The following is a 288358-nucleotide window of genomic DNA, read 5'->3' on the forward strand; positions in this document are numbered from 1 at the left end:
TCCGATGGGAATAGAAGCTTTGTGAGGATGATTCTATAAGGGACAAGAATAGAAAGAAGGGAAACTCGACACAACCTTCTCGGACCTTCAAGAGAAAGGGAGATAAATATGGGTCAAGTAATAAAAATAGTAAAGGATTCAAAGGAGGATGACAGGATAATCGAGGGGATGGAAAGGGATTTGGTAAATCTAAGAGAGAGAGTGAGGGAAATAGCAACAGAGCATAAAAGAAAGGACCCTCAGGGGGATGTTAAACTTGTGGAGGCGAGCACTATGTCAATCAATGCCCAATGAAACAATATGGAGGGAAATAGTAGAGGGACCCTCTACCACCTCAGTAGAGAACTTTCTAGTAGACGATTCATGCAATAGTGGAAAATCAACAAGTAGAGTACCAGTTTACTCTTGTGGAAACCCCAAGTACAATTTATGGTTTTCATGTTACAATACTAATTAGATACAGGAGCTACTGAAAACTTCATTTATCCTAATTTGTTTAGTAAAATTTTGAAAAGAGTTGGCTTCATCGATAACTCTTGGTTTATTGAGTATGCAAATCAGTCAAGAGCTTGGGTAGAGTAGTGCCTATTTGGGGCAAGGGTTGAATTTTCTAGCTTCACCACTGAAGTTGACCTCTTTATAGTACCTTTAGGTACCTATGATGTCATACTAGGTATGAAATGGTTGGTGCAACATAAAGCTAGGATCAATTGTTATGAAAAGACAGTTGAGTGCTTACATGACTTAAGTAGTAAAGTATTCTTGCAAGGCACCTATCGAGAGGTCAAACTACGGCAACTCTCTGCCATACAATTCAAGCGAAGTGAGAGGAAGGGTTGTCAAGTGTTCGTAGTTAAAATGAAGGAAATCATTGACTCCAAAGATGTTAGATATCAAGATGACATGATGATGTTTGAAAACAGTTATCATCATGGAGGAGAATCTAGTAGGAGTGGGAAACCAGAAGTGTCATTTGGGGAAAGGTATCCTTATCTTTGAAACTACCAAGATGTGTTTCCAAAGGAACTGCCAGAGTTGTCACCCAAAAGGATATTAAATTTCTCTATCAAATTGGTTGCACAGGTAGCCCTAGTATCAAAGGCCTATCGCATAACAATAGTCAAGAAGATGGTGTTAAAAGAATAGTTGTAAAAGCTTTTAAGGGTTTGATTAGACCTATTGTGTTATCATGGGGGGTGCCAGTGACTTTTGTCAAAAAGAAAGACAGAACCCTATGTCTCTGCATCAACTATAGGATGTTAAACAAGACATAACCCTTTGTCTCTGCATCAACTATAGGATGTTAAACAAACTAACCATCTGAAATAAATACCCCTTCCCCCAAATCGATGATTTATTTGACCAAATGTGTGGGGCTAGAGTATTCTCCAAGATAGACCTGCTCTCAGGGCAACACCAGTTGAGATTAAGAGATGGGGATATCCATAAGACAACCTTTAGGACTCGTTATGGGCATTACAAGTTCATTGTCTTACCATTTGGGCTTACCAATACCTCGGTTGCCTTTATGACCCTAATGAACAGTGTATTTCATGACTACCTCGACAAGTTTATCCTGGTCTTCTTAGATGATATCTTGATATATTCCAGGAATGAAGATGCACATCTCTAACATCTGCACATTGTTCTTTAGTGCTTGCATGAAAACAAGTTGTACGAGAAGTTTACCAAATTGTACTTTCTTTCATAAAGAAGTACAATACCTAGGGCACATATTTTTAGCTAAGGGAACAACAATAGATCCAACAAAAATTATTTGAAGCAATTTTTGAGTTGCCAACTCCAAGAAACATGCACAAAGTGAGGAGTTTTATGGGTCTAGTAGGATATTATAGGAAGTTCGTAATGAACTTCTCACACATAGCTTACCCCATCACATCACTTCAGAGGAAAAGGGAGAGATTTGAGTGGATTGAAAAGTGTCAAAAGGCTTTCGAACTCCTAAAAGAAAAATTGACCACGACACAATTTTAAAAGTGTTTGGTCCCAAGGGCCATTTCATGGTAGTAACTGATGCATCAGGGGAAGGACTAAGCAAAGTCCTAATGCAGAATAGATAGGTTATAGCCTATGAATCCCATAAGCTTAAAAACTATGAACAAAATTATGCACCTCATGATCTGGAGTTTGCTGCAATAGTATATGCCTTACAAATGTGGCGTCACTATTTGTTAGGCAAACCATTTGAGCTTTAGTTTGACCACCAAGGTTTGAAATATATTTTCACTCAACCCAATCTCAATGCACAACAAAGATGGTGGTTAGAACTAATCTCCAACTATGATTTTGAGATTAACGACATCAAAGATAAAGAAAAGCGGGTGGCAAACGCCTTAAGCCATTGATGCCACATTAATGCAATGACTACAGTGCATACTGATTTCAAGACTTGTGTGCTTTAATAGTTAAACGGGGATAAATACTACCAACAAGTAAAAGAAGCCCTACAACTTAACCCTCAAGATCCAAGATATGAGGGTTTCTGAATAGGAACTAATGGATTACTAAGGTATCAAGGCAAGATGTATGTACTCGAATCTTCCAAATTAAGGAATTTAGTGTGGAAAGAAGTACACTCAACACCCTACTTCGAACATCTAGGAGTTACTAAACTCCTAAATGATACTAAACCCTTGTATTTCCGAAAAGGAATGAAAAAAGATGCTCCCAAAGGGTTAAAGTAAAGCATCAACGCCCTATAGGGTTATTACAACCCAATGTAGTTCCCGCCTAGAAATGGCAAATAATCACTATGGACTTTGTCCAAGGATTGTCTATGTCCAAGAATAAACATAATGTCATTTTGGTAGTGGTTGATAAATTAACCAAGGTAGCTCACTTTATACCAAGAAACCTAACAGATGAGGCACCTACTATTGCCTACAAGTTTGTACAAGAGATATTTTTTATGGGATACCTGAAACGATTATTTCAGATAGGGATGTCAGAATGACATCTAGATCCTAGCAAACTTTGTTTGCAACTTTAGGTACTCAATTGAATATCAGCTTCGCATATCACCCAAAGACAAATGGCTACACAAAAAAGGTTAATTAGGTGTTAGAGGACTTTCTAAGAATGTACTACATGGATCAGCAATACAAGTGGGAAGCTTATCTTCCCTTAGTTGAGTTTGCCTATAATAATTCCTATCAGACATCCATTAATATGGCACCCTTTGAAGCACAATATGGAAGAAGGTGTAGAAATCCTATCAATTGGGATAAGCTAGAACATAGGATAACCCTCGGTCTAGAAATGCTCCCATAAATGGAAGAGCACGTGAGGCTGATCAGAAAAAAAGTGAGCAGAAGCTAATAATCTAAAGAAAAGCTATGCACATGCAAAACAAACTCTCGGGCAATTTGAAGTGGGAGAGAAAGTGCTTTTATGATTTGAACCCAACAAAAGTGCCATTACATTTGGAAAGTTTTCCAAACTTGCACCTCGATATGTAGGACTATTTGAAGTCCCGAAGATCGTGAACCCAATCACTTATAGAGTTTCTCTACCACCAGCTCTTGCCTGGTTACATGATGTTTTCTACCTAAAGAAGTGTGTGTGTGTGTGTGTGTGTGTGTGTGTGTGTGTGTGTGTGTGTGTGTGTGTGTGTGATTGATTGGAACTCCTTGTAGGTATTGATGTGTGTGTGTGTGTGTGTGTGTGTGTGTGTGTGTGTGTGTGTGTGTGTGTGTGTGTGTGTGTGTGATTGGAACTCCTTGTAGGTACTGATGTGTGTGTGTGTGTGTGTGTGATTGATTGGAACTCCTTGTAGGTACAGGACCCAGGGGTGGTCATGATCGAGCTAGTCAGGGTGCTCAAGGTACGCAAGCGTTGCTTACATAATAGAGACGTCACTTAGTGAAAGATCCAATGGGATCAATACTCTAAGGATAGTGTCACATGGGAAGACTATAATGAGATCCATCAAATATTCCCTCATTTGTTTAATGTGTATAACACTTGAATTTGTTCTCTTGTTATGTTTGGATAAACAATTTTGAATTTCATGTTTCTATAATGATTCTTTAAATCATCGAGGATGATGATTCACAAGGGGAAGGATATGTTACATCTCACTTAAGCCCTAGATATTTTGATGTTATTTTATGCATTAATACTTGTTTCTCTGTATAATGAAATGATGATTTGCAAAAAATATGTTGATGATTTAGTTTTAATCATTGTGGAATACATGTGTATGTATGTATGTATGTATGAATGATTTAGTTTTAATCATTGTGGAATACGTACATACATACATACACATATATATGGCATAATTATGTATGTCATAGTTCGGAGTTATGCTTCTTGAACAAGATCACATTTTATTAAGCATCATTTTAATATATTCCAACAGGTTCAAATGTAAGTTAACCCGCTTAAGTTTAAGACCACCATAGTGGTAGAGTCATAAATGGTGGCATTCTGGACAAGATCGAAATGAAATGAAATTCAAATTGAGGGGAATTAATCTAAAATTGGCCAAACCGTTTCTTTACGCAAGATATAGAGGTCTTTCGAATCTGTAAGGCATTAACATTACGCTTTGAATAGTATTTTTCTGGAAAAATACACTTGAACTCTTTTATTGGGAAACATATATTGCATTTAGTTTTATTGTTTTGCTTGCACCGTGAGCTGGAACTTCATTGGTCTAGCGGCGCTATTGCGTAGCCAACTAGTGGAAGCTTAAAAAGAAATTGTGAGTGTTAGAATTTCTGAAAAGGAAGCACCACAACAAATCATACCTTTCACTACTTAAACCAAGTCATGTTTCACATATACTAGAACGACTATAACATTCTTTTACATGCTTCTTTATTATGAAAGGAAAGAACTCTTGTGTTTCTTGAATTAAGCAAACTATTTCTTTATTTGAGTTGAAGTTTTAAAGAATAGGAAATACATTGTAGTCATAGCTTCATATAACATACAAATGAATTAAAAATGAAACCAAACCCTATTAGATTGGGTTCATTTGATTTGTAGAGATATATCAAAGAAAACAATTGAGTTAGACTAGTTAAGGCAGTAACGTATCTCAGAATTTAGTGAAGTTCGTAGTATAAAAAATTGGAAATATTGTTTTGAACATAAAATGCCAAGGGTCACGATTACATGAGTGATATCTTCTTTATATTATTTTGTTCTTTAAATTGAATTAATGAAAATCTTAAGGGAGCTCAAATAAGAATACTAAATCAAATAGTTGAGGCAGAATTGAGGTAGAGGCTACCTTTAGAAATGCTCTCTGAACTACTAATCAAACTTATGTGAGTGATTTGTTTCCTGTAAGAAAAGAACGAAATTACCTTAGTATGAATAAGGTTGTATGGGCAGTATAGCAACTCTTCATGATTACAAATATTTAAAACATTTAGAGTAGTGATCACATGTATTTACATAGTGCATGTCACAACTATCATAGATATGAGAGTTAACAATAAGGTGCCTAACTAATCTCCTTCATGCCTAGTCAACTAATACAAGACGAAGAATGAAGTAGCGAACCATGAGGGTTTAACCTTTTTCCTCTATAAACAGTAAGTTGTATACTTCATACTAAATAAAGAAATAAGTTCTTCAAAACTCAAGAAGAGGCAGATAATCCAACCAGTATGAACAAGCTATAACACTCAATAGAGAACTATTGTTTTTACTTGATTCTTGTGTGTGTTATAATTGGATACCATGTTGTAAGATAATTGGCCATCCATAAGTTAAACCTTCCTTGCAAAAGATCTTGTCCTAAAAGTTCAATTTGCAGCCTACTAGGGTGATGGACATTGACTTCATGCATTAGCGTGATTGAAATTACATTAAAACCTTTGGCCAAGGTGATGTTACTTACTATGAGCGTTAGTCAATTCTTTAATCTAGATATACAACTTGGTCAAAGGCCATACTAGTTAAGGGTAGCCTATAGTGTGTGAGCAACTAGGGATTATGTAGGGTTAAATGTCAGCCTCAGATGGTATGAATCCAAGTTATTGTTACCTCCCTACGAAGGGTTAGACCTTTCCAATAGGAAATGGCATCGGGGACTAGTACGTCCATGGTTGGGCGGAAAAGCATTATGATGATACTTTCCCTCTCCCAAACATTGAAACAGCTAATTGAAGGTCAAAATGTGTTTCAAGAAAATCTATAATCTCTAAACCTCTCTTCTTCCTTTATTGTATTATTAAAATGTAGACATTTCATATAAGCATTGGAATACATCTAGCTAGTTTAAATTTTTTGTTTAAAAACAATTATTATACTTTCGGTTTCACTATTTCATTTTCAAAAGATGATAGTTGATGTGAGTTTTATTTCCTTTTCATTTCAAAAGTTGTTATGCATAGAGAATGATTGTTACATGAATTGAAGGCAAGTCAAGGTTTTGAAGATGGGGTGATGTTGGTAGGAAAACAAAATGTAGAAAAACTTTTAGGGAACATGTCACATCTTGTCGCATCAAGCCTGCAGAGCTTAGGAATTGAAACATGGCATGTAGATTAGGGACTGTAAGTATGTATCATGTCCCATCTCATTAATACAAATATAGTGTAAGATGTGATCACCAATAATGAGGATATATGAATGATGTAATGATAGAGAGATGGAATATATAAAAAGGAATGCAATAGAAGATACGGTATGAATGTATAGAAGAATATAAGGAGTTGTAAAAATGTATATAAGATATTGAATGAATACAAATGATATAACTATTTTTTGTCTCAATATAATGTGTTATGTGTGTATTAATATTTTGTTAAATAGATAATCTTCTGCCCAGATCTAATTCTCTATTCTCTTAATAGGACTAAGTCTGGGGATAAGACTACAACACTAGAAAGTCATTAGGCTTCAAAACTCCAATATGTGTCCCCATATTTCTTGCTAACTCTCACCTTGATGTCTAGAACCTACAATTGAAAAGAGGTAGTGCTAATAGATGTCAATGAAGAGTTTGTTAGAATGGGATTGTTCTCCTTTGGTCATGTTGGTAAACAGATCCGTCACTTTGAAATGTTCTACTATGTGCCCAATGGAGGAGTGACCAAGAAAAGGTTCCCAACAGTTGGATAGATCATTCTTTGGATACGATCTTCCTCTGTGTTTGAGAGGGGCAACTCCCTCATATGATAGGGGTATTTGTATTTTTAAATATAATTAACTTGAGAAGGAAAAGGGGAACATAACTATCAATGAAATTTAAAGAAATCTACACAACAAACATACGATTTTCATTTAGATTTCATTGATTTCTAAACTTATTACTATCAACTCTAGATCACGCATAAGAAAATAGTGAAATGAAACATTAAAGTTTGCATGACACCTATATACTCCAAAGATACCAAAGAAGTCTATAATGTCATATGACCATTGTCTTCATGAAACTGGGAAAATAATTTGTAAGCTTGTTATTTTAATATCATACGATAGTTACATAACATTGAGAAAATGAATACTTAACAATCATGGAAACACTTCCAATTTGCTTTGTATTCAAAAGATGGAGTTATACAATCCAAAATTTTAGCTGTCCCAAAACTCACAAAGTCCAAAATGTCCTTCTACAATCTATATTTCTAATATTTATAACCTCTCATGAGTAACTACCTAATAACCAACTTCAATCTTGAGTTAATAACTAACTCTTTTTTGCGTAAATTACAATGAGTTAATAACTTAAACATTTATGTGCAAAAAAAGTCAACCTTCTAACCTTTGACTCCATGAGATAGAAAATCTCAATTTATACAATAAGACTGAAAATAAAACTTGAGACTAACTAATCAAAACACAACAAAAGAGAATATACAAAGATAAAAGCATGATATTAATTCTCAATATCATGGAGAAGTGTGCTGGTTGATTACTTGATCCTGTTGAACTGGTGTTTTAGTCTTGAACAACCTGTATGCTTTGAGAGCATCTACCATGAAGTTGTATCTGGGAATGATCACATTGTTTATTTTCAATTTGGCAGTAGCTTGGCCATCCTGAATGTCAATCAAATTGTGATAATATGAAGGCATGTAACAAGCATCCAAGGCAACTAAGATGATATTGAGTCTCTTCATTCTATCTACATCTGAAACCTGCACATCTACTAATTCAGTATTGATTATGTCATGAAACTTGCTTAAGAGCACTTGACTGTCCATTTGTTGAAATTGCTCCTTTACTGATATATCACCAATAATATTCATTGTGTCCTCTATTACCTTCATTTTTGTTTGTTCACAAGTTACCAAGTTTTTTTGATACTCACCCAGGCATTGTTTGATATTCTCCAATTTCCAACTTATACTCTTGCACCATGCACTGGATTGATTTTCTTCTTTATGAGAGAATACTTTCTCAACAATGAGTACATCCATATCTATTTTAGCTATTCTTTGAAATTATTTCAAAGTATCTTGCCAAGACATTTCTTGTTCTTTGGCATTCTTCAATTCTGTAGCAATTTCTTGTTCCTGTACATAAAGTTTCATATGAACATCCTTGGCTTTTTCGATGAAGTCTAATGTCTCTAACTTTATTTGATTAATCCACTCCTCTAATATTCTACTATGTTTCTTGCATTTGTGTATATCTTGGACATCACCTTCTTTTCAATAATTCCTTTAGTGTGTATTAATGTCGAAGTTGATGCTAACTCCAACTATGTATCTGAAGAATCCACAATGGATTTGATATAGTATGAAAGAACATGTATCTGTTGCTTTAGTTGATCCTTTGTTTCCTTATCTTTGTTTGCTTTGTCAACAAGAATAGTTGCTGAAATTTGAAAATTATGAACAGCTCCCTCATGTGTTGTAGGTCCTAAATCTACCCGTGTCATATTAAAATCTGCCTTATTAGCTTCACTTGCATCTTTTTCAACAATAGGTTGGGCTACCTCAACACATAAATTTCCTGATGAAGGAATAATTCCCAATCTGGATGCAAATTTTATTTTCTTGGGTGTGGTCGTCTTGTGAAGTGCATTTGCAACCGCATCAAAACTAGGAGCTATCAATTGAATAGTTCTATTCTTATTCTGCAAGCTCTGTTGTAACTAAAATGATGAAGATGATGGCAATGATTCTTGATTATTCACAAATGTTGAGGTTAAAGATGTTGGATTGTTTGGAAAGATTGGAGATTGAACTTCAGTGTGGACATCATTTATTTCAACTTCTTCATGAATAGAAAAATCATCATGTTGTGGTGATGAAATAATGATAGAAGGTGAAACAGAGGGAATTTGTTGATTATCAATACTGGGAGGATGTTGAGGCGACATACTTTCCAACTCAGCTTCTAGCTCCTGGGCAAGATTCATTGTCTTTTCTTGTATCTTTGACCTCTTTTTCTTAATGACGGAACTAACTTCACATGCCTTTGCAAGATCCTTCCCTTTTTCTAGATCTTCTCCATCATCACCTCCCTTGGATATATTTTGGTGTAGGCTCACCACTGGGTTTGACTTTTGCGAATTAGTTGAAATAGAAGAACTTCCTTGTGCCCCACTTCTATCTTTTGAAGTATTAACTTTGTGTGAAGGTCTTGTTTCTTTAGCCTCAATCCTCTTACTTTTAACCCATTCAAGTGTCCTTCGAACCACATAGGATGATCTTTCCTGGATGCTTCTTATTTGTGAAAGTGACCAATTAATGGGTGGAAGAGGAAGAAGTTGAATCCTCTCAAAATAAAAACCATCGATCAAATCAGATTCATCATCCTCAATGTCATTCACATTTATTTCAATTCTGTAATCAACTATCTGCTTGACAGAAAACCTCATCCAATCCCTTTTTCATACCTCAAAATCATCTTCACGGTCTTGCCAGAAATCTTCTATATTAGGAAAATGCTCAAATCTGGCACCAAGTTCCAACTCTCTTGCAGCATACCCTTTTCTATCAAAAGGAAACCTCATATCATAAGGATACAAGTGAATTTTTGCTATGGACCTCTCGATACTTTGAGCATCTGAGTTGCTCTCACAGTTGTAATAATCGAGTCCAATGGGGAAAGAGAATGCTTTTTCTTTTATTTCAGCAGATTTTGTTGACATGTGCAATTTGCCTGCACGCCTCAATGAGGATCAACTTATCTTCAACAAACCTCGGCAACATGAGAGGGCAGCCATCATAACCTCCTATTCGGATGTATGTGAACTTTAGAAACTGTATGAAGTGACTACCATACTTTTGTACCAATGTTGTTGCTTTTGGAGATATTCTGAGTCCAATATTACCCTGTAGTTCTCTTACTATCAACATAATAAAGGAATCATTGACCTGCCTAAAGTGATGATAGATTTCCTCCAACTGCAACTACAGATGATAATTATAAATCTAAGTTGCATCGCCATAAATGCCTTCAACATTCAACCCTGGCCATTTCTTCATCCCGACAATGGCATAAAAGAGATATGATGTCATATAGAATTATAATTCTTTCTCAATTTGAGTAGCTGATCACAAAGAATATTAGTAATAATTTTAGCCCAATTAATAAACTGTATGCCTTCACAAATGATATTGATGAACAAAAACATCCAACCCTCCAAGTCATTTGAATCCTCATTTCCTATGACCCGGTTCAAGAAAATAACCATGTTTTCTATATCCTCCATCAACAAAGACTTGTGTATTATCTTAGGAAGTTGTGTTTTCCCTCTTCTTGATTTTGCCAACCATTTTCTAGCTATATTATTCAAACACTGGGTTTCATTATTGATAAAATAACTGTTTGCATACTCTTTGTCGACCTCTATGAATTGCTCTTTGAAAGGCAGTCTGAATACTATGGCAATAAAGACTGGATCAAGTTTAGCCACCACATTACCTTCTGTTGTCATAATTTCCTTTGTCTCCGGATTAAATGCTTTCATGCATTCCAAAACTAGTTCCGGGCATTGAACTGATGTGGGGTACCCTGTCGCATGTGCCAATCCACTATCTAGCAACCTTTGTGTTGTCAAAGTTTTGTCTTTCTTTTCCATTGATTTCCAAAAATCCGGAAGATTTACATTTCCCAATTTCGTATCACCAATGTCTGGAAGCGTACATTTGAGAATGGGTGCATAATCAGGGCTATGAAACTTATACTTCATTATGACCAAAGAATAATCACCAAGTCAGCCCTATTTTGTTGATGTTTGTAACTAACTACAACAATCAATTCAGCTTGCCGACATAACACACATTTTATTTAATAAAATCTTTCATTCACTAATTTTGATGAGTGTCTATATGTTGTTTGAAGCTTCCATCCTGTCACAGCTACTCACAACATTTCTACAAAATCTTTTATACTCAATCTGAATCCTTTTGCTTTAATGGAATTCAAAACCACCCATTTTGGTTTACGTAGTCAAGAAGAATGCTGACAATGTTTGTGGATTTTGAATTCACACCATGGCAATTGCAATTGCTTGAAAGTTTCCAAAGCTTTCACAACGAACTCATTTTATACAAATGATGCAATCATGGCATTTGATGTAGATAACATTCTTTTGAGGTAGCATATCAAACAATTCGGATGCTTGTTCTATGATTCCATATTCTGCATATCATCTACCAAAACAAATGCAATGTCAAACGATTTTGTGTGCCTCGCGATGCTTTCACTTCCATAACCACAAAGATTGGGGATTGGATTTTACATCTGCAAATCTGCATTTACTACAAGTTTCTAAGACCTTTACAATATTCTCCTTACATTATGCTTTGATGGATATCCAAAACCTGTTCGGAAGCTCCCATGGTACCATGGGAAAACACTATGTCAAACAGTTCACGTACATTGCACATCACACATTATGTCAAACAGTTCACATGCATACTCTTCTCCCCACGTTTTATCTAAAACATTATGTCAAATAATTCACGTGTATTGTCTAAGACTCTACACGTGAATTATTTCTTCAATCATGGCATACTGTGAGGTTTTCTGTTGAATTCTTCATGCGCCCTGTCTATGATTTCCACACATTGCATGTATGAGCCAAGTCGATTTTAAGGAATATGATTTGCAGCAACTTTAGGATTCAACAAAAACATTAACATTGGAAATATTCAGCATATATTCATATATGATCTACTGGCACCAAGAAGAGACATCCAGATAACATCCACGGGCTTGACTGGCTGCGTGGTAATAAGATTTAGCGTGTATTCAAGATAGCCGCCATGAGCACAAAGGTCAACCAATAATATTCGCTAAGCTTCATATTGTAAGAAGTGCCTCATTAATTCAAAGATTTTAAGAACTTCCCTACAAAATCCATTATGTGTACATTCGGCAACCATTTCATTTCACTCCTTGGAACTTTATCTCTTTGAAGCACAATGTTAAATAGTTCATGTGATGCTTTGATGGACGTCCATTAGATGCTCCAAAACTCACATTTTGACACAGGCAAGAAGGATGCTAGCAAACATTGTTGAATTAGATTTTACACTTGCGAAATATATCCATTTGAAAACTCTCTCCCATTTTCAAGAAATTTCTCAACTTAAGCTTTTTGAGCAAGGGAGGTTAGAAAGTTAGGATTTGTGAGCAAGTGAGTATAATAGGTTAAGATTGTTCAATTTTGTAGTATATCTAACCTCCTAAGGTTAGGAGTTTGAAATTTTTGAGCAATAGGTTAGGATTTTAAAATTTTTGAGCAATAGGTTAGGCTTGCTGACTTTAAGAGCATTTTTAACCTATTAAGGTTAGAATTTTGACTTTTTTGAGCAATTAAGGGCTTTGAGCAAAAGATTTATTTCATGCGAGCCTATATAAGGACGTTTGATTTCTCTTTCTCTTCAAAAGATCAAAATGAGGAATATATCTAAAACAATTTAAAATATTGAAATTATTTTTAAAAGAATAATTCAAATATTTCCCATAAGACTTTAATGCCTCGATTCAAGAAAAAATGGCCACAACTTTCAATCGGTAAGGAGTTAGGCTCCGAAATTCGAAACACGCCTTCAAGGTAGGAGGATAAGCATATACCATCATTTATTCCTCATGACGATACCTTGGGTCTAGAATTTTAATTGATTTAAAGAGAGGAACATCAAAATTTGAAAGTTTAAAATACAGCAAATTGTGAACTGGGTTCAAACAAAAATTGGTCATATGACACAAAACGATGCTTAGGACATGTTCACAAAGTGATTTTCCTCAATTCTTTATAATTTTCAAAATTCATCCATTTTTCACATTTTGACTGACAACAACCTTGGATCACATGCTCACTCATTATGCATAGACACATATTTGGGCCTTCGTTGAACATTGGGACCAATTTGAAGTTCAAATTTTGGGTATGTCAAATATGGTGCAACAGGTCAAACCCCTATTATCAAGTCAATGGTATAGAATAATGTTTAAAGACAGTAGGTAGTCATGCAATATGCCTAGAGTTTTGATGTAATGCTAATGTCATACTCTTGCTATGATGCAAGTGTAACATAGGTCTTCTACTAAGTTCTAGATGTCTTCATATGTGCTCAAACAAACTGTGATTTATCATTTTATAACACATTAGTCTGTAATTTAAAATGTCGTGCACTCTATTTTGTTCACAACAACTAGTTGGAGAGAATTCAACTTGGGCCCATTTTTTAATTTGAATTTAATTTGTTCGAGGGTCATTTTCATGCTTGTAGAAATTATTCAAGATAAGGATTGCATTATATATAAAGAGATTGGTCCATTGGATGTGTGATGATGCAATTAAGTTAGGACAAAATTATTTATCAACTTCAATATAAAAATAAATTATTTTACACATTAATCATTGTATTAGAAACAATGAGATCAAATTGAATCAAAAATGAAAGAAAAAGAATACAAGATATACATTTTCACGATTACAAAATGAATATATCATCCTTTTATCTTCTAATTACTTATTTCCTTTATACATGCATCTAAAATAACCATAAAGAACCAGGGTTAGAAAACTGTTGCAAAGGTTGGATGAAGCAATTTCAATTTTCATTTACTTCCCAAGCTAGAAAAGATTATTCTTCTTTGCTGCCAATGTCTAATAGCTGAACGCAGAGAATAGTTAGGAAAGAGAAACATGTGGCTGAGTTTCAAATTTGTCATTGGAGAAGTATCATGTCCACTATCAATCCATCCTTTGATTGATTCAAACTCATAGCTGAATCCATCTGCAGCAATATGGGGATCCTGCATGACATCCTTCATAGACAATATGAAAACAAAATTAAAAACGACAAATTGATCACAAATTGAAATTACAATGACAAATTGTTGGAATCTGATATGGGTTTAAATTTTCTTGCCTGCAAGATTGGACACATGAAGAAGCCTGGGACCTCACTTGCTTGATGAGAATCCTCATCTTCCTCATCTTCTAATTGAAGAGCATGAATAATGGCATCTCTATCATCGCAAGAGTATTCTCTGTAGAGATAATCATTTAGCTGGAACTGATCTCTATTATGATGGGTTTTCAGTTCTCTTAGCGTTGAATCCCTCTCTTTTCCGTTTTTAAATATTTGTAGCTTGAGCTTGATTATAGTTTCTAAAACATTTTGTAGGTCTTGAGATGCATGATCCCTTTTGGCAGAAACCTCATTTGCTAGGTTTCCAAGTATTCTTAGGCTTTGTCTTGTTATTATTAGCTCTTCAATTGCTTCATCTCTTTGTCTTGAAATTTCTAGCACTTGTTGTCTGGATGTCCTGAGGAGCTCCCTTGTTTCTTCCTTTTGTCTGATTTCTTTGTGATAGAGATCTTCATAACGGTTAGCCTGCTTTGCAACGGTGCATTGTTATCAATGTTAAGAGTTAATATATTACTGTCAAAAAATAATTTTAGATAGACTATCGATATGAGAGAATACTGTAAATAGGAAAACCAGGAGAAACAGCAGCCCAGTGATCTGGATCAGTGAGGCATCAACTTTTTGAATATTTGCTCCAAAATAATCATGTGTACCAGCGATTAAAGAAGTCATAATGGAATGCTGTGTACGTGTCATCAGATAATTCTTCGGTGTCCAATATGTTCTATTAACTTCAGTTTGTTGTCTTTAACTCCCAGTTAGCTGTCAAACTGTTCACCAATTTTATAAATGTGATTCTATCAATAAATAAAGTATGTATGAAGTGTGAGTTCACTGTTCTGTTCTGTGTTCTTCAAACTTTAATTTCGTATCAGAGCCACTGTGCTATCCGTTATCAAAGTCAGTCTGGCGATTCTTTCATTTAATATCTGACAGAAATTAGTATTACTTTAGGCAGTGGATCATGTGTTTGAGATGATCATCTGTACGGCGGGAATAAGCAGAGTAGAAGTTGTCAAGGAGAGATTGCAGCTTACAAAGTGAGTGTTTTTATGTGCTGTTTCGATTCTTATTTGCGCAGGTATTGAAATTTTGTGGAAGATTTTCTCTGAAAACAGTGTTAAATGGTCAATGATGAGGCCTGCAAAAGAACCACAATACTATCATGATGACTTCATTAAAAATGAGATACTTGTTCTATTATGAAGAGGCCAACACTTCGAAGATAGGGAGGAATGTTCTGAGGTGCTTGTGGATCAAAAAAATTATATTTCATGAGGGTTATGAGACATATGTGAGGTTTTATGTTTACTAATTGTTCAACATCATACTTTTATGAGGGTGAGGAGACATGACACTTCATGTGCAAATGATGTTCAATGATGTTGAGAACTTGATTATAGCTGGATGACTATCCCTTAAATGGAAACAGCTTGAAGAAGTCTTCTTATTAATCTGAGAACTGTTTTCACCATAATATATTTCTCCTATTGTTATGTTGTATGTTGTTAGTCAGTTAAATGTTATAACCTTGAGAGGGGATGATAGAATATATGCTCCAAAATAAACATGTATACCAGTGATCAAATAAGTCATGATGTAATGTTCTGTTAATTTCAGTTAATTGCTACAGTTAGCTGTCAAACTGTTTACCAATTTTATAGGAAGATTGGTGATGCTATCAATAAATTAAGTACTAAGTGTGAGTTCACTGTTCTGTTCTGTGTTCTTCAACTTTAATTTTAGCACCAACGTCTGAACACAGTGATCTTCTAGTGCAAGCCCTATAACTCCTGGGCAGTGCATAGAGGCTCCTACCATGCGCCGCATTTGAGACAGGTTTCTAAACTGTGATCATTTTTCGTGTTTTTCAACTGTTCAACCATTTGCTCTATCCTGAGGGTTGTAAATGTCCTATTATTAATACATTATGTATTAAATAATTTCCTATTATTGATAGCATTATGTATCAAATAATTTTTTTCGGTCCAGGATTTAAATGCCTCATGCATGCTTGTAATCAAACTCTGAATTAATCTTCAAGCATAATAATGAGATGTATAATTGTACAATCTATAAATCTATTGTATTATTTTTCCAAAGCCCGTATACGTTTCAAGATTCCTACCTTTTCGAGTGACTTGTGAGTAGCCCATTCTGCTTTTTTGCATTTCTGAACTTCTGTAAGTACTGTATTTTTGGCATTCTTGGCCTCTTCCAAGGCTTGACTTATCCTCATTTTTAAATTTTCAGAGTCCATAGCAGGTCCCTGGAAAACAATGGTTGTAAAAAGACAAGTACTCAGAAGAAATAAGAAGAAATAATTCAAATATTACCCCAAACAGCAAGAAAACCGTAATAGTAAAAACTCTGACCATGCTCTGATCCTGAAATTCATGTGGCTCAGGGCTTATAATTTCCATGACTCCTGATGCTTCGTTATTCTCTGTAGATGTAGACTCACACATGGAATTATAATCTGGATTTTTTTCTACTAGTGACTCAAAATATCTTTCAATATCTTCACTTATATCTTCTGAATCTATGCATGGAGATATATTAACATGTCGCTCAGGAATTCCTGCATTCAGTGGCACAAAGTTAGCAGCATTTAGTGGACATGCCTGCTTAGATTAACCTGCAGGTCGAATTTTAAAAGCCCTTGTAGCTGGCTGTATTCTTATAGACAACAAACTTCAAGGCCTTTGTTCCATGATGATATTTCCTCTAAAACCAGCTACTCTAACAACAGATTTACCTTGGTATATATCCAATCTCCCCACTCTGTACAAGAACAAACCCAATGAAATTACAACCTTTCCTATCTCTAAAGTGTCAGTCCAAAAGCAATTGCTGTTCTTACCTTCAAATCCAGCAATTCTACTGCAAGCCTTGGAAGTGAACAATGCTTCCTGATTTCCTGGGTCATCATGTCCTTTCAAATACACTAGCTTCCCTTTGCATACAATGTATAACTTGCATAAATCAGGGGCATGCTTCTGGACATAATCTGCTTTGTCTCCTGTCCGCTTCATTTTCCTGTGACAGTTTGATTAGCAGCTTGATTATGATATAATCAAATCATTTGTTGGAGTACTTTACTTTTTTGTAATGGTGTAATAACATGAAATTCTTTACACTGTTTTCTTCCATAAATTGCTAGAAACATGACCTCTTACCAAACTTTGATTCATTGGTTCAAAAAAGTTTAATGAAAAGGTGCATATCCATGAAACTACAACCACTAAAAATGATTACAGAAAAAAGATCATAAGCCCCATACCTTGATATGATACTGCAGGATGATGTTCCTATCACAAGCTTTCTTATATGTAGTTCTGAGATCAGTCCTACTATGACTTTGTGAGCTTCTCCCTTGTCAAATTTCAAGGCCTCTGCCTTAATCTATCTAGTTCATAATAAAGGAGCATTACATTTCATCTCAAATCAACAGAAGCTATCTAATTAAAGGGTTGCCACTTACCTTAAAATTAGAACAAAAGATGATGTATTTCTCCAAGATTGCATCCACCCTTGCTATTTCATCCTTCCTAAAGGCATCTAAGTTATCCTGCCCCACTTCACTCTCCCGAAGCTTTCCCACTGTGAACATTACACAACAACCAAACACTTCAGGCATTCAGTCATTATTTCTGCAAGAATATGAATGCTTTATTTTTTCATCAATCATGATATGCTCTGAACTGAAGCAGAAAAATGATTACACCGTTACTTGCATGGTGTTGAGATAGAGGTAGCAGGGGCATAGACATGAAGGAGAACAATGGAGTCTCCATTCAGGAGGACCCAGTTGTTTAAAGCCCACTCCAGTGTACTAAGGCTTTCCAAAATGTCCTTACCGACATCCACATAAATCTTCCTTTGTTTGAAGATGCTGTTGTGCATTGTACCCATCTTACCTGCCACTCTATTAATCAAAGCTTGATTTTCCTCCATTTTTTCACCATTGCCTTCTGATTCCTCTTCTGCTCCTTCAAAAGCACTTATTCTGCGACTCTCGGAACATTCACCTAAATCCATGGCCCTAAATGGGAACTCAAATGATTTTACCTGTCATTTGTTATAGTCTAGTGTTAAGAGTATCATGGTATGTTGATTATGATTAATCTTTCATAAAACAAGAACTTTTTTCGACAATTCCGATAGGTATGCTTTCATTCGTTTAATTACAATAGAGTTAGTGCGATTATATGTTGAATGAGGAATATGCAGTAGAAGATTCTTCTGCAATAAAGCTTAACGACAAATATATTTGACGGGGTTCTCAAAACGACAGCCAGAATATCTTGAGAATTTTTCACAAATGTGTTTGACCAGCATATTAAATTTAAAATTTGTATATGGAGATAAATAGTTTTGAGATATCTTAAGAAACGATTAAATAGTTTTCATTATGTATGGGGATATTCCTTTTGATGAAAGAAAAATCCCTACTTTTTCAAAGGTTTATAGGCGACTATTTATTTAAGAATTCTTCTATAATTATATCAAGTGAAACGGACAATATTTTTACAGCTATACGTTTTTAGATGTAATTTTCTGTCAATATTTTAAATATTTTTTGTGATTTATTATTAAAAAGAAGAGTGTTGATATAAAAAACTTTCATATGATCATGTTGAGAAGCAATTCTGATTTCATTATATTATGTAAATATAAATATTAAAGAGAACATATAAGATTTACAATAAAAAAGTGATTGTTGAAATACATGACACAAAATATGAAAAGTGCTTAAAACATCTTAAAAGTTCTTTGGGTTATCAAACTTTCTATCATCATTGTGCTTACATATTTTCTCCATTTGCATCTAAATCCTGATTGATTCATTATGGAAATGTGTAAGTATCATACTTTCGGTATTTTGGTGGTTTTCACCCTCGCCTACCATTTTTCAGCATGCTTCTAACCTTCAGTTTGATTATTAAACCCCTCCAAATCCTTGTGAAAGGATCCAAGTCTTCGACATGTTGGAATTCAAAGTTTTTCTTCTCTCAATACCACATTGGTATATGGTATGTATCTTTCACAAACTTGGATCCCCAATTCATCCTCTTTCCATTGGAAATTTTCCCAATTCACACACCCAAGAGTAGAAAAGCCAATTTTTTATTTAAGTTAGGGTTGCCAAGGTTTCCATCATGAAATGCGGTCAAATGGGTATAAAATGAAGAAGTTAATACAAGTCAAAGTTTTGCCTTTAACTAGGAACTTGTTGGAGGTTTCAATTGTTCTGAGAACCTTTGAAGGTTCCCATTCCTACTGTAAAGTTATAGCATATTTTTTTAATGAAGTTTGGTGAGTTTTGTCAAGGTTCCTAGAACTACTATCAATGTCGACAATTGTTCTTGGAACCATCCTTGGCATCAACAAGGAGCAAAATTGAGCGAGCATAGTGGCACTTCCTGCTCCAGTTGAAACCCACAAAAAGGTAGAAGTGAATAATAAGTTTGTAAGTCATCATAACTTTATCTTGAAAAGGAGGCTAGAAGGATGCATCCAGTTTTGACTTGGAAAAATTTGAAGTCAATCGGATTTAAGTATAAAGCAATTTGAAGTTGGAAGTGCTTCTTGAAACCCCAGGAACATTCAACAAAACAAAGAAAGAATCAAGAAGAAAGAAATCAAAGTTGGAAGTGGTTCCTAGATCCTCGAGAAACCCTAACAGGTTTCAGGTTCCCAGTGAACCATCAATTTGCTCTATTTTACAAGTTCCTGACTAGAAGGAGGCGTAGATAGGTGTGAAGGTTGACCAAGTTCATCTCGAGCACATTAGGTGAAGATGAAAGGAAAAGTAAAGGCACCCATCAAAAATGAATAAAAGAACAAAAGAAGGCAAAAGGAAGTGTTAAAGGTTTCAAGTATTCCAAGAACCCCCAAAACTAGCAATTAGTTCCTAAGTGGTGAACAAATCTCAACAAAAGCAAAGTGAAGGCCATCAACAAAGTGATAAAGGTAAAAAGGTAAAGAAGACATAAGAAGATGAAACCAAAGATTTTGGGTGTTTCACAAACCCCTAAAATCGTCGATTGGTTTTAGTTCATGTCACTAGTCTTGATTTTGTTTCGAATCAACAATAGATCATTGATAAAATACTATGAAAATGCCAGAGTACCATTTGAGACATGCAACATGTCATTTTCACATTGTTTTCACACTAGCAAAGGAGATATCACCTACATGAGAGGATTGGTTGCATATATCTCCAATTTCATTGTAGAAATCAACTATGCCAAGTGATGTCGATGATGAAGATTCCCAATTTTCATGTGAGGTTTCATGCCAAGCTATTGTTCATTGGATCCAAGGTGCAATTCTCTTTCCTAGTAACATGCAAATTTAATATTTCCTCTAAAAAAGGAATTGAGGCATTTTGTAAGGTTTTGGAAAAATTCTAAGTAGTTTGATATTTTTGGGATGAGATAGGATTTTTTTTGTTTATTTATGAGTAATGATAGTCCATTAGTTGTGCATATTTTTGTAATGGCATTGCATACTTTGATCTAAAGTGTAAATGAACACATGCTTTTAGTGTGTGTTATCTCCAATTTGTGATACAATAATATTTTGACAAAAATAATCAAGGATTGTAAATTCCATAAGTGCACATTTGTTGTATCCATGTTGTTCTCACTATTAGACTTAATTCAAGGAGCGTTGTAATTTATTTCATTGAAAATAACAAAATTGTCAAAAAATGGATTTTGAAGTAGGATCACGTTGTTAGTCTTTTGTAGGTCATTTTTTTATAAAATAACAATTCTTGAGTGGCCATTGAAGTATATTGATGTGTTATGAAGTGAATATGTATGTCATAGTGACTTTGTAACTTGAAATAGGCACCGATCATTTTTCCCTCATAGCCTTAGAGTTGATTTTAAAATGAGAAATCTTAAACCACTTTTTTGCTTGTTTTATGTTATTGTTTGCATCCCCATATATAAAAAAAAGTGATTATAATGAAATTGCATGTTTGGAAATAAAATTTGCAAATCCTCACTAGAAGTGTATGAGAGTTAATATGCCAGGCACTAGTTTATAGAGCTATAGTATATTTGCAATCAACATCATAAAAGGAGACCCACATGGGTTTTGTAAAGCCTAATGCATAAAGGAAAACATAAGTCAAAGTATTTCTAATTCATTGGCCCAACTTCTAACATCTTTGAGCATCTTTGTGTCATGAGATAATAAGGCTTGATACCAAAAATATAATTTATAGGAAAAGATATAATATTTAAATCCTAGAAAAGGTAAATTGAATTTTGAAATGACATAGTTACCATATAAGCATGAATGAAATAATATAAAGGGCACACTTAAAATAAGGGCCCAAATAATAAAGTGTTGATGTATTAAAGTGAAATAGGACTCATAATATTGAATTAAATATTAATTTTAAATCAATAAAGGTCCTATAATGCCTAAAGGAATGGGAAATACTAAAATGAGTGCTAGGAGAGTGTGAAATTCGACACACTAATTAAAGGTGTATAATTTACGACACTACACATCCAATAGAAAAAGGCTATGAGGAGAAATAATCACATCACATGGAGGGTGATTTCGACCACAAAATTATCATCGAATGTGTATGTTGACCCATCTCATTTTGGGTGCTTGCATACTACTGTTTGAGTGTGGAAAAGTACATTGAAGGTAGGTTTCATTTTTGCAATGACATGTTGGACCCACACTTACTTGTACTTGCCTATTTGTATTTTCCCACATTTGGGCCTACAATCAAATTGGTTAATCACATGTAATATGACAACCAAGAAAATCACAGTTAAAATATGACAAAATAATTAATCATTGATGTGGGATTGGAGAAATACTATCTTCATTACATGCCTCCCTTTACTTGAAACGCCTTTAAAACTAGTTAACCAATTCAAGTACATTTTGCTAAATAATCATCTCAATATTAATGGAAAGTAAGGACAAGTGGATGTACCATTTTTGTGAGGTTTAATGTATACCTATGATGACAAGGAAAATCAACTCTATAAAGGCAAAAAATGACAAAAGGAAGGCTATTTTCATCTGCAACAATAAAGAGGGAAAATAGTCAAATGGTGACAATCTTATGCAAACAAATAGCCAAAAGTAAGATACAGGTGTAGAGATCAAAGTTGATTGTTTCTAGGTGCCTACGGTTTGCTTGTGGAATAGGTAGGGTTGTTCCTTTTGGCCCTACTTGGTCACCCAAGTTGATGTACAAATAACCCTTGTCACTAGCTAAGAATGATCAAGAATTTCATTATTTTACACCATTTTATAGTCAGTTTCATTAGTTGCAAGTTAAAGTTTATTATTTTAGAATTTTTTATTTATTTTTCAATATATTTTAAAGTATTTCCTCTCAATCTTACATTTGAAAGTGTTTCATCCATTGAAGAATAAGTTGTTTTATTCGGTCTATAGAACTTGGCAAGAGCTTAGAATGGGAAAATACAGCTAACTAACCTTACACCTCTCAATTATTTTAGATCACTGAAATTGCATTAATAAGAGCCCCCTACTCTCAATAATCGGGGTGGTTCTTTCATTGGAATAAAGTCAAGTTCTGAACATGGAGCATGCATACAAGACCTTTAGGATTGGAACTTTAGTGCTCGAAGATCAAATAATGGAACTCATTGTAAGGAATTTGGTATCAATACTTGAAGAAATCAATGAATACTTTAAATTTAAAGAAGGGGAAGCACACTTGTAAATATCCTATATTTTCAATAAGTGATATAAGATTCAATGCAGGGAAGATAAAACTCGAATATTAGATTTATGTAACATTATGTTTAACCAATGAGGACATTTTAAAAAACAAAGCATTGAATGGAATTTACAGAATATATTATCTATCTAATATTACTAATGAGATGTTTTTGACATAATAAATTTTATGGGATTCAAACAAGAATAGTATATATTTGGAGCATTTCCAACCAAGCATCATATTAGAGCTATCATCCTATCACAATATTAAAATATAACGCCATATTGGATGGAAAACAAACAAAAAAATTATACATGAATATTCCTACCAACAATTTGGTTAAAACATTAGAAAAACTTAAAATATGATAAGCATTAACCTATGCAACAAAAATAAAATATTAAATGAGTATTATGTGGGAGACTATAGGATTTTTTCAATGCAATAATTCATGACCACTAGCCATAATGTAAACAATATTTTGGTTGAAAATTTTGTAAACTAGAAAGGTTTACAAAATGTGAGTTTCAACCACAATGTGTGAGATTAAATCTTTCCTCACAAAGGGGAGGTTGCCTTCTTACTACCTTTCCACTTAGGGAACTAGTGGTTATTCTAAAATCAATTATCTATTCTATCCAAGGGTGTTACAATCATTCAATTCTCTTTTTTTAGATTGAATGTTTCCTTATTCTCTTTCTTCAGAATGAAGGGTCATTCTTTTCTAAAAACTTGGAACTTTCAAGACACTAGCATCAACAATAATAATCAATAAAGAGTTAAGTTGAACTAAAGAACAATCTAACAATATACCAATGCAATTTATACAAATTAAGTACTTGCATAGCACAAAGACTTCCATGGTTTCCTATCTATCTTAAATGGCAAAGATAATATTGTATTGAAGCACAAAGACTTTCACATATAATATCACCTGAAACATACAAGAAAGAAAATTTGTAGCTCAAAGACTTACCAAAATTTTCTCTCTCTTGACTCTGACTTCTAATTGCTAAACTTGATATTGTAGCTCAAAAACTTGCAGATATCAAATTCAAATATCTTTTTAAACTCACAACAACCATTAACTTCAAGTAAATTTAAGTTCATATAATTTCATTGACATAAGATCACTCACTCGTACGAAATAATGCTTCAAAACAAAGTTTGAAGGCAAAACTACTCCTTTATTCACTTGAAAAGATGTTTCACACAAAAAAAAGGACAAAGTCTCAAAATGCTACACAATTTTGCAGATTTTTATTGCAATGCTAAAAGATTCTTATTTACAATGAACTCCCTTGTATATATAGGTGAGGGGCTATGAGAAAAAATAAGAAAATTTCAACTAACTATGAATAGCAAAGTCCTGCTTGACTTGGGACTTGTGCAATCCTACGTGCAAAAATGTATATACAAAATGACACCTGAAGAGTTGATTATCGACTATAAAAATGCACTTACACTAAAAAGCATGAAAATTCACTAAGTGTCCTATGACACTTCTTGTTCATTTTGATCTTGTTTCAAGAATTCTTCAAATTTTTGGAGAGTAATCTTCATTTGAGACTCATTAGGACCTTGAGTATGGTTGTTAATGACTTTAACCCAAGTGATAAAATCTCCCAAACCAACATAGCATTTCTTGTGTTTCTTTAGAGAGATCCTAAGTTATCCATGATGACTTGCAGATCTACTAGTTTATCGATTGATGATATGGAAAAGTCCTCCTTATCAACTTATGCATTAACTAGTAAACTAAATTCCTTGATGATTGCATCTACTTGAAGAATCCCTTGATTTTCATCTAGGAGTGTACATGGAAACTCTGATGTTTTCCCTACAATTTCCTCCTTATCAACACACTCCTTTTGTGCCTTGTGTATATCTTTAATGAATAGATCTAGGGTATTCATCGGATGTTCCAATACCTCTCGCTACTCAATGTACATTTTGCGGCTAGGGAGCACTCCATTTTCAACCAAGGTTTGTAAATCAAAGCCTTCTAGCTTTATCCAAGCATCGAAGTTACTCTCTTGTGTTTCTGGTTCCTATGAAAGAAGATCTGGTGATTTGTTCACTTCAGAATTTACACTTTCAATACTATTAATTAGTGTGACTGCAGAGCTTAGGAGATGTGCTCCCTGACTGAGCATTCTATCCATCCATTAACCAAGTGCCCTACTTCGTGAAGTGACCCGTTCTACTTGGTTTATCACTTACTCATCCACTGGTGAAGTTACTAGCTCGATTATTTCTAAAGACTTTGTTATCTTTGTCAGCACCATATATTAATTTGTTCCACTTGTGCCTTAAGTTTGTCCTTTTTTATTTCCTCTTCATTATGTTTGACCATAAGTGTATCAAACTTTGACTAAGTATATTTTATAGTTCCTTCATGAGTTTGTGTTGGTGTAAATAATTATTCATCTTGGATATTATTACACCTTACTTAAGTTTACTTAGGTACATGCATTTCATAGTAGTTTGGGTATGAGACACTTGGGTGTTTGTGCCACATTGGGATAGTGTGTGTAGGAGAATTTCCACCCTTTATGGTGCGATCTTGTTGTTACACTCCACATTCAGTGGGTGATCCACCTCATGTGGAATATTATATTGTTTCTCCTACCTACCCACACCTATTTCCTACCTACCCTTGTTTCTTATTGAGCCACATGTCATGTTTGTGTGCTCACATATCCATATAGCCTTGCCTATATAAGCAGGCTCATATTCATTATATGTAACGATCGCTTGATGATCCAGTTGATCAGTATTTTCATCTTGATAAAATACAGTTTATTTCTATCATCTATTTTGTTCTCTCTCATTTGTGCTTTCCATTGCCTCTAGATCTTGGCAAAATCTCACATGGTATCAGAGCTAGACCATGTCTCACAGTTTGTTTTCCAAGCTCAATTTTGTTGATGACATAATCTATGTGTTGAACCTTATCAATGTCTTCATCTAGAGGAGGTACAACAATCTCAACATACTTTTTCTTGGACTTGTCCATCTTGACTCAAGAAAGAGTCTTAGCCTTATTTGTAGTTTTAGGCTTTACTAGGATCAACTTGTTAAAATCAAAGTCATCTAGGGAGATGGCTTGTTTCTTTCTTTTTGGAGTATTTGAGACCAACCAAGGTGGTAAGGAAAAATCGCTTCAGCCCCTGCAACCAATGTCTAAGATGGATTTTCCTATCCTTGTATGACAATGGTTACAATAGGTGGAGTAGAAGTGACAACAACAAGTGTCACGAAAGCATCGGGATTATGAGCTACCTCTGACATGAACCTATCAAAGTCATCAAGCATGGTAGTAGATACTTTAGACAAGTTTGGAAAGGAAGAAAACACATTTTCAATATTGTCCTATGGAGTATCTAGAGCTGACTCACTGATGGTGGAAGATGGAATAGAATGGACAACCACACTAGTTGCTACTTGAGTAGATGAAACATTTGGTAGAACCAAAAGGTGTAGTCTTGGAAGTAGAAACCTATGGGGGTATAGTAGTTGGAACAAGATTTTTTATCTGAGGAGTAGTTCCTTGTGTATCCTCGCATTGAGGAGCTTGGGGAGCTCCCGGCAATATTTCCTCATCAAATTCTTCTTCTTGCTCCTCACTAGGTAGTTCTTCCTCAGTTTGTTCTTCATCAATAGGTTCATCTTTTCACCCTCTTCTAATCCTCTTTCTTCTTGAACAACTTGAGTAGAAAGCTCACCTTGATCTTTTCCTTTAATCTTTCCCACAGTGAATTTTTATTTGGGATCTTTTTGCAGAGTCGTAGGATCTTGCCTATTCTTGGTTCTAAACTCTGATCTTTTGCCAATAGGTCCAACCATATCATCCTATGATCTAGTATTGAATGACTTCAATTGAATCCCTTTGTGTAACAACCAAACATTAGTGTTTGCAAGGGTGTTCTGGAATCCGACCCTTATAGAAGTCATTTCCTTCTGAGACCATTGAATGAGTGGCAATAATGTCTTTGCAATCTTTTTATCCGCATATGTTGCATCCAAAATATTTCCATAATCCTTCATTCCTTATGGGATATTTACAAGAATACAATTTCCAATCTGTTCCAGAGTAAGACAACAAAAGCGAAGTCTTCCAATGTCTTCTTTAATTTTTCAATCTATCCAGATATCCTCTATGTGATGCACACGAGTATAGCTCTTTTTCAACCTATTCTTCATCCCCCTATAATAAAAATCATTTGTATCCCTAAAGAAATTCATTTTGACTCTTCTCATTTATTTATCCATTGCCTTGGCTTTGTAGATAGAAGAAAGAATATCTTTCGATGGTCAAGGTGAATTTGAAACCAAGCTTGTGGGAACCCGATTGTCTCTCGTGAACTGTAAACATTTGTCAAGCTAATTCTATGAGAATGATTTTATCAGAAGGATATCTTGGAAGCATGAAGGATTTATCATCAAAACATCCTACTCTAAGGTAGGTGAAGGTAGGAAACTATAGGAACAACCCTCCATACTAGTTGACCACATCCCAGGCTTTATCTGATACTCTCTTCTTTTGAAGATCTTTGTCAAGAACACATATGTAATGATAGAAGAAAGCACCATTAACTCTTCTGAAATGATGCAATTTATTCTTTAGAACAAGCTGAGAGTAGTATTCATGAATTGGAACCTATCTTCTATCTCCCTTTGTGGACAAACTTGGAAAGTGCCTCATTGAAGGTGCAACATACACCAAGTATGAAGTCATATAAAACTTCAAAGTAGTAAGTACCTTGATGAGCTGATCACATAGTGCATCACTTATTTGTTTTTCTTTGTTTTTCCTGATGACATGAATGTATTGATACAACCATTCATGGTATACGTTAGAGCCAAGAAGACCCTTTACTTTGCTGAGAAGAGTAATCGAATCATTAACTTCCTTAATAAAGTCACTGCAATGAAGGGTCTTAGGCCATCTATAAATTGTAGGCCTTGGAGTCTTCAACCAACTATCATTCATATTCTTTCGACACTTGTCCAAATGTTTCTCATAGTAGACCTGGGTTGTCTACATATGTATTTTAGTATATCTATCAATGTTTAGACATTTGAAGATAGCATCGAAGAAATCTTTATCCAACCTGATGACTTACCATCTGCACCTTTGACACTTTTTCTCTCAAGATCAAAGTGATTAGCTACTGCAAGCACAAACTCTAGATTTTGTGCAGACATAGGAAAGGATGAAACCAAATGAATACCGCTATTAATAGTGGATTTCATCTTATATTATTAAGGGGGCTCTTTGACCCTTTTGAGAAATTCTTCAAGGTCCACATTACCTATCTCTATATCTTTAATATTATCAAAGTTAGAAGATATTAAAGAAAGCGAAAATATATAATGAATGTCTTGCTTTTTGAACTCCATGGTTCTCTTGCCAGCAGATGGCTCCAACATTTGTTATGAAACTACAACTGCAACATTGGGTAGAATGAGCCTTCTAGAATTAGAAGAAAACCATCATTACATCTTAATGAGAAACATTAGTTATTTGAAATGATTGGCCTGATGGGTACCATAAATTCCAAAATTGAATTATAAACCCTAACTTTACATTTGGGAAAAATAGGTGTCAATCAGGTAAAAATAATTAAAAATGGCAAGCGAAGGTGGCAAATTCGGCAAAGGCAACGGTAGCAGCAGGCTCCTAACCGGCGAGCAAGTGGTTGTTGCTCTGTTCTAAGGCAAGGGAGGTTAGGGGAAGATTAGATCATGGAGAAACGAAGATGACAAAGCCTTTCCTATTGAAGCAATAAGGAGCCAGACTGCTGGCAAGCGACCTGCTCTTGATTCATCAACAAGGAAAGATCAAATCCCAGGCCAACCATGGAAGGTGGATGTACCTAATCCCATGCAGAGAAGATATAAGGATCTAAGACCTCAGAGGAAAATAGATATTAGTCATCCCTACACAAACAGTAACCTCGGGCCAATAAACTTGCAAGCATGGAAGAAGAATGGCTTTTCATGGAGCAATGATGGTTGGTTTCGCAATGCGAAGCTTCCTGCTACTGAGTTGGCACACAATTGGAATTCATTATTAAATCATAATCCCTCTATATCGGAGATAAAAAGATTTAACATCCCTAATTGCCATAGGCAAGGTTTCAACCCTCCACCGGGTAATGGCCCTAAAAAGTTTCAGAATGGGTGGTTTAGGTAAGATAGAACTTTGCGAGCCGATCGTGCAAAGGTCTGGCAGTCCATTGCTCCAGTTAGAAACCAGCAATCTAACTTGGATCGAGTGGGGAAAAATGAACCTTGGTGAAGATACCAACCATCGATTTATCCAGACATTCACAAACCGGTAAGGAAAATCTTGAGACCCATTGTTACTTTGGATGATAACAAGATCAATTTGGCTAGGTCAAATCTTTAAGATTATTGTTTTTAACTAAATGGGGTGGAGGTAAATGGTTAAGGGAAAATTTTGAAAAATGATGTAGATTGCAATGGGGGGAGGACATTAACTTTAATGTTCTTCCAAATGATTACTATCTGATTGAGTTAATGAAAAAAGAGGACATATGGAATGCTAAAAATAAAGGTCCTTATACTCGAGATGGGATTGGAGTGCATATTATTGATTGGATACCTAATTTCAATCCCGGGTTTCATACCTTACCAGAAAGCACAGTTTGGTTAAGGCTATACAACTGCCCATTGGACTATTGGCACATTGAGATTATTAAAGAAATTTTCAAAGAGCTTGGCACTTTTGTATCTGTCGATGACATTTTGGAGGATAGGGTTTGGGGTAGTTTTATCAGGATATGCATTAATACCGGCCAAATTTCCAGAATCCCAGAAGAAGTCAAAATTATTGGTGTCGGCAAGGTATGGATTCAAAAGATCGACAGAGAAGATCAGTTGCATCTTTTCCCCAAATGCTTCTCAAGGGAACATATTGGTCTTGAATGTGAAGTTATGACCTCTATCTTAAGAAGTTATGCTTGTGCGCAAACTAAGTCGACTGATGTGAAGTCATATAAGGAAAATACAGAAATACTGGGAACAAATGATGTAGAACAATCCTCGGCGGCCAATATGAAGGAGGTGGAAATTAATAATCATATTGATAATTCTCCCCTCGTTGTATCTAGCCAGCAACAGATCCATACTGACAACAGTAATAGTGCTCAAGCTCTAGAACTAAATCTATTGGAAGATGCTAAATCCCTTCAAAATAAAATTACAACAAAGCTCACAGCTTCTCTTTCCTCAGAATCCACTAAGGTCGGTGAATTTAGGGTGACAGAGGATGAGAATATTCCCCCTCTGCTAGTTGATCCAAACGCACCTAGTGTTTTGGGCAAGAAAGACATCACCATTGACTTGGAAGAAGGAGAAATTGTTTCCTCTACCTCGGAATGGGAAGAAGATTTTGAACCAGTTGCCAACCTAATAATGGAAAATACTGCGAAAGGTTTTGGGAAGAGTGCTTCATATATTAATGCTCCAAACTTTAAACCAAAGGGGAAAAGGGGGCACAAATCAAGGAAAACAATGTTGAAAATCGCAGGTGTGGCTAGTGGGCAGTCCAAACTTAATTTAGAGAAGGGACACCCCTTCCCCAGGATCAATGAGGCTATTATCCTGGAATGTCAGGGGCCTCAATGCCCCTGACTATTAGCACTTAATTAAGAGCCAGATTGATGAGACTAAGGAAGATATTTGGGTATTACAGGAAACTAAATGGAGTCAGGCTGAGATGGAAAAAAATGAAAACATGGAAACAATGGAAAGGTATATTGAGGCAATCTGAGGGGGCCTCTGGTGGTATGGGAATAATTTGGAATTCGATGAATGTTAAAATTACACTCCTTGGAGAAGATAAATATTGACAACATTATCTGATCACTAGTTTATGCAAAAATGAGAGTTTCAATCTCTTTAATGTCTACGGACCCTCTACTACTAATGACAAACGAGAACTTTTGGCACTTCTATCAAACAGATTCCAAAATATTTCTAAGGGCAGTTGTGTGTTTGCAGGCGACTTCAATGTTATCCTGGCAGGTAATGAAAAGAATGGTGGTATTCAGAGGATTGGTGTGGTTCAGAAAGACTTCAAGGAATTTGTAGAAAAGAATCAGCTATTGGATGTTGCCCCAAAGAATGGAACCTTCACATGGACAAATAGGAGAACTTATTTCACTAACATTGTAGAACATCTAGACTAGTTTCTGGTGGCCGATGATTGGCTTGAACAAAATCTTATCCTTGAATCAACTATTATATCCCTTGTAGGATCAGACCATTTCCCTATTTGCCTAAATGTGTCTATAGGACAATCTGAGGGTGGCAACCCTTTCCAGTTTGAGATGATGTGGCTCAGAGTATCGGAACTACATGAATTGATAGTAGCATGGTGGAATGAGTCAATACTAGGAAATAACTCAAGGTTGTTCAAGCTAAATAAGAAGCTCAAGTATATTAAGATCAAAATCAAAGAGTGGAACTTGAGTCAATTCCAAAACATCCATAAGGAGAAACTCAGGGTCACAGCAAAGCTGGAGGAAATAACCAATTTTGTCATAAAGACAAGCATGAATGAAGAACTTTTTAAAAGGGAGAGCTCTCTTAAGGCTGAACTAAATGAAATTCTTCGGCTTGAAGAAATTTATTGGAGGCAGAAATCTAGGGAACTTTGGCTCAAGGATGGGGATATAAATACCAAGTTCTTCCACATATCTGTTATTGCCAACCGAAACAGGAACAAAATATTGGAGATTGTGAGGTCGGATGGTAGTGTTGCCAGGGACTATGAGGATATTGCCCAGGAAGCAGCAAGACATTTTGAATCTCTAATGAATGGTAAATGCCAGAGTGGTCAGGAAGCAAGAAACAAAATTCTAGACTCAATCCCTTCTATAATCACTGAAAGACACAATAAAGAGCTCTTCAAACCCATTGACTTAGATGAAGTCAGGAAAGTTACCTTCCAACTGAATCTTGATAAGACTCCAGGCCCTGATGGTTTTCCTGCGACCTTCTTTCAGCATTTCTGGGACATTATTGCTCAGGACCTACACCTAGCAGTAGAAGAATCCAGAAAAAGAATGACTGTGCTGGGATCTATTAATCACACCTTTCTAGCTTTAGTCCCGAAAAACAAAAACCCTCATCAAATGGGTGATTTTAGACCAATTTTATTATACAATTCAATCTACAAAATAGTAACAAAGATCATTGCCAAAAGAATGAAACCTCTTCTAAAACATGTTATTTCAGATGACTAGAGTGGCTTTGCCCCTGGACGCTCTATTGTTGAAGGCATCATCACTGCTCATGAAACACTCCACACTGCAAGGAAAACTAAAGATTCTTGTATGATTTTAAAGTTAGATATTATGAAAGCATATGATATGGTGGACAGGGAATTTCTTCTAGAAGTATTGAGGAAATTTGGCTTCTGCAATGAATGGATCACATGGGTCAAGAATTATCTATCAACACCCAAATTCTCAATTTTGGTTAATGGTTCATCTCATGCTTTCTTCCCTTCAACAAGAGGTATTTGCCAAGGGGATCCTATGTCACCACTTTTGTTTATAATTATGGTTGAAGCCTTAGGTCAGTTGATTAAATCTCTTCACCATAATGGTCGTTGGCTTGGTGTCAATGTGGCTACGGGAGTTGAACATTCAACCCACTTGCAATTTGCTGATGATACTATTATATTTGGAGTCTATAGTAGAAGAGAGGCAAGGGCTATAAATACTTGCCCGAATGACTATTGCAAGGCATCATGGAAAACAATCAATTGGAACAAGTCAAAAGTTTTCTTTATCAACACTTTGTCGAATATGCAAGGTGTTCTATCAAGGATCCTCAATTTAAGAGTTGCAAACTTTCCAGGTAAATTCCTTGGGACTCCTCTTTTCATTGGCAGTAATAAGATTTTCTATTGGACACATCTTATTAAGAAATGTAAATCTAGGCTTGAAAATTGGAAAGGGAAATGGTTATCATCTGCCGGTAAGCTTACTATGATAAAATCAATCCTCTCTGCCATACCGATTTTTTCCATGGCTTGCTTGAGACTACAGGCTCCCATAGAAGATGAGTTAATTACTATAATGAGGAATTTTCTTTGGAATGGGTCAGACGACAAAGGGAAATTTCCCCTAATTGTCTGGAATAAAATAAGTCAACCAAAAAATGTTGGGGGTGTTGGAATTCGACAGATTCCTATTATGAATTTGGCAATGGGAGCAAAATTGGTATGGGAAATTTGTAGAGGTGGTAATCAGAAGTGGGTAAGAATCCTAAAACACAAATATCTGGACTCACTTGAGCCTAAAAGGATTCTCACAGTTATCAACCCACCCAGGGGTTCGGCAATTTGGAATTTTATTTTGGAATGCAGAGAAATCATAAGTGATCAGGTCACTTGGGATGTTAGAAATGGGAGGAATGCATCCTTCCAACTGGATTGTTGGAGTGGCAAAGAAGCCTTGTGTCATAACCCCGCACTTCAATCTATAATGAGAGAAACATGTCGGCTTTGGGGACACAAAGTCTGTGACTATGGTCATTTAGTTAAGGAGAATGGTATTGATAGATGGGTGTGGAATTCTTTGGACCCCTTGGACTTAGTCCAAAATCATCAAGACATTTTTTCCGGTATTCTAACAAATCGAATCATTCATCCATCCCCAGATGAGGACATCATTAGATGGTGTGGCTCGTCTGATGGTAAGTATAAGGTATGTTTTGGCTATAAATTGAAAGAAGCTATTGTAGATAAGAAGGATTGGCCGGTTAATCGGTTCTGGCATAAACATCTACTTCCTAAAGCAGGTTCCTTTGCTTGGATGGCTTTTCAGAGGAATATTCTAACCAGTGAAAGACTCCTTAAATTGGGTATTAATGGGCCTAGTAGATGTGTATTATGTCGAAATGAAGAGGAGACAATTGATCACCTTCTGCTTCACTACAAATTCTTCAACAACTATTGGTGGCATTTTATGGGCAAATTAAATCTTGCATGCCCTTTTCTGAAAGGTTTGGATGATTGGTTTCTACTATGGCCTAAATCAAAATGCAAGGCATTATTTGGGGACTTATTTGTCATCTTGCCCTCACTATTGATTTGGGAAATTTGGAAAGAGAGGAATCATAGAATTTTCAAGGATAAAGTTATGGGCTAGATTGCCCTCTATGGGAAAATTGAGAGTCACCTGGTTGAGCTCTTGAATGAATCAGCTAAGTCCAAATCCCTGAAAAAGAATCTATACACTGACTGGGATTAGAAGCTAAATCTTGCATTCCCAAATTTTATCATCCCCTGGCTTTTTGGAAGTGGTAACCCTGAGATATCGGTTAATCCAAGATTGGATGTTAAATGGGAAATCCCAGATCCAAGGTGGCATAAGATTAATTTCGACGGTGCTTCTGCAGGGAATCCAGGGTGGAGTGGAATTGGATGTATTATTAGAGATTCTGAAGGTATCTGTATTAAGGAAATCTCTAAAGATATTGGTATGGCCACTAACAATGAGGCTGAATTTCGAGCGGCATTAAGAGGTTTGCAATTGGGAATTGAGCTAGAGATAAAAAGAATCCATTTGGAGGGTGGTTCATTAAATGTAATCAATGTTGTTCGTAGTAACCAAACCCCTAGTTAGCGTCTTAACCTGTGGCTTCGATCGATGGTGGATTTGCTTGAGACCATTGAAGGATTTCAGATTAGCCATATCTATATAGAAGGAAATATGGAAGCAGACAGACTATCTAAGATGGCAATTGTAGATGGAGGCCTTGATCCGAGACTTACGGCTAGGGCATAGATAAATTTTGATTATAGCAATTTATATGGTTAAAGTGCTGCAACCTATCATGGCAGATTAATGATCCGATTTGTTTCCCCGATGGTCTTGGTTTCTACCAGTTTGTAGTACTTACTGGGAGATGAACTCTTATTGAGTGTGGGTTTTTCTTTGATTGTGGTATCCTTCTAGTTCCTACCGGTAGGAGTATCCCACCCGGTTGTGCGATCTCTACCGGTTGGCGATGTTGTCGTTTGCATAGGTATGTTGCACTTGTCTCTTACCGATATTTATTACGTTCTGATAATATGGTCTTATCGAGGTCATTTATTCCAGTGCCGGAATAGATGTTGTCAAAAAGATAATCTAGCAAAATTCCTGATAAGCGATTGCAATTGGTTTTCTCCTCAAGTCATCCTGTGCGGATGGAGGCCCTGATCCGAGACATGCGGTTAGGGCACATCTATATTTGATTATGGTGGTTAATATGGTTTAAGTGATGCAACCTATCTTGGTCTAAGAATGAAATGACATTGTTTCCCCAATGGTCTTGGCCTCTACCGGTTTGTAGTACTTACCGGGGATGAATTCTTACCGGGTGTGGATTTTTTCTTCGATTGTGGTTTCCTTTTGGCTCTTACCGGTAGGGGTATCCCCCCCGACTGCAAGGTTTAACAGTTGGGTATGTTGTCAGTTGCATAGGTCTCTTGCATTTGTCTCCTACCGGTATTTTTTATGGTTCCGGTAATATGATCTTACTGGGGTCATTAACTTCAGTTCCAATGTAGATGTTGTCAGAAAGGTAATCTAATGCCCATAATTACTATTAGATATGATAAATCTAGATGGTGGAAAACATCAAAGAAGAAATAAATTGCGAATAAAGGTAACATGCTTAAGATGTGTTTTGTTTGTGCAAAGTAATTTGGCACGGTTTAGCGAGCTCCTCGAGCTCCTCAATCTTTATGAGTTGTCGAGATAAATAAAGGAAGGCCTGCTTAATTTAAGCATATCAATCTCTTCCCCTTTCTTGCTCTATTGTTTATACAATGGATACACCGCTATTGTTGGAGGCAACATGCCGTCAGATGGTGTTTCTAGGCAAAATTTCTGATAAGCGCCTACAATCGGTTCTTTCCTCAAACCACCCTTTTATTCTATACTGTGTAAAAAGAATTTTGGGGAAGGAATTCTTAAATGCCTACCACAAATATAGAGCAAATGTAGACATTCAGACTTTCTTTTAAGTGATGTTGCTCTACATGGGGACTAGCAAGCAAAGGGCGAAGCTGCTCACTCAAATGGTGTTCGAGCACTACTTCCTTGGGGAAATTGGTGTTCTACTGGATAATGTCGATGACAATCTTAGAATGCCCTTTCCCCAAAATTATTATATGAGTTTGGGAAATGTTATGGAGGTAAGGAAAGAGGTGATAGTAACCTCTCTTGATTTCAAAGCCTTGGAGGCCTCCTGACCTAACATTAACAGAAATATTGAGTTCCTTTTCAAGGTTGCCAGAATACTACCTGGCTTCATGGCTGCCTAGAGAAGAACCTATATTCAGGATGAAGGGCTTTCGGGCAGAAAAGACATTGGTATTTTGGCCAGCGATGACATAGACGATGGCAACTCTTGGGGTCTTGGTCGTGGTGAAGAGTGGTTTCCAGACGATGTCTACCACCCCTGGGAAAAAGCGGAATCATTGGCTCATGCTACTTGCGGGAATGATTGCCTGGTAATATTAGATGTTGATGATGCTCCTTCTCCTAGTGACGAGGACCCAGATTCAAGATATGAAGAGTCTTGAAATGTTGTGACCTCCTTGGCTCTATGTGTCAATTCTCTTTGGTATTCCATTTCTCAAGTTCATTGTACTATTAAGAAGATTGTAGGCCTTTGGCCAAATTAAGCATAGTAATAGCCAACATTTTGTTCTCATCTGGTTGATTTTGTCTAGCAATGTAGGATCCTCAGCAGCTTGGTTGGTTTTTGGTCGTTGTTTGGAGCAATGGTAGGGGTTTTTCTTCCTAGTTCTTTCCCCCTACGGCTCTTTCTAAACCAGGTTTGTATTTTTCAAATTTTGATTAATACAAGGGTGTTTCCCCTCTGCACTTATTAATCTATTAAAAAAAAAATAGTTGTAAATCGGGTTTATAAACCCAATTTACACCTAAACTCTTTTTTTTTGGAATTACAATGCAAAGTGTAATTCTGGTTTATAAACCTGAATTACACCTGTAATAGGTGGGAAGGAAATATGATGTAGTTCGGGGTTGTAAACCCAAACTACAACTTTCACTTTGGTGTGGTTGTGTGGTTTGAGGTTACAACCGCAAACTACATTGTTCGGTATGACTAAATGGTGTAGACTAGAGTTGAAACTCTGAACTACACTTAGGAAAAAGTGTGGTTTGATGTAGTTATAACAATGTTCATGTAGTTACAATAGTGTCATTTGAGGTCATGACTCTGAACGACACCACTATTATTGTTTCCGGTGTTGTTCGAAGTCATGGCCCCAAACTACATTGAAACGAAAGGTCTGGTAAGCTACAATTTCATTCAAGGTTGAACCTTTGAATGACATCATTCACAATGGTCTCAATAATGTCGCTCGGAGTTTAAACTTTGAATGATACTGAAAGGTGTTAAGTAAAGGATCTAACAAAGATATGTAGCAAAAGATGATGATGTCTTCTTGGCTTCAAAGTTCGAATGACACTATTATTAATCCAAGGCAATAACAATGTCAATGTCATTTAGACTTTGAAATCTGAATGGCATCGATTGGGAAGATATATTTTGAATGATCAAATTGAAACTCATAAATAAAAAACTCTAAAATAAAACAAGCCAAAACTAGGGTTTAACAAATTCCATTATGAAATGAAAATAAAAATAAATAAAAGAAAGGAGGAAATGAAAACTTACCCAAAAGGAAAAGGCAGAACCCGATTCGATCACAAGATTTGATCTTATTGCAAGTTGGGGGGTGATGAGCCAAAATAATGGCTCTATTTTATCTATGTTTATGTGTCATTACTAGGACATTAGGAGTCTAGATATGTCTTTTGAGTTCAGAACCTTTGCTAAGTGATAAGACTTTATATGTTTTGATGGTGTGATCATATGACATGAACTCTTTTGATATTTGTTCCTTTTCTATGCAATATAATAGGTAATGATGCTATGAGGAATATCCATGGAAATGTTGCAAGTAGATTTTGAATGTTACTCTAATAGGGATAAATAGGCCTATGTTTGTGCACGTTAACAATTTCATGCAGGACTAAATGTTGAACCAGTCCAAGATGCTCAACGATAAAGATCATGGAGTTGTTGGCTGGTAAAAGAGACAACAAGTATTATCATTGAAAGAGTCAACCAATGGTTGAAGATGGTTCATTATGACTTATCTGAAGACATAAATAGTTGCCTTTGCTATAGGAGTAAATTTAGGTTATAGGTTACGCTAGATTCTCTCTGTTGTTCCAACAGACATTGACTAGTTCTTAGCGCTTGTAACTTTACCTTCTTTTTCTCCTTATTCAATAAAAGCATCCTCCTTGAACTTTTGGAGTGGTATGCTAGTTGGTTAGGAATTTCATGCTTTAAATAATCTCCCACTTTCTCTTGTACGGTGGTTGGAGAAAAGAATAGTTTCAGCATTTGTAATAGAGTTCTAGTTTAGTTGAGAAACAAACTTCCAGCAATATGTTGTTATGTTATCAAGTACTTTTAGATTAATAAAGATGGTACTTTAAGTTCCAGACATTTGGTTCAGTTGTTTGGATGATTACTAAGGGGGCCCACTTAATGAGTATTCCTTTGATTTTTTTTATCGGTTACTTTTCATTATGTACTTAGCATTATCTTGATCATGGACTGTTCCTGCAGCCACTGAAATACTTCATGTGACTATTCCAGCAACCACTGTAAACTGAGTAGAACCTCGTTTGTTGATCATGGATAAAGTCTTGTCTTTCCTATTTGTTTCTTAGAAGTTAGTTAGTTTTCCTTTCAAGCATTTCAATTACTTACTTTCAGCATTTTCCTTCAATAACATTTCATTTCCGGCAATAGGAAAGGTGATTGTTTTAAACTTTCTAGTGCATATACTTTGCAGACTCATTTCAAGTATACGCCCCAAGTTGATAATTAAATGAACCTTCATGATGAAAGATAACTACTTAGTTGGATTTCCAATCCCTAAAGTATGACTTCAAAGTCGAGTTGTTGAGCCATTGAGAAGATTAGTCATTTTTGGCGTCGTTGTCGGGGATGGTGTCAAACTAGAAACCTTTGCAGTTATTGATAATTGTACTTTATTTTCAGTAGTCAAAAGTTTTGTTTCCATTTACCTTCATAGAGTATGACCCATAAGTACTTTTGAATTCTATTGCATGCCTAGGAGAAGAGATGCTTTAGGGAGGTTTCTTCCTAGCGACCCTTATCCTGACAATCATTTTGAGAATCTTATAATCTATTTGAAGATGGAGACCAATATATAAACCCTTTAGCTGAGTTATTTGCCAACATTGAGGAGCCAACTGACCAAGAACATGTTGAAAACCCATTTTCTTTGATACTTTATCAAGCGAGGATGGCTAGTGCTGCACAAAATCAGCCTCATCAAGCTACCTTTGAATTCCCTATCATCGACCAGCATGATAATAACAACCTCAAGAATATCCCTACTTTAGTTTTTCCTAAGTTTTATGGGCTTGTAACAGAGGACCCAGATACCTTTCTATTCGAATTTGACATTCTCTATCGTAGATATGATTACACCACTGATGCTCCTAGACTCAATTTGTTTCCTGCTACTTTGAAAGAAGGAAGCCTAAGATGGTTTATGAGTCTAGGGAGAGATGCTATTGACAGTTTGGAAGCCTGAAAACCAAATTTATTGAGAAATACAAAGAATATTGTAGAAGTGGTAATAGGGGAGATGATATCTTCAGGATGCAGCAAAAGGAAGATGAAAACTTGGAGGACTACATTTCAAGGTTTTTGTTCTGCCTAAAGAAAAATTCTAACCATACTCTTAACCAAGAGTCCCAAAAGTTGTTTTTCCTCAAAGGGATCAATGACAGTTGTATTGATGCCCTGTACCTGATAGGAGGAGGAGACCTCACTCAAGTTCCTTGGGATGCTATTAAAAAAATATGCCATAACTACTCCCGAGCAGTTGTAAAGAAAGGAAGAGGTTATCAAGCTACCAAGGGGAAGTGCTCTGCTAGTGGAGTTTCAAGGATGAAAATTACTCACTTACAGTTTGATTTCAAGCAAGATATTATCAACAAAATGGCCACACAGCTGGACAGACTTCAAGCAAAGAAGAAGCACAAGGAGGCAGAAGCAATGTTAGTTGAATATTACCGTCACTGTATGCAAAAGAAGAGAGACTACAGGTGCAAGATGATAGCAAATATTGAAAACCAGCATGCTCCATTGGAGTTGAAACCTATTGAAAGGGAGGAAGACCAAATCTTCCATGTTTCTCAAAGGAGACCATGGGCTCCATGACAAGGTATGCCACCTAATCCATTATCCTTTAATGGTCCTTATTCAAATTCATATAGTCCTAATAATCAATGGCAAAATCCTTATCCATCACATTATGGGAATTTTCCTCAACAAAATTGGAATAATCCCCAAAATGAATGGACCAATTATCAAAACCCTTCCCCTCCTTAGCAAAAAAATCAAGAAGGTTGGCAACTACCTCAAGGAAACTAGCAACAAACACCCCAATGGAGAGGAGGACAACAATGGCCAAATCAGTCCACCAGTTTCCTGTAGCCTCCTCAACAACCCCAACAATAAGCTCTAATGCCACCACCTAATCAAAATGCTACTACTCCACCTAAACCTACTCAGTTTCTAGCTCAGCCTATGCCCAATCCTAATAGTAAACAACCACAACAACAACAGGTTTATGCTACTAATCCAAACCAATACCCTACCTATGTTGTTAGTATTAGTGACATCTACTTAAGGTCAGGAACAACTCTTCCTACACCTTTGCCTTCAGTGATAACTGAGATGCCTACTGAAGACCCCATTCAGCAAGGTGAGACAACTCCACCTATTCCATCAAGCCAATGCAGCAAGAATCAAACACTACACCACCATTCCCTCAAAGTTTGAAAGTAGAGACAACAAAACAAAAAGAACAATCCATGTTTGATATTGTGGAACAACTAAAGAATGTGTGTGTTAAGATTCCTTTGTTTCAAGCAATAAAAGACGTTCCAATATATGGAAAGGCAATTAAAAAAACTTGTTTGAGAAAGCCAGGAAGGAAGAGGAAAGACCCATAGACAAACCATGTTGTAGGCCAATTAGTAGATATTATGCTAGGAAAACTTTGTGTCCCTAAGTATTTGGACCCAGGAAGTCCTATTGTAGGAGTAGTCATTAATGGAATTCAAGTTCAAAATGTTCTTATTGACCTTGGAGCAGAAATCAATGTCATGACAAAGGATGTGATGCAGAAACTCAACATCACCACCCTAAGATCTACACCTATTGCTCTTCAACTTGCAGACAATTCTACTATTAAACCAGATGGTATGGTGGAAGACCTTATTGTAACAATGGATTCCTGGCAATATCCAGCTAAATTTTCTATCCTCTCACCTAAAGCAACACTAGGGGGCACCCTATGATTTTGGGAAGACCTTGGTTAGCCACAACAGATGCCTTCATAGGATGTAGATCAGGGGACACAACCATCTTAGATGGGATGAAAACTAAAAAGTTTGCACTATACCCACCTGCACAACCTCAACTTGAGCAAGAGAAACCAATTTGGACAGATATAGAGGAACAATCTGATGAAGTCAATACAATATAACAGTTGATGATGATAAGAAGGGTCCTCTTCTTGCAGCTTCAGGAAGAGGAGGATGTGCTCTCTAATGTCTTGCAAAATCAATATGGAGTCCTTGATCAAACTAAAGATTGTAAAGTAGAAAATACATGTCCCTTACAACTGTTACTGCCAGCTTCTGCTATGGGATCTCCTACATCCACAGACCTACTGCGTACACTATTACTGCATGAAATACAAGTGCCACACTTTCCTACAGCATCTATAATAGAATTGATTAAGCAAGTTGAAGTGACTCCATATAAATGGTTGATTGTTAATAATAACCTCACTCAAGATCAAATTATATCGCTAACAAAAGTACTAATATCTCATAAGGAAGCATTTGCATGGGACTACACAAATATGAAAGGTTTACATCCTAAGTTGTGCACTCACCAAATCTACATCAAAGAAGACTGTAAACTAGTGAGGCAACCTCAGAGAAGAGTCAACCCTGCAATAAGAAAAATAATTAAGCAAGAACTGCAGAAATTACTAAATGCAGGATTCATATATCCTATTTCTGACAGTGAATGGGTGTCACCTTTGGTTATTGTTTCTAAGAAAAATGGAAAGTGGAGGGTTTGTGTAGATTATAGGGAGCTTAATGTTGCAATCAAGAAAGATCACTTCCCTCTCCCTTTCATTGACCAAGTGTTGGATTCCTTAGCAGGAAAGAAATATTTCTCATTCTTAGATGGTTTTAGTGGATACAACCAAATAAGAATAGAACTTGAGGACCAAGAGAAGAAAACATTTGCATGCCTATGGGGGACTTATGTCTACTCTATGCTTCCATTTGGCTTATGTAATGCCCCAGCTACTTTTCAAAGGGCAGTCATAAGCATGTTCTCAGATATTTCTCATGATTGTATGAAGATATACATGGACGAATTCACTACCTATGGTGGCACTTTTGAAGAAGCATTAAGTAACCTAAAGAAGACTTTTCAAAGGTGTGAAGACCATAACTTGTCTTTAAACAGTGAGAAGTGCTTCATGATGATGTAGGAAGGTGTTGTCCTTGGCCTCTATCTTTCTCACAAAGGAATTCAAGTGGACCCAGCAAAAATTGAAGTTATTTCTAACTTGCCTGTACCTTCAAAATAGAAAGATGTAAGGATTTTTATAAGCCATGCAGGCTATTACAAGAGATTCATCAAAGATTTTAGTAAAATTGCAGCACCACTATATACACTCCTTGCTAAAGATGCAGAATTCTAGTGGACAAAATCATGCAGCAAAGCATTCTCTGAATTCAATGAAGCATTAACTAATGCACCAGTGCTTCAAGGTCCTAATTGGGAACTTCTATTGCATATACACATTGATGCATCTGATTATGCAATTGGAGTTGTCTTAGGACAAAAAGAAATAGAAGTGGAACATGCAATTTATTTTGTCAGCAAAAACTTGCAGGGAGGTAAATTTAACTACACAATAACAGAAAAGGAAATGTTAGCAGTCATCTATGCTCTCAATAAGTTCATACACTATATAATTGGGTATAAAGTCTTTGTTCATACCGACCATGCAGCAATCAAAAATCTCATGAACAAACCTTCAATCTCAAGAAGGTTGGCCAAATGGATTCTTTTGATGCAAGAATTTGATATCACTATTATAGACAAACCGGGAAAGGCAAATGTAGTTGCATATTTTTTTTCAAGATTAACAACAAATCAAGATTCAACGATTATGGATGATTCATTCCCAGATGAGAATATGTTCTCCATTGTTGTCCATACACCATGGTATGCTGATATAACCAACTAGTTTCTCAAAAGGTACCCTCTCATTTTTCTCCAAAAGAAAGAAAACTACTTGTTGAGAAGAGTTACAAATTCGCATGGACAATAGGATGCTTATTTTACATAGGTCCAAACTAATTCATGCAAAGATGTGTGAGAGAAGATGAGACTTATGACATATTGCATGCATGCCATGATGAACCCTATGGTAGACATTTTGCAGCAAAAAGAACAGCTATCAAAATACTTAACACAAGATATTATTGGCCAACACTTCATAAAGATGCAGCCAGGTATGCAAGGAAATGTGATAGGTGCCAGTGGATGGGCAAACCAACTAGATTGGATGAAATGCCCTTGCATCCTCAAGTAGTGGTAACACCATTTGACAAGTGGGGCCTTGATTTTGTAGGACCAATTGATCCACCTTCTAACGGTAAGTCTCACATTCTAGTTAGTACTGATTATGTCACTAAATGGGTAGAAGTTAAGGAAATGACACATGCAAGAGATAACAAGGTTACCAAGTTTCTATATGAAGAAATCTTCACAAGATATGGAGTTCCTAGAGAAATTATTGGCAATTGACACTCATTGGATTCATATGTTGCCATTGATGGCAACATGGAAACATGGTTACTTGGCAACAAGATTCATAAGGCAGCTTACACCGGCATACACCAACACTAGGAAGCATTCACTGATAGACACCGGCATTGGAGAATCCAGGGTTACACCGGCACCGGCACCGACATCCAACACTTCAGTGAAGCCGACATCAAGCTTGGACCCGAAGGAAGTTTTATTTGTAAAAATCCTTCTATAATTATTGTATAAAACCGACATTGTATATCTTTTGTAATACATTGTAAGCTGACATAAGGCTTATTGTTTGTAAGGGTATATAGGTCAGTCTGCTAGGTCATTTTGAAAATAGGGACATAGGAGAATTATAGCATAATTGTATAATATGAAGTATATGTATGTAGATCATTTGTATGTGAATGTTATATCATGCAATGATATGTAGATAGTTTGGAAAACATTCTTGGAGGAGAAGAGATATCGGTAGAAGTGTTCAGGGTTTATGAACCGGTACAGAGCAGAACTATAACTGGAACTCTTTTTGGCATAGCGAATGCATTTTGTGAGTTCATTATTACTGTTTCATTTCAACAGAAGCTTGTAGTCAGTGAGACTCTTTTGTGGTGAGTAGTGTGCTCTAGGCAATGTGCCTTCCTGCATGTGCAGGCCCCCATTTTATGTAATATCCTTTCATATGGCCAGTGAACTGATATTGTGGGTCACAAATCCCACTGTGGTTTTTCCTCTTTGAGGTTTTCCACATATAAATTCTGTGTGTTATGGTGTTCATTTATGTGGATGGTTTATTTGCTTCAAGTTATATGTGTCTTCATTTATCAGTTTATATGTGTATGTTATAAAAGGGTAAAATCATATCTTACTGGCAAAACACTAATTCACCCACCCCCCCCTCTTAGTTTTCTTGGATCCCAACAATTGGTATCAAAGCCTAGTTCCTCGGAAGAAGTTTAATAGCTTGAGGAAGATCCTGAAACCGGAATCATTAAACATGGCTATGGAGAAGCAACTTGAGATGGCTCTTGAGGATTATGATACTGCAAGGATGAAGAATTTAAAATTCCAAATTGAATTCTGCTAATGAATTCATTCTTGTCCTGCAAGAAAGATTATCATCAGCTCAAGCCAAGAGAAAGGAACTTTTGCAAAACCTGGATGATGAGGAGAAAAATGCACTTAAGGAACAATGCTAGAAACTAAGTCAAGCAAACATGCTCATGAAGAATGAAATGCAAGACCTAACTATGAGGTTATCAAAAGATATTGAGGACAGAAAGAAGAAGGAAGATAATCTTGTTATATCTCTGAAGAACAAATTTGATGAATGTGGCAAATTGACTCATGAGAATAATCTGTTGAGAACTGATTTGGCACACTCCCGGAACAATGAACAAGAGCTTGAAAAACAAATAACTACTCGGAGAGATGATTTGACTACTGCAAGTGAGTATAAAGAAAAATTCAAGATTAGTGATGCATAGTTGGATGACTTATTGAATAGACAAAGGTAGAATGATGATTCTAGAGGACTTGGATTTGTACAAGGTGAAAGCTCTGGTACTACAAATGAAGATCAGACAACCAGTATGCAAAACTCATCAGACTAGAGGACACCAATAAGACAATTTAATGCTTATAAATTCAATGGTAGATGCTTTGTCTGTAATTTGGGCATATAGCTAAACAATGTAGAAATAGAGCAAATCAAAACTACAATTATGTTCTCAGTCAATACACAAATTGTAAGAAATATGGTCATAGATCAGAAGATTGCAGAATGAATGTTAAATGTCATGCATGTGGAAAGTTTAGTCATTTGGCTAATCAATGTAGGTCAAGGAATGACACCGTATATGTTAAAGCAATTCAAAATAACAATGTTACATGTTATGCATGCAACAAAATAGGTCATATTGCTAAGTACTGCAGAAGCAAGACTCAACCAGTTAGCAATGATAAAGCAAATGAGAAAGGAAAGCAGAAGGTAGATGAAATACAACAAGGTCACACCAAGAGATGGGTTAGAAAGTCTAAAGAACCAAGTGGAGATGGATCTACACCGATAACTCCACCGGTAGAACAGAGTATTCCTGCATCGGCAGGAAATTCCACCGGTAACTGAGCCATACGCCTTAGGGGTTGGAAAATCTATTGCAAATTTTGCATATTCCCTGGAGGAGATCTGAAAGAGATCTGGAGAGTTGTCTTAATCATTGATGAAGGTTTACCCGGCATAAGACTATGAAACTGACATGTGGTAGGGTGCATCGTGAAGAATTTATGATAGTGAAGGATTAGGGTTTACTTGCTGATAAAAAGAGAAAGTGAATTAATTTTCACTCACCTAGCATTCAAGTAATCTAGAGTGAAGAAAAGGCAAATTTCAGGCGATTAAGAGCGAGAAAAGGCATTCTGAAAGGATTTCCAGCAATCATCGGAGAAGCAATCAAATCTTCACATTGGCGATCATTTTTTAGGTATTTCTTCAAAATGGCATCCGGATCATATGCTCCTACTTTCATTACAAACCCCACCATTGTTAAAGTTAAGGATAGGCTGAGACCCGTTTTCAAGGAAGTTCCCCAAATAGCTAAGAAAGAAGACTCTGCGGGCGCATTCTATAGGGTTCCTGATGATGTGATGTATGTTGAAGATGTAAGGGCATATATTCACTGCACCTTGGAGGATCTAGGTATAGAAGAGATAAAGGGCATGTATCAATCTGTGATACTGGGAGACTTAGGAACAATCAAGTTGGAATATAAGATCATCAAGGATCTAGGGTTAACCGGTATTCTATACATACCAGAATTCAAAGATGAGGTGATCATATATGTTCTGAGCAAGGTTCACAATGAGTTCTTCTGGTTGGATAGGCCCCACATGATCACAAAGGAAGCAATTCAAGCAGTTATCAACTTACCCAAATTTGGACAAGAACTTGGCAAGAAGATTTCCACCACTACGGTTGAGAAGCTCACCGACACAACCCATGATGGAAGATCTATGAGGGTCAGCACCATCAAGGACTTAGATGTGAAATTTGTCAGCATGATAATCAACTATAAGGAAACTCAATCTAGTCGACTGAACTCTGTTGGTAGTTCCTGCATCCATGCTGCTTATTAGATGTTAAAGAATAATGAGAAGTATGATTTATGCGAATGGTTGAGAATTGATTTAATGATAAATCTTGAAAAGATTAAGAGTGTTAAGAAAGGAAGTTTTAAGTTTGGAAATCTCATTGTTTGTTTGATGCTTTACTTCATGAATGAGCTACCCAGTCTAGGGAAGAAGAGTAGGGTGCATGACATACCGGTAGGTATGCAAATCAAGGAAGCAATCACCGGTCTTGGTACCGACAGGGATGAAAAGCTTTGGGGATATTTCAAAATATTTCAGGAAAACATGAGATAGAGGGAAATAATATCAAAGCACATTGAAGAGAAGTACTCCACTGATATCTGTTTTATGGTGAAAACTGATGGAATTGTTATGGAGGAAGTAGAACCTAGGATTATATGGATCACTAAGCTTGGATATGAAGTGGATGATAGCATTTTTGAACTCTATGCAAAAATGTTGCTTGATGCTCCATTGGATGATAAAACAAAACGCTTCGGTACTACAAAAGAAAAGGCTCTTGAAGTCAAGATTGGATTTGACAATAAAAGAAGAGAGAAGAAAATAGATAAGATGTCTGCATATATACAAGATGTAATTCATAAGATAGACACTCAATTGGGTTCTGGATCCAAATCGACAAAGGAACCGACATTGGTTAGTGCTCCTGAGGCAAAGAGGCCTGAAACTTTCATTTCTTCTATCACTTCTGACTCTGATCCAAAGGATAATGAACCTATAGCATTTAGAAGGGTACAAAGAAAGAAAGTTGATTAGCCTCAAGTAGAGGAGAATAAGGTGGAGCCAAGGAGGAAGCTTGTGAGAAAAGTAATAAAACCTACTGCACCCCCACCCCCGGCAAGGAAACCTATTCAGAAGAGGAAACCAATCACATCCACTCCGATAACCCACAAGAAGAAGAAGAAGAATGATGATGATACTAAATCTGGTAAGGCTATAATGACCTGTGTTGAATTGATTGATGAAATAACCAAGGATGGAATTTTGAAAAATGTATCTATTTATTATGAAGATTTAGAGGATAATGAGCAAAATGAGATTGAAGAGGAAATTTTGTTACATATAGATATATATAAGAAAGCCTTAGTAAAATTTTTGAAGGAAAATCCTCTATCACTATACAATAAATTAGATGCTAGAAGACTTGATGCAGTCAAGAGGGATAGAGAAATTAAGGAAGTAGAACTTTTGGGTATGTGTGGATCAATAAACAATGAGGAAATGAAAAGATGCATAGATGTTGCTAACAAAACAGTTTTTAGTAGCAAACCCTAGCAAATAAGCCTAACGATGGGCAGGGTAAATGAGGTAGTAAATGAGACCAAAGATGGTTGGACCAAATTCTTCCAAAAGAATCCTGATTTTCTCACCTCCCAAGAAGAATTTGTAAAAGCAACAACTTCCACCATCCCAGACAGATCTAAAGGGAAAGGTATTTTGGATAGTTCAGCTCTAATTTTGAATAAATCGGCAGTAACTATAAGTATACAGACACCACTGGCAGTAAAGGAGAGTGTATAGTCAATACCGATAGAAACAACTTTTGAACAACGTGATGTACAGGGTACTGACAATATTGTGGATAATACTCCACCGACGGTAATAGATACTGCATCAAGTGGCAAAGCCACCGGTGCTAAGGAGGATTGGGCAAAGGGAATTGAGACTATACCAATAGTTAATATTGGTTCCTCGACAAAGGTTTTGGAAATTGACACTTCTCAAGTTGAGAAGAAATCAATCACTAAGATGAGTCCCACTGAGTTAATGATGATGGCTACTCAGAAACTAATAAAGGAGGGATCGACAGATAAAGGAATAATAGATCACTCAATCACAGTTTTGCACAGACTAATTCCTGATTGTAAGATTAAAAATGAAGCAAGCCCTTAAGGCAAGCTTAAGGCATTAACTGAGCATATATCTTACAACTTTCAATCTTTGTAGCAAATTTCAGACCGACAGGCACTTGAGAGATTTACTGTGGCTAAGAGAGCTACTTTTTATCAAATTATTGAAACAAAGAAGAAGAAAATTGAAGGAAAATTGATTCTTATTGAGAATTGTTTAAAACAGTGTACAAATATCTATAGGGTCTATTGTAACATAGAAACTCTTACAACAAATGTAGATAGCAGATTAAAGGATTTACATGATCAGGTTGCAAATATTGCAAATTCTTTTGATGGATTAACCTTACTAACAACATCTATTGATGGACAAATTTTGTCTTTAGAGAACCAAATTTTTTCTTTTGAAAAGAAAAGAGACAAGATCATTTGAAGAGCAAGAAGTCTTAGAGGATTGGTGAGTTCAAGATTGGATTCACTCGGTGTACACAAGAGGGAATGTATGGATATCTAAGCCCACACCGGCAGAAGTCAAGGACAAGGAAACATTTGCACACTTACTGAGTGGACTTGTATCCATGTCTGAAACCTTCAGAACTGGCTACGATACATATTTACAATTGCTAGACAAGGCTTACCCGAAAATTTTGAAATTGGTCAAGCTCCGGTAAAGAAATATGTATTTATTAATTCTTTCAATTCTTTCATTGGTCTTTGGCATTGATGCCAAAGGGGGAGTGTATATAATGTGAAAAATATCAGACAGAAAATATGGGAAGGATATCAGGTAGGAGTGTATTGCTCAGGGGGAGCACACTTCAGGTTGAACCGACAAGGAATCCATTTTTTACATGAGTGTTGCCATCAATGCCAAATGGGGAGATTGTTGGCAATTGACACTCATTGGATTCATATGTTGTCATTGATGGCAACATGGTTACTTGGTAACAAGATTCATAAGGAAGCTTAGACCAGCATACACCGGCATTAGGAGGCATTCACCGGTAGACACCAGCATTGGAGAATCCAGGGTTACACCGGCACTAACATCCAGCACTTCAGTGAAGCCGACATCGGGCTTGGACCCGAAGGAAGTTTTATTTGTAAAAATCATTTTGTAATTATTTTATAAAGTCATCATTGTATATCTTTTGTAATGCATTGTAAGCTAACACAAAGCTTATTGTTTGTAAGGGTATATAGGTCAGTCTACTAGGTCATTTTGAAAATAGGGACATAGGAGAATTATAGCAGAACTGTATAATGCGAAGTATCTGTATGTAGATCATTTGTATGCAAATGTTATATCATGCAATGATCTGTAGATAGTTTGGAAAGAATTCTTGGAGGAGAAGAGATACCGGTAGAAATGTTCAGGGTTTATGAACCGGTACAGAGAAGAACTATAACTGGAACTCTTTTTGGCATAGCAGATGCATTTTGTGAGTTCATTATTACTATTTCATTTCAACATAAGCTTGTAGTTAGTGAGACTCTTTTGTGATGAGTAGTGTGCTCTAGGCAGTGTGCCTTCCTGCATGTGCAAGCCCCCATTTTATGTAATATCCTTTCATATGGCCAGTGAACTGATATTGTGGGTCACAAATCCCACCGTGGTTTTTCCTCTTTAAGGTTTTCCACGTATAAATTATGTGTGTTTTGGTGTTCATTTATGTGGATGGTTTATTTGCTTCAAGTTATATGTTTCTTCATTTACCAGTTTATATGTGTATGTTATAAAAGGGTAAAATTATATCTTACCAGCAAAACATCGATTCACACCCCCCCCGCACCCCCGCCTCGGCCCCCCCCCCCCGCCCTCTTAGTGTTCTTGGATCCCAACAGAAATTGTCACAGACCAAGGAGCACAGTTCACATCTACATTAGTTACAACATTAGTAAATGAATACAATATCAGGCATCAAAAATCTACACCGTACCATCCTCAAGCTAATGGTCAAGCATAGATAACCAATAGAGATATTGAAAGCATCCTGACCAAAACTGTAGATCTCCATAGGAAAGATTGGGCAGCTAGATTGCCAGAAGTAGTCTGGGCATATAGGACATCTTGGAAGACAACAATAGGGATCGCTCCTTTTGAGATACTATATGGGAAGAAATAAATGATTCCCATTGAATTTGAGCATAAAACTCTCAGAACAACAGTCGAATTAGGTATGAATATCACTATCGCACAACAAGCAAGGATCATGCAGTTGAATGAGTTATATGAAATCAGGACAACAACCTTTCAAAACACAGAAATCCTATAAAATCAACGAATCAGATGGCATGATAAGTACATTAAAGACAAGAAAATTCAATTAGGGGATAGGGATCTTCTCTATGATTCGTGGTACAAAGATAATCTAGGAAAACTTCACAAAAGATGGTTAGGCCCATATGAGGTATCACAAGTATTTGAGAATGGAGCTATTCAACTCACAACAATTGATCTCGTAAGATTCAAATTGCTAGTCAACGGGCATAGGTTGAAGTTGTATCACAAGCCCTCATCCAAAGCAGATTTCTTGCATCAGTTTGCTTCAACCTATTTTCTTGCAGCTTCAACCTTCGGGTTTCTTGTAGCCGACGCAGGTGGGCTCTCAGCCCTTCCTTCTGACTAGTCAACCATGATAATTTATAATAAACACTTCCATACTTTTGGAAGTCATTTCTCCATAATAACTTGCATATTCCACTCCATTTCACCTTCATATCTTCTGTTTCACTCCATCTCACTTCATATGCAACCACTTTTCCAACACTTTCATTAAGTTAACTGAACGTGAGCTTAAGAAGACTTCAACTTGCATATTGCCACATCACTCTAGGTATGTCATAAATTAATGCTTTATTTATTTCTTGTTAAATTCATTCATTAGTTGCATCATTATTGCAATGTATATTCCTCATACACTTCCTATAATTTCTCTTCTGCCATGTGAGGACACTTGGCACACTTTTGGTTGGGGGGAGTGTACTGTGATTTGATATTCCCACATGTGATTTGACTTTCCCACGTCCCACATCATCAATACCTTCTATCACTTTTAATAAAAATCAAATCTAAGTTAAGCGAATAAAGTGATTGTGACATTTTAATTCACAAGAATTACAAGAAACATGCGCATTTTTTATTTTTTAAACTTTGCATGAGTTGCCTTTCTGGGTTGTCCTTCTGCCTTTATGAGCCATAATTATACTATCTAGTCACCTTTTTAGTTTCCATTTATTTTTTTTGCCATTTTTGTCTAGAAAGGGTTTTCTTTGAAAGACAAATATTGTGAGCTACAAGAGACGCTGGTAAGAAGTTGAAACAAAGGGTTACAAAGTATTGCAGAACTTGAGCTGAAAGAGCATAATGGGGGGTTCTTTGATAAGACATGAACCTATAGTCCATACCTCCATTTTGCAAGACCAAGTATGTGGTCAAGAATTTGTTCAAAGTAGATGGTTGAATTATTTTCTGAAGCTGGATGATTTTAATGAAGATATAGCCACCGAGTTTGCCATGACATTCTCTAATGGTGAAGCAAATGTTAAAGGCCTAAGAGTTTTGGCCACTGAAGAAATGATTGCAGAAGTGACAGGTTTACTGGTTGAAGGAGAGAAGTACCCAGAATCTAAGGATGCCAAGAGTGCCATAGTAGAATTCACAAGACCTAGAGATCGTACATTGATTGTTGACAAGCAAGGGGCCAGAAGAATCTCTTTACCAAACAAATGGATGGTGACAGTTGTTCACATAATTAAATATTTGACCTATGAAGGGAGGTAGTCATGTTTGTACTCAATTCACTTTAAGTTTCTCAGCCATCTCAGGCATGGAATTAGGATGAACGTCTCGAATGTGTTGTATAACCTTCTGATGATCATAGTCGCTGAAACTCAAAAAGGTAGGTCAAATTCAATTTCTCATCATTGTTTAATTAAATTTTTAGTTGAACGGTAATTGAGGAATGTTTCTCAATTATCCTGGGAGGAATTTGTCTCACTTTGGGAATTTAGGGCAGAAGATTATAGGGGTCAACAAAGGGATTCTGAAAGAGAGACTAGGGTTTATAAAAAAGAAAAGGAAAACTACTCTTGGAGCCTCAAGCTCTAAGGATGTTCCTACTGTAGAGTTTCCTGCAATGGAGGTAACCCCTAGCAATGTTGAGCTGACTCTTGTAGCCACCGTTGGAAATGTTCCAGCAAAATTTTTTAGAAAAACTAGGGCTTCTTCTCATAAGGAAAAAGGTAAGGTAGTTGAGTCAACTAAGGTTAGGATATAAGAAGAAACCCCAAGCCCTAAACAGGAAAAGAGGGAAAATTCAACTGAGACCATTAAGGAAAGCCCTAGTACAAAAACCCCTAAGAGATTAAAGCAGAGGCAGAGGTTTAAAGAAACTTTAGAGAAAGGAAAGGGGCCCTCAAGTGTTAGAGGTGTAAAAAGGAAACTTGAGGATGAATTAGAAGAAGAAACTTCAACCCTTGAAAGAAGAAATTAGGAAGTTGCAAAATCTCCTAAAAATAAAAAAGAGGTCGTTGTCATAAAATCTCCTGCATCAACTTTTTGGTTCAAAAAAACTACAAATAAATCTAAACCTACCAAAACCCATAGGAGCGCTCCAACTATGCCTCAAAGAAGAAGTCATAGGCTTAGAGGAAAGCCCAAGAAAAATTCAAATGTGAAATGTGGAGGACCTATCCAAAATTTATTCTTCAAACTCAGCTTCTAAAACACCCGAGTGTGGGGGAAAAGAGGAGGAAGTTGAGCAGGAGGAGGAGATGAGTGGAATCTTTGAAAAGGAGAAAACTTTTGAGGAGGAGCAAAGCACTGGAGAATAGCAAGAAGTTGAGGAAGAGAAATAATATGATGAAGGTTGGGTGGGTTAGATAATTTGGCGAAAGCAACAGAGAGAGTAATTGAACAGGAATAGGACGCGGGTCCTACAACAACTGCTTCCATGATAGGACAAGAGAAAGTTCCTACAGTAGAAAAGCAAGCTCTTGCCGCTAAAGAGGAACCACAATAGTAAGGAATACAACACTCTTGGAACAAAACAAGAAGAAAATTTTGTAGGAGAGCAGGGAGATGAAATAGGACAAAAAGAAACTCCTACATAGGAACCAGTGAATGCACAAGTAGGAGAGCAAGGACAATTAACTGAGGAATAGAGGAAAAGGAGAGGAAAAGGGAAACTTTGAGTAGTTAGGCATAGGCCTGCTCATTTTTCTTGGATGTCAGTTGCATTCGATCTATATCGAGATATGTTGGACAAGGAAGCAGAATGGGAAAATGAGAAGTGTCAATTACAAAAAGAAATCAACAAGAGGGATGAGGAGATTGTCGCTCTTAAGGGGAAAATAAACATTGTGGTGACCATGGTGCCCAACATCCTTGAGTGTAGATCACCACCTAGGGTCTATGCAATGTATTTAAAGGAATGTTTTCTCACTTTCAAAATGTCCATGATTCTTTTAGATCGGGATCACTCCTTGGAAACTGCACAATAATTTTATCAAGTTTATCAAGACTCTCCTCCTATAATTAGAAACTTACTTTGTGATTTTTATTTGCACAACTATGCAGCTCCTCATGATAAAGAATGAAACCCTCTATTATATATTGGTGACATACATCTAAGAGCACTAATGTCCTGGATTTAGAATAAACATGCAAGAGGTGAAGAAGCTAAGACCTATCAAGAGGAAGAACTCATAATTCCTTTGTTAATAAGAACAGAGAGTGATAATCCCTAGAAACTTTATTATGATTGGCAGAGAGTGTTGTATCATCCTGACTTTAAACCCAAAATGTTGGCCCTAAGGGAAGAAGCATACAAGGAGTTTGAAAAAAAGAGGTCCTCTAAGGCATAGTCAGCTCTGGGTCATGTAGCAAGAAGGTGGAACAGTCTTACAAAGGAATTAAAGAGGGAAGAACCAAACTCTTTATAGAATTACTATGCAGCCTTGAAGAGAACTTTGTGGTACCTTCGGTTAGGTTGAACAAAAATGAATAATTGGCTTCTTCTACTCTTTCAACCACCTATGCTTCCATGGCCAATACCATATTGCAACATATTTGCCAATTCATTTGATGAAACAATAGAGAAATCTAGATGGGACAGAATTGAGAAGAATGGGGGATTTTATTGGATCCTATCTATAGGGGGCTTAGGAAAAACGTGGGTCATTGATTATAGGATTTAGGCAAGAGGAAGGAATGCAACATCTTCATCTTCTTCTAGAGGATCAGCAAGACTTTAGGTTGGGGGGAATGATGAGCCAAAAGAATGGCTCTATTTTATCTATGTTTATGTGTCATTACTAGGACATTAGGATTCTAGATATGTCTTTTGAGTACAAAACCTTTGCTAAGTGATAAGACTTTATATGTTTTGATGGTGTGGTCATATGACATGAACTCATTTGATATATGTTCCTTTTTGATGCAATATAATAGGTAATTATGCTATGAGGAATATCCATGGTAATGTTGCATGTATATTTTGAATGTTACTCTAATAGGGATAAATAGGCTTATATTTGTGTACATTAACAATTTCATGCAGGACTAAATTTTGAACCAGTCCAACATGCTCAACAATAAAGATCATGGAGTTGTTGGCCGATAAAAGAGACAACAAGGATTGTCATTGAAAGAGTCAACCAACGGTTGAAGATGGTTCATTGTGACTTATCTGAAGACTTAAATGATTTCCTTTGATATAGGAGTAAATTTAGGTCAGAGGTTATGTTAGATTCTCTCTCATGTTCCAATAGACATTGACTGATTCTCAACGCTTGTAACTTTACGTTCTTTTTCTCCTTGTTCAATAAAACCATCCTCCTTGAACTTTGGGAGTGGTATGCTAGTTAGTTAGGAAATTTCATGCTTTAAATAGTCTTCCACCTTCTCTTGTAAGGTGGTTGGAGAAAATAATAGTTTCAACATTTGTAATACAGTTCTAGTTTAGTTGAGAAACAGACTTCCAGTAATATGTTGTTATGTTATCAAGTACTTTTGGATTAATAAAGATGACACTTTAAGTTCTAGGAATTTGATTCAATTATTTGGATGCTTACTAAGGGGCCCACTTAGTGAGTATTACTTTGATTTCTTTTATTAGTTATTTTTCATTCTATACTTAGCATTATCTTGATCACGAACTGTTCCTGCAACCACTAGAATACTTCATGTGACTGTTCCTGCAACCATTGCAAACTGAGTAGAACCCTGTTTGTTGATCATGGATAAAGTCTTGTCTTTCCTAGTTGTTACTTAGAATTTAGTTAGTTTTCCTTTCAAGCATTTCAGTTACTTTCTTTTAGCATTTTCCTTCAGTAACATTTCATTTCCAATAATAGGAAAGGTGACTGTTTTAGTCTTTCTAGTGCATATACTTTGCAGACCCATTTCAAGTATACGTCTTAGGTTGATAACTAAATGAACCTTCATGATGAAAGATAACTACTTAGTTGGATGTCCGATCCCTAAGGTATGACTTCAAATTCAATTTGTTGAACCAATGAGAAGATCAGTAAAGGGGAGCTTAATGACCTTCAACGAAGAGACACGAATGAGTAGGAACAACCAAAATAAAATCGAAGAAGAAGAATCTGAATAAAAATCTAACACCTGAGTCTATAAATGTAAATCATGCCTCATATGTGCATTTCAGGATTACAAACCCGAAATGCACCTAAGATGTGTATTTTAGGTTTGTAATCCCAAAATGCATCTTAAAGAAAAGTAAGTGAAAATTTGGGGTTAAATCCCAAAAATGCATTAAGAAATAAAAACTAAGTACTATAAAGGAAACTTAGTCAATTTTCAAAATTGACTCAAATCGAGCAATTTTCATGAAGATGAAATGTAGAAAAATGATAGTGAAAATTTGTCTCGATTTCCATGCTTAGAGCACATGGACTACAAGCTTGGACAAGATTTGTAGGGGTTATCCCATGTTTGCGCCATAGCTGAAATTGGGGATAACACATTATCAATGTGGAGATTGTATCATGCTAATACTTAGTCCCAAAATATGATGAAGAAATGTTAGAGAATTTTATACATAAATATTGCTATAAAAAAATTTGGTCAAAACATGACAAACTTAAAATATGATAAGCACTAACCTACACAACAACAAAATATTAAATGACTATTATGTGGGAAACCAGTGGAGTTTTGCAAAGCAATAATTAATGTACACTAGCCATAATACAAGCATTATCAATGTAGAGATTGGATCGTGCTAATACTTAGGCCAAAATATGTTGAATAAACCTCAGAGACTTTTGATTCGTAAAAACTTAGTTATATGGAGTGGACAAAGAAATACATTGATAATCCATTTTAGAGCCAACATCTATATTAAAATCTTATATTTTTAAATTTTGGAAGAAGCAATAACATAACATTTACAAGAGGATTTATTCACGATGAATACTAATATGAAGGTGTCATGAAAAGTGTTGAATACTAGAACCAACCACCAAAGAAGGTTCAATGACAATGATACCAAAGTAAATGTGAAAATATATGTAAAATCCTTTGACACGATAGGTAATTGAAGTTATGAGAGCTCCTAATTCGACATTAAAGGGGAGCCAATATAAGTATAGCCCATCATGATAAATAGAGAATGACATCCACATAAATAACAAATGGAAAAATACCCATTACCAATCTAATATCAAAATCATAAGTAAGTATTCATTAAAACAAACATAATAAAGGAAATTGACAAAGATCATATACTTGCTAGTAAGCTTGGATGATCATGAGAACATTGTAAGAGAAATTTAATCAATTTTACAAACATCATAATCATTATATCATTTTTATCTCAAGGACCATGATACTACCTTAAAATACCATTTGGTGCATCAAGATGATGCACAATCTATGAGGGGAGGATTTCATAGTCTTCCTTAATTTTCTCTACATCTCTTTATTTTTTCTTTTAGAAATATGCATTTTAATTGATGAATGATTAATAAATTAAGGTGTTGATTTAAATTAATGAAATAAATAACAATAGAATGTAGTTAAAAATAAACATATCTATGAATAAAAATTAATAACACATGCAAGTAGAAAACATCACACATGTTTAAAACTTGTTACCAATTGATGAAAAATTTACTCAAAGTTGTGAAAAAAAATAAAATTAGAAAGCACTCTCAAACATTGATTGGCCTTCTATATTCAAGAAGTGGTAGCAAATTTACTTAATTCATAAGGAAAAAGTTGTTGAAATCTCCCATGTGTAACCACATCATCTAGTGAAGCATAGCTCAACTCCAAACATCCGCCACTAATCACAAACAACACAATGCTTCTACTTACATCTAGGTATGATATAAGGAAGATCAACACATAAATAAGAGAGGACAATTATCAATGAAAAACAATGATATTTTACATTCTTGCCATTCTTATTTTTCTTACTACATTATCAATTTTGTAATTTCCATTTTTCTTTACTTCCTTGAGTTAGGAGTCTCAAAACATTACTATTAGAAGGAGGAGACTACCAGAGGAATATTAATTTTTTTGGAGTACATAGCTTATTGGATTGGAGTATAGTGAGGTGCCCCTATGTGTGAAGACTAATAGTATTTCATAGAAATTTAAAATCTTTGGGTATGTAGAATAATATTCTTGTTTAATATTCAACCTAATTTTATTATGTTCATCTGTATTGGAAACTTCGAGATATATTTTAAGTTTCATATTTGTAGTTCTCAAGTTGATAGTTTAGTTTTCCAAATTAGTTCTTCAGAATGACTTTGTAAGTCGATGAATGAAAAAATTCCTAAACATGTTTTAATAATATTACAATATAATTTGTGTCTCTATGTAATCATTTCTCTATAAAATATTCAATAAGTACAATGGTACATATTAATAACAATAGAGAATAACAATATACATAGTATGGTCAAGTGGAGAGTTCAATAGTAGCTTCTTGCTTAAGTTATGTTATTCTCATTATACTTAACCTATAGGAGATCCATTTCCAACAATCCACATACCTCCAAATCTTTCATATTCATAGATAGCTTCAAATGCATACGAAAAACCTTGAATATGTGGTAATGAAATTGAATGATGTTTTTGTTCATATCTATCTTAGATGACTAAATTATTCATGGAAAGACTAAAAACTTCATTACAATCATATGATGCTCAAACAACAACTAGACACTTGATTATTTTGGTGTTGATAATTGGAGTGTGGTTGCTATGATCTCCAAATTTTCCATGGATAGCCACGTTCTTAGTTGCATAAACATTATTTTTGTAGATTCACTAGTTTTTAACACTTCCACCTTTTTTAATGTATTTATACTAGGATAGTTGTTCTTCGACATCATAAACATGTGCCTAAGCTTTGTGCATGCCTATCTTTATTTTGACAATAACCCATTATGGGCTTCTATTTCAATATAGGAAGGGTGAATATGGACAAACGACATTTATTAAATATTATAAAACACTAATAACAATTACTTTGTTCCATCTCCGGAAGGGAAAAAGATGCGATGTCGCTCCAGTTTGCTCCGCAGGCTAAGGTTTCTTCAAGAAGACACTTTTATGGTGGAAATCTCTCCGGATGAGCTGTTACCAGCTGGGCGTCCGTGGTTGGAGTGATGATTCACCGAAACGATACTGGAATGGTGGATTTGGGACCTCTCAAAACTGGCAGGGTTTTGGTGCAAATGTTGGTAGTGTTTCCAACTGTCGTGGATTGGGGTTCCACCCTAGTTCACATCCCTCCACAGAGCTTGAACAGAGGACGGGTGTGCAGAAAAGGGGTGATTGGAATCAGGGAGATTCACATTCGATGCCAAGTGGTGAGTCGTTGCCTCATGGAAGAGAAATTAGGGTTCCCTCTACTACAACTATGGTTTCAATGGCCAAGTTGACTATTGTCAATTTGACAAAGGAGGTGGAGAAGGCGGTTGAGCATAATGAAATGGTTTTTGTTGGTTTAGGGCTTATTGGGTGCTTTAGAGGACTTTGGCCAAATCTTAATGACCTCCATAAATGTATTTCAGAGCACTGGAAACCCATTATGGATGATTATGTGAAGATTTACCCTCATGTTCGAGGTTTTTTTGTTGTGGTTTTTCAAAATGTAGAGCATAGAAACAAAATCCTTGGTGGCTGTGAATGGTCCTAGGAGGATAGTCATCCGTTGATGCTGAAATTGTGGCATTCAACTTTCAACCTTGAGTCAAAATCTTTTGATCGCACCCCTCTATGGATTAGGCTTCCAAACCTTCCATGCAATTTTGTTTTGATTCCTATTTTGAAGCTATTGGGAACTCCTTAGGTAAGTTTTTAATGACTGATGAAGGCTCTCTCAATTTGTTACATACTACTTTTGCTTGTGTCTTGGTTGATATGGATACTTCCAAGGATTTCCCTTCAGAGATTTCAATTTCTACTTAAAAGGTAGGTGGCTTCAGTCTGTGGGTTATGAAGGGATTCCTTTTAGGTGTAGGCGATGCTTTAACATTAGACATAATGTTGACTCTTACGCTAGGAGTAGGGTGAAGAGACTAGTGTCATGGTGGAAATAGGCTACACCTCAATTTTACACGGTGGATAAGGAGGAGGTGAATCTGAAAACCCCCCAGGATGTAGGTGGTCTAATCAAAGATACCAGTGCAGAGGCTCCAGAACAAACAAATGTTGAGCAAGGTTTGGCTTATGGTTCGGATGGTGTAGCGAATGGTGGTGTTCATGTGGGTTGTAGCTCCATTCAGGTTGCTAGTGGGGTTGCTCAAAAGGTGGAGGGTGGTTCTAGCTCTCGAGTGGGCTTTGATGCAAGGTTGGTTGAGGGGACTTAGACTAAGCAACTTTGTTGGGATAGTAAAAGTTTGGATGATGTGGTTGCTGAAAATTTGAAATCTTTGGAGAATGCCAAAGCGAATGGATGAATAGAGGTGAAATGGAAGAAGGGAAAGCAAGGAAAGGAGGGGAGTATTTGTTTTGACCCCTCTCTTGAAGGGGGAGATGGATCCGCGGAGGTGAATCCCTATTTGTAGCCCCACCTGGTTTGGGCCAGTTCAAAATCCTGAGTTATTAATAAAAAATCACTATTACCGAGCGAAAAAAAAAACACTTTGTTCCATCTCCTATAGCTCCTATTGTATTTTAGTTTATTAGACTTTCTTGTTAAATTTCAGATGTGCAAATACTATGGTCACTATATACTCCATTGAGATAACTCACCAAATAGTGTTGATATCTTAGCTTCATTCCACATTTTGAAATGCATGTTTATAATAATTTCCTTCTATATTGTGGGTGGGTAGGACATGAGAAATATATTGCAATATGACTTAGTTAAAAATTATTCTTGAAAAGACTTATGAAACAATCATCCTTTTAGATTTCCAATTTCCGTGTGGTAAATGGTCCCACAATCTATTGCTTGATGAATTGAAGCATGTCATACTTGACAAGATGTTAGTGTAATGCCTCGATTCCTTGGTAATTATATCTTAGCCATTTATATATTATTTTCTATAGTTATCTCATGCAACGTTGTTGCTTGAATAAAATTAGCACCATCAATAATTAAATTCAAGCCATCTATAGAATATATATTAAATGTTACCTCCTATAATGTTCTCAACATATTTTCCATAATATAAATTTTCCATTAGACATATTCAAGAATGAACATATCTTGTTTTACTCAAACCACATGTGGCTAAGAAATTTAAGCAGGTATTTGGGGTTTCACTAGATGAAAGGATTAGAAAAGGTCAAGAGCTCAAAGCTCAATCATTTTCCTTGAACTATAGATTTATTTTATCTTTCAAATTTAATCTTGTTAGTGCAAGAACTTTTAGACTTGAATAATTAGTAGCAATAGTCCTTGATTCTAAACTTTGCACTTGTCAAATGCATTTGCTGAATGATTTCTAAAGTTTCTTCATCAAAATGCATTTTTGCATATCCCACAACCTTATATTCTATGTGATGGCATCATTTCAAGGCATTATATTAAACAATGTGTATGCCATCTCAATACCTCCACATTTCATTTCATGAGATCATATTTCTCAAGACATTCTATCATAATTTTATCGTATCATCTCATACATATATAGCCTCTCTTCAATTTAGGTTGTAAAATATAGCTAATGAATAAACAATAGATCACACATTGCTAATTTCTAGACCCAATGTAATTTTTTTTTAAGGACACCTCAACCCATACCTAGATTAGCATATTTGAATCCCAGAGATTAAAATTTTTATAAGTAGAAGAGATTATAGAAGTATTGTAGTTTTACACATGTTACCACCTCATTTTTAAAACATTTTAATAAGTTGAATATTTATGATGGCCAAAAATTATAATGTTTTACTTTACATGGTTGGATTATATTGAAAGTTTCTCGTACCTTTCTATAATAACCATTTTGTTAGATGTCATCCCCTTAGGAATTACTTTGTTAGATGCCAGCCCCTTAGGAATTACTTTGTTAGATGTCATTATTTTGTCATTTTCATTAAAGAGACTAGACCTTTTATTACATACAATAACTAGTAAATTCTTGAAAGTAATAGTGATATCATCTACCCAATAGTCACAATATTATTTCTTAAAAAAATAAAATTATGTAGTCTATTACAAATAATGTATAAATAGCTTCTATTGTAAAATCTAGGTAATTGATATCCAACATCCAATAAATATTTTTCCTAACATTGTTCTAAGACTTCCTTTGATATTTTAAAAAGTGCTTTCAAGTCCTTGCATGTAATTTTGATTAGTATAGAGTTAAATTTTACATGCAAACATAATGACTAATTTTGATTTTAAATACTTATAGATTTCTTGTACTCGATTTTAAAATTCCTACAAAATTCAAATGAGCTCATTAACTCTTTTCTAAACTCATATAGAGGATTAAACCCATGGAACTCCCATGTGCTAAATTAATTATAATTAGCTAAAATGTGTTTATTAATTTTATTTTTTTGTATCTTTATGTTTATGAGTTGGTTTTAAATTTATTAAAAATATCTAATAGAAGTATATATATTTTCATCATATCAAGATCAAAGTCAAAAGGATTGATAATATAGTTTAATGAATTCTCTCTTTTTTGATACTTAAATGGTTCTTTTTGTATTACTTTTAAAAATAGTATAGTATCAATATCAGTTTCATCTCTTAAAATCTTTCATAGCTCCATTGTACAAAAAATATAGATTGACGATTTTATCAAAAAATATTTCTACTTAATTCTACTGCTACTAAAAACCAAAATTCTATAGTCCTCCCAAAATTACAACACATACATTCTTCCCATGTCGCTAATACTAGAATAATGTTAACAAAAAATTTATCATTTCAAAACAACAAACATATATTCTATCATATTTCATTGTCTTCTCTTGTTGTCGTTCATCTCGGTAGTCCTACTTTTCAAATTGCAGATGCTTCCTTCCCGCCTGTTTTCTCTCCTCACCTCTAGCCTTCTCCTCCACCTCCTTTTCTTAAAGATAGTCTTATAGGGAGCTCTAACCAATTTGAGCCTTAATCTTGCACTCCTCCTTGTCACACAACACACTCCATATGAGGAAGAGTTCTAGCCGAGGGGTATATGCAACTACGTGGAGCCAATCACCTCCAGGTGTCACAAAGCCCTCACCTATTCTTTCAATTGCAATGGAAGCCCCTACTCCCCAACACCATTCATCTTTAACACAGTATTTCATGAGACAATGTACCTCTTCCTTGTTACCTAGTTCTAAGAACCATGCCATAAAAAAGAGAAGTTATGTCTATGTTCGTACAATATTTATATTTTGCCTTCAAAAATTCCTCACCTAGCATCATCTTCACCACTCGCAGGAACATGGGATATTTTATTTTGAACACATTCTATATTTTTTTCATTAGAAACCTTCCCCTAAAATGCAATCATTTGCTTTATGGTTTGCAGAGAGAAGCTTGCCTCCATACTTCTTTAAATTCTCTCTACCTTTTGCCACCAATATTTCCACGATGCAATGCGAATGCCAACTACCCACTGTCTATAAATTCTTTCACACGCTTCAAGCATCTTGGGAGGGGAATCACATTAAATGTCTTGTCTTCTCAAGGTGAATTAGTTGTATCTTGTATGCCTTCATCCTTGAGGTCCACCTCTTGGAGATTGTCCCATATCTCCTACTCTATGTCAGTCATTAGATTTGCGGCCCACTTGGACAAAACATTCATTACCTCATTTCCCTCTCACCTTATGTGAGACATTTTAAATTTTTTGAAATGAACTAAACTTATTTCTAATGTTTTTAATGAAATTATCCAATTCCTACATCTGTATCTTCCCTTTGATGATCACATTGATGATTATTTTTTAACTGGAAGAGGGGAAAAAATTTATTCAATCACAAAAAAAGATATAAAGCAATAAGGGTCAACCACCCAATAGAGAAAGAGCATTACACAACCCTGCCATTTTCTAGTAAGTGATCCAACACATGAGACAATTCCAGAGGTAATTGTCCCCTATCAACAATATTCCAACTTTGTATTTGATTAGAAGCCCATTTGGCCAAACAATCTGCAATGTCATTCCACTCCCTAGGAATGTGACTAAAAGTAATAGATTCCAAGGGGCCACACAATTAAAGAATCTATCTAATAACCAAAGCTAAGTGCCAACTAACATCATCTAGCCATTGTCCATTCAACAAAATAACCACCACCTGAGAATCAGAATCACAAATAATACTTTGCCAACCATGAACATAACCACTCTCCACAACATACAAAATATCAAGAGCCTCCATGAAATTATTAGTATGAAACCCTTATAAAACAAAAACAAAAAAACACTAAACATCACTGGAGCTATCACACCCAACCCCACCAATACTAGCATGACTAGGATTCCTCCATGATGAACCATTAGTGTTAACTTTCAAAATTCCTCGAGGAGGAGGGATCCAACATCCCTCCCAATTTATCTTCCACAAAGGATGTCTATATCCATTTCACATGATCTGTCCAACATACATTAGAGCACCTCCCCGAAGAGGAAAATTGAGACGTTTGCAAATAACAACATCTCCTAGATCCACACGTCCAACTAAGTCACTTTGTTGAGACAGTCTCCCGAAGAGAATGAATAACTTTCCACCACAAGTGTTCAACAACCATCCCAACATCATGAAAAATCCTATGATTTCCCTTCAATGAAATATGCCATCAGGCCTGATTCCAAATACCCCACTAGAAGTGCCAGATCTCCCTAGAGAGGGAGCACTTAAAAGAAAAGATGGGAAACACGCTCCTCACTATTAGAACATAAAACACACATCAAGGGACCTTGGAATCCCTGCTTGCACAAATTATCCCAACTAAGACATCAGTTTTGAAACACCAACCACATGAAAAAGTTGCATTTGGGCCAAGGAAACTTGTTCCATACTTGTTTCCACCAAGGCACCTCGATGCCCCCAAACAATTGCCTATCAAGCTCCAAATACCCCATAGAAATAGAATACTTACCAAACGAATCACTACCCCAGGCAAGAACATATTGTCTAGCCAAGGAGTTGCACTCACGAGAAGCAAGGATCTAAGTCAACTTTTTTCGATCCTCCTTCGATCCACCTAGTAGCCATTTGCATGAATCCTTCCATCTATATCTAGCAACCATCCCTCAATTTTGAGCAATATTATAATGCTCTACCTTATCCCAACATGTTGTAGTAAAAATATCACAAAGGGGTTGGAGGTGCAGAAACATAGAAAGGATAGGAGTATTGCCATCCCAAGAATCCTGCCAAAAAAGACCTTCAAAGCCCTTACAACAGATCCAAAATAGACCACTCTTAACTAGTTGAGCCCCAGTTTTTAAAGTGTTCCAAATCATAGAACCCCTTCCCTCCAATTGATAGCGAGGAACATCCTAAAATTAACACCTTTTAGATAATTATGCATGAGAATATAAGCCCAAACCTGATGTTGACTAGTACACCAATGTCAATATAATTTACTAGCAGGAATCTCCCGCCAAGTGAATTTTTGAAGCCAAAAGTTTATTCATTGCGTTTGTGGTAAGCAAAGATACTTTAGATTGGCTTCGTTGTTTGTTCCATCCTCGAGCCTCTATAACTACTGGGGTAAATGTCCTCATGTTTGATAGAAGAAGGTGAACTACATGAAGAAGGAATACAAATATTATGTTTTTTGAGTAATTGTTTCAACTCATGATTTTCCTTCTTGTAGCAATTTTGTTCACTATGTCCTTTCTTACAAAAGCCACATTTAGGTCGCTCCTTAGGATTAGCCTCTTTAGAAGAATGTAAGAAACCTTGCTAAAGCCACCCTTTTATTTTTAGCTTGATGGGTTTGACATTTCATCAAACACTTGGTACACAACTCACTTCTATCTAATTTTTTATTATTGTTTATGTTTGGGGTTTATGTCAATCGAAAAATCAGATAGAAATGCATAGAAAATAAAAGAAAATGATTGCACAAAACTTGACAAGATAATCTCAAAGAAATGATATTACATTGGGCATAAATCAGGTTTGAGTACACTTATTATCAGGTTTGATACAATGTTATCAAATTGAAACATCACATGAAAAGTGCATTACATTGCCAATACAAAGTCTAATTCAATTCCTTCGTATACCCGATTTGTTTTCTTGCTTGTGTGGACTCTAAATGATGCCAAATGCAACTTGTTGTGGTTGGGAATGGATATGCAGCTCTGCTGATGATGTCTGAAGCAATTCTGATAAAAAATGAAGGTGATAACAACCTCTACAAACTCTTAAAACGTGTGAATGTTCCCCTCCAATGAAGTCATTTGGGGCAAATACAATAGCAATGAAATACTAAAAAACCCTTGCTCATACAAATCTAAACCTGCTACAAGCGTTGTTCACGACATTGTCGTAGCATTATTCATGTTGTTGTTCATGACACTGTCTGTATTACTGTTCACGATACTGTTCATGTCATTGCAAATAAGCCCAATAATGAATTCTGGATGAATCCATCTCTCTATGTGGAGTTGGGTTTCTGTCCAATCCACTAATTTCCGAGGGTTTCCATCCCTATAAATGATTGTTGCTATCACACCAACAACTATGGAGAGATTTGAATATCAAATGATCATGTAACACGAGTCTTGGGGAAGGACAAGGCTCCTTTATAATGACTTCCCAAACCGTTGGTGAGCTTCCACTCTCAATGTGGGATTAAAATTCACTTTATTTTATTTACTCCGTATAAAGTCACTTTATGACTTTTCAATCATTTTTATAAACAAAGTCACTTTACTTCTAAAATTTAATTTTATAGGATAAAGTAACTTTTTCTCACCAAATAATAATATAGGATCTCATAAAATAATATTTGAACATTTTTTTTTTCTCCACCAATAGAAATTAGTGATATGCCCAACATATCATTCCTTATATCTCTTAATTAACCTATTTGGATGGCATGAAGTAGGCTAATAAACTCTCATACGGTCACTAAAGAGAAGGGAACATTACTATCCTCCCACCTTGGAATTACTTGTCCTCAAGCAACTGCAATGTTGGATGCTACAAAATATCTTCACCTTCAAAAGTGGCATCTTCTAATGGCAGATCTCTCCAACGTATCAAATATTCCCAGATCACAAGACTCCTCAATTTCCTTTCTTTCAGCTCCAAAATCTGTGCATAAATCAACACCAATTTCCCTTCCTCGTCTAATGGTGGTAAACCAAGAGTAGGAACAACATGCTGGCCAATTGCCTTTATGAGGAAAGAAACATGAAAAATGCCGTGAATCCTCTTGTCTAGTGGCAACTCGAGCTCATATGCTACCTGCCCAATCCTCCTCAAAATCCTGTACAGACCATAGAACCTTGGCTTAAGATTTTTTGCACCCCTCCTCATCAAGGTGCTATGTCTATATGGCTGAAGACACAACAAAACCATATCAACAACCTCAGAAAATCTCTCTATCTTATGTCAGTCCACATATATTTTTTGCTAATTCTAAGCCTGCTAAATATTATCATCGAGGGCTCTAAGGATATCCTGATTATCTTGCAACCAATCTCTCACCCTAGGTGCTCAACTATCATTAAAGGCTAAGTCTACGGAATAAAATGGAACATAGCCATACAGGGCACAAAATGGTGACATACCAAAGGACATATGATAGGTGGTATTATAACAATGCTCCCCTAAATACAACCACCTGATCCTGCCCTTTTATTTCCCTGCAATATAAATACGAAGATAGCCTTCCACCCACTTATTCACTATCTCCATCTATCCATCCATCTGAGGGTGGTAACTAGTACTCGAGGTCAAATTTGTACCAGTTAATCTGAATAGCTCTTGCCAAAATATGTTGAGAAACTTGCTATCCCTATTGTTGACAACGGTCTTCAAAAGTCCATGTAGTGTAAACACCTCTTGAAATAATAACTCTACCACCTAAGATGTTGTATAATCAATTTCAATGGTAAAGAAGTGTGCAAATTTCATCAATTGATCAATTACTACAGATAATCAATGCTTATCCTAGACTCTAGGAAGACCTGTAATAAAATCCATGGAAACACCCTCATAATTTTGCTTTGGAATCGGTAATGGCCGCAATAAACTTGCTGGGAAAGCACTCTCATACTTGTTCTGCTAACAAGTCAAACACTCACACACATGTCAAAGGACATCATCCTTGAGCCTCTTCCAAGAGAATTTCTCTCTAATCTAGTGGTAGGTCTTAAAGTACCCCAAATGTCATGCTAGTAGTGTGTCATGAATGGTTCTCATAATTTTATGCTTAATCTTAGACTTAGGTACCAAATATATCATGTCCTTATAGTAGATAACATCATCAATCACCTTGTATCTATCATCCTGAATCTTGTCATCCATGAGTTCACATGCAAAGAGATTCTTGGAATACTCAACTAAAAGTTGAGATTTCCAATCAACTCAAATCTCAAACATAGAGCAAAGTGTAGAAATAGTGGGTCTCCTAGAGAGAGCATCGGCCACAATTTTCTTCTTACCCTTGACATACTCTATGTCAAAGTCATATGCCTGAATTTTGCTGACCCGCTTTTGTTGTTGTTCATTCAACTCCTTCTGCTCTAGGAAATACTTTAAATTGTTGTGGTCTGTTCTCACCATAAATTTCCCACCCACTAGGTACTATCTAAACTTTGCCAATGCATGCATGATGGCAATCATCTCCTTATCATAGGTGAAATGTAACCACTCATTATCTCTCAACTTCTTGCTCTCATAGGCAATGGTATGTCTATTCTGCATGAGAACTGCACCAATCCCCTCACCTGATGCATCACACTCTAGTAAAAACAACTAAGAGAAATTAAGAAGAGCTAGTACAGGAAAAGCGCTCATAGCCTCCTTAAGTCTATTGAAGGTGTCTCGTGCATCAGTTGACTATATAAATGCACCCTTTCATGTGAGGTTTGTAAGTAGCGCTACAAGTTGTGAGAATCCCTTGATGAACCTCCTGTAGTAGCAACAAATTCCAAGGAATCCCCTCAAGTTTGAAACATTTCTAGGTGGTGACTAATCAATAATAGCCTATATCTTCTCTTGATGCACTTTCACTCCATTTTCTCCTATCACATATCCTAAATATAAAATCCATGTCAACCCAAACTCACATTTGGATGCCTTAGCAAACAATGATCGTGCCTCTATGATGCTCAAGACCACATCAAGATGTCGAAGGTGCTCCTTCCTTGTCCTGTCGTATATCAAAATATCATCGAAACACACCAATACAAATTTCTACAACTACTTATTGAAAATATGATTCATACATGACTGAAATGTTGAAAGTGTGTTAGTGAGACCAAAAGGCATGGCCAAAAACTCATAGTGTCCATAGTGGCATTTGAATGTAGTCTTGTGTATATCTTCCTCTTGGACACAAATTTGATGGTAACCTGATTGAAGGTCAATCTTCGAAAAATAGACCGCTCCATGCAACTCATCAATGCAGGGACTAAGGTATATGCTCTTGATAGTCTTTTTGTTCAAGGCACACTAATCAATGCACATCTGCATTGTACCATCCTTCTTCTTCACCAAGACCACAAAAGAAGAAAATGGACTAGAACTTGGCCTAATATGTTCCACGACTAGTAACTCCTCAATCTTTTTTTCCATCTCCTCCTTGAAATGCCTCAAATAAGGGTAATGTGTAGTAATGATGGGCTTGGTTCCCTCCTCCAACTCTATAACATGCTCAAATCCATGGTCGGGTGGTCTACCATGAAGAATGTCTCCAAAGACTCCAAAGTCCATGTCTAACACTGTTTGAATACTGACATTTTATGGTTGATCTCCCTCTAAAGTGGACTTGGAAGAAACAAAAAACTGGGTTACCCATGCTATATCTTCATGTCTAAAGATAGCATCCATCCCGTGTGTTGATACTATTATTGGCCCTCCATCTGATAAGGCCTCCACCGTAATCTTCTTTCCTTTAGCTATGAACTCTAACTACCTCTTGCAGTGATCAAATATTTAAAGAGTCTCCAACCATTGCATACCCAAAATCATGTCAATCTCCCCAAGGATAACCACATAGAAATCATCAGTCAATGTATAATCACCCATCTTCATGTTGAGTTGAGGAACTCTCCTCATGCAACTCATGGTAGATCCATATGCAACTCTCACATTAACCCCGAAAACTCCTCGTTGTGCAAACCACGCTTCTGGACCAACTTCTCATCAATGAAGTTGTGAGTAACACTAATGCCAATAAAACATATAACTCGATGCCCCTTAAGTACACCTTTCAATCGAATATGATGGTACTTCCTGATAGTGTAGCAATAGTAACGTTAGGCTAATCAACTACTTTATCATCATCCAGTTCCAATTGTGGCTACTCTTGTGGCTCATTTTCATTGTTGTCCTTTGATTTGCTATCATCAACCTGCTCATCTTCCACATTAAAAGTGACCTCCATGTAGTTTATTTTTCCCTTTCCAAGGCATCTATTCTCGGGTGTCCAATGTTCCTTGCATGTGAAACATAATTTCTTTCTTCTTAGCTCATTCCTAGACTCAAAATCCATTTTGGGGGGCATGTTATTGGATTGATTATTAATTTTCTGATCTGGTTTTAAGCCTTTGAAATTCCTTTTAGGTGTCAGATATGATGTAGGAGTAGTGTCTAAATCAAGTGCAAGCTCTATAGCTTCATCCAAAGTCTTAGGCTTATGAGCGTTCACCGATCCTCTCATTCTATCATGCAATCCCTCTACAAAGAGCATAGTAAATCTTTTCTCAAGCATTTCTAGAACCATAACTGCAATCTTTTGGAATTTATTGACATAGGAATCCACCCTACCAAGTTGTTTTAATTGAGCTAAACCCCTATAATAGACTTCCACATCCTTCCTATCGAACCTAGTAATGAGATTTCGTGTAAACACATCATATGAAGTGATCATGTCATAACGTTATGAGACAAGGCCATGGTGCCACCAATTATAAGCTACACCCTCCAAATGCATAGTGGCAAACTAAATGGCATTTTCCTCACTCATTTGCTTGAGTGTAAGGAAAGTATCAAGCTTATGTATCCATGCTCTGACACTTATTCTACCACTACCATCAAATTTAGGTAAAGGAACTTTGTTCGATGCATCTTTGAATTCTTTGCGTTCCCTCTTATTTTTCTTCCCCTTTTGGCTATTCCTCTTTTCCTTTCTTTGACAGATAAATTGGTTCAAATCGTGGGTTGTCCTAACTTCAACCGAAAGCATGCGACACTCATCATAAGCAACCATAATGTCATCGGTAAGTTCCATGTCTTCTCCCTCTTCTTCTTCAGATGATTGTTCTTCTCCTTTTGGTACAAAAGTGGGATGAAGAGTTATATCAAAATCGTTACAATTGCCCTACCAACATGTGTGACATCTCCTCTTGTTTTATTATGCCTTCTACTACTCTCACTTCTTGACCTTCTTGATCGTGATCAATCCAACCTCATTTGCCCCATGGTTGTAATTATAGGATCCTGAAATTGTTGTAGCATTTGTTGTTGTTGTTGTGCAAAAGTAGTCAAGAAATCATTAATTTGGTTGTTCATATCCCTTGGTGGACTTCCACCTCTCCCTTCACCCATCTTGCTAACTGATCCAATCTTAATATTTGTTGTCTTGTTGCTATAGCTACTAATAGAGTCTCCTACTCTCGAAAAGGTTTGGACCACTAAAATTGCTTCCTTGCTTCCCTTACTATGTACCTTTTATGCCTATCACTTGGTTGCGTGAACAAATCTGAAATAAGCCCAATGATGGCATGATCCAAGCTCTCATACCACTGTAAGAACCCTTGCTAAAACTACCTTTAGATTTTTTAGTTTGATGAGTTTGACATTTCATCAAACACTTGGTACACAACTCACAACTATCTAATTTCTGATTATTGTTTATGTTTGGGGTTTATGTCTATTGCCAAATCAAATAGAGATGCATAGAAAATGATAGACAATAATTGCATAAAACTTGACAAGATAATATCAAGGAAATGATATTACATTGGGCATAAATTAGGTCTGAGTACACTTATAATTAGGTTTGATACAATGTCAGACTGAAACATCATATGAAAAGTGCATTACATTGCCAATACAAAGTCTGATTCAATTCCTTCACATACCCGATTTGTTTACTTGCTTGTGTGGACTTTAAATGATGCCAAATACAACTTGTTACGGTTGGAAATGGATCTGCAGCTTTGAACACCTGCAAATGTTCTCCTCCAATGTAGTTGTCTAGGGCAAATATGGTAGCATTGAAATACTAACAAACCCTTGCTTATACAAATCTAAACCTGCTGCAAGCATTGTTCACATCATCATAGCAACACTATTCACGTCACTATTCATGACACTATTCATGCATTGTTCGTGTTACTGTTCAATATTTTGTTCATGTCACTGCAAATAAGCCCAATAATGAATTTTGGATGAATGTAATGTCCCCTTTTTAGCAGACATGGATTTTTGGATTATTAGCCTATCATTCCTGACCCTCGTAGGCTAATGAGGATGGTTAGAGGGTCTTTTGAGGATTGTTTCATCTCTAGCATTCAAAGATCTATGGATTTGGCCTTAGTTTAATATCATTTGGACTCCGTTTGCCATACTTACTATTTATAGTAAGTCAGAAGTAATAGAGATGGACCCTTTCTATTTTTAGAAAGTGTATTTGGTCACATGGGGAATTATGAGGAGAGACTCTTGCTTCAGACAACAAGTTAAAATGTTATGTATTTAGGGAGATATTAATATTTTTGTGGCCAAAATAATATCAAATCATTAAATGATTAATTATAAATGAACAAGACTTAGTGACATCACTTTTTCAAAGTTTTGATTTTTCCGTAGTCACCCTTTCACAAAAAGTCTCAAATGATGACATGACAAATTATGTACCCAACCGATTTGTAGTGGAATAAAAGGAAGTGGCAAAGTATGAAAAGACACCAGTCAATTTAGACAAAATCAAGAATATGCATTCCTTACCAGTTTTCTCTTTCCCACAACTCACCAATTGAGAATGCAAAGACTTGAACTTAACCAAATAGTCCTTAATAGTAGGAAATGGATCAATTGAGTGGATGCAAAATGAATGCAAATGGATTTCCTTAAATACTAAAACATATGAACAATTTATGAGAATGCATGTTTAGTTGGTTCACAACAATTAGTAGAATAGGTGACAAAAGAACAAATTTGAATTTGAAATTTATAATTTTGAGGGTTGAATATGTGGTCATAGGATTGACCTTGCACCTACAAAAATGACAAAAGATGACATGACAATAAAATTTATGCATTAAATAAATTTATGAATATAGTTGGTGCAATAAACACAGACTCTATAACTAGAAGTGTAGAAATGGATAAAATACAAATGAATGTATAAAAATATGTTGTATAAATGAAAGTTAAAGAAATGAGCCTAACTTCCATGGATCGAGGCTTCTTGAAAAAAATTAGTGGGTGTTGATAAGATTTTTTAAGAATAATTTTAAGGTGAATGTTCCCATGAGTTTTTTTTTTTTGTAGTTTAAGCTTAAAAATTTATAGAAATTGGTGGTTTGATGAATTTTATTATTTTGCATATTCAATTTAATAGAGTAAATAAATATAACATAATAAAACAATTAATGGATTTGAATTATAAATCTCTAAATGATTGACATGCGTAAAAAAAAAATTTAAATTGTTATGACAATTTCTAGCCCACCCTAAATGCACTCGTATAAATCTTTCAACTAAAACATAGGGGTTGCTATTATTTAAGGAAAGATTCTAAATATTCCTAACATATCATTTTTGCTTCATGAAGCCTTGCTCCTTAAAAATAGATCTTGAAGCTCCCACAAGTCCCTACATAAGACCCCAAACTTATGCTATTTGTAAATATAATTATATTAAAACATTCTCCTAAAATAAATAAGAAACAAGAGCTGTGAGGCAGCATGAGTCCCTGCCTAGTGCCAAAAATAGGCAAAATTGATTTGTACAAATGCAGATGTTTGTGTAAAACATGGGGGAGGATGTTATTTTATTTTATAATATTATACAAGAATATTAAATATTGATATTAAAAACAATAATAACATTAATTGAAAAATAAATTCAATATTAACAAAAAAAATATTATATAAATTGAACATAAATACAATTAAATTCTTAAATAAATTAAATTTAAAAAATTAATACTATATAATTCAAGTAAAAAGTTCAAAATAAATTAAACTATATTAAAATTGATACAATTTACATTTTAACTTTTACATTAAAAAATACAAATAAAATCATAATAAAAAAGCTAAAAATACAAAAAAGGGAAAAAAGACATTACAAAGATTTAAAAAAAGTAAAAATTTCTTTATGTAATTTTTTATTATGATATCATACATAATATCAAATATTATTAAAAAATAATAATTTATAATCTTTTTTTGTTTAATATAATAATTAAATTTTTCATAGACATAAGCTTAATAAAACTATGATATCATATAAATAAAACTAAGAATATAACAAATTAAAAAACAAAATGTCTAAAATATCCTACAATGACCAATAAAAACGTCTAAATTTTTATTTTGTTTAAAAATAATGAAAATTTTCATATGGTGAAATATTTATCTCTAGTAATGTGGTTTGAAACGTTCAAATGCAATAGCTCCACCCAATTTCCAAAGTTCTCCTGAATTTCACCGTCTAAATGATTGTTGACTAGGTCTAAATTGTATGCCCCCAATTTCTGTCGAATTTTTTGATATTACAGGGCTTTGGAAATAGCAGGAGGAATGTTACGTGTAGCAGGTTGAGGATGAAGTATACAATTTAAAGATTATGTTGATCTGGTGACGATTTAATTGCATACAGAGTTTTGACGGTGGAAGTAAAAAAAAAACATTTTGTTGGCCAATGTAGAAAAATACAAAGCATCATGGAGGAAGATGGGGGTCTTAATTCTCAGCACTGAGGCAAAGGAAGAGGAGTTGGGCAACAGGGGCAGGCAACATGATGGTAGGATCGCGGAGCGACTTAATTAGATTTCAAATTTTAAATTTTTTAACATTAGAGAATCATCAAAATTTTTACCTATTCAAATTTGATTGGTCATCTATTTCTATTTTAAAGAAAAAATAAAAACCCAGAAAAAAATACATCAGCCAATTAAAAAAATGTAAAAAATAGAAAGAAAAATATATTAATAACGCCTATAGATAGGCGGGACTAATAATACACATAATAATTAGATTTATTTTTTTAATATAAATACTTGTATTTATTTTTTCATTTAATTTAATTTAAACAATCTAAAAAGCTGTACGTAGGAAGGGGAAATAATTCCTCTAGTTTGTCTTTGTGCAATACGGTACACAAAAATCCTTCTTGCGGATAAGCTTTCCAGCCTGGCAGCACGATCATTAAAGATAGAATACAATTAATTATATTATTGTATTATCCCAAAATATATCCATTCACGGGTCCCACGAACTCATTTTACCTTTTCGGCATCTACTAAAATAATATTAAAATAATCTTCGTCTTACCTACTATTTGTCACCCGCCGCATGATTTAACTCCGTGTGAATTAGATTTCAAATTTTAAATTTTTTAACATTAGAAAATCTTACTTAGTCAAATTTGATTGGTCATCTATTTCTATTTTAAAGAAAAAAACAAAAACCCCAGGAAAAAATACATCAGCCAATTAGAAAAATGTAAAAATAGAAAGAAAAATATATTAATAAATAAATTAAGATAAACTATAAAATAAACATTAGTATAAATGTCTCTCACGGATTTCAAAGCAAATTAATAGGCAGAGATGAAAACATTAGTCTCCGCCTATAGATAGGCGGGACTAATAAAGAAAAATCTCTCCATATTTCTTTCCAGTTTTGGCTATGGGGCTGATAGAACGCACAAGTCCCATAGTGTATTTATAAGATTAACTTATAAAATACACTATAAACGCACACATTCTATCCGCCCCATAGAGTGCATCCTTCTTTCAGACCACCTACATATGATCAAGCCCATCCAAACCTTTAGTACAATAATTATTTAAAATGGTTTTTATTTTTTATTTTTTTATTTTTTTATTTTTTTATTTTTAACTCCTGATCGTTTTTTCTATTTCAAATAACTTAAATGTTTTCAACTTCCCTCGTCGTCATCTGAGCTCTGGGTACCGTTGGTGGACCCGCTAAGTTCTAATATTTTGCCAGACGCTCCTCGAGAGTCGATCGCGTGACCTTGTCGAAACCCCCCCCCCTGGAGTAAGCTGCAACAACAATGGGAACAGATCTCAGGGTAAAGAAATATCCTCTAGTTTTAACAAATTTAGCAATGCTGTATATTTTGTTGCTAAATTTGAAATAGAAGTTTTCTACTGTTTTTTTCCCCTCAATTAAATGAATGTTTCCTCTGACTTATTTTATTGGTTTATTTTATACTCTTTCTGAAGTCTTCAATGGAGCTCGGATACGGCCTAGGGTAAGTAGAAAACTTCCTTTTACCTAAATATCATCTTTTTAGAAGTACATTGCATTTTCAGCTACTTGATCTTTCGACCTGCATACGCCTTGCCAAGTTAAATGGATACAATATGAATTGTATTTTTTTTGACTTCTGTTACGGATGCGAACATATTTTATGATTAAAATGTTATATTATTGTTGCTTTTTTTTTCCTTCAGAGAATACACATTTGCAGATGCGAATAATTTAGAGCATTGTGTAAAGTACCTGAACCAGACCTTGGTTATATATGGGTTTCCGGCGTCTCTGGACTTATTAACGAATGACCCCGTAAGCAAATTACTTTTCACCTAGTTTCTTTTTGTTAAAGTTGCCTTTCCCAGTTTTCTTTTAAAGTCATTTAATGCACTTGTGTTTTCAAGTGTTTTTGGTTGTGATTTATTTTGTAACATTTCCTTCTTGAAATAAAAGTATTTGGCAAATGTTGATCTAAGTTCTAGTTACCAGATTGGTGAAAAGAATGTTAATTTTGTCATTTTTGCCCCATTAAAAAGGCGCTGCAGTAATACGGTTTGAATTGTTGAACAATTTTGATGTTATTGAACTTTTTGAGGGCTGTGCAAAAGATATAAACTAGAATAATCAGAATAATTTTCCTACAATTCAAAACAAAAAGCTACTCTGTAGGTCATGACCTATGCTCTGATAATCAGCTTGACAGAATGAATCATTTTTTTCCCTCTTAAATTGTCCATCTCTTACTAAATTTGCTCTTCTTCTTCTTTACCCTCTCCCTCTCCCCTTCACCCCCCGCACCCTCTCTCCCTCTGCCCACCCTGCCCCCGCCTCTTCTCCTTGAGAATTCTCTTGCCTTGTCATTGAGATAAAATCCATTTAAGCATTTACAGCAAGAATCTTAGTAGAAGACACCTGTCTATGTATCGTTCATAATAGAAGTTTGCATGCCCCAGTATATATGCGGGTTCATTTTCATGGCAGATTAGCGTTACAAGGTTGTTTACAATGCAATATTACAAGGGGTCACTATTAATCAAACCTGCTAGTAGATAGTTAAACCTAGTTCACTTAATTAAAAGGATGATTTGATGCCGTGTATTGCCTTTACAGTAAATGTTTCTTTCTTTGTGTTGTTTATGATATCTGAAGGTTGCATGTCTGCATATCATATTCTTGTAAGGTTTAATTTAAGGTTTGTGTTTAACAGGTCTCAGTAGCCCACACATGCAATTGCATTTATGCTCTTTTACAGCAGCGGAAACGTGATATTGAGTTTCGAGAATCTTCTAATGAACAAAGACAAAGGTAAAATCCATAAATTTGTTTTTGTAGGAGATATTGATATTGCTTTCCTTATATTTGTTTGACTTCTGATAACATATGCTGAAAGTGTGAACTCATTGAAGGTCAAACCATGTTAATATCGTTTAATATATAATAATTGTCGAAGATTTCTAATCTCCTAGATTCATTAAGTTTTGTTTAGTGATAAAGTTTTCATTAATGCTAAATGGTAGAGCTTTCACCTCCGGAATTGCTTAAACCAATGCTGAACTAGTCAAATATGCTGTTGTCAATCTAAAAAAATAGCAACATTTTTTATTTTACAATAAAGTGGGAAAAGTATGGTGGCAAGCTCTTTGAGATATATTGTCCTTGCACATAAAGAGCAATTACAAACAATCAACAATACAAGTTGCCTAAAGAAGAAGAAAAAATCAAGATAATCCTATATTTTTAAGTGTGTCAAGGCATTTGTCTAATTATGACACAACAAATCTATAGTTATATTAATATACGTACTTAAATACATACATATACATACAAACAAACACACACTGATAAAGTTTGACATTTCATAGACTAATTGTTACCACAAACAAACATAGGTTGGCTTACACGCCCAAAATAAGTTGTATTACTGACATCTCCCCATAAAATTTATTGGCAAGCTAAGACCATGACTGACAATTGCAAATAATTTTTTCACATCATAACTCCATAGTATTTGGATCAGGTTCTCATGCTCTTGCAAAAGGCAATCTTTATTAATATGCATCTTCTCCAATCTGCATTGCACATCGTTAAATATAATAGTTTGATCTATATGTCCATCACTATGATCATTGTCATCTTATTTACAGTCTTCAAGTTCTTCAAAATGTATATCTTATATTTGGTCAGGCTAATCTGCATCTAATTCCTGTTAGCTGTGTTCAGTGATGCAATGGCTTTTTCCATTAAAGGAGTCCACTTCTTAGCAACAATTTTGTATCAACATTTGATATGAGTTTTTCTTCTACAGTGTTCACATGGATTTTTTTATTCTACTCTACAAAGTGATATATTGTTGTAGATATTGCTTTTTAAACAATGGTCATTTCTTGCTTCAAGGTCCGCATTTCACTATGTAATATGGTAGGTGTTCCTTGTTTGTCTTCATCTTATTGTTGAATTTCATCTTTCAAGTATTTCTCTTGAACTATAAGTGCCCAATTTGTTTTCCTCATAGCTTCAATTTCTTCCTTCTAACTAGAAGTAATAATTATGTTAGTGTGCCACTTCACATTTCATGCACTTCCTAATACTCATCATCAACAGTGGTCAGTAACTCAGTACTATTTTGCAACAATAGAGTGCAGGCTGCTTGTTATTAATATTGTACACATGTTTTACTGTTATGTGAAAGCATTTTTTTTTTTTGCTTGGTAAAAGGCCGAAGCCATATTTTATTTAATGAATAAAATTACAATCTCTACTTAGTGCGGGCACCTAGGAAAGAGCGGAGAGGAGAAAACCTCCGGCCTTGCCCGGGACCTTAGGTCCAGTCTATTAAAATTCTACATCATTTATTGCATTACATATTTTCCTTTACAATCCCTTCATTCTGGGCGTAAAAAGGCCCTTCACAGGTAATATCTATAATTTTCCTTGTGCTAACTTGCTTTCAGCCGTCTTCCTTGTGAACATTTGCCGCTTTTACCATATTTCCCTGCCTTCTGATTTACTCTGTCACTTACAAGACAGATTCACAAGACAATCCTGCTGCAAACCACTTCATGAAGTGTTAGTGCTAAAGAGGAAAGAACTATTATCATCTCAGCAAGCTTCTGTTATATTTTCCACTATTGTTATTATAACCTAGGCTTCTTTTATATTAAGTCAGCACCAGGATCATATTGTTTGGCTATAATATGAAAGATTACCCAGGCTACAATAACATTTGTGGAATAAACACTGGTCATCAAGAGACTGATAATAATACAACCCATCTGTCATGTTATTCATGAAATTACCTTAACATTCTAATCACAAAGGTGTCTTAATGCAAATGTTAGATTAAGCCAAATATGCAAGTGTTATGAAAATAGTTCCTGTCACTGCATTTTGAAGATGAATGTATGCGAGTGGCCTCAGGTCATACCTGCTCAGTCATGTCTGCGAAGCTAATATAAGAGACCAACATTAGAGTATATGCCTGTTTGCAAGATCAATCCAGATTCTAAACTTCACTATTTCAGTATATATGTCTTGTAAATAATCACCAAATCAGTAGCCTTGCCCTTATTTATCTATGATATAACAGAGTCATACGTTTCTAAGCCATCCTTATGTCAAAATGCATTCATAAATATTCCTTTATGTAAAGTATACTATCTATAGATCCTTCTTCCCTATGTATTAGAGTACTTATATCTGCATCGGCAAAAAAAACAACCAAAAAAACTATGTTATGGAAATTTGTTATTCATCCTTATCATCTGCGACTTCCATGCAAGAAGCCTGTGTTTCCTCAGCCTCCATGTCGATGGGGTTTTTAGCTTGAAACTCCAACCCTCATCAACCATATAGCTTGTCCACCAATCTCCTTTTGGCTCTTTTACCACCCCAAGCCATTGTTTGAGGAACGTAATATTCCTTGTTATATCTGGTTGTTGCTGCCGGAAGAGTTTGTGGTCCGGAAGAATAGGCCTCTTAAAATCTATTTCGAGTGATTCTTCTTTGTCTATGGCTTCCGAAGCTCCGATGTAATCTTCCGGATAAGGGATATAGAGATTATCATCAACACATTTGATAGCCAGCTCTAGGTTAACCAGGTATTCGTTATTGAATATTAGCCTGCACAATGAGATTGTGTCTGCCTTATCTTCTCCCATTGTGAATAATATGGCTGTAAACCCTACAGGGATGTCACTGTTGACTCGTTTCCTATGCTCTGTGTTCATAAGCTCATTTGCTAGAATCCTCTTGGTTGCATGAATGACGAAGTCATCCTCCGACCTCAGAATAACCGACCAACGTTTCTTAGATATCTCTCCCACAAAAGACATCTCACGCTTTTCTGGGCTCAAGCAAATACCGAAATCCATTTTTTTACAGAGATAAATTGTGAGTGTTACCACTTAGATATAAAGGTTTTGCTAACCGGTACTCTCGGTAAATTAAGTTTCAACTCCGGTTGAGATAAGTTGTTTTGTGATGATTGCCTATTCACCTCATGCTATACAATATGATTATTATCGGATAAATCTGACAGATTTCCATCCCCATACTGCCTTGCTGTTTCGAATATATAAATGTTGATTACTTTCTCATGATTATCTGTTAGCCTTTCACTCTAGCGTTTCCAATGCATGATTGTTTTAAGCATTCGATCGATGCCTGTATGATAAGGCCTAACATATGATGTATAATCATATATATATGTTATATATATATATGTCTATATATATATAGATATCTATATATATATATATCATATATGTGTGTGTGTGCGTGTATATGTATATGTCTCTATGTATATATATATGTTTAAATATATACATATCTATATAGGTACATACATATATAATTGTATGCATATATAGATATGCATATTTATGTCTATATATATATATGCATATATATGTATGTATATATAAATATAGGCATATATATATGTATTTGTGTATACAAGTATGAATATGTATATATTATATTGAGCAGCCCATTGGGAGCCAAAGGAGGGGTTATGATGATCTCAGCTCTGTGATTATTATTAGTGAGTATATATATGGATATATACGCATATATCTGTATATGTGTATATATATATATATTGATATCATATATATGCACGTATGCACATACAAGCATATAAGTATGAACATATATGTACATATTGTTAGTCCACCTGTAATTCTTTTCCCTTTTAAATATTCAAATTCGCGGTTTGCCTTTTGTGCCTTTACTTCCGTCGGGTCATTTGTTCTCCTCGTACTTGAACCGTTGAACTCTTTCAAAAACAAGTTCAAAAGGTTCAAGGTTCAAAGCGCGTTTTGTAAAAGAGTCATTTGTGGTCTTTGTCGTCGTGTGAACAAGTGCGTTTTGTTTTTGGTTTTGAAGTTTTGAACCCGTTGAACAAAATCTTAAGTGGTTCAAAAGGTTCAAAGTTCAAAATGCCTTTTGTGAGTCGCAACAATGTATTGTTATTTGACCAGCGTGAGTCTTTATGTTTCGGGTTTATCTGCGGTCTTGAACCTTGAACCAAATCTCAAGTGGTTCAAAAGGTTCAAGGTTCATGTTTAATAGTCCTTTTCTTTTGTCGCTCGTTCCCGGTGTTGTTTTTTGTGCCGCCCTGTCACTATTATATTTCTTAAGTGAACTTGAACCGATGAACCTTTTTGTCAAACGGTTCAAGGTTCATGGGTTCATTTCAAACTAACTATAAAGCTTTTTGGTGGAAATGAAAGTGGCGCGACAAGAAGGAATATTCCCTTATTCGGCAAGTTAAAATTCTAAAAGTGGAAAGTAATCATGAGAAAATCAAAATACCTGTGCGGAAGTGATGGATAATTAAGAAAGTGTCAATATTGTGTCATTTCACCGTTATTTCGCACGCTTGGGTAAATCATGTTGAAGCATGTGTAGCTCTAAAGATCTTTATCTGTCCGATTGAAGGAAATGTGTATGAATTTATTTCCATATTTAAGAAGGTCACAACTGCCATACTTCAGTAAATTGGAGGCGCCAAAGGTAAAACCAGCTCTGTTCTCCGGAAGAATTTCCAATTTTCATGGTGTTAACAGGTAAGTTCAGTTGATTTCTCCTAAGTTGTGTTTCTTTGAGTTCTGAGGTTTTTATCAGTATAGAAAAGGAAAATCTCTAAATTGTTGGGGTAGAATACTGTCTTCTTGTTAAAATTTCTTGGTTAAGGGGGTAAATAGTTAACACGAGGCCAGTGCTGCCGAAGCTTGGCCGAACCTCATGTCTAGTGAGTATTGGCCGTAATTGGAAGACACCTCCTTAGTTCATGTAGATTTAGGGGATTTCCTGGAAAGAACTAAGAACCCTCAGACTGGTTCATTAATGGAAAAGATAGTTAAGAATGGTCTTGTGGAAGCTGCTGCGTTCGTGCTCGTCGCACCGTGCCCAAATTTAGTGTTGGCATGCATGGACAGATATGACTCTGAGAACAGATGTATCAGAACTAGTGATGGTGAGGCGCTAGTCAATATTAGTAGAGAAACGGTGATGGCAGCTATGGGTATTCCGCATAAGGATGAGTATGAGTACTGGACTATTGGGACTTCGTACGCCTATTTCTCTGAAAAGAAGAGCAAGTACAGGAGTGTAATTGCTAGAAATTGGCTCTTGAAGATTCAGAAAGGAGGATCATGGTTACCCAAGCCCCTGATCAGAGAGCACTTCATCCTAGAGGTGCGGGACATTGTTATACTTTTGAATAGAGTAAAGGGGAATTCACATTCCTTCTACTGGGAGGATTGGATGTACTTTTTCATCCAAGTGGTTCTATCCGGTGACAAATTTCTGGATTGGTCTCAAGTAATTGCAGAGAGACTTCACGAAGGATTGAGCAATTTTGTGGGGATGACAGGGTTTTACATGTCTTCCTATCTTTTCTACATTTTAGCTTGCACAAGGGATTGGCCTGGACTACCTAATGAACCCTGGATAGATGGAATGAGGGTTTACAAGTTTTACCCTTTGTTGCAACAACAGAGACATGTTGAGCATATTGATAGGTGGAATGGAGTTTTCGCGGTGAGACTTGCCTTTGAGCTTCAGGGTGATGGAAACAGAAGAATGTCGGTTGAAGCTATGGAATTTGTGAGTATATATGGAAGTTTCTTTATCCAATTTTCTCGGTTTACTTACATACGGGTAGGTGGCTTTGAAGGTCAACCATTCAAACTACCCAGGGATGCTTTTGATAGCTACGTGCTTATAGAAATGAGCAGGGAGTTGGCCTACATAGATAAAATATTAGGAGCAAAAGGCGAGCCCGGGATGCAAGAAATGGACACAAATAAAGAAGTAGAAACTCAATAGGATCCCATGAATACCTTAGTAATTGTTACTTCACCAGATGCATAGACCACTCCGCCACCTAAGGAACCTGCAATTGCACCAAGATGGCTGGAAGCTGCCATTGGGAAAAAGAGGAGTGTGGTGCCGGTCACAATTCCAATGGAGGACATGGTTAGCAGATGCTTGGGAAATACATCAAAGCCCAAAAAGCTCAAAACACAGGCAATGCTTGATGTGGATGACACAACAGGTCACTGGATAGCTGAAGTTGCCAAACCCATTCCTGGAAGAGATGCAGACAAGGCTACAAAGGAGGATTTCGCTATGGAGAAGATAGATTTGGGGGTTGCTTCAAGGGCTGTAGATGTTAAACATCTGGAATCCTCCACAAAGAGGATAATTTCAAGGACTTGGAAAGATGAAAAGGATAAGAGAGAACTGAAGCAAGCTGTCACACTGATGGCCGAGTACATCAATGCTATCCACAACCCAGACCCCCAACCATTGTCACAGATACCAGTGTCATTTGATCCTAAATCACCAGAAAACCAGAAGATGCTAGATCAGGTTCAAAGGAACAAGGTAGTGACGAAGATATTTAATAAATGGTTGGACTTGATAATACAACAAGGGTCAGATTATATTAGTAATTTGGTTAAAGTTAATAAGGATGCTGAAACCGTGAGTAAAGAGCTTGAACTGGAAACAACCGCCTGGGAAAAAGAAAGGATTAAGTGGGTAGCAGTCCTCGCACAGATGAGTGATGTTTAGAAGTATGGAGTGATGTTTAGAAGTATGGAGTGATGAAATTCCTGGCTGGGAAACTGGTGGAGAACTTGGATGACAATGTGTTGTACGTGTCAAAGAAAAACGTGGAATGGCGCAATTCGATCATCAAGCAGGGCCATGAAGAATCCACCAAGCTGCTCAAAGGACTGACTAACTTGATTGACACGATGGAGAAGGACCTCAAGTGTATTGATATTCAACTCATGAAGGAGTGCGCCAAGGTAATCGAAGAAGCTGCAGACATGACTAAGGTTTTTCAAGAAAGGATCCAACTCATTCAGACAACAAAATCCTTAACCACTGATGACTTTTCAAAAGCGGCAAGGATTGAATCAATGCTCTTTGCCTGTTCGGACCATTAGAGGTTCACAAGGCGAAAGTTACACAGGTAAATATGGACAAAGAAGTGTGGAAGCAGAGGATCTTGCACATTGGTCTGCCCTATTTCCAAGTCATCCTAAACTTCTCGGCAACACACCTTGAATGGCGTGGTTCTGCAGCAAAGCAGGACAAGTCTGTAACCACCTTTACCACGGTGGAAGCCTAGCCGATCTGAAAGTGAAATGTTAGCCTTTAGTGGCTGTTAGTTTAGTTTTTTTTTATGTTGCTTTAAACGGTTTCTTTCACCTGGGTGAAAGTAAATGTTATTTGATCATGTAAAAACTATGGTCTGGTGGCTATTTAAGCTGAAGAGCTTGTCTTTGTAGGGGTTCCGAAAATTGTGATTTTGGGAGCAATAGATAAAACTTTTGATATGAATTGTTTGGATGATAGAATGACTGGTTATTAATGAAATGTTGTGTTATCTTTGAATCTGTGCATTCTGAGATTCGTAATCTTTCTTAAGTTGTTATGGGCATGATATAACTTGATGATCGGTTATCTCTATATTTCTTTTCAGTTCATGTTTATTATTGGTTGTTGGACGACTCACATTGTATTGATTTGTTTGATCCCCCTTGCTCTGTGAAGCATGAGAGAGTATCGATTGAGCCGTTAGTTTTTGCTGAGTCCTTATTTTGCTTTGAATTTATACAACAAGTATGTTATAAATCAGAGTCTGTGAACTCTCCTTTGAACATTCTTTGAGATATTTTCCTATGTTGCAGTTTTGAAGGCGTTTATTTGTGTTGATGGATAAATGCTGGAGCCTTTCAATGCTTTCTGGTTAAAAGTGTTAGCATATCAATTGTATAATAAATTCATTGTAAATCATATATGGAGCTGCCCTCTAATGCAGAGGTTGAGTTTTCATTAATTCTTCCAACTGCTGGTATATTTGTTTCTTTCAAAAGGGTAAAACGGAGTCATATCTTGCTTTAAGAAGATAATAGTTAAAATTTCAAGGAGGAGACAAATCTGTTAACCAACACATATATACCGCTATCTGTGCATATACATATATATGCCTGCCAATACATATGATGATGAGGATTTGTGGATGAGCATATGAGAGTGTACTGGTCGGGGTTGTTATACATATATAAGGAGTAAACTATGCCTTTGAAACCCCTGCGTGCCCAAGAGTGACTTGTTCTGAATGCCTAGATATTAATGATGTGGTTTTGTTCGTTCCATCTGCCCCTATATTGGCTAGATTGTCTGCTAATGTATTAGCCTCCCTATATATGTGATTAGTTGTGTAATCTGAGCAGCTTTCCATTAGAAATAGGGCTCTGTCCAGCAGACTTCTGAGTTCCCAGTTTGGCATTGTTCTAGTCCGCATTGCATTAACTATAATGGCAGAGTCCCCTTCTATTTCCAATTTGGATATTTTCAATTTTTTGCACAGATTTAAACCTTCTATTAGGCTCAATAGTTCTGCCTTATTGTTAGTGCATTGACCTAGATATATAGATTTAGATCCAATGCAGCTCCCCTCATCTGAATGTATTATTACTAGCATGGTTGATGCTGTGACTAACGCTGGTCAGGATGGAATTCAAACTTGTAGCCGTTTCCAGAATTTCAGTTTATAAAGAGCAAAATCTTTTGAAGTTTAGGGACATGAAGTACATTACTCCTTTCCATCATGTATTCTAATACACAGGATTTACACCTTTGATGACAAGAGAGATGCTATTGGAAAGTCTGACCTTATTTTTGTTATTTTCAGTGCATCAAATTTTTTTTGCCTATTTTGAGTCAAATGCTGTAATGCACCATAATGTAAGTAGTAAGTACGATATATTGGAAGCTCACGCATTGTATAAAATAGTAATTCATGCATTACCTTTGGGCTCATTGTCTTCTCTTAGTAATTGCCTCTTGGGACCTTTGTAAGATTTGGCTATGGAGATAGCCACCTAAGATCAAGAATGCCTAATGGAAAGCACAAAGAATTCAAAAGATCAATATGATATAATATATTCTATTCTTATCAAGGGATGCAGTAGAATGAGATTGAAATAGAAGAGTACATGGGATAAACCACCAAGAGATGTGAATGTATAACAAATGTGGGAGAAAAGAGATGTAGTCTTATGTGTGTACATTTCCACCAAACTAGGAAAGTACAGGTCACATGATGCACACAACCTGCCTTAGTAACCTACCTAAGTAAGTTTATCCTTTCCTAGATGCATATAATTCAATAGAGTAAATAAACCAAATGCAAGAAAATGAAATAATGCACTAGCATCCCTCTTAACACAATGATAGAGATCGAAGCCATTAAGTATGCCACACTTAATTTGGATGGGGAGGCTCATGAATGGTGATACCATGGGTTGGTGACCTCGGGACATGGTAGTGTCACCTCTTATGCGGATTTCACATAGAGATTGATTGACAAGTTTGATAAAAAGGATCCAAAGCTGCACTTTATAGAGTTGAGACAGTTGAAATTGTTGGGATCAATTGACTCTTATATATTTGAGTTTCAGAAACTCTTAGTTATGTTTACCGATGTATTTGAGCATAGGTTGATTGTTCTATTCGTTGAAGGGTTGATAGAACTGCTTTGATGATGGGTCAAAGAATTTGATCCAATAACCTTACGAGATGCTATCAAGAGGGGTAGAAACATGGAGAGTTCAACGTCAAGAAACAAATTTCATCCCAAGACATTTTCACTCAAGAAGGATAAAAAGCCTTTCCATAAAGAGTGTCAGAAAAGGAACAATTTTAATGATGAAGCCCAAAATGAACTTAGCAAGAAAAATATTTTTTGGCTCTCTTGCAAAGAACCTTGGGAACTGTTGTGACCTATTTCACACATCGCCCCATTGCAAATGGGGACCCCCTTTTTTTCTTTTCTTTTTAGGGTTCTGTTTTGGCGTCGCATCTGCTAATCACCAGTCTTTTTACAATGAGAGTTTAGAGTTAGAGTTTTGAGGTCATCTGGGCTAGATTGAGAATTTATGCTCAGAATTGAATTTGAACGCTGCCAAAGTGTGCAGAAGGTCTGAAGGACGAAAATCGCAATTGCTTTGAGTCATTTTTGACAACCTGCTATTTTTAGAATTTTTTGCTTTTTTTTTGCTTTTTTTTGCTTTTTTTGCTTTTTTTTTGCTTTTTAAAAACTGGCATCTGGGTTTTGTTCTTTGAGCTATTTTATTACTACCTATTCTGTCGGAATTTGAAAATCTCGCCTCTAGATATAAAAAGCAAGGCTTTGAAAATTTTGCTTTTTTCTGAGATTAGGGTTTTGTTCTTTAGGTCATTTTGATCCTACCCATGTCTTCAGATTCGATTTTTTTTGCTTCTAAGTGTTAAAAGCAAGGGTTTGAAAATTTTTCTTTTTTTTGAGACTAGGGTTTTGATCCCCATGCCGAATTATTCCTACCCATGTTCTTGGATTTCAAAAATGAGGTCTCCAAGTGCAAAAAACAAAATGGAAATCCAGATTAGGGTTTTTGTCTAGATGAACCAGCAAGGTATGAACATGGCATGAACACTGTTGACCAAGTCAAAAGAAGGCAAGTGGAATGGCACATCGAAAATTTCGTCCATGTTGAAGAAATAAAAATGGTAGACAAGTTCAACAAGATTCAAGGGTAGAATGGCAGACGATTAGTTAAAATGTGGAAGAAATTTGAGCAGGATCAATTTAAAAATTGTCCAAAAAAAAATTGTCCGACAAATATTAAAGTCCTACCGAGGGTTAACTAACTCATGGCTAGGGTTACTTAACTCCTGCCTAAGGTTAAGCTTATTCATGCACCAAAAATGTCTGACAATTTTTAAAGTGCACCTCATGTCCAAGCTAGAAATTCTTTCCAAGTCCACTTTAAAAACATGGCACAAGCAAGAAATTCTTTCCACGCCCACTTTAAAAACATGGCATAAGGAAGATGTGCAAAATTCGCCAAAGCTTGAGAAAGAATGTAGGGCCCACTTGAAGATGGCATAGATTAAAAAAAATATAAATTTCCTAGTTGGCAATAAAATATGACTTGGAAATAAAAGATGATATGGCATTCCAACAGAATTAAAAATGGCAAGTAAGATGACTTGGCAATTAAAGTCAAAGAAAACAAAAAAATAAATAAATAAAAATAGCACTAAAAAAATAATAAAAAAAAAAAATATTGTGGCATGCCTTCCTCAAATTCAAATTTCTAGAAGGAGATTTAAAACAAATAAAACTTTCTAAAACATGATGGAAGCTTCTAAAGATAAATTCCAACTTCTTAGAGGGAGGATAAAACAATAACACTTTCTAATGTTTGAGAATCTTCCAAGCTTCCTTCTAGAAGAAGGCAAAGGGTTTCAATTTTCTAAAGATAGAATAAAACACAAAGCTTCTAGAAATTGCTAAGAAGCTATAAAGACATGCTGCCCATTCATTAATACTTTGTTTGCCAAGAAGAAGTTTGTATAGCAAAGAAGGAATCATCAAAACTCTGTCAAAATTCGCCAAAGTTGAGAGAAGCTAGTAGCTTCAATGTATGATCAGATTATCCAACTTCAAAATCTGCCATGTCTACAGGTTTGGAAATCAAAGTGAACAGCTCTCAGGCATAAAGATTATTAGATTCATGCCAAAATCTGATCATATTATCAGATTACCTTTGCAGAAGTAAAATAAATTCAAGGGTTTGAAGAAAAAAAAATTCAAAATCTTCAGAGGAAGCATCTCCAAAATCTAACTAGATTATCAAAATTTCAGAAGAATTTGGATGAGAAATAAAGCAAAATCAAGGGTTTGGATAAAATAAGTTCGATATTCTCCTTAAATTCGCCATTGATAACAGTTTGAAGGAGAAAATTCTACATTGAACATCTCCAAAAGGAAGAAGCAGGTCCAAGGGTTTGAAAGGGACATTCAAAAGGTTCAAGTTCGCCATCACCAAGGTTTGCTTATAAAATTCTGAGTTCACCATTGATCATCCTTAAATCTACCTTGGGAAGAGAATTCAAATCTGCACATAGATTTCTCAGAAATCTTTCAAATCTGCCAAAAAATAAAATTCATCCAAGATCGTCCAAAACAGCAAATTGAAAGTGGACTTGCCCGAGGAAGAATAAATTCTGCCCTGTCAAAAAAAAGGTAATCTAAATTGACATTGTCAAACTGCTGCTATCATGGTCAGCAAGGAAGTTTTAATCATTTCCAAACCCTTCTTGGAAGAGGAAGATTGTTTATATCCGATATACATGTGAGAACCTTCCAAGTTTGAAGTTAAGCATCAACGAAAATCTGTCCAAAGATGTGGAAAGTCTGCCCTTTCATATCCAAGGAAGAAAGTCATCCAAAATTTGTTGAGGAATAAGACATGTCCAAAGAAACTAAGCACAAAATTTGAGCAAATAAAAATTTGTCCAAGGATATGTGAACTTCGCCCTGCTAAGAGGAAAGCCTTCGAGCATGCCAAACAATCCAAAGCATGAAATTTTTCTTTCCAAGAACAAGATGGCCTGACAGATTGGAAGACAATTTGTCCGATCATACTTCGAAAGCTTGCCAAGATGACATGACAAAGAGCAAGACAAATTGTCTGATTATAATTCCAAAATGTGCCAAAGACGAGGACATGTGACTGTCCAAACTTTTTCGATCCATAAAAAATGAAGGATGATTGTCCAAGAATATTCCAAGTCTGAGGACAAGCCAATCGACATGAAGCATGCCAAGACATAAAGACTGACACAAATTTGTTCCAAGACACAAACCTTAATATGTCAGACACATTCAAGTTCCTGGTTTAAGACAACCTAAGAGGGAGAAAACATAAATTGGCACATTCACAGTTAGGACATAAGACAGGACTGAAAATTGTCCAAGCAGGTCGATCAAACTCAGACACGAATTTGTCCAAGGCATAAATGAAATATGTGAAGATGTCGGATCAGGGACATCAAATTTGATCCATTAGACAAGAAGACCATCAAGCCGACACGCTATGAGGAAAGACTAATTTTAACAAGTTCACATGAAATCAGACCAACACTCAATTGGGAAAATAAATTTGACAAGCACATGAAATCAAGGGTCAATCAAACGAACGGGTGGATAAAGGTTTGATACATGAAAAATGGCTAAGTGTGGAATTTTCCACAACCAAAAGAATCAAATTTTGACTAAATGTTGGAGAGGAAACAAGAAGAAAGAAGAAGAAGAAAGAAGAAAATAAAGAGGAGATGAATCAAATTCTTCTCCAAATTCAAGGCACCTGAAAGAGTCTCCGGGCATCAAGAAAGAAAAGTCTTTAGACTCGGCGAAAGTATGGAAAGAAATTCCAAATTTCTTGAAGGATTTCATTTCTGAAGAGTCAAAGACAAGCTCCCACATGCAACATAAGTTGGCGGCAAGAATGTTGGTGTTGGAAATAAGCCACACTCGGACCAACGATGGACTGGTCCAAGAGGGGCCACTAGCTCAGTGGTAGAGCACTCCAGCAGCGTATGGAAGGTCCTAGGTTCGAGTCCTAGCTGGTCCATGTCTCAACATGGTATCAGAGCCTGGTTCAGGCTAGGAGCCCCAAGCACATGAGAGGTGTGGCTTAAGGGGGGGTGTTGGTGTTGGAAATAAGCCACACCCGGACCAACGATGGACTGGTCCAAGAAGGGCCAGTAGCTCAGTGGTAGAGCACTCCAACAGCGTATGGAAGGTCCTAGGTTCGAGTCCTAGCTGGTCCATGTCTCAACAAAGAAGAGTATTCCAGACAAATCTCCATACTTAGGCAAATTTTTCGACACAAATTGGGGAATTCAAGTCAACATGTCCAAGTTCATTGAACACACTACCTCTTAGCAGAAGAAGGGGGTGCAATCCTAAAAGATAGCATCTTGTGCCACTTGTCTCTCATCCGACAAATATTTGATATATTTTGGGAAACCCTAATTAGGGTTAGGTTGTTTAAATCTCGACCGTTGATTAGAAATCAATCCTGGCCATTTAATTGTAATTGGGGAGCCTATAAATTGAACTCACCCCTCTTTTGTAAATCATGGGAGCATGTTGCAAAACATGTTGGGATAAGCAATTGTTGCATACAATTGCCAAAGTAATAAGTAATGCATTGTTCGAATTGATGGTGATTACCTCTTTTATTTTGGAGTTGGCATGGTTCTTATCCCTCATCATAGTTTAGATTTTATTTCATGTATGTTAGAAGAATGAAGGATTTGATAGTTTAGATTGGTGAAACTTTTTGCTCATACTTTTGTTGGATGGATGATTTTCATTCAATATGTAAAGTTAGTCTAAGCTTTTGATGTGGATGCTTAACTTCTACTTTGAGTAATATTATTCAATTGTTGGTATTATTCGTAAGTGTGAAAATCTTGAGCACAACCTTAGAAGATTGCACATGCTTTGCGTAGTTGTCCTAAGCGTGGCGAAACAAAGTGTTGTTATTAGTTTCACCCAGTCTTTACCGTCTCCTAAATTCTTAGGAATAGATTAGAATTTCTAAACCATATCTCCTTTTCAGTTTTCTTGAAGTCCACAATCCAAAACCCACAAACGATAAACCTCCATTGTGAATTGAACGAGCCAAGCGTAAGTTCCTTTGTGTATTACCAACATATCACAACGCCCATTGAGCTTATCCACACGTCAAGACATGACCAAAGAAACCTTGGAATCGCCATATAGTCTTCTTACAACCTTAGCATAAGTGGTGGTTTTTCAAGAGAGGATAGAGTATCCTTGGGTATTTTATTCTAATGTTCGGTATATGATAAAACGTACACCAACAGGAACCCAATCATGTGTTTTGGAAAAGGGAATGCACACTTTATAGAGGTGGTCTTAGGTAGTGAAGAAGAGAAGATAGAGGGAGCCCAAAGGTGGTGAGTTGGGTGACTCAAATTGTGAGCAAGTGGATGTGGATGAGCACTTAGGAGGTGAAAGGAGGGACTATCGCTACACTCTCGCGTTCTCCTAGATACAATTAATTTAGGGTAAGAGGAGTCTTATAAGGGCAGTGAGTGACAATTTTGACCGATAGCGGGGCAAGCCACAATTTTATAAATGAGGCCTTGGTGGCCAAGCAGGGTCTATAGAAAGAGGACTTTGAGGGTTTCAATGTGATGGTAGTAGATGGCTTTACCATGCTGTACCAAATGGATTTCGTAGTTGAGCATAGCTTTGGGCAACTACATGAGGATAGATGGTTTTTATGTAGTGGGCATTGGCGAGACCAATGCGGTCTTAGGAATCCAATGGTTACATTCTTTGGGGACGTACTCGCGAATTGAAATTCAGAGTAGATGGGAAGAAAGTGGTCCTAAGAGGTATGTCAAATGGTGCATCCAGGATCATCAGAGCTAAGAGGATGGAGAGTATTTTTAGACACAGTGATGTAGCTTGGGCAGTCCATTGTTTCATTTCATGTAGATATCAATCTAGTTTGGACGAGTGTAGCATGGTTTTCAGTGTTATTGCTCCAGGCAGATTTTTGGAGTGAGGATTTGAGCATCCAATTGAGTTAGAGGGAGTGAAACCAGTGATCACTACTCCCAATTGACATCCAAGGAGACATAAGGAGGAGATAGAGAAGGCTATCTAAGAGCTTTTGGATATGGGGCATATTAGGTCCAACTTGAGTTCCTTTGCTTCATTAGTAGTGTTGATTTGGAAGGATGGGACAATGTTGGATGTGTATAAATCAGTACCTAGTTCAGAGAATTGATGAGCTCATAGATGAACTCCATGGGGCAATCTACTTCTCTAAAATTGATCTTCGTTATAGGTACCATTTGATTAGAGTGAGGGAAGAAGACATACAAAAGACAAATTTTCAGTACCATTATAGACACTGAGTTTTTGGTCTTGCCTTTTGGGTTGACCAACGCTTTTGCCATTTTCTAGTCATGTATGAATCACATTCAATAGGCAGTTGCAGAAGTTTACATTGGTTTTCTTCGATGATATTTTGATTCATGGTAATACATGGGAGGACCACCTTTGGCACCTTGATGAGGTTTTGGGTATCATGGAGGCACAATCCTTGTTTGCTATATTGTCCAAATGTGAGTTTGGAATGTCAAAAGTGTTGTATTTGGGACATGTGATTGGAGTTGGTGGGCTTAGAGTGGTCTAAGAAAAGATCTAGGTTATCATTAATTGGATTTTGCCAAAGAATATTATGTATTTGAGGGGATTCCTTGGGTTATACAATTACTATAGAAGATATGTGAAGGGATTCTTAAAGCTTACAACACCACCTACAAATTTGTCAAAGAGGGCTTTTATAGGGTCAAAAACAACTCATTAGGTGTTTGATCGCTTGAAGGAGGTAATGAGCACTTGTCCAATGTGAACACTTTGAGATTTCTCCCATTCTTTTGTGCTTGAATGTGATGCATTCGGAGAGGGAATCAGAGTAGTGCTTATGCAAAATAAGCATCCCATAGCTTATGAGAGCAAGAATTTCAGGGAGGTTGAGATGCACTATTCCACATATGACAAAGAGATGGTTGCCATAATGCATGCTGTAGCCAAATTTAGATAGTATCTTGTGAGAGAAAAAATTGTGGTGAGCACAGATCACAATAGTTTGAAGTTCAGAGCATAAGGACCTCAATGAAAGACAACAAAGTGCGTAAGCAAGCTAGAGGCTTATGACTTTGATATTGAGTACATCAAGGGAAAGAAAATGTAGCAGTAGATGCTTTGTCTAGTAGACCCACTTTGTGTGCCATGTTTGAGATTTTTGTGGATTGGAAATCTCATCTTCTTATTGAATACTCCAAGAACACATTGGCTTGTTAGATCGAGCATGGAAGGTATAGGATGATCAATACAATGTCATTTATGATATCATTTACTAGAAGGATTGGATTTACTTGGTGCCATAATCAAGATTGAAAGAGAAGATTCTCAGAGCTATTCATGATACTCCTCTAGCAGGACATCTGGGATACTTCAAGACCTATAAACAAATCAGAGAGAGGTTTTCTTGGAAGGACCGAAAGGATGATGTTTGTGACATGTAAAGAAGCGTGTTTCTTGTCAGCATAACAAGTTGCAACATATTTTTCCATCAGGGTTGTTGCAGCCCTTATGTTTTCCAGATCAGATGTGGGAGAGTTTATCTATGGACCTCATCACTGATTTTCCCAAGGTTTAGGGTAGGCCTTGTATCTTTGTAGTGGTGGATAGGTTAACGAAGTATGCCCATTTCTTTGCTATCTCTACTGAGTATTGAACAGTGCAGGTTGCAAAATTATGCTTGCAAGAGTTTTTAAGGCTGCATGGGTTACTGTTGTGACCATTTCACACATCGCCCCATCGCAAATGGGGACCCCCTCTTTTTGCTTGTTTTTCGTTCGTTTTTCGCCTTCGTTTTTAGGGTTTTGTTAGTTAGTTAGTTGTCTGGATTTAGGGCCAAGCCTTAGGGTTTTCAATATTGCCTTTTCAAGCCAAAATCCAGTCGTTTTTGAGAGCTTTTTGAGCTTCTTTTCTAGAATGCAAAATTTTGAATGCAATAAATTCGCCAAAATGGTCTAATTTTCAATTGGAATATTCATGCAGAGCTTAAACTTGTCTAAATGATGACCGTCAATGTGAATTTTTTATCTGATTGAATATTTTGACCAAATTTTGACTTTTTTGAAGTTTGATCCTGGGCATTGGAATTGATTTGTTTTCGCCTCGTGAAGTGTTAAAATGTGAAAAATCTTGTTATTTTGGCCTGTAGGAGCAAAATCGCTCCTGTCCCTCAGTGAAGGACGGGAGCTCATTTCCAAATATCTCATTGTCCTTGCAGAGTCCAGACGAAGTTTACGTTTGAAGTGATGGAGAACGACAAGATCTTTCATTTGAATATAAATTGAAGATTTTCATGAGCACAGAAATGCCTCCAGGAGGAAAATCGCTCCTGTCCCTCAGTGAAGGACCGGAGCTACAATTCAAATTTCACCTTGTCCGTGCAAGATTTTGATGACTTAGCAATTGGAAGACGTCCGAAGGAAGATACTTTGCCAAATGAATATAATTTGAGATGCAAAAAATGGAGAAAAATGACCTATATTGACTAAATCGCTCCTGTCCCTCTCCAAGGGACCAGGGCGAGGTACCTTGTAGCTCTCGTCCCTCTCCCAGGGACCAGAGCGATTTCCTCCATTTTGCAAAATCCAGACAAGGGTCAAGGCAAGTTTACGTTCAAAAACGAAGGAGAACATGAGATGAATGCATTGAATATAAATTGAAGATTTTTTGGGACGTCCATACCAATGCTAAATGCCTAGTTCGCTCCTGTCCCTCAGGAAGGGACCAGAGCGATTTTTGATATAATTACCCCTTTTTGCAAAATTCCAAATAATGTCAAGGCATGGACGGATCGAGTAAAGAAGGACGAATCCGTTGAATATAAACTTAGAGCATGGCAAAGTGAGATGAAATCCACAAGGGAAGGATCGCTCCTGTCCCTCTCCAAGGGACCAGGGCGATATAATGGTGAAGATACGTCCCTCTCAAGTTCAAGGTCGTCCCTCCAAGGTTCAAGACCGATCCAAGCCAGGACAAAAGGTGGCGAGGACATTTCAAGGCATTTTCATCAAGCGCAACGTTACAAAGGTCATCACATGGAAGGATTTGTACTCTAAAGACCTAGATCGCTCCTGTCCTTTGGCAAGGGACCAGAGCGATATTTACATAATGGCGTAAATTTCAAAAGGCAAACAAGTTTCAAGTTACCAAGAGGGTCGAAAGAACATCATTCCACGCAATGAAGATGATTGCAAGTTGGTACAAACAAGAACAAGCACATAATGATGAACTTCGCTCCTGTCCCTCAGGAAGGGACCAGAGCGATATTAGATGTGTTGATCAATTCATGCAAAATTTACGTAAGGACAAGACATTGCAATATTTTAGAGGGTCCATGGTATGACAACAAGGTGATAAACAAGAGTTTTGGACGTCCAAACATCGCCAAATGGTGTAAAGGCCCCACATCGCTCCTGTCCTTTGGACAAGGACCAGGGCGATCCTATCAAAAGCGCTCATATTCCTCCAAAATCGAAGCAAGGCGAGGTTAAGCAAGACCAAGGACGGCGTTTGGAAAACATCACAATAAAGGATCGAAGGTCAAAAATGCATATTGAACGTGAAAAAATCAAGATCGCTCCTGTCCTTTGGACAAGGACCAAGGCGATACTATTAGAACACTCCCGTTCCTTCAAAGATCAAGGCGAAATGAGGTTAGGAAGTGCGAAGGATAACGTTTGAAAGACATTGCAAAAGAGATCGAAGTTTAAAATCGCCAAGACCAAGGAAAACATGTGGATCGCTCCTGTCCCTCTCCAAGGGACAAGGGCGATGATCCTTATAACATCGAAGGTACCTTGCAAAAGCAAGTGGAAATAAGCGCAAAGGACACAAGCAATGATATTTCGAAGGTCAAAGATGCAAGGTGAACGCAAAAACATGGAGATCGCTCCTGTCCCTCTCCAAGGGACCAGGGCGATAATGGTCATGGGACGCACTTGCTCGCACAAGAGAGGCATTCAAATTCGAAGGACCACCAGATGATCGATTTGGGACGTGAAAATGAAAGAGTTGAACGTTGAAAACGCAAGAATCATGCCAAAGATGGTGAATCGCTCCTGTCCCTCTCCAAGGGACCAGAGCGATGAGGTACGTCCCTTTGTTTTCCAATTTTGGCGCCAAACAAACAAATTTAAATTTCCTTAAATGCTAAATCGATTAAAAAATTGAAAATCCATTTTTATTTAGCATTTAATATGGCGTTATCTTTTATTAATTATTTTTTGGCCTTATTTAAAAAATCGAAATTTGCAATTAAAAAAACGCAAGGCATTAATAATTAATTATTTAATCAATAAAAAATCGATTTCAAGCGCTCATATATGGAAGTCGGCCTTGTTATGTCATTGCAAATCATTTAAAAATCGTTTGAAATTGTTATATTTCATCAAGTCGGCCAAAGAGATAAATCGATGAGAGCGCTATATATATAGGGGGGTGAAAACTATTATTTTCACATCATTATTTTACCTCTCTACATGCGAATCAAGGAAGACAAAGGAAAGTGTTAAGTGTATTTAAAGATAGTGCGAATATTATCCAAGGTGGTGCGAGTTTCATTCATCCAAGGGTGGCGCGCTTAGCTATCAAAGGTGGTGCGAATTTGAAGATCACGCCTAAGGCGAATTTGCTAAAGACTTGGAGATTTATTTGTGCGAATTTGAAGATCCATTTGAGACTACGTCCAAGGCGATAAGTGAAGATCACATTCTATCCAGAGGTGGCGAAGTCAATTTTGAGGAGATCATATTGAAGATTATCTTTATACCTCAATTTTGCCTAGGCAAATTTTGTTTTTTGCATTCTAGAGTTAGCTCTCTATCGAGGTATGGCGATTTTATTGTTATTGTTTTATTCATTCATCGTCATATTTCAAATTTTCATTTTTTTGATTTTAAATCTCTTAGCTCAATCGTTATATTTTAGGACATGATAACTCAAGGGACTTATCATGAGGTTTCCTAAAATCTATCTCTCTTATCTACGTTATTTATTGCAAAATCTATTTCTTATAATGAAATGTTGTGTAGGTATGGCGACCCCAAAGGCGGGAGCATCCACCAGTCGCTCGGCCCTCATGAAAGAAGATCAGAAGACTGAAGAAGTGGAGACCAAGATCGTGTCCAAGTGGAGCAACATTGGAGATACAAACTTGGGGAACTTTAGCACGAAGAAGTTCCGAGAGGTCCCGTACATCGGCAAGCCATCACCTGTCGCTCGGAGAATAATAGAAAGTGGCATCATTAAGGCGGCCGGTTTTCCTCCAGCCATTCAGTGTCACGAGTTGATGATCGAGTGTGCCCGTCATTACAATCCACAGTCCAGGACAATTGTGTCCAATGAGGGAAACATTTTGGCGTACCTTTCAGAGGAGGCCATAAGTGAAGCCTTCCATCTTCCAGAGCACAGGGACATGATATACAAGAGCATTGAAGGAGCCAGATCAGTGTACGATGATGATCCAGATGCTTGTCTAAGCATAATCAACAAGAACTGGCTACTCAAGAGTCGTCCCCGTCTGAGCAAAGTACCGAACACACCACACCGGATCGATTTCCAAGAAGAGTACAGAGATTTGATCACCATGCTCAACAGAGTTACAGGAGCACCTCATGCCTTCTATTTTGAGAAATGGATGTTTTATTTCATCCAGGTGATTGTTCAAGGGAAGGGTACAATACATTGGGCTAGGATAATTAGCCATTGCTTAGACGTACAGTTGAGAAGACTCAGGGCTACTAAGTCCTTCCACATGAGTTCATACGTCATCTATGCCTTAACCAGGAGCGTTGAGTACGCAGGACTACCTCACAGAGGAGTGATTGGAAGAGGACCCGGCGAGGTCAGAGTTTGTGAATCCTATACCTACTTGCATCATCCACTAGGGAAGAACTACAAGTTAATCAATGATACTTTCACGATGAACATCACAAGGACGTTGCAAGGAGGGATTCACAACAGATTATCTCAAGATGCCCAGGAATTAATCAAGAGGTACGGTGCTTGGTTCATTCAGTTTCCTAAGTTCACTTACATTAGAGTGTATGGATGTCCTTTACCTCCATATATGTTGCCGAGATACCCGACAGACAGGATTGTGTTACTTGAAGTAACAAGGCAGTTGGCAGCATATGTGAAGGCATTCAGACACAGACATCAGAATGGAGTTCAGGTACCTATTATTTTGGGTAATTCAGTTGAGGTATGTCCCAATGTCTCAGCCATGGATGATGCAGAGAGGGAGTTAGCCTTGTATCCTTTTTCATCTTTTGCTTGGAGGAATAGTTTTGATCCTCATGGACATTTAGAGGAGACAGTCGGTAGAAGATTTAGACATGAGTACCAGATTGAAGATTTTATGATGAATCTCCTAGATGATCTCGAAGTGAAACGAAAGATACATTCTAGATTGCCTCTGGATTTCATCAGGAAATGTAAGATTTACAGAGTAGCCGACCAAGCTCAGGACAACGGCAGGCACATCCAATCTTCATATGATAGAGAAAGCAAGACAATAAGTTTGAATTGGAATGAGCCTGAGGCCGTGGATTTAGATGAATTGATGGCACCAGTCTTGTCTTGTACTCGCAGATGGGTAGATGTTCAGCACCAGAAGTTGAGAGAACAAGGCATAGCCATGTCTTTTACTTTGGAAGAGAAACCAGCTGAAGGTGGAGCCAGTGTTAGTGAAGGCAATCCTAATCCTAGGAATTCAGGTGAAGGTAACCTTCGATGTGCCAGTGAGGGCAATCTCCATTCGAGAGGTTCGAAGAGAAAGGAAAGATCAGAAAAGAAAGAGCCTTCCAAGAAAAAGCAAGGTGCTAACAAAGATCAAACACTAGGTACTTCTTCCAGGCCAGAAGATAGAACAGTTCGAGTGGAAGAATCCATGGAATCGATGGTACAGAATGACAGGCAGGAGGAAGAACAGGCACAGCATGTTTCATCCGATGGATCTCTCCAAGACTATGATTTAGAAGAAGATAATGAAGTAACATCTCCTCCCAGACAAGAAGAAGTAGTACACAAAGAAATTCAAGTTCAAGAGACAAGATCAAATATCCCAGATTAGTTGAAGGAAAGATTGACTAAGGTGATCGTAATGGAGGACGAGGACAGTGCAATCGATCTAGAGAGCCTTGTTGGACGTTCACATATGACAACAGAGAAGAAGAAGGCTACAAAGATGTCCAAGATGATTCGAGATGAGACTGGATCCAGAAAACTGCAGATAGCTACACCGGCAGCAGACAAATATGAGGGTGAGATCCTAGCAGAGGACTATCATATACAGACCATTGAGTTAGGACCATCCACAGCAGAGCAGACTTTAGATGATGCCACCGACACATTTGAGGCATTGAAGGACAAGTTCAGAGAAGAAGTAGAAAAGAATAGAAAGCTTGAGAAAGAGGTCGGTGCATGGAGAACATATTTCAGTCACATCAATGAACCTTTGGGACGTCAGGATCCAGTTAGATCACCATTGCAGGCATTGCCCCTTCAATCAATCAATGAAGCAGAAAGATTCAGGAATATGGTTCAGCGTACATGTAATTGGATGGATAGATCTCACACGGTGGCCATTGAGTTTATTACAAGGATGTCGAAGATCACCCACCAGGCTATCCAAGTTCTTGAGATAATCCACAGATTAATGGCAACAGTAGCTGCATTTGCCCATACCAAGGACGTTGTCATTCCTGTCTTGAAAGTTATAAGACATACATCCAGGAGAATTTTGGCACAAGAGAAGATCTTGGAGGGCGATTCTCACAGTTTGTTTCAGTGGTCAACCTTACTCCATATAAAGAGTGTTCTCTTTGAGGACATCAGTATTAGATGTGGTCAAGTTGAGGAGGTGATCAATCCGATCCAGGACAGAGTATTTGAGGTACTTCGTACCATTCTTGGCAGAAGGATCGAGGTCGAGACAGATGTGGATTTACAAGAATTTGAAGATAGAATCAAGATCATCTTTCGCAAGGACGCAGATGTTACAGATGAGCAGTATGATCAGATGTATGCCACCATGCTCCTAATTGATAGAACTAAGGAACTTGAACCTACTTGGGACACAGCTCTTCTAGATGCATTTGATCAGGTTATCCACTTAGAAGAGAGTATCAAGAATCTTCCCGAGATTCCAATCACAGAAATCGAAGGAATTGTGACAAAATTCATTGCATATGCTAAGAAAGAGAATTGGAAGGGGAATAAGATTCTAGATGAAAGGTTGTTACATATGACATGACATCTTAATTCTCATTGGCTGATACCTCCTAGATTTTTGTGCCAAATTTAATATTTGGCTATGTATTTAATGTTGTTCAGTAAAAAGGAGGTCATTTGTAACAAACCCTAATTAGGGTTTAGGTGTCATGATCTTGTCCGTTGATTTACTTTCAATCTGGACCTTTAGTTGTAATTGGGGATGCTATTTATACCCCCATTTTTCATTTCATTTGATATATATAGAATAGTCAATAGAGAAATAGAGAATAGAGCAATTTTTATTTTGTAGCAAGATTGAGTCTTGAAGAGAGAAGTTCAAGCAATTGTTGTATATGATGACTTGGAAATCAATAAAATATTGAAGTTATGGTGTTTTGTTGCAAGTTTCTTGAGTTATCTTCATGGTTGTTGGATGTACTTGAATCACGCTCAATCAAAGTAGTTTGTTAATTTGAAAGGCTAAGTGTGAGGTTTGATATTTGGTAGGATTCGCTATCCAAACCACTAGCTTCTTGCTGATTGTAGGAACGCCTTGCGTGGTCGACTGGAAAACGTTTTGAGTCCTTAACCTTCAAGCATTTTCGCATCTAGGATATGTACCTTCGTAGTAGTGTCCTTGGTCTTTGATGCATTGAACACCATTATTACCTTAGAAGATCGCACTAATTTCAGTTGAGTTGTTATCTTATGGCAAAATTGAAATTGGTTGAGTCTTGCCAAATCTCATTCATGCTAAGTCGTTCATAGGATTAGACTAGATTAGATTTACTTAAACCCTGTCCTTTTTCCTTTTTTTTTTTTTTTTTTTTTGAAAGTTCCTTTTAGATTAGTAAAACCTTCAAACTATTGAATCCGTAAGACGCCTTGAAGGAAACAGCAAATCACATCATACCACTAAAAAGCTTGTCCACACGTGGAGACCCCACTAAAAGAACCTTGGAGTCCACCTAACTGATCCTTTTTGCAGATCTTCAGCAGTTAGAGACTATTTTCTCAAGAGAGGATAAGATGCCTAATGGTATTTTATTCTGTGTATGATTGTGTACAAAATACACGTCAACAGAATTGGCGCTAGAAGGAGGGCTCTCTTCCGTTTCGAAGTTCGAAGTCCGAAGATTTTGAAAAGAGAAAATATTGCAAACATGATCATGAAGTACGATGGTGTTGCCGAATGAAGGACTGAATCAAGTGGTGCAACCCAATTTGCAAGTAGGCAATACCCAAGAAGACATCATTTCCCAATTGAATCAAGTAGCTTGGAACGCAAGGAGAAGCCAAGTCGAATATAACAGGGTCAGAATCACCTTAGAGCAAGAGGAAGATATAGCCGAAGAACATCAAAGGGTCATAGCTAGGAATCTTCGCAATCAAAGGAACGTACAATAATCCTTGCAAGACTTCACGCTGGATCGCATTGGTTCATTCTCGCCCGAGAAACATCAAAGGTTGTTGAGGTCCACACCAGGCATCAAAGATCTAAGTGAACTTCAGTTTACTTCCAAAGCAAAGCGAGTTAAGAGAGAGGACATTCCCAAAGAGTTCGAACTGAGATTGGAAGGATCTCCTGAGTCATCACAAGTTCTCCAAGAACAAGTCCAAGCGGCGATCCAATCTAGTATCCAAGCAATTTCACAAACAAAGAGCCAAGCTAGTTCATCAAGTTCAAGTTCAAGGAATACAATGGCTCATCGTGCTCCACCACCACCTCCTCCTCCTCATGTACTCAATGGTGCGACGTGGCTAGTCAACAATCCATCACCGTTGGAATTTGCAGTCTATCATGATATGCCAAAAAATCCCGAACACTTTTGTTCCAAGTTTAATGTTAGTGATTTCCATCGCACAGCAGAAGATCACATCAAGATGTTCGAGGACCTTCTTCGTAACAGACAAATTGAATATGGAGATGTGGCATGTAGGCTTTTTCCCTACTCATTGGGAGAAGAGGCATACTTTTGGTTTATTCATTTGCCTACAGGGTCCATCAGGACTTGGGACGCGATGAAAGATGCATTCATTGCTAAATTTGGCATCCCAACTACACCAGCGGAGTTATATAGACAGTTTGTTGAGGTTCGAAGAAGAGAACATGAACCTATTACTTCCTTCAACGACAGATTTCATCGAGCATACACAATGCTACGTCCTCCTTATCTTATTGCAGATCCAAGGGAAATTTACTATGGAGCCTTAGATCATCTCACGGCCATGTTCGTAAGGACACACCCAACTCCGAATGATCTAAATGCGGCCTATACTAGAGCCATTGAAGTGAGTAAGCACATGGGACAAAACATCACCGGACCACTACTACACATGGGATCCGTCGCAGCACCTAACCAGATGCAAGCAGTTGGCACGGCTTTAGCCAACCAAACTCCAGTCATGAACCCAATCCCGCAAGCGACCTATCCAAACGTACAGCCGGCAAATCAGTTGGTCCTTCACCCAGGAGCTCCAATTTCTCAAGCCCCACCCGCTCAACCTGTGTACCTGCAAAATGCCACAAATTCGTCAAGGACACAAGAGGAGAAAGATGAAATGAAAGAGCTGATTGAACAAGTCAAGAAGTTATCAACTGAGGTCACCCACTTGAGGAACCAAAATAATCAGCTCCAAAGCATGCAAAGGATCAATCACAACCAAAATTTCCAAGGGAATAATAATCAAGGATTCAGAAACAACTATCAAGGAAATCAAGGTTTCCAAAGAAGACCATGGAGCATGGCTCCAAACAATGGAAATGTGGTGACGCCTTTGGACAATCCACCAAACACGCAAAGTCAAGAGAACCCCTCTTCGAGCAAAGTGTTTTTAGCCGAAGCAGCCTTGTCTAGTTGGTGCAGACTCCACAACACGAACCAACATTCCAAGTTGCAATGTCCTGAGTTTAAAATTGCGGCCGACATTTTCCAACAAGAGATGCGTACTACCAATCCACCTGAAAATCCTCCCACCACAGGGTACGAAATTGTTCCAACCACGCAGTATGGTCAAACCATGATCGTTGAAACCTGCAGATATTCACAAGAAGAAATTAGTCCAGTACAAAATGGGAGATTTCCTCCAGAATCGGCCAATGGACCAGTGGTGCCACCAGGATCTCAGTTTCCGCCAGCATCTGCAAATGGACCTGTAGAGGATTCAGAATACTATTTCCCACCATTGAACGACAGTGTTTTAGTAGAAGGAATCAAGGAAGTGTTCCACCAATCGTCAGGAGGTGCAAACCAAAGAGTTTATCACAGGAATCAGAGAAATCCCGAACCATTAACAACATCGATTCCTCCAAACAATTTTTCGACTCCGCCGGATCCCCAAGCTAGTAACGTCCCTGAATATCCACAAAACACTCAAGAATACAGACAAAGAAATATTTCACCTCCCGTGGGAAATGAAATGAAAAGATTGGCCGCCTTGGTATTGGATGAACTCAAGAAAGTCAAGGTGAGTTTACCACTCTATGAGTTGCTCAAAGTGTCTGAAATTAAAGAGGCAGTAATCAATAGTTTAAGTGAACCTAGTGCAACAAGGTCAAATGTTCAAGCCACTATCAATGTGACTCAAGAGGAAGTCGATTCTCAAGAACAACCCGAGCAAAATGAGTGCATGGTTCAAACTATAACCTTCCCAGCTAAAAAGGAAGATATGTTAGAAGGAAAAGTATTACTCAAAAGAGGCGAAACCAAGAAAGCTCAGCCTACAGTCAAAGAGAACCTCACTACTAACTTGGTTCTGCCCGAGAAGGAAGTTACAATCAAGAAAGATGTGGTTAAAAAAGGAAAATCTGCAAACCAAGCCAGTCACTCAAAAGAGGAGAGCCCAGCGAAGGAAGATCACTCAAAGATCAATCAAATTAAACATCAAGAACCAAGTGAAGAAAATTCAATGCCTTCTCAAGGAAAGGACGAACCGGCCCCGTTCCTACTATCAGTCAGAATATTTGGAAAATTGTTACACAATTGCCTTTATGATTCCGGAGCCTCAAGCAATGTCATGCCCTTAGCCGTTTGTCAAAGACTTGGAATAACTCCCGCACCTACCAAGAGAAAAGTCACTCAGCTTGACAAAACAAAAGTTCCAGTTATGGGGGAATTGAACAACATTCACATGCAATTGGCCGCAGACCCAAGAGTCCAGAATTTTATAGATATATCAGTAGTGGATATTCCAGATTCATATGGAATGCTCCTGAGTCGAGATTGGTCCCGAAAATTGAATGGATATGTATCGACCGATTTCGCACACATGTGGCTACCATGGAGAGGAGTCCCGAACCAGATTAAAATTGATAGCACCCCAAGGTTGAGATTGATGATAACTGAATATGGAGAGGACAATGAAGTCCTATTTTTAGAATCCGACCTAGGAACATATAAACCAAAAGTAGAGGAGATCTTAATGATACAAGATATACGAGATGAAAATACCCAACAAGAGGTCATGGAGTCAACCGAGATCGTCATTGAAAGCGATCAAGGATCCGACCAAGAGGACGAAGGGATGTTTGAAAACTTCAGAAGGTTTGTACAAAGAAACATCCAGCAAAGTGTACAACTTGGCAATATAGCATCCGTCCGAGATCTGCTTCTTCCGAATTGGTGTAGAATCCACAATGCCGTCCACTCAGAATTATCTTGTGCTTTATGCCAGACCGCATTGGAACAAGTATACAAAAGGGTCCCACAGACACCAATTATAGAAGAAACTCAAGATTCAGAGAATGAAAGCCCTACAGACACCGAAAGTTCGGTGGAAGATGAAGTTTCGTCCGATACAACAAATGAAAGTTATGAAAGTCCAGAAACAGACAATCAAGAAAATCAGATATGGACACTAAGGTTCGACGGATCTAAGTCCAAACAAGGATCCGGAGCTGGATATGAATTAATTAGTCCAAAAGGAGAAACATACCTTGCCGCTCACAGATTGCAGTTCCCTTGCACCAACAATGTAGCAGAATATGAATCTTTGGTTCATGGATTACTGTTAGCCATCCAAAAGGGGGCTAAGATACTGCAAGTATACGGAGACTCAGAAATCGCAATAAGGCAAATCAGGAAGCAATATGTCTGCCATGACAAAAGGCTAACTAAGTATAGAAACCGAGTCTGGGATCTGATTGAAAGTTTTGATGCTTTCAATATCAATTCAATCTATAGACATCAGAATCAAGTGGCCAATTCACTTGCACAGGCCGCGAGCTCATTGATTCCATTAGCAATGGAAGGATTAAAGAAGTTTACAATCGAGTTAATATCAGTTCCTTCAGTCCCAGATAACATTACCAATTTCCAAGTTTTCGAAGACGACAAGCACATTCTAGACTTCCTAACCAGCACGGACGTCTTCCTAACACAGATCATAGATGAAGATGAAGTGGGTGAAGCTGAGTTCGATGCCGAAGGAGTCCTGAACTTAAAGACAAACACTATTCCGAAAGGAATGGTTGAATTAGAAAGGATTTTTGATCCTGACAAGTTGAAAGAAAAGAAGAATCACAGTGTAGAAGGCAATATGTGTGACGCGATCAATCTAGGTGACGAGACACAAGTTAAGAATGTTTTCATTGGAAAGTCCTGCACAGCAATTGAAAAAGATGGAATCCTAAAGAACATGAGGGACTTCCCAGATGTCATTGCATGGAGCTATGAAGATCTCAAGACCTACGACACTGCGATTATCACTCACACAATCCCGTTGAAGCCAGGAAGCAAGCCATTCAGGCAAAGACAGAGACCCGTCAATCCTTTGTTAGAACCACTGATATACCAAGAAGTGAAGAAGTTACTCACAGCTAAAATCATCTTCCCAGTAAGACATTCGACGTGGGTCGCCAACCTGGTACCTGTTAGAAAGAAAAATGGAGAGATCAGATTGTGTGTTGATTTTAGAAATCTCAACAGAGCATCAGAGAAAGATAACTATCCGCTTCCATCATTAGATGAAGTACTGCAGATCGTCAATGGATCACAGATGATGTCCTTTCTAGACGGATATTCAGGATACAATCAAGTCCTAGTCGAACCTGAAGATCGAATAAAGACTGCTTTCACCACCAAATGGGGGACATTTGCCTATAAGAGAATGCCTTTTGGACTCATAAACGCCGGAGCCACATTCCAGAGAGCTATGGATATCGCTTTCAGAGATTTAATTGGTAAAAGCATTATTATATATATGGATGATATCACAGTTTTCTCTAGGCAGAGAGAAGATCATGTGGAAGATTTGAGAAAGGTCTTCCAAAGATGTAGAAGATACGGTGTCTCCCTTAATCCAAAGAAATGCATATTTGGAGTCACAGAAGGAAAGCTTTTAGGACATGTCATTTCAGAGAAAGGAATATCTATTGATCCTGAAAGGGTGAAGGCCATATCTACTATCAATTTGCCAGCAAGTAAGAAAGAGCTCAAATCATTTTTTGGCAAAATCAACTTCGTCCGAAAATTCATTACTGGATTTGCCGAGATTGTCAGGCCATTGAATGAAATGTTAAAGAAAGATGCAAAGGTCGAGTGGACTCTACAAGCCAGAAGAGCATTTGAAGAAATAAAGGCCGCCATCATGGAAGCACCAGTTTTGATCAGTCCTGATTATCTCAAACCATTTTATTTATATTCCTTCGCTTCCGATTACACTTGTGCCGCCATTCTCACCCAAAGAAGTGAAGAGAGGGATGAAAACCCAATTGCTTTCATGAGCACCCCATTGAAAGATGCAGAATTGAGATATCCAAATGTTGAAAAACAAGCATACGCATTAGTAAAGGCAGTTAAGAAATTCAGACATTACCTCCTGAGAGCCAAGATTTATGCAATAGTGCCTGATGCGGCAGTCAAGACTCTTCTCATGCAAAATGAATTAGGTGAGAGAAGAGGAAAGTGGGTCGCCATTATCCAAGAATTTGATATTGAGATACAGCCCATGAAACTGGTCCGAGGACAAGCTTTGGCGCAGACATTGGCAATAGATGGGCCAGGATTAGTCCAACAAATTTACGAATTAGAGGATGTCACGCCTGATGAATGGTACAAAGACATTGTGACATATTTGCTTAATCACAGATGTCCTGCTCATATGACACCTACACAAAAGAGAGCATTAAGATTAAAGTGTCAACATTACATGCTTCGAGGATCTGTTTTATACCGCAAGAACTATGAAGGAGTGTACCTGAGATGTGTTGGCAAAGACGAAGCAAAGCAGATAATTGAACATTTCCATTCTAAGTTTGGAACCGGACATGGAGCCAACCTCGCCACAGCTCACCAGATCCTAAGAGCAGGATATTACTGGCCTACGCTTTTTAAAGATACGTTCAATCACATTAAGACTTGCCACACATGTCAAGTCGCAGCTATAAGAGAGAGAAATCCTGCCATGCCACTGAATCCCGTGATTGAAGCCAGACCATTTGCTAAATGGGGAATGGACTTTATTGGTGTTATCAACCCCGCATCCTCAGCACAACACAAGTACATCATTACAGCTACAGATTATTGTACCAGATGGTCAGAGGCACAGGCACTTAAGGTTTGTTCTACGGAAGTTGTAATCAAGTTTCTAGAGGAGAACATAATCACAAGGTTTGGATGTCCCTATGCGTTGGTTTGCGACAATGGGTCGGCATTCACATCATTGAGATTCTCAAATTGGGCTTTTGAGTACGGAATAACCCTCAAGTTTTCATCAAATTATTATCCTCAGGGTAATGGATTAGCAGAATCTACAAACAAAAACTTGCTCAGTGTTATCAAGAAATTATTAGAGAGAAGCCCCAGAGAATGGCACACCCAGTTGAGATTTGCTTTATGGGCAGACAGAATCAGAACCAAGAACGCATTAGGCATTTCGCCTTATTTTCTAGTCTATGGTCAGGACCCAGTCTTCCCCATGCAACTCAGGATTCCAACCTTGAGATTCATTCAGGAGTACATGGAAGACACTGATGCAGTGCAGGCCAGATTGACACAGTTGATGAACCTAGAAGAGAAAAGAGATCAAGCACTGGATAACTTTGCTAAACACCAAGGAGTGGTGAAGAGATGGTTTGATCGACAAGCAAGAGTCAAGGCGTTCCGAATTTCGGATCTCGTCCTGTATTGGGACAAAGCTCATGAGAAAAGAGGAGAACATGATAAGTTTGATAAGCTTTGGAAAGGTCCTTATCAAATTTCAGAGATATTGGGAGAAAACGCATTTAGATTGCAGACTTTAACTGGAGAGGACATCCCGTTGCCTGTCAATGGGAGATATCTCAAACATTATTTTCAATCCTAAAATGCCAAGGCCTTCCCTTGTACATAGTAGTTTAGTTCGCTTTCGTTGTTTTCTGTTTCCGTTTTGTTGTAGTTTAGGTGCTTTTGCTTTTAGGTTAGTTTGTTTTGTCCTGAGGGGTATCCATTTGACATTGGGTGATTTTGTTATATTACGCTCTGACTTCCTGCTGGATTGTTGGATGCATTTGGAAAATCATGAGGTCTTTTGGAATTACTAAGGGAGTTTCTTTTAATGAAGCTTTGAGTCAGGACGTATTTGCATTGAAGTAGGTTAGCTTATTGAACTCGCGTATTTTGTCCTTCAGTTATTATATTTTCACATACTTATAATCTCCGAGTCATTATGGTTTACAGGCGAAGCTGTGATCAGTGAAAAATCTAGAGTCTAGCTTCAGCGCCACCGCAATCCTCAAACCCTAGTGAGTTTCATTACTCACGAGCCAAAGAATTGACAGAACTGAAAAGCAGTATCAAAAGAAAAGATAAAAAAAAGAAAAATCAAAAAATCAAAAGAAAAGAAATGAGCTAAGAGGAAATATCAAATTGGCTAAAGGGAATATGCGAGTAACTCCATCGGGGCTATAGACGCCTGGCTGGCAATGGAGCAATGTTCGTGAGCTTGCGGCGATAACCTCGTCGGGACTATGGACGTCTGACTGGCAGCGAGGCTCTATCCAGGATGCTTTTGGAGTTTAGACGAACCATGTAGCTTATCACAGGGGAACCTGGAGATCATGATTGTCTTGTTGAGGGGAATTAACGCATTTGCACACACATGGGTAACTGTGGACTTGATACTTTGTCTCAATATGATGGTCTCTTCTTGTAAGTGTTTCTTAACTCCTAGATTTGTTGAGAGAGGTTTTCTGAGTCTTCCTTTAGAAAGATTGATTACCAAATGTTTTGCAACATTTCTCAGTGGTGTCGCCAGATGTTGTGACCATTTCACACATCGCCCCATCGCAAATGGGGACCCCCTCTTTTTGCTTGTTTTTCGTTCGTTTTTCGCCTTCGTTTTTAGGGTTTTGTTAGTTAGTTAGTTGTCTGGATTTAGGGCCAAGCCTTAGGGTTTTCAATATTGCCTTTTCAAGCCAAAATCCAGTCGTTTTTGAGAGCTTTTTGAGCTTCTTTTCTAGAATGCAAAATTTTGAATGCAATAAATTCGCCAAAATGGTCTAATTTTCAATTGGAATATTCATGCAGAGCTTAAACTTGTCTAAATGATGACCGTCAATGTGAATTTTTTATCTGATTGAATATTTTGACCAAATTTTGACTTTTTTGAAGTTTGATCCTGGGCATTGGAATTGATTTGTTTTCGCCTCGTGAAGTGTTAAAATGTGAAAAATCTTGTTATTTTGGCCTGTAGGAGCAAAATCGCTCCTGTCCCTCAGTGAAGGACGAGAGCTCATTTCCAAATATCTCATTGTCCTTGCAGAGTCCAGACGAAGTTTACGTTTGAAGTGATGGAGAACGACAAGATCTTTCATTTGAATATAAATTGAAGATTTTCATGAGCACAGAAATGCCTCCAGGAGGAAAATCGCTCCTGTCCCTCAGTGAAGGACCGGAGCTACAATTCAAATTTCACCTTGTCCGTGCAAGATTTTGATGACTTAGCAATTGGAAGACGTCCGAAGGAAGATACTTTGCCAAATGAATATAATTTGAGATGCAAAAAATGGAGAAAAATGACCTATATTGACTAAATCGCTCCTGTCCCTCTCCAAGGGACCAGGGCGAGGTACCTTGTAGCTCTCGTCCCTCTCCCAGGGACCAGAGCGATTTCCTCCATTTTGCAAAATCCAGACAAGGGTCAAGGCAAGTTTACGTTCAAAAACGAAGGAGAACATGAGATGAATGCATTGAATATAAATTGAAGATTTTTTGGGACGTCCATACCAATGCTAAATGCCTAGTTCGCTCCTGTCCCTCAGGAAGGGACCAGAGCGATTTTTGATATAATTACCCCTTTTTGCAAAATTCCAAATAATGTCAAGGCATGGACGGATCGAGTAAAGAAGGACGAATCCGTTGAATATAAACTTAGAGCATGGCAAAGTGAGATGAAATCCACAAGGGAAGGATCGCTCCTGTCCCTCTCCAAGGGACCAGGGCGATATAATGGTGAAGATACGTCCCTCTCAAGTTCAAGGTCGTCCCTCCAAGGTTCAAGACCGATCCAAGCCAGGACAAAAGGTGGCGAGGACATTTCAAGGCATTTTCATCAAGCGCAACGTTACAAAGGTCATCACATGGAAGGATTTGTACTCTAAAGACCTAGATCGCTCCTGTCCTTTGGCAAGGGACCAGAGCGATATTTACATAATGGCGTAAATTTCAAAAGGCAAACAAGTTTCAAGTTACCAAGAGGGTCGAAAGAACATCATTCCACGCAATGAAGATGATTGCAAGTTGGTACAAACAAGAACAAGCACATAATGATGAACTTCGCTCCTGTCCCTCAGGAAGGGACCAGAGCGATATTAGATGTGTTGATCAATTCATGCAAAATTTACGTAAGGACAAGACATTGCAATATTTTAGAGGGTCCATGGTATGACAACAAGGTGATAAACAAGAGTTTTGGACGTCCAAACATCGCCAAATGGTGTAAAGGCCCCACATCGCTCCTGTCCTTTGGACAAGGACCAGGGCGATCCTATCAAAAGCGCTCATATTCCTCCAAAATCGAAGCAAGGCGAGGTTAAGCAAGACCAAGGACGGCGTTTGGAAAACATCACAATAAAGGATCGAAGGTCAAAAATGCATATTGAACGTGAAAAAATCAAGATCGCTCCTGTCCTTTGGACAAGGACCAAGGCGATACTATTAGAACACTCCCGTTCCTTCAAAGATCAAGGCGAAATGAGGTTAGGAAGTGCGAAGGATAACGTTTGAAAGACATTGCAAAAGAGATCGAAGTTTAAAATCGCCAAGACCAAGGAAAACATGTGGATCGCTCCTGTCCCTCTCCAAGGGACAAGGGCGATGATCCTTATAACATCGAAGGTACCTTGCAAAAGCAAGTGGAAATAAGCGCAAAGGACACAAGCAATGATATTTCGAAGGTCAAAGATGCAAGGTGAACGCAAAAACATGGAGATCGCTCCTGTCCCTCTCCAAGGGACCAGGGCGATAATGGTCATGGGACGCACTTGCTCGCACAAGAGAGGCATTCAAATTCGAAGGACCACCAGATGATCGATTTGGGACGTGAAAATGAAAGAGTTGAATGTTGAAAACGCAAGAATCATGCCAAAGATGGTGAATCGCTCCTGTCCCTCTCCAAGGGACCAGAGCGATGAGGTACGTCCCTTTGTTTTCCAATTTTGGCGCCAAACAAACAAATTTAAATTTCCTTAAATGCTAAATCGATTAAAAAATTGAAAATCCATTTTTATTTAGCATTTAATATGGCGTTATCTTTTATTAATTATTTTTTGGCCTTATTTAAAAAATCGAAATTTGCAATTAAAAAAACGCAAGGCATTAATAATTAATTATTTAATCAATAAAAAATCGATTTCAAGCGCTCATATATGGAAGTCGGCCTTGTTATGTCATTGCAAATCATTTAAAAATCGTTTGAAATTGTTATATTTCATCAAGTCGGCCAAAGAGATAAATCGATGAGAGCGCTATATATATAGGGGGGTGAAAACTATTATTTTCACATCATTATTTTACCTCTCTACATGCGAATCAAGGAAGACAAAGGAAAGTGTTAAGTGTATTTAAAGATAGTGCGAATATTATCCAAGGTGGTGCGAGTTTCATTCATCCAAGGGTGGCGCGCTTAGCTATCAAAGGTGGTGCGAATTTGAAGATCACGCCTAAGGCGAATTTGCTAAAGACTTGGAGATTTATTTGTGCGAATTTGAAGATCCATTTGAGACTACGTCCAAGGCGATAAGTGAAGATCACATTCTATCCAGAGGTGGCGAAGTCAATTTTGAGGAGATCATATTGAAGATTATCTTTATACCTCAATTTTGCCTAGGCAAATTTTGTTTTTTGCATTCTAGAGTTAGCTCTCTATCGAGGTATGGCGATTTTATTGTTATTGTTTTATTCATTCATCGTCATATTTCAAATTTTCATTTTTTTGATTTTAAATCTCTTAGCTCAATCGTTATATTTTAGGACATGATAACTCAAGGGACTTATCATGAGGTTTCCTAAAATCTATCTCTCTTATCTACGTTATTTATTGCAAAATCTATTTCTTATAATGAAATGTTGTGTAGGTATGGCGACCCCAAAGGCGGGAGCATCCACCAGTCGCTCGGCCCTCATGAAAGAAGATCAGAAGACTGAAGAAGTGGAGACCAAGATCGTGTCCAAGTGGAGCAACATTGGAGATACAAACTTGGGGAACTTTAGCACGAAGAAGTTCCGAGAGGTCCCGTACATCGGCAAGCCATCACCTGTCGCCCGGAGAATAATAGAAAGTGGCATCATTAAGGCGGCCGGTTTTCCTCCAGCCATTCAGTGTCACGAGTTGATGATCGAGTGTGCCCGTCATTACAATCCACAGTCCAGGACAATTGTGTCCAATGAGGGAAACATTTTGGCGTACCTTTCAGAGGAGGCCATAAGTGAAGCCTTCCATCTTCCAGAGCACAGGGACATGATATACAAGAGCATTGAAGGAGCCAGATCAGTGTACGATGATGATCCAGATGCTTGTCTAAGCATAATCAACAAGAACTGGCTACTCAAGAGTCGTCCCCGTCTGAGCAAAGTACCGAACACACCACACCGGATCGATTTCCAAGAAGAGTACAGAGATTTGATCACCATGCTCAACAGAGTTACAGGAGCACCTCATGCCTTCTATTTTGAGAAATGGATGTTTTATTTCATCCAGGTGATTGTTCAAGGGAAGGGTACAATACATTGGGCTAGGATAATTAGCCATTGCTTAGACGTACAGTTGAGAAGACTCAGGGCTACTAAGTCCTTCCACATGAGTTCATACGTCATCTATGCCTTAACCAGGAGCGTTGAGTACGCAGGACTACCTCACAGAGGAGTGATTGGAAGAGGACCCGGCGAGGTCAGAGTTTGTGAATCCTATACCTACTTGCATCATCCACCAGGGAAGAACTACAAGTTAATCAATGATACTTTCACGATGAACATCACAAGGACGTTGCAAGGAGGGATTCACAACAGATTATCTCAAGATGCCCAGGAATTAATCAAGAGGTACGGTGCTTGGTTCATTCAGTTTCCTAAGTTCACTTACATTAGAGTGTATGGATGTCCTTTACCTCCATATATGTTGCCGAGATACCCGACAGACAGGATTGTGTTACTTGAAGTAACAAGGCAGTTGGCAGCATATGTGAAGGCATTCAGACACAGACATCAGAATGGAGTTCAGGTACCTATTATTTTGGGTAATTCAGTTGAGGTATGTCCCAATGTCTCAGCCATGGATGATGCAGAGAGGGAGTTAGCCTTGTATCCTTTTTCATCTTTTGCTTGGAGGAATAGTTTTGATCCTCATGGACATTTAGAGGAGACAGTCGGTAGAAGATTTAGACATGAGTACCAGATTGAAGATTTTATGATGAATCTCCTAGATGATCTCGAAGTGAAACGAAAGATACATTCTAGATTGCCTCTGGATTTCATCAGGAAATGTAAGATTTACAGAGTAGCCGACCAAGCTCAGGACAACGGCAGGCACATCCAATCTTCATATGATAGAGAAAGCAAGACAATAAGTTTGAATTGGAATGAGCCTGAGGCCGTGGATTTAGATGAATTGATGGCACCAGTCTTGTCTTGTACTCGCAGATGGGTAGATGTTCAGCACCAGAAGTTGAGAGAACAAGGCATAGCCATGTCTTTTACTTTGGAAGAGAAACCAGCTGAAGGTGGAGCCAGTGTTAGTGAAGGCAATCCTAATCCTAGGAATTCAGGTGAAGGTAACCTTCGATGTGCCAGTGAGGGCAATCTCCATTCGAGAGGTTCGAAGAGAAAGGAAAGATCAGAAAAGAAAGAGCCTTCCAAGAAAAAGCAAGGTGCTAACAAAGATCAAACACTAGGTACTTCTTCCAGGCCAGAAGATAGAACAGTTCGAGTGGAAGAATCCATGGAATCGATGGTACAGAATGACAGGCAGGAGGAAGAACAGGCACAGCATGTTTCATCCGATGGATCTCTCCAAGACTATGATTTAGAAGAAGATAATGAAGTAACATCTCCTCCCAGACAAGAAGAAGTAGTACACAAAGAAATTCAAGTTCAAGAGACAAGATCAAATATCCCAGATTAGTTGAAGGAAAGATTGACTAAGGTGATCGTAATGGAGGACGAGGACAGTGCAATCGATCTAGAGAGCCTTGTTGGACGTTCACATATGACAACAGAGAAGAAGAAGGCTACAAAGATGTCCAAGATGATTCGAGATGAGACTGGATCCAGAAAACTGCAGATAGCTACACCGGCAGCAGACAAATATGAGGGTGAGATCCTAGCAGAGGACTATCATATACAGACCATTGAGTTAGGACCATCCACAGCAGAGCAGACTTTAGATGATGCCACCGACACATTTGAGGCATTGAAGGACAAGTTCAGAGAAGAAGTAGAAAAGAATAGAAAGCTTGAGAAAGAGGTCGGTGCATGGAGAACATATTTCAGTCACATCAATGAACCTTTGGGACGTCAGGATCCAGTTAGATCACCATTGCAGGCATTGCCCCTTCAATCAATCAATGAAGCAGAAAGATTCAGGAATATGGTTCAGCGTACATGTAATTGGATGGATAGATCTCACACGGTGGCCATTGAGTTTATTACAAGGATGTCGAAGATCACCCACCAGGCTATCCAAGTTCTTGAGATAATCCACAGATTGATGGCAACAGTAGCTGCATTTGCCCATACCAAGGACGTTGTCATTCCTGTCTTGAAAGTTATAAGACATACATCCAGGAGAATTTTGGCACAAGAGAAGATCTTGGAGGGCGATTCTCACAGTTTGTTTCAGTGGTCAACCTTACTCCATATAAAGAGTGTTCTCTTTGAGGACATCAGTATTAGATGTGGTCAAGTTGAGGAGGTGATCAATCCGATCCAGGACAGAGTATTTGAGGTACTTCGTACCATTCTTGGCAGAAGGATCGAGGTCGAGACAGATGTGGATTTACAAGAATTTGAAGATAGAATCAAGATCATCTTTCGCAAGGACGCAGATGTTACAGATGAGCAGTATGATCAGATGTATGCCACCATGCTCCTAATTGATAGAACTAAGGAACTTGAACCTACTTGGGACACAGCTCTTCTAGATGCATTTGATCAGGTTATCCACTTAGAAGAGAGTATCAAGAATCTTCCCGAGATTCCAATCACAGAAATCGAAGGAATTGTGACAAAATTCATTGCATATGCTAAGAAAGAGAATTGGAAGGGGAATAAGATTCTAGATGAAAGGTTGTTACAGATGACATGACATCTTAATTCTCATTGGCTGATACCTCCTAGATTTTTGTGCCAAATTTAATATTTGGCTATGTATTTAATGTTGTTCAGTAAAAAGGAGGTCATTTGTAACAAACCCTAATTAGGGTTTAGGTGTCATGATCTTGTCCGTTGATTTACTTTCAATCTGGACCTTTAGTTGTAATTGGGGATGCTATTTATACCCCCATTTTTCATTTCATTTGATATATATAGAATAGTCAATAGAGAAATAGAGAATAGAGCAATTTTTATTTTGTAGCAAGATTGAGTCTTGAAGAGAGAAGTTCAAGCAATTGTTGTATATGATGACTTGGAAATCAATAAAATATTGAAGTTATGGTGTTTTGTTGCAAGTTTCTTGAGTTATCTTCATGGTTGTTGGATGTACTTGAATCACGCTCAATCAAAGTAGTTTGTTAATTTGAAAGGCTAAGTGTGAGGTTTGATATTTGGTAGGATTCGCTATCCAAACCACTAGCTTCTTGCTGATTGTAGGAACGCCTTGCGTGGTCGACTGGAAAACGTTTTGAGTCCTTAACCTTCAAGCATTTTCGCATCTAGGATATGTACCTTCGTAGTAGTGTCCTTGGTCTTTGATGCATTGAACACCATTATTACCTTAGAAGATCGCACTAATTTCAGTTGAGTTGTTATCTTATGGCAAAATTGAAATTGGTTGAGTCTTGCCAAATCTCATTCATGCTAAGTCGTTCATAGGATTAGACTAGATTAGATTTACTTAAACCCTGTCCTTTTTCCTTTTTTTTTTTTTTTTTTTTTGAAAGTTCCTTTTAGATTAGTAAAACCTTCGAACTATTGAATCCGTAAGACGCCTTGAAGGAAACAGCAAATCACATCATACCACTAAAAAGCTTGTCCACACGTGGAGACCCCACTAAAAGAACCTTGGAGTCCACCTAACTGATCCTTTTTGCAGATCTTCAGCAGTTAGAGACTATTTTCTCAAGAGAGGATAAGATGCCTAATGGTATTTTATTCTGTGTATGATTGTGTACAAAATACACGTCAACAGTTACCAATGTACATAGTCAGTGATTGAGATAGTAGATTTATCAGCATGTTCTAGAAGGAACCCTTGAGATTGACAAGTACCAAGTTGACTCCTAGTACCAATTACCACCCTTAGACGGATGGACAGATATATATTGTTAATAAATGGGTGGAATGATACCTGCACAATTATGTTTTTGCGCAGAGAAGAGCTTGGGTTAAGTGGTTGCATTTAGGAGAATTTTGCTATAACACTACTTATCGCATTTCCATTGGTATATGACCTTTAAGAGCTTTGTATGGTTATGACCCTATGACATATGTGGATTTGGTCATGATGGGGTGAAGGAGAGTCAAGATAACGTTAATCACTTAAGGATAATATTCAACAGGCACAAGATCAACAAAAAATCTATGTAGATAAGCAAATGATGGAGAGGATATTTTAAGGATTATATTCAGCAGGCACAATATCAACAAAAAATCTATGTAGATAAGCAAATGATGGAGAAGACATTATATATAGGTGAATTAGTCTTACTGTGGTTGCAGCTGTACAGGCAATCTTCTTTGAAGAAGAGTGGTGTAGAAAAACTAAAGCCTAGGTACTATGGTCCTTATGGAGTCATGAGGAGAGCAGGAGAAGTTGCCTATGAGTTGGAATTGCCTGAATATTGCAGAATTCATAATGTGTTCGACATATCATGCCTCAAGAAGGCTTTAAGACAGCACATCACACCTTTTTCTGAGATACCACCCTTGGAGAGGAGAGGAGAGCTTGAGGTAGTATTGGAGGTCAAGGAGAGAATGTTAAGGAATAGAGTAATCAAGGAATATTTGATTTAGTGGAAACACCTACTGCTAGATGATGCCACAAGGGAGGGTGAACAGATTCTGCAACATCCTAATCTTCAATTGCTTGAGGACAAGCAATTTCGGGAAGGGATGATTGTAATGCCCCCTTTTGTTGAGTAGCTGAAAGTGTCCATTTTAGTCTATTTAATCCTGTAGGCTAATTTTGGGTTTTGTTAGGGAATAAATAAATAAATAAATAATGCTGTCCAATAAAGTAATTTTTTGGATGACTTTATTTTAGTTAATTTAATAAAATGACTTAGGTGATTCTAAAGGTAAATATTATAAAGTCACTTTATAAAAGTACTTTAATGATATGTTTTGAGCAAGAAATTAAAGGTACTTTCGGGAAAGTTCTATGGGAAACTATAAAATGTGATTTGAGAGCTAATATGTATATGCTCGATTTTGTTTTCCTTTGTGGAGATTTAAAACTTGCAATGAGAGAAAACCCTAAGAGAATTGTTTTTGGTGTGAGACATCTACCCTAGCCGATTTATAGGTGGATTCACACAAGATTCACTTTTGGGAGTAATTGGAGAAACAGGGACTTCGCTGAGTACAAGCAACACCATTTCCAGCAAAAAAGCCAGCAGTACCATTGTTAATTTTTATTTGAGAGGCAAAATATGGGTTTTGAATTATAGAGAGTGCTAAACAAATTCCATGGTGCTGTTTGATTAGTCAAAATGGCCAAAAAGGCTCCATATTAAAGCTGCAATTTCCCTTGTGCTGCCATACTTCATGAGGAAAGCCGTACCAAAAGATTTGGCGTCTATGAGGATGATGTGGCAGGTGTGTGGGCAAAAGGACTAGTCAAATGCTATTGCTGTCATATTGGAGTCTCTTTGAAGTCTACGCAGCATTCTTTGGAGGGTCGCAGCATATGAGGGAGTGAATATGTTCATCCAAACTTGCTGTACTAAGTAAAGAGGCTGCTGTACCTTGTAAGGAAGGAGCCATACATGCCTTGAGGAGCCGTCCAGCTTGGAAGAAGGTTGGAAGCTGCTGTTTGAACCATCCCTAGGTCAGAAATAATATTTTATTATGTACCCAATTCTGATAAGTATTTTCTGATGTTACTGTTGGACAGTAATTTCTATATATTTATTATGTGGTATCAATGGTATGCAAAGTTTCATTATTTTGCAAGGTAAATTTCAAATTTGTTATCAGAAAGAAAAATTGAGAAAACAATTTATTCTGTCAAAGCTCAAGGAAAACAATATAAAATTATATTTGCAAATCAGTGACCTGCAAAGTGTTCAACAAAATGTCTGTGCACCATTAACTGCAATAATTGCAAAAAAAAATTGGTAAATTGAGTCAGCATATTACACGAGCTATTTAAAAAATATAGCTGAAATATTCCTTTATTACTTACAAACCTAAATGGTATGGGTGGTTATGGTGATTTCTTGAGTAAGTTTGTTGCTTTTTCCCAGTTTGCTTCCATGTTACTTTACATCAAATTCTTGCATGCTTGCATCCTTGTCACATATCTTTCTGAGGGATAGAAGTGGATATCTTATACCCATGGCTAGGAATAGGAGTGTAGAATTATTATTTTACATGTACATTTTACTCTACTCTATTAGACAAAACAAGAGAGATGTTGATAACCTTATAAATTTATAATTAAGTGCTTGATTAGCACTGGACTTTGTTATTGTACTTAACAGAATCTTATGGGAACACAATGCTATTTTCCTAGCAGCAATTTACTGAACTGTATATTAAAGCAATCACAACATGCTATCTGTTATGCCTTTAGCATTGATTTCTCTATCGGGGCTGTTTTGTATTTATTTATGTAAACATTAATGCTTATTCTTGAAACTGCAAGCCAATTTATGAATATTTAATAATAATTCATTTTCTTTGGAGTACAGAATGCTGTCTGACATGTCACGGCTTGAGTCCAAGGTTGAAAGGTTGGAGGCTCAGGTTGCAACAAAAGAGAGGGAGCTAGCTGCACTTACACGGACGGTCTGATGAAAATATTTTTGGTTTCTCATTTTTGTGAAACTGTAGAAAAACACTGATAGTAGTAAACTGAGTTTAGATAGTTTCTAGGTTTCTAACATGTCTTAGATTTCTTCGTCACATCTGTTATGATACCAGGAACAAAAAGCCTCTGCTGCTTTCAAGGCTCAGATTGAGAAGCTGCAACAAGAGCGTGATGAATTTCAAAGGATGGTCATTGGGAATCAGGTGTGCTTTCTATTTAAGAAAAAACTCAAAGAAATGAGGTGATTTGAAATTAATTCTCTTAGAAGGTTGATCTCAGTTTCTGTCTTTTTATTCCTTCAACATGACATTTTGAAGTTTTTATGTCATTATCTTGGCTTATACACCTGGAAGTTCTGAAACAGATTTTATTTTTCTTTATTGACTTGAATTTGTTATAGCAAGTCCGGACTCAGCAGATACATGAGATGAAGAAAAAGGAGAAGGAATATATTAAGCTACAGGTGAATTGTTTTGCTAAGAATGTCATGTTTTCGGTTTAGATGTATATTGTATATCATCTGTTTTATATGCTGAACACAAAAGAACTACTGAATGTTTCTTCTATTGGCTGAACTTTTCACTTGGCAGGAAATTTGAAATCTTGTAGACTTACCTTTCCTTATTTCCTTGTAACAGATCTAATTTCAGCTCTTGTGATATTTTTCTCTTATTACATGCATTTAGAGCATAGTTTGTGATACTGGCATATCGAGAGTGCTTTTAGGGCATTTGTTCCTCATTGAGCTTCACAATCATATTAGAATATTTTTAAGGTATACCTAGAGCTTAAATGAGCCACATAATTTTTGGTGTTTCATAATTTCAGAATTAATTCTAAGTTATTTCACAAAGTATCAGTTGTAGGATTGGCTAATATATTGCTTTTTATCCTAGTCAAATATTGTATGGTAAATTTATTCCTCTTTTTCCTTGAAACAAATTTCATTTTTTGTAAGATAAAAGGTATAAGAGCCTGAAATATCTTAGAATATAAAAGTATAGAAATCACATCCAAAAACAGCTGGTTACAGATACAGATTCAAAGAATCAGGTTTTAAACAAAACTGAGTAGACCGCAATAATACTTACAATTGCCAGAATACTTTCAAAATGGCAAGAACATAACCATTGCTAGAATACTTTCGGAATAACAAGAACAGGACCAAAAAACTGGCAGCATGATTTCAATGAAGCATTAGCAGTACCAAAAAAGCTAAAATCTTAACAGCACCCAGCACTAAAATTAACTTTCATCAAATTCCTGAGCATTGTTTAGATCAGGAACTTCATCTTGTGATCTGAAAATGAATCTAGTCTTGTGTTTATTGGCATTTTTGCGACAGAGAAATGTATGCTAGAGAAGGTTGGGTGGTGTAGGACATCTTGAAACTGTGTTTGGCAAAGAGAATGTCATTTAGGAATTGGTTATGGTCACCATTGGCCTTATAAATGTAATTGTATTGTAGTGGAAAAACATTAATTGGGTGGCATCAAAAGTGGAATATGATTGCATGTATAAATTCCTCTTGAAAAGTTGTGCAATTTCAAAAACAATGGCACCTCATATTGAGTCTGTATGCAAATGTTATGGCGTTTGGAAGTAGGTCAAAGATGGTTGTCAAAATGGCAAATTCATCATGAAAGTGGCAAAAACACATTTACCAGTTTTCAAAAAGCAGCAAATTTATTATTTGCCAGTTTGTAGAAAGTAGCAAAAACTCATTTGTAGTTTGCAAAGAGCTGCAAATTTGTCATTCTTTGGTTTGTAGAAAGTGGCAAATTCATTGTGCAGTCAAGCCTATCAAAGGATATTCCAGTTTTTTGACTTTTTCACTTCCTCTCCTTTGATAGTTGTTTTATCTTTTAAATGGTAGGGGAGTCCATACAAACCCTATTTATGGTTGACTTGTACATGCTTGAGTCTTAACCTTTTTGGTTGGGAGCTTTTAGTGAGATTTTCCTCTTGTATTGTATGATGTTTATGACTATTGTAGAAGTTGTAACAGTAGAGTTCATTTAAGAGAGTTACATTGATTCTTGGGGAGCCTGTTACTTTGTTGGACCTCTTGTATAAGGTCCAAGAATTGTGAATCAATCTTTGTAAGCCATTTTGGAGCACTAAGTGTAACTCTCAATTTTTTGGAGTTCTTACTCACAAAGGTCTTCTCCAAGGTTTACTGATATTTTTCTTACAATGTTTGAATCTTTCTTCTTGTCTCTTGTTTTTCAGCAGATTGTCTATATGGGAACAAATATCCGTTGGAGAATAAATATTCTCTTAACTTAATTAAGAACCAAGTTTGCAAGGAGACGCATCTTTGGGATGTGTCTCCCTTACCCAGGGCGTGGTCTGGGACATCCGTGCATGCAGGAGACGCTATGCCACCATTCCCGAGCGTCTCGTGACATCTTTGAGAAAGAAAATAAAAAACTTTAAAACATAAACACAACATAAAAAATGCAGATGGAAGGCGGAGTATAATGCAAACAAAAGGAAGAAAAGGGTGCATGAAGGAAGAAAACAAGACAAGAAGGTTTTGCGAGGGTTAAGAAAATCGAAATGCACTAGTCTGGTTTGTGCAACGTTTGGTCTGTGTGTCCAAACTCCAAACTCAAAGGTTGGTTTGCGATAGCGGATAAGAAGGTTTTTTATTTGTATTGACTCAATCTTAAAATAATAAAATATGAGTGTATGACAATCAACACAATACACTGTTGACTGTCATAGACTCATATATATCATATATTTAATAAAAAATAATAAATATGAAGCTTTGTTCTTCATGTATTTCACTGTAGTTGATTTAGTAATCATTATTATCAGTAATATTTATTGAGTATATTTTGAAATTTACACTAATAATGATCAGATAAATATTATTGAGCTTGTATTTTGAAATTCTCATTGATATTTGAATCTTTGAGTGTATTTTGACCAAATAAATATTACTAAGTTTATATTTTCGCTAATAATAAGTATTATTGAATCAAATACTCATTCAGTAATATTTATTAAGAAGTTTTTAAATCTATATTAGTGAGTCAGAGTTTGTATTTGATTCAAATGCTTAAAGTTGAACTTAGAGCTTCATATTTATTATTTTTTTATTAAATACATTATATATATGAGTCTATGATAGTTAACAGAGTATTGTGTTGACTGTCATAGACTCATATATATATTTGAATAAAATAAAATACAGATTGTTAGATACAAACTTGCATTCCAATTTTTATGAAAAAACTGGCATAATTTCACATCAAATATAATAATTTTTTATTTTTCCATGTAGAATGTCGGGTGGAGGAAAGCAAGACATGTACCCATTGTGGAAGTAGTGTGATTGTGTTTTAGGGCCGAAGGGTTCAGGTGGAACAACCAAGGTCAAATGTAAGCTTTTGTCCAATGGCATGGTAAGGTACTGACATGAGGGTGAAGGCTCATTTCCTTCACATATCTGGAAAAGGTGTTGGTCCTTGTCCAAATGAGGTAGAACGATATGATTCTATTAGGGATCAAGAAAGGGCTAATGAGAACGTTGCTAATTTGAGCAATCATGCTTCAACAAAAGGGGCAACTACTGGAACTCAAAATCAAAATAGAGAGTCAAAGGCGAATGTGTCTTCTAGAGGTGTAGCAATAGAATTTACTCGCAAGAGACCACACGTTGGCAGCTCAAACACAATTGGAAGATTGTTTGATGTGCAAGGTTGAGAAGTGGTTGATGCAACAATTACATGATTCTTTTATGCAAGTGGAATACCCTTTAATGTTGCTCACTCACGTTTTTATGCAGAGATGGTCCAAGCTATCAATAACGCACTGACATGGTATAAACCACCTAGGTATGAAAAACTTTGCTCTACTCTAATAAAGGGATTTTGGGCTGCAATAAAAAAGATTTATGGCTGAGGTGAGGATGTTTCAATTTTGAGGACTCAATGGAATAAGTTTTGACGTGGGCATGGTGATTTTTTCTTTCGTGGAAGCTTTGTATGATATGAAAGCAAAGAAAGACCCCATAGAGTGGTGGTGGAACTATGGAGTTGAAATCCTTAAATTGCAATCATTTGCAATAAGATTGCTCTCACAAGTAGCCAACTAATGTTAATGTACTTTAACTTCAATTTTAATGTTAAACTTTATCATTGTTGTTGTTTTGAAAGTTCAATGTCATGATATTTTTGTACATTTGGGTATGTCCATTAAAAACATCAAAAATCATATACACATTAAAAATCAAATATATTAATTAAAAATTAAAAATATATATACATTATAAATTAAATATATATATGTATATATTTATATTTAATAATTTTGTATAAGTATACAAGTTTAAATTTTATGTTATTTTTAATATAATTTTATTACATGTTATTAATATATAGTTTAATAAACAATATATTAATAAAGTATTTAATATTTTTAAATTCTAAAACTATATTATAATATTAATTATTTAATCCTTCTTTTGGTGTTGATTCCTGTCCAGGCAAGGGTGGTCAAAGAAAATGATTGTTCTCTATAGGGGTGGTGTTTTAGAGTATCCATTGCTATTCACAAAATATAATGAGAGTTAAAATATTATATTTGGATTTATAGTTTTTGTCTGATTCTTATTCATAATGCAGATCGAGGTTATGTTTAGGATTTTTAATTTTTGGGAGTAAAGAATGTTTAGGGTTTTTATAGAGGTCAGAAACTCAACAAAATTAATGGATGAAAATTTTTGAACCTTGATGGATTCCATGTAGATTTTTGTTCTAAGGCATTTTGTACTTGAAACCGATATGATTTTCAAGCGATCAATAACCTAGATAAAATATGAAAGGTGCTTGTTGCCATCGTTTGGGCAATTTATTTCATTAAACTTGAATAGATAGGTTGCCTAGATTGAGTTACTTTGTAGGTACCTGATCTTGGATTGCATCATTTTTGGTATTAGAGTAGGTTGAAGAAGGTGTTGGACCATTGAGAATTTTGCCTTGGAGAAAACCCGAAGAATTTGTTGTAGGTGGGATAAGAAAGAAGAATGGTTCATGATGAAGTTGGGATAGAAAAAGCACTAAGAGAAATAGCATAGGGTTGGATGCCTTGGAATTGACACAAAGAAGAGGTGTTTTCGTGGATAATGTAAGTGAAGATGAAGAAGCAAAACTTGTTTATCAAGGAGAAGAATACATGAATGAACCTTTCGTAAGGGTTTTGTCTCTTATAAAAAATAAGTATGCCCATTTATCTAGTATCATTTATTTGGCAAGGTTCGGTAGACAAAGATAAGATTGCTCTAGTTGCACGGGACAAGATTTCTAGAGAAAAGGGTGACGGCGGGGCAAGATTGAGAAACCAGGCTATCCAAAACAAAGTCTTAGGGGTCAAACTGATTTGGAGAATGTGTAAAGTGTCCCATAGGAAATGGGCCCAAATTTTATGAAGGAAATACTTGGAGATTGATTCACCAGAAGGAATCCTTACTACCCTCAATCCCCCCAAAGTATCAAGAATATGGAACTTTATGCAAAGATGTAGGTCAGTTATCACGGATTATGTATTGTGGGACATTCATGATGGTAGGAGAGCTCTCTTCTAGGTGGACTCTTGGGTTGGCTATCCTAGCCTTGATAGCATCATAACAATTCCCAACATCGAAGACACTCTCACTTAGCTTTGGGGTAATCGGGTCAAAGGCTATGTAGTTTTTGACTCCTTAGACGCTTTGCAAGGATGGCATTGGAAGGACTTCACAACCTTTGGTTTTGATGCTCAAGAGGTTGAGCAATTTAAAAATGCTCTTGTGGATAGAACTCTAGCTTTCAGACAGGGAATAAATAAACTTGTATGTTGTGGATCTGTTGTGACGTATTCACACATCACCCCATTGCAAATGGGGACCTCTACTTTTTTTTTGCTTTCTGGGGTTCGCTTTCTAGGTGTTTAGGGTTTGTCCGTTAGCCTTTGCATTTTGAGTGTCGCTAGGGGATCAATAGGATGGTAGGCTTTGCTTGAGCGAGGTGAGTCTTTGGGGCCCCAGAATTAGGGTTTCTTTGAGAGTCTTCCTTAGGGCCTGGTTTTGCTCTTGTTGCTAATTGTGTCTTGCTTTGTGAGTGAGTATCATCCTTGAAGGTCTGAGTTAGGTCGAGTTGGTGAGTGATGAAGTCTAGAATGTCATCCTGATCTTCAAATGCCCTGAAATTTGGTTGAGTCTGGAATGCCCTGATCCTGAAATTTGGCTAAGTCTGGAATGTTTAGATCCTGAAATTTGACTAAGTCTGGAAAACTGAAGAATCCTCCAAAAACTAGATTTTGCAATATAACTCCTGGAGGTCCGAAACCACTCTCAAACATCTTGAAAGTATATATGGAATATAACTTAAAGTATAAGTGACATTTATATTCCATAAAATGATCTTGACGGAGAGTTCAAAATGTCAAATTTCGCTCCTGACCCTTCCAAAGGTTCCAGAGCGAAATTCACTATAATCCTCATTTGCTACCTTGAATGGGCTTAAAACTTGGTTCCTCAAGTGGAAAACAATCTATATTTGCCTCTAGGAGAAGATTGAAATTTGAAAAATGAGCAATTAAAGCCTAAATCAAGATTTTCGCTCCTGACCCTTCCAAAGGGTCCAGAGTGAAAATCAACCTAAGACTCATTTCTTGCCTTATTTGACCAAATCTTGATTTGCAAGGCATTTTGAAGGGAAGAGTAGACATGTTTGGACGTTGGGAATGTTTGAAAGCTTTGAAAAAATGAAGGATTCTAGCCAAGAAGGTGAATTTCGCTCCTGACCCTTCCAAAGGGTCCAGAGCGAAATTCCTTGCAAGCCTATTCTTTTGACCTTGTTTTGGCTTAAGACCTTATCCATTGGGTGAAGGATGATGTTTAGTTACCTCTTGAGGTGATTTTGAGTTGGAAAAAAGAAGAATCAAGCCCAAATCATGATTTTCGCTCCTGACCCTTCCAAAGGGTCCAAAGCGAAAATCCTCCTAGACCTCATTTCTTTCCCTATTTGACCAAATTGTGATGTCCAAAGCATGTTGAAAGGGGAAATGGACATGATCTTGCCTTTGAGGGTGTTTGGAAGTTGTGAAAATGAAGGATTTTAGCCAGAAAAGGAAATTTCGCTCCTGACCCTTCCAAAGGGTCCAGAGTGAAATTCCTTATAAGCCTACCTTTTGACCTTTCTTGGACATGAAACCTTGTTCCTAGGGCAATGAAGGATGAGATTCTACCTTGCAAAGAAGTTTCAAGTTGAAAGAATGATGATTTTGGGTCAAGAATGAGATTTTCGCTCTTGACCCTTCCAAAGGGTCCAGAGCGAATTTTCTCAAAACCTCTCTTTGCTATTAATTTTTTTGCTAGATCAAGTGTGGGCTAAGGTAAAATCAAGGAGAAGTTGCCCTTGAGAGTGACTTTAAGCTGCTAAAAACCATGAAAGATGAAGGAATTGAGCCTAAAAATGATTTTTGCTCCTGACCCTTCCAAAGGGTCCAGAGCGAAAATCCTAAAAACCATCTTTTCTTCCAAAATTTGAGCAAAGTGAAACCTGGACAAGGGTGAGAGAAGTCATTTAGATTGCCTTAGAGTGAATTTTGGTCGCCAAGAATGCAAATTTTGAAGCCAAATGAGAATTTCGCTCCTGACCCTTCCAAAGGGTCCAGAGCGAAATTCTTAAGATCACCCTTTTTCCTTGTAAATCAAGTCAAGATTTTGGTTTTTATGACCCGGAGAGGAGTGAGGCAAGGTGTTCTAAGTCTTGGAGGTGGTTTGAAGTTGAAAGGATCGTGAAATAGCCCTAAAACAAGATTTTTGCTCCTGACCCTTCCAAAGGGTCTAGAGCGAAAATCCTAAAATCTGCCTATTCCTTTCAATTTATGCTAAGCTATGCTTAGACCAAGGTAAAAGATGCCCTTGTAATTGCCCTTAAGTCGATGGTTGTCTCTAGAAGTGATGATTTTAGGCCAGAAGAGGAAATTCGCCCTTGACCCTTCCAAAGGGTCCAGGGCGAAAATCTTTCAATCACCTATTTCGCCTTGCAAAATCAAGATAAACTTGGGTTGGATGAGAGAAGAAAGGTGTTTCCTTGCCTTGTGAGGTGGATTGAAGTTGAAATGATGAAAAAATGAGCTACAAACAAGAAATTTGCTCCTGACCCTTCCAAAGGGTCCAGAGCGAAAAACACTAAAACCATCCTTTTTTCCAAATTTTGTGGTAAGTCAGGCCTGGACTAGGGTGAGAAAAGCTATTTGGAATGCCTTGGAAAGATGTTTGACCTTCAAAAATGTGAATTTTGAGCTAAAGTTGGAATTTCGCTCCTGACCCTTCCAAAGGGTCCAGGGGGAAATTCTTATAGGGTCTGTTCTTGGAGAAAATCTCGGGCAAGTTTCATGTTAATATCTTTTTGTTGATGATTTAAGTTGAAAATGCTATGTTGAAATGAATTTATCATGTGTCCTTGATCATCTTTTGGTTTGTTTTGGCAGATGAAAGAAGACCAGGCTAGGACAAGGACGACCTTCTCCAGCCCAGCATCAACAAGGACGACCTTCTCCAGCCCAGCCTCATCAAGGATGACCTCTTCCAGTCCAACATTTGAAGGAAAGACAAGGTGGCATCCCAGTCATCACTCCTCCAGTCGGGTTGGTCCACTTAAGCATGTCCAGATTCAATGTGCCTGACTCATCAAAGATGGCACTAACTTCGATGTACCTACCCCGACTATCCATTGGTCGAATATTCCAGAGAAGACATGTGTCCAAATAATGCAATTATTTCATTGGTCAGAATTAAGTTTGTTGTAACTAACCCTAATTAGGGTTTTCATTGTAAAATCTCGGCCATTGATCTCAAATTGATTTGAGCCATTGAATTGTATTGAGGGCGCTATATAAGCCCTGGCTCCTCATTTGTAAAGGCTAATAGTGAGTCAATAATAGCTAATAGTTAATAGTTAGTAATAGAGGCCAGAATAGTAGAATAGCAATTAGAGTAGATTAAGAAGAGAAGGCAAGACATTGTTGCCTTAATTGTAAAGACTTCTTTTCATTGAAGATATGGTGGAATATGTTGTTTCTTTGCAATGTGCATGGTCTCTTGTTGAATCTTCATTTTTGATGATAGATGATTAGATTGAGTGAAGAAAATTGTTGAATGCACCTGTGTGGAATCTGTCTAGTCCATACCACTAGCCTCTTACTAATGGTAAGTACGCCCTGCGTGGTCAATTGGCATAAAATGAGCTTAATCTTAAGTCGTTACACGTCTATTGTTCATGCATTATCTTGAATGGTGATCATTGTCAGATGGTGTACGATTTGAACGTATTGGAAGCATCCCTTAGAAGATCGCACTGAGTTGGTGTTGAATTGTTCAACCTGATGGTGAGACACAGCCCAGTAGGACTCCACCTAGTCATTCATCCATCTTCTCGCATTCTAGATAGTAGAGTACACTTCCTGAACCCTGCATCTTTCGTCATTTGTTTGTTTTCCAGTTAGTTAATAGGACCTGTGATTCTAGCAAATCAGACGTTTAGGTCGTCAAGTGTAAGTCCCCTTGTGATTCCAGCAAAATCACATCATACCACAGAGAGCTTATCCACACGTAGAGATCCTACATAACAGAACCTTGGAGTTACTCCGACTGATCCTTCAGCGAGATCTTCAGCAGTCGGGAACTTTGTTCAAGAGAGGATAAGATACTTCGGTATTTTATTCTGTGTTCGCTTGTGCATAAAAAACACATCAACAGGATCCAAATTAGGCGCTTACATTGTGAAGGATGGTTATGCAAAAATGACAAAGACTTTGGATAGACAAAGATCTGACTGGCCCCTTCCGTTTTGTTGGAATAAACATGAGTTACCCAAAACAACACTCTTCATGTGGGCTGCCTTGCAAAAGAAAATCCTTACTACAAAAGGATTTAGGAAGATGAGATTCCAGGTCCCTCTAGATGCACTCTATGCAAGCAATAGGATGAAACAATTGATCATCTCTTGTTGAGTTACTCTTTCTCACACAAGTGTTGGATATGGCTTTGTGCTAAGTTGGGATGGATTGGAGCCCTACCCAATGGTATTTTATGGTTGTTTCACAACTTTCCAAACATTAAGAAAATAGCAACTTTTAACTGTTTATGGAATATTAGTCCCTCGATCCTCTTTTGGGAGATTCGGAAGGAAAGAAATCGGAGGGTGTTTCAAGATAAAGAAATGTCCATCTTGTCTTTCCTAAACAAGGTTGAGGCAGCCATAATGGAAATTGTCAATAGCAGTTTGGGTTAGTTTGCTCCTAAGAATTTTTTTTTCACTAATTGGGATGCAAAAATGAGATTGAATTGGGTTGGCCTGTGGGTTTCGACATGGATTGGTGAGAGGAATGGAAAGGATGTGTTAGCTAGATAGGGTGTTGTTCGGAAGGCACCTCAACATGGATGCTTAAAGCTTAACTTCGATGGTTCTTCTAGAGGGAATCCAGGTGTCTTTGGCACGGGATGCATTGTTAGAGTTTGGGGGACATGGTCAAAGCAACTTCCAAGCCCCTACCTCAAGGTACTAATAACGAGGTGGAATTAAGGCTCTAATACACGGCTTGGATCTATGCAAGGATTTGAAAATCAAAAAGTTGGAAATTGAAGGCGACTTTGCTATTGTGATAACTGCACTCAGATCGGGATTGACTCCAAATTGGAAATTGAATGCTCTTTTGGAAAAGGCAGTACAAATGATTGCCCACTTCAATAACACCACAACAAATCATGTATATAGAGAAGGCAATTGGGAGGTAGACAAACTTGCTAATGCTGCGGCGAACTGGATAGAAAATTTAGAAGTTGGAGTGGACACTTATATTAATGCTCACCTTGAATTCGGAAAGTACGAAACCAACAAGTGTCAACTCATCTTAAGCTCTCTTCAAGAAATTTTAGTTTATATCAATGGCTTTGTGGTACTTTGGCGAAGGAAATTGCACCGTGGAGTGATGTGTGGCAATCGAAGGCATGACAAGGACAGTTATTCGTATTTCCTATCCCGAGAAATAAATGTAAGCTTGGTTGGCTGCGCATGCGAGATTGTCTATATCTCAAGGAAATGGGATTTTTCCCTCATTCTTCATCCTTTACTCATTCATGTTGGTTCCTTTATTGTATGTCTGGTTCAATGGACTCCCCAATTAGGCTTCATAGTGGTAGGCATCAAATGGCTTGTTTTGGCCAGATTTTGGACTTGCGATTGAAGACCATCACCAGGGGCCATTACATTCCTTGCGTTGAACAATTGGAAATTGAGGCAATTAAAATGGTTTTGGGAAGGACTTCATGGCCGACGAGGATTGATACAAGGTGAATTCTGAGATTTCCTCAAGGTTTTTGCCTCTCTTTTGGACTTGGGGGGAGGAAAGTTGACATTCTCCTTTTGCTATGGGAGGTCTTCATTTTTGACATTTTGGTTGATGATGTTGATATTGTGGTCTAGGCTGAATTGGGCGTGGGGATTCCTTGGGCAAAGGATATCCCAAAACATCTCATTCTTGGTGCAGTGGTTCCTCAATAGTCATTTATACTCAACTTGGGTGCCTTCACTCTCTTGAGTGTCATAACCATTGGGTGATCGTTGGGCATGATTTCTTGAGGAAAATAAATGCACTTGAGGCAGTGGATAACTTGGATTGGCTTTTTTAGTTTATAGACATTGTGTGATGGAGATTTTGATGCTACATGAGGGGTCGCCTCAGTCTGTGGCTTTTTGGTGTTTTGTTGATAAGTCCTGGACTCTTTTTGGAAGTGGTTTTGGCTTGGTTCCTTTGGCCTGTTGTCAGGCTTCATCTCTTCGTGGAAAGAGGTTCATTTTTTCTTTTTTGACGTCGATACAATATGGCTTGTGTTTTGACAATGTTTGGCCAGAGCAACAATTGGAATTCATCAATATGAAGGGCGCTTTGGATGAATAGGGTCTGTGTTTGCTCAATTTTTGGCTCTAGGTTGTTGGACAAGGAACAACCAAAGTTTGGTAGTGTTGAGACATGGACCAGCTAGGACTCGAACCTAGGACCTTCCATAACGCTGTTGGAGTGCTCTACCACTGAGCTACTGGCCCCTCTTGGACCAGTCCATTGTCGGTCCGGGTGTGGCTTATTTCCAACACCAACACCCCCCCTTAAGCCACACCTCTCGTGTGTTTGGGGCTCCTAGCCTGGACCTAGCTCTGATACCATGTTGAGACATGGACTAGCTAGGACTTGAACCTAGGACCTTCCATAATGCTGTTGGAGTGCTCTACCACTGAGCTACTGGCCCCTCTTGGACCAGTCCATCGTCGGTCTGACTATGGCTTATTTCCAACACCAACAGGTAGTGCGTCTACAGTGCTGGACTATAGTTCTTTTTGTTTTTCTTCTGTCAGTCTCCTTTGTTTTGAATTAGAGCAAAGATGTCTAATAGGTGTTTATGTTGATATATCACTGGGTCTAGGTTTTGACAAGGCTCAAAGTTAGAATTTGGTAATTGCAACCTTTGTTGCTTTTGTTAATCTGGGCAAAAAATTGTAATTCAATGTAAAATGTATAAACGTCCATTTATATTTTTCAATATATAATAGAAATATAAAAAAACTTTGTAGTATTTTTTTATTATATTTATTTATTTTGATAAACAAAAAAAATTTGAAAGAAAATTTCTTGATAAAATTTCTCTAAAATTTATCATTTAATTCATATAAAATTTCTATTAAAATTTATGGAAAACATTAAACATACAAAATTTTAACAAAATTTCTCTAAAATTTTGTTGTCAACATACAAAGTTTTAATTAAATTTCAAGGAAAAAACATTGATGAAAACTTGGCTCTAAATGCACCCTCAAGTTGGCTGTGAATGCACCCACGCAGTTGTCAATGGCTTTGGCTAGCTTCTGTTAACTTGCAACCTCGCGCTTGTCAATCCAATGGCTTCTGTTAACTTGCAACCTTGCGCTTGTCAATCCAACTCAGCTTCGGTGCTTTCAACTTGCAACCCCATGCAATTTATAACAAACAATATTGTTGAACATAACAATAGACATTGTACGCTGACTTCAATTTTCGTCCCTCTGTCTCATGATCTCTCATATGTGACCCTTCAATTTTAGAAAATATGCAACCCTTGTATTAAACTTAAAGAAAAAAAAAACAATTCCATGATTATAAGTAGTTTTATTGATATGCCCTTTATGCAGAGAAGTTTGAGTAATAGTTATTAACCATATGTATGGGTGTACATCTGAATATCCAAACTAAGGCATGGCATGGTGTTTCTCTTCAAACTTTTGATTTATTAAAGTTCTCTCAAGTTTCCTAAAGATGACGTCTGTTGGAGAACAGTAAGAACTAAGGCATTGGAATTTTAATTCATTCATATTAGTTGTACTAGCATATGCTAATGTTAGATTGTGTTTGTCTGGAATAACAACAGTCGTCTCAACTCCAGCTTGATATGGCTATCAAAGGAAATTGCATCTTAGAAATAGGACTGAAATATTCAATGAGAATATATTCTCAGTAGAGAGACATTTGATGCTTTCTTTACGTTTTTATGACTTAATGTGTCTCAACTTGAGCTTTTGTCATGCACCATCTGAAAAAATGATAATCTAGATGGAAATCCTTTCACCAGGACACACATTTAGAATTGACATTTTGGGAAATCAAAATTTTCGATGATGCTTTCTTCATGCAGTGTCAAGATCTGGATGAAAGAAATATTTCTTGTTCGGAAATATTGGTTGCATCTTGTGAATATATATGCTGAAGTATAAAGTAATTGAATTGAAACAAAAGCTGAAAGTAGTAAAGCTAGAAATAGCAAGTATCTAAGTATAAATTCCACATTGTGTAGAGCCAGCTGTAAAAGGGCAATACTGGTGGATTAAATCCACAAACTGCAAAGACAGGACAGCTATTAGCTCTTGTTACCTGTACAGAGATTACAAATGTCAGTGTCAAGTGCCAACCAAAGTTTTAAAACTCGGACTTGCCACGGACTCGGCAAACCAAAAAATTGGACTTGGACTCGGACTCGTGAAAGACTCGCGAAAAACTCGGCAAAAAAAAACCCGTAGTTTTACAAAAAAACATAAAGAAATTAGTGCATATAGAGAACATAAGAGCCATAATTGAAACATTACTCATGTCATATAATCTCCAAACACTCAATATTTGAAATTTCATCATTCATACTCATAGAATCATACTCATTACTCATAGTTTCAAACTCGAAAATGTATAATAGCAGCATAAGTTTATAAATGTTTACAAAATTACATATAATGATATGTCCAACTCCAAATGTGAAAAACAACAATAAACAAACTAAAGAGAAGACTACATTTTCCTCTATGCATTTCTCCTAATATAGCTCAATTTTTCAGGCCTTGAGCTAGAAGTAGTAGCAGTGGGTGTTATGGTATCTAAATGGTGAGGTGATTCTTCTTCTAAATGAAAGTCCTCATCTTCGTCCCCATCTTCATCCTCCTCCATTTCCATTACCTAGATCTCTTTTGCTGATTTAGTCTTCTTTGCTCTCCTCCTTCAAACCCTACAAACCTGTTTACACCAAGAAAGAAAGGCAAATGAATGAAAAAATGCAAAAAAAATCACTTTTTAACGTTGCTGGGCGTCATAACTGGGTCGCGCGAGTCCCTGCAAAAGACTCGCGAGGCTGTGTAATTGACTTGTGCGAGTCCATGAGAAAGACTCGGCGAGTCGACTCGTGGAGCCACTGGACTTGTGAGTCCGTGGCGAGTCCACGAGTCTTCAAACTATGGTGCCAACCATGTAATGTTGTTTGGAGAATGAGCTGGGGAGAAGAGAGCCCACCTACACAAATCATTGGTGGATGTCAGGAGCTCCTTGCTGAAACTATCAGGTCTGTTGAAGTAGAGAGAAATCTGGATATGTCCATCTCTATGCAAGGTAACTGTTTATTATGAGAGTCCAATCAAGAGAAAAATAAATGTCATCCCGGTGTCTTTAGATGAGCTGCTTTACAATATAGAAAGAGTTGCATTACAAGATAAAACGAATTGCTTTACAGGATTGTCATGATGATTTATCAGTAGTTGCAAATATTCAATGCTACTCAATATTAGGTGGTTTTGTTTCTACTTTGAAAAGATTATGCATGCCATTTCGGTTAATGCTCTGCAATTCTCCTAATGCCTCCTTTGTTGTCAGGAGAGACTAAACCAAGTTCTAATGGAGAAAAAGAAAGAATCCAGGTCAGGCATTGAGATAATGAACTTGCTACAGGTATTGCATTTCTTGTAGGATTTGTTTCCTATGTCAGAAATTACATGGTTCAGAAATTTATATTTGTGATTTCTAATATATATGCTGAGCCTGAAAACAATAGCAGGAAACTTTCAACCTTTTTTTCTTTCTTTTTCACCTCCAACCTTGATTTCTTTCATTTTTAACTTTTCTTGTGCAATCAGAAAGAGGGACGCCAACGTGGGACATGGAATGGAAAGAAGGCTGATGGGGATTTCTACAAAATGATTGTGAGTCAGGATTTTGATTATTATTACAATGGTGCAGCTGTTCAAATTTGAAATTAGAATCAGTTCCATTAAATTTCAGAATATTCTCATTTGCATTTGTTAAATGGCAGGTAGATGCTTATGAGACAAAGAAACAAGATTTGATGGCTGAAAATGCTGATCTGCGGGCTTTGTTACGTTCAATGCAGGTGATGTTTTTATATGGTTGTGCATAAATTTCGTTAAAGTCGTTGAGATATACATAAGAAATGATAACATTTGCATGTATAGCACTGATAAAAAACTTTAAAGTACATGTTATCTATATAGTAAAAAGTTAATGATTGGTTTTCCATAAAAGAAAATATATGGCTTGAGACAGTTTATAGCTATATTCCACCCTTTTATTTCTTGTGTCTATATGGGAAGCGAATTTGCAATTCAATAAAAATTTGCTGGTCCTTGGTAGTGACAAAAATAGGGCACCCTAGTGTGTATAAATCACAATTTATGCAATGCGAGATATTAATCTCAGAGTATGTTTGGATTAGTTGTATTTCCTTCCAGAGTTTGAGTTCAATGAATAGGTGTTAGTGAATGTAGAGTGCAAGAAATTACAAATATTCACTCATTCACATAGGCAGTATATATGCATCTTGTGAAAGGAACAATCATCAAACAAGATGAGGAAAATCACATGAGGCGAATAAAGTATTCAATGATATTTTATTATTAGAGTCATGGTTTTAGATGGTATAACTCAGACATGAATTTTTTTACTTGCCCCACTTCCTTAGATTGATGATTGTTTATAGGTTTGCAATCTCAAGAAAACTAAGTCCTCCACTTTGAATGTCCTTTCAGTTCTTCTTTGATCAGCATACATCTTTTGCTGATAGTTTCTTAGATATCCCTCAAGCCACTTATTGACAATCTCAATCTATGCATCGGTTTGTGGGTGGTAACTTGTACTTGGGGTGAGTTCAGTCCCTGCTAGTCTGAAGCGCTCTTGCCAAAACAAACTAAGGAATCTGCTATCCTTGTTGCTGACAATATTTCTGAGTAAACGATGCAGTTTGAAAATTTATTTGAAGAATACATCTGCCACTTGAGGGGCTCTATAATCGGTGGATATTGCAAGTAAATGCGCATATTTAGTTAGACTGTCCACCACAATGTATATACAATCCTTATCTTGTACCTTTGGGAGTCCTGTAATGAAATCCATTGAAATACTTTTTCATTTTTGATTAGGTATAGGTAGGGGTTGAAGTAATCCTTTGGGAAATGTATGTTCTTCCTTAATCCTTTGACAAACCATGTTTCTAATGTGTTTTAGGACATCTCCCTTGAGACTTTTCGATGAGAATATCTCTCTTATTTGTTTGTAAGTTTTGTAGCACCCTTGTTGCCCTACTAAAGGGGTATCATGGTGGGCTTTCATATTTTTTCCCTTCATCTTTGATCTTGGGGTGATATATGTTCTATTTTTGTAGAGGATGAATTCATCTAATACTTGTTACCTTTCATCTCGTAGTTTTAATTCTAATATATCATTTGATAATGTGTCTTTGACATATTATGTAATTATGGAATTTTTCCTTTCAGTGGAGATATTTGTCATGGAGCATAGATGGGGTCTTCATGATAGGGCATCGAATACAACATTATTTTTCCCTTTAATGTACTTAATGTCAAATTCATAGGCTTGTAATTTGCTCACCCATTTTTGTTGTCTGTCATTTAAATCATTTTGGTTTAAGAAAAATCTTAGGCTATTATGATCAATTTTTACAGTGAACATCCCACAAACTAGGTATTGTCAAAATTTTTCAAGGGTATGCATGATTGTTTAGTTCCTTATCATATATGGAACAATTCTTTTCAGTTTCTTTTAGTTTTCTACTTTCAAAAGCTATTGGATGTTTGTTTTGCATTAATATTGCTTTAACTTCTTCTCTGGTGGCATCACTTTCTAACTCAAATTGTAGTGAGAAGTCAGAAATGGCCAAATTGGCAGGAGCTCATTAGCTCTTTTAGTTTTTCAAAGGCTTCTTGGGCCTCTGTACTCCATGGGAGTGCACCTTGTTTGGTTAAGTCTGTTAGTGGGATAGTTAACCTTGAGAAGCCTCTAACGAATCTTCTGTAGTAGCTGCAAAGTCCCAAAAAATCATTTTAGACGTGTTTAAGTCCTTGGTCTTGACCAATCCCTTATGGCTTTAATCTTTTCTTTATCAACGTTGACTCCTTCGTTACTAATTTTGTGTCCTAGATATGAAATCTCCTCCAATTCAAATTCACATTTGGACATTTTGGTAAATAATGGTTCTTGTTCAAGTATCCTCAATACTTCATCTTTATGTCTTGGGTGGTCTTCCCCAGTTTTGCTATAAATTAGAATGTCGTCGAAGAATACCAAGAGGAATTCTCTTAGTTGTTTGCTAAAATGGTGATCAATTCAAGATTGGAAGGTAATAGGGGCATTGGTTAGTCCAAAGGGCAAGACAAGGGACTCAAAGTGCCCAAAATGACATCTAAAAGTTGTTTTATGGACTTCCTCCTTCACCCTTATTTGGTGGCACCATAAACATAGGCTGATTTTTGAGAAGTATATTGCCCCATGAAACTCATCAATTAGTTCATCTACTCTTGGAATGGGGAACGGTTCTTAATCGTCTTTTATTAAGGGCCCTATAATCAATGCACATCCTCATGGTACCATCTTTCTTTTTTACAAATGCTACAAAAGAAACAAAGGGTCTAGAGCTAGGCTGAATATGTCCCACTTTCAATAATTCTTTCTTTATATTTTTTTGGATGTCAATAGGGTGTGGTGATAATGGGTTTCACCCCTTTTTCAAGCTCAATAGTGTGTTTGAAACCCCTTTTTGGTGGATGTCCCATAGGAATGTTACTAAAAACCTTTTTGTGTTTGTTTAGGATAGGTTGGATGTCTACATGTATAGTTTTTCCCTTGGTTGTAGATTTGTCAAGTATCATACATTGTGCAACCCATTCTATTTGACGATGTCTGAAGGCTCTCTCTATTCTTTTGGATGATACTACCCCTGGGATCCCATTGGATAAACCTTGTAATATCACCACTTCACTATTGTGTTGAAAACAAAGCTCCTATCTTTTGGAAGTCTCTGTAATATCTCCCTAACGAGTGCAACCATTGGATGCCTAATACCACTTCGGTATCACCCATGTTCACCACATAGAAGTTCTTGATTTGATGTGTTCCTAGTTGTGGGATTTTTTGTGTGCATGGAGTAGTAAATTCGTCTGCCATGACCACCTTGAAACTTCAATGTTTTCTGTTTCTAATTTCATTCTTGTCACTAGTCCTTGGTCGATGAAGTTGTGAGTGGTGTTGCTGTCCACTAGGACCGTTAACTTTTTGTCCCTTTAGAACACTACAAATTTTAAAAAGGTGGTATTTAAGTGCTCTTGAAAGGGTGGCTAATGTACTTGTTCTTACGTTTTCACACATCGTCTCATTACAAATGGGGACCCCCACTTTTTTGCTTGTAGGTTAGTTCTTTTGTTTAGTTTGCTTAGCTTGACAGTAGTTTCTTTAGTCATTAACCTTTTGCTTGTGAGAAGATGCACTGCTTTGATTGTCAGGATGTGATCAAGTTAGCATTTCCATGTTTTGGACTAAGATGAGCAAACGACCTTCAGCTTCTTTTTGTCAAAAATGCTTAAATATTGGATAGGAGTCGAGAACTTCATTGAGCAAGGATTCACAATGCATGTAATGTCCCCTTTTTAGCAGTTAGGAGGCGAGTTGTCGTTAGCCCGTTTTACCATGGTTCCGAGGGCTAACCAGGACTTTGCAGGGATCGCTGATGGATTTTGTCCAGGCAAATTCGGTTTCGGGCTAATCGGAGTTGATTTGACAGGGTTTACTGCAACTTACTATTTATAGTAAGTCAGTTTGGCCACAGTGGTGGGAAATTTTTGGAGCGATTTTGGTTAACTTCATTTTGGTGCATTTAATTATTCACTTGGATTGCGTTTTAAATGGGGGAATTATTTATTTAGGCAAAAATAAAAAGTTTCTAAAGTTAAATTTAATTATTTAACTTAAGGAGTTATTTGATGTTGAAGCTAATGTTAAAAAAGAAAATATTAAAAGTACCCCTTCTTTGTGGAGACATAAGGGGATAATAATATTTTATTCTATTTTACATTTATCCCACATTCGTGATGCATTGGGATTGGAGCCAAAATGAAGTAATAAATGCTGGCATTGAATTCTGGAAACTCATCTGGGGGAATTTGTGAAATCTTGGGAATTTGTGTTTCTTGGAAGTTGTGAATTTGTGGAGAAATCTGGAGATCTTCTTGGCATTGGAGGATGCTCATCCTCTCTTGCAACATTTTCCACGCCTGTGCAAGACCAGGTCTGGGAAATTCAAGACAAATTGATATTGCTATACAGGGGTGTTGCCTTTGTGAGTGACTGTGGGAACTTAGCAGTATACAGGGTCGATTTGATGCTGGGCAGATATTTTGACAGTGCCTGGGAAAATATTTTCTGAAGTAAGTCTTATCAGCTGAGTCGTTGTGTTTGGTTACCAAGCAGCTCAATACCCCAGGTTAGTAACCCACGATTCTCCTTTGCCGCCTTAGCACTTAGCAGCAAGATACAGAAAACGGCAGTTTGGCATCTTCCCTGGCATGATTGGTAGTAGTCACAATCTTTGGGGAAACCAACAGAGAAATTGAATATTGCCGCCTTGCATGAAGACCAACGCAGGGAATAGAAAGTGGTATTAATGATAGTCGTAGCACCTGGAGATCTAATGCAAGATAGTGCTTGCCACTACGCTGACTGGAGTTGAAGATTCAGACTTGACTGATGGCTCAGAAGGCAAACACGACTTCAGCAATCTGTATTACACAGTGAAAAGAAGTGCGTATGGAAAGTATAATTGCTGCTATAGTTACAGCGAATTTTGCACATACTGAATCGGAATTTTGCTCCATTACGGCTCCACATATGCTGACTGGGTGTGGCAGGAGTTCGTGAATTTAGTTGCAGGCCGTGGGTCCTTGAACACCATGTTGAACTGAGCTGGGTGAAAGTAAATCACTGGGATGTATGATGGTTGCTGAGTTAATGCCAAAGCTGGCTGGAGTTTGCTTATCGAGATACCAATTAGGTTCTTAGTGTCGGCCTTATATTTGAAGCTTGTTTTTTCTTTAATACCTTAAGGATACTCCTGAAGCTTGTCAGTATTGTGTATGTAAGGACAGTAAATTCTGAAAGGAAAAATAAACAGTGATTTAGTTCTTGTAATTTTCAGTTTGTTGCATAATGAAAACATATAATATGTTCTTGTGAGGCAATGTATTGTTTCTTGAATGTTGGGAAAGCCTATGAAAGAAAACCTTTTTACACCAAAACGCAACAGGGACAACTAAACTACAGAAAACTACAGGAAGTAGGGAAAATCAGACCCTCAACGTTTGATTGCCAATTGTTTGCAAGACAACAACAGTGGTATTAACAGCTAATAGGCCAGTCTATTACAATGCAGCCCATAGGTTAAGTCATGAGATAGGTTTAATAAATGATGAACAACTCTCAAGCAAATGGAAGTGCTTCAAGGATTGGATGAGGAAGAGAGGAATTTATCAAGACTTTAGATGGATAAAAAATGGATATCAAAAAATTTCTGAAGTGTGGATGAAAGTTAAATTCCTCGAGTGCTCAAATTCCTTGACGTCAAGGAATTCTTGACTTGACTTCTCAAATTCCTTGACCTCAAGGAATCCACGATTTGGTAGACCTGGAGGTGAGGAGAGATGAAGTTTACAATATCAAGTTCAGCCTTGAAGATTCAAAACTTACAAGCAAAATGCCTTTGATGATGACAAGGAAGAATTGAGGTAAAGCAAGTTCATGAGGGTAGGATTTCCTTGACTCCAAGGAATCCACGACCTAGTGTGATTGAAGTGATGGATGTCTAAGTGAAGCGAATTCATGAAAGCAAGGATGAGAAAATGATTGAGGAATGCAAGGAAAACAAGATAAGTATAATGCAATTTGATGAAATCTACGAATTTTTGAAGAGCAAATTTTATCCTTGAGTGGAGAAATGCACAGCCTAGCTTCTCAATTTCCTTGACTCCAAGGAATCCACGGTTCGGGAGTATTGATGGCTATGTGAGATATAAGATCGCCTTAATGGAATTCATCCTTTGATCCACGATTTACAAGCAAAATGATTTTAGGGATTAAATTAAGTGTGAGCTAATATGATTAGCCTTATCCATCTCTTGAAGGAGACAAGTTTTTTTTTCTTGAATCCAGGAAATCCACGACTAGTGGGTGGGGATTCCTTGACCTCAAGGAATCCACAACCTTGGGGCAGGTATTCGCAGGCAGATACTCCTAAAAAGTGCAGAGCAGACCTAATTCACTGATAGAAGAGCAGATTTAATGTTTTTTTTCAGGTTTGAATTGTGTTTTGAATGTGAAGTGTTTGACATTTATTTATACCCTCAAGCTTGGCGGGATTCATATTTTCTTTTCCTAGCCGACCTTGTCTCTAACACCATAAAAAAGATCAAATTCAATGAATTAGACCATAGCCAACCTGATTCAGATGAAAGAAAATTTAAACAAGTAAGGCATGCTCTTAGGGTTGGCCTAACTGAGGAATGGTAGGTTTCATGGCTGGAATCCTTTAAAGGTGAGGCCGGCTTGCATTTCAAAACACCAATTCAAATCAATTCACAACATATGAGGAGCAGGGACCTTGAAGCGAATTTTATCAGACGTTACCCTAGCCGACCCTTCCACGATGAGTTGAGATCCATACAAATATGAGGCAAGAACATTCAAATCAAAATTCATAGTAGCAGAGCAGCAAATTGCAACAGCAGATCAGCAAAGTGAAGGACAGAGACACGAATCCAGGCATGAGGATGCGAGTTGAGGTGAATCTTGTCAAGGAAAAGTAGCAAAGATGAAGCAAACTCAGGTGGAAATTAAACACAACACAATCTGATTCAAGGTTAAGGAAGGAAATGCAAGACAGAACAAAGGGCCAGATCTAAATCACATAGGCAGATCAGAGAATGAGTTACAGCAGAGGAGCTGACCTCAGTAGCAGATTTGAGGCAATCTTCTCATAAATTACCTTGCATTAAAGGCAAAATTCATCAGCATAAAGGGAAAATTAAAAATCAGATTTAGGTGTGAGGTTGTCAAGGAAGACTTTGTGCAAATTCAGGATGAATCTGATCAAAATCAGAAGCTTGTCAAAGGAATATCAGACCCTAAGTCTTATATTTGCAGAATCGAAGGCATCATTTTCATATTTTCCAATGATTAGCCAGTCTATTTAGTGATGCAAGGGTTTAAACTTTCATTTTATTGTAATCTTGCATTTCATTTTTCATCCACTTTCATGATATCTTCTTTGTCTTTCAGGTATAATAGCAATTGGAATGAAGAAGAACTTCACAAGGAACAAGAAAAGGCAGAAGTGTGGAAATGAGGATTGACTGCAAGGTCAGCTTGTCGAGGGACTTTCAACATCAAAGCATTCAAGGAGGTAGCAAGGAATGGTTTCACAATTTGAGTTAGAGCTTAAGTGATAGAAGGAGGACTTCATCACATGAGAAAGGACAGGGAACACTTCTGCAAGGCAAGGAGCAGGTCAAGTACATCAGGCATAGACGTCACAAGGTCCACATCATTATGAGGAAGGATAAGTGAAAGTGATCAAATCAGATAAAATGATTTAATTCGGAAATATCTCCCACCATCATCACATTCATCAAGGAGCAATTTGAAATTTTGAGTATCAAGAGATATTGCTCGATCACACCACTTTGTGATGATCTACAAGATGAGTAAGCCAAGGTGGCGCCTAGTCGTCATCAACTTAATCACATCATTCCAAGTCAAAGCGTCCAGATTCAATGTACTTGACTCATCCAACAAAGAAGATTAACTACAACATGTGGAGGCACAAAGTTCAATGTACCTAACCTCATTGCTCATTGGCTGATATTCAAAGAGGGACATGTGTCCTATTTATTGTAATTATCTCATTGGTCAAGAAGGAAGTTTGTTGTAACAAATCTTGATCAGGGGTTTATTGTAAAATCTTGGCCATTATTTGAGAATCGATCTAAACCATTGAAATGTAATGAGCTCTCTATATAAGGGCCAGTCTCCTCATTTGTAAAGGTTAATAGTTGCTAGTTAATAGTCAATAGTTGGTAGCCAAGCAGTTAGTAGTAGAGTAGAGTAGGAGGAGAAGGCAGAAATTGTTGCCAAGGCATGTAACTAAACATACTTTTCGTTGAATTTATGGTGGATAGTGGTGTTTCTTCCACGCATTGCATGGTTTCTTGTTATATCCTCAAATTTAGATAAAGTTCATTGATTATGATGCTGAAGTGTGATGATATTTGATGAATCCTTTGGTTCATACCATTTACATCTTGTTGATTGCAAGTTGTAGTGCATGGTTAGTTTGAACCTAATTATTATTTGTGGCTAAGTTCGATTGTGAATACTTCATTTGGATCGCACCAGTATTGGGTATTTGAATGGATTGTTTACAGTATGAAGATCTTTCACTACCTTAGGAGATCACACTCGTTCTATGGCGTTATGAGCTCTATTTGGTTCACTAGAAAGTAGTTTCATGAAGGATTTGTCTATCAAAGTATCATTCATTATTTTCATTGTTCTTAGGAATTAGGAGTTAGCATATAAAGTCAAGACTTGATTATAGGAACCTTGGAGTCATCTCGTTTGATCACATAGTTTAGCATCCAAGAGGTCTTTGTTCAAGAGAGGATAGAATACTTAGTATTCTATTCTATGTTGCATGAGGTCATAAAAAACACATCAATAGTATCACTTGTTTTTTCTTCTTCTTGTTTATTTTTCATCTTGTGTTTCATATTCTTCTTCTTTATCCGATATTGCTTCTAATTTGTGTGCTTGTCCTCTTTTTCCACATATATGTCCATGCACCCACTTCTCCTTACATCGGAAACATGATCTTTTCTTTCGAAGCTCTTCTCGATCATCTCTTGAATTGACGGGTTGAGGAGGAAATGTTTTTTGATGCCCATCTTTCTTATAGAAGGGATGGGTATGCATGTTTAAAGTTGGATAATTTGTAAAGGTTTTGTCCTTTGATGATGTGACTTGTAACCTTAATGCTTTTTGAATTGCGTCAAGAAGTGATGTAAGGTCAAGAGCGCTTACCAAACCACATATTGATTCTTTTAACCCTTCAATAAATAGGTATGCAAGTCTACTTTTGGTACTTCTGGGTATCATGACTGATTTTTTTTGGAATTTTGTTACATAATCCTCCACAGATCCTTGTTTTGTGTTAATTCTTTGATGTGCCTCTTGGGATGCTTTTGATCTATTGGTTTTTTGAGCCTTTGTGTGAATTCATCATCGGTTATGTTTTGGTGCCCTTGACTAATAATGCCACGTTGCTACCAGTTGTGGGCAATTCCTTCCGAATGTAAAATGGCAAATTTGATAGCATACTCCTTCATCAAGGGACTAAGGGAGAAATAGGTGTCTAACTTTTGGACCCATGAATGTGTGGTGACTTTTCTCAATCCATTAAGGTTGGGAGATTCATTTTACTCACGCTTTGACGTAAATATTTGTTAGGTTGTTGTTTTTCCTTTCTAGGGGCATTTCATATCCTAGTGTCACAATATTCCGTAAATAGAATATTTCTCCTAATTTCAGAGTCCAATCTTGAGTAGGCTTCAGCATTTTCATCAACGTTATTAATTGATGGATTGTTTTCTTCTTCTTCATTTTTTGGTTTTTCCCTAGGTAAGAATGTAGATCTTGTTAACCCAGGGGTTGATCCTAATGGTGATATGCTGTTATGTTTTGAGTGATTAGAATTTACATCCCTCCTATTTGTTTGGTTGGGCCTAAGGGCATTGATTGTATTATTCATGTTTTGTAAATTTTGGAGGAGTAGTTGAGTTGTTCTCTCTTGTTGTTCTATGAAGGCTCGGGTTGTCCTCTTATTGTGTTCCTTGAAGGCTCACAGCTCATTCCCCAATTGTTGACCCATTTTATTGTTTTGAGTAGGGTTATTACTTACTGCAAGTTTCCTATTCTCTTTCTAATGCCATTTGAGCTCTTTGGCTTGATTGCATTAGCTATTCTTCTTGATCCTCAGGTTGGTAGGATCAAGGCTTTGATACCAATTTTAATGTCCCCCTTTGGGGATATACCTTATTCTTGCTCAAAATAACAACTCCAACATGATAATTTATTTAGAAATATTATTCTATAAATAAATTACATAATTGCAGTTAAAAATAGAGCTAATTGTAATTAATTAACGCCAAGCATTATGATCATAAATAATCCCTATTGAAAACAAATATCCTAAATTCATATAGATACATTTCATAGCTTATTTCCATTAGTCAACCATATTAGGAATGTGATGGGAATAATGATAGGGCACAGGGAGACTGTCCTCAACCAAGCCCAAGGGCACGGAACGAGCCTCCTTGTCATTTGGCCCCTTGGCCCATAAGCAAACCCTCTTGGGATTGGCATTCTTGATGAGGGAACCGGTACTGCTGCATCTTCTACATAATTGCAGTTAAAAATAGAGCTAATTGTAATTAATTAACGCCAAGCATTATGATCATAAATAATCCCTATTGAAAACAAATATCCTAAATTCATATAGATACATTTCATAGCTTATTTCCATTAGTCAACCATATTAGGAATGTGATGGGAAAACATGATAGGGCACAGGGAGACTGTCCTCAACCAAGCCCAAGGGCACGGAACGAGCCTTCTTGTCATTTGGCCCCTTGGCCCACAAGCAAACCCTCTTGGGATTGGCATTCTTGATGAGGGAACCGGTACTGCTGCATCTTCCTACCAAACGTTTCACATTGATTCCAGATATGATTGTTCGATGGAAATAGATAAATAATTACTAATCTTATAATTCTTGATGGATCGGCAAGTCAGTTAAATAAATAGATTATACCTTCCCAACATATTTATAAGAAATAAATAGTAAATACAATCATTCTGCATACCAATCACTTTTATAAATATTATAGACTGCTTTATTTCCTCTGCATTATATTCAGAATCAGACTTGATCAATTGATGTCTTTTACTCAATGTGATTCCCATCTTTTATACCTTCATTGGCGGTTGGGTGATGACCCTTCAGTTTGGAGAGATATACCCTACAACGAAGTGCTGCCCTTTCCAAGAATTAAGTATTTTTTAATTAATTGTTTCCTGGCTGCTAACTAGGATTAATCTAAGTGTAATCGACTAGGATTTAAGATAAGAATGGCCGACCAGCATTTAGGATCACTAACCAGTATTTGCTAAGTGTTAGATTATTCTCAAGGATCCAATCAGAATATAAGAGTCTCTTCTTCCCTTGAAGAGTGCGATTTAGTGTTTCTTTGTAGTAATCTGCTAGTGATGTGGCAGGGGCAAGACATATTATTACTCAAGACTGGTTAAATGTTTTATCTGGGTGTCAAGTTGGCTTTTGGAACATTATAAATATATTTTGTAAATATTGTGGTCTCAAATTTCCTTATTTAAAAGCCTAATGCAATCAATGTGCTAAAATGGTCATGTTCCTCACATCTGAACATCTTTTCATAGCCTACTTCTTGCTCTTCATTTGATTATATTGGGGAATGTACAACAAACCTGGTATAATAGGAGCTATAGTCATATGTAGTACATATCTACCAAACAAGGAAAGTACAAGTCACATGTACAATCTACCTAAGAAAACTTATGCTAGGTGTATATGAAGCAACAAAGTAATAAACTAAATGCAAGAAAATAAACATGAATTGACAAAATCTATAAATAAAACACTTAAAAAGTTATAAGTATTAGATAAAATTTTGTAGTTATAAAAGAATGTATTTAGCTAACGAGTGATTAAAAGTCTAATTTTTTTAATCTAGTTGTTTGCTCATCTTCCTTTGACTACATACGAATGAAGAAAATAACTCTCTGCTACCTTGTAGACTTGTAACTCATCTATATGTCTCTAAGGCTTTTGTAATGTGTTGTCCTCTCTTTGCATGTGGTAAGACTTGCCACAACCTCTTCATATATCTTAAAGGAATCATTTATGAAAACTTGTTAGTGGTGGTTGTAAGTGCATTTGTGATGAATAATTTGCAAAATGATTTCATATTTTCCCTAGTTTATTCCATAATAATGTAATATGGCTTCCTTGGCCATGACCTCAGATAACATGGCATTTTTAATGTAGTTTTGTTCTTATATTATCAATCACATAAAATCTTGGAAAAAAAGAAGTTAAAATTAATAGAAAGTTAAAAAACAAAAAACAAGAATATAACTAGTAAATTAAAATTCATAAATCATTAGTTTGTATTTTATCTCGGATTCTTGAGTATCTTTTCTCCTCGCTTGGTGAACAAATTGTGAAAGAATAGCTTCATGACTTTCCCTTCTGCCCCTTTGCAATATGGAGAAAGCAACCACAAAGTACTTACAAACAATTGCTTGAGAGAAAGTAGTGCCCTTGCAATGTTTTGCAAAGAGAAAGTTTTTGACAAATCATGTGAACCTTGATTACACAAGCTCCTGTCCTTTGGTGCCCTCTCCCATCAAGCTAAACAACCAAGTTTGGTTGTAGATAATTTTTTTGATGTCACTTCATCTTCAGCCAAGTTTTGATCTATCTAATCTTGCCAATTCCCTCGAGCATTAAATCAATAAATTGGGCAGCACAAAGGCTCAAAAAGATGGCAAGATGCCTATCCTAGAACACTGCCTCCAACAAATTTCTCAAAGTGTTTGCATTCTCAACTTCATGCGAGACATTTGTGGATTTTATGAAGATTAATGCAAGTCATTAGAAGGTTGATTAGGGTTTTGTTCTTGCTATTTGCCCATCCATTAGATAAAATACTTCATCCCCTTTTCCCACCATATTCTCTTTTGGTCTTTTTCTATGAGCTATTTGTTTTTGATGACATCCTTTAATAATGACCCATTGAAATAATGTGGAATCAGTGCCTTAATCCTTGACTGACAATGGTCAATGCATTTATTGATGCATTGCAATATGAACTGCTAGTCACATTAAATGGTATATTATTCTAGTGCCAAAATTTTGCACAACCTTATCTTGTCAATTCCTCAAGCTTTAAATCAATAAAGTGGGAAGGACAAAGGCTCAAAAAGATGGTGAGATGCCTCTCCTAGAACACTACCTCAAGAAAATTGCCCAAAGTCTCTACATTCTTCACTTCACATCTGTGGACTTAATTAATATTGATGCAAGGTGCTATGAATTTGATTAGGGGCTTGTTCTTGGTCTTGGTCCATCCATTGGACAAAATGCTTGAACCCTTTTCCCTCCATATTCTCTTTTGGTCTTGTTGATGTGTTTTTTATGACAGCGTCTAACACAGAATAAAGTCTCCTAACGGCCACTTCACTCTCTCTTGATCAAATTACGATTGTATGCTAAGATTGTAGTAAGTTCAAACAATCGACTCCATGGTTCCTTTATGCTACGAACGTGACATAGTTGGCAGATGTGATATGCTGGTAATCCAAGGGGACTTACATTTGGATCGTTCTTTCACTTCTTTGTTGTGGCTGGAACTTCATCATCGGATATAGCAATTTTGTAATGCTTCTGCTTCGGATGAACTAAACTGAAATGAACTGAAAATAAAGGGGAAAGGGTTAGAAGGATTGTAATGCCCCCTTTTGGGATTTACCTGATTTAGTCCTGAAACAATATTTCTAACTTAAAGTGAGGGTTATAATATATTAATAAATATAATTTTATCAAAACTGAATACATTTCAATATAATATTTAAGTTAAAATTTCTAAGAATAGATTTGAAAGATAGAACTTATCTTCACAATCAATGCTTTCCATTTTCTTCTTCAAGTAGCTCCACAAATCTGATAAAGATCTGCAACAATGCTTTCTTCTTTAATTTTCTACAATGCTGATCACAATTATATCACAACGAAATCACAAACTACTTATTTAAATCCTTTATATATTCTTCATAAATGTCTACGCATATATCCTTCAACAATCTACTAATAAGTCCTCTCTAATGTGCTTCATTTATGTACTAGATCTGATCAAGTAGTAATATTCTTCATTGCATTAATCCTTTCCTTGAATAGTCTATCTTAAATATATTATACACTCCAACACTCTGTTTAACTCCACAACACCTGCTGGTGTATATCCGATGTCTTTTTACCTCCAAGGGATGAAATAAGAGATAATATCCCACGCTAGAAGATTTCAGCACTCCACATTCCTAACCTCTAATCTCCCCCCGTTAGAATGATTTCAAACTTCCATATATACAATGGTAAGGTTGCCTCACTAGAGATACGTCTCTTCATTATGATGTTTCTCCTTAAGCAATCACTTTCTTCCTTGACGATCGGTTAATTTGATATCGCTGCCTTAACAGCTCTTTGCTTTCTTAGTGACTGCTGTCTAATCATTTGATTAGTGTCTTTTCCCATACGTCGATAGAAGCTGTTGTCTTTGAACATTAATCGATACTTATTAAATAGACTTAATCAATTACTTTCTCTCCCCATATATATGTCTTACTCAACTTGCCAATCGATCATGTCTTTGCTTGATATTATTGGTGATGTATGACTTTGTCATGAGATTGGTTCGATAGATACTTACAGTCATTACATCGATCATGTTCATTAATTGTTGACCTCCTTCCTTCTTGGCCAATCTTGACAGGATACTATATTAAAGCTAATCAGATACCAGTGTTGCTGCTACTCCTCTCTTCATGCTATAGGCTGAATGTATGTAATCACTTTAATTTATTAATCAATGCTTATCTATCAGTCATTATCAACGTATGCCTTAGTCAATCTGGGGTAATGAATTATCTTCAGACCCATCGTTCGTATAATCTTTTATTGTAGCTTCCATATTACCCAAATCACTGATATACTACTGCTTCTCCTCACAATTCATTCATAATTCTAGTCATCAATAACGTAATCATTGTTATTGACCAATCTTTGGTCAATATTGCGTTCTTCATGTGTTATTGATTGGTTTTGTGATATCCATTAATATCATGTTGGCTGTCCTCTGCAGTTGTTGACCAATTGATTTACCAATGGCGATCTATAGGATTCATGCAGATATCTTTAAGGAGCTGATGGTAGTATTGATACCTTGTAGCTCTTCCATATAGTATGGATTGTCTTATCTGGTGGAGATCATATGTTGCTTACTATCCTTCTTGGAGATGATTGATTTTACTCTAATCATTAGCGATTATTTGTGACTTAAGTAATCGAGTGATGATCATGTTCTTCATTGGGTGCATATGACTGATTTGTTTGTATCATCTATCTGTTGTGCTATGATCATCTTCTATAGAATCATTAATTGTTGCTTAAGGAAAAATCGTCTTTATTCATAAGACTTTGTAAAAGCTTATCCATGTAGTTTATCATTTATAAAGATAATACAAGGAACTTTCTTAATAATAACAATACTGGACAAAGTCTTGTGTGGGGACATCACAGTCTGCCCCTCTTGGAAAATGCTTGCCCACAAGCATTCTTAAATGTTATCATGAAGGTTCTTGACTTTGAAAACTTATACTTGGATGAGTGAAGATTTGTAAGAATAACCTGTAATTACACTATGAACCACAGATGCAAATATACATATATATACATGTCCCATTGTAGGGATTAAGCAACTACATCAAAGAGACAGGATGGGTTTGCTTGGAGCCATTTCTACACCAAGCCCAAGAGAGGTTGCTTATAACTCCCTTTCTCCACTTGGCGGCTCCTACTTGCTTTCCCATCAAGGCCTCATCTCATTGAAGGCACTTGCCATCTTGTGAAGTTGGGGGGAGAATGTAACTAGGTGACTTGACTCCTCTATTGTAAGGACCCGCTTCTAGGCCACTTACGAGTCCCTCACGACCTCTTCATTACATCTCAAGCCCACTCCACAAGATGGGTTCTATACAATCAATCTTTATGCATTCCCTCTTACAGGATCAGGGGGAAGGCATAAGGGGTGACTTGACTCCTCTATTGTAAGTACCCGCTTTTAGGTTACTTACAAGCCCCTCGCGACCCATCTCTTACACTTCAAGCCCTCTCCCATAAGATGATTACATATAGTATTTCGCATGCATGTGAAAACACGAAGTATACATATGAATGCATGGAGACACTGAGCATACACAAAGTATACTCTTGTACAAACACGAAGCATACATATGGGTATACACAAGCACGAAGCATACACTCAAATACTCATATGGTTAGATTCCTTCTTATTGACTGAAATGATTCATTGATTCATCTTTACCCTGCAGGATGGCAGGATCATAGCTCTGATACCACTTGTAATGTCCCCTTTCGGGATTTACCCGATTTAGTCCCGAAACAATAATTCTAACTTAAAGTGAGGGTTATAATATATTGATAAATATAATTTTATCAAAACTGAATACAATTTAATATAATATTTAAGTTAAAATTTCTAAGAATAGATTTGAAAGATAGAGCTTATCTTCACAATCAATGCTATCGATTTTCTTCTTCAAGTAACTCCACAAATCTGATAAAGATCTGCAACACTTCTTTCTTTAATTTTCTACAATGGCAATCACAATTATATCACAACGAAATCACAAACTACTTATTTAAATCTGCATATATTCTTCATAAAAGTCTACGCATAAATCCTTCAACAATCTACTAATAAGTTCTCTCTAATGTGCTTCATTTATGTACTAGATCTGATCAAGTAGTAATATTCTTCATTGCATTACTCCTTTCCTTGAATAGTCTATCTTAAATATATTATACACTCCAATGCTCTGTTTAACTCCACAACACCTGCTGGTGTATATCCGCTGTCTTGTTACCCCCAAGGGATGAAATAAGAGATAATATCCCATGCTAGAAGAATTCAATAGTCCACATTCCTAACCTCTAATCTCCCCCGGTCAGAATGATTTCAAACTTCCATATATACGATGGTAAGGTTGCCTCACTAGAGATACGTCTCTTCATTATTATGTTTCTCCATAAGCGATCACATTCTTCCTTGACCATCGGTTAATTTGATATCGCTGTCTTAACAACTCTTTGCTTTCTTAATGACCGCTGTCTAATCATTTGATTAGTGTCTTTTCCCATACGTCGATAGAAGCTGTTGTTTTTGAACATTAATCGATACTTTTTAAATAGACTTAATCAATTACTTTCTCCCCCAATATATATGTCTTAGTCGACTTGCCAATCTATCACGTCTTTGCTTGATATTATCGGTGATGTATGACTTTGTCATGAGATCGGTTCGATATATACTTACAGTCATTACATCGATCATGTTCATTAATTGTTGACCTCCTCCCTTCTTGGCTGATCCTGACAGGATACTAAATATTAAAGCTAATCAGATACTAGTGTTGCCGCTACTCCTCTCTTCATGCTATAGGCTGAATGTATGTAATCACTTTAAATTATTAATTGATGCTTATCTATCAGTCATTATCAACATATGCCTTTGTCGATTTGGGGTAATGAATTATCTTCAGACCCATTGTTTTTATAATCTTTTATTGTAGCTTCCATATCACCCAAATCGCTGATATACAACTGTGTCTCCTCACAATTCATTCATAATTCTAGTCATCAATAATGTAATCATTGTTATCGACCAATGTTTGGTCAATGTCGCGTTCTTCATGTGTTATCGATTGGTTTTGTGATATTGATTAATATCATGTTGGCTGTCCTCTACATTTGTTGACCAATTGATTTACCAATGGCGATCTATAGGATTCATGTGGATATCTTTAAGGAGCTGATGGTAGTATTGATACCTTGTAGCTCTTCCATATTGTATGGATTGTCTTATCCAGTGGAGATGATATGTTGCTTACTATCCTTCTTGGAGATTATCAATTTTACACATTATTAGAGATTATTTGTGACTTCCAGTATGATCAATGTTGATCAACTTCAAGTAATTGGTTGATCACCATGTTCTTCATCGAGTGCATATGACTGATCTGTTTGTATTATCTATCTGTTGTGCTATGATCATCTTCTATAGAATCATTAATTGTTGCTTAAGGAAAATTGTCTTTATTCATAAGACTTTTTAAAAGCTTATCCATGTAGTGTACCATTTATAAAGATAATACAAGGAGCTTTCTTAATGATAACAATACTGGACAAAGTCTTGTGTGGCGACATGTTGTAACCATTTCACACATCGCCCCATTGCAAATGGGGACCCCTGCTTTTTGCTTTCTAGGGTTTGTTTTCTAGGTCTTTTAGGGTTTTGTCTGTTAGCCTTTAGCTTTCGAGGGCCGCCAAGGGGATCACCTGGATAGCAGGTCCTGCTTGAGTGAGGTCAAGTTGATGAGTGATGAAGTCTGGAATGTCCTGATCCTGAAATTTGACTAAGTCTGGAAAACTGAAAATCCTCCAAAAACTAGATTTTGCAATATAGCTCCTGGAGGTCTGAAACCACTCTCAAACATCTTGAAAGTATATATGGAATATAACTTAACTTATACTTAAATGTTATATTCCATAAAATAGTCCTGACAGAGAGTTTAAAATTGTCAAATTTCGCTCTTGACCCTTCCAGAGGGTACAAAGCGAATTTCACTCCTGACCCTTCCAAAGGGTCCAGAGCGAAAATCTCCATAAGATATTCTAGTTTGGCCTAAACTTAGAACCAACTCATTCCCAGGCATCTTTGAGGGCAAAACACTTGTTTGGATGAAAAATGAGTAAATGAGGAATTTTGGCCAAGATTAGGAATTTCGCTCCTGACCGTTCCAGAGGGTCCAGAGCGAAATTCATCATAAACTTCATTTGCCATCTTGTTTGAGCTTGAAACCTTGTTCCTGGCCTTGAAAATGATCTAACCTTGCCCTGTGAAATGGTTTGAAACTAAAAGATTGAGCAATTTGGCTTGGAAGAGGAATTTCGCTCCTGACCCTTCCAGAGGGTCCAGAGCGAAAATCTTATTTGAGCTTATTTTTCACTGACTTTGGCTAAATTGTGATATGCAGGGTCTCTTGGAGTGAAGATTGGACATCATTCAAAGACTTGGAAGCATACAAGATGATGAATTTTGGACAAAGAAGGAAATTTCGCTCCTGACCCTTCCAAAGGGTCCAGGGCGAAAATCTCTATAGGGGACATTTCTTGCTCAGTTTGGGCGAATTGGAGTATCAAAGGCGTGATGAAAGGTAAAATGAACATGAGGAAGCCCCTAAGCCTGTTTGGAGATGAAAGAATGAAGGAGTTTTGTCCAGGAAAGGCAATTTCGCTCCTGACCCTTCTAGAGGGTCCAGAGCGAAATTCCTTCTAACCACATTTTTGGCCTTCCTTGGGCATGGGACTTTATTCCTAACATGATGAAAGATGAAAACCCACCTTGCAAAGAAGTTTCAAGTTGGAAAAATGATGATTTTTGGTCAAGAATGAAAATTTCGCTCCTGACCCTTCCAAAGGGTCCAGAGCGAATTTTCTCAAAATCACTCTTTGCTATCAAGTTTTGCTAAGGCAAGTATGGGACAAGGTAAAAATAGAAGGAATTGAGCCCAAATGAGAAAATTCGCTCCTAACCCTTCTAGAGGGTCCAGGGCGAAAATTCTTCAAACACCTATTTTCCCAGGCGAAATCAAGTGAAACTTGGGTTGAACATGCAAGGAGAAGTGTGTTTTTAGCCTTGAAGGTGAATTGAAGTTGAAAGGATAGAGGAACATGCTCAAAACTTGAAAATCGCTCCTGACCCTTCCAGAGGGTCCAGGGCGAAAATCCTAAAACCTATCTTTTCCTCCAAAATTTGAGCAAGGCCAAGCTTAGACATGGGTGTAAAATGACATTTGAATTGCCTTGAAGTTGGGTTGGATTGCTAAAGATGCAAATTTTGATGCCCAAAGGGAAATTCGCTCCTGACCCTTCCAGAGGGTCCAGGGCAAAATTTCCAAATCCTCCTATTTTCCTTGCATTTCAAGATGAGATTTTGGTTTTTATGACTTGAAGGGGAGTAAGGCAAGATGTTTTATACCATGGAAGTGATTTGAGGATGAAAGGATTGGAAAATTAGCCTAAAACCTAAAAATCGCTCCTGACCCTTCCAGAGGGTCCAGGGCGAAAATTTGAAAATCCCCTATTTTGCCTTGCAGGAGCGAACCAAGCTTGGATGGAGTGAAAGAAGAAGACCTTTGCCTAGCTTTGTAAAGTGGATTGAAGTTGATATGATGAAAGAGTAAGCCCAAGGAGGAAAAATCGCTCTTGACCCTTCCAGAGGGTCTAGGGCGAAAAACCCTAAATCCACCTTTCTCTCCAAGTTTTGAATGAGACTAAGTTTGGAATGCAATGAAAGAGCCCATTTGAGATGCCTTGAAGAGGTTTTTGAACTTTGGAAAATGAGAATTTTGAGCTCAGGAGAGAATTTTGCTCCTGACCCTTCCAAAGGGTCCAAAGCGAAATTCCCCAAAATGCAATGTTTCCTTCAAAATTTTGATGAGCTAGCCCAGTGATGGAGTTGAATGAACCCTGGAGATCGCCTTGAAGGAGTTTAATGATCAAACTAAGGTGAAATTTTGGCCTAAAATTGAAAATCGCTCCTAGCCCTTCCAGAGGGTCCAGGGCGAAATCTTGAAGAAACTTCACTAAGCCTCAAACAAACCTTGATATTCCCAAATTTCGCCAAATTTGCCAAATTCAAGACATTTGGGAGGTTGAATTAAATGCGCATTAATTGAGGCATTGGAAATTTAATAAATTAATTTTTAGGCATTGAAATAAATAAAAAATCCACCTTTGGGCCTTGTAATATATTTTTGAAATTAAAAAAAATAAAAGGTGAGCGCTCAAGAGCATTTATTTGTTTTTACAAGCAAGTCGGCCTCCTTTTAGGTGGGATTTTATCTTATTTTATTATTAAAAAACTAGGTCGGCCTCATGGTTGAGTAGGGTGAGCGCTCTATATAATGGGGGAGTATTGCTTCAAAATTCAAATCATTCATTCATCCTTCTAAGTGCGAAATTGAGGAGCAATTTGAGGAGCGAAATCCAACAGAGTGGAGGCGAAATTTTGCTAAGTGTTGGAGGCTAAAGAAGGAGAAGCTCTTTTGGAGGCTAATGGAGGCGTAATTCATCCAAAGGGAAGACCACAATTCAACCCTTGTCCAGCAAAATCGGGCCTTCTTTCTTCATTTTCCAAGGTTGTATAGTTAGGCTTTCAAAGGAGGAGGTATGAAGAATTTTTTGAAGTTCTTATTCAAGACTTATTGTAATTTCATAGCATTTTTGTAAAGTCGAAGTCTTGAAAATCCAATTTCCATTCATAATTAGTTTGAAAATGTATAATTCTTGATTTATCATGTCTTTTTCAAATTAATATCTTAAGTTATACCCTTGAAAGGTCTTAAATTTCATGCTTTAAGGTTTGATGCTCAAAGACTAACTTTAAATCTTTTGTGTAGGCACCAAATGGCGGCCCTGGAGTTGGAAGATCAACTACTTGGAGGACCCTCATCAAAGAAGATCAAGTCAGGACAAGGACGACCTCCCCAGTCTAGCATCGACAAGGATGGCCTTCTTCGGTCAAGCATCATTAGGAATAACCTCTTCCAATCCAGCATTCCAAGGCGAGGTACATCATCATCCTGCACATCAAAGACAAAAGAAGTCAGAGCAAGGGTTCGTTGAAGAAGCAGATAGTTTCAGATGAATTAATTAAAGCTAGCTTCTCAGCATCATCGAATTGGATATCTACCAAGTTGCAAGTATCAGACAAGGTGGCATCCCAGTCATCACTCCTCCAGTCGGATTGGTCCACCTCAGCATGTCCAGATTCAATGTACCTAACTCATTAAAGGTGGCACAAACTTCGATGTACCTACCCTGGCTATCCATTGGTCGAATTTTCCAGAGAAGACATGTGTCCAGTTAATACAATTATTTCATTGGTCAGAATTGAGTTTGTTGTAACAAACCCTAATTAGGGTTTTCATTGTAGAATCTTGGCCATTGATCTCAAATTGATCTTAGCCATTGAATTGTATTAAGGGCACTATATAAGCCCCGACTCTTCATTTGTAAAGGCTAATAGAGAGGGAATAGAAAGTAGGGAGTGAATAGTTAGAATAGTGAATTAGTCAGTTAATAGTATAGCAATTAGAGTAGAGTAGAGAGAGAAGGCAAGGATTGTTGCCAAGATGTTGTTGTAAAAGACTTGTAAAACTTCATTGAAGAAATGGTGAAATTTATTGGTCGATTCAACAATTTGCATGGTCTCTATACTTCTCATATTTGATTTCATGTTATTAGATGAGTGGAAGAAATGTGTTTGATTGATGGTGAAATTCGTATATCCATACTACTAGTAGTTTGTTGATTGCAGACTTGCCTTGTGTAGTCAACTGGAATCATTCAGCTTAAGCTTAACTTCAATTGTCGCTTCTTCATTGATATGCATCAGCCTGATGGTGTCTATGCCTTTAGTGATGATCTGAACATCATAAAGCTTTCCTTTGAAGATCGCACTAATCTTGTGGAGATGGTCCTGGGATGTCAAAACAAGACTTAGTTAGAATTTCATCAAAGATCATTCATTGCTCCTACATTCTTAGTATCAAAATTAGATCCTTTCCTAGCCCTCGTCCTTTTTCCTTTTTTTTCCAAATATAAGCCGGTAAAATCTTGTGATTCCAGCAAATCAGACGTTTAGGTCGTCAAGTGTAAGTCCCCTTGTGATCCCAGCAAATCACATCATACCACAGAGAGCTTATCCACACGTAGAGATCCTACAACAAAGAACCTTGAAGTCATCCTGATTGATCCTTTTCGTGACATCTTCAACATTCAGAGACTTTATTCAAGAGAGGGTAAGATACCTTTGGGTATTTTATTCTGTGTTTGGTTGTGTACAAAATACACATCAACAGGACATCACAAGGATCTAAATCTACTCCTAAGGGCAATGATATCAATAGATAATGCTTTAGTGGACAAATTCCAAATAAACCAAGCTCTTCTTCGCCAAGTTTAACTACAACTCTGCAAGAACTGGTGCAATTTTCCGAGGATGTTGAAGGATTTTCACATTGAGGAAGTGCATTTGAATACCCAACACGACGCAATCCAAATGACTATTCACAATTGAACTTAGCACAAATTTGGTGGCTTAGGATAACTTTACACTGCAACTTATAATCAACAAGATGCAAAAAGTATGAACCAAGGAAATTCATCAAACACCATTACATTCTCCATTGAAATCAAAGCACTATACCACTTCTACTCTAAGTGAGGAAGCTGAAACCTTGCAAGTTTTGAAAAACAACTTAAGTGGACACCATCAGAGAACAATGTTTCATTGTTATTATTGCAACAATTTTATACAGATCTCCATGCTTTACAAATGAAGGGGTCACCCCATTATATTGGCCCAAAGCCATGATCACATGCAAAACCCTAATTAGGGTTTGCCCTAAAAGATTCCTACACATGATGCAACAAGGTGGGAATATTCATTAAATACCCATTATGCCCACATACAATTAATTCATGCATGCCCAAAATGGCGTCCACTTGTGCATTAAATGTACCATTTTCCATCAAATCTGCCCAATACATCATAAATGCAATAAATATTTGTTGATGTGTTTTTCATGCACATGTGAACACAAAATAAAATACCAAGGTATCTTATCCTCTCTTGAACAAAGTTTCCTCGAATGCTGAAGATTTCGCCTAAGGATCATTCGAGAAGACTCCAAGGTTCTTATATTTAGGGTCTCTACGTTTGGATAAGCTCGTGGTATGATGTGATTATGTTGGAATCACAAGGGGACTTGCATTTGACTGCCTGAGCATTTAATTTGTTGGAACTTGAATCCTATCTGCTAGCTGGAAGATAAAGAAATGGCAAAAGATACAGGGTTTGGAGCATTTAATTTAAGACCTAGAATGCAAGAAGATGGATAAACGACTAGGTGGAGTCCTACTGGTTTGCGTCTCACCATCAGGTTGAACAATCCGACACCAACTCAGTGCGATCTTCTAAGGGAATTTTAAGATGTTCAAATCGTTACACCATCGGACACTGATCACCATTCAAGTTAATGTATGAACAATAGACGCGTAACGACTCGAGATTAAACTCATTCATGCCAGTTGACCACACAAGGCGCAGTTACAATCAGCAAGAGGCTACGGTTTGGACTAGGCGGACTCCACGCGAGTGCATTCAACAATTTTTATCCATTCAATCTAATTATCTACCATCTAAAATTGAAGATTCAACAAGAAACCATGCATATTGCAAGAAAGAACACATTTCACCTTAACTTCAATGAAAATAGAGTTCATTTACAATTTAGGCAACAATATCTTGCCTTCTCCTCCTAATCTACTCTAATTGTTATTCTAACCTCTATTAACCAACTATTAACTATTAACCTTTACAAGTGAAGAGCCAGGGCTTTATATAGAGCGCCCTTTACAAACAGATAGCTCTGATTGACTTAGAATCAATGGCTAGGATTAAAGGATAGAAACCCTAATTAGGGTTTGTTATAACAAACTTCCTTAGCCAATGAGATAATTACATTTAATATTTGAGAACCAATAGGTAGGAAACATGGGTAGGTACACCGAAGTTTGTGCCGTCCCCGATGAGTCAGGTACATTGAATCTGGACATGCTGAGGTGGACCAATCCGACTGGAGGAAAAGTGATTGGGATGCCACCTTGTTTGACGTTTGTATCTTGGTTGATCCTCCTTTGTCCTTGATGCGAAGAATGATGTACCTCCTTGATCTTCTATGTGCTTGATGAGGCCTCCTTACTGTCAAGTCTTCCTTCTCTGGTAGCATACCTTGCCTTGAAGAGCTTGTAAGGTCTTCCTTCTCTGTCATTAAGTGGATCCTTTGTGTGGTAGAATGAAATCTTGAGGCTAACTTGCAACTCCTCGAACACTTGAAGTCTTCCAACGCTTCAAAACACATTGAGTCCTCCTTTATGCCCCTGGAACGTCCTCGATGGTGATGGGCTTAGAATAGGTCGTCCTTGTCCTGGCCTGGTCTTCTTTCATCTGCAAAACAAACCAAAAGGTGATTAAAGACACATAATAAATTCATTCAACATAGCATTTTCTACCTTAAAACATCAACAAGAAGACATCAAAATGAAGTTCGCTCAAAATCCTCTCCAGGGATAGGCCCTATAAGAATTTCGCTTAGGAGCCTTTGGAAGGGTCAGGAACAAATTTTGACAAAGTTGCTCAATCAGACCTCATTCTCAACATTACCTCACCAAGATTAAGTCATTAACCTCCAAAATTGCCAAGGAATAGGTTTTGCTCAAGGACCTATGCAAAATATTAGACCACTTAGGAATTTTGCTCTGGACCCTTTGGAAGGGTTAGGAGCGAAATTTGCATTCTTGGCTCAAATTCTTCTCACTTTGTGACCATACTCGCTCAGATGCATGTCTAAGGATGCCCTCAATCTCAACCAATACCAAGTTTGATGCAAAATGGAGTTTTGAAGGATTTCGCTCTGAACCCTTTGGAAGGGTCAGGAGTGAAATTCTTGAATTAGGCTCAAATTCTATCATTTCTTCACTCCAAAATGCCTCCAAGACAAGCATATGCTAGCCTTCTATCCACCAAAGCCTAGGAATCCACCACTTGACCTTCATCATGAGCAAATTAGGTGAAATTGAGAATTTCGCTTTGAACCCTTTGGAAGGGTTAGGAGCGAAATTCTTGACTTGCTTGTTTTCCTTCACCTAGTTTCACTCTCCATACCTTTGACTCTCCCTTTTGGATCCCCCTTTCACGAAGACAAGACTTGTTTGACCTCAAAAAGGCCTGAAAGGAGAATTTCGCTAAAAACCATGGCCAAGGACATGACCTTTGGAGAATTTCGCTGTGGACCCTTTGGAAGGGTCAGGAGCAAAGTCCTAGTTTAAGCTCAAAATCTTGATCATTGGTGGCCACAATCATTTCAAAGGCATGCCTAGGGGTCCTTCCAAGCTCAATATACCTTGATCCACACTTAGCTTGACACAAAAATGGAAGAAAAAGAGGGATTTTGGGAATTTCGCTCTGGACCCTTTGGAAGGGTCAGGAGCGAAATTCAAGATTGAGGCTTGATTCTTCATTCCCTTCGCCCTCATTCACTTCCTAAGGCAAAACATGTTGATTTACTTCCAAATACTCCCAAGGAACTAAGATCTTGGTCCAAACAAGGAAGAAATGGGTGTGTTCTTGGAATTTCGCTTTGGACCCTTTGAAAGGGTCAGGAGCGAACTTCTTGACTAAGGTTGATTATACTCTCCATTGCTTCTCTTTGCCTTCAAGCTTGATCAAACTCACTTCTCCTCATAATAATCAAATCCATCTGCCATCCTTTTAGCTCAAAACAAGTTCGTTTTCATCATTTTAGGCAAGATAGGGGGTCAAACTAAGGATTTCGCTCTGGACCCTTTGGAAGGGTTAGGAGCGAAATTCTCCTTTTGGGTTGATTTCTACCTCTTCATTGCCTCAAACCTCTTCTCAAAGGCAAATATGTATCAAAGCCTTGTCAACCATGCCTCAAAAATCCAAAACTTGGCCATATCAAAGAGCAAAATAGAGGAAAAGTGAATTTCGCTCTAGACCCTTTGGAAGGGTCAAGAGTGAAATTCTCATTTTAGGCTCATTTTCACCTTTTTCCTCCCTTCTTTGGCTTGGATATAACTTATTAGGCCTCTCCTGATCATCCTCTAGTCCAAGTTAGCATTCACTTCAAGGTTTTTTGAAGAAAAAAAAAGGGTCTCATATGAATTTCGCTCTGAACCCTTTGGAAGGGTCAGGAGCGAAATTCTTGTCTTTGTCAAAAATCCTCCATTCATTCACATTCCATTACTACAAAATGCAAAGACACATCATTTTCCTTCCAAATACGCCCAAGGAACAAGGTTGGTAGTCTAAACAAGGAAGCAAATGAGGCTTATGAAGAATTTTGCTCTGAACCCTTTGAAAGAGTCAGGAGCCAAATTCACAATCTTGGAGAAAATCCTCACTTTTTAATGCTTTCAATCACTTCCTAAGGCAAGAACATATCAATCTACCCCCACCATGTCCAAGGAACAAGATTTTCAGTGCAAACTAGGAAGAAAAATGTGTCTTCTAAGAATTTCGCTATGGACCCTTTGGAAGGGTCAGGAGCGAAATTCACAATCTTGCTTGATTTCACACCTCTTTCATCTAATCCATCTTTAAACTTGATCAAATTTGCCTCTACTTACCACCATCAAGTCCACTTGCCATCCACTTGGCTCCAAAAATCTTCATTTTCAATGCCTTAGGCCAAAATTGAGGGTCAAATGAGGATTTCGCTCTGGACCCTTTGGAAGGGTCAGGAGCGAAATCCTAGTTTCAAGCTAATCTTTCACCTCGTTTCTCCTTTTCATATCTTGGACACACTTTGTTAGGCTTCCTTCCATCATGATCATGCAAATTTGCTCTTCAAGTTGACATATAGCTCAAGGTTTTGCAAAAAAAAAAGGGTTTTACATGAATTTCGCTCTAGACCCTTTGGAAGGGTCAGGAGCAAAATTCCTCCTTATGCTCAAATCCTGACTTCATTTTCATATTTCTTCACTCCAAATAAGTGTTTTGCCCTCAATAATGCCTGGGAATGAGTTAGTTCTAAGTTTGGATCAAAGTAGAATGCCCTATAGAGGAATTCGCTCTGGACCCTTTGGAAGGGTCAGGAGCGAAATTGAAATTCGCTCTGGACCCTTTGGAAGGGTCAGGAGCGAAATTGAAATTCGCTTTGGTCCCTTTGGAAGGGTCAGGAGCAAAATTTGACATTTTGGTCTCTCCGTCAGGATTCATATATGGAATATAACATTTAAGTATAAGAACTTATACTTTAAGTTATATTCCATATATATTGTCAAAATGTTTGAGAGTGGTCTCGGACCTCCAGGAGTTATAATGCAAAATCTAGTTTTTGGAGGATTCTTCAATTTTCCAGACAGTCAAATTTTAGGATCAAGATGACATTCCAGATAGCCAAATCTCAAGACATTTGAAGATCAGGATGACATTCCAGACTTCATCACTCACCAATTTGACCTAACTCAGACCTTCAAAGATGATATTCACTCACCAAGCTTCATTGACCTCCCGAAACTCAAACAAGACACTATTAGCAACAAGAGAAAAACTAGGCCTAAGGGAGACTTTCAAAGAAACCCTAACCTGGAGCACCTGCTGACTCCCCCTGGCTCAAGCAGAGCTTGCCATCCTAGTGATCCCCCTGGCGACACTCAAAATGCAAAGGCTAATAGACAAAACCCTAAAAACCTAGTAAGCAAACCCCAGAAAGCAAAAAAAGTAGGGGTCTCCATTTGCAATGGGGCGATGTGTGAATACGTCACAACAATATTCCTCCATTCAAAATCGCCCATGATGCCATAAATGCACCATCATCTCCTGAATGTGACGACTACATGCAAAAGATGCTCCACCACCTTGCCATGCATTGACTCAGTCGCCATTTGGTCAAATATTCCGACAATGAATGTGCCACCATGCTGCCATGCGTTCAATAGATTCATGCCACACAAATAGACATTGCCGTCATTTATAATTTTCCTGGTTGTGCTTCATTAATATGGAATATCCGATTTGCATGTCGCCATCTCATCCTTTACTAGAATCTTTCCATTTTGGGCTCACAAAAGACATTTTGGAATATTTTCCTACCTTGGAAGAATTTTAACAATCTTTTTCCACTTCTGAACCTGATTCTTGTACGTTCGAAATTTAGGAGAGAGAAAATTCTTGAAGAGAGAATTTTGTCCTTAAGGAAAATTTCTGTGCAGACTTTGTCCTGGAGGAAGATTTTCCTGACCGCTGACCATTTTCCATGTTCAAGGAATTTTGTCAACCTGAGTCTTGGAGAGAGAAAATCTAGCCAATTTTCTTTGTGCCTTGAAATTCTTCACCTTGGGCACATTTCTTCCCTGAGGAAGGAACTTCTTCATAGCTTAGCCAAATTTCACATTTTCCAAGAATTTTGTCCAGAAGGAAGGAATTTCCAACACTTTGTAAATTTTTAACTTTCCTAGAATTCTGTCTTGGAGGAAGGAATTTCCAACACTTAGTCAATTTTTCACTTTCCTGGAATTTCTTTATCTTGGGTGTAATTTTCTCCTTGGGAAGAAATTCTTTGAATTCTTTTCTTTTTGAACCTTGATTTTCACGTCCTGCTTCCAACCTTAGGCACATTTCGGAATTGGAGAAGAAATTTTGGAAATTTGTTCCTTGAGGAAGGAATCTTTTTGTGCCTTTTGAGTTCATCTTGTTCCAGGGAATCTTTTTCATCAATTTGTCACATTTCCTATTTTTTAGGAATTTTTCCAATTTTGAGCTTTGGGGTCCAGGAAAGAGAAACTTCTCTCATGAATCCAAATCTGATTTTTTTTTGAAATTCGGATGATTTTTGATGCCCAAAAATGGATTCTTTTAAATTTTTCTTGGGGGGAATTTTCTTTTCCAGTCTATCCTTAACTTACATTTTCCTTGATCCCCTCCACCTAGCGCACCCAATTGAACTTGGGGTGCTATTTCCACTGCATGGAGGAATTTCACTTTTGAATGCATTTCCTTGATGCCTTAGGATTCAATCTTCTTTCCTTGTCCTGGGCATGAACTTGGTGTCCTAGAGGAATTTGATCCCTTGATAACTTTCCCTAGCACCTTCCATTTCTTGCGCTTCCCTTTGCATTTGGGTGCCAAATCACTAGGCTGAAGGAATTTTTGGGGTGGAGGAAAAGTCCTCCACCACCCCATTTCAGCTCCCAACTCCATGCTAGAGCGCCAAAACCACTAGGTGAAGGAAAAATTGCCATGGAGGAAAATGGCCTTATTTTAGTGGCCTCATTTTAGCGGTCACCTAGTTTTGGCATGATTTCATTGCCTGAGAAATTCTTGCTTGGTTTTCCATCCAGACCTAGTCATTTTTCAATTGTTTTCGGATCAGGATGCCATTTTGGAATTGAAGAGATTTTCCACCCGACTTAGAGGATTTTCCATGCTTTCCACTTCTAAATGGGAGTTCCATACTTAGCCATTTTTTGATCAGTGGCTTGCCTTTTCAAACTTTCCAGATTTAGACAATTCTTTAGGGTTGTTCAGTCTTCAATGTCTGTTTGTGAAGGACCTGCCAAAAATAGACTTTCCCAAAATAGTAAGTGTTTCAAAATATTAGGATTAGGGCAAAATAGGACACAGAGACACTAAAAATACAAACTTGCTAAAAAGAGAAATTGCGAAAAATAGTAAGTTTGATTTTTGGCAAAATTAGACCAATTCGGAAGGTAATGAAATCCCTAAAAAATAGGAACTTTCTATAGAAAGTTGCTTGGAATTCACTCAAATTTCACTGGCAGGTTCCTTAAAGGGTCCTGATTCCAATGCAACGTTCATTTTTTCCAAAACCCCAAAGGAAAGGCCTCAAATCCAAGTCTGAAGGACGAAACCCTAAAACACACAAAACAGGCTCCAGACTTGGCCAAATTTACTCAGACGAGTTGTAGACTTGATCAAATTGACCCCCAAACATTTGCAAACTAAGGAGACTAACGAGATTGCCGTGAAAAGACCCAAAAACCAAAACCAAAAGACCGAGAGGGCCTAAAAAGTAGGGGGTCCCCATTTACAATGGGGCGATGTGTGAAAATTTCACAAGTCTTTTGCTATCAATTTTTGATGGCCTCCTTTAATAATAACACATTGAAATTGGTGCCTCAAACTTTCAATGTCAATGGTCAAAGCATTTACCAATGCATTGCAATGTGGGATGCTAGTCACATCAAATGGTATATTATTATAGTGCCAAAAGTTTGCAGCTTCTACCCTTGCCCCATTTTATGTAGTAGCCAAAGTTAAAGCTGTGCACTTGGAAACATTGTGATGAATGAAGAGTCTAGGTGGGAAAATAGTATGGCGTGAACTATATGTTGAGACTCGATGACTTGTGGCAAGGACTTGTAAAACTAAATTCTAATCAAGATCAGTGAGTTTGGTCTGTAGATTATTAGACTTGATTGGGTTTGATGTTTGAGACTCGACCATAGTATTGAGACTCAACTAGCCTTGGTGAGAACTTGCGAATCTGAGTCGTACGGTCAAGGCTCATAGACTCGACTAAGTCCAACAGTCGAGTCTTGTGTCCTATCAAGCTCAACAAGTTTGTGATTGAGATTCACTGATTAATCTAGTGCAAGTCTTTGATTGATTTTACGGAGAAAAAAAAAAATCAACTTGAATTTATAAAAAAAATATTAAAACATATTTTCATGTAATATATATTTTTAACTTGTTGACATTTGCTAAGTTTGGCTGGAGTTTTTCTTTATGTTTGAGTCCGAGACAAAATAGCTTGCCAAGTTTGTGTCATAACGATATTGCTTGAACTCTCTTTAGTGTGAGTGTAGAAACATTGAATCGCGAAGCCAGTAAAAGAGATTCCCGATGAATTGAGGGTGGCCATGGAAATCATTTTTAATGCAACCGCTTCCCTTTTCCTGTTCCTTTCACTTCTCTTCCTTCATAGCTAGAAAGTAGGGCATTCATTTCTTATTGCACTTCTTCCTCTAATCAGCCACTTAATTTGATATCTTGTCCAACAATTTGAACAAGGTGATATTTCAGGTTATTGACACTTCCTTTCATGTTAAACTCACAAAAGTGGTCACTATGAATGGAAATCTAAAATGTCAATCATCGCGAGAAGGAAGGAATATGTAGAATAACAATGGGTACAAAGGTTTGACAAATGCAATTGGGCTTATGGGTTGTGATGTTTGTCTGTATCTCCTGGTTTTCTTTTTTCACATTGAGTCCTTAAGTTTTCTCTATTGGAATACGTTGGCTGGTTTGTTTAGGGTTCAAGATTTCATGAGAGATCATCAATTGGAGAATGAACTTATTAGTTTGAGTCCTAGTAGTTTTGACACCATTCAAGAATTTTCAGGAAGTTTGAATCATTGAAATTGTAGTTAAAACGTGGAATTGGGAAAGAAAACACCTATTTGATTCCTAGTAGTATTCTTTCTAAACTTTGCTTCAGACTATTCAATTTTTGTTCGGCCTTCTATGCCATGACAGTTGCCTTAGGAGCTTAGCTCATTATGCCATCTCTAGATTGGATAAAGGATAAGAAGCATAAAGGATCAGAAATCTGTCAATTCTAAAGCAATATTTAAGATTTCTTCTTCAAAAGGCTACATGCTTAAGAAAGAGAAGGTCAAATGTTCCTATTGCAAAACGTTTGATCATGATGAACAAAAGTGTTTGAAGATACAGATTTATCACTTGTCATGTCCCCTCCTTGATCGTTATATATATATATATATCCTAAATGAAACAATTATTATAAATTAATACAATAAATTATTATAAATTAATACAATAAATTATTATTTGAATTTTTTTAATTTATTAAATATTATTATGTCATGTCCCCACCATGGACACTAGACTGAAACAGTAAACCAATGTGATGTCCCAGTTTGATGCAATGATTGAACATAAGGATAGACAGTATGCATCCATTAATCCCATACATATTTTTGATGATGGCTTGATTATATCAATCACGATGTGTTCTACAAATCGATAAAGTAAGATCATTGAGTAAGGTGATGTGGCTGAGAAGAGTAAGAGCAATCTATATTACATCGGGCACTTGGTCCCATATTAATATATTTAGCCATTTTTAATATGAACAGAAAGAATACAAGACTCTGAGCTGTCAAGATCAGACGTTTGGTAATAAGGGAGCTGCAATAAAGAAATTAATTATTAGGACGATTAGCCTGAAGCTAATTCATTACCTCAGATCAACTAAGGCATACGATGAAGGTGATTGACAGGTAAAGTGATTACCTACATTCAGCTTAGAGCACGTGCCATAGGGAAGAATTAATAATTATCGGATGATTAATACATACAAAGATATGAAGAAAAGAATGATTAAGCAATGCCTACTCAAAGGCTACGATTTGTCTCCAAAGGATGCGATTACCAAGACCAAGCATAACGGTTAAAGGATATCGATTCACTGCCTATGAAGATAAAGATACTAAGGCATGGATCAGGCCTGAAGAAAGATGACAATTAAATTACGGAAGGGTGTGGTTTGAATAATAAGACGATTTCTCAAAGAGGTGTGATTACAGCAAACGGTTATTAGTTAAGGCAAGGGATAACTTATGGGGGGTAGTTAATTAAGGCTCAAATAATTGCAGCGATTTATAAACATATGGTTAAATGGAAATAACAAGACATCTTAAGTGAAAGGGTGAAATTAACAAAGGAGTGTGTCCATTGTTGAGGAGATCCTTTAAGGCTGTGACTTTATGAAAGGACACGACCCCTCATTCCAATGGAGAGATATTCATACAATAATCTGACCACTCCCAGGAGGATGGGGGGATTGAGACGGATAGTATATGAGATATTAGTATTCAGCAAGATCATTCAGATCAGACCAGAACTGTTCATTAAGTTACAGGCAGTAACATCCTTGTTCTTGGTGGTACCCACAGGGATGTGCTTAATACGTATGCTTAATACATGATATCTAGTAATGTTTTTTATGCAGAATTTAATAGTAATATTAATATAGACTGCAACACATATGACAGTCATTCTTGATTTCATATAAAGTGGCAGACCATGTCAGATCTGTCTGTCCTTACAGCCACTAATATAATTGATGTTTTTTTAGGCAGTGGTGGTATTATTAATTTATATAAGAGGTAATTAATAAATAGGTTACTAATAAATATATAAACGATTTATAATATAATTTATAATTCATTTATTTGTTTATTTATATGTTCAAATCAGAATAAGGATTATATATATATATGTATGTATACATAATGTCTAAGTCAGACAAATAAAAATATTAGGTTTGGTTCATGTTAAGATGGAATTGCTTCCTAATCAATCTAGTTTAAGTCATAAGTATATGGGAATAGATTAATTATGGTTAAAACAGGCCTAAAATTAGTAGGGGACATTACATCACTTAATGCATTAAAGAAAATAATATCATTATTGTTCTTAAGTCAGTAAAATAGAGTTTTTCATATGAGGGGTCTTCTAGGGCAAAAGGAAATGCAAGAGAAAAGGGAAGGGCAAAATCCTTTTAGTAGTTGCATTTCCACCGTCCACTTGGGTACTTGATTTGGGTCAGGTGCTTCCACCACTTGGCTTCATCTTATGATGATTTCACATCTTTGGAGCCTTGTACTACACCGTCTATTTTGATGGGTGATGGCACTCATTTTGAGGTGTGTGAGAGGGTTTGTTGATGTTGGTAGCAAGATATTTTAGGTGTTGTTTGTCCCCTCATTGTCAAGAAATCTCCTGTCAGTTTATTAGATCACTTTCATTGGTTCAAGCAAGCAAGTTGAGTTCACTCTTGATTTACTGGTTGTTAGTGACGTACATAGTAGTTCTATAGTTGCAATGGAGAGGGCAAATCATTAGTCTTGATTATGTCTTTTCTCACTTTGTTCGTGATCCTCTTTTGATTGTTCTACTCCCTCAATCTGTTGACCATCTTAACTACCACTACGTAGTAGCTTAGCCTTCCACGTCATGGTACAAGATTGCCTTCTATTTCCTTTTCAAATAGTCTTTGCCAAGGGCACATTCTTGGTAAGTATGTTGAAGAAATGTCTGAGAGAGGCAAGGCATGGAGACTTCACAAATTTTGGAGTTAGCTCATTGTGACTTGTCTAGTTCATTTTCCATCCTTACTTTAGCAGGTATAGGTATGTTTTGACCTTCATTGATGACCTTTTCAGGTATACTTTCTTCAACATAATCTTGGGTTGAGTATTTTTAGGACTAGAAATCTTTTGCAGAGAAACAGTTAGGGAAAGTCATTTGGGTTTTGCACATGGACAATGGTGGTGTATATGTTAGCCATTGTTTAGAGCAGTTTTGCACTTGAAAGGGGATTGATTTGTAGTGCATAGTTCCATATAATCGTCAACATAATGGTGTGGTAGAATGCAAGAATAGGTCTTGAAGGAAATGGCTAATTGTGTGAGACACTCCAGATCTTTTGCACTTTAGTATTGCACAGAGGCCATTAATTGTTCTTGTTATATTTTGAAGCACATTCCTCATCAAGCCTTGAAGGGAGTTAGTTCTTTTGAAGCTTGCAGTGGTTGGAAATCCATAGTTAAGCACTTTAAGGTTATTGGTCCTTTTGCATGGGCCCACTTTCCTATATAGAAATGTAAGACCACAGATCCACATATAAGGCCTTATATTTTTGTAGGTAATGCAGATTGTGTGGAGGGTTATTGCCTTTACCCTACTAAACATGAGTTGTTCATTGAGAGAAGTGTTCATTTTGAAAAGAGCTCTTCAATTACCACCCTTGAAGCCTTTCATAATTCATGTTTACATTTAATTCGATGGGCATTGATGAAATCTCTTAGGAATTAGAGCCACCTAGGCAAACTCTTGATGATATGGATTCTTCTTTCTCCACTTTAGATATTGAGAGTGATGATGAGGATTCACCTCATCCCTCTCCTAGTCATCATTTAAAGACAAGGAAAATCTCATTTAGATTCAACTATAGGTCCACTTTGGGTTCTATAGACCTTGTAGGTTGTAGGTGATTGTGTTGGGGATCCATCAAACACTAGGAGGATGTATTTGTAGTTTCAAGGACTTCCACATGTTTTCATTTCTTTTGCCTCTAATCCAGTATCTTTCTAGGAGGCATTTGACATTTCTGAGTGGGATGTAACCATGCAAGAGGAGTACTGCTCTTTGGTTAAGAACCACACTTAGGACTTTGTCCACTTTCCTAAGGGAAGGAAGCTTGTTCAATGGATAAGTTCAAAGCATTGTTTGACTCACACTTGTTATCATTGTAGCATAACACTAGGGGGTTCACTAGATAGACCATGAGGGGGATCTATTTGTGGTAGCTTCTATCTCTCTCTCTCTTTGGGGGGCTTCTTTTCTTTGGTGGGGATCTATTTGTGGTAGCTTCTATCTCTCTCTCTCTTTGGGGGGCTTCTTTTCTTTGGTGGGGATCTATTTGTACCAGAGTTACAGGACTCTGCAAGTCTGGCCCAAACTCTGTGAGTCCAGAGGCGGGTCGACTCTGCAGAGTCCAGTGGACCCTGGACTCAGACTTGGCCGAGTCTGCCGAGTCTGGAATCATGTACAAGCTACAGTAATGTCCTCTTGTAACTTTTTTCATGAGTGTTTGATAGGTTTTTGAAAAAGGTATTTTCAGGACTCCATAACGTTATTTCCAGCCATGTCAATGTTGAAGAAGTGGAATAGAAATCTTATGAACTAGTTGAATTCCTTTATGTAAGAAATTGTAGTGCAACATCGGAACACATGATTGATTGGTTAATCTCACAAGTCAGGCCTGATTGTAGACAAAGAGTTTGTGAAGGAGAAAAGAGATGTTACGACTTTTAATGGGACCATTAGTATCAAAGTGACAGGCATATTGCATAGATGGTGTGTGGAATGGAATCTAAACTGTCTTATTAAGAATCAAATTGACATTCATCCCTCCAAAATGATTTTTTTTTTAAAGAAAAGAGTCAAACTGGAAACATTAGAAAGCATAGACCAAATATAGAGTAGAATTTTTTCTTCTAGATTTGTGCTCAGCTTTGTCAAGAAGTAAACTACATTGTGTGATATATGTGCCATTCCACACAATGATGCAACGATTTTATACATTGTATTCTACCACACAAAATACTAACTATAAGAGAATACATGAATGAATCATAAAAAGGCATATGGGAAGTGAAACAAGTTTTAAATCCTTAAACTTTGAATTTCTTGGGTTTTTCAATTTGCCAAGTCTTGGCCGAGTTTTTGCCGAGTCTGGGTGCCGAGTTCGAGTCAAAAATCAGCTTGCCGAGTCCAAGCTGAGTCAGAGTCTTGTAACTATGATTTGTACATGGGTACCCCATTAGGTTTCATTTGCTGAGATCCATCTTTTCATCCACTGAATTTTCGCTTGATGGGGTTCCTTGGTTACTATGTATTTTCCTACATGTTTACTTTAGCTTGCTTAGTTGTTGTGTGTGGGTCATGATAAAGTTAGATGGCATCTTCCATGAGTGTAACTCCTACCTATTTTTGGTAGGTGGAGTTACTTTTCTCATTGGTTGGTTTTGTCTCCCTTCTTTTCTATATATGTATTCACTCTTCTAGATTTTTATTCATTCATGCTATTGTGAGCATTCTTTATGCTATTTTGCCTATTGTAGGTATTGTCTTTTGAGAAATTTCTACATATCTCTCGTATTGTTAGAAACAAACTCTGTTATGCTACTTTGATTTTTTAATCATCTATTTTAACAGTTTTATTATATCTACTCTTTGCACTCGGTTTGGGGTTAATCTCTGTTTTACAGTTTCTAACATGCATTGTATCTTGTGTTATTCATTTAGAATATTGAGATTTCTTTGAATATGTAGACACCTTTTGAACTGTAGAAAGTGGCCATAATGACAAGATTTAGAGATCTCTAAAATCAATTGGAATCTTGCAATTTGCAAATTACAAATCATAAAGTAGTCATAGAAATAAAGACATTACAATCTTGGGGTAATTTTGAGTCTAATTTATGATCAATTTAGTCAGCTTTGGTGGATTTTAATCTTGCCAATATGTCTACAGTGTAGATCCATAGATGTTCATGTATCTCAACCCATGTATAGGTATCTTATATATAAAATTTGTCTATTGGAAATTGAAGAGATCAGAGTAAGCAGTTTGATATACAGGAGTCCATTGTCCTACTCATTTTGCAGGGTACATGTTAACTTTGATACTCGTTTGCTTGTTGATGGTGCCACAATATTTATATTCAGTGAATATACACTGCACTTTTAATTTGTTTTCGTATTTAAGTAAAGGCATAACTGTTTCTTGATTTGTCAAACTTTTTTGGACAATACTTACAGAATAGTTTTTTCATTTTTTATTCTTTCCATGGGATGTCTTAGGATATTTAGTGACTTGAGATTCTGGCTTTTGTAGCTGCATTCTTGCAGAAGTCAGACACATATTACCTTTTAGATATTAATGTGAATGCAATTAAACATATATAAAGAGTCCTGCCCAAGATTGAGGAATTTAATCTCATTGTATTTTCCATTTCACAAAAGTGTGATATTTATAAAGCTGAATTATTCGTTTTTCTTCTCTAGCTGGACATGCGTAATTTCCTAAATACACCCAGTGGGCTACCTAAACCAGAATTATCAGCAAATGGGGGAGTTGATGCTGAACCGCCTGCTACTCCATTGGGTGGACGTACGGTATGGTCACTTTTTGTTGTCTTTGTCTTCCAGGTTTAGAGTGTGGTTATGGTTCAAAGGCCTTTTTTTTGTGTTTTGGCTTTAATATGCTATGCCCCTTGTAGATGTATAGTGATTTTTATGCCATGAATGTTTCTTGATGACCTAAAACGGTGCTTGATCCAGGATGTCTTTGATCTCCCATTCCATATGGCCAGAGATCAAATTGAACAAAGTTTGCGAACAAAAATGGCTTCGATAAAGGTATAGCATGCTAGCTTGGATATATTGTAAATGCTTATGTGTCATAGCATGATAGTTGAAGTAAATCAATTTTTTTTTTTAATCCCACAAACTTTATGGTCATAATATGGTTACTACAAATGATAAGAACAATCAATCTTGGCTTCCTTGATGCTGCTATAATTGTACATTCTGTTATAATAAAGGAACGCATGCTTCAATTACAAGAAGCACAAAAGGGAGCCCAAGTCACTTGTGAAGCTAGCGAACGTGAGCTAGAGTTGGAAGCACAACTTGTTGAAGCCCGCAGTATCATTCAAGAACAGGTATCAGCTTTATGATCTTCTGCACTTGTATGATCCAGTGCCATTTTGTTTTTTCTTCATTTATATATGTGTTGTTTTTTTCCTAAGCATGGCTTGGAGTTTTTATGAACTGACAATTACTTTCATGCTTTTTTCCTTTTTTGAGTTACTTTTGTTCTTAAATAAACTTTCATAATGTTTTAATTCTTCATCCAATAATTGTTAGAATGTGGAAAATCTGTATCAGTGGACCTTTTTGAGTTACCAACACTTGTAGTATACAATGTGTTATGTGGAGTGCACCATAGGGATGTGTCCCTTGGGGTCTGAGGTTGTCCTAAACATCCCATGACAAGATGGGGACAAAATATCCCTCTACTATTTGCTGACAAAAATGCGTATGTCCCTGTCAGATTGGAACACCCTGTTTCTAGAGAAATGTCTGAGGATGGCAAGGAGCGATTGTAAGCATGTCCCTCATCCATCTTGGCATCCCTGAACACAATACACAAAAAGTTAAAATAACAACAAAAAAACTAAAATAACCCTAATAGTTAATAATTTAATAGTAATACTAGAAGGGGGTTAATCAAGCTGCTCCCCTTAACAGAACCCTTAACCGTAAGATTTGTATTTTGCTGTCTTTGCAGTTCTGAGTTTTATTGTTTACTTCAGCATCTTGTATATAAAATTGTCAATTAAGTTATCAATGCGTTTTAATCATTGATCATATGGCATAATGTTACAACTTACCCTGTTAATCAATTTTTCATCATGGAATCTGGATCAAGTTTTTTCTTTGATTGATAAAATGAGGGTTGCGATTATGGTTCTCTCACCGAAAAAATGGCCATAACTAGCAAGAGCTAAAATTCAAATAGCTGAGACAGAATTCAACTAAAATCGGGATATTCCAAAATCATTAATAGTTTATTTCTAGTTTTTACATATATACATTGCATGCTATACAAATTCCCAGATTTTTGCGCTACTGATAACTAGCATTCAACTATTGCAAAATGGTGTTCATTTGAATCACCATTCCATGCATGTCGATTACCAACAACCAAGCAAAATATCCCAAAATTGATCTGGATATTTTAAAATTTAAAGCCCACCTGCTCCACTGTGCTTGACACAAGAAGCAAAAAATACTTTCCTAAGACACCTCAAAACACACAAAATTAGTGTACTTGATTTGGATGAATGTAATCACACGTGGACTAGCAGGAGACTATGGGGTATTACCCAACCATGTAACATTGGAAAGCCTCAATTTGATCCAAGACTATGCATCTTCTATATATTGCATCCTTTTGACAGACCGGGAGACTATGGGGTATTACCCAACCATGTAACATTGGAAAGCCTCAATTTGATCCAAGACTATGCATCTTCTATATATTGCATCCTTTTGACAGACCGAAAATCAAGCACTTGGTTAGCTCAGGCAGGGTCACTTTGCATGCCACCCAAGAATACCATCATTGTGCATTATTCACAGCAGATGGATGCACTTAGCATAATCTTTGCAGAAATATTTCAGCTTTTCCTGTTGCTCAAAGATGAGCAAAATTTTGTGGTGTAGTATCAGAATTTCCTGTGTTGTTCTTGCCTCATGCTTAGGTTCCAATTCCACCTTCCCTTGCATAGGTTTTGCATTCAAGAATCCCTAGGGAGTCCAAACTCCATCACCATGACCTGCTCAAGATTTCCATTGCACACTTAGCATTAACTAACCATTGCCACTTGTTTGACCTGGAAATTATTCTCAATGGAAGCCTTGGTATGTTTTAACACCTATATTCATTGTGCAGGGATCACCAAGGACACACTGAAACATGCCAAGAGTGTTACTGCACAGGTGCCTTTGAGCCATCAGTCAGACTGCCACAAGGAAAGCTCTCTGCCATTTCCAGATGCCAAAATAGCTGCAACCTCTGAAAACCTCTCAAGAAGAAAACCGAATAGAGCCTGCATAGAGAGTGTAGTTAACAATGGGGAGGTTTTTAAAAACAGTGGCAGAGCAGAAAGATTAGTTTGGAGGAAGAGTAGAGCTTGCCAAGCTCAGAGATAATTATCCTTACAAATTTACATTATAGAATAGACCTTTTGTCCCAATCACTTTAATTAAAGCTTCCTCAAGAATCATCTGACACCATCCTCTTTTACAGTAAAACATTTGGAACAAGTTATCAATATTACTAAAATAAATTTCAGCTTGTTTTTAGTTGAGATATTAATTTATATAATATTTTAAATTGCTGATTTTTTTTTTAATAGTCACTCCCTAGCTGTGCCTGAAACTCGGGGAAAGTTTTGCCATCCTTCAAACTGAATTCCAGTGTCGCTGAAGCTAAAAGAAACACAGGTTGTGTGTAACTTGCATAGTTGAAACTTGATCATGCATCGTGTAAGTGTAAATTATATTAACTTGTGCCACATGGGTTAGGTCTTACTACCCATAAGTTCGTATTTTATATCTTGAATGGTGTGTAGAGAAAAGCTACGTCTCTCATTATCTTGAGTAGAAAAGATATCCATGTTTTCTCTTATTTCTTTATGCCCTAGATTGAGTGATATCCTTTTTGTGTCTTTAGATGCCACTGACATATTGGTGTTCTCATTTATGCTTGTGGAGCATATTCCTTGATAGATCACGGACTTCTCTGAGTAATCTAAGAATAATAGCTCTTAGTACCATATGCATTCTGCAGATACTATCTATCAACGATTATATCTGATATTTATTGTCATCTTTAAAACTTAGCAAATGAACATGTTTCGTTCAAGGTTCACAATGGTTTCTTCTTTAGGTTCTGGTGTTTTTCAAGTTTTCAAACTTTATTATTTATGTTATACCATAGATAATTCTTCTTCCTAAAATTTATCCTCAAGAATTGCTTTTCTATTCATTTTTGAGATTGGTGGTGTTATTTGCACTTAAATTTTTTGTATCCTGAGATGATGAAGGGTGGTACAATTTCTTGGATCTCTTAACAAAACACAAACTGTATTCATAAAGATTTCAAAATATCCAAGATGATAGATTCTTCATCCAAGATTTGAGCTACTGATCTTTCCACTGAAGTATTTCTGGATTTTGTAGAAATCAGACTGGAGGTGTGACAATGTCTAAATAAGGAAGTAATCACAAGTGTAGTCAACAGACTGTGTATGGGTCATGGTGTGGGGGATATTTTTACATACACTTTGATCTCAAGTTAGTTTGGTTCTTTGAAGACACTAGTGCAAGATGGAGGAGGCAATAATAATCAGTGATGAAAGTGTGTGGTAGGGTTCATAGGAAGTCTGGCATGCATGACTTGTGGCAAGGAGAAACCTCAGAGTGAGCCATCATTTAGATATTCACAAACGATGTAGCCACTCATCTTTCAGATGATTCACAACTTTTGGATTTCTCTCATTGAGGAGTGGGTGAAGGGGAGAGATGGGAGACATGGAAGGATAATGGGAAGAGTTGTGGGTTGGTTAGAATTTTTTGTGAATTATGAATTTCACAGTTGCAATATTTGAGCGATTCATTGCATTAATATGTCATAATGAGTATGGTTTGGGTGATCATTGCATGAGTCAAGAGAAATCTGTTGCATGTGGTTCATTGAAGGCACTCTTTGTCAATAATCCATTGACATATGTAGACATGAAGGAAGAAAAAGAAGAATCACATAATCTCACAAGAATACTAGAAGACAGAATAAGACTACTTATTAGATGGTTTATTGAAACCATAGAATAAGCCAATTGTAGCTTTGTATTAGATAATCATTACCTACTAAGGGCATGCTATTTTTTGTGAGTTTGTGTGGAGGGTTCAAGGTGGCTAGGGCTTGGGGAGTAGGTTGTAATTATAATATCAAGATGATTAATATTGGATGAATAAGTAATCATTTGGAACTTTTAAGATTATGGGATGAAGCCTTTTTATATCCTTCTAGAGGAAGATACATCTTTAAACATTTATTTGTTGAGAATGTTGCCTAAGGAAGAATAATTTCTCAAGACAAAAAGACCCTTGATGGTCATTTAAATACCCTTAGTTACATAGTTGGGTCAATCTATAATCCTTGGGGATGAAAACCCTCAAGGCAATTCATGGTCATGGTCATTTCGATTCAACTCCAAGAAATTGAAATTTTTGGTAGCAAACTGGAAGGAAATAGTAGAAAAAAATCCCTCTGATATTTGTCAAGAAAGAAAAAAACCTAAAAGAAATGGTTATGGCTTACCTTTCAGTGATCTTCAATGCTGAAATTGACTGTAAAGCTTTTTTGACCTTCCTGTCTTTTCCTCATTTTATCTTTCTCATCTCAGCTGTAAAATTCATAAATTGGTAGCAAGATATGTTTAAGGGGAGTACATTATTTGTTTAAGGAAGCATATGGGATATGTGAAGGCTTTTGAATCCTCCAAACCCTTTTCATTTTTTAAAAAACTAATAATTTTGAACATTTTTGCTGTTGGGGACTTCTGACCATCCTTGAGATGGTTGAAGGACATCTCAGATGTCTCTGGACTTCTTGGGGACAGCCTAATGTCTTGGGGACATCTCTCTCCCATGGTTGATGTACCAATAATTTGTCCCTGGTTTCCCCAGAGGTTGTCATGCTCTTTTGTTCCACTGTCCTGGGGATTCCAGTAGGGACAAGAATGTGAGTTGGGCAGATGCTTTCCTGTGTAATCCTGCAACGACTTAATCACTGTTGCACGGTGATGATCATGTGATACACTACTATGCTTCTCAATGCACACTAGATAGCTAGGATATAATCTGAAAATAATATTATTATCTAGGTGCATAAAACTTTGGCAGAAATAAAACTACATGTTTTTTAATTCTTTTTAAAAAAAATTCATAGGACTTACCATGCAAAAATGATTTTCATTTCTACATAGATGTGCTTTACTGACATGTACTAATGTTACAGGCTTCTATAATGTCAAGGCATCTAGCTAAGAGTGAAAACTCAAGGTAATGACACTTTATTTTCTGTTTCATATAAATGCTTTCTGATCATTTAATTTAGGTGTGTTGTGGCTTTAACATGATTTTTAACCATACTTTTAGGAGAGTCATGGGCCATTTGGATGCTGACAGGGAGTCAATTCTTTCCACACAAGTGGAGGTGCATATTAAATTTTCTCTAGTCTTAGTTATTGAACAGTTTGTATGCTGTCATTTTCATGCCTAAACAAAATTATTTCACTTTCCCACTTTTGACACCGGCTTTGTTTGAATAAGAATATGCTGAACTGTAATTGCAGGACAGGGCTACACTTCAGGGAAGAACTAAGCAGATGGAGGCTGAGCGCTCGACTCCAAGAAGGATGTCTATGGAGCCTGATAAAGATTGTGCTGAGGTGATTTATAAAACAAAGAATCACATGTACATTTGGGTTAAAGTGATTTTATTTTAGCTTGATTCATGTTTAAGTCATTGTGTCCTGGGAAATAGCTTTCTACATGCTTCGTGTTTCATGCATCTTTGTTTGGTTTAATATACAGGATGAGCCAGAATCATGGTTGACTCCAGCAACAGCATGGACTTCAGATGTGGGAGGTTCTGCAAAATTTTCAAGAAAGGTATGGGCATGTTATTACCTGCTCTGTATTTCTAGTAGTCCAATGATAAACCCATTTAGTGTCGTATCTTACCATTTGCTTCAGAGATTTTATTGCTGTAATATTCAAGTTTTAAGAGCTATTCAAAATTCACTTCTTTGAGAATCTTATACATCTCAGTTGTTTTGAATCTTCAGCTATAAATATAAGATATGCTTGATATTCATTTTTCTGGTGATTAACACTATCTTTTCTTGTGAATCTCAATGTTAGTGCTTGGATGTTTCTTATAGAGTACCATATCTATATATTAAGAAAAGTTTATAAGAATTTCATTTTGTTTGTTGCGTTTCTCATGAGTTTGACAAAATTTAATGGACATAATATGATATTTGTGAAGTTTAAGAGACAGATTTAGGAAATTATTATGTAGAAAACCAATGTTTGGATGGACATATTGGAGTACTCTTTTTGGAAACTATTATATAGAAAAGATTAGTAGAATTGCTGATTGGAGCTCTTTGTTTACAAATTACAATGAGTTCAGTTGGGAATCATTTGTTAACCTTGAGAATGTTGGTCTTATAAATTGTAAAAATACTAAACAGATTAGTAGTAAGAAATACATTTAATATTCTGCAATATGCATTGAATGTTTTCTTGAAAGGGCTTAGGAATTCACTAAGCTTGTGGATGATGGATCTCCGTGAAACAGTCAACTCTAAACCTTCTTCTTTGTTCAAATCATTATTGTGATATGCTATAACAAGATTGATTAATGAGACTCTTATACAGTATTTTCTGGCACAAGAGATGCGCTCTAAATTTTTCTTAATTCTGAAGAGAACTTTGACAATATAGTTTGCAGGTTGTGATAATGTTTGTTGATCTAGCATACTTGTTCATGCAATATCGTACAGGATATACTGTGTGCTTTTAACCTAATTTGGTTACTCACTTCACGCTTATAAGTCTGTCACTTGAATTCTGTCTCTCTGCATTTGTTTAATTATTTTTTACCAGCAATTGTTTTCTTTATGTTTGTTGATCCAGCATACTTGTTCATGCAAAATTGTACAGGATATATTGTGTGCTTTTAACCTTATTTGGTTACTCACTTCACGGTTATAAGTCTGTCACTTGAATGTTGTCTCTCCGCATTCGTTTAATTATTTTTTACCAGCGATTGTTTTCTTCCTTAAATTTGAAATTGCTTAACGGGCATAAAACTTTTATTGCCTTTGAATATAAACTAATGAATGACAGGGAGACAAAAAAATTTCTTGGCAGACAGAGTATGCTAGAAAATGGTACAAAAAATTAGACATAACAAAAACCCATGCCATAGAGGAGGATAAAATCTTCTTCAAACTTAAATTCTACATGGGGAAAAGAAAGTATCAGACAACATTTGAGAGACCAGTAGCCATGTATCCTGCAGATAAAATATCCAACATGCAAGGATCTTTGGGACCAGTCAATTTGGTGTCTCAATCCCTCAAGCCCTTCTGATCAACATTCCACATGCAAATATCGCTTGAGTGAGATTCCCAGGATGATATTAATTCACTTGCAGATAATTTTTTCCCTTTTAGTGAGGCAATTACTGAGAGTCACTTTTGCTGGATCTAAAATTGGTTGAAGGGCTGACATTGGAATGGACAAACATGGCCAATCAGATTACAACCATTGGGGGAGCTTTGGTGGACTGGGGAAGTAACATAACATTCCTTTAGGAGGTTGTGCTCTGAATGTTGAATGTAAACAGTATATAAAGTTCTATGTTCCTTCTCTGAAGTTCCCCCATAGAGCCCTGTTTGTGATCTGGAGGTTGCTCCATCAAACTCTTAAACAATTAGGATGTCCTTTGTCCACCTCATTGATATCCTCAAGTGCTTGCAGAATGAAGGGAGAGACAAAAGTCGATGAGGAGTGAGAATCCTGGACAATTCCTCATTGGAAACATGAGTACACTTTCATAAGTGCGTAGTTTTTAAGGCACTTCTGTTGCTCTGAAATAGACAATGAACTCTGGAAATGAAGCTTTATGCATGTTATTCTGTTTGATTTTATGTCTAATTTTTCTGTAAGGTTAGGTTAAAACAATTTTTTACTTTGTTAGCTGAGTTTTTCTGTATTTAGAGGTAGTCTTTGATAGTGTTTCTTAGTCTCTGATTTGGTCCTCTGGTTACAAACCCCATATTGCTCTTTTAGTAAAATGTTTCCATCAGAATATCATACGTTTTCTAATTATATACAAAAAAACCTTTTCAATGCTATTATTTCACTTTTATATTCTAGATGTTAAAAAGAAAACGGTGTCTGTACAAGTGATAGAATTACATTATAAAATGCCACTATATATTAGCTGGCAACCTGATAATACAAGCAAAAACTATGAAAGTAAATTCAAACAGGTATGTTGCCTAATGATTTAAACTTTATATTATTCAGTGCCCTTCTTTATTGTTGTGACGTTTTCACACATTGTCCCATTGCAAATGGGGACCCCATACTTTTTAGGTCCTCTTGGTCTTTTGGTTGTGTTTCTCTGGGTCTTTTTGCAACAATCGCTCGGTTTTGTCGGTTTGCAAGTGTTTTGGGTGAATTTGATCAAGTCTGTAAGTTGTTTGAGAAAATTTGGCTAAGTCTGGAACTTGTTTGGTCCATTTTAGGGTTTCGCCCTTCAGACTTAGATTTGAGGTCTTTTCCTTAGGGTCTGAAAAACTAAACATTGCATTGGAATCAGGACCCTTCATGGAAGCTACCTGGGAAATTTGAGCGAATTCTGAGCAACTTTCAATTTTTAGAAAATTCCTATTTTTAGGAAATTTCATTGCCTCCCAAATTGTCTTTATTTTGCCAAAAATCAAACTTACTATTTGTAGCAGTTCCTATTTTTAGTGTTATTCTATCCCTATTTGCCCTATTTTTGATGTTTTGAAGTACTTACTATTTTTAGTAAGTCTATTTTTGGCAGGTTCATCACAGGCAGGGGTCCCAACACTAAAGACTGAGCATTCCTGAATATTTGTCTAAATTCAGAAAGTTTGAAAAGGCAGACAGTTGATCAAGAATGGTTAAGTGTGGAATTCATTCCAGAAGTGGAAAGGCATTGAAAAATCCCCTAAGGCATGGAAATCCACTTCAATCCTAAATTGGCATTCAAATTTAGAAAGTGAGCAAAAAATGGCTAAGTTTGGCAAGGTCCAAGAAAATCCTTGCCATGGCATAATGTATTTCCACATGTGCATGGGTGCCAAAATGGGGTCAGGGAGGATTTTTCCTCCATGACCAAAATTCCTGCAAATGGTCAATCTAGCGCTCAAGCATGGGAGATGGGTGCTAAAATGGTGTTGTGGAGGAATTTTCCTCCACACCATCAAATCAGCACTAGAATGGGGTCATTCAGGAAAAACTTCTCAACACTGAAATCCTCAAGGTCATTTCAGCGCCCAAGTTAGGTTGGTGAGTGCCAAATCCAAGGCATGGAGGAAAGTTCATAAATTGTCAAATTACTCCAGGATAGTGAATTAGCGCTCAAGTTGGAGATGAAGCGGTGTACAGTGGTAAGGAAGAAATTTCTTTCCAGATGAAGAATTCCTCCTAGACATAGAATTGACATTGGAAGGAAGGCATAGAAATCAAGTCAAGGAAGAATTCAAAATTCCTCTCCCAAGGATGGAAATTCGCCAAAAGAATGAAGAAATTTCAAGACGAGAAGAAAAATTGGCCAAGTGAGAAGTTTTCTCTCTCCTGAATTCCGGAGCTCAAAATGGAAAAAAAATCCTAAAAATAGGAAAGCTGATGAATTGATCAAAAAATTTCTTCCAAAGGAGAAAGTTACACCCAAGATGAAGAAATTCCAGAAAAGTGAAAAATTTATCTAAGTGTTTGAAATTCCTTCCTTCAGGAAGTGTTGGAAATTCCTTCCTTCAGGACAGAATTCTAGAAAAGTGAAAGATTGACCAAGTGTTGGAAATTCCCTCCTTCAAGACAAAATTCTTGGAAAAAGTGAAAAATTGACGAAGTGTTGGAAATTCCTTCCTTCAAGACAAAATTCTTGAAAAAAGTGGAAAATTTACCAATTGTTGGAAATTCCTTCCTTCAGGGCAAAATTCCAGAAAAGTGAAAAATTGACTATGTTGGAAATTCTTTCCTTCAGGACAGAATTCTTGGAAAATGTGAAATTTGGCTAAGGATTGAAGAAATTCCTTCCTCAAGGGTAAAGTAGAATCAAGGTCAAGAATGGGCGCCAAATGAAGGGTATGGAGGATTTTCCTCAAGCAAAATTCCTTCACCATGTGTTTTTAGCACCCAAGTTCGAGATGAAGTGTTGGACAGGGGTAAGGAAGAAATTTCTTTACGGATGAAAAATTCCTCCACAACATGAAATTGACATTGGAAGAGAAGCATGGAAATCCCAGTCAAGGAAGAAATTTCAAAATTCTTTCTCTAGAGAAGAAAATTTGCCTAGAATGAAGAAATTTCGAGGCAAGGTAAAAAATTGGTCAAGGGAGAGAGTCTTCTCTCTCTTGGATTTTGGAGCTCAGAAATGAAAAAAATCCTAAAAAAATAGGAAAAGTGACAAATTGATCAAAAACCTCCTTTAGCACAAGATGAACACAAAAACACGAAAAATTTGTTTCAAGATAAAATTTTATCTCTCCAAAATCCAGGTGTACAAGAATCCTTCAAAAGTGGAAAAGATTGTTAAAATTCTTCAAAGGCAGGAAAATCTTCCAAAATGTCTTCTGTGAGCCTGGAATGGAAAGATTCTTGTCAAGGATGGGTTGATGACATGCAAAGAGAATATTCTGTATTAATGAAGCACAACCCGAAAATTATAGTTCCTATGACGACGGGTTCCACTTGCATGGCGAGAGTCAATTGAACGCATGGCAACATGGTGGCACATTCATTGCTGGAATATTTGACCAAATGGTGGGTGAGTCAATGCATGGCGAGATAATGGAGCATTTATTGCATGTGGCCAATTTTGGAGATGGTGGAGCATTTAGATGATTATGGGCAATTTATTGCATGATAGAGCATTGGGCGAATTTGAAAGATAGTGGTGCATTTAATGCATAATGGATGCCATTTTTGGTAGGAATGTAATTAATTGATAATGGACATGATGGGTCATTTAATGTTTTTTCCCACCTTGTTGCATCTTGTGTGTGGAATCTTTTGGGTCAAACCCTAATTAGGGTTTGCATGTAATCAAGGCTGGAAGCCTATATAAGGGGGTGACCCCGTCATTTGTAAAGAAGGGGGAGATTTGCATGAAATTGTTGCGATAAGTTAATGAGATAATAATAGTGATGCATTGTTCTTTAATGGTGTTCACTTAAGTTATTTTTCAGAACTTGCATGGTTTCACCTTCCTCACTTAGAGTAGAAGTGGAGTAGTGCTTTGATTTTAATGGAGAATGCAATGGTGTTTGATGAATTTCCATGGCTCATACTTTTTGCATCTTGTTGATAATAAGTTGCAGTGTAAAGTTAGCTTGAGCCACTAAATTTGTGCTAAGTTCGATTGTGGATAGTCGTTTGGATTGCGCCGTTTTGAGTATTCAAATGCACTTTCTCGATTTGAAAATCCTTCAACATCCTGGGAAGTTTGCACCAGTTCTTGTGGAGTTGTAGTTAATCTTGGCGAAGTAGAATTTGGCTTATTTGGAATTCATCCATTAGAGCACTATCTGTTGATATCACTGCCCTTAGGAGTAGATTTAGATCCTTCTAAACCCTTTCCCCTTTAATTTCTGTCCATTTCAGTTCAATTTGTTTGAAGCAGAAGCATCACATAAGTGCTATATCCAATGATAAAGTTCCAGCCACAACAAAGAAGTGAAAGAACAATCCAAATTTAAGTCCCCTTAGATTACTAGCATGTCACATCAAGCCAATTGAGTCACATCCATTGCATAATCAGAACCTTGGAGTCAATTTTTTGAACTTATTGCGATCTTAGCATACAATTGAACTTTGATCAAAAGAGAGTAAAGTGACCATTGGGCAACTTTATTCTGTGTTAGACGCTGTCATAAAAAACACATCAACAAAATTGGCACTAGAGGGAGGGCCTGAACATCAAATCGTTCGTTTTCACAAGTGAAGAAATTCAAGCTAGCTGGAACCAGTATGAGCTTTCAAGTGCAAAATCAGAGATATGTTAGATCTCTTCTATGTTAGAAAATCCAAAAAAAGTAAAAAATCTAAAATCCAAAAAAAGTTAGAAAATAGAAAATCAATAAAGATTGCTCAATGGAACTTCAAGCTGGCTGGAACCGATATGAGCTTTCAAGTGCAAAATCAGAGATATATTAGATCTCTTATATGTCAGAAAATCTAAAAAAAGTTAGAAAATAGAAAATCAATAAAGATTTCTCAATGGATGGGCGACCGTTTCATATTTCTTGTTGTTAGGATAGTCTCCTTGTGGCCATCACTCAGATTTAGGAAGATTTGAATGCACAACTACATCCCAGGAATTTGTCAAATTTTGCCTTACCTGTCGGATTCATGAAACCACCAAGTATGATGAGATGAACTGCTTGACATTCTTGTCAAGGATAGAATTGGTTCTACAAGGGAAAATCTTCTTTTGGGATGTTCCAAAACCAGAAATGTGCATAAAGCCTGACGATGAGGTCAATGGAAATGATCCTTTCTCAAGATTCAGGTTGAGAATTCAAAATCAAATAGAGTTGGGCAATGAACGACTTGAAAGCATGTTGCTTCCTTGTTGGTGTCAGATTCACAATGCACCTCACTCATAATTCACTTGTCCAATATGTGAAGAAGCCATCAACCAAGCTAGATGTCAGTTGGGATTAACAAAATTACCAAGGAAGTGCCTCTGGAATGAGCATCTTAGCCCTTCATCAAAAGAACAAAGCATTACAACATTATCAGGCTGTGAAGGAAGAAAATTGGAACAAGATAGTACAATTGAATCAAGCATTCAAGTGGATGAAGATTGTTCCTACATCACACTAGAACGAGAGGCTATCAGAGTAAAGACCAAAGCAGCAATGGAATACATCCAAGCAAGGAGAACCATCCAAGGCAATTGTCAGCATATGGACACAAATGAATTTTCAAAATTGCAAGTTATTAAAGATCATCAAGAACCATAAATGGAGGACTTCGCTCAAAGTAGAGATGATGTGAGAGATTTCCAAAGTTCATTCATCCAAGGAGGAAAACATGAAGAGGGAATTGTTTCTAGTACACTTCAAGAAGGAATAATCCTTGATGAAGAAGTTCATTCATGCATGCACAAGATGGAAGAAATGACAAGAAACCTAAGGCAAGAAGGAATATTTGATGATCAACGGGTCACCAAGATGGAAGCAGAGTACAAAGAGCAATTTGGGTTGGGGCTAGACCTGTTACTAAAAATTCAAAAGGAGGTAGTGGTTGAAATACCTCATGTTTCCAAGTTTCCATTTGAATCCGTGTTTCACTACCATGTGCCAATTGAGGGATGGAATTCTGAGTTGCATGTTGTGGATGTGAGTGGGATGATACATCACCAGCTTCGACCTCCTGATGAAACAGTGGGTGACACACAAGAATTCTCGCCCATGCAAGAGGACCACCAGGTTTTCTCTTTCCTTGCTCTTGAGTTTGAAATCTATGAATTTGATTACAAAAATTTAGGAAGAACAACTTGTTTATGGATTAATCATGGTCCCGATGAGTTGCCATCATTGCTAATCTTTCCTGAAGTTTTGTTTGAGTTCAAGATTTGGATTGTGAAAGATTATTTCTCCAAGTTTAAGGATGAATTTGCAAGGCTTCGAACCATGACTAATGCCATGTTGCTCCTGCACATTGTTAGAAATCATATTAGGAGTTGTATATATTTAGGTCTTGTGAGTATTGTCAATTCGAATTTTTTTGTTCCTATTACACTAGGTTTCCCTTTTGTGGGTTTTGGTTTGTTTTGTTTTGGGTTTTCCCTTTTCTTTTTTGGTTTTGGTTTGTTTCGTTTTGTTTTTCCTTGAGTTTTGGTTTTTGGTTTTCAGCCTTTGGTGTTGGTTTCCCTTGACCTAGTCCACTCAAGTGGTTTTGTTGAGGTCTAGGGTTTTGGGTGGCTTGAATGTTTGGAGTTTCCATTTGCGAGTGGGGTGATGATATTTTCCCTTGTGCAAGCCTGGTTATATTCCACCAATGCTATATCATTGCAAAGGAGAGGCAATATAAAGTTCCCCTTTCATTTGGGAAACTACACTTGCAATGCTTTGACAAATACTAAAGAATCAGACAATGAGCTACAATCATTTCATTTCCAGCCTTTTGAATTAGTAGGACCCAATTAGGATCTATTGATGTATTTTTTATGACACCTCGAATACAGAATAAAATACTAAGTAATCTATTCTCTCTTGAACAAGGAAACTTTATATGCTAAACAATGTGATCAAGTAAGGCTACCCCAAGGTTTCTTTAGTCAGGTCTTGAAATGCAATTGGGTAGCCTTAGGGAAATGATGTGATATGCTGGTATCACAAGGGGACTTACGCTTTGTTGGAACTTAGAAACTGTCATGTCCCCTCCTTAATCGTTATATATATCCTAAACAAGGCAAGTATTACTATTGATTAATATAATGATTAACAAATGATTATTTGAAATTTATTTATTAAATAAATTATTTAATTAATATATATTAATTCTTAACATGTGATAAAGTCAATTAGTAAAATGATATTAATATATTAAATAATGTTAATATATTAAAAGAAGAAATGAATTATTAAATAATATTAATATATTAAACAAAATTAATATATATAAACTATTAGAAAATATTAATATATTTAAATATATTACAAGATGGATTATTAAATAAGTGAATCAAATAATATAATATTTAATATTAACGCATGATGGAGTGAACAGTGGGCAAAATAAATTGTGCAAAGTTTATTTACGGGAGGTAACCCCCCCCACCCCCCCGCGAGAAGTGGTGGGACGGGGGTCGCAGCCTGGGATGCGACCACCATCACACCCCTTCCTGCGGAAGGGACCCCGTGGGGGGATGCGACCCTTCCCCTCCACGGGGTATTAAGGAAGATCGTCGTAGGGCTATGGAGGGGGAAATAAGAAAAGGAGGGGCAGCGGGAAGTGTAAGGTACACTGCGAACAACAAGGAAATGCAGGTTGGAAACTACTACTGCGGGTGCAGACAGGTAAGGGTTGTCGCAATATATATGTAAATGAATATAGTTAATAAATATTTTAAGATATATATTAATGAATATTTTAATATATATATTAATGAATGTTAATAATGAATATTTTAATACATATATTAACAAATATAAATAATGAATATTTTAATATATATATTAATGAATATAAATAATGAATAGTTTAATATATATATTAATAAATATAAATAATGAACATCTGAATACATATGTTAATGAAGGTTCTTAGATGTTAAGGGATGTGAATAAACATAAGTAGTAAATACATATCAATGAATAGTAGGAATATATGTTAAGAAATAAATGTGAATATTGGTTAATGAACATTTTTTATATGTTAAGGAATACATGTTAAATGAGGAATATGTACATGTGGATTATGGAATAGGAAAATAGTAATAAAATGCAAAAATGTATTATAAATGTAATCACATGTTGGAGGCTGTAGGGAGGAAACTCCCTTAGTCTAAGGGAGGGATTATGATAATCCCTAGGGCAGTATATATACTGAATATCTATATGCATATATATGGCTTGGTTGACTAAGTTCATCCAAGAAGAGACGGATCTGGTCGGTCCCCTCTGAGGACTTGGATGATGAGATGCATCATCCAAGGCAAGGAATTGACATAGGGTCTTCCTTGGATGGCTTGGGTGTAAGAAATTACACCCAAGACAGGAATCGAATTGACCTTCGATTTCCTGGATGGCTTGGGTGTAAGAAATTACACCCAAGATAGGAATCGAATTAACCTTTGATTTCCTGGATGGCTTGGATGTAAGAAATTACTCCCAAGACAGGAATCGAATTCACCTTCGATTTCTTGGATGGCTTGGAACCAAGATGGGTTCCAAGAAGGCGAGCTTCACGGCCTCCTAAGGACATCTCCGTATGGCATTCATATCCTTTTTTATTAGATGAGAATTGTGATTATGTTAAATAAGTATTTTAAAGTTAAATTGCAAGTTAGATTAATCATATATAGATATATATTTGTTGTATTCTAACAATTTGTTTTGCAGGATAGTGATCTCTAACTAGTAGGGACATTACAAAAACTAACTTAACTCCTCAAACAAAGAAAGATAAAAAGGGGAAAGGGGATAGGAAATCTAATCTAAGACCTAAGGACAAAGATGATAATGGATAATGCTTTAGATAGACAAATCTGAAATTCCTTATGGAAGTACTTTCTACTTGACCAGAGATAGATCGCAACGCGATAGAAAGAGTGCAATCTTCTAAGGTAGTGAAAGATTTTCATATTGAAAACATTCATTCAATTCCCGTGCCAGCGCAATCCAAATGAAACATTCACAATTGAACTATGACCAATTATGTGGTTCAGACTAACCATGAAAAGCAACTTGCAATCAACAAGTCACCAATAGTATGAACCAAGGAATTCATCAAACAACAATTTCTTCTCCTCCTCCTCCTCTTGACTCCTAATCTATTCTTCTATTATTAACCCCCCACAAATGAAAAGGCCAAGCCTTTTATAGACATTGAATTACAATGCAAGGGCCCAAATTGATTTGAGATCAATGACTAAGATTTGAACAATAAAACCCTAATGTGTGGTAGTTACAACTACCACCACTTACATTTAATATCGAACAATGAGATAATTACAAGTCTTTGGACACATGTCCTTCCTTTGAATGCGGACCAATGAGAGATGAGGTAAGGTATATTAAATAATATTTAAATGTGACTCCACATGTCACTTGCTCCTCTTGGAATGTGTCAGGTTCAATGCACTTGGACATGTCGATGTGGAATAACTTGATTGGTTGATGATGAATGGGCGCCACCTCAGCTTGCATTTGCTGTAAACTTTCTTCTCCTTGCAACATCTCTTGATACTCAACATCATCAAGTCTTTTGATGTGATGGTTCAGATTCCAAATTTCATCATCTTGATCAAGTTTCTAACTTTGATTAACTCTTCTAAAACTATCCACTTTCCTTGACCATTTCATCTTGTGCCTTTTATTTTCATGTTTGGAAATCCTCCTTGTGATGCCTTCTTTCCGCATTGTCATCCTCATCCTTGAAATTTTGAAAATCCTCTCTCTTGAATTTTCTTGACTTTGATTTCCTTGGTGTATCCAAACCTTTCATGTTTGGTTGGATTGCTTTTGAGTAGTCTTTTACTTTTTCTACTAGATGGGATTGCTGCCTCAATGCTGTAACCAATGACAAGGGAAAACCCGAGTGTAGTGATAAATCATGAGAATGGAGGGCGTATTGGATAGAAGGGATGATTAAAGGATTCTAGGATCTGATTTCGAAGGACCATGTGGCATAAGCATAACCTGCCCCCCTTTATCTATGGCATTTCTGAAGCTATGTTGCAATGCTTGTTGAAGGAGGTATGACTTGCTCTAGAATTTTTGACGATATGTTGTAGTATTTGCTGTAGAAGATTGGATATATCAAAAAGTGTTTCAAAAGTGTGCTCTTCCCCGTATCAAGGTCAAGAGTGGAAGGAGAGGATGTTTACAATGAAATGGGTATCTAGATATGATAGATGGGAATATGATGGGATGGTATGGATGGATAGCTAGTGGCTGGGAAGGATGGATGGGATGAGTGGATGGAAGAAGCTTGTTTACAAGAGTAGGGTTCTCAGCAGCTACAGCTCTATTTTTTAGGAAGCCCTCCTCCATAGGACCCCAGTCTAAGATATGATGGATTTGGGATTATGGATTTAGGGCCATGGGATTTGTATTAGGGAGTTTTGGATTGGGAATTGGATATAGGATTCTGTAATTTTCCAAACTGGACTTTTTACAATTTCAAAATGATAAAATATTATATTATACTGCTTGTTGATGGAAATTCACATAACTTACAATGCATGCAAATATAAATCTGAAATTTGTTACAATGTGGGCTTTGGCTGCAAGCCTTCCAAAATGGAATACAAAATATTAAATCTGGTTGTGAACTGCACAGATGAACACAATATAGATTTGAAGTTGTTACAATATTTGTTTTGGTATGTCTTTCAATTGTGTTGATTGTTACTATTTCTTTATATTTTCCATTGAGTGAGTGGATTGATATGTTAAGGCAGTGGAGTTGGACATCCTTCGATCGGGACCTCCATCCTTGAATACACAGTTTCTAATATCCCTTCCTTTCTTCCTCATTTTCCTTGCATTCCCTCTCCCTTATTGCCCTTTCCTACTGCAATACAAAGTTCCGTTGCATATTTATATGCTCAAGTACAAAGTGGATTAAGGAATCTGAATCAAACAGGTTTGATGACGTCTTCTAAATTTTTTCTTGCTTTCTTGATCATTTTTTACTTATTATGTAATGAAATCGGCAACAAATTAATTTAAGGTTAATTTGTTATTGGAGTTTTCTCTGGATTCCTTTACTTCACCTTTTATTTCTGATCATATTATCCATCCTTTCAATAAGGAAAAATAAATCACACCATATCTGTTCATTGTGTTTAATGTTCAATTTGGACCACCAGGAACCTTAAACCAAGGCACACAAATGCATCCAAAGAAAATACTCTTTTATATGGGCCCCCAATCAATACACAATCTGGATCGCAAGGTTATGAAAATCACCGGAGTGAAATCATTGAATAAATCCATAATCAACATAAAATGCAGAATAAAATCCAAATCACGCATCTCTATAAAACACAGTTGCTACATATGTCACTTATTTTCTCCCTTGAGAAATAAATCAACACAGGGAAAATCATTTCACCAAACGTAGAGTCTCAGGAAGGATGGAAAGGGAGTTCAGGACATGTCACTCTCTTGTGGACTCTAAACAAAAGCACTCAAAGGGCAATAAACTTAGCACAAAGAGGAGAGGCACTAAGGGACTGTGGCTTGCCATTTTCTGTTTACATGTTATAGGAAAGGAACAAGTTCTGTACAACCTTTTAAAAGATCTTTGGGATAAGGTAAAACAAGGGGGTGCCAAGTGTTCAAATCTTGTATACTATGTGAATAAGATGAAGAAAAGTGTTAAAAAGCTTCTAAGACATAACTTTGGGGAGGAAATAAGCGAGACAAAGATGCCTTTTGTGATCTCATGCAACGTGATAAAATGAGTAATATCAAATCTAAAAGGTGGACTTTAGGAAAACAAGAGATGTGATGGTGACACTTGTAACAATCATGCTTAGTCTGGGATATAAAATCACAAAGTTTCACAATTTTTATATAAAAGTTACTCTGCAAAAACACACACCAAGATTGTGATGGATGCCATGAAGTTGTGAACCTAAAAAAGACATTTGTGATCAAAACAAATGAATAATATCCAGGCAAAGATGGAATGAGGGTGTGCCATCTGGCACATCCTTTTTCTCTCAGAAAGAACCATTAAAGGGGAGGTTAAAAGAAAGCCCAAGAAAGCACAAAACAAGAAGATAATTTTTAGTGTTTTTCATTGTTCAATATGAGATGGTTTTTCTGGGAAAGATATATTACAGACCGTTAGAAAACACTCAAATCTAATTATGTTATTAATGATAGTTTTAGAGGATCCCACCATTATCAGGGTTTATTCAATCATCTCTAAATCCAAGCTGTACATCTGAGAGAAAATACAGAATATATATCAGATCATAACAGCTTTGGTCCCATATAAAGGTGTTATGCTGTGCATAACTACCAGTTGTAGATTTTTTCCTCAATTGGAGGCCATGCAACCATGATTTGATACAAATATTTTGATAGACTTTTCAGACTGCAATTTTCTAGTGTACAATAATCATCTTTGGAAAATGTAACCGTGATTAAACTTCATTATGGTTATTCTTATTTATATAAGCTTGATATTTTAAGTTTACATATTTGTGTCTTCTGTTTTGCTTGATATATGATTTATAGCAGCACAATCAAAAGGAGTTTCCCTTGGGGAAATGTATATTCTTGCTATTAAGGTATATTTTGGTTATGTTTATTCTTGAAAATGCCAACAAGCGTATGGTTATCTTGGGTATATGGAAGGGGACAACTGCTTTGCTTTTACTCAAATATTTGTTGAGTTCTATGATTAAAGTAATGAGGAATTGCAATGTATTCAGACTTGACTGTGTTCACTTCTTTGTCACGAGTATTCCTGATTGATGGGAAATTTGTTACTTTGCTGGTGTCATTGTCATCTGGTTTACAAATTTGATTCTATTTTTTGCCATTTGATGTTCTGCAGATCTGATTTCTTTGCCATCCAATCAAATTGCTATTTCTGGCTTATGTATCCAACGATGAAAATGGAATGCACCTTTGCTCCCTTGTGCTTAAAAGGAACAACTGGATGGTGAGCGCTTGTGTTTGGGCACCTTAATTTTTCTCTCCAATTTCTTGACACTCTCTTTCATAAACTTCATCAGTTGATTAAATAGGATGGTGCTAGAAAGGATACAGTGACTGGTCCAGAGTCAGTGTGGTGGCAAGGCCCTCTGCAATCAGAAGATAACTGCAATTCTGAAGCCATGCATTATACTCTGCCCTGGAATTTGGACCTCGGCATTTTCCGTAAAGCATAATTTGTCATCACTTATATTGTATAAAAAAATACACTTGTAAATTTATCTGACCTTGTGACTATTCCAAAATTCTTTTGATGAGTTTTCTGCACTAGTTCAAATGCAAGATCTCAAGAAGCTAAAACTGTTCTTCCATTTCAGGGAGTTCTATCCTATATTAAACATTACCTCAATGATTAAACTTACACGTATAGTTAGATGCAAGAAAAGTAAGGACAGAAAATGACTGTTGAATGGTGCAGATTAAAAATTTGATCATGTTTCGGAATGCCATCATGATAGCTTGTAACTAGGAATCCTGATTTTAACTAATTTTGTAGCTCAAAAAATTCATAATCTGTTCAAATGGTTCAGCTATGAGGTACACCTTAAAGTTGTTCGCTCTTGAATTATTTTGTCTTCGATAGGCATCCTCATTACCAGCTGAGTCAGGCAGTAGATAGAGTTTAGAAGTTTGTAATTATATATGGCACAATCTGATGAAACTGTTTTCAAGTTATCAATTAGCCTGACTCACGAGTTAGAAACAACAATTTGATCGTATTTTAGCTTGTTATTTTGTTCTTACATAGTTGTGTAATTTTTTTTATTTTTAAGCTCACCATCTTGGTTGTATGAGCTGGAGTATTTTATCAACAGCATAATATTGATAAGAAGTCCTTAACCATGTGGTGCAAGATGATTATTCATTATAGTGAACCGCTAGCCAGTATATGCAAATGCAATGTGTCATATTAAGTTTTGTTTGAAGAACATGCACCAAGATCATATGTTGATGCTGTTTAGTGAATATATGCAATATGTTTTCCACGTAATGTCATTGTTTTGTTTTGGGCTAGATTTGATTGACCAGAAATAGCAAATGAATTCAAATTTTAGGGTATATTTATTAAATATAACGTTGTAGAGTTCAAAACATACAATGTGACTCATGGTTGAGCTGGTTTTCATAGGCGATGGCTGATTATACATGTAAGTATCGAGGAGAATCAGAATGGGTGCATTGTAATTTCAAGTTAGGCTTGCGTCACATGGTAGAAGCAATCTTCAGAAGGGATGACCATCATTTTAAATTTCAGTCGGTATCATGTTTAGGGTGCCATCATCAATGCATGAGCTCTGCATGAAATGCTTTATGATGTTAAAAAGATTAAATGATTCTTATTGAACACAAACCCTAATCTTCTATTGTGTTTATGAAGTGTGAAATGCTTTATGATGTTAAAAGTTGTGGTTGAACTAATGCTACATAGCGTCCACAAGCACAAACAAAATGCATCTTCTAAGGAATCAAATTATATTATACTGAAGGAATTGAATTATATTACGTTAGAGGACCCTTTTTGAATATAGGGCAAATGCATTTTGTTTTCTTAGAAGTTGAGACTCCGCTTTAAAATTAGGGTGAAATTGTTTTCACTTATGCTATTCGCTTGCCTATATTTAGGAAGATGATTTAATCGCTGCTCCCACATCAATAATCATTATGGTATTGTGTAGTGTTACATTTAAAGTTATATTTGTATATAAAAAAAATGTTCACTTTCAGGAGTTGCTTCAAATTAACAATTTATCATATGATATATGAGGTATTTGGTAATAGATGTTTTGATGCACATGTTTTTGTTCATCTTACATTTCTTTTTTGATATTTTCAGACAATTAAGTGAAGATGTAGCTGATGTGGCTACATTGTTGATGCCTAGAATCCTAGACAATAACTCTAAGCTCTTATCTTACCTCTGAGATCTCCATAAAAATTGACAAGGGAAACTTTCATAAAAATTTGACTTAACAATTTAAGATCTCGAGGTGTTCAAATTTAAGGTGCATGGCTACTAGGTCATTTTCTCTAATGCTTCATTTCCCTGTAAAAAGGCTTGGAGATATCAATATCCACCAAAATATGAGCAAATTTAGAGTAACCCTATGTAGAACAAGAAATGATCAATTGCATTGCTAATGACCTCATAATAAGAATTTTCTTAAAATTAGATAAGAAGATTAGAAAGTTGAACCTTTCCTATTCGAAAGTTGAGCCTAAATAGACCTATAACATTGAGAGGTTAAAAAGGGGTCGAAAGAGGTAGACCAAGATTTAATTGACAGAGTGCTCTTTTCACATTTGCAACCCACCAAGAAGCACCAAATGCCAATCTTTTGAAGAGGCAAAAGTAGGTATGAAGAAACCCTTGGCACTAAGGAAGTAGCTCGATCTTGCCATCAATAAAAGGCTTTGAATAATTCAAAACATGATTGTGTAAGTTGGGAAGAGAATGCTACAACTTGTTGAATTTGTAGACTAAACCTTGCTTAAGATAAAAAATTAATTTTCTAAGCACATCGTGTCCACAAACTGCCATAGGCGAGGATGAACCCTTGAACTTGCAATATTCATGTAGAACTACTGGTGATCCGACCCTAAAGAACCACAAGAGAATCCACTATCGCTAGAAGAGGATCTAGTAGGGTCTTGGCATCATTATCAAACATACCATCACTAACGCCATCGCCTAACGTAATGTCGTCATTGAGAACATGAGCAACACGAACATAGGGCAAAAGAACTAGTCACAGATTGAGGAGTCGATTTAGGGAGGAATTGAAGAGGCACTACTCCCACACAAGCCTGAACACTAATGGCTGCACCGGTAGCTTCGAGAGGCGATGGGGGAATTGAAGAATTAGTCGCTAGGGTTTTAGGAAGAGACGAGCGTGGGTCCATGGCTGAAATTTTTCTCTATCATCATCACCAGAAACAACACCGTTTTCGAGGACATCGTGAGTAGCACAAAGAAAGGGTAGAGGAAATATACTTGCGAAAGGAGAAGTCGATGTGGAGAGGAATTGAGGGGATACGACTCAACACGCTCGCCTGAAAATCAATATGAATCAGTTGCTAGGCTTTCATGGAATTTGGTGTTTGTTTTATTTCGTTTCTTCTATTAAGAAAAATAATCTGCTAGGTTATGTGTTTAGACTTGGAAATTTTAGATTGAATTTGGCAAGGTGGAAAAACAGGAGAGTCGATTTTCAGTCTCTCTCTACACACAAATATAAACTACTTTTAAAAAATAAGTTTTTTATGATCCTGCACTATCGCCACAATTCAACTTAATGTTGGAATTCAATTTATTTCAGACAAGGTGTGTGCATGTATGTTCATATTCCAGGGTAGTCTCGTCCTAGCTTGCACATGTATCCAAGGTACGGGTTGCTAGTTGCTGGGCTAGGTTGCAGGGATACCTCCTACATACCATTAAAAAAGAATAAGACTGAATCACAATCATAAGTGATATTATTAAACCCCTAAACCTTTCCTTTCCACCATGTTAAATAGGTCCCAAGTCCACAACCTTCTCCACAAGTTCAATGTTTTGATACCCATTCACCCCTTTGTGGTTACTAGCCAACATGGGGAATCTTACTCCATATCAAATCTCTTTGCATCATCACGAATGATGCAAATAAGAAACACATAAATAAGGAATTGTGTAATAATTCCCTACCCTTATTTGACCACGCAAATGAGGCGTATGAAGTCCCAACAATACTTGACCATATCATAACAGTAAGCATACTATATTGTGTATCACTATGAAGCTCCTTAATGATTATTATTGTATCCTCTCGTGGTAAAAGGGTTGAAATTAAGCCTACTTCCTTCATATCAAGGAATAGAATCTTCAAACCAACTTCCAAATTCATATCCAAAACTACTAAACTTGTAAATCGATCAAGTACACTTTTTTTAGGAGCCATAAATAACCTTTGTTTTGGAAGAAGATATAAATTATCGATAAATATCTCTTTGATCAATGCTCTAAAAATGAATGAATCTTTTCACAAAGGTAGATTGAAGCTATCTATTGGAAATATTAGCTTGTGAGGGCAACTCTTGATTGAATTGAGGTTGATTGTCCATGACCAACCAAGAAGCCCAACCAAAAACAACACTAGAAGTGAGATAGAGAGTTGGTGAAATGAAAGCCCTTGAGGCAAAGAAATAGACATTGCACTTCATGAAACTCCTAATCATGGGGTATATGCCTTGTGTGTTGCCATAGAGCTAACACAATGTCCTTGTACTTCTATTAGCCACTCATGAATTATAACCAATTTAATATGAAAACAATGAGTTGGATTTGTGGAGAAAATGTGCCATATATTCGATCATCAAAGTTGAAGGAACACGATGAACCACTGAGAGGGAGGTGAATCAGTGGTAACCAAAAACTTTAACTTATCAAAATGATTTAAACTCAAAAAACATAAATCAATAAGCTATGAGAAAAGATATAAAACACATTCTCACACACACACAAAAAAAACAAAAACAAAAAAAAACAAAAAACAAAAAAAAAAAACAAAAAAAAAAACTCATAACACAAGAATATACGAAGAAAACCTACGGTGGGGAAAAACCTTAGTGAGAAATGTTGTTGGAGTCTACTGCTCCAATCCAACCTCACAAGTAAATCACTGATTACAAAGTTTAGGGCACCAACCCAAAGGAGCACCAACCCTTGCTCTAAGCACCCACTTAGAGATTATAATGAAGATAAATCAAAAATACAATTTATGCACCTTGTTACAAATAAGTTTTGTAACACCTTACTATTTTGCTACTGGCTCATTGTGTAATTTGCACTTGTGATTGTGTGACTCTTCTCTGCTCTCTGTCTTCTGGTATCAGCCTCTTCTGCCAACCTTTTGTTCTCTGCTTTTCTATACAATTAGCTCTCTGCTTTCTGCTCAAATCATTCCCCCACCTACTATGTTGTCTGCCTCGGCTCTTCACTTCACCTCTCTAGTCTCAGGTCTCTACTGCTCTCTATCTCACTCTAAGATCTACACTTATTTTTTTCTGCATATATTGGTTTTGATCTTCATCAACTTGTTTGCCTTTGCCAACTCAGCTGCCACACCTACCGCTGTCAAATCTTATCTCCCGCCTTTAGTTCTCGGTCATTTCTGTACACTCCAATTTCCCTCCAAGACAAGAATTTCAAAACGAAGTCTTCTCGAGCTCCCAAGAGATCATGTCTACAGGCTGATTGGATTCTCAGTACATTCTTCTCAATCAGATAATCATCAATAATAAATGCATCCTCTTGGCATCCTTCTGTATTCAAATTTTCTCTCTATGATTATATTACTAAAATTAGTAATATTCTATCTGAGATCTCTGCCATGGATATTCTTGAGCCTTGCAACAAGACCTTAATTAAATGCAGCTTCATCCTTCACAACCTGCTTGACCTTTTCTGATTGGACTATAAACAACTTCATTTATTTTCACCATTTCTGCAAGCAATGTCTTCTCTTTCTTCCAAGTGTAAACAAATTTGTCCTACAGGCTCCATGTCCTCCTATATTTCCTTCTCTGTCATTAGGTCAGCCATGGTCAAGAGCCCACGTGGACCATCTTCCCTATCAGCATGCAAATGTGTCATCAAACTGAAAAGCAAACAAAAAACACTGTGAGGGGGGGGACAATGTTTTTTGCACAAATAAAACCATAAACATGAAACTCAAAAGACAGAGACACCAGTTTTATCTCGTGGAAAACCCAACTGGGTAGAAAACCACAGTACTCACTATCCAAAATGGGCTCCAACCCAGTTAAATCAAAGAGCACCCACTCCTACTACATAAGGCACCAACCTTAGCTACAAGGCACCAACCTTTACATGAAATTAAATAAGAGAGATACAAAGATAAGATCTCTGTTTTATACCGAAACATATAAAGCTCCTACCAACAACATGCTGGGAAAAAGATACCCACAAGAATGCACACATTACCTTTTTACAATCATCAAAACCTACACAGGGACTGCAATATTGCACATACACAATATTAATCAACTCCAGATATGCTGCAGTCACAACTTTGTATACACTTAATTCATCGCACATAAAAACTATCACTTAGAAACTTTGACTGCTTTCATCCTTTGTAGTTGCAGACAGTATGCTCAACTTAACACAACATCTCCACGATTTTGTATGGAAGAGATTCAAACTTCTTCAGATATTTAGCACAGTCAACAATGCACTTTCAGATCCTGAATATATGCAGTTCTCCAAGTTTTTCACACATCACTACTTCTCAGAAAAAGAATATTGTTCTCAACGTCGTATATAAATTTCTAGCTCACACCCTTTTTACCATGCATAGAGACATCATCCAGAAAAAAACGCTCACTTCCACTTTCAACAGCTCAAAACCAAAACATTAATCCATCTCGAATCTGAGAGAAGTGTAAATTTTTAACTCAGAAAACTACCATCCATATTTGTCATGATTGGTTTTTTTTTTTTGGAAACCTATCTCCTATCCACATTTCTCTCCATCACCAAATTTTCGCATTCAACCAAAAGAGCTATATAATCATTTCGAACTGGTAGACAGAATAAGAAGAGTGAACTCGATGCAGCTATTTCAGACTTCCACTGATCCAGTCGTCATACTTAAAAAGCGTTTCAAACACTTCACCAAATCCGTGAGTTTTTTTAATTAAAAAATGCCAGAATTATATCTTCAGTTACACAAACTCCAGAATTGACAGGAATAAGCACAAGACATGAATGATGTATCAAACACCATGTAGCAGAGACAAAGGAGTACAAAAACAAGCTTAAGCAAACTGAAAGCGTTCAGACAGAGGAATACGTTCCAGATTCCTCTCTGACGGATTCTCTCCTGCGATGACACAGAACTTAAAAAAAAACTGTAGACAAGTTTTGAAGACGTTAGACCGGTTATGAAAGAAACCAAACACATCACAACACTGCAAACTCAACAGCTGCTCAAAATGCAACTGTAAGCAGATCCGAATAGAGTGACCAAAATACAGACAAAACATATTCTGCAAACATCCATTTGGCAAGAAATAAACTTGTCTATAACCACCAATTAGATAGTTGAGCAACCAAGAACACATGGCTAGACTTGTCATCAATGACACTGCAACACAAACTCTTCTCATTGGACGTCTAGATTGCTCAGTCAGCTTTGGTCAATTGCAGTCAACCTGCCAATTGGACCTTTGTGTCAATCGAGTTGCCAATGTGTCTACATAGTCATCACAACTGATCATACCAACCTCAAACACTGTCATCGCTGGATAGCGAGATGTGCATCATCTCCCCCTTAGTCTTGCCCCACAAGGGTTCTATCCTCTATTCTTTGGCATCGGGGGACATCTCTCCCTTCACCTCATGTTACCCCGCAAAGTCACCAAACACCCGCTTTACATGTTGTGGGATAGAAAGGGAAACTTCTTGCTTCATTCTTTGTTTCCCCACGTGACCTTTTTACTATGGAATTTTATGGCGCGGGACAACGGGGAGCCAAAATTCCACCTTTCCAGTTACCCCACATTGCTCTTATCAAACTACTTCCACCCTACGCGGGATGGCGAGGAGCATTAACTTCTATCTTCTTGTTACCCCGCATCATATTTTGCACCTCTTTGGACCCATACGGGTTGGCGAGATACTTCATCCTTTGTTCCCATATGTTATCCCGCAGGGCCGTTGCCCATCCGTCTTGCATGGCGTGAGATAGGAGGGAGCTTGAGCTTCTTTGTTTTGCTTGCCTCAAGCGACCATCACATTTCACTCTTCCATCCTGCAAGATGACGGGGAACAACTTCTTTCTTCCAAATGCCCCGCATGCACCTTTTCTTTCACTCTTTGTTCTTGCTGGATGACGAGATGCAAGCCGGGACATCCTAATTCTTACCCCGCACAACCTCCTTTCTGTCGTCACTGCTGTGGGATAGCGGGATCAACCTATCTTCTTTGTTTTAACTTTCCCTGCGGTGTCAACTCCTTTTGTCTTTTTCGACGCGAGATAGTGGGATATGCTATACCCTGCTTGCAGTTACCCCGCATGGTCAGTCGACCTCAACTTTCTGCAATGCAGGATGGCGGGGAGCCTCTCTCCTCTTTGTTTTATCTTTACCTGCACGCCTACATCTTTCCTATCTTTGATACTGCAGGATAGCGGGGGGGGGTTCTATCCGCTTTGCTCTGAAATTACCCTGCAAAGTCTCATTTCTCTCATCCATCATGCCGTGGGATAGCGGGATGCCACCATCACCAAGACATCGGACCCACACTGCCAACTTGGACGAATAACCGAATGCCACTTAGCTGCCACATCACATAAAGGATTCAACTCAAAACCCACATCATTAGCCACGCCATCTGCCAGAGATCAAATTTCGGTGGGACTTCACCCTTCTCTCATGGTCTCAAAAGGTTTTGCCAAAGTGACAAGTTACATCGAAATCTGGTGTCCCATATCAAGCCAACAAACGTCTGCCACCTGTCACGCAGAGTGTGAAACAACAAATTATTTTCCCGTCACATAACTGACATAACCTCTCCATGTGGACATTTGTTTGCTGATGTGGCAGTAAACGTGTCACATTAGAGCCTTTAGTCAACCACTGAAATCGAGGAAAAGGCTAGTCACGAAAGAACGTGAAGGTTCCACATGCACGCATCATCATCTGGGTGGACCAACACATAGTTGCCAACTAGAATTTTGTAGATGCTTCGAACAAAGTGGGCCTGACTATCGGAGGTCGGAGATCAATTAGAAATCAGAAGTAGGAACAAAAGAAATACACTTCCACTTTTCCAATCAGACGTGATAGGCCGATAAGAGGCTTGGCTAGGTCCCACAAGAACACATCATCACATGAGTGAACCAATGCCCAGTCGCCAGCTGGACATCAACACACAAAAGGACAATGAGAGCACGGAAGAGGTCTCATCGCAGGGACATATGCTGCCATGCTATCAAGGGTCCCACTTGAGTGGATCATGACACACGTGGACCAATAAACACTTGCCAACAAACAACCTGTGGACATGGGGGCGAAGTGGACCCGACAGAGGTCCCACCAAAGAGAAGGCGACGTTGGTTTAGCATAAAGGAGCCGACAAGAGGAGTTAATGGTCTTGCCAAAGGGGCAAGTCATGCCGAAAAGGCATTTCTACTGGCCCACCACCACGTGGTCCCACACATGCAGAACATAGCCAAACTGTGCTCGCCACATGGTAACATTGAGTACAAAAGAGAAAGGGTCCGCTCAACCACAACTTGGCATATAAGGATCAATGAGCAGTGACCACATGTAAACACACACACACTCAGATGAAATGGGCCTGGCCAGAATCCACCAAAAGAAGACTATGTCACTGAGACTCTTCAAGGCCGCCAACACATAGAAAAAGTCTTGCCAAAACACTTGATTACACCGAAATACATTGTATCGCCCAGACCATTTGACAGTCACACCGAAAACTGTCAAGCACTTTGATTTTCTGCAGTCTGCAACATTTGTGCAACATAGCACAATTGCATAACCTGCGTGTTATGCGCTTCACCTGTTTTCAACTGTTCTCTTGTTGACATCAATCATCTTCTGCAACCTGCTACCTTCATCGAATGAATCCATGCACACACACATGTTGACATCAATGACAACCTCAATGTCAACACAAAGTGACACTATATTAATCCTTGTGCCATTGTATTTTTGGGAATGATAAAATTTTGCTAAAATTTTACTAAGGCACCACCTATTTGAAGGACAAACCAAAGCCAAGACATCCACCAAACAACATCAACTCATATGAATGCTGCCCAACATTCACAACAAAAATACCTAAGGAAAGACTCTTTCAAATACAAGATTGACCAAATCTTACTTAAACTAGATTTTGATCTAAATATGGTGAAGTGACCACATTTTGACTATATATCGCAATTATTAAAGATTGATACACAACCTTATAGGCCAAATAATTTGATGCAATATTGAAACTTAAATTGATAGACTCAAATGTTTTTATCATATGCAATGTCTCTCATGTATTTATTCATCTCTTATCTTAGACTTTCCTCCTGAATGAGAGCATTTATTACAATCATTGATTCCCCTTCAATGATCATAAGTTGAATTGCTTGTGACTTAGTTGGCCCTAATTTGCAATGAGAGCTTCCCGTTCTACCTCAATGTTAGAATAAATACCTAAAAATCAAGATCCACCATATATTAGCTCACTATTTAAGTTGTGAATTACAAAGTCACCTATTGTAGGCCATACATTCCTTCAAACTGCCTCATCAAAATTCAATTTCATTTTTTCTTCTAGAGGGTGGGGCACACCATGTGGTTTTATGTTTTCTATTAATGTCCCTCTTCAAATTTGAACTTCCTGATTGAGAAGTCCTTGACCCTTGAACACGAATAACCTTGATGTTGCCTTGTTGATGTGTTGTGTTGGTGTTTCAAATTGATTGCTTGATTATCACTATAAAGCAACTAGCTTTAGTCCTTGAGACTTTCAAATCAATGGGTAATGAATAAGAGACAAAACTATGTTCTCTACACTTCAGATTCTGCTAATGGTAGCCTTTATCACAATACTTGAAATGATAACCCTTGTATTTTGAGATATTGATCAAAGCATAAATGTTCTCACAAATTTTAGTAAGTTCTAAATGATTCTTTATCAAATTAGCTAGATCCTTAATAAATTATTCATTTCAACACCTTGAGAACATGTCACAACTTGAACACATTAAAAGAAATCAAAATATTGTTTTGTATTTTAAGGGTCTCAAAACCTAGGTTTTGGATCAAGAGTATTCTCAGATTGGCACCTATCCGGGGCTATAGAGTCAAATTATCACATGCAACTGTCTTTTTCAGACATCAAAACTTCATACTCAAAATATTGTACTTATCACTACCTAACAATGATATATCCAACAAAGGGTACAATCTACAACTCTACTTAGTAATCCCACAACACAACACATATTTGTTCATATCTTATTCAAATCATGTTTAATCCATTACTTGAATAGAAGCAACAAACAAGACACACATTATATATCAAATGTATATAGACAAGCTTAAAAGCCTTTGATCTCTTTACTTAAAAGGAAGATGCATGTGTTCAAGGAGACAATTGCAGAGAACGCACACATAAAGTATTTTTCATATTACCTTCTATTTGAATAAAAAAGTTGTCATACAAAGTGTTTTATTTACATGCAAAATTTGTTTTGTAACATTGAACAATCACCTTGTGCATTGAATATCTCAAAAAATCACAAAACTTTCAACTAGTTCTGATTAAAAACTAAGACTAATTTATAACTTATTGATAATGATCCCTTTTACAATATTACAATTTTTTTTAATAGAAAAGGCAAAACATGTCAGTGTAGGACCTAATAACAACTTTTTGATACATATTTTGACTTTTTATTTACAAAATATACTTGGGAACTTGTTCCCATGTTATTATAAGATTTTGCATTTCAAAACACATCAAAAGATCACATGCTATTGATGAAAAATACAATCTCGACCCTTGAGCTTCCTGATTAGACCCAAAATGTTTTATCACTCCAAAATTGCTAGAATCAAATACTTTTTCAGCTGGATCTTATCTATTGAAATATGATGACTGATTGAAATGCAAATATGCCTAATCTACACACTTCTCTTTCCATGACATGTACATCCTCTCAGGTGGCCATTGGAATTTTGAATTTTACTAATTTTCTCATTATGTCCTACATATTTTGCATCCAAAATTGCCCTAGCCTCCTTAGTGCAACCATTAAAATTACCTCTAGGGAATACATCTCATCCAATGTAGTATTGGGCATTCTTATATTCAATTCATTATTCTCACACACAAAGGATATAAGATTGGGGCTTATGTTGCCAAATTCTACTTTCCATTACTCCAAGGCTTTTGTTTGACCTTTTTAATCCTTGATGCAAAGCGTCACCTTCTTCTCAACTGAATCAAATAATTTGTGTTTGTCTCTTAACTGCTTTTCAAGATTTTATTATCAACTTAGTATGGACCATTGTTGAGTTACCATCTCAACTACTTGTTGATGTTTTTGTGTCAACCCTCCCTTGAAGATAACAAATTTGAGTTTTGCACAACCTACATGTTATGCACACTATGTTGGTAGTGAGGAGTTGGGGTCTTTTTATCTATTCGGGCTCCAAGTTTGATTTTTAAGTTGACTAGCCGGGGTAGTCAAATCATTTAAGGCTTACTGGATGGAGGGTCCTAAGTCCATGGCGGGATCAACCGCTTTCACTTGCTACTAGCAGGCGAAGTCCCTATTATTGTCGCATCGAACAGGAACACTTCCACTTTTGTTCCCTGTTCCAATCTTCCATTTTCACATGGCAACGTGATATGCGACTATGAGAAGGGATGAGGTTGTTTGCGGGAGTTCTTTTTTTTTTTTTTCGCTAATCGCATTGTCGGGAGCTTTCGACTTTTGATCCTTTTGGAAACTGTTCTACTTTCGTGCAATTGTGCAATAGACGATGTGGCCAGGAGGAGGAGAGTGTTAACGATTCACAACGATCAAGAATGTGGGCCCGGGGGGCCAAGTTAGTCACCTGCGACTGTCAGATCTTCATAAAGGCCCGGTCCGACGACCATGTTTTAATCTTGCATTGGCCCTAATGGACGCTTACATGGAGAGATCTCGCATGTCCATCTTCACATGAATCTCTCAGATCGACGGTCAACCTTTAATATTCTTTGGGTCGTTGGCATTTAAACTCTTTTTCAGGTAGTGGTTGTCGACTCGATGGTTGAGACGATCTATTTTGCTCGATTGGCGCCCTAGATCCAATCAGAATTCGATGGAACCATTGAGGATCTCTGCCATTACTCTAGACATGACTTGTGTAGGCCGATTTTTTATGCCGCCCATGCCTCTTCATTGCAGAATGAAGACTTTTTTGCCTGCATACACCATCCTAGTGCATCTGTGCAAAGATTTTCCTCCTTCTACGTAGGGATTTTGTTTCTCCCAGGTGGGAAATATATTTTCAGAGCCGTCCTTGCACACAATCAAATTAGCTTGTCAATCTAATTCTTCCCTCTTGCAAAGATTTTGTAACCTAACCCTAGGAGGGTTAGGGTTTCCAGCTAGGTTCAATTTTGAGTTATGCCTGAGCTATAAAGGCAAATCTGTAACATTTGTATAGGATGTTTGTTTTTTTTCTCTGCAAAAAACTTATGTTTCTCTGCATGTGTAAAAAATTGTGTTGCCTTCTTATGAGTAAAGTTTACACTTTTTACCTTTATTCAGTTCTTACAATTTGCAAATCTTGCTTACCCTATTGTCCGAATACATTCTTGTTTGCTTTCCTCAGCTGTAGGTAATTTTGTTGATTTTCAACCTTCACTCTGCATCTTGGAAGCTAGTTAGAATAGGATTTTGTGTATGTCTTGGGTGATTTTACTCATGTTTTGTGCATTTATAGGCAGGAAGTTCACAATTTCAATCTAGGTGCAAACCCTCTTTCCCTTCTTTCAAGCAACCCTTCTCTATCTCCCTTTTCCCTACCAGATATTAGATTAGAATTTACTAGTGCTGGGTTGGTCCAACACTCTGCATTTGGATTGGAAAGGAAGATGACCTTCTCTGGAGATTCAACCTCACAACAATGCAAGGTCCCACACTTGAGAGGTTGTTTCCATGTTTCACAAGGTTGATGATCAAGTCTGATCATGACAGGGTGTAAAATTTTGTGAAAATAAAAATATTGGAAGACTTCTCAAAGTGTGGACTTTGATAAATATATGTCAACCCCCAGAGAGGGTTGGTTCCCTTATAAATTCACCTATTCTGCTTAATTTTTGAGAAAAGGGAGTGAGGAATACTCTAAAAATGACTTCTAACTAATTAGGTGATGTACCAAATTGGTGTTTTAGAACTTACACTATTTTTTCTAACATACATGTACTCAATGACTTGAAGCTTTAACATAAATCAAAATTTCTTCATACTTATGCATAAGTGTTTCATACGGAGGAAAAAAAAACTTTCACAACTAGTTGCTATTTGTATCAATCACACAATCATATAGCCTGTAATAGAACTATGTCTTATCCCTCCTAAGGGTGCTGAAAGAGACAAATATAACATGAAATTAGTCAAATTTTTATCCTCTTGAAATCAATGGTTTCCCATAAGCCTGCGTAGGGAAGTGTTGGAGCACCCAAGAGAACAACCTACAAACCAAAACACTTCACAACAACAAAGAGAAGCAACAATCATGATGCTATTTCACCAACCAAGGTAACTGTATTGAGATGATTACAAATGTACAAATACCCCAAGTATATATAGCGAATGTGTTATGAGGTATGAACAACCACTTTTAACTACTTAACCAAAATATTAAATGCACTATAAAGTATTAAATAATGTCTAGCTAATATCTAATAATGTAATGCCAACTACCTAAGTGGAACTTGAGCCTACACCAACAACCCCTGTTAAGTGTAACTTAAGAAGATTATTATGCAATGTGAGATGCAAGATGGGTCTTGACAACAAAGGCCATGTTAGGTACCCATGCAAAACTACAATGCAATGAAATGAAATATCTCACAAATAGAGAAAATGAAAAAAACCCCATGGGAGAAAACTCCTCTCCAAAAGAGAGAACATGAAGGATTAAGAAGCTTCCAAAACAAGAATACGAAGAACACCACTAAGGCATGAAGAAGTTGTAGACAACTATTGAAAGAAGATTGATATGGTCTTGTAATTGAAGAACCTCCTAAAAAAATGATGATGGTCAGGATCAAGAAGACAACAATTTGCATGAGTGCCCCAAAAGACACTATTGGAATAATGATCATATGGCAACAATTGCAAAACATCTATCAATCCAATTGCAAATATAGATGGCACATGAATCTGTACGAGTGACCCCAATGACACTACTCAACTAATGAAGTAGCATGAGTGGTCTCATCATCATTACTCAACTAATGCATGCAAGTTGAAAATACAGGTGCAATAGTTTGAAGAATCATGATCAACTAAGGGTAGAAGGTTGCCTCCACAAAAAAAGAATGCAAGAGTGACTCAACTCACTCCAAGAAAAACCAAAGAAGCATTAACACGAACAATACAATACCATCATAATTCTAACTAGGGAGAGGCATACCAATTTCATTGAAACTATTTGTCACCAAGAAATAGAGGGAGATAATCCAACATCTGAAGTGACCAAAAGAGTACCTACAACTGAAAAAAGGGTGTGCACCAAGACTACACACATGAGGCAAGAATCTTAGAGATCCTATTTTTTCATGGAGTGACACTCATTAGACAAAGTTGTGATAGACAAACAATAAAGACACTACACAACCCCCCATGGCACTTTATAATGTGAGCACAATAATATGGCACAACATTTGTGCAAAATACCCAAAAATACATGAACAAGATGTGGTACTTTATCTCAATGCCTCTACAAAAGATTTTCAAATGATCCAAAAGGTCAAAAATACTATATATACATATGATGCAACCAAAATGAAGCTATCCCATTAAAACATAACACTCCCAAGTGCCAAAACAACCAAGCAATTAACCAGAGTGTTAAAACACAAAATATTAAATTTAATGTACTTTGGGCAAAATCTGGAAACTATGCTTGGATAGAGTTGAAATGCTCCAAAAGACCTTTTCAATGTCGCAAGAATCACAAAAAAAGGAGAAACCAATCAAAATTTATGAGCTCGAATACCCAAAAAAACTTGTAACTTGGGCATACTACAAAATACACCAACATCAAAAAAATGAAGAAAATACCTGCACCATTGGATAGTACACACAACCACCTTTCCAATAATGTCTTGTATGCCAAAAATTGATGCCATACACCCAAGTTATGACCAGTTGAAAAAAGTCACCTATATATGTTTCCCAAAAGTGGTAAAAAAAAGGCTACCTCCCTTTAGCACTAGGGGCTAGGGTTTGGTCCTCCATAGGACCACAACTCAGTTAATTAGAAAAAAAAAGGTCATCGAGGATGATGATGACACCGAAGAGCGAATGATGGTTGGAAGAGATGGGGTGGTAGGAGCCGATGGTGGCTTCACGTACCAGCTCCCGTAAACATGTCCAGATATAGGTTCAACACCATTTGGAACTATAAAGAGACCAACCTCAAACAACATACTAATGAGCACACAAACCATTAACTCCTGTAGACGTCTAAAATTAATTAAATTAAATATTTAATTAATTTATCCTTTTTACATAATTAATTCATTTAATTATGTTATTCACATTCTTCTCAGAATTAATTAAATCAAATTTAATTAATCCTGCCATTATAGTCCAATAATTGATTTATTAAATAAATAAATTATTCCCTTTCTTCTAAAGTCATCCAATCAGTAAATCATTCTAAATCCCTCTTAGTTAATTAATTTAAATTAATTAACTTAATTCATGTGATTCATACAAATCATTTCTTCTAATCCCACTTAGCCTAATTAATTCTTCTAGAAGCCTAATTATCATTATTCCCCAATTTTAAATTCCCTCACTCATTCTCTCTCCGCTTGCCAAATCCTCCTGACTTGTCCACTTTTTCTCTAATCCCCTATTATCCCACATAATCTCTTCACTAATCATTTGCAAAATCCTATCACCATAATTAGGAGCAAGTCAACTCCTTACCATAAATGACTTGTCTCCTCTCACCCTCCAAACCTTAAATGCACCAACTTTGTTCATTTCAAGGATTTCAAATTTTCCCACTTTCCTATACCCCTCACTTCCCAAAGAATTTTAAATTGCTTTTCTCTCCTCTTTTTCCCATGCAATCCATTATTTGAGGATTTTTAATTCTCTTGTCCTCTACCAAGGAATTTTTAATTCCTTTTATTCTTTCAGTGTACTTGGGGAACTCTTCCCCATGTACTTCTAGGTGTGTGGAGACAAGAAATGCCTTTATGGAAAATCTTTTGAATCTTACACCTTGTCCTCTTAATCCCTTCCATCATTTTTCTTCAATCCTAGCCCTCCATTTCAAATCAATCTTGGCCCTCCATTCCTCTTTCAAATCTATAAATTGGGGTCTCCTCACCTTTATTTGCAACAATCTCATGTGCAATCTCATGTTGCTAGAAAACCGCTTGAAATCATCTTTATAGTACCACCACTATAGGCAAACTTATCTTCATCCTGAGTGATTTTCAATCACCCATCCATCCCTCCATTCTACCATCACCATTGTTGTTGTGTGTGGAGATCAATCCACACCCCCTCTTGGAGCCAATCTAATCAAGTAGAGATAGGGCACATTTCCACTTCACCGAAGGCTCAATCTGAAGGAGGAGAAGGTATAGAGGTTTTTATTTGCATATTTGATGTTTGAATTGTGATTTATGTTTATTATATGCATTTGAACACCCTATCCCTTTTCTTGTCTCTATTTTGGCATGTTCAGTGGGACCCACGTCCCGTTCCACTAATCACTTTTTGAGTGTTTTGAATTTTTTAGCTGCAGGTTCCGAAACGACATCTTTGTCTGCGAAATGACATTTGTGCCTTGCTGGTTTCGACGTCTCCGCCTAGGAACGACATTTGCATTGACAAAAATTTAAATTTTCTAGCTTTTGTTTGCAGGTTGCAGGAATCGACCTCTCCACTTGTATTTTGGTGTCTTTGCCTCCAGTGTCTTTTGACACTTTGTCTCGAGTTTTCTTACAATTTTAATAGTTTAAAAACACAAAAATAGTAAAAAAATTATCTAAAAATAAAAAAATAGCAAGTTAGGCATTTCTTTCTTTCTGGTTTTTTAACAAATCACAATTTATTAGGCTGATTTAGTTTTTCTCGGGAAAATTGATGCATCAGCGTCTTCACAGACGACCGACGTCTGCGCTTTAGTTCGGCGTCTGCGTCGACCTCGATTTCCTGCTTATATTCAAAATTCAAAAATTTAAATTTTTGGTTTAACGCCTTTCTGTTTTTTGTATTTCGATGTCTGCACAGACGCCTAACATCTGCATTGTAGAACAACATCTCCGTAGGTATTAAATTTTGTAATCAAAGTTCAAATTTAAATTTTCAATTTTTCCCGCTTTCAGCATTTTGAATTTGTAGTCAGGCCCCACTTCGGCCCTTGCGCAAACGTTTAGCATTTGCGCAGACGTTTGGTGTTTGTGCCTGTACTTCGACGTCTGCGCCGAGGTAACTAGGGATTTTTAGTTGCTGATCAAATATGAGTTTTGCAGGTGATTTTTCATTTGTACAAGACAATTTTCTGAGATTACTAACTTGTTTACTGCAACACGCTTTCCAAAGATTCAATTTTTCTCACTAGTATTAGTTCATTTATTTTCGCATTCCTAGATTAGACAACATTCACATATGGGACTAAAATTAACCAATGTATTTTATGTTTTGTGCACTTGTGCTTGTGTAGGGTGGACCCACCGTCACACCTATTATCCTCTTCCCTCACTTTCGTGGACCTTGGGTGATGAGAAGGGTGATTGACAACACCCAATTTTCCTTTTTTAAGAGAGGGCTATGCTTGACTAGGGATTTCATCACCAGGTAAAAGTATAAAGTTGTTTCACACTTTTATAAAGGAAATGGTCAATGCTAATTCAACTTTTTAAATTAAATGCTAATTCATTTTTTTGTGTATATTGATATCATCTTGACATAGATTCTTTTCTCTATTGCATTATATTTTTTTCAAAATTTTTAAATAAATTTTAGTATTTTTCTTTGACAAGATAATCAACCTTATATTTTAGTGTTGAAGAATAACTTTCAATAAAAATAAAATATAAAATATAAAAACTTATTGAAATATTAAAGATATATATTTTGGAAAATTCACTTATAGATCTATAAAAGGGTATTTTTACATTTCAAAAAAAAAATTATTTATAAGAGTAAGAGTTTTTGAAACATTGAGTATTTTTAATTTAATTTTTTTTTGGTAATTAGACCCAAAGTGGTATAAAATATACATTTAGTAGACATTTTCAATTGGAAAAGTTGTGGCCCATATATAACTTAGCTATAATGAATCTATATAGACCATATGTTTGATTAAAATTAATTTTTAGGTATAATTACTTAAATTCACTTGTGTTGATAAGTTGGCCTAAAACATGACACAATTTTATGCTTTTACCCCACCTCACAAGGGTAGTTTGAATTGGTATACGTCAGGGATATTGACTCTTCTGACGCGATCTTTAGCAGTTTTTTCGAGCCGCTATATAAATATGTCGGCCAGGCAACTAAAGTGGTGAGTGAATTCGACGTATGTGGAGGCCCCCTCTGTATCGATAAGCTTAGTTAAAGCCTTTAGTGGCTTGCTTCGAGAATTCATCGTTGGATTGGTGATCCCTTGGAATTATACTAAGAACTTTATTATAGTAGCCAAAAATCCCACATTCATAGTGCAGGGGATGGGGATCGTACCCCAAAGTTACCTCTCATGTACCCACTCAAGATGAGACAGGAATTCCCCATATAATAGATCCTTGGATATTTGGGATAAGAGAATCTGGTATGTTCGAGAAGTGAGTGCATTGTAAGGGGGAGCCAGTGCTACCAAAATCTCTATCTATCTGCTTGTTTGAGGTATCGCTTGTGCGAGAGGCCTATTGAATGGTTTTTACTTTCCAAACTAAGTCGTATGTTTGACGTGTGTTCATTTTGTGCAATACTAGAACTAATCTAGGCCCCCAATCATTTTCACACTTGCTATCAAGTGTTGCCCTTGGCCAATATGTATACTTTTGTCTGATATTTTCTTGCCAAGAGTAGTTGACAATCAAACATTTTCCAAAATTGACCAAAATTGAACAACTTTTCATCAAAATTTCATATCAAAGAAGTCAAACTTGTAGTTCAATGTCTCCGCCCTATCATTTGTAAGTTTCAACATCTCCGCCTCACTGTTTCAACATATCCGTTCCGCTTCGACGTCTTTACACAGTTAGCATTTTTAGTCAATTTCCTTCATGTTCCATAAGTCCAAGTCAATCAAACATCCTAAGAAGTCAATATACCGCCAAGTCAAGAAGAAGAAACCAAGTCTGAAACAACTCCTTAAGCATAAAAAAATTCTTGTATATCAATTGAAAACTCTTGTTGAAACATAGGACCTTCTTACATCATTTTCACGATTACCTCCATGGCCACAACAATGAGTTTGATGAGGAGTCTTTGAGAGAAAGTGCCTTCCATTAGAGGTTAGGTTTGTCGCAATCCATCAATAGGGGTGGTCACATCCCTTTGTCCAATTTTCCTTCTCCAACAATCAATTATTGAGTGTTGTTCCACTCTAAGATAACCTTACATTTTATCACATTTTCCAATCATTTTCCTTCCTTCCTTCCTTGATTATCGTCATACTCTAGTCGTTTTTACCTTCAATCTTTAAGGGCTTAGCACAATCAATCAATTTCAATCAATCCTAGATCTAATTAATGAATTTTTAATCCCATCATTCTAATCAATCAATCAACCAACCTCATCATAAGGATAATACCTTGTAAAAGTTGGATTTAGACCTTCATCCTTAATCAATTAATCAATTGGATTTTGTGCTTAGGTTAGAATCTTCCCCAAGTACCTTTGTCTAATCATTGTGGGTTGATCAAAACCCTTATCCTTTGTCTTATTTTTCTTTGGGACGTTAGTCTACCCTAAGTAGAAGAGGACTTGATCAATATCATAAGGTCTAAATTTTTACCTAGCTTGGTTGTCACCTTGCTTGTGGTCCACATCATCAATCCCTCACCTAAATCCTAATCCAAGGACTAAGGTGTCATCCTAATCAAATCAATCTCATTTGAAATCAACCTTATCTAAATTAAATCAAGTCAAAAATTTCTAAGTCTACCTGTCATTTCCTTCAAATCATTTCCAACATCCATCAATTTCTTTCTTAAGGTTACCCGTGTATGGCCTTGAATCGCTCACAAAAAGTGAAAATGGCAATTGAAGGCAATCAGATGCCTGAGACTAGTCTCCACTTCGATCAAGATCTACAACAAGAGGGACAACTTGTTGACCAACCTGAGCTTTCTCCACATGTCCAATCTTTTGTTGACGATCCTTACAATCAAGACATGATGGATATATTTTTCAAACATAATCCCAATGGCCTTGTAGCTCATCTCATCACTCAAGGGGCACATTTGCCCCCAGGTTTTGATCGGTCTATCCTTGACAGACCTCTGGAAGGTGACCTCGTAGATCAACCCATTATTAACGTTATCCTCCCCCCACCACCCATGACATCCGCACCTATGGTTTCTTTACCTTTAATTTCCATACCTCAAAGTGCACCCAATCCAACCATGTCTCAACCTCCTAGGTCGATCACACCTCTTTATAACTCCTTTAATTACATCAACACAAGTTTGCCTCCTACTAGCACTATTCATGGATCGCATCCTCAAGTTACATCACAATCTTCCATTTCCTCATATCAATACATTGGTGGTGGTGGTGTTCCATCTTCATCTCATCAAATCCCTGTGCCTAACATGGGTCATTGTATCCCTCATGTCCCTAATCAACAACCCGATCTCATAAAGTAAATTCAGGACATGAATGACCTTATTAAGTATCTTAAGTGTGGGACGAAAAAGAGATCTTACACTTTCGAGAAAATATGTCCTTGTCCCAATGATCCCTCTATCTCAGTCGCGCCCTACCCACCTCGGTTTGAAATGCCTAAATTCAAAAAATACAAAGGCAAGGGTGATCCTAGAGACCATGTTTGTGAATTTTATATCTTACGTCAAGAGATGTCTTATAGTGACACCTACCCTAGAAGACTTTTTCCAAAGAGTCTTAGTGAGGACGCCCGCACTTGGTTTTCCACTTTACCCCATGACTCCATCAAGTCTTTTCCAGACCTAGTAGAAAAGTTTGTATCCCACTATGCTTATAATATTGAGAATGATGCTTCTATGATATACTTGTGCTATACAAAGCAAAGGCTTAGAGAAACTTTCGCTAACTTCCTGCAAAGGTAGCGACATCTCATCAAGAAATTCCCTGGGGACATACCAGAACCACACCAAGTGGAGTTATGTATATATACATGCATACATATATATATGTATACATATATATAAATATGTATATATATGTATATATATACATATGTATGTATATGTATATGTATATATCTACATATATATGTATATATATAGATATGTGTATATATCTACATATGTAGATATATACATATACATATACATATACATATACATACACATGTATATATGTCATGTCTATGAAGTGTGTACCTGTTATACCTGCAGCTACAACACAAAACACTCAATAAATCATTACAAGCAATGGTTAGAAAATTAATCAACGAAAGATAAAACCATAGCTAATCGATCTATTGCCTCCTAGTAAATGCGAGTATGAATTTTGCTCTCAGATCTGGTTATGCAAATTCCAGTGACTTGACTACTCTTAAATGGAGGATTTAAATGATGAAGATGCACGATCTAGCAATGATAGCATGATTAAGCTACATGATTTCATGATTATTCTAGAAAATAAGCTAGAATGAAGATGCAATTAAACTAAAATTGAACATGATAACAATGCTAAGAATGATTTGCGAAGAGCTTATATGCCTATAGTAACAATGCTTGAATGCAAGATGAGATGGGATTCAGGATGGATCCTTTGTGCTCCAAAATGAGGTCTATTTATAGGACTTCCCAAGGCTAGGGGTGAGGTGGCACATAAAGCCCAAAGAGGGCGAGAAACCCAACTACCCCATAACCCACTTAGGAAATGACAAAATAGTGGTTATGAGAGGTGGCACAACAAGCCAAAAGAGGGTGTGTAACTCAACTACCCATGTGATGTGGAGAGTTACACATGTAGCTGAAGTATTTATCCATGTGTCCTCATATTAACCACTCCTAATAACCTAAGAAAGCTTGATAATATGTGTAGGAAAAATAAATACCCCCTAACATTAAGAAAATTTAAAACCTACACTACAACCCCTTTAAGTGTAGCTTAGGTGGGTGAAAAGATGGGTCCCAACAAATGAGGCCATGTAAGGTACCCATGTACATAGATATCCCCCCTAAAAAGAAGAAGCCCCCTCATAAGAGGAATAGCCCCCCGCCCCCCCTAAATAGGGAGAGAAAGAATGAAGGATTAAGAAGCCCCTCCTGAAGTAAACACCTATCACATCCCAAGCAAAGGTCACAAATGAAGGAACTTTCTTTTGGTGAAGATGTCCACAATCTACTCCGATGTAGAATAATACTTAAGATCAATGATGCCTTCCTGAATGAACTCCCTTATGTAGTGCATATGTATCAAAAATGTGTTTTGTCCTTTGGTGATGAACTAGATTTCTTGAGATCTTTATAGCACTCTGATTATCACAAAAAGACGATGGAAGGATTTTTAATTGGAATTCCAAACTCAATGAGAGTATTTAGAAGCCAAATATCCTTAGTGGTGGCATTAACAACCCCTCAATACTCAACCTTTGTCGATGAAAGAGCAATTGTAGACTGCTTCTTGCTTGACCAACAAATTGGACCAAATGCAAGTGAGAAACAATACCCTGAAGTAGACTTGCCATCTTGAGAATCACCTACCCAATCTGAATTTTTATAACCCACTAAGTCAACATCCATGCCTGTTGCATATTGAATTCCATAATTGTGAGTACCCTAAATGTAGTGTAGGATTCACTTAGTTGCTTTCCAATGGAACTCATGTGGCTCCTGCATGAATCTAAAGACCATACCCACAACATATGAAATATTAGGTCTCATATGAGTCAAGTAGATGAGAATCCCAACAAGCTATCAGAATAAAGTGCCATCAACCAAGGGTGAAGAGAACTTAACCTCAAGTTTGACCGCTGACAAAAATGGAGTAGGTGCAGGCTTACAATCAACCATGCAAAATATGGATAGCATATCAAGTGCATACTTGGGTTGTCCAAGGAAGATACCTGAAGATGATTGAGTGATCTCAATCCCCAAGAGGTAATGCAAAAGACCAAAGTCTGACATCAGAAATGTATCATGTAGACCAATTTTCATTGCCTTGATGGTGGATGAGTGACTCCCTGTGATAAAAAAGTCATCAACATAGAGAAACAAAACTGTGAGAGTATCATCCTGATGTATAATATATATGTTCGAATCAGAATGACACCAAGTGAAACCAACTGTTAGAAGGAATGAGTCCATCTTGGTATACCAAGCTTGAGGAGCCTGTTTGAGGCCATAGAGAGACTTTCAAAGTTGACACAAAAGTGAAGGATCCTGAACAAACCCCTGTGGATACTCCATGTAGATTTCCTCTTGAAGGTCACTATGAAGAAATGCACTTTTCACATAATGAACTTGCCAACGATGGGTTACAACTATAGCAATGAAAAGTTGAATCAAATTCATCTTAGCAACTGGAGCAAAAGTCCCAGAGTAATCAATCCTTGAAACTTGGGAAAAACCTTTTGCTACCAAGCGAGCCTTATACTTATCAATTGACCCATCTCCTACAAAATTTATTCAATAGATCCACTTGCATAGAACAAGTTTCCTTCCCTTAGGAAGAGGAACTAAATCCCATGTGTGATTCCTTTCCAAGGAATTAAACTCTTGCATTGTAGCATCCCACCTAGGAACGCTTGAAGCTTCTCAAAAAGACTATGGATCATAAGCTCAAGAAATGAAGAGATGTGGAGCTTGCTCAAATTGTGACCTTGTTCTTCTAGTATTTGATAGATCACCAAGCTAATCTCCTACTGACTCAAATGTTTTTCAAGCCCAAAGAGGCATTGAGGCTGGAGAGTCTGGGAGAGAATCATCAACCTATGAATGATGACTATGAGAGGAATTGGTGCAGGGGAACCTCATCAAAATTCCAATAATGGCTCTAATGATTAAGACTAGGATCATTGTAGTGTCTTAGTGAGTCTTGTGTTTATGCAAGTTTGTTTCATGTATTCAATAAACCCCACCATGTAAGCCCATGTCACCAATTAGGAAATTTGCTAAGCTAATTGGGACAATGTGGTCAATAGGGGTAGTAGAAGGTTTAGTTTTGTGTTTTATAGGTTTTTGACATGTTTTAGGGGTGTTTGGTTTATCCAAGTGTGTGGATCCCAAACTTAGAAAGTTTGATAACATTTTGTGCAAAATTGCAAAATTGCAACTTTTGGAAAATGCAACTTTTGAGTGCAAAAGTGCAACTTTTCAAAATGCGGTTGGGGGAAGCCTTTCAATGGCTCCAACCTCCTCCAAATTCGGTTGGAAACCATCAGAGAGTTGTATAAACCTTGTGGACATGATTCCCAAGGTTGTTGATGTTGTGGTTTAAAATTGTGAAGCAATAAAACACTGAAATACTAAAGTTTTCCTAGAAATTATGAGTTTACAGTGATTGCACGTGGTTGTATGGATTGAATTGAATCACACTAGGAATGGAGTAGATAGAGGAGTGAAGTAGATTTTATTTGGTCGGGGTATGAGGCTATAATTGTTCCTGAGTGGAGAGAACCCTCCATTTTTCTGACTGTAACCTAAAAAGTGAGGGTTTGGAGAGGGTTTTAGACAAAAATGGCCTTATCTTGCACTATAGACCACTAGAAGATTCTTCCTTGGGTGGGATGTAGGATAGGCCTTTGTAATTTAGGATTTTCATGTGTTTTTGTAGGGGAGACTTGGTTGGAAGGAGAAAGAAGCAAAACTAGTTAGGCATCTCTATGTGACTACCTGAGACAAGATATAGGACAATCATTATAAAATATTATAGCGGTGGATTCCAGGCGTGCAATGCTGGAATTGGAGGTTAATCACAATCTCCTACATTCCCATAGAGTTGGTTTTCTAGTTTAAGTTAATTGATTAGTATTTTCTTTGTAAAATAGGCCTAATTGCCTCTATTAGGTCTCTTGGGCTCTAAGGGGTTCAAACCTTGGAAGTACAACTCCGAAAAGGGTGTCTGAAATGGTGAATTTTTTGTATGGGTGTGTGGGACATTTTGCAGTTAAGGTCCATTTTATCGCCAAATAGGGCTACTAGCCTAGGGAGTTGGAGACTTAACTCAAATCCAGGGCTTGGACTAGTCTCTAATGGTCCTAAATGAACCAAATGCCAAATCCTTAGAAGAAGGAAGACATTTGATGGTGTATAGTAGGTATTGAGGCATTTACTCATCTTGAGTAGGCCCAAGCCTAGTGAATTTGTGAGTAGATTCATCCAAGGTCTAGAGTCCTTCCTTGTAGGACCCTTGTGATCATTTGAGGGGTTAGAAGTCTAACTTTGTCTGGGCTTATCCTTAGTTCTGTGGGTAGGGCTCTGCATCAAGTGGTATCAGAGCATATGAATGTTCTTTGGATAGAAAGAGAAGACAAGATGTTGGAAGAAGAGGGATCCAAAGATGTACCATCAAGAATGACCAATGTTGAGTTGAATGTCCTGGTGAAGAAGAAAATGGCAAAGAGCAGAGCAGTCAAGGCTAAGAATCAAGCCTTGAGAAATGAAATGGGCCGGTTGAAGGACAAAGTGGAGAGGGGAGAGAGAGACTTTGGAGAAGAAGGGGATGAAGAGGAGATCCCTAGGTAGGAAGAACTAGAGGTTCCTGCACACTAGAGACCCCTGATTGTCCTCAAGTCCATGGAAAGAAGAACAATGGATGTGAAGATGGATCTACTAGTGTTTGCAAGAAATATGGATCTTGATACAGTGATGGAGTGGATAGACTCCTTGGACAAATTATTTGAAAGTGAAGACATACCAGAGCACTAGAGAGTGAAGATGGCCCAATCCAAAATGAAAGGGGCTGCACTAACTAGGTGGAATTTCATCTAAGATGAGAGGGTGAAAGAGGGAAAGAGAAGAGTGTCTACATGGAAGAAGATGATGGCTTTGGTGAAGGAAACCGATGTCCCAATAGACTACAATGTCAAATTCCATAGAAGAAGACAAAAATTGAAGCAAAAGGAGATGGACATGAGTTCCTATATAGAGGAGTTCATGAAGTTGTGTGTGAGGACCAAGGTGAAAGAGAGCGAAGATGAGAAGGTGGCAAGATACCTCAATGGGTTGAGATTTTCAATCCAAGAAGATTTGAATCTCCACACCCCGGAGATAGTCCAAAAGTGCTTTCAACTGGTACTCAAGGTGGAGGAGAAGTTGAAGAGAAGGCAAGAAAAAAATGGTAGGGGTAAAGGGAGACAACAAAGAGGGGGAAGAGGCCCTTTCAGAGGTAGAAGAAATGGTTTTGGATACCAAGGTGAGTCTAGCCAAGAAGGTAATAGATGGGAGAGCAGTTACAACCAAGGAGGAAGCTACAATCCAAGAGGGAACTTGAGGGGTAGAAGACCACCCTCTAGAGGAAGATCCCAAGGCAGAGGACCTCCTAGATGCTATAATTGTGACCAAGAAGGGCACATGGCCAATAGGTGTCCGAAGAAGGCTTCTAGCTCCATGGGAGAAAGGAGAAGCAATTTGGTGCAAGAATCTGATTGTCAAAGTGTGGCAAGTGCAAACACCTACCAAAGTGGTAATGCTCCTGATAGATATGGATACCCTGAAAGAGGAGAGAATCTGATGATGAGGAGAGTAGTAACCACCATGAAGGTACCTGATGAGGAGCCTACACAAAGGAAATCTCTTTTCAAAACCACTTGCAAGGCAGGAGGAATGGTATGCAAGGTTTTGATAGACTCTGGATCCACTGAAAATTTTTATATCACTTGAAATGGTAGAAAAGCTTTAACTTAGAAGGATACCTCATCCTTACCCCTACAAGGTCTCATGGCTCAACCAAGGTCAGCAAGTAGTGGTAGAAGAGTAGGCTTGGATGGAGTTTTAGATTGTATCATACAAGGATAGATTGTTATTTGATATAGCCAAGATGGATGCTTGTCATCTCTTATTTGGGACACCATGGTAGTATGACTTAAAAGCTCATCATGATGGAGTGAGAAATACCTACTCAATCACCATGGATTGTAAGGTGATATAACTCTTACCTCTGATAGAGGAAGAGATGGATTCAAAAGGTAAATATGCCAAAGTGCTGATGGTAGAAGGAAGACACTTCATGAAGGAGATTGCAGAGAAAGGTGCAGTTTTCTATGCCCTCATGCCTAGTCCCAAGGTGACAAGGGAAGAGTAGTTTGTAGAAGAGAAAGAAGGAGGACAGAAGCACATGGAACTTGTAGTCAGACAATTGCTTGATAATTACCAAGGCATAATCTCAGATGGAATGCCAAGATCCCTGCCACCAGTGAGAGACATCAGTCATTGCATAGATCTGATCCCTGGATCTACTCTCCCAAACAAAGAAGCATACAAAATCACTCCAGATTAGAATGCAGAAATGGCAAGGAAGATTGAAGAGTTGCTTGAATCAGGCCTAATTGGCCAAATCTTAATCCCATGTATAGTAGCTTCTATCCTTGCACCCAAGAAAGAAGGCACTTGGAGGCTTTGCATAGACTCAAGGGCCATCAACAAGATAACTATAAGGTATAGGTTCCCAATCCCTAGGATAGAGGATTCGCTTGATTGCTTGGGGAATGCTAAATATTTCATGAAAATTGATCTAAAAAGTGGATGCCACTAGATTAGGATAAGACCAGGGGATGAGTGGAAAACAACTTTTAAAACCAATGAAGGGTTATATGAGTGGAAAGTCATGCCATTTGGGTTATCCAATGCCCCCAGTACCTTTATGAGGTTGATGAATGAGGTCTTGGTGGAATTTATAGGCAAGTTTTTCATAGTATACCTAGATGATATCTTGATCTTCAGTCACACAAGGGAAGAGCACCTCAAACATATAGATATGGTTCTCAAAGGTTACATAAAGAGAAACTAATGATAAATTTGGATAAGTGTTTGTTCATGCAGGAGGAGATCATCTACTTGGGCTTTGTAATCTCACAAGGTGAGTTGAAAATGGACCAATAGAAGGTAAGTGCTATACTATCTTGACTAACACCTAAGACTATGAATGATGTCCAGAGATTCCATGGTTTAGAAACTTTTTATAGGAAGTTAATAAGAGGATTTAGTCATTTTGTGTACCCATGCTTGACACCATAAAGGGAGGATAAAAGTGAAAGTTCAGTTGGACCAAGGAGGCAGATGATTTATTTGTGACATTGAAGAAGAAGGTTGTAGAACAATCAAACCTTGCCTTACTAGATTTAAATAAAATATTTCAGGTGGAGTGTGATGCAAGACACATGGCCATTGGGGCAATACTTAGTTAGGAAGGAAGGCCTATTGATTTTTTTAGTGAAAATTTGAATGATGCCAAGAAGAGATACTCATCTTATGACTTGGAGATGTATGCTTTGGTTCAGTCCTTGAAGAAGTGGAGGCACTATTTATTGCCTAAGGAGTTCATAGTTTTTACTGATAATCAGACACTCAGTTTCATAAATAGCCAAGAGAAGCTAAACCATCAACACATGAAGTGGGTAGAGACCCTACAAGCCTTTACCTTCACAATCAAACACAAGAAGGGGGTCAAGAACAAAGTTGTAGATGCTTTGAGAAGGAGGGTCTTAATTGTCAATCAAATCAAGATGGAGAGTGTTGGTATTGATTCCTTGGAGAGTATGTATGATGTTGATTAAGACTTTGGAGAGATATACAAGGTATGTGAAACCTTTGGTGAGAGGTATCATATTGAGTTTTTTGAATTTATGATACAAGATGGATTGTTATTCAAAGGAGGATAGTTTTGTATTCCTAAGTGTTCCATGAGGTTAAATATCATTAGGGAGAAACATTGTGGAGCTATGGCAGGTCATTTTGGCCTTGACAAGACCCTAGACCTTGTGAAGAGACACTATTACTGGCTTAAGTTGCAGACAAATGTAAGGAAGTTTTTGGAAACATGTGTAATATGTCAAAAAGCTAAGGGGAAGTCCACTATTTCAAGTTTGTATCAGCCCTTACCCATTCCTTATAGACCATGGGAGAGCATAAGTATGGATTTTGTGTTGGGTCTGCCTAGGACAAGGAGGGGATTTGACAATGTCTTTGTAGTGGTGGATAGGTCACTTTTGGAGGACCCTTTGGGAGAAGTTGGGAATTAACCTAGCTTTCTCATCAGTCTACCATCCTCAAACGGATGGCCAAACTGAAGTTGTCAATAGGTCATTGGGAAACCTATTAAGGTGTTTGACAAGGAAACATGGAGATAAGTGGGACAATATACTGTCACAGGCAAAATTCTCATACAATGACACTATTAATAGGAGAACAGGGAAGTCTCCTTTCCAAATTGTGTATGGCATCCACCCAAGGGGAGTATTTGAGTTAAGGGATTTTCCCAAAGAAGAGCCCATTAGTGTAGATGGTGAAGTTTTTGCATTAGCCATCAAGGAGGTGCATGACCAAGTGAAGTCCCATCTCCAACAGTTTGCAGTGAAGTACAAGTCTTATGCTGATAAGAAAAAGAAGGATGTGCAGTTTAGTGTTGGGGATTTGCTATGGGTACATTTGAAGAAGGAGAGACTCCCAAAGGGTAAGCACACCAAACTCATATAGAGGAAGATTGGACCATGTCAGATTTTGAATAAGTGTGGATAAAATGCCTACAAAATCCAACTTCCTTCTGATCTTGGATTATCACCCATATTTAATGTGTGTGATCTTACACTTTTTAAAGGTAGTGACAATGAAGTGGAGGAGCCACTACAGGTGGCCGTAGATAATGACATTCCAAGGCATGAATCACCTAAGTTGAGCAAAGTGTTAGGAACTAGATTCACAAAGAAGACAAGGAACCAAGAGTACATTGATTACTTGGTATCTTGGCAAGACAAACCAGACTCTGAGGGAGTTTGGATGACAAATAAATAAATTTCCAACCATGGTGCAGACTTACAAACTCTGATCTCAAGTGGGCTTGAGATCTCTTCTTCTGGGGACTATGGTGCAGGGGAACCTCATCAACATTCCAATAATGGCTCTAAAGATGAAGACTAGGATCATTTTAGTGTCTTAGTAAGCCTTGTGTTTATGCAAGTTTGTTTCATGTATTCAATAAACCCCACCATGTAAGCCCATGTCACCAATTAGGCAATTTGCTAAGCCAATTGGGACAATATGGTCAATAGGGGTAGTAGAAGGTTTATTTTTGTGTTTGATAGGTTTTTGAAATGTTTTAGGGGTGTTTGGTTGATCCAAGTGCGTGGATCCCAACCTTAGAAAGTTTGACAACATTTTGTGCTAAATTGCAACTTTTGGAAAGTGCAACTTTTGAGTGCAAAAGTGCAACTTTTCAAAATGCGGTTAGGGGAAGCCTTTCAACGGCTCTAACCTCCTCCAAATTTGGTTGGAAACCATTGGAGAGTTGTATAAACCTTGTGGACATGATTCCCAAGGTTGCTGATGTTGTGGTTTGAAATTGTGAAGCAATAAAACACTAAAATTCTGAGTTTACAATAATTGCACGTGGTTGTATGGATTGAATTGAATCACACCATTCATCGAGTAGATAGAGGAGTGAAGTAGATTTTATTTGGTGGGGGTTTGAGGCTCTAATTGTTTTTGAGTGGTGAGAACCCTCCATTTTTTTGACTGTAACCCGAAAAGTGAGGGTTTGGAGAGGGTTTTAGACAAAAATGGCCTTATCTTGCATTCTAGACCACTAGAAGATTGTTCCTTGGGTGGGATGCAGGATAGGCCTCTTTAATTTAGGATTTTCATGGGTTTTTGTAGGGGAGACTTGGTTGGAAGGAGAAAGAAGCAAAACTAGGTAGGCATCTCTATGTGACTACCTTAGACAAGATTTAGGACAATCATTATAAAATATTATAGCGGTGGATTTCAGGAGTGCAACCCTGGAATTGGAGGTTAATCACCATCCCATACATGCCCATAGAGTTGGTTTTATATTTTTATTTCATTGATTAGTAGTTTCTTTGTAAAATATGCCTAATTGCCCCTATTAGGTCTCTTGGGCTCTAAGGGGTTCAGACTCTGGGAGTACAGATATGACCAAACCAATTTGGGGATAAGTACAACTCCCAAAAGGGTGTCTGAAATGGTGACTTGTTTGTATGGTTGTGTGGGATATTTTGGAGTTAAGGTCCATTTTATCGCCAATAAGGCTACTAGCCTAGGGGGTAGATTTCTAAGGGAGGTATAGGAGAGTTGGAGACTAAACTCAAATCCAATGCTTGGAATAGTCTCTAATGGTCCTAAATGAATCAAATCCCAAATACTTAGAAGTAGGAAGACATTTGATGGTGTATGGTAGGTATTGAGGCATTTACTCATCTTGAGTAGGCCTAAGCCTAGTGAATTTGTGAGTAGATTCATCCAAGGTGTAGAGTCCTTCCTTGCAGGACCCTTGTGATCATTTGAGGGGTTAGAAGTCTAACCTTGTTTGGGCTTATCCTTAGGTGTGTGGGTAGGGCTTTGCATCAGGAATGTGACTCCTCATCATCATTGTCACCACCTGAAGTGGAGAAAGAAGACTCCTCATCAAGATTGGAAGGATTAAGATCCTCAGAAGAATTATCATCATGATGCAATTTCTCCAATGTGATAGTGGATGGATAAGTGGTATGAGAAGAACTGGAAGAACTCTCCTCAAAATGAACACTCTTCTCAATGAACAATGCATGAGTAGTAGGATGGAGATGTCTATACCCTTTGACATCATCTAGATACCCAACAAATATGCAAGGATTTCTTTATGGATCCATAGCCTTGTGTTTCTCTACTGAAATGTGGGCCCATGCAAGAGATCCAAACACTCTGAAGTGCTTAACTGTAGGTTTCTGACCAGTCCAAGCTTGAAAAGGACTTACCCCCTTCACAACTTTGTGATCAACTTGGTTCTGGATGTAATGCACACAGTTGATAGCCTCTTCCCAATACTAAGGTGCCAAAGAATTGGAGTGACTCATAAAATTAGCCATCTCCTTCAAGGAACCGTTCTTTCCTTCTGTGACACCATTCTATTGAGGATTGTATGGAACTGTGTGCCACATGTTGATAACTTTTGAAGCACAAAATTGTTCAAACTGATTATTAACATATTCACCCCTATTATCTATATGCAGAATCTTGATGAACTTCCTAGATTGTTTCTCTACAAAACATTTGAAATCTATATATTCTGAAAGAATTCAAACTTTTGTTTTACAAAGTAAACCCATGTATATATAGAAAAGTCATCAATAAATGTCAAGACATATCTATTCCTAGTCAAAGATGGTTGTAGAAATGGTCTTGCCTAGTCACTGTGTACCAAATCCAATAGCTGGGTAGCTCTCCATGCTTTTCTTTTATCATACTTCTCATCGAGATGATTACAAAGAATAAATCCTTGGCAAACTCCATCAGAAAATGAAATAGAAGGCAACCCTAAAACCATGTCCTGTTGATTTAGTTGTTGCAAGTAACAATAGTTCAAGTGGCCAAGCCGTTGATGCAACAAACAACTCACCTCGTCTGCATGAGTGAGTAACACTGTCGAAGGAGAGTCAGGAACAAAGTTATAAAATTGATATAATCTAGAATGATGATCTACTTTTCCCACAATAATAGTAGACCCATTATGCATTTCATTGATTACCACTGTATCTGGTGTGAACTCAACTCACTTGCCAGAACCAGTGTGAGTGATTTGATAAATAGATGGAGATTAGTTGATAAAGATGAAACACAAAGAACATCCTCAAATGTTCCTTTGCCCACATCAACAAACCCTCTCCCATGCACTTCAACAGGAGTTTCATCACCCATTAGGATGGAATGCTTAGAACATGGCTCTAAAGATGTGAAATCATTTTCTAAAGAAGCCATTTGGTGTGAACCACCCAAGTCAATTATCCAAGAATTGGGTTGTGAAACAACAAAAAATAGGGCCTTACCCTTTCCTTCCCCCTTACTCTTATCTATGTCCTTTGAAGACCCTTCTGATGAACTTTGTTTGATTGAATCAGGCACTTTGATATTATTCTTTTCAAGAACATGTGAAAGGTGATCAATTTGTTTCTTTAAACACTTATGTTCAGCATGACGAGGTCTCTTACAATAAGAACACTTTGCCTTCTCCTTCTTAGGTTGTTCACCTTTTGATGAAGAGGTTTGATTATATGTTTTTGAAAGAGCAGATTTTTTTATCTTTCTTCTTCCCTCCTTAGTTCTTGTGTTTCTCATCTTGCTTACTAGACCCTTTTTGTTCTTTTGCGCCTTGATTTACAACTAAGGCATGTGACTTGAAGGGTTTTATCATACCCATTTGAACCAATTTGTCCAACTCCTTAGTGAGTTTTTCAACAAATTCATCTAGAGAAGACATTTTGAATATGGTACCTAGGGCACATTTTGTAGCATAGAATGTAGAAACAAACACTGAATAGTTAGGACCAAGCTTAGAAAGAATTATCAAGATTAGTTTTTTATCATCTTTCTTAGTTCCACACTATTCCAACTATAATCTTATAGAATTGAGTTTTGTGAAGAAGTCTTATATAGTATCAAGATTGGTTGGATTCAACCCTTTGAGTTCATTCTCCAACTGATGACCTCTTAGCTCATCTTGCTTACCAAAGAGATTTTCCAAAGTGGTTCACACTCCATTTGGTGTAATGGTAGATTCAATATGAAAAAGAAGGTCAGGAGAGACTGACATACACAAAGTACCAAAAGCTTCATCACATTTATTAAACCATTTAATCTTTTTTGCATCATCTTGAGGTTCAGTTTCAATTCCCATAGTAACACGATGATATCCATGTCTTTTCAGATAAATTATCATCTAGATTTCCATTCAAATAATTATATGGTGTTAAAAGAGGAACTATATATGCATCCATGATATCAAAAAAGAAGATTGCAAAGAACAAAGAAGAGTGCAAGAAAGATCGCAAGAGACATCCCCCTTTCCACTAGTCTCAGAAATCACCCCCCCCAAAATATTACAAGGTTGATACTTTATAATTATTACATTTACAAGGATTTTTATCAGATTAAAATGCTTTCTAAGGCTCCATGGAAAAAAAAGGTTTTAATACAAGTAAATTTGATACAAGATATGAAAAAAATAGCCTTATAGCTATGTAATATTCTTCAATACCTTTCCAACAACTATTATTTTTTGAAAAAAATAGAGTTGTGAGGTGAAAGATATGACCTATTTAAGAAAAAAAAATGCAGTTGATTCAACCTGAAATATCTGATGAAAAAGGAATAATTTTTAATAAAACTTGCGTGGATGGAAAGTGCTCATTTCTATGTTTCTATCAAGTACTTGTTTGCAAAAATTCGACACCCAAGGCAAAAGTTATGCAACTTTTAAGAGAGGTTGTTGAATTTTCCAGGTAGAAAAATGTCTCGCCTCCTATTTAAACTCAATTTCTACAAAAAACATCAAAACCCCCCAAAAAACTTGATGCTGGGAAGAAAACTCAGAAATCGTTTTTCTGCAAATAAGAGGAACCTGGAATTCTGAAGCCAAAATAAAAACAACTCCAGTAAAAAGATTTCACTCTAATTTTTTACTGTGTCCTCCAAACTCTGATTTTCGTGAATTAAAAGTCACTTTTGACTTTCGCAAGCCTTTTGGATATTGGAAATGTTGAACAAGCTTCCAATATTACCAAAATTCTGCAATCACCCAGATCTCACAAGAACACATACATATAAAAATAGATTTAACTAGAAGCTTATTTTCCTTTAAACTATTCTGATTCTTTAGGTCACACGAGAATGCAGGAGAAGAGGATACTTGGTTTATAAAAAAAAAAATAGCTATCTGATAGTCTCAAATCTCTCAAATAAATTAAAAAAACAATGAGCTATACCATACAACACGACTCTGATACCATGTTAGATTCTATGAGAAGTGAGAAATGAGCAAGGATTTGATGTCGATCATAGATCACATGAAACTCCAAGCAATAGATGATCAAAGATCAAAATAGTTGAATGAAGATCAATCTGATATGAGAGAAAAATAGAGACAAAGAAGAGAATTTTGAGAAGACTCTCACCGAGCTATCACTGAACTAGTGAAGGTGAGAGTATAGTGCTTATTATATAGAAAAATAATAGCATATACATCCAAGAGGTGCATTAACTTCCACCTCCATAAAAAGTCAGAGGTTTTACCTACTACCCCATAAAAGGTGGGAGGTTTTTATCTACTTGGTAAATGCCAAAACATGTGGGATAACCTCCTTACGTGAAAACAAAAAAGGAGTTATAAGAGGTGGCACATAAAGCCGAAAGAGGGTGAGAAACCCAACTACCCCATAACCCACTTAGGACATGATAAAATAGTGATTATGGGAGGTGGTACAACAAGCCAAAAGAGGGTGTGTAACTCAACTACCCATGTGAGGTGGAGAGTTACACATGTAGCTGAAATATTTCGCCACGTGTCCTCATATTAACCACTCCTAATAACCTAAACAAGCTTAATATTATGTGTAGGAAAAATAAATACCCCCTAACATAAGGAAAATAAAAAACATACACTAACACATATACATGTACATGTACATGTACATGTACATATACATATACATATACATACATACATACATATGTATGTATGTATGTATGTATGTATATATACATAAATACATACATACATACATATATACATACATACATACATACATACATATACATATACATACACATACACATACATATGTGTGTGTGTGTGTGGACACCTAAAACTAATTAAATCAATATTTAATCAATTTAAGCTTGTCAACATAATTAATTGGTTTAATTGTGTTAGCCTTATTCTTCTCAGTGTTAATTAAATCTAATTTAATTAATCCTGTCACTATTGTCCAATAATTAATTTATTTTGATAAATTAATTATTCCCCTATTCTTCTAAAGTCCCTTCAATAATTATTTCCTCTAAACCCACTCAGTTAATTAATTTTAATTAATTAACCTAGTCATGTGATTCCTACATATCACTTTTCCTAATTCCCACTTAGCCTAATTAATTATTCTAGAATCTCTCTTAATCCCACTTATCATTATTTAACAATTTTATATTCCCCACTCATGTCACATCAACATTGAAGCTAGATGGCACACTCCCCCTCATGGTTGGCTTAAAATCAACTTTGAGGGAGCTACCAAAGGCAATCCCGACCCAATGGGATGTGGTGCAATTCCCAAAAATGAAAATGGCAGTTGTAAGGAAATGATTGCTGTTCCTATAGGTTGCCAAACTAACCACATGGCGGAAACTATGGATGCTCTCCAAGGCATTCTCTTGGATAAAAGATGGAACTATCCCTACCTATGGATTGAGGGGGACTCTAACAACATCATCAAATGCCTAAAAAGGAACTTCTAAGCCTTCATGGACTATCTGTGAAATTTTTCCAAGATCAAGGGCATGCTGAAAAGTATAAAATAGAGACAAAAGTGTGAGATTCTGCAAGAAGCGAGAATCGAGCCAAGATCTGATGTCGGTCGTAGATCACATGCAACTCCTCACACAACAGATGATCGAAGATCAAAATAGCTGAATGAAGATAATTTCAATATGAGAGAGAAATAGAGACAAAGAGGAGAATTTGGAGAAGACTCTCACCAAGATATCACTTCAATAACTTGACTAGTGAAGGTGAGAGTATAGTGCTTATTATATAGAAAAATATAAGCATATACATCCAAGGGGTGCATTAACTCCTATTCCCCATAAAAAGTGGGAGGTTTTACCTTCTTGGTAAATGCCAAAACATGTGGCATAACCTCCTTACATGAAGACAAAAAAGGAGCTGAGAAAGTTGGCACATAAGGCCAAAAGAGGGTGTGAAACCCAACTACCCCATAACCCACTTTGGCAATGACAAAATAGTGGTTATGAGAGGTGGCACAACAAGCCAAAAGAGGGTGTGTAACTCAACTACCCATGTGAGGTGGAGAGTTACACATGTAGCTGAAGTATTTCGCCACGTGTCCTCATATAAACCACTCCTATTAACCTAAGCAAGCTTAAATAATATATGTGTAGGAAAAAATAAATATCCCCTAACATAAGGAAAATAAAAAACTTACACTAACACCCCCCCTTAAGTGTAGCTTAGGTGGGTGAAAATATGGGTCCCGACAAATGCAACCATGTTAGATACCCATATACATAGATAGCCCCCCCAAAAGAAGAAGCCCCCCCATAAGAGGAATAGCCCCCCCCCCCCCCTAAATAAGGAGAGAAAGAAAGGAGGACTAAGAAGTCCCTCCTGCAGTAGACACCTGTCGTATCCCAAGCAGAGATCACAAATGAAGGAACTTGCTTTCGGTGAAGGGTTTGGTGAAGATGTCCGCAGTTTGCTCTGTTGTAGAACAATACTTAAGATCAATGATGCCTTCCTGAATGAGCTCCCGAATATAGTGCATATGTATCTCAATGTGTTTTGTCCTCTGGTGATGAACTGGATTTCTTGAGATCTGTATAGCACTTTGATTATCACAAAAGATGATAGTAGGCTTCCTAACTGGAATACCAAACTCAGTGAGAATATTTTGAAGCCAAATAGCCTCAGTGGTGGCATTGACTACCCCTCGATACTCAGCCTCTATTGATGAAAGAGCAATTGCAGACTGCTTCTTACTCGACCAACAAACTGGACTAGAACCAAGTGAGAAGCAATACCCTGAAGTGGATTTGCGATCCTGAGAATCACCCGCCCAATTTGAATCCATATATCCCACCAAGTCAATATCCATGCCTGCTGCATACTGAATTCCATAATTTTGAGTACCCTGAATGTAGTGGAGAATCCGCTTAGCTGCTTTCCAATGCAACTCATGTGGCTCCTGCATGAATCTAGAGACCATGCCCACCGCAGATGAAATGTCAGGTCTCGTATGAGTCAAGTAGATGAGGCTCCCAACAATTTGTCGATATAAAGTGCTATCAACCAAGGGTGAAGAGCACTTAGCCTCAAGTTTGACCCCAGACAAAAAAGGAGTAGGTGCAGGCTTACAGTCAGCCATGCGAAATCTAGAGAGCATATCAAGTGCATACTTGGCTTGTCAAAGAAAGATGCTTGAAGAAGATTGAGTAATCTCAATTCCCAAGAAGTAATGTAGAAGACCCAAGTCTGACATCAGAAATCTATCATGTAGAGCAATTTTCACTACCTTGATGGTGGATGAGTGACTCGCTATGATCAACAAGTCATCAACATAGAGAACTAGAAATGTGAGAGTATCATCCTGGTGTAGAATATAGATGTTTGGATCAGAATGGCATCGAGTAAAACCAACTATCAGAAGGAAGGAGTCCATCTTGGCATACCAAGCTCGAGGAGCTTGTTTGAGGCCATAGAGAGACTTTCGAAGTCGACACACAAGTGAAGAATCTTGAACAAACCCTTGTGGCTGCTCCATGTAGATTTCCTCTTGAAGGTCACCATGAAGAAATGCACTCTTGACATCCATCTGATGAACTTTCCAATGATGGGTTGCATCAATAACAAGGACAAGCCGAATGAAATTCATCTTAGCAACTGGAGCAAAAGTCTCAGAGTAATCAATCCCTGGAACTTGGGAAAAGCCTTTTGCTACCAAGCGAGCCTTATACTTATCAACCGACCCATCTACTACAAATTTTGTTCGATAGATCCACTTGCATTGAACAAGTTTCCTTCCCTTAGGAAGAGGAACTAAATCACATGTGTGATTCCTTTCTAAGGAATTAAACTCTTCTTGCATTGCAGCATCCCATTCGGGAACACCTGTAGCTTCTCGAAAAGACTGTGGATCAGACGCTGAAGCAATGAAGAGATGTGGAGCTTGCTGAAATTGTGACCTAGTTTTTCTAGAATCTGATGGATCACCAAGCCAATCTCCTGTTGACTCAAAAGTTTGTCGAGCCCAAAGAGGCACTGAAGTTGGAGAGTCTGGGGGAGAATCATCAACCTCTGAAGGATGACTTTGAGAAGAATGTGAATCCTCACCATCGCTATCACCATCTGAAGTGGAGGAATAAGACTCTTGAACAGGATTAGGAGGATTATGATCCTCAGAAGAAATGTCAACATCATGCAATGCCTTCAATGTGATAGTGGATGGAGAAGTGGTATGAGAAGAAATAGAAGAACTCTCCTCAAAATGAACACTCTTCTCAATGAACAACTCATGTGTAGAGGGATGGAGAAGTCTATACCCTTTGACATCATCTGGATACCCAACAAATATGCAAGGCTTGCTCTGCGGATCCATAGCCTTGCATTTCTTTGCTGGAATGTGGGCCCATGCAAGAGAACCAAACACTCTGAAATGCTTAACTGTAGGTTTCTGACTGGTCCAAGCTTGAAAAGGAGTTACCCCCTTCACAACTTTATGAGGAACTCGATTCTGGATGTAACATGCACAATTGATGGCCTCTGCCCAATACTGAGGTGCTAAAGACTTGGAGTGAATCATACAATTTGCCATCTCCTTCAAGGACCTATTCTTTCGTTCTGCGACACCATTCTGCTGAGGACTGTATGGAACTGTGTGCTGCATGTTGATACCTTCTGAAGCACAAAATTTTTCAAATTGATTATTAACATATTCACCCCCATTATCTGTATGCAGAATCTTGATGAACTTCCCAGATTGTTTCTCTACAAAAGGTTTGAAATCTAGAAAATTCTCAAATACCTCAGACTTTTGTTTGAGAAAGTAAACCCATGTAAATCTAGAAAAGTCATCAATAAATGTTAAGACATATCTAGCCCTACTGAAAGATGGTTGTGGAAATGGTCCTGCCAAGTCACTATGTACCAACTCCAATAGCTGTGGAGCTCTCCATGCTTTGCCTTTATCATACTTCTCCTCAGGATGCTTACCATGAATACATCCCTGGAAAACTCCATCAAAAAATCGAATAGAAGGCAACCCTGAAACCATGTCTTGTTTATTGAGTTGTTGCAAGTAACGATAGTTCAAGTGGCCAAATCGTTGATGCCACAAACAACTAATCTTATCTGCATGAGTGAGTAAAACTATCGAAGGAGAGTCAGGAACAAAGTGAGAAAACTGATATAATCTGGATTGATGATTTGCTTTTCGCACAACAATAGTAGACCCATTATGCATTTCACTAATTACCACTGTATCTAGCGTGAACTCAACTCGCTTGCTAGAACCAGTGTGAGTGATCTGATAAACAGATAGGAGATTAGCTGATAAAGATGGAACACAAAGGACATCCTTAAATGTTCCTTCGCCCACATCAACAGACCCTCTCCCATGCACTTCAATAGGAGTGTCATCACCCATTAGTATGGAAGGCATAGAAAATGGCTCTAAAGAGGTGAAATCATCTTTTGAAGATGCCATGTGGTGCAAAGCACCTGAGTCAATTATCCAAGAATTGGGTTGTGAAGCAACAGCAACTAGGGCCTTACCCTTTCCTTTCCCTTTACTCTTATTTGTATCCTTAGAAGATCCTTCTGATGAACTCTGTTTGACTGAATCAGGCACCTTGATATTATTCTTTTCAAGAAGATTTGAAAGGTGATCAATTTGTTTCTTTAAACACTTATGTTCATCATGACCAGGCCTCTTACAATAAGAACACTTGACCTTCTCCTTCTTAGGTTGTTCACCTCTTGATGAAGAGGTCTGATTATCTGCTTTTGAAGTAGCAGATTTCTGATCTTTTTTCTTCTCTCCTTGGTTCTTTTGTTTCTTATCTTGCTTACTAGACCCTTTTTGTTCTTTCATGCCTTGATTTACAACTTAAGACATGTGACTTAGAGGGTTTTATTGTACCCATTTGAACCAATTTGTCTTGCTCCCTAGTGAGTTCTGCAGCAAATTCATCCAGAGAAGGCATTTTGAATGTGGTACCTAGGGCACATTTTGTAGCATAGAATGTAGAAACAAACACTAAATAGTTAGGACCAAGCTTAGAAAGAATACTCAAGATCAGTTGCTTATCATCTTTCTTAGTTCCACACCGTTCCAACTGCAATCTTACAGACTTAAGTTCATTCTCTAACTGATGACCTCTTAGCTCATCCTGCTTACCAAAGAGGTTTTCCAAAGTGTTCCACATTTCATTTGGTGTAGTGGTAGATTCAATGTGAAAAAGAAGGTCTGGAGAGACTGACATACATAGAGTACCAAAAGCTTCATCACATTTATTAAACCATTTAATCTTTTCTGCAGCATCTTGAGGTTCAGTTTCAAGTCCCATAGTAACACGATGATATCCATGTCTTTTCAGATATATTATCATCTTAGATTTCCATTCAAAGTAATTATATGGTGTTAAAAGTGGAACTATAGATGTATCCATGATAATAGAAAAGAAGATTGCAAAGAATCAGGAAAAGTGCAAGAAAGAAGGCACAGGAGACACCCCCCCTTTCCACTAGTTTCAGAAATCACCCCCCCCAAATATTACAAGGTTGGCACTTTATAATTAGTGCATTTACAAGGCTTTTTATCAGATTACAATTCTTTAAGAAACCAATAGAGATTTCAAATACAAATAATTTGAGACAAGATCTGAAACAAATCAACCTTATAACTACTTAATTTATCTCAATACCTTTCCAACAACTATTAGTTTTTGAAAAATAGAGTTGTGAGGAGAAAGATATGACCTGTTGAAGAGAAAAAGAAGCAGCTGATACAACCTTTAATATCTGATAGAAAAAGACAAAAAATTTCAATTAGACCTGCAATAATGGAAAGTGCTCATTTCCAGCTTTCCGTCAAATATTTGTTTGCAAAAATCTGACACCCGAGGCAAAAGTTGTGCAACTTTTAAGAAATGTTGCTGAATTTCCCTGATAGAAAAATGGATTAGGCCCTATTCAAGCTCGATTTCTGCAAAATTTATTCATTTTCTGGAAATACCATCTGAAACCCAAAATGTTTTCGATGCTGGGAAGAAAACCTAGAAATGGTTTTTTGTGAAAGTGAACAGAAGTTGAAACACTAAAGCCGAAATGAAAACAACTCCAGTAAAAAAAATTTACTCCGATTTTTACTGTATCCTCCAAACTCTGATTTTGGTGAAGTAAAAGTCACTTTTGACTTTGTCAAGCCTTATGGACACTCTAAAAAATCTTATTAAGCTTCCAATATTACCACAAAGCTTCAATCACCCAGATCTAACAAGAACACATACATGTAAACAAGATTTAACTAGAAGCTATTTTCCTTTAAACTGTTCTGATTCTCCAGATCACACGAGAATGTAGGAGAAGAGCATACTTAGTTTTTAAGGAGAATATTAGCTATATAAAAGTCTCAAATCCCTCAAATAAAAAAAAAAGCAATGAGCTATACCAGACAATAAGCTCTGATACCATGTGAGATTCTGCGAGAAGCGAGAATTGAGCATGTCGGTCGTAGATCACATGCAACTCCTCACACAACAGATGATCGAAGATCAAAATAGCTGAATGAAGATAATTTCCATATGAGAGAGAAATAGAGACAAAGAGGAGAATTTGGAGAAGACTCTCACCAAGCTATCACTTCAATAACTTGACTAGTGAAGGTGAGAGTATAGTGCTTATTATATAGAAAAAAATAAGCATATACATCCAAGGGGTGCATTAACTCCTATTCCCCATAAAAAGTGGGAGGTTTTACCTTCTTGGTAAATGCCAAAACATGTGGCATAACCTCCTTACATGAAGACAAAAAAGGAGTTGAGAGAGTTGGCACATAAGGCCAAAAGAGGGTGTGAAACCCAACTACCCCATAACCCACTTAGGAAATGACAAAATAGTGGTTATGAGAGGTGGCACAACAAGCCAAAAGAGGGTGTGTAACTCAACTACCCATGTGAGGTGGAAAGTTACACATGTAGCTGAAGTATTTCACCACGTGTCCTCATATAAACCACTCCTATTAACCTAAGCAAGCTTAAATAATATGTGTAGGAAAAAATAAATATCCCATAACATAAAGAAAATAAAAAACCTACACTAACAAAAAGAATGACAAGAACAAACTGCATTCTCATCAATATGCAAAATGATCAACTAGACTCATACCAATACAATGAATATAGACCTTCTTATATAGGTAAGGCCATATGGATGTACAAGTACACAATCATGACATGTGGCTCAATGAGAAACAAGGGTAGGTAAGAAATACTAGGGGTAGGTAGGAGAAATAATATAATATTCCACAAGAGGTGGATGACCCACCGAATGTGAAGTGTAACAGGAAAATAAGACCACAAAAGGTGGAATTTCTCCTACAAGCTCTATCCCTATGTGCACACTTCCCTAAGTGTCTCAAATCCAAACTATGAAGAGATGCATTATCCTAAGTTAACCTAAGTAAAGTGTAATAATATCCATAATTAATATTTATTTACACCAACACCCCCCCTTAAGTGCAACTTAAGGGAATGAAGACTCAAGTCAACAATGCAAGATGGGTCCCAGCTACTAGGCCATGATAGGTACCCATGTACAATATGCAAATGCAAGAAAAACTATGCAATACAATCTCTCACAAATGAAGAAAGGGAGAAAACCCAGTGGGAAAAAACTCCCTCCCAAAAGAGAGATGAATGTACCAAAGACTCTCAAAGAAGAAGGACAAAACCTCAAAGAGGAAAAAGTCCCCCCCATAAGAGAGGAAGGAGAAGTCAGCTGACCCCCCCTAATGACACATCTCGCACCCCCAAGAGAGCTCGCAACTACTGGAACTTACTCCTGGTGAAAGGTTTGGTGAATATGTCAGCAACCTGCTCTGCTTTAGGACAATACTACAAATCAATGACCTGCTCCTGAATCAGCTCTCATATATAGTGCATATGAATCTCGATGTGTTTGGTCCGCTGGTGTTGGACTGGGTTCTTTGAGATTGCAATAGCACTCTGATTGTCGCAATGTAGAACTATCGATCGTGGAGTGGTGAATCCAAACTCGGTGAGAATCTGTTGAAGCCAAATGGTCTCAGTCATTGCGTTAACAGTGCCTTGATACTCAACCTTAGTCAAGGAGAGAGAAATAGCATGTTGCTTCTTGCTCTGCCAACAAATGGGGCCTGAAACAAGCTTAAAAATGTAACCTGAAGTAGACTTATGATCATCAAGATCACCAGCCCAATCGGAGTCTGTGTAACCAACCAAGCGAAGTCCTGTGCCTGCTGCATAGTGAATCCCATAGTGATGTGTACCCTGGATTTAATGAAGGATGCATTTGGTGGCTTTCTAATGAAGCTCATGTGGTTCCTGCATGAAGTGGGAAACCATGCCAACTGCAAATGAAATATCAGAGCATGTATGAGTCAAGTAAATGAGACTACCCACAAGCTGACGATACAAAGTGGTATCAACTGGTGGAGAAGAACATTGAGCCTCAAGCTTGACTCCTGAAAGAAAGGGAGTCGATATAGGCTTACAATTAGCCACATGAAAGTGTGCAAATAGATCAAGAGCATACTTGGGTTGTGATAGTGTAATCCCATAAGGTGACTATGAGATCTCTATCTTGAGAAAGTAGTGCAAAAGACCCAAGTCAGTCATAGCAAATATGTCATGCAAAGCAGATTTGACCTTGCTAATGATGGATGCGGCACTCCCTGTAATGATCAAGTCATCAACATAGAGCACAAGTATCAAGTGAGAGGTATCCCATCACAAAATGTAGACATTTGGATTAGAATGACACCTGGTGAACCCTGTTGAGAGAAGAAAGGAATCCATCTTGGCATACCAAGCCCCGGGGGCCTGCTTAAGGCCATAGAGAGATGTCCTTAGTCTTCAAACCAAGGAAGTATCCTGGATGAAACCTTGTGGCTGCTCCATATAAATCTCCTCATCAAGATCACCATGAAGAAAAACATTCTTCACATCCATCTGATGTACAAACCAACCATGAGATGCAACAATAGCAAGTGTCAAGCGAATGGAGTTCATCTTGACTATGGGTGTAAAGGTCTCAGTATAGTCAACACCTGCAACCTGAGAGAAACCTTTCACAACAAGTCGAGCCTTATGCTTATCCACATGACCATCTGCTGCAAACTTGGTTTGATAGATCCACTTACATTGGACCATCTTTCTCCCCTTAGGGAGATGGACTAAATCCCATGTGTTGTTCCTCTTCAAGGAACTATAGTCATCCTCCATAGCTTGGTCCCACTCAGGAACCCCTAATGCTTACCGAAATGTTTGTGGATCGGAAGCAGTAGCAATGATTGCATGTGGAAGATCCTGATGTTGTGATCGAGTCCTCCATGTATCTGAAGGATCCCCAACAAGAGAACCCACTGACTTAAGTGTCTGTCGAGCCCAACGAGGTGGAGGTGGAGGTGGAGAACGAGGCTCCTCAACTGCAAGTGGACCCTATGGAGGTGTAAACTTGCGAGTTGGAGTTGAAGGAGTCTCATCATCTGAATCACTAGCATCACTATCCATAATGGAGGAAGGTGGAGGAGGTAGAGAGGCTAAGCTAGGAGAGATTTCCTCAAAGTGAAAACTCCTCTCAATGAACACCTCATGTGTCTCAGGATCCATCAATCTATATGCCTTAACACCATCGGGATATCCAACAAATATGTAAGGCCTACTCTATGGTTCCAATGCCTTGCATTTCTATGGAGGTATGTGAGCCCATGCTGGACACCCAAAGACTCTGAAATGTCTGACAATCAGTTTCCTACCAGCCCAAGCCTCAAAAGGAGTAATACCTTGCAAAACTTTGTGAGGAACCTGATTCTGGATGTGTGTGGCACAACTGATGGCCTCTGCCAAAAAAAAGGGATCAAGAGAACCTGCATGTATTATACAACTAGCCATTTCTTTGAGAGTTCTATTCTTATGCTCTGCAACTCCATTTTGCTGTGGAGTGTATGCAACAGAATGCTGAAGATCAATCCCCTCAAATGTACAAAAATCCTCAAGTCTCTTGCTCACATATTCCCTTCCATGATCTGTACGAAGAATCTTGACCACTTTCCCAGATTGCTTCTCCACACGATTCTTGAAGTCCTGAAACCTGTCAAATACTTCACTCTTATGAATGAGAAAGTAGACCCAAGTGAAGAGGGAGTAGTCATCAATGAAGGTGAGGACATAGCAGGCCTTGCTAAAAGAAGGTGCTAGAAATGGACCTGCTACATCGCTGTGAACAAGTTGAAGAACTTCCAAAGCTCTCCAAGCTTTCCCTTTATCAAACTTCTCCTTGGCATGCTTGCCCATGGATTAACCTGAACATACACCCTCTGAAAAACTGATTCGAGGTAGACCCGTGACCATGTCTTTAGCGCTGAGCTGCTAAAGATAATTGTAGTTGAGGTGACCAAACCGCTCATGCCATAGCTTACTTTTAGAATTTGAATGAGTAAGCAAGGCCCTAGAAGGTGAACTTGGCACAAAGTGGGAGAATGAATAAAGCCTTGAGTTGTCATTGAATTGTCCCACTGCTACCAAGGCATCATCATCAAGTTCCTTTACCACAACTGAATCTGGTGTAAACTCAACCTTTTTCCCATTCCCATAGTGAGTGATTTGGTAGATAGAGAGAAGGTTGGTAGACAAGTTAGGAACATAGAGAACATTTTCAAAAGTTCCATCATCCATGTCAACTGAACCCTTCCCTTCAACTTCTACTCACCTATGTAAATGTGAGGTACCTTAGATGGCTCCAATGAAGAAAACCGCTCCTTTGTAGAATCCATGTGATATGAGGCACCCGAGTCAAGTATCCATTGCTGTGAAGAACCTATTGTAGCCACAAATGCTTGCCCTTTTCCCTTAGAATGTGAGGAAGAGGAAGGAGATGAATCCTTCTTTGTGTAGGCAGATGGCAAGTTGATGTTTTTCTTAAGAAGATTAGTTAACTCATCAACTTGCTTTGTGTGGCATCGATGCTCATCATGACCGTACTTCTTTCAATATGCACAAGTTGGTTTATCCTTCTTAGGTGGTGTCCCATTCTTGGAAGAAGATGAAAAATCACCTTGCGATGGAGAGGATGATTGTCCTTTTTCCTATTGTGGTTTTGACTTAGATTGCTTCTTGTTGTTGTTGGAATCTTTGCCTTGACTTCCTTGCTTCCCTTGATTAGCCACCAAAGCCTGGGAATTTGAAGACTCGAGAAGCCCCATGTTCAACAACTTAGATTGTTCCAATATCAACATTTCTGTGAAAGCATCAAATGAAGGCATAACATAGGAACTTTATTCTGGTGCAAGCTCATCCAACAAGTTGAATATCGACTGAGCATCCTTTTTGTCAATCCCACAATTCATAAGCTTTGGTCTTAGCTCATTTGCTTTGGTGGCATAATCTTGGATTGTATCAAAAATCTTGGGATCCAAGTTGGTGAGCTAATTGTCAATCTTATAACCTCTGATTTCATCAACTTGACCATACAATTTCTGAAACATATCCCAAGCATCTTTGATTGTAGTACACTTCTTATTATGAAAGATGAGGTCATCTGATACATACTTGCGCAAAGTTCCCAGAGCCATGCAATTCTTAGTGAGCCATTCTAACTGAGCATTAGGATCAACCTTAGGATCAGGTGGTGCTGCTATTGTTCCATCTATGTAATGCGTGAGACCTTTTTCCATTAATTTGCTCCATACTTTAATTTTCCATGATGCATAATTATGTGGAGTTAAAGGTGGAAATTTATGAGGACTCATTGCAACAAAAATGAAAGAGCACAAGGAAAGAGAGGCACAATCACACAAGACACCCCCCCCAAATTCACTCAATCAAAGAACCCCCCCCAAAAGTGATGATTTGGCACTTTATACTTAGTGCGTGTACAATGGGCCACTTGCAAAAAATGGCAAAGTGGACTTCTGATTTCAATTTTACAATTACCTCAATAAGGCCAAAAGAGACTCAAACTAATAGTGCAAGAGATCTAAACTAAGATCCAAGCAATTTACAAGTACCAAATAGGCCAAATAAGATCAATATCTAAAAGTACAATTTCCACTTAAAATCTATGAAATCTGATCATAGATTATGAAAGTAGATGAACAAACATGCACTTTCAAAAAAAATGACACCTGAAAAAGAGGTCGTATGAGCTCAAACGAGGCCTTTGAAGCTGCAGAATTGAGGATTGGATAGGTACAGTTGAGAGAATCTGAAAATTCCGAAAAACTTGTGCACCAAAACCAGAAAATAACCACACCACTACAAAGAGCACGAAACATTAGCCCAAATAAAAAAAAATTGCACCAAAAAAGGAGCAAAATTGAGCAAGTTATGGGCCTCCAAAGTTGACCCAAAAATCCAAACTGCTCAACGGAGAGGGGTCTAAAAATTTCCAAAGAAAATGCTGACTGGGTGTTGACTGGGCAGAAGCTACGGATCCCAAAAACAATTTTCAATTTTTTTTTTTTTCAAAAAAAAATCTTTTAAAATTGGAAAATAATTTTCATAAATTTTTTTAATTTTATTTTTTTGAAAAAAAATCCGAAAATTCCGTACTGCACCCCTAAATTGGGTAGAAAATTTCCTCCACACCCAAAAATTGATTTTCACCAAAATAGGTTGAATTTATACTCGTTTTTTATGGAAACAACCTCCCGGACGCAATGGTGAGGTCGAAAATGCTCTAAGATGCCTCCAAAAAACATAGTCTCTCAGATCCAAAAATAGAAGTCTTCCATGATGTCTCCAAAAACCAATCAATGAAGCCCCAATGGCTCTGATACCATGTGAGATTTTGCCAAGATCAAGGGCACAATGAAAAGTATAAAATAGAGACAAAAGAATGAAAAGAACAAACTGTATTCTCATCAATATGCAAAATGATCAACTAGATTCATACCAATACAATGAATATAGGCCTGCTTATATAGGCAAGGCCATATGGATGTATGAGCACACAATCATGCCATGTGGCTCAATGAGAAACAAGGGTAGGTAAGAAATACTAGGGGTAGGTAGGAGAAATAATATAATATTCCACAAGAGGTGGATGACCCACCGAATGTGGAGTGTAACAACAAAATAAGACCACAAAAGGTGGAATTTCTCCTACAAGCTCTATCCCTATGTGCACACTTCCCTAAGTGTCTCAAATTCAAACTACGAAGAGATGCATTATCTTAAGTTAACTTAAGTAAAGTGTATAATAATATCCATAATGAGTATTTATTTACACCAACACTATCAACAACATTATAAAGGCTGCTAGAGATCTCATCAACACCTTCAATAAATGTTTTATTTCCCACATTTATCGTGAAGCTAATGGTCCAGTTGACTGGGCAGCCAATGTGGCAGTCAATCACAACAATATGTTTACCTGGAAGGGTGAGTAGGGTCTCCTCAATGACATCAGATCAATCATTTTTATGGATCCATATAATTGCACCCCAAAGATCATAAATAAACAAAATAATGATTAAATAGATTAATAGGAGGGCTATGAATAATCATCATTGTGTCAGTACCATTTATGACAAGACAAACACCACCTTTTCCCACGCTTTTTGGGTGTATGGGGTTGCTTCAAGAAATTTCTTTCTTATAGCTTTCTGCAACTCTCGGCCTTCTATTTTAAAGAACGAAAAAATGGGAGGAAATAGGCGCCTCTATGAACCCAACAACTGTAAGGAGTGGAAACAAAAGGAGGTAATTTGGAGCATCTTGTAGAAGGACGGGTTTACAAAATTTATGGAGAGACTCCATGGGAGGGATGCCACAATCACTAATTTTTTTGCAAAAATTGGAGGAAGGGCACTCTGAAGATGCGAGATCAAACTATCTCCATTGATAAAGACCTCATAGATCAGGTCACGGGTCTTCGCAGGGAAGGAAACAATTACTACAGAGACAAAAAACTTAGCAAGGAGGCTATTGAGCGATACCCTGAAATGAAAAAGGAGAAGAAATGCCTGGTGAAGCTGAGTAAGACCTACTACCTGCCTAGGGCTTTTGTTAAGCCATGGAGGGAGGTTTTGTTTGCTATTATGCAATACATTACCTTGGATGGCAGATTTGCTAAAGTGTATGAAAAAGTTAATATTCTATATTTCCTAATTTATTCAATGAATGATACCATTAATGCCCATAGAGAGAACCCTAAGGGTGATACAACCATACACCAAGGTCTTATGGTTTTAATATATGACCATTTAAAAGCCAACCAAATTGCCCATCCCTAGCGTTATATCTTTGAGTCTGAGGAGGAAGGGTCAGATTCTGGTTTTTCAATAGGTGATGAGTCTGATAGTGATTCGATAAGTTAGTCAGAGGAGAGTCTGGAAGACTTTGAAGATGAACTTGGTAAGAAGAGAAAACAGGTGAGTACCAAACCATCCTCTTCTAAGGGTAAAAAAAACTAAAGAAAAGGTTTTCCAGATTCGCTCCTCCTCCTCCTCGAAGGTCTCTGAGGACTCTGAGAAGGATGAACCCCAGTTCCCATGGAAAAAGAAAAAGAAAACTTCCATTCAAACAAGGAACAAATAGAAAAGGCAGTATGGTTATGAAATGGAATTGGAGGATAAAGTGCAGAGAAAGGATCCTGATGTCGACCAAAAAGTGGAGGAGATGCCAGGGGAAGGTTTTGATCAGAGGGTTGGTGGAAATGTTTATCAAATCACTAGTGGTGATGTCCCCAATAATGAACAAGACAATCTTGGTGAGAAAACCCCCCTTCAAATCCTCCCACTGAGGGTTTGAAAGGGTTTGTGGACACCCTTGAATGGTTAATCAACAGTCACAAGAAAGTTGTGGAGGATAATAAGGAGCTGACCCACAGGGTCCAAATTTTGGAGACAATAAGTATTGGGGAAGGTAAATCTATGGTGGATTTGTTGAAGACTTGAGTAAAAATGTTGCCAGAGCCGAAGATATTAGAGATTCCTTCAACCCTAGGTTTGAGCAAATTGAGAAGGCCTTGACAAAGATAAAAACCAATGACAATGCTACGGACCAGAGAATGGTGGAAATTGACAACAAGTTCAACAAAATTGAAAAATGCCTCAAAAGCATTGCTAAACAAAGCTACAACATTCTGAAGGCATCGATTGACAATACCAAAATTCTCATTAGCAAACTGAAGAACGAGAAGGATTCCTTGGAGCTGGAACCTGACATTGAAGGTATGGGAGAGGTGCAGGGACCTAGAATGAGGACTAGAGGCAAAAAGAAGGAGAAGAAGCCAAACAAGGAAATGGAAGAACTCAAAGTTGTTTCGGTAAACTATGACTGGCTGGTCAATATGGTGGCTAATATTCTTAAGTATTTATAGCCGCTATTTGTTTTTTAGGTCTTTTATCTAGTTATTCCGCTTTTATGTTCCTTTCTTTTGTTGTCCATTCGGTTTACTGACCTTTTTGCCAGTCTTTTGTAAGTTGTTTCTATGCTGGTCTAGATGCTCTATCTTGATCTATCTTATTATCCTATGTTAAAGGTTTTAGGTCCTTAAAACATGTTTTTCATATTAATCAAAACATTGAGCCTCTCAAAGAAATTCAAACTTCTTTTAATTTCTCCATGCATCCTTTATTTTGGAATTTTTAATTCCTCTCCCCTTTCCCCAAAAAATTTTATATATTTTTTAATTCTCCCAAGGCATCCTTGATCCATGCCCACCATTTCAAATCAATCTCAACCCTCCATAACCAAATCAATCTTGGCCCTTCATTTTGGCCTCCTCCAATCTATAAATTGGAGTCTCTTCTCCTCACAAATCATCCACTTCCTTTATAGCATTCTCATGCTGCTAATTTTCTCTTATATTCTCTTCTATCATATCCTTATCATGTCCTTATATTCCTTCAATAGTTTAATCCAAATCTATCCAAATCCATCCCAATCCCAAACTCAAAACCATATCTAATCTTGTTGAGAAAAGGAGAGCAATCCACATCAACATCAAGCAAGGAGAAAATCAAGTGGAGCATCAAAGGGGTGCATCTTCCACTTCATCAAGCTCAATCCAAGGGAGAGGTAAAACATAAGGTATAAATTTGGTTGTTGCATTTGTATTGTGTCTTGTTTGGTTTCTTTGCATTCTAACCTCCTTTGTCCCTTCTCTGTCTTTTTTCCCTCCTCATTCTAGCACACTCGGTGGGACCCACGTCCCTTATTTAACATTTTGTTAAGTTTTTTTTGTGAGTTTTTAGTTGCAGGTGTCGAAACAGCGCAAGCGACTGCAAACTAGCATGACCGCCATGGGATTAGCGCGAGTGCTAACTGCTTTGATGTGTGCGCACACACTTTAGCACGAGCAATTCAAATTTCAAAATTCTAACCCACCTTTTCTGCAAGTCTTCCAATCAGTGTGAGCATCACGAGAATAATACATCCACTTGCAACATTCTTCTACTCACTTTCCTATCCTTGTTCTTACATATCCTACTTTTTGTTCTGTAATTAGTCATCTAAAAACACATAAATAGGAAATAATTTAAAAGAAATACAAAAAATTAGTTAAATTCCTTATCTAGCCTTTTTATTTTCTAGATGCGCCATTTTTTGCATGAGAGCTTCGAACGTATCCCACTCATTTTCAAAATTTGAATTTTTAAACTTTTGTTTAACTGCTAACCTTCTTTTCTGTTTTGGTGCGAGCGCAAGCGCTTCTGCGTGACCGTCGTCCGAGCAGCGCATCCAACCACAGGTATAATCCGTCCTTTTCAGGAATTTTCTCATTCTCTGTATTTTCTCCTTTTTGGCTTTTTGACCCCCTGCGGCGCGTATGTAGGCGCTTCAGCACGATTGTCTGCAGAACAACACAAGTGTTGTTTCTACAAAAAAATGTCTATTAATCATATTTTTGAGTTTTACAGGTCCTACCCGAGCAGTCCAAGACATAATAGAAACTACTAATCTGATACTTTAGAGCTTGCCTAAGGAAATCCAACCAAACATTGTGTCTTTTCAATCATTTTTGTAGGCACCTAGATCTAATTAGGGGTGAAAGAACAATTTGCTTTTTGTGTTTGACGAAAGCCTAGTGGTAGGAGAGTATTCTCTTGTCTATATAGACAATCAAAAATCCAGACCCTAGAAACTTTTCTTGTTTGCTTGCACGATTTTACCCTTAGTGGGCTTGCCCTCCTGATTTGGTGAGAGGGGAATGACCCAAGTGAGTACGGCTAAAACCCAAGAATTCCAACTCACTATAATAAATAGGCCTCTTGGGATGAAAATTCTAGATGACGAAGCTATTTGAGAGTTCACTCTCATATCGGGCATTTTGTAGGGCCTTTAGGTCTCAATTATGCTTGTGTGACTACATCTTGCTTAGTACTTTGTAGGGCTATAGGCCTCAATCGCGTTTGTGCGACTACAAGGAGTAGTCTTCAAATGAAAATCCATACTAAGAGCCCTAGGATTAGAGACTACCCAGTTCACCTCCAAAAGGTGGATAATCTTTGTGGAAGGGAGATAGTAACTCCCCCAAGAGACTTGCCATATCGTGCCCCCATTAGCATTTGGAGTCATCTAATGCGACGTTGAGAATCCATTGTGTGAAACTCAATGACCATATTTTGATTAGCTATTGGGTGTGTACCTGAGTCAACAAGCAAAGGTTTTCCTCCTCATCCAACTTCCTAGGATAGCACATTGTGTGGTCAACGTGTGTTCATTACTTGATATCTATTGCCAAGTCCATGCTTCCTCCAAACAATAAATCCTCCCTTTTTCTAAATTCTATCTTGTCATCATCAAATCCCTAATCCATTTAAATCTATCTAAGCCATTCTCCAATCTTCAATCCACTTTCATCCATTCAAGCAATTATCCTTCCTCAACCAACATTTTTGTCCAAATCATTCATCCGACTTTGGGTAGCCTCCACCTTTATTCTTCCTATTATCTATCCATTCTTCCATAATCATTCTCCCTCTAATCTAATCAAATCTCCAAAATTCCAATCAATCAATCAATCCATCCATCTTTCTAATCTGATAATCCAATCCAATCCAATCCAATCCAATCAAGTCCTAATCCAAGGACCAATCCAATCAAATCCAATCTAATTCAATCCAATCAAGTCCTAATCCAAGGACAAATCCAATACAATCAAGTCCTAATCCAAGGACCAATCCAATCAAATCAAATATAATCCAAATCTAATAAAATCCAATCCATCATCATTCAAAGCCAAGTCCTAATCCCCATATTCATTTAACATCATCTTCATCACATATCTCCTCCAAAACATATTCACCCAATTCCAATCTAATCCCTCATTCTCAACATGGCTACCCAGAATTTCAAAGCTTGGTATGAGAAGATGCTCATGGAAGTTAATGAACCACCTCAACCTACCTACAAATTCAATCTCAATCTATATCATATCTCTTACCCTTCCTCTACCTTTGACAAGGGAAATCCATCTTAATCCCCATCCTTATCTCCATATTATCCCTCAACCATATATATACCTCCATCTCCCCTCCCATCCATCTCCCAATCCCCATCCTTTTATAAAACATTCATTATCTCTACTCCCCATCCAAATCCTTTACTTCATAGTCCTCCAAGCATTAATCCTAATTCCCCAATCTATTATCCCAATTCTTCATCCAATCCTTATCCTCCATCTAATCCCAATCCTCCATCTAATCGTAATCCTCCAAAGTTCATATTATCCACATCCTCCAAGTCCATCATCCATAATATTATCCAAGACATGATAGCAAAGGAGACAAAATCCCCACCTCAAAACAAAGTTGCCTCGTCTCCTCAAGTCCTCCATCCACCTCAAAGAAAAACCTAATCCCCCACACTTCATGATACCCCCATTCCTCCATCTACTCACATCGAAGCTTCCATATCCTCCTCCATCTACTCACATCAAATCTTCCATATCCTCCTCCATCACACAATCCCCACAACTCCAAACATGCCAAAAGCTTGTTACAAAGCATGCTAGCACAAAATCCTCTCCATGTCATGATGCATCTCCCTCCACTCCATCTAATGGTCCCCTCCCATCCACTTTTTCTCATGATCATATGATCCCTACACCCAATCCTCTCCCACCATCGCATGAACCTCTTCCATCTCATGATCAAATCACCCCTTCCACTCCATCTCATGATACCCTCCCTAGTCAAGGTCAAAATATTCCCCTATCTCCATGTCATGATCCCAATCCATATAAAGATCCTAATCCTCCTTCCACAACCCATCCCCTTCACAATGGACTTGCATCTTGTTTCCAAAATAATAAGGTTCCTCAAGCTAATGCTCAAGATGTTGGTACATCCTCTATTCCTCCTAAATCCAAAAATCCTTCATGAAATTCAAAATCCCATCATTCCCCATCATCCACATCCATTTTGGGACCCTATATTCTAAAGATATATCCTCCATTCCTTCTATCAGTTTTGGGTCCTTACATCCCTCCATCCACCACCCCATCACCTCAAATAATCCCTAAGAAAGGTCAACAAAGGCACACATCATTGAATGCTTCCCAACACTCTCCTTCCATCATCCCACCATCCATAAAATCCTTAAGTTGTTCATCCTCATCCAACCATCCCATTACCATTGGAAGCAATTTGGATGCCCAATCTAAAAAGCATAAAGCTCAAAATCCACAAATCAAAGGATCAACATGTCCCCTCAAAACGAAATGCTCAAAAGAAAAACATGATCCGAAAGAAAGGAGAATTCAAAAGGTCACAAAGGCCCCAAAAGAAAAAATCAAAAACTATGTGGATTCCTAAGATACTTCTAGAAGCAGAACAATCAAAATTGACATCCAAACTTGCTAATCCAAAATATCCATCCATTCATAAGTCCTCCAATCCTCCATCTAACACTCCTCCATCTTCAAAATCCATTTTGGGTCATTATGTCCCAAAATCCACACTTTATCCTCTATCTAATTCAAAACACTCTCCTCCAGTACTCCAACACCCTTCAAGGTTTGTGCCAATGTTGATCTTCCACAAATTTTTCAGAACCCCATCCATTATCTGCCACCCATTTTTCACAATCCCATCCTGTTAGTCCAATCCTTTACAAATCCTATCTTCCAATATCCATTTCATCTCCCCAATTATTTTTACCAACATCTATGAGCATACCTCCAGTTCCATCCATGGAGCTAGATGCTTGAGTCCTCCCTTCCTCCTTCACACATCCACTATCTTCCATATCCACTCATCCTCATCCTTATCCATCCAAATTATTCCAAAAATTCAAAAAAAAAATCGAGAAAAAAAGCAAAAAAATAAATTAAAAAATGAGAAAAAGTAAAGAAAAATCATTTCAACTAATGGTGAAAACCACTCATTGTGGCACCTTGGGTAAGTACCATGATGAAAACTTGGCAAAAAAGTGTCATGTGTAATCCCCTCATCCTCCTGTACTCTACACTTGGGGGAAATCTTCATCCATGCAATCCTACCATCCATCTGCATCCTATTCAAGTTCATCCTCCTTTCCTATCTTTGATCTTGACTATCCTATCCATATCCTCCATCTCATATCCCTCATCCTATCCAAATGCAATCCTCCATTCTTATCTTTGGTATTCATCATATTAGAGGAAAAATAATGTTTATGCATGCTTTGGAACACACAAGCCTTAATCCTCTACCATCCATATCCATTACACATTAGCCTTCCATCTCATACATTAGTATCCACCATCTTTCCTATCCTTCATTCCACTACCTTTAGTAGGGAATTTTACTCCTTTGCAACATAGTCCTTGGGTCTCCATCATCCTACCCTCCATCCTTTATTCCTCCATATCCTATCCATCCATCCACTCAATCCATCTGTCTCCTATCCAAAATATATCTCCCCATCCATCCATTCTCTTACCAATCCTTGGTTCTCCCTTGTCATTGGTTCCAGTCAATCAAATCCTATCCACCAATCCACCCCATCCTATCAAGTTATATTTTTAATCCAATCCTATCTCATCCAATCATATTCTCCATCTCTTCCAATTCAATCATTAATCCCATCCCCAATCCAATCCTACTCAATCATCCATCCCCATTTTTTTCATTCTATCTAATCAGTTATCCTTCTTCCAATCCTATCCAATCCATTAAACTAAGCTTTTCCCATCTACTTGAGCTTATATCGACTTGTGCCTAATCCAAGCATATGTACTAATCAAATCCAAGTGGAAATCCTCTCATCTGCAGACCTTGCACATCCAACTTGTCTTTTATCATCCATCAATCTATCCACACCCTGCCCATCAAAATGAATCCTTCCCATATCTAGCAGTTCATCCAAATCCATCACCTGCCCATCAGGATGCATCCTTCCCTAGTCCGATAGTTTATCCAAACCCATGTCCTACTCTTGGCAAGAGATGTCAGTTGGTCATGTGCATGTTAATTGCATGCTTGAGATTTTTTGCTTTAATGTTCATCTTGTGTCCTAGGAATATACTTGCTCATGACTGCCTTGATCATCCTATATCTTGCTATGTCTTGGCTGGTGTATAATGGGGCATAGTTTTCATGGTATGGTGTGTTTGAAGTTTTTGCTTGTATGAACCATAAATCTTGCATTAGTGTTCATCAACTCTTGCATGATTGTGTGTAAGGCATACCTATTTGACTAAGCATTAGTCCATGCCTTGGATCTTCATATCATCCTGGTTCTTATAATCAGTGGTGTAGACTATCCATGGCAATATCAAATCTAGGTTTTCTCTCTATATTTTCTCAACAAGAAATCCCATCCACTCATTTCATCTCATTCCATTCACAAGACTCCAATCCATCCTCGTTCCCTCTTTCATCATCTTCATCCTTTCATCACCTAGTCTTCTAATCCATTTTGAGAGCACACCCATGTTCTTCGAACCCACATGTCCTCTCAAGGGGTCATACAACTACTTCCTCATCATCCCTCGTCCTCGTTGTTAGATTTCTCATCTTATGATTGGGGCATCATGCTACTAGTCCTTATCCTTTTCTTCCACTCTGTTTTATTCTTGTTTGATATAATAACACTTCATGACGCTATATCAAAGAGGGGCAAAATGTAGACACCTAAAATTAATTAAATCAATATTTAATCAATTTATGCTTGTTAACATAATTAATTGATTTAATTGTGTTATCCTTATTCTTCTCAGTGTTAATTGAATCTAATTTAATTAATCCTATCACTATTGTCCAATAATTAATTTATCAAATAAATTAATTATTCCCCTATTCTTATAAAGTCCCTCCAATAATTATTTCCTCTAAACACACTCAGTTAATTAATTTTTATTAATTAACCTAGTCATGTGATTCCTACAAATCACTTTTCCTAATTCTCACTTAGCCTAATTAATTCTTCTAGAATCTCTCTTAATCCCAATTATCATTATTTCATAATTTTATATTTCCCACTCATGTCACATCAACATTGAGCCTCTCAAAGAAATTCAAGTTTCTTTGAATCCCTCCATGCATTGTTTATTTTGGAATTTTTAATTCCTCTCCCCTTTGCCCAAGGAATTTTATCTTCTTTTTATTCTCCCAAGACATCCTTGATCCATGCCCACCATTTCAAATCAATCTCAACCCTCCATAAACAAATCAATCTCGACCCTTCACTTTGGCCTCCTCCAATCTATAAATTGGAGCCTCTTCTCCTCACAAATCATCCACTTCCTCTATAGCATTCTCATGCTGCTAATTTTCTCTTATTTTCTCTTATATCATATCCTTATCATGTCCTTATTTTCCTTCAATCTTTTAATCCAAATCTATCCAAATCCATCCCAATCCCAAACTCAAATCCATATATAATCAAATCCTAATCTTGTTGAGAAAAGGAGAGCAATCCACATCAAGTAATGAGAAAATCAAGTGGAGCGTCAAAGGGGCACATCTTCCACTTCATCAAGCTCAATCCGAGGGAGAGCTAAAAGACAAGGTATAAATTAGGTTGTTTGCATTTGTATTGTGTCTTGTTTGGTTTCTTTGCATTCTAACCTCCTTTGTCCCTCCTTCATCTTTTTCCCCTCTTCAATATATATGCCATGCCTATCACTTCATTGCATGGATCTCAAGGAAACAAAATTGTAATCCACCTCTTGAATCATGCACCTTCATGATGCGAGTCATTACAATTGCCTACAACATAGAAATCACGTTCGTAGAAATGATGCATGTCATTCCTTCCTTTCCACAATGGTGACTTTTCTTGATGAAGCCACCTTTTACTTTGGCCAATAGTGCAACCTTAGGAAGTAGAACTTCCTTCACTCTCAAAAGAGCATTGGATTGGCAAGTGGCTCTGTCTTGATGACGTGAAAGGTGGTCCCGTATTTCTTTTTGGCTGATAGTGCACCTTTGAAAATCAAAAGAAACTCGTTCGCTCTTAAAAGAGTGGATCGCTACCACGCGTCCCTTCTTATTTCTTCTCTACAATGGCCCCTACCAATGGGCCCTTTGGTGCATAAACCAATAGTACAACTCCAAATTACTTTAATTTTTTAACAACCCCAAAACTTGTTTTGTCATGACAAGCTCATATATATCATATGTAAATTTGAGCACCATTGGAGAGTATTGACAATGTCGCTTCTTTAGAGTTCTGATATTTGAAACCTACGAGCTAGCCTCTATAGGGGCTAAAGCATAAGACTTACTATCTTTGAATTTAGGAGGAAGATCCTATAAATTCCTTATGGGAGTTCTTCATTTCTTGAGGTGCTCACTAAATGAAAGGTGACTCTAGGTAGGAGACATTCTTTGACATGTTCTTAAGAGTCTTTTTGGCTTGTTAATCAACATTGTGGCATTCTCATTGCTTCTAAAAGATAATATCTACACAAGAGCCCTGCAACTCTCCAATTCTCTTCTAAATATTTTTCAATTGACTCTTGAAAATGATTGTGAAGAAATAAAAAGGGAAGCTCAACTTGTGTGTGAAGAGGGAAAAAAATTGATGAGGTAGGATAGTTAGCAAATCATGCAAATCAATCATAGAAACATATAAAATAAAAAGACATAACTTGAATCACACAAAAATAAGAATGAGATGCATATACTTCACAAAACTTATAACTTCTCCTTCAGATTGAGCTTGATGAAGTGAAGGCGCCCCTTGATGATGCTCCACTTGATGTGCTCCTTTTGCTTGCTTGATGTGGATGACTCTCCAATGTTGTGCACAAAATGAGATGGATCTTTGGGGATGGGATGATCAAGTATGGATGGGAGATGATTTTGACATAATAAGGGTGCTAATATGACTTTTGTAGGCTCAAATTAGTAGCATAAGATTACTAAACTTGGAGATGAAGAATGAAGGGATGGAGTCCTCAATTTATAGGAAGAGGAGAGGAAGAATGGATGGCTAGGATGGATTCAAGATGAAGGGCTAGGATTTCTTGTGAGCTCACACAAGGCCCAAGAGAGGGTGTGGAGACCAAGAGATATGCCTTAAAGGCATTTCTTATCTCCACACTCCTCAAGGTGCATTCGGAAGACTTCCCATTGTGCCTTGAGAAGAGCAAGGGATGTGACATTCTTTGAAAAATGGGGAGGCAGAATTTAAAATTCTCCAAAAAGGGATGATCATGGGGATTGGAGGAATAAGGAGGAATTAAAAATTCCTTGGGAGAGGAGATGCCTAGAGGAATGTGAGATTTTAAAAATCTCACATTCACCTAGGAAAAAAACATTTAAAGCTAGTGGTTGGATGGAAGGGACAAAGAGTTGACTTTGTGGCTAATCATGATGATTAGCCACTAGAAACTCATTAGGAGGGGGATTAGAGGAAAGATTACGTGGGATAAGATTTGTAGGAGGATTTGACTAGGAGAGAGAATGAGTGGAGGGAATAAAAAATTAGAAAAATAAGGTTAAGTGAGTTTAGGGAATTTCTAGAAGAATTTATTAGGTTAATGATGCATTAGGAAGATGATTTGTAGGAATCATGTAGGTTAACTAATTAATTGAAATTAATTAGCTAAGAGGAAGATTTGTGAGGATTTAATTTTTAGAAGAATAAAGAAAGGGATTGATTTATTAAATAAATCAGTCACTTACTATAGTGACAATATTAATTATAATTAATTAATATTGAGGAGAATTTGAATTAACATAATTAATTAATTAATTAATTATGTGAGGAATTAAAAATAATTAAAATAATTATTATTAAGTGTCTACATTTTGCCCCTCTTTTACACAGCGACAAATTTGGCGATATGTAAAAGATAGAAGAAGAAGAGGATGCCCCAACATAAAGCATGGGAGGTGTATGCCCCCTCGAGAATTTTTTTAGGAAAGGGACGAAAAATTCTCAAAAAAAATGAAGGAAGAATAATTTTGGATGGAAGAGATAAGCGAGGAAGAAATATGAAGTAGTCGCAAAGAATTTGGAAAGAAGAATAGGAGATGCGAGACCGCGGAGGAAAATGGGCCCTCATGAGACCCATTGTTGGTATTTTGGTATGGTTTTTTCATTGATGTCAACACCTACTAACACTTATCAACTCTGGCACTTTGGAGAATCAACAAAATTCACCGGCAAGCAAATGACTCATTTACAATTACTGGTATCTGGTACACCGACATGATATCATTTGAAGGTGAAGCAAGGTTTCTGTGAAAGCATATCAGAACTACACCGGTACTGAATCCAACATATGAAGATGCTATTTTGAGTAGTACATTCTTATTGGATTTAACCATCCAATTGTAGTCAGTGTGACTCCTATTTTATGTTTGAGTAGTGAGCTCTAGGCGTTTGGCCTTTCTACATGTGCAGACCCCATTTGTATACACTTACTATCTACAGTAGTATCATCTGATTGTGGGTAAGGTTTTCCACCGTGGGTTTTCCCCTTACAGGGTTTCCACATACAATTATTGTTGTTAAGTGTTTTGGATGACTTTGTCTTTTTATTTCATGCATAAATCTTTACCGGTATTGCAATTATCTGATAAAACTGTCTACCGGTATAAAAGATTGGTTTACCGGTATTAAGCAATAAGTTGGTTAAGTTGTTTTTGGTTTGAATTTATTTGGCAACTGATTCACCCCCCCCTCTCAGTTGTCTCCGGGACCTAACAATTTGTATCAGAGCTTAGTCCTCTTTTGCAGAAGTTTAACAACATGAGGAGATCCAATGTCTACTAACTATTTCAGGAAGGACAATCCTAAACTTGATGGAACCGACTGTGGCATAAAGAAGATCAAAATGGAGATACATTTAAATTGCATTGAAAAAGACATCTGGGATGTTACAAAGAATGGCTATACTGCTCCTACTCAAAGCCATCCTAACCCACCTAACTTAACTAAAGATGAAGAAAATGATTGCAAAGCAAGAGAAGCACTTTTGAGTGCATTGACAGATCAACAAATCATGGGAATATCAGATAGATCAACTGCTAAAGCTATTTGGGTTGATTTGGAAACACTGAATGAAGGAGATTCTATAGTCAAAATTGCAAAGCTTGAAAGCTTCTGGGTCAGGTATGAAAATTTGAAAAATGGAAGAAGATGAAAGGATTTTTGCTTTTATGGAAAGAGTTAATGAAATTGTTTTGGGTATTAAATGTTGTTGAGGAACCTTAAGTGAAGATGAAATTGTTTCAAAAATTTTAAGAGGATATCCATCGGCATATAAAATGAAGGTCACTGCTATAAATGAGTTAAGAACAATTCCTAATACATCAGTAACTAGAGATACATTGATTGGAAAACTTTTAGCCTTTGAAATTGAGGAATTTGGTCATGTTGCTACTATAAAGACAGATTTAGCCTTTAAACAATCAACATCATTTGCATCATCATTTGACAAATCTGATTGGAAAGCCTTTTATGCAAGAGAACTTGAAGAAAGCAAGAAAGAAAATGAAGAACTTGAAGAACTTGAAGCACTATTTGCAAGGAAAATGCCTAAAGGTCTAGTTGGAAGTAAGCATAAAGGTAAAGCACCCTTTAAATGTTTTAATTGTAATAAGATTGGTCATATGGCTTCAAGATGATTTGATAAACATGCTAGACTAAGAGAAGAAGCTAAAAGAACATACAAGCCTAACCTTGAATATCAGAGATATAGATTTAAGAAGAATAAAGACAAATCTTGTTATCTTGCTAATGAAGGAGTGACTGATGATTCTAATGAGGATCCGACAGACAATGGATGGGTTTTTGTTGCTATAACAAAATATCAACCGACACCTACAGTCCAACTGGTAGAGCAAGCCTTGGTAGCTAAAATTGAAGTAAAGGATGAATGGATCATTGATTCAGGATGCTCACATCATATGAGAGGAGATAAAGGTAAAATCTTGAACTTTCAAGAATATAATGGAGGCTTAGTGAGATTTGGAGATGATAAAGCTTGTCTGATCGAAGGTAAAGGTACAATATCTCTTGATGGTAAGCATAATACTGACAATGTTTACTATGTTGAAGTTTTAAAGCATAATAGTTTGAGTGTTGGTCAATTAGTTGAGAAAGGATTTCAGTTACAATTCAAAAATAGAAAATGCAAAATTATGAATAGAATTGGTTTAGAAATTGCAACCGGTAATCAAACTAGAGGTAATATCTTTCATTTGAATAATAGTGAAAAAACATGCTTGATTGCAAATATTGATGAAAGTTGGCTATGACATAAGAGACTATGTCATGTAAACTTTGATTGCATGGTAAAAATTAGTACTACTAAGGCAGTTAGAGATTTACCTAAAATTGTCAAACCTCACGATACAGTATGTAAGGAATGTCAATTTGGAAAATAAGTTAGAGCCACCTTCAAAAGTATTCCAGAAAAATCCAATAATGCTCTTGACTTAATTCACACTGACTTATGTGGTCCAGCTAGAACTAAAAGCTTACAAGGTGATAGATATTTCATGTTAATCATTGATGACTATTCTAGAATGTGTTGGGTTACTTTTCTCAGAGAAAAATCAGAAGCACTTGGGAAGTTCAAACTGTTCAAAGCGATGGTAGAAAATGAAACCGGTAAGAAAATCAAATGTCTAAGATCAGATAAAGGAGGAGAATTTACGTCTAAGGAATTTAATGCATTTTGTGAAGTGAATAGAATCAGAAGATAACTATCAGCACCTCAGACACAATAGCAAAATGGAGTTGTTGAAAGAAAAAATAGAATTATCTTGGATGCAGCTAGAAGAATGTTATTAGAAGAAAACCTACCACATGTATATTGGAGAGAAGTAGTAAGTAGATCGATCTATACATTCAACAAAGTTCACATCAAAGGTGAAACCAGTAAGACCCCTCATGAACTATGGTTTGGTATTACTCATACTCTTAAATATTTCAGAATATTTGGAAGTAAATGTAGAAGAGATGAGTATATTGGGAAATTTGATCCTAGAAGTGATGAAGGAATATTTCTTGGTTATTCATCTAAGAGTAAAGCATATAGATGTTTTAACAAAAGGTTGCAGAAAATTGTTGAGAGTACAAATGTGAAGATTGATGAACAATTTAGAGGAACTTCAAGGCATATAGATTCTGAATCGATGACATAAATTCTAACAAATGAACCTACACTAAACCCACTGGTATAGAATGAAGATCCAGTTACACCGGTATCATCTGAAAATTCCACTGTGACTGAGGAACAACAACAAACAAAGACACCCCGGTATGTAAGACTGAATCATTCTGAAGATGAGATAATTGGCAACAAGCATAAAAGAGTTATGACAAGAGGAAGATTGGCAAATGAAGAGGTATGTCTTATTTCTCAAATTGAACCATCATCAGTTAATGAGGCATGTGAAGATAAACATTGGACTAAAGCTAGGAAGAAGAATTATAATAAATTGAGAATAATAACACTTGGACATTAGTTCCACGGCCTAAAGATAAAAATGTAATTGGAACCAAATGGGTATTTAGAAACAAACTTAATGAAGATGGTAAGGTTATCAAAAATAAAGCAAGACTAGTGTGTAAGGGATATTCTCAGAAAGAAGGAATTAATTATAGTGAGACCTTTGCACTAGTAGCCAAAATTGAGGCAGTCAGATTATTCTTGGCTTTTACAACACATAAGAACTACAAAGTATATCAAATGGATATTAAATGTGCATTTTTGAATGGAGATCTTGAAGAAGAAGTTTACATTGAACAACCTGATGGATTTTCTTTGAAAAATAACAAAGATATGGTTTGCAGGTTAAGAAAAGCTTTGTATGGATTGAAGCAAGCTCCAAGAGCTTGGTATGCAAGATTGGATAAGTATCTTTTGAAGATTGGTTTTTATAAAGGTAATGCTGACAACAACTTATATTATAAAATGACTAATGATGACATCTTGGTTATAGAAGTTTTTGTTGATGATATAATCTTTGGAGGAGAAGATGGATTATGTAAAGAATTTTCTATTAAAATGCAACAAGAATTTGAAATGTCTATGATTGGAGAAATAAAATTCTTTTTAGGATTGTAGATTTCACAGACTGACAAAGGTATATTCTTGAGTCAATCCAAGTACTTAAAGGAGTTACTAAAGAAACTTGGGATGGAAAACTCTAAACCGGTAGGCACACCTATGACTACAAGTGACAAACTATCACTTAAGGATGACTCTACACCTGTTAATCCAACTAGGTACAAATCTATGATAGGAGGTTTACTGTATTTAACACAAACTAGACTTGATATCATGAATGCAGTATGTATTGTTTCAAGATTTCAAAGTAATCCTAGAGAAAATCATGAATCAACAGTAAAAAAGATTTTCCGGTACTTACAGGGCACTACAAATCTTGGATTATGGTATCCTAGAGATGAAAACTTTGAATTATGTGCATACACAGATGCAAATTGGGTAGGAGATGTGGATGATAGAAAAAGCACCACCGACGGAGCATTTTTTCTTGGAAGCAGACTAGTTTCTTGGTTGAGTAAGAAACAAAGTTTTACATCCTTATCAACAACAAAATCAGAATATGTTGCATCAATAACTAACTATACACAGGTACTATGGCTTAAGCAAATGTTGAAAGACATAAAGGTAAAATGCGAGGAACCTATAACTATCTATTGTGACAACACTACAACAATTGATATATCTAAGATTCCGGCACTACATTCTAAAACCAAACATGTTTCTATCAAGCTGAATTTTCTAAGGGAAAATGTTGAAGCAAAGGAAATAAAACTGATTTATGTGAATACTAAAGAGCAGATTGCAAATATCTTCACTAAACCTCTGCCTAAGGAGACTTTTGAATATCTTAGAGATCAGCTTGGGGTCATACCCCCACCGGTAGAAACTTAGAGAGTTGATGTTTGTCATCAACCGACAGAATTAACAGAGAAATCTTTTACTCCGGCTTTGATGAGGAAGCTGCTTCTCAGGGGGAGTAGTTGGTATACTAAATTGGTTGGTATTTTGCATATGAACTTGGTTTTGTAGTAACTTTGGCATTTGATGTCAAAGGGGGAGAGATTGGTATGGAAAAAAACAAGGAAACATTGTCACTCTCAGGGGGAGAGATTGTTACTTTGGGAGAGATTACTTATATTTTGGGAGATTGATGGCTTTTGGTATTTGGCATTTCTATTTTGGCACTTTGATGGTTTTTCCATCTTGTGTTGCCATCAATGCCAAAGGGGGAGATTGTTGGTATTTTGGTATGGTTTTGTCATTGATGTCAACACCTACTAACACTTATCAACTCTGGCACTTTGGAGAATCAACAACATTCATCGGCAAGCAAATGACTCATGCACAGTCACTGGTATTTGGTACACTGGCATGATATAATGTTCACCGACACTTGGAATGGCATGGAAAAAACTTGGTTATGTTGAAGACATTGTTTGGACACTTTGTCTTGGAAATTCATTTATTAGCATATTCGTATTTGCATATTTGTTGTTACCGGCAAATAGGTCCAGGTTATATACCGGTAGGTTTATCTTTTCCAGATCAACACGACACGCTATGGAAATGTCTTATTATTGTTGTAAATGCATCAAACCGGCATGTTGAATCGGTTATTGCATCGGACATTGTTTTGTTTGTAAATTTATTTTATTGTAATATCTCTTAGAGCCGACCTACTAAAATTGGTCCTAGGTTATGATATAAATGTAAGATCTTATTTGTAAGATCGGGTGTGGAGTGCAAAGAAGATTTGTGTGAAGGTATCTGCAAGAATAAGCAAAGCTATACACGCAAACATTATTTGAAGGTGAAGCAAGGTTTTTGTGAAAGCATATCAGAACTACACCGGTACTGAATCTAGCATATGAAGATGCTATTTTGACCAGTACATTCTTATTGGATTTAACCATCCAATTGTAGTCAGTGTGACTCCTATTTTGTGTTTGAGCAGTGAGCTCTAGGCGCTTGGCCTTTCTGTATGTGTAGACCCTATTTGTATACACTTACTATCTGCAGTAGTATCATCTGATTGTGGGAAAGGTTTCCCACCGTGGTTTTCCCCTTATAGGGTTTCCACGTACAAATATTAGTGTTAAGTGTTGTGTATGACTTTGTCTTTTTGTTTCATGCATTAATCTTTACCGGTATTGCAATTATCTAATAAAACTATCTACCAGTATAAAAGACTGATTTATCGGTATTAAGCAATAAGTTGGTTAAGTTGTTTTTGGTTTGAATTTATTTGACAACTGATTCACCCCCCCTCTCAGTTGTCTCTGGGACCTAACACCCATATAAGCCACAACGGGCCCAATGAGGGGTCATTGTTACACACAAGCTTTGGAGCCACTCAGAGCAAAGAAGAGGAGGAGAGATGGACCACATTCCAGTTTGTGATCATCGCGTTGAGAGGATCCGACGGTTTGACTGACCGACTAGATATGGACCATCGATGAGTTAGACTATCCCTCTTTTGGAATTTTTGATTTGGGTAAGTTTTAGGGCTAGAAAAAGGGGTCTAGGTTAGGCGAGGTGCACGCGCTAATAGTTGTTTCAGCGTGCGCACCCCTAGGTCGATGCGAGCGCTAGCGACCAGTGTGGGTGCTTGCTGGGGGTTGGGTAGAATATAAGTTTTGGGAGGAGAATGGGGGGATCAGCATGGCTGTTCGCACATCAGTGCGAGTGGTCATGCTTTGATGTTGGCGCTCTTGCTTTAGTGCGGGTGCCCAAGGGATTACGTGGGCGATCATGTTGATGGGCCCAGGAGGGGGGTCAAATGAGGACAGGGTTTTTTTATTGGTGCGAGCGCTTGTAAAATGATGCGAGCGTCATGGTTTTGGCGTGAGCGCCTCGTAAATCATCGTGTGCACCTGAGATGGGGGAAATGCAATTTTGGCTTAGAATTTTAGTATAGGGGGAAGGGTATGGTTAGTTCTGGAGGTTAGGAGGGGGTTTTGAGATGTGAAAGTAATGATTTGGTCTAATGGATGCAGGTGGAGAGGGGACCACTGGCTTCGAGAGAGAATTGGCCTGCCACGATGAGTCTATATCATGATTTAGCTCGTGATGAGCTGGAGGTGCTAGTTGTGTTAGGATTTCATTATGTAGGCAGGTGGCTGAGGATACGAGCACATATTGCCATGATGATAGTGTTGGTGGAGAGGTGGGAAAGTTGGTATAACACCTTTCGTTTGCTGATTGGAGAGGCCACAATCACTTTGTTAGATGTTTGGAGGATCTTGAAGATCCCCGTTCATGGCGTGATCCTTGAGTATCAGTTGGATGCAGCTTATTTTTATCTACGAGAGTTGTGTGAGTATGAGACACCACCTATGTTAGACAAGAGCAAGATGCACTTAGGCCGGGCGATGGGTGTTCGGCATATTCCTTGATTGGTTTTGGTGATTTGCAGATTCCTGAGTGGGCGGATCATTCAAGATTTGGGTGGTCATGGATTTCCTCTTGGGTGGAGCAGATGTTTGTACTTCATGTTGCATGATGGTCAACAGTATGTGTGGGGCACGATGATGTTAGCCCAGCTATATCATGATATGCATCTGGTAGTGTACAGAGAGTATGCCATTTTATCTGCAGGGGTCACACTCTTAAATATCTGGGTATGGGAGCACATTGCAGTGACTCAACCACTAGGGGTACAGGACAAGCGGTCATGATAGCCATTTGTGGACAGATATAGGGGACTGCTACACTATACACAGACAACATTTGTGTGGTTTTGGAGGAGGATTTTGGATGAGCTAGCCCAGCTCACCTGGAGACCATTTTTTGGATGCGAGCGGTGGAGGGATGACTGGCAGCTACACTGGGCAGGAGTGGAGATGTGGATATTTGGGAGATTAGTCTACATCATGGAGTACTATGCTCCATTCAGGGTGGCTCGACAACTTGGACAGATACAGAATATAGTCAGGGATATTCTAGTGTATCCCTAGATAACACAGGAGGTGAGGTATTGGGGGCCTACAATGAGTCCCTTGGAGGGGCAGACGAGCTTCCAGACAACATTTCACATAGTCTAGGATGAGCGGATAGGGGCAGGGGAGGATCCAGGCATAACAGGTGGTTATAGGAGCTAGTGGGAGGGGCAATTGCTAGTGTGGCTTACCATTCCTAGAGTTTTGGATGATGAGGAGGTGCAGCCAGGGGTTGATCAGGTGGTGGGTGGGGAGGATGATGGCCCAGGAGAGAGAGTCGTGGTTCACCTAGGGCGTGGTGTGGGTAGACAACAAAGGAGAGTCCGAGTTGTGTGGAGGAGGGATCCAAAGGAGGGGAGGGAGATGGAGAGGATGCCCCAGTGGGAGAGGCTGTGGAGACCGCAGTTGGTGAGAGAGAGGAGGCTGCGGTTGGTGAGGGAGGGGAGGTTGTTCCTATGGATATCCCTAAGACACAGGCAAAGGAGAGGGGAGGAGTGTCACTGGCTGATTTTTACCATGTTCGACAGGAGCGAGATACCTATAGAGCGAGGCTTCATTCAGTGGAGGACGAGCTACAGGTAGAGAGGGCTCAGAGGGAGAGCATGGAGGCAGAGGTGGAGTAGTTGAGATGGGAGATAGCTAATCTGATAGAGAGTCTCCATACTATCAGGACAGAGGTGGATGCCTTGAGGGCGGAGGGGGAGGAGGCAAAGAGGATGCTAGAGGAGGCCCGGACAGGGACAACCATAGTAGGACTACAGGATTTTGTTCATCGATAGGATGCCGAGTTAGAGGGGTTATAGGCCAAAGTGCAGAGGGTAGAGGCAGATGCGATGCAACTACGGGGGGAGAGGGATGCATCTTGCTAGGCATTGGTTCTTGTAGGATTGGCGTAGATATTTTCTGATAGTATGCAGCAGCGGGAGAGGGCAGAGAGGTCAGCCCGAGAGGTACGGTATTATAGGGGGCTATATCATGGAGCAATTCCTACAGGACAATGAGAAGCCTCATACATTGAGAGTGTGCGGTCTCACAAGACCCATAGTCAGTGACCGACTCAGAGTCAGCAGACAGGGGGATCAGTGGGTTTTCGGCCACCAGTAGGGGGAGCAGGAGGATCAGGTGGGGGAGGTACAATAGAGGGGGGTGGAGAGATAGGAGGGGAGAGCTAGCTCATTGTTTTGCTTGTGTATTATATTTTGACCCTTCAGGGTGATCATTGTATCATGACAGACACATTTTCCTCTTTATATATATATATATACATGATTTGATTGGCGATAGATGATGTGTAGCCTTTATTGTGATGGATTCTTTTTGTTTTTCTTATGATGTCATATATGGATGCAATTATGGATGTGTTATGTTGACTTATTTGTGATGAAAAGTGGATGCTTATACATGTATGTTTATGATGCGTGGCTGACATGTTTTTGGATGTAGGATGAGTTATTTTTATGCTTTATGTATATATGCAAATGTGTGATGGATGAAAATGATTTATGATGCAATCTAAATGTTTTGTGAAAATAAATGACTATCTAAATGAAATAAGTAATGCAATCTATATGGTGTGAATGAATAATACAAAGAGGGAATATGCCAATAATAACACAATGATCTTAGATAGAAGAATATGGAATAAATGAGAAATGGGGGAAATTGAGAACTTCATGGGATTATTGAGTTTAGAATTTTATGGAATGATGGTGAGATTTTGTGCACAAAAAATATGGAGAGCCAACCTAGTTTGATATTTCCTTGGGTGACTTGCCCCACTGATTATAGGAATCGAGATGCCATGAGAAACCCAAGGCATGGATTGACTCTCTGAATAAATGGAAATTCCTTACACACAACTATGCAAGTGTTAAGAAACACTAATACAAAGTTGTGGGTACGTGCAAGGAGACCTCAAACATACCGATAACTCTTGTACACGAGAAGGTAAGTGTTGATAAACACTAATACCAGGTCATCGGTTTATACAAGAGAGATGCAAAACATGTCATTCTATGAAAAATATGCCCCAGTATGCACCTATTGTAACATACCTGGATATGGAAAATCCAGGCAGTCGTAGGGAAAAAGATACAAGTCTAAATGAAAAGATCCAACAAAATCCAACAAGTCACCTCTTTGTGACCAAATGATACCTCTTGCCAAGATTAGAACTAGGATGGAGAATTAGGTTGCCAGGCGAGAGAAGGAACTATCACTAGGACAAAGTGGACTTGTGGATTTAGGCAAGTGATTTTATGGTTTTTGAAGAGTGACTTGCGGACTCAAGATTATTTCTCAAGACTCCTTGAAGCTCACACAAAGGTACAAAAGCTCAGTTTAATGGGACATTCCTTGTTCATGACTCAGGCGAAGACTCATCATCATAAGTGTGTTTTTATTGGGAGGCAGAAGGGAGGGAATGCTATGACTGGGTCGACTGTATGGAGGGTGATTTGAAGTGTCGACCTGATAGACAGTGGATCCAGTTATTTACCTTGGCGTCTGCATGGAGGTTTTCACCAAGGTACTTGTCCATAGTGGCACAAAGTGGTTTTCAATGATGGACGAATTGTTTTTTCTTTCTAATTCTTTTTCTGATTTTTTTGATTTGTTTTTTTGTGTCGCCAGGTGCCTATTTGCCAGGTTTTCACCAAAGTGATGCTTTTTCAGGATCTTTTTCTTTTTTTTGTATTTTTTTGATTTATTTATTTATATTTATATTTATATTTTTTGATTTTTTGATTTTACAATTGAAGATGTTCTGAGGACTAGGCATAAAATCTTTTGAGGTGCCTGATATTCATTGGAACATCCAAAGGATTGCCTTTAGGAGTAGCTAATTGATAAGCTCTTGATCCATACTTTGCAGTGATTACATATGCTCCAAGCCAATTAGGCTCGAATTTTCCTTTCTTTTCTCTTTCTTGTAGATTTTTCTGATTCTCCATGAGGACAAGGTCACCAATTTGGAATTCTAGGGTTCTGACTTTTTTGTGATAACTCATGCACATACGATTTTGATATACCCGGAGATGATTCAAGGCCTTGAGGTGCCTTTCATTTAACAATTCTATCTCTTATAAGTGGGCAATTCTGTATTCTTCATCTGGTAAGATATTTTGCAGCGATACCCTTAGAGAGGGGATCTTGACCTCAAGGGGAAGGATGGCTTTAGAGCCAAATACTAGGGAATAAGGAGTGGCACCTGTGGGGGTGTGAATGGAGGTGTGATAGGCCCACAAAGAAGGATGGAGTTGGAGGTGCCAATCACGACCAGCTTCATTGACTATCTTTTTGAGAATTTTGATTAGGGTTTTATTAGAAGCCTCAGCTTGGTCATTGTCTTGAGGGTAATATGGGGTGGAAAAGCAATGTTGGATGTTGAATTTTTGGCAGAGTTCTTTGACATCCTGGTTTTTAAATTGTCTACCATTATCTGTGATGATAACTTTTGGGATGCCATATCGGCAGATTAGCTAGTTTAGGATGAATTTGGATATTTTCTTGCCAGTGGTAAAAGTAAGAGGAATAGCCTCTACCCACTTGGTGAAATACTCGGTGGCGGTGATAATGAATTTATGTCCAATGGAAGATGGAGGGTGAATTTTCCCAATGAGATCAAGCCCCCACTGTGAGAAGGGCCATGGTGTAATAAATGGTTGTAATTTTTGTGATGGTGCATGAATCTTGTTACCATGATGCTGGCAAGGGATGCATTTCTTCACATAGTTATATGCATCTACTTCCAATTTAGGCCAATAGTATCTTGTTCTCAAAAGTTTTTTAGCTAATGTGAGTCCACTTGAGTGTGCCCCATAGATACCCTCGTGTACTTCGCGTAATGCCCATTCTTCCTCTTGTTTATTTAAACACCTCAGGAGGGAACCATCAAAATGCCTTCTGAATAGGGTGTCTCCAAGGATGGTGTAACGAGCACATCGGCGAATGAAGGTTTGTTGTTGGATTTTAGTGAGATGTGGGGGAATGGTGTTGTCTTTGAGAAAAGTGAAGGTTTCTTGGTACCAAGGGGACTCAGGACCAACGAGAACACGTACCATTTAAGACTCTGGTAGGTCATATGCCAATATAAATGATTTCTCAACACGGAACTCGCACTTCTGACTGGATGTTGGCATTTGAAGGAGGGAGCCAATGGTGGCCATTGCATATGCAACCCTGTTGTTTGTTTGTGGGATTTGATCAAACTTGATTGTCGTGAAATGTTGCTTAAGATCTTCAACCATGGTACGGTAGGGAAGGAGTTTATCATCTTTTGTCTGGTACTCATCATTGACTTGTTTTATGACGAGCTGGGAACCGCCATAGACTTGTAACTCCTTTATTTTCCAGTGGATAGCCAAGCGCAAACCTATGATGAGTGCCTCGTATTCTTCTATGTTGTTGGTACATGCAAAGGCTATCTTGTATGATTTTGGGATGCCATCTCCTTGAGGTGTGACCAATAATATTCCTGCCTCCAATCCATTTTGGGTGCAGGAGCCATCAAAGTACAATCGCCATGTGGAGGATGTGGTAACAGTCATAATGAACTCATCTGGTAATTTTGTAAGAAGAGGATGGTCACTTGGAAGTGGAGCTTCAGCCAATTGATCTGCAATGACTTGTCCCTTGATTATCTTTCTGTCCACATATTCAATGTCAAACTCACTTAAGAGCATGAGCCATTTAGCGGTTCTGCCAGTGAGAACAACTTTTGACAAGAGATATTTAAGTGGATCAATTTTAGCAATTAGTTTTGTTTTGTTGTTCAACATATAGTGTCAGAGTTTCTGTGTGCTAAACACCAATGCCAAGTATGCTCTTTCAATGGGGGTATAATTGAGTTCATACCCTACCAGTGTTCGACTGATGTAGTAAATGGTATGTTCCTTCCCTTGGTCATCTGTCTGTGCCAATAATGCCCCCAATGCCACTACAATAGCACATATATACAAAATAAGGTGTTTTCCAGGAGTAGGAGGCATCAACATTGGAAGTGATGCTAGATATTCTTTTATTTTCTCAAAGGCCTTTTGGCATAAGAAGTCCTATTTGAATTTCGTGTCCTTGCGCAGGAGGTGTAAAAATGGATGGCACTTATCTGCTAGTTGTAAAATAAAGCATCTACCGGATTGGAGTTTCCCCTAGAGACTGCGCAGTTGTCTGAGAGTTTTTGGTGGAGGCATTTCCATGATAGCTTTTAATTTTGTAGGATCGACCTCGATGCCTCTGTGGGAAACAATGAATCCTAATAATTTTCCCGATGTGACTTCAAACACATACTTTTTAGGATTCATACGTAGTTTGTATTTTTCTAATCTTTCAAAGATCTTCTTTAGAATGGGGATGTGTTCTTGCCTTGTCTTAGATTTGCCTAGCAGATCATCCACATAGTCCTCCATAATTTTCTGTAAGAGGTCATGAAAAATTATTTTCATGGCACATTGATATGTAGCTCCCACATTTTTGAGACCAAAAGGCATGACTCGATAACAAAAGGTACCCCATGGTGTTGTGAATGCAGTTTTATGTTGATCCTTATCTGCAATCCTGATTTGGTTGTATCCAGAAAATCCATCCATAAGAGACAACATCTCATGTCCTGCTGTAAGGTCTACAATCATATCTATATTGGGGAGTGGGAAATCATCTTTAGGACAAGCTTTATTTAGATCTTAGAAATATGTGCAGATGCAGATACCCCCGACAGGTTTGCTGACAGGTACAATGTTGGAGACCCATTCAACGTAGTCTATGGGTTTGATGAATTATGCATCTAACATCTTTTGGAGTTCCGGCTTGACCAAGAGAGCAATATGCGGGTGCATTTTGCACAATTTTGTTTTACAAGTTTTACATCTAGGCAGACAACAAGATTGTGAACCACTAAGGCAAGATCCAACCCTGGTATATTGGCATAGGACCATGCAAAATTGATTTTTACCTCTGTAAGGAAGTTGATGAAATCTTGTTTCTCTTTTTCTGTGAGGGACTTAGCAATGAGCACATTTTGTGGGATGGCTTCGATGCCCATGTTGATGCTATATGTTTCTTCTATCAACAAATTCAATATGTCCTGTGGGAGGTAACCAATGGTAGGGAGGTCAAGTCCCTCATCGTCAAGTGCCTTTTCCAGGTTTTCACTTTCGTATATGCCCTTTGTTTTTATTTTTTGCTCATCCAAAGGTGCCTCAGAGAGGTTTTCACCTAAGGAATCATGTTTTTTGCTTTGATTATCTTTTTTTCAGCTAAGGGCATTGACTTGACTACAAAGTATCCCTTTTCATGAAGTTGAATACTCTCTACTCTATTACAATCTTCTAGATTTTGCACCGTTGGGAGAGTAATGAGAGCATTATCATCAATGTAGATGTCTAACATGGTTTTGTCTCATTGGCCCCAGTCTATGAGTTCAAGATGGAAAAGATGTAGCTCGTGTGAAGTGGAAGGGGTTATGGGGGTAATGGTATTGATGTGAGTGTCAAAGAAGATATCATTTTTGCATTCATGAGGCATTTCATGGAACTCCTCTTCATCAGCACTTTCGATATCCAAATAAGGACTAGAAAGGGCACTAGCGATAGTAATCTTAGGCACCAGGGTTTACCCCAAGCCTCTGTTGTATTTGTAGGAGATAGGATTTATGGGTGTTTTTCTTTCTTTTTCCTCTGGTCCCAAGCCATGTCCTTTGTAACCCATTTTTTCAACTATGGCTAATGCTTTTGGGTACATCTTTTTGGATATTTTTGCTGGATCTTCATTTTCTTCCTGGTACAACCATGAAGAGACATCAGTTTCGAGGCTCTCCTCATCAAGTGGGCCCCATTGCTAGAAGGTAGTGTTTTGGGTCTTTTTTGAGCTCTTTCGGTTTGCCAAATGACTTAGGAGAGAGGGGGAGGTTGCCTATTTATAAGACATCCTCCAATCTGTACTCTCCACAACCATTGTGCAAGATCTCTGATTGGGATGAAGTGGAGGCAACATTTGATGTGTCAGATGGAGGTGTTGGCGAGGGTCTATTTAGTGGAAATGATATGGATGCTTCCCCTCTAAGAGTTTGCAATATTGAAAAGGTTGGATATCACCTCAGATAATGATCTCTTGTCCATTAAAGGGGAATTTGATGCATTGGTGATAGGTGGAGGGCACAACCTACAAGGAGTGAATCCATGGTTGACCAAGGAGAATGTTGTAGGGGAGATCAATATCTAGTACTCGGCAAGCGGTTTCAACTGTGATAGGGCCCACTTGAAGAGGTAAGGTGATCATGCCCTTTGAAACTCTTTCTACATCATCATATGCTTTTATGGTGATCCTTCCTAATGTGTCTACCAAGTCCTCAGCAAGTCTCAATTGTTTTATTAATTTGTATGTACATAGATTAAGTTTGGATCCACCATCTATCAAAATACATTTAACCTTGTGTTTTTGGATAAGGGCTTCAATGTGCAAAGGTTTGTTGTGATATTCATCTGCAGAAGCATCTTTGGAGGTAAATACAAGGTGCTGCTGGGTAGCAAGGTTTCCAATGAGATCTTGGAATTGAGTAGCATTGATGTTATCAGGAATACAGGACTCAAGGAGGGCTTGTTCCAAAATTTCCTTATGTACAGGGGAAGTCTTGAGAAGTTCCAGAATGGAAATCTGCGCGGGGGTCTTCCTAAGTTGGTCTAGGAGGTCATATCGGCGGGTGGAAGACATGGGTGGGGGATTTGGTAGGGGAGGAACTCCTTGGATGGTGACTTTTCATTGACGTGTGGTTAGATTATAGTCATTTTGGGGATGGGAGGTGGAAGGCATGGCACCTTGAATGACTATCCTAGCAAGGTTTGGTCTGCATTGGGGAGGGGGAGGATTAACTCCTTGGATGGTTATGATGTTAACATGGTTGTCTATAGGCTCGATGTGACCCACTAAAGAGTCAAAGTTGGTTATGTGATTGGTGTAGTCATAACCCACTGCGTTAGATGATGAGCCTTTTCCTTTATCATGCTCCTGGTACATTTTAAGTTTGTCATTGTTATTACCAAGTTTTGCATTTGCTACTTCAATCTCACCTCTATCAATGAGGTCTTGTATGTATATTTTAAGTTTCATACACTTTCGTGTATCATGCCCCTTGATACGATGGTATTCACAATACTAATTTTCATTATACCATCTTGGTTTAGGTTGATTGGGGCCAAACGGGCAAGTGATTAGAAACACCACCGCACCTGCTTGGACAAGTTTTTGAAACACCATTTCAATAGGCTCAGCAAGAGGAGTGAAGTCTCTTGGAGCTCTATTATTTGATCGGGGTGGTCGTCCCTGGACTGAGACATTGTTGTGAGGTTTTTGGGATTGATTTTGATTGTTTTGGTTGTTGAATTGATGATTATTGGTGGTGGATTTTGGCGGAGAAGCCACAGTTTGGACCCACTTTGCATCAGTTACACCATTGTTGACCATATTTTTGTTTTTAGATCAGAATTTTGGCTTATCGTTATGATAAGAGGAAGAAATTTGTGTCAATTTCTAGTAATGTTTCAAGGTTCCTTCCTCCAACAAGACACGTTTGAGAGAGAGGCCCTTATCAGTCAATTTTTGGAAGGATTTGATACATTAGGACATCAAAGGTCTTGAAAATTTGGGTACCAAGTTATTTTGAAATAATTCAATTTGATGTTTCTCTGGCATGTCCCACTAGAATTTCTTGATAAGATGTCGCCATCTTTGTAAGAAGTTGGCAAAAGTCTCTCTGGGCCTTTGTTTTGTGTTACATAGGTCCATCATGGAAACGTCATTAGCCATGTTTTAGGCATAGGGAGCTATAAATTTTTCTACCAAGTCTAAAAAGGAGACAATGGAGCATCGTGGTAGAGATGAGAACCATTCCAAGGTGTCTCCTGTGAGACTCTTGGGAAAGAGTCTGCAGAGATATAGGTCACTATAGGAGACTTCTTGACATAAGATGTGAAATTCCCAAACATGGTCGCGGGAGTCTCCTTTGCCCTCATACTTGGTGAATTTAGGGATCTCAAATCCTGGAGGGTAAGGTGCAACTGATATAGATAGGTCATAAGGACAAGGACAAAATTCCTCAAACGAGTAAGGTTTCCTCTTGTTAGTTCCTTCTTTCATGTCCTTGATGATATTTTCATGTCTTGAATTTCCTTGATGAGGTCTTGTTGTGGATTTTGATAATGATGAATTGTATTTACCCCAAGAATTGGATGAGTCAAGGAAGGTGCACCACCACCAATGTATTGATATGATGAGGAGGTGAGAACATGAGATGTGATGAATGATGTCACAGGGATTTGGGTGATAGTTGGTTGCGGTCTGCAAACTGTTGTGACAGGATTGAGTACGGCCCAGATAAAATTTGTGACATTGTTGATAGGAAGGGAAGTTTGTGGAATATAAATATGTGGTTGAATGGAAGGAGGTGGTATAGAAGCATGTTGGAGAATAGATGAGAATGGATTTGATAGTGGTATAGATGGTAAAGAGGAAGGAGGTGGGATGGAGACCACGGTGGGAGGTGTCGTGGGTGGCATTGATTGAGTCTGGATGATTGGTGGGGCTGCAATTGATTGAGTTTGAATAATAGGTGCAACATTTTGTGTGGGAGCAAGGTCTCCTTATGGTTGTTGTTCGATAGTGGATTTATCAAATTTAGGTGGAAGTTGAGCTCCATTTTCAAGGAGAGTCTTTAGAAGTGTAGTAGGATTGTGTTGGATGAACTTTTCAATCATCTCTTAGTTATAAGAGTCTACTAGGAAAGTTTGCACTTCTGGGGAGAGTTCATCTTGGCTAACCATGTTAGGATTTTGGTTTTGATCTTGATTGCTAGGTTGCCCACTTTGTGTAGGATCTTGCGTGGGATCTTCATATAGGACACTAATGTTTGACATGCCATATTGTTGTTCAACAATCTTTTTCTTTTGGGATCAAGTTGTGACCATACACGAATAACCTTAGAAAAGCTTGGGGGAGGAGATCTTTGATGAAAGGACTTAGCAAGATGTTTGTGGAATTTGTTTAGATTTTGTCTTTGATGACAAGGGATTTTTCTGATTGGTGGGGTTCTTGGATTAGAGCCCGGATTTGATTATGATTAATACTTTAGTCCTTGGATGATGATTTTGGGTGGTGGATGAAACCACAAGCAAGGTATTGACCAAGTTGGGTAGAATTTAGACCTTGGAATGATGATTAAAAAGCCTCTCTTCCACCAAGGGTTGACTAATGGCCCTAAGAAAAGTAAAGGTGTGAGTTAAGAGTCTTGATTGACTCAAAAAGGATTAGGCAAAAGATACTGGGAGAGGATTCTTCTTCAAGCACGAGAGCCAATTGATTAGTGATGAGGTCTAAATGGAACTTCACAAGGTATGCAACCTTAATGTGAGGTTTAATTGGATTAAAGGATGATTGGATTTGGATTTTGATAATTGATTTGATAGTGGTGGGAGATTGATTTGATGTGCTAAGTCCTTGGGAATTTTGAGGATGATTGATTGAGGAGGTGTGATAGTGATGACTTAGAAGAAACTTGATGACTAGGTTGTTCTTGGCATGAACATGGCTCAATAGAGGATCGATTCAAATGGCAAGTTGTATGAAGGGACACGACCACCCTGATTTTGATGATAATTGGTTTTTTAAAGGATGAATCTAAACCTTGATGGAGAGCATAGACTCTTAGTTTCTCACTTGGGCTTATGAGACATGGGACGAACAAAGTTTGGACACAATTTGGACTTTGTGGGGTAAGGACTTAGATAATTGTTTGTGTCTTGAGAAGTGTTTTTGCAAAGTGTTTGGGATTAGTGAGGTGTTTTTAGTCTACTCTTGGCAAGTATGTATCAAAAAAACAAAGCACAATGATCAAATGCATATTATCTCAAAGACACTCATGCTCATGTACAACACTCTTAAGGCTGGCAAGGACAATAGTCATTGGATCCCAATTGGTTTCCCAACTACGCTTACCAAGAGAAGACACTTAGATGCTTGACCCCACTAGCTCCCCTCCACATCACTCACATCTCCGGGGTAGCCAAGCATCAATTCCCATGAAAACTCCTCATGGCGAATTGTGTCTCTACTAAAGGCCATAAAAATATGGGCGGCTTCGAAAGTCCAACCTCCTGCACCAATGACTAAAAGGTTTTTGGCCACTATGAACAAGGTGTTTAGTAAGTCTTCCTGTTAGGAACTACCCTTCATAGTTGCGCAAGCACAATTGAGGCCTATATCCCAACGAAGCACCAAGAACTTAGTAGTCACGCAAGTGTGATTGAGATCTCTAGGATCCTACTAAGTACCCAATGTGAGAGTGAACTCTCATATGTCCCCAACCATTGACCCTTTCATAGTCAATGACCTATTTATTATAGTGATTTGGGAACCCTAGGTCCAGGTGTACTCACTTGGGTCGTTCCCCTCTTACCTTCTAAAAGAGAAAGTTGGGAGGGCAAGCCTGCTAAAGGTAAACATGCAATCAAACAAATAAAAGGTTGGAGTGTCTGGATTTCTGATTGTCTAGCTAGACGAGAGCATACTCTCCTACCTTTACGCTTTTCTTAAAACACGTAAAATAATGATTCATTCCCTTTTAATTAACATCTAGGTGCCTAACTTAAAAAAATGCACAATGTTTGGTTGAGTCTGCTAGGCAACCTGCAAAAAACTGGATTAGTATTTTTTTCTTCTAATTTTTAAGGTCTTGGATGATCGATTTAAACTGCAAAACTAAAAAAAAAGAGATTAGTACCTACTATATTACACATACAACAGATGTGCTAAAGTGCAGTAAGCCATGCTAAAGCACCTACACAAGCACCAAAACGCCTGCGTACGCATTGAACTAAATAGAACTAGTAAACAAAAATGACAGCCAACACAGGACAGAGAACGGTTTTATACCTGTCTATCACGTTGATCAGAAATGCTCACACTGAAACCATAGAGTGGGAATTTTGAAAAAGTGGTCACGCTGGTTCGAGTCGCTCACGTTGAAACACTTGCGCTCACGCCAAAATGCCTGTGATCACGAAAAAGAAATAGACAGAGAGTGAAATTTTTTAATTTTAAAAGCGAACGGGAAAAAAATTTAAATATTAGGATGCGTTCGCGCCGATGCGTGTTCACTGGCACTGATGCCCCCATGCTCGCACCGAAACAAGTTTTTTATCACGCTAAACTTGAGTTGCTCACACTGATTTGCAGTCTCTCTCACTGTGTCCTAGAATCTGCATCTCAGAACTCACAAAAATATTAGTTTCTAGGGACATGGGTCCCACCGGGCATGCCAAAATGAAGAGGGGAAAAGATTGATGAGGTAGGATAGTTAGCAAAACATGCAAATCAGTCACAGAAACATATAAAATAAAAAGACATAACTTGAATCACACAAAAACAAGAATGAGATGCATATACCTCACAAAACTTATACCTTCTCCTTCAGATTGAGCTTGATGAAGTGAAGGCGCCCCTTGATGATGCTCCACTTGATGTGCTCCTTTTGCTTGCTTGATGTGGATGATAGGGATGAGATGATCAAGTATGGATGGGAAATTATTTTGACATGATAAGGGTGCTAAGATGACTTGTGTAGGCTCAAATTAGCAGCATAAAATTACTAAACTTGGAGATGAAGAATGAAGGGATGGAGTCCTCAATTTATAGGAAGAGGAGAGGAAGAATGGATGGCTAGGATGGATTCAAGATGAAGGGCTAGGATTTCTTGTGAGCTCACACAAGGCCCAAGAGAGGGTGTGGAGACCAAGAGATATGCCTTAAAGGCATTTCTTATCTTCACACTCCTCAAGGTGCATTGGGAAGACTTCCCAATGTTCCTTGAGAAGAGCAAGGGATGTGACATTATTTGAAGAATGGGGAGGAGGAATTTAAAATTCTCCAAAAAGGGATGATCATGGGGATTGGAGGAATAATGAGGAATTAAAAATTCCTTGGGAGAGGAGATGCCTAGAAAAATCTTCACCTAGGAAAAGAGCATTTAAAGCTAGTGGTTGGATGGAAGGGACAAGGAGTTGACTTTGTGGTTAATCATGATGATTAGCCACTAGCAACTCATTAGGAGGGAGATTAGAGGAAATATTAGGTGGGATAGGATTTGTAGGAGGATTTGACTAGGAGAGAGAATGAGTGGAGGGAATTAAAAATTAGAAGAATAAGGTTAAGTGAGTTTAGGGAATTTCTAGAAGAATTTATTAGGTTAATGATGCATTAGGAAGATGATTTGTAGGAATCATGTAGGTTAACTAATTAATTGAATTTAATTAGCTAAGAGGAAGATTTGTGAGGGTTTAATTTTTAGAAGAATAAAGAAAGGGATTGATTTATTAAATAAATCAATCACATACTATAGTGACAATATTAATTATAATAATTAATATTGAGGAGAATTTGAATTAACATAATTAATTAATTAATTATGTGAGGAATTAAAAATAATTAAAATAATTATTTTTAAGTGTCTACAGTGTGAGTTTAATGTTTTTCACCCTTGAATGTCACACCCCTTGGTTAAGAAAATACACATACACTCATTGAGCCATCATTGCCAAAGATTTGGTAGATTTATTATAGAGGTTGAGCTACTCACTTAACTTGAACATTAATTTCAATTGAAGAGGATGTTAATTGTACCAGATTGAAATGATTTTGAAAAGGGGGGTGCCAAGATGAAGACACTTGGCGAGGATCCAAGAACAACCAACTACTTGTTGGAAACAAGGATCATTGAAAGGGGGGGTGAATTGGTGATCTACAAGCAATCAAATTTTTTGACTTAAAGTCAAACCACTAGAAGCATATGAAAGAAAGTAAAATGCAAGAACACAATATAATCAACCATAAAATCATAACACCAGAATTTTTACGTGGAAACCCAAATGGGAAAAACAATGGTGGGATTTGAACCCACAATATTATTCCACTATGATCAATAGAAAAACAATAATACATAAAGGGAATGCACTTGCATTCAGGCATACTACCTAGAGCTCATTGCTCAAGTACAAAGGGCTACAACCCAAAGGAAGGATCACTGCCTTACAATTAATTATAAACAGGTTACAACAAGTAGTGAACTGGTAAATAGCATCTAACTATGCCAAAAATTAGTTCCGGTTATGTGCAAAATGATCCATTGCAACTGGTCTTCTTATCTGCTTTTTTTTGCTCTGCAATAGCCCACCGAATCAACCAAAATCAAAATGCACATGTGAAAATACACTCAATCACTCCAAAACAGTCTACCACATCACACCACACTTAATGCATCATCCAAATCGGTTTTATATATATCCGGATCAACAAGATTAATCTCCCAAAGGTCAGCTTCCAAACACAACATGAAATGTGTAGCTGCAAGTCAGCTTCAATCTTTTCAAAAAGTTTATACCAGACCCAAAACATATTATCACATGCTTCCTATAGGTCTCACATAACTCCCAAACATGATTCCAACCACTGAAAATAACTTAAATAATTTGGACACACATTGCATCATCAAACATGTAGAATACTCTACTTTGTTGCTCTCCCGGATATCGGATCTTCAAACAAGTGACAAAATCAATACTAGAGGGTAGATTTGCATGATAAAAGGCTTCTAATACTTAACCATGATAACTCAATGATAAACCAAATGTACAAAACTGGTACTGAGAGGGGGGGGGGTGAATCAGTAAAAACAAAAATACAGTCCAAAACCGGTTTGACAACAAATACTCCAAATTACTGGCAAGCAGTGATACTAGTTGAAACAAAGTGCAATCGGTAAGACCCATAATAACTAAAACAATCATAAACCAGTCACTCACTAAGATTTCCTCTTAGCTCAATACTATAGTACCATTACACCCTCATGCATGAACAGGTAAACTATCATTAGATCTTTACAATAGTTAGTTCAGTATGTTTTGTAGACAGGCATAAAACAGAGAACCATTATATGCTCAACAGGTAATAACAAAGCATCACACATGACACACATATTTTTCACATGGAAACTCAACTAGGAAAAACCACGGACAGGATGAATACCCACAAGCTGATTTTTGAACTCTTTAGAAGTCTGCTCTGTTAGGAGCCTTGTCCGGTTGAAGACATTACAATAGGTTCTGCTAGGAACCGATCCTGTTAGGGATCACCCGATTAAGGGATGGCTACAATACCTGGTTAAGGGTTAAACCTGGTTAGGGTTACCTTGTTAGAGGATTTCAAGAACTCAATAGCTAAAGGATCTCCAGAGCTCTATAGCTTCCCAGAACTCATTAACTTCAAGTTACCTTGTTAAGGGATTTGAATCAAGCCGGTTAAAGCTACCCTGTTAAGGGATTTGTATCAAGCCAGTTAAGGCTACCCTATTAAGGGATTTCACAACTATTGAAGTGGTTAAAGATCAACAAGAATTACAATGATCTGGTAACAACACTCAATGCTAATGCAGATCTGTTTTGGCTCCTCTTCACCTTCTGCACATTCACTTTGTAGGTATCTCTTCTCTCCTTTGATCTAGCAAGAATCACCAATCACTTCCCTTGGATACACACTCACAACTTTTGCCAACAACCTTAGAAAGAAACACAACATCGACCTTATAGGAAACAAACAGGTCAGTAGCAAAAACCCTAAACCCTAAACCCTAAACCTGTTAGGTTAAGCAATTCAAGCGGTTCAATCCTGACCGTTGAGTCATACTGCATTAAATGCAACAATCTTGAATTGATCTCAAGACATTCTCCATTGTCCATTATCCACCGATTTCATGGCGGCTAATAACCCATCACGCATTATCATCGTTTGATAGACTTCGCATATTCCTGAGGTAGATAGGAATAGTCTTCTTCATGCAAGATCCTTCATGCGCACAGAGCTGACGTGGCAACATGACCTGTTCTCCATTATACTGCTAATTCATCACACAAAGATCACCGATTGAGTCACATAGGCTTGAGGTACTCCAACTAGAAATCCTGAAGTGGAAACTACCTACCAACCGATAGTCATACAATGCTTCCATGTGCCAGTCCCCATAACTACATGCCAGTTCACCTTGAGCAAATACACCACTTCACTTTGGCATATATACTGGTACACACATATGCCAGTTCTCTCTTCTCACATATCAGATATGCCGGTTCACTTTATAACACATATTGACATCAATGACAACATACAATATCATTATGTCCTTATACCGGTTCACATAATGCCAACAATCTCCCCCTTTGGCATTGATGGCAATATACAAAGATATCTCTCTGCTTCACATCTTCTCCCCCATTTTCTGTAGATATCTTTTCCACTTCACTCCTTCTCCCCCTTTGACAACAATGCCAAAGTGGAGGCACATGCATCCCTGTTCCATTATGCTGCTCCCCCTGAGGAGTAGCATCCTTCAACACATCAATCAATCAAAAAAAATTTGACTATGCAATACCTGACTGATGTGGAACAAATACTTTTAGTTCACCTCCTGAAGGGGCAATACCCCCAATTCACCTCTTAAATGCACAAATGTAGTCTTTGGGAGAGGCTTGGTGAATATGTCTGCTAACTGCTCCTTACTGGAAACATGTTCCAGTGCAATCCCTTTATTTTGAACCTTTTCCCTCAAGAAATGATACTTAAGCTCAAAATGCTTGGTTCTAGAATGTAAAAATGGATTCTTTGAGATATTGATAGCACTTGTGTTATCACAGAATATACTTACCAGTTCAGATATAGGGATTTTGAAGCCATTTAAAACATGCTTCATCCAAATTGTCTGAGTGCAGTTCATGAAAGCTGCAACATACTCTGCTTCTACTGTAGATTGAGAGATACAACTCTGTTTTTTACTCATCCATGAGACCAGTCTACCACCGAGAAAGAATGCACCATTGGTTGTGCTTTTCCGATCATCCACATTACTTGCCCAATCAACATCTATGAATACTTTCAGAATGAAATCATTGTTGTATGGGTACCACAATCCATAGTCAACTGTTCCCTTCAAATACCTAAGAATCCGCTTGACTGCAATCAAGTGGGATTCTCTTGGACTTTTTTAGAACCTTGTAGTAATGCCAACTGTATGTGCAATATCCGGTCTTCTATGCACTACATAATGTAACTTACCAATCATTGATCGGTATTCCTTCTCATCAACCAATGCAAAATCATCCTCTTTTGTCAATTTGCAACCGGTCACCATCGGTGTACCAACCGGTTTTCTATCTTCCATGCCAAAGGTCTTCAACACCTCTTTGACATATTTGGACTGAGTGATAAAGATTCCATCTTTCATCTGCTGGATCTGCAGTCCAATGAAGAACTTAATCTCCCCTATGAGTGACATCTCAAACTCTTTCTTCATCTCATCAGCAAACTCATGACTCATCTTGTCATCTCCACCAAAGATAATGTCATCAACAAAAACCTCACAGATCAGGATCTGATCTCCTTCAGACTTCAAGTAGATATTGCTATCTTCACTTGTTCTCTCAAATCCAATCTTCACAAGATGGGAATGTAGGTGCTCATAGCATGCCCTAGGTGCTTGCTTTAGACAATATAAGGCTTTATGTAGCCTGCACACCATATCACTATCTTCGGATAGAGAAAACCCATCTAGTTGCTCAATATATACCTCCTCTTCAAGTACACCATATAGGAATGCAGATTTTACATCCATTTGATATACTTTGAACCTTTTAAAAGCTGCATATGCAAGAAGCATATGAACTCCTTCCAATCTGGCTACAAGAGCAAAGGTTTCTCCATAGTCTTCTCCTTCTTCTTGAGCATATCCTTTGCACACCAATTTGGCTTTATTCCTATTCATTGTACCATCCTCATTCAGCTTGTTTCTGAACACCCATTTGGTGCCAATGACATTTTTATGCTTTGGTCTGGGTACCAAGGACCATGTACCATTTTTCTCTATCTGGTCAAGTTCCTCTTCCATTGCCTTGATCCAGTCTCCATCTTTATGAGCCTCTTTGAATGATTTAGGCTCAAATTCAGAGATCATACATGAGTTTTCTCTGATCTTTCTCCTTGTAAGGATTCCTGCATCCTTATCTCCTATGATCTACTTAGGATCATGATTCAACTTGACATACCGAGGAATGGTCTTGACCGGTTCTTCTTGCTTTTCCTCTTCATCCTCATCTTCATCAGTATCAGCATTTATCAGTTCAGGAACACTATTACTAGTACTTGGTTGACTGACAATCTATTCCCAGAAGGTTGCAACTAGTTCATTTGCAGCTTGCTCACTACCAGTTTCCTTAGTTTTCTCAGAGGATTCATCAACTCTTACATTGATACTTTCCATAATTCTTTGAGTCCTATTGTTGTAACACTTGAAAGCTTTACTCTTGGTGGAATATCCTAGGAATATTCCCTCATCACATTTAGCTTCAAATTTGCCCTGATGTTCACTCTTCTTGATGTAACATTTGCTACCAAATACCCTAAAGTAGCTAACGACAGGTGTCTTACCGGTCCAATACTCATAAGGAGTTTTGTCCTTACCTTGATGAGTACCCGGTTCATAGTGTAGACTGCAGTGCTCACCGCTTCTCTCCAAAAGGTGTGAGCTACCTTTCCTTGAATCAACATGGTTCTAGTTGCTTCAACTATAGTTTGGTTATTCCTCTCTGCTAGGCCATTCTACTGTGGAGTCCCGGGGGTAGACAGTTTCCTCTTGATACCAAATTCTTCACAATACTTGTTGAATTCACCGGAAGTGAATTCCCCTCCTTGATCAGTTCTGAGACACTTGATCCTTTTACCGCTTTCCTTCTCCACTAATGCTCTGAAAGATTTGAATTTCACAAAAGCTTTAGACTTGTCTTTCAAGAATGTGACCCACATCATTCTTGAGCAGTCATCAGTGAGAATCATGAAGTACCTATCACCCTACACACTTCTAGTTTTCATAGGACCACACAAATCAGTATGCACAAGATCAAGCAAGTTGTCAGCAGTGAAAGATTTACCTTTAATGGTTCAGGAATACATTTTCCCAATTGACACTCTCTGCACAAGGTATTATCCGGTTTGCTTAGCACCGACAACCCTCTAACTGCTTTGATCTTACTAGCCTTCACAATGTTATCAAAATTTACATGGCAGAGTCTCCTATGCCATATCCAGCTATCATCAAGCTTAGCCATAAGACATGTTCTTATATTTGCATTCAGATGAAATAGGTTACCTTTGGTCTGCATGCCAGTGGCCACCAATTTACCATCTTTTCCTTTGATTCTGCAAACTCCATTCTTGAATTCCAGAGCGAGGCCACTGTCATTTAGCTGGGCAACACTTAGAAGGTTGTGTCTGAGACCATCAACCCAGTACACATTTTCAGCACTGCTATTTCCATTCAGAGACTCTACCTTTGACCATGCATGGTGCATCATTGCCAAAGAAAACCACACCACCATCATACTCCTCCAAGAATAGAAACTTGCTCCAGTCACCTATCATATGGTGAGAACAACCACTGTCAATGATCCACTCATAGGAATTATCAAACCGGGAGACAAGAGCCTTCTTGTCTGCCACATCTTCCTTTACAACAACAAACACAATGTCTTCATTCTCTTCATCTTCTAATTCCTCATCTGTGATACCTTCATCAACTGCCACAAAATAGTTTCTCTGGTTTCCTCCTTTGAATTTCCTAAACCTTTCTGGTTTGTCCTTGTTATCGCCATTAGGACAGTTTATAGCAATATGTCCTATCTGATTACAAGAAAAGCATTTCAAAGGTAGCTTACCTTTGTATTTACCGGTTCCTTTAGGAAGCTTCCTGGCAAGGAGAGCTTCAAATGCCATCAGAGTCTCCTCATCATTCATTTCTCTGCTCTGACTATGTTCCCCACTAGTGCTAGCCTCTTTTCCTTTTCTGGATGGTATAGCAGAGGCTTTAAATGTTGATTCAGTCTTTTGAACACTGTCATCAAAACTATTTAGCTCATAGGCTGTTAACTTGGCTATGATGGAGTCCAAAGATACCTTAGACTTGTCTATTGATCTCAGCTCCTGGATAGCAGCAACCCTTATTGTATAGACTGGCAACAGGGATCTCAGGACCTTGCTTACCATAGTGGAATCTTCTATTTTACCACCTGCACTCTTGATTTCTCCAAGAACTGTTTTGATTCTTATTCCATACTATTGAATGGTCTCACCTTCAACCATCCAGATATCTTCAAACTTCCCTCTCAGGCTTTCTTCCTTAGCCTGTTTCACATGTTCATTACCACCATAGATATTTTCAAGAGCATCCCATACCTCTTTGGGATTTACCTTGTCCTGAACATCAATAAACTCAATGTCAAATAGACTACTAATGAGGGCTTCCATGACTTGCCCATTTTCTTGTATCTCTCTCTTTAGGTCATCGGTGAGAGTACCAGTAGGGACAACATAGACATTCTCAACATAACTCCAGTGTTGAGCACCCATGCTTCTAATGAATATCTTCATCCTATCTTTCCATATACCAAAATTTTTCCTGTTAAACTTTGGACCTTCCCTCTTCATCATTTGACTGGGATCTTTACCTCAAGCGGTTAAGCTTACAACACAGAGGACCTAGAGTTCTCTGATACCAATTGATAACTCAATGATAAACCAATAGTACCAAACCGGTACTGAGAGGGGGGGTGAATCAATACAAACAAAAATACAGTCCAAAACTAGTTTGATAGCAAATACTCCAAATGACTGGCAAGCAGTGATACTAGTTGAAATAGATTGCAACCGGTAAGGCCCAGAATAACTAAAACAATCATAAACCGGTCACTCACTAAGCTTTCCTCTTAGCTCAATACTATAGTACCATTACACCCTCATGCATGAATAGGTAAACTATCATCAGATCTTTACAATAGTTAGTTTAGTATGTTTTGTAGACAGGCATAAAACATAGAACTATTATATGCTCAATAGGCAATAACAAAGCATCACACATGACACACATATTTTTCACGTGGAAACCCAACTGGAAAAAACCACGGTGGGGATGAATACCCACAAGCTACTTTTTGAACTCTTTAGAAGTCCATTCTGTTAGGAGCCTTGTCTGGTTGAAGACATTACAATAGGTTCTGCTAGGAACCGATCTTGTTAGGGATTACTCGGTTAAGGGT

At 37.4% G+C, this 288358-nt stretch overlaps 2 protein-coding genes across 3 annotated transcripts; one reads left to right on the top strand and one right to left on the bottom strand.

Moving 5' to 3' along the window:
• Positions 1-13914: 13914 nt before the first annotated feature.
• On the bottom strand, positions 13915-18480 carry LOC131059498 (U-box domain-containing protein 33). The gene is made up of 8 exons (XM_057992644.2): positions 18068-18480; positions 17815-17933; positions 17614-17735; positions 17194-17369; positions 16706-16911; positions 16459-16599; positions 14328-14795; positions 13915-14223 (listed from the first exon to the last, which is right to left on the bottom strand). The coding sequence occupies exons 1-8, from the start codon at positions 18369-18371 to the stop codon at positions 14014-14016; spliced, it is 1746 nt and encodes a 581-aa protein (XP_057848627.2). The 5' UTR covers positions 18372-18480; the 3' UTR covers positions 13915-14013.
• A 58224-nt stretch (positions 18481-76704) lies between these two features.
• Positions 76705-197587, top strand: LOC131059036 (uncharacterized). 2 transcript variants are annotated; one of them, XR_009109814.2, is made up of 19 exons: positions 76705-77028; positions 77183-77211; positions 77414-77525; positions 78421-78518; positions 122018-122114; positions 122250-122339; positions 122537-122599; positions 137353-137427; positions 137613-137678; positions 137789-137866; positions 176061-176171; positions 176337-176414; positions 176600-176719; positions 181648-181691; positions 181788-181845; positions 181985-182080; positions 182226-182303; positions 196713-196820; positions 196906-197587. XR_009109814.2 is itself a non-coding variant. In XM_057992495.2 (18 exons), the coding sequence occupies exons 1-18, from the start codon at positions 77011-77013 to the stop codon at positions 196716-196718; spliced, it is 1317 nt and encodes a 438-aa protein (XP_057848478.1). In that variant the 5' UTR covers positions 76705-77010; the 3' UTR covers positions 196719-197587. The 2 variants fall into 2 exon arrangements, 1 of the variants encoding a protein (XP_057848478.1); XM_057992495.2 differs by having other exon boundaries at positions 196713-197587.
• The last annotated feature ends 90771 nt before the right edge of the window (positions 197588-288358 follow it).

This window comes from Cryptomeria japonica, chromosome 9, assembly GCF_030272615.1.
Source record: "Cryptomeria japonica chromosome 9, Sugi_1.0, whole genome shotgun sequence".
Taxonomy (NCBI): Eukaryota; Viridiplantae; Streptophyta; class Pinopsida; order Cupressales; family Cupressaceae; genus Cryptomeria; species Cryptomeria japonica.

Bases quoted from the DNA above. Each gene is read 5' to 3' on its own strand.
- LOC131059498 (XM_057992644.2), bottom strand. From the start codon at position 18,371: ATGGATTTAGGTGAATGTTCCGAGAGTCGCAGAATAAGTGCTTTTGAA. The intron at 17,370-17,613 runs GTATGGGGCTTA...AAACTGTCACAG, and splicing joins TCCTGCAGTATCATATCAAG to GAAAATGAAGCGGACAGGAG. The intron at 16,912-17,193 runs GTAAGAACAGCA...CACTGAATGCAG, and splicing joins TAGAATTGCTGGATTTGAAG to GAATTCCTGAGCGACATGTT.
- LOC131059036 (XM_057992495.2), top strand. The intron at 77,212-77,413 runs GTAAGTAGAAAA...TTTTTCCTTCAG, and splicing joins GAGCTCGGATACGGCCTAGG to AGAATACACATTTGCAGATG. The intron at 176,720-181,647 runs GTATCAGCTTTA...CTAATGTTACAG, and splicing joins GCAGTATCATTCAAGAACAG to GCTTCTATAATGTCAAGGCA.